Source organism: Dromaius novaehollandiae, chromosome 7, assembly GCF_036370855.1.
Source record: "Dromaius novaehollandiae isolate bDroNov1 chromosome 7, bDroNov1.hap1, whole genome shotgun sequence".
Taxonomy (NCBI): domain Eukaryota; kingdom Metazoa; phylum Chordata; class Aves; order Casuariiformes; family Dromaiidae; genus Dromaius; species Dromaius novaehollandiae.
The window spans coordinates 37,223,508-37,463,748 of record NC_088104.1 but is presented as its reverse complement, the minus strand read 5'-3'; the positions used below and the strand labels follow the sequence as shown (position 1 = coordinate 37,463,748).

The window sequence follows — 240,241 nt, the reverse complement described above, 5'->3', positions numbered from 1 at the left end:
AAGATTTGTTTAATATTTTCCTTCTGCTTAGGAAGGGATGACTTAGTGCTGGTGCTACTCAGTTCTCAGGACTGTTTTGCAGGGCGGCATTCATTTCCTTCTGTTCTCCCCATGCACAAGTTCCATGTCCCAAAGCCTGAGCTCCCTGCCCTTTGCCTTAGTGGCAATCAAACCCTGGAGCACTAACCCCCTCTCACACTTAGCAGTGGTCCCACAAGAGATGAGAAAGCTCTCTCTGGTCTTGGTCAGAAGAGACCAAATAAACAGTGTCACCTGTGTACAGGTACAGCGTAGCTATCATTTGTATGGTGGTGATTCCCAATAATGGCTCAGCTTGAAGTTCCCCCCAGATATGACTGGGAGAAGGGAAACTAGAGGAAGAGCTCTTCACTGCAAAGTAAAAATAGATAAACAAAAAGATCCCAGACAACTCCTTCAAATGAAGTTCTTGCATCAGGAATTGAAAAACACCCAGAACACCAGGCAGTGAAACAAGGCAGACTGCAGTGGAGTAAAGACCATTCTCTTTCCAGAACCTTACCTTCATGTGGCCTAGCAGACAAGAAGCTCCTGGGTTGGACTAGTCAGTGCAGGAAGTTCACAGGGTCCTTGCGCAGACTTAATCCATCTCTTCCAGTTCTGATGGGTAGGACAGCAACTTTGGTCTGGGAAAGCTGCTGCTTGTAAGGATGTCAAGACATTGTGTCCTCAAGGGGAAAGAGTGCAACACTTTGTGTGGGAAGGACAGGGGGCTGCAATCTTAGTTCTTGTCCCAAATGCAGAGGTTGTTGTTTGTTGTGCTTCTCCCACATGCTTGGTTGTCATGAATCCCACAGTCCATCCAAGTTCAGCCAAACCAAAAGTGAAGGGGAAAAGTATTTAGTTAAAATCTGCAACCGTATGAGGCCTCTCTCCCCCCCCCCCCCCGTTTTTTTTTGCTTTGCTTTGTTTTTCTTCATTAAACACTTAGTCCACAGACAAGGAGTAACAAGAGGCCCTACAAGGCCTACTGCTTTGAAACACCCACAAACTATATTTAGTTGCCAATGCAAGCATCCTAACTAGTCCACCAGTGATAATAGGCAGAAAAGCAAGCAGAGGCACTGCATTCATGCAGCAGAGGCAAGCCCTAATTGTTTCACACTGTTATCCGATAACAGTGCAATGTGTAATCTGTCACATGCCTAAGGTGTCTGAAGGTCCTATTCAGCCTTCAGTAATGAAGTAGTTCCTCATCCTTCAGCCAAAGAAACACAGCTCCAACAGCAGTTTTCCTCTGGGAGCATATCTTATTTCTCATGGCTAACAATACCATGAAAAACGCACAAAAGACCATGCTTTTTGTCATTAATATGATCTTTAATAAATGGAATAATGCACCATTTTACAGCAAGCCATTTCTTTTAGACCTAAAGAATAGCCTTTTAAATGTTCTTATCCAATGTCTCTGTATCAATACAATCTCTTTATTTAGGTTTATATATAACAAAGCAATTCTTACAAGTATTCATAGAAAACTCTGTAGTGGCTTTAACAATGTCAGCTTTCATAGTGGCATCCACAGATGATTAAAAAACAAAAATTAGCTTTTTATTTCATACTCACACTGTTCCATGAAACACAACTTATACAGCATAGCAAGGGTATTGGGCAGCTTATATAAAAGAAATAACTGAAAGCAATTATTTATAAATTCATACATGATATTTCCTCAGTTATTTGAGAGGAAAAAACAAAAATACCCGTTAACAGAAGGGTTCTGATGAGACTCCATATTCTAGGGTTTTTCCCCCTCCTCCCCAGAAACGCTCGCTCAGAAATTAATGCTCTTTTTACAGTCTTTCATAAAGAAAAAGGCAGTTTCACGTCTCCTTATTTCAGCTTCTACAGAACACCAAACCCTAGAAATCAGTCTTTGCCATGTTCATTTTCCTTTTATACTGCATTTGGGGGGAAAATAATGAACAGTGATTGTAAAATATGATTCCAGCTTATATAAATGTGAATAGAGCACACTTTCCTCTAGAGACAAAAAGCAGACAAGAAACATTACATATAAACCTTTTTTAAATACATTTCAACATTGTGAAAGAGAGAGAAGAGCCACAAATCAGAAATTGTCAGGAAAGTGACAAATGAAAGTCAGCTGTAACTTGGACTTGCCTGTTTCTTTGTTTTTGTAACTGTTTAAAAATTACTGAAACATTAACTATTTTCCTTTCTTTTGAATAAACACGATTGAAGTATGATACTTCATGATACAGTTCTGAAGCACAAAAAAGTGAATCAAGTGCTCTAGAAATAAACCTCACAATTTCCTGCTCCGTCTTAAAAACAGGTAGGTGAATAGGCTAAAAAAGTTGACTTTTGGGAGGCCTTAAAACTAGTAAGCTATAAAAAGTAACTATTTCTACTTTAAAATAATTACCATGCAAGAGGCTATGCTCCTGAAGGATGTTACATAATGTAGCTGCAGAAGACTGCAAGGATTTTGAAGATATCTTTCTTTATCGTGACAGTTACTGAATCTGTTGAAACATGACCTATGTATTGAAGTTAACGAACTGAGTGACTTGCGATTTTACATGATTACCGATCAATATGCTTTTTAAAATATCTGACAATTACATTATAAATTAACATAACTCCAACTGGTTCCTGGTTATTATGCAAATATATAGATTAAACCACAGTGAAATAAATAGAAATTGCCATAAAAAGTACTTCCATATTAGTAATTCACTACAGCTGTGACTAAATCAGACCTGTACTAAGCCCAGATCAACATAAAAGGGCTTTGGTGTAAATGAGAACTTATCTTGAAACCTTCCATTATTGCTCCCACTGGTGCAGTTCCACTTCTTGACAGAAACCGCAGCTGAACTGGTACTGACCCAGCGCGACAGCCTGACTCAAGGCATCAGCCAACACTCCGCAAACATCAATACCCAGGGTCAGCCCCCACCCTCTAACATTCCGCCTTGGCCTTCCCAGCACTAACACGCGTGAGAAAATATGAACACCAGCATCAGCTGAACCCAATCCTCCTTCAGTCAAAATCAATGGCAGACTCTTCTTTGATTTCAATAGCAAGCATCAACTGATTAGATGCTGATTTCCTGAGATACACTGGGGCCAAACAGAGCTCCCATTTTGATTCGAAGGAGGGCCTGAATCCATGTGTTTATCTGCAGAACTGGATGTTCTGCTCCCAGTTTTAGTGAGTACAGAAGAAATCTCAAAACGAGAAATCTGATTTGTTACTATTTCACATCCAAGCTAAACCTAATTTAGAAAAAAACCAAACCAAAACAAAAGAGGGACTTATTTCTACAGCTTGAGGCCTTATATGACAATATACAAGCCTAAAAAGTAATTTCTCCCCATTGGATTTAATGGCCTAAGAACCTTATGTTTAAATGGCAACCACACACATAACCATAGCTACTATATAACAAAAGCCTTGCAAAAATTATCATACTTATGAATTTTGGATTTCTTTCAGACTTAACTGATATCTTTAAAGGAGCAACCTTAAATTACTCAGCTTCAGCTGAGGTTCAGATCAAGTGCATTCCCATCTTTCTTTCAAGAATAAATTCATTCCACCTAAACAATCAATGACAGGTCTGTTCTGAGAGATCTTACACTGCTGAACTAAGTGTCACAGACTGAGCCCAATATGTATCGTAATGTACTAAAGACAACTTAAAAATGGCTTATGAAAAACAGCACTATACTTCTACACCACTGCTACCATCTGATACTGTAACCCACAGAATTTAATCCTGGAATTTATGCATGACATACATATGCATTGTAATACATATAGAGTTTACATAAAAATATGTATTTAGCTCCATTGCCATAGGTATAGCTTTTTCAAGGAACAAAGGACTATAGCTGAACACAAAATAAGTTCATGGGAAAAGGGAGGTTATATAATATATTTATCTGTTAAAATGGATATTGGGAGGTCAGATTGCAACACTCAAACTAATTGATCCTATGTCAAACTTCATAGATAAATTGTTCCAAATTTTCAAATTTAACAGACATTGAGTCAGTTATGCTTGGCAATTACTGTTTCAGTGCTTAAAAACATTCTCTGTTTCAGCAATGGGAACTTTATCATTTTTATACAAGTAAAAATTACAGCATACCACAAGACATTTTTCCTGTAATGACTACATATGTGAATTTAAAAATTCTCTTTAATTAGGCTAGAACTTTTCATAACAACATTTCAAGGGCAAAATGGCTGTGATCTTTTGAGTATTTCCCACAGAAGAAAATTACCATCTGAACATAAACCCAGTAATATTACACTAATGGACTTTTTTTTTAAAATAACACTCTCAAAAGTACTTTAGGGATATCATTAGAGCAAAAAGCATGATCCCAAAAATCAGCCTAACACTGAAACTATGCCATGTATAATGTGTACAACATGTATTTTCTAAATACCTAGTCATTAATATCAAGTTTTGCGCAATAATCTCCTCCACACATATACTGAACCCCCTTATACTCCTTCCTCAGGCAGCTAGGATTAAACATTTATTTTGGAAAAAGCTGATAGATGGAGGATATGTATTTTCTAATCATATTTATAATTTTTATTAATTCCTAAAACCTGCCAGCATCCATCTTGCATTGTTTTTTGTCCCTAACAGACTGAAAAAAATGAAATTGTGTTGCCTTTGAAAATTAGGTAACTTTATAGATGCAAAGAACACTTAAACTGCAGTAAGAAAGCAAAACACAGATAAACATGATTTTCAATTGAAATGTACCTTGTTCCGGAGAATATTATAATGATGAAAATACCAATTAGTTTTCTTTTAAATTGAGAATTCATTTACCTTTAGCTATGTAATTTAAGTGCATCTGAGAGTTCCAAGAATGGCATTTTTATTACTAACTGTTTAACACATGAAGCTATAGACCATTGTGAGCAAATTCAGGGGAAGTGTTCCAGATAATCTGACTTGTAAATATCAATTTTAGAAGAAAATAAATTTCACTATGCAGCCATGTTTGCATAAATGGTTAGAATTCACATTCTAAACGCTGTAATGTTGATGAGCATCTCTATTATAGGAAATAGAAAAACAGGCGATGTATTTAGCCTAAGCAAATCTTTTAGCTTCAATTATTGTGTGATTTTTCTGAAATCAGTAAGGTTTTGGATTTTGGCTTAGGTACACAAACATCACAAATGTTTGCTGTAACATTTTACTTGAATTACACATTATAAATTACCATAGCAAATATTCTACTGTTGCCTATTTGACAGTGGCACAGTTCAGTTATTTATGCTATTTATCTTGTCTGCAGTATACATCAGAAATTGATAGAAAACCACCAGCTTTCATAACTAATCCTTTTTTCCTTAAAAAAACAAAAACCACAAAGAAATAAAACACATTCCACCCCCCCCCCCGCCCCAGATAATAGTATATTAATCAACTATCATCCATATGTATCTGATCTGTAGAATTCTCTTAGATGTCTTTCAGTCATTTAAGGATGATTCCCCAAGGTACTTTTGTGAGACACAATTCAATGTCATTCAGTTTTAGAGAATATATGCTGTAGAGACTGGATTGTTTGCTGTGAGCAAAAAAGGGCATTAATAAATTAAGCATAAAAACCACGCTGTGCTAATCTGATCTCATCTGGCTGTGGCAGAATCAGAATATATTAGTACCTACTTAAGAGTTCATTTTGATTGACCTTTAAAAATAAACAGCTTTTCTTTATTTAATCTATAAGGTACTTTGGGATAAAGTAAACCTTGCTATCAATGTTACAAATTATACTTATCCATAGTAGATTATATAGCATGTTTTTTCTTTTACTTATTGATTCTTCCCAAAGGCTTTTCACCAAGTGATAGAAAAAGATAAAGGAAATTAAATTATTGTGTTTGTTTTGAGAATCTGTAAGAAAAACTGCAGAACTGCAGAAGGACCTTTCCATCTGGTATATCATTTTATTAAAATCTTTTGACTGCATTGAGCATAAAAAGTTGGATTTCTTATAAAGGATTGCCCTGAAAAGAAAGGCTAGAAGAATGGTGTAAAACTGTCTTAGCAGAAAGAAGCAGTACTTAGAGTAAATAACTTTTCTTTCCCTAGAGTGTTTCAAGTTAGATAAAAGTGTCCTACATATGCTTTTCAGACCACATTCTGCAATGCTGATAGAAGATACGTGTTAGGCAAAGCAAAAAGTCTTTGGAAAAGGAGTGAAGAATCTTCGACATGCATGATACAGTGATCATCAAAAAACAACGTACTGTACTCCAGACATTCAACTGTAGACCCAAAGAAGTCCAAATGAGATAAAAAACACAGCCAACATTACAAACAGCATGCCAAAAAATCTTATTCAGATCTTGAAAGCCAGCTGAGCAAATGGCAGGTTTACAACACCTGCGATGCGAGATTGCAGCAGATGGCAAGCTGGAGAGTGAATTAAGAATAAAACCAGAGAAAGGCTGTCTTTTTGAAGAGGGGAGATGTAACTGTATTTGCACATCAGGATAACAGAATTATGCCTCAGAGAAGAAAGGTATTACCTGAAGTACAACAGAGATGAGACCATAGCAAGTTCAGAGTCTCTCATGGCTTATATTTCTACAGCTATGCTGAATCAGGGACTGGGTATATAGCGTTACCTCTTGGAGATATCTAGGAGAATCTAAGAAGTATTTAAGGAACATCAAGATAGGAAATCACAGAAATCAGGTATAAACAAGGGAGTTTGGGAAACAGCAAGAATCAGATATAGGAAAGCATATATTATATATGCCGGTTATATCATCGGATGTGAAAGAACAGAGTTGGCAAAGTTTACCTCATGGGAAAAAAAATACAATAGCAAGGAAACAAATGAGCTTGAAAGCATGCAACATTTGTTTCACTCAACTCAAAGTGGACATGCTGGGGGAGGCAATGGTTGGCTAGCAATATTCTGCATAGGAGTTTGGCATGCTGACTGAATAGATTTTCTGTCTTTGCACATAACCAGTTTTCAGATGCAGTGATAAAACTTTACTCAGTACTAAAGACTGACATATGTTATATACTTTTAATGTAAATAGGTTTTAAGGAATTTTTTTCAATCAGAAAGAATATTTCTCAAGCTAAAAGTCTTAGGTGGAAGGGGGGTTTGGCCAGTGAGGAAATTAATTTTCTTTCAGTAGACAGCAAAAATGATCATTGTAATAATGTTATAATAATAATAATAGTTTACTTGAGAAGATAATGTTTACTTGAGAAGATGAAAAAACAATTTATCTCAATAGATATTACATTCATGACCACTGACACCTAAAATCAATGTGTGGAGTGTTATGTACAAAGTTCTAACCAGAGAAACAAAACAATTCTCACCCCAAAACACTCATAACCATGAATTTTAAAAGCATGCATTAAATTTTAACAAGATGAATAAGAGGCTCTAAAAAATGATGGGAAGAAGAGTTTTAACTCAGCAACAACAGCCAATTAGGATGCACCTACTTGCATAAGTAATCAGACTGATTTTACCTCAGACTTTCTGTAGGAGGTAAATCCTGAAAGATTTGTGACTCATCACGATCAAGATTCATGATTTTTTCCCCCCTCTATGTAAACAAAATATCTTAGCAACCTATCTTCACTAGAGCTTTTAAGTACGACAGTCATTAAGGTATCTGATAAAAATGTATTTTTCAATGTACATTTTTAGTGATCTAAATAAGGTTTTACATAAATACAAAGGCTGAAACTGCACACAAAATAAAATGGAAAAAATGGCTGACATTCTGTTTCCTTACATTTGTTCAATGTTTTGCTATTCAGAACTTCACAGGCTAGCATCTACTACTATAAAGGAAACACATTTAGATTTGGAAGGATTAAAGGAAAGGTACTGAGCTCTTTTTTTTTGTTGTTCCTTTTTAAAAGCCCTTTCAAGTTGGGAAAATTCATGCATTGTCACCTCAGAGCACAATGTGATACAGGCAGCTGCTTCAAGCTGGCTACGGTGTGCAAAGTTCACTGTCATGACTGGCTGACTGCTCAACTGTCAGGGAAAAATTAACAAATACTCACAGAAAGGGGAACATGTGGCAGTTTTAGAAACACACTTTTCAATAAAGCATACTGTGAACTATAGACTATTGCACATTTCAACATGACACAAGAAAAATAAGGGTTCAAAAGAGAATACACTTTTTAACATAGAAATATACAGACTAGCTTGTGCACAGAAATCAAAACATGGTTACAAGACACCACTGCAGTCAAACCTGTCTTATAGTCTGCTTATGATCTTAGTGACCTTAAGAAACTGGTCCAAACTGATTATCAGCAATATTTTTTTGTTACTTTTTTTTAAAAAAATATTTTGAGACCACATTTTTGATACACATATATATATTCCGTGGTCAAAACAGACAGACTTAACTTTAGCGATACTAAATAAAAGTGCAAAAACGTTCAAAAAATAAAACAAAATAAAAAAATATGGAAGCATAAGCTAAAAATTTTCTGCATAGCTGAAATCTATTTAAAGCGAGTCCTTGGTAGGGGTTGCTGACAGGAGGAGAAAGCAGTTTTTTAAAATGTCTTCTGCATGTTTGTTTCAAATAATGCAAAAAAAGGTCATCTGTCGACTTTTAAAGTATTTCACAGGCAGTTCACTCCTGTGTCCTTAGATACCATTGTGGTGGCAGTGCCTCCTTCTGCAAGATAAACAGCAGTGCTGGATTTGGAGTGGACTGCCCGGTCACTGCCGTTATTGTTGACCTCGCAGTGCAGCGGTTCAGTGGAGATGACCCATGTTGAAGGACGCCACCGCTTAAGTGAGTATGGAGTTTTCACACGTTTCTTGATCTTTTCTCCTGAGCCTGATTTGCCATCCTGTGAGGAGTCACCTACTGAAGAAGAAAAGAAAAAAAGAAAGAAAGAAAAAAAGCATTATGAGGAAGATTATGCTGGAGAGTTCAGGGTTGTTACTCAGGCAATAGATGAACGACATCTTATCAAGATAAGCACCTGTCTGGCAGAGGCATGACAGGTATATGAACTACAGTAGCTGCCACTAAAACAAAGGATCAGATTCTGTTCTCTGTCAGAAATTACTTCAGTGAAGTAATTTGGGTTACCTTGAACGTGCATTGGCAAACAGCAAAATCAGCATTTCCCTTTGAGTAGCTTTTGCAATCATAGTATCTTATATTACCTGTAATGGGAGGTACAGAAAAATGGAGCTACTACAGGGTGGCAAAGGCTCATTTTTAATAGCGTAATTAAATTATAGATCCTCTAACTTCCACTTCACCTGGCAAAGCAGTTCTTTTACATACAAAGCCTCAGGCAAGGCTGAGGCCTTCACCTGGAGGCAAAATGGTCCATTCTCATTTTTCCTAAGTCAGGATTTGGGCTTGTAAACGGCCAAAACCAGCTGCTTCTCAATTTTAAACATATAATTTCAGTAGTAGAAATCAGATTTTTTAATCCAACCCTTTCAGTTTACTTATTTAACTTTCAAACTCTTTTCCTCTTTTTACTCAATCTTCAATTAAGAAAAGTTACTGCAATATTTTTCTCCCCGCTCAATGAAATTTCAATTCAAATTGCCATGTTAGCAAATGACTTAAAGTTTCCTACTTAAAAGGAAAGCTTGAACATTCCACTGCTGAATATTCAACTACATTTCCTGAAAGACCTGTTCTGGTTTGTTTCTAAACCTTTCATTTCCATACATGTAATGCCTGGCAGACCAGACTATTTCACTAGTAATTATAGTCTCTTATCTAAACATGGTCAAAGGTTTGCAAGGATCTTTCAAAGAATACAGTGCATTGTGGAAATGTGTCCTCTTAAAAATGCACACAAGGAAGTGTTTGCAGCAGCTCCAGCAGGCCCAAAGACAAAAAACATGTAAGAGGATGTAGCTAATTTAGCTATAACTACATGATTACATGCTTACTGAAAAAAAAGAGAGTCCCATTACAACCTCTTAAATCTTTGGCTGTAGAACACTCTAAGGCAGTTATTCTGATGGTGTCTATTAAAATTGATTCCTTCTCTAACTACTTTGATTAATTTTTAATATGTACATGGTAAATTGATGAAAGAGTGCTATAATTATTGGAGTTCAGATAGCAAAGTGAAGAATGCCTGAATGTCTATCTATGTTGGAATAATACAGTAAAATCAGTCACTTTATAAATAATGAAATGTATAAGTACTTATTTTAATAAAGTATTTTAATCAATGCATCTTAGAGCCAACTACTCTTAAGACAATGAGGAAAAGTAAGGAAAAGAGGGTACAATACGCCCCTGCACGAAAAAATAGGAGGATATTTCAATATGCTTTGCAGCTGCCAAGGTAGGTGCCTTGCAAAGAGTAAGGAGTGCAGAAGTAACGACCTGCCTAGAGTCAGAGGAGGTAGGTTAGAAAGGGACAGATTTGTTCCAGGTATGGGGAAGGAAGATAGTGACCTAACGTGTTCTGAAGTTGATGGAGACAGAAGACAGCACTTTATCGAGAAGACTGATATTGTGCTGATGGAATTTAAACTTATTTGGGATTTAGTAGGTATGTTCTGAGGAGGGACAGGGGACACAGAAGTATTTTCTATTCAAGCAGATACACGTAGTTAGTTTTTGAGTAAAAAAGGGTCAGAGAAACTGTTCAAGTCCTGCTGGCACTTACACTGCATACTACTGCTATCCAAACTATTTGTGGCTGATAGATCCAGCGAATTAGGCCTCTGTGCTCTTCTAGTCTGGGTCTGCCCAGGATTTCTTGCTACGTTCTGGATACTGAGTGTAGCTGTGTCTTGCACTGGACACGGATTACTGTTGTTGTTGTTGGCATTCGTTCGGCCATTATCCAGCGGTCGCTCTCTCCTGTCCACTAGGCGGTCCAGAACACCTTCATCATGGCCAACCTGCTGCTCCCGTCTCAACAAGGGTTCATGCTCATCAGGGCTTGAATTAATGTTCAGCCGACTATCCTCTCCACTGAACTGGTTCTGAAGCATTTCCTGGGCCCTCTGTGCTACTGAGCTGGTTGTCTGGCCAGACGGCACTGCCCCATTCGCGTATTGGGTTGTGCCAGCATGAGAGTTTATGCTGTGGCTTCTCCCAGCCACTCCATTCATGGTAACTGTCACCACGTGAGGTTCTGCCGCATTGATAGTGTTCATCTTGGCAACTCCTGTTTCCACTTGCTTCAAGTTTGATTTGTGCTTGCCACCGAATTTTAACCGTGGCTCCTTCGTTGAATTTTTGGTGTTTAAAGGAAGGCTAGTCGGCCTCTTCGGAAGGTTCTGTTGCTTGGGTAGAGGATAGACCTGAGCAGACGGGACATCAGGAATCAAACATGCTTGGCCATTGCCAGCTTGTGTGAAGTCCTGTTGTCCTGTCACCTCTACAGCAAGTTTTATGAGCGGATAAAGCAAGCTGGAACTAGTGCTGCTGAGTGGATCTGGCCCACTAAACTGCTTAAGGGAATGCTCCATCAGATTCTCATCAGAGCTTTCCTTCAGGTTCTTATCCACTTCTTTTGGATCCAGTTTGTTCGTCTCTAGGTCCTCCTCTGTTAGCTGCAGACAAACAGGGGTGGGCCCACCTGGCTGCATGACATTTGTAGTATGTAAGTTTGTTTCATCTGAGTAAGGCATCTCAGATATGGTAGTCATGCCAGTGCTAGGAGTGAGGCCAGTTGTATTGGTGGTGGTAGTATTGGTGGACAAACTGGTGACACTTGTCTCAGGACTAGGGATGCGAGCTTGTGCTTGTTGCCGCTCATAGTTAATGGAGTTTCTGTTCTTCTCCCCTGAAGTCAATGGTGTAGTGGACATTGAATGTTCAGAAGAAATGTTCTTCACTATGCTGTCAGTGTGGTGGATTGAATCTTCAATGTAGGAGGAAGAAGAGTAATCTGGATATGGCCTTATCTTTGAAACACGCCTGTGATGCGACAGATTCCTTTAAGAAAAAATAAGTGATATTAAGACCATATATTTAAAAATCATCTTACATTATAAAGCCTCTCAATTAAGAAAGCTGAATGTCTTTCTGTTTCTTTTCATGCATAATCTAAGGACAAATATAGTTCAAACTGAGATCCTTCTGTAACTTCCTTGAAAAATCCTGGGTAGCAGAAAATTGTTTTAGTAGGACAGAAATTTTGTCATGGATGTTATTTATACAACTAAGCCAGAGATCAGTAATTTTCTTTTATTTGTCCAATACACTATTTGCCCAGTTCACTGCTAAGGCACTATTCTAGTTGCAGAGAAGTGAAGCTGCAGGAGGGTAACAAGAACTCTACAGACAGGATGGAGAAAGGGATGCTGGGAAAGGTCACAAGGTCCCAAACTGTGACAATTCTATTATTTTAACAATTTAAGTGTTCCATGTTTTGAACAGAAATTTTTAATGACAAAACACACTGCCATGTATAGCAATATTACTCTTCTCTCAAATCCAGATCTCTAGTGTATGCTAAGTATCAATGTCAGTTCAGCTAATTCTCACTCTCCTTGGATAATTTATAGACAGAGAAGGGGAACGTGCAGCACCTCTCTCACTAGGATCAGAGTAACGATAACTGAAACAGTGGCCTTGTGCTTCTTTAACTGAAAAGCTGTAGGTATGAGACTTGGTGATTTCCTGAACTCGTATCTCCTGAACACGTACAGCTTTTACTAGAAAAGTTCTAAATAGAAAATTCACACATCTTATAGCAAGAGTCCTTAAAGACAGTTCCAAATCACTTCATGTCTGTGTAAGCCTGTTTGCACAGTTTGTTCAGTCAGAAAGCCCCCTCTGTGAGAAGCCCAGTTTACATAAAAGGTGAGTTCTGGGGATGTATAGATCTCAGAACTCCTCATAACATGGATTCACATAAAATGAAGCAATCAGCATCATATCGTACAATACCCATGGGCAGACTAGCTCACGTAACACATGCCCGCTTCACAGGTGCAGCAAGTGAGCTATGCATTGGACATTCCCTGGTGACTAAAAACAAGTATTTTCTTTCTCACCGCTCGTTTTGCATGGCAGTTGACATAGGATTGACTGTTGGGCTAACTGATTTATTTCTCTCCCAAATCATCATGAGTTCTGCCATCCTCTCCTCAGCACACTGCGCTGTTAGTCGAGCTTCAGCATCTTGATCCCAACAGTCTTCAATTGTTTCTTTAAGTGATCTCACAGCCTGCAGGAAACAAACAAACAAAAAAACTTCGTCTTGCATTATTTCCCCTTTATACTGTGCTTCTTATTTACTGTCTTACGACAGCATTCTGTACACATGGAAATAGTCACAAGCTGGTGAGAAAGAGAAACGGAAGATACGCAACAATTTAATTCAAAGCTAGTTTACCCTAATAGCAGCAATATGCAGGATTAACACCATCATATCACACACACAAGCTGGAAAGATCATAATTGAGAAAAAGTTACATTTACAGTTGCCTATACAACCTCCAACCTGCCCTCTTGGATGTATGCATGGTCATTCCCCATCTGCCTTATGAAGGCCATGTACAAAGGATCGATGATACTCTGGAAATGTCATCGATACCCTCAAAGCTCAGTTCAGCGAATGGTCCCTGCCTTGCCCTGCACTGTTTGCAATTAATGCAGCCTTGCTCATTTCCTCACGCTTTTCTTCTCCTGTTCACTACAGTAACATTCAAGTGCCTCTCAAACACCACTGAATTTGTCTGCACTATGGGAGGAGACTACTGCTGCCCTCGTTTTACAGACGGAGAAATGAAAACAGACACACTTTCCTGCGATCACACTGTGGGGTGACTGGTGCAGTCAGGATTAGAGCTCTAAACCTCCAAATCATGCTGCCATATGGTCAGAGACCTAGAGAAGAGACAACTGAGATTACAAGCATTGAACACTTCTACTCCACTGCACCCCAAGTGCAGAAAAAGGGTGGACATTTATTGGCCCCTGCTGCCAATATACAGCCCATGGATGGGGTATGGCTTGCCAGGATGTCTCACGTTGTCTACAACCCAGCTTTAACCTCTCCAGCACCAACAACTGCGCACAGCCCCAGCTGGGCACAAAGACACTCAGCAGGCCCCACGGATTGCTCTTCCTTGTGCCAGATCCACCTTGTTTGCTTCTGGCAGAGACAGCCGGGAGTAGCTCTGCATGCTAGCGGAGAGCTCCGCACCCCTCAGAGGGTCCTGACACCACCTGCATCCAGCAAGTCCCTGCTGCTCAGTGATGCTGCTATGGCTGCACGGTTTGGGATGAGGTTCCCCACAAGTACCTCTTTTATCTCCCTTCCGACAACAGATCGGAACGGGGCTAAGCAACTGCACCTGCCTTAGCTGAGGCGCACGAGTCTAAAAGCACCCTCAGAGACAATGATAGGATAGTCTACTAGATCCATCTTCTCCCCCAGAATAAAAAGCCTTCATTCAGCTTTTAGTACTTGATTTAATCACCATTTAGTTTTTATCTCTAAGTTAGTGGACATTTTAATATCCTGTCTTGTCCCTTTGTAAGACTCTCCCACTATAGGTTTCCCCAGCAGTAAATGTAAACAGTATTTAACTGAATACTGTCTGTCAGATCCCAGATCTTTTCCTTTTGATATTTATTTGTATTTCTTAAAGGAAAAAGGCAGAGACATATTCTAACAGATGAAGTTACATGAAAGTGCTTTAACCCAAACCTGCAGCATGTCTACATAGCTTTAACTAAAGGACAGAAGGTTTTTATCCCATGCATTGGATACAGAAGGTTAAGAACTGGGTCCAGGCTGAGGTTATCTGGAGCGCACTTAGTTTTCTGCAGTATCTCCCTTGGAGTGGCCATTGGGATCATATCTTAGACTGACAGGGTGCAGTGGGTTGTTTGACTGATATCTATGACAGAACTACTTTTTTTTTTCTCCTCTCTCTCTCTAAGCAATGGTGTAGATCCATCCTTAGAGCAGAACATTCTTTTTGAAATTATTATTTTGGATTTTTGCCAAAACATTAGAGGCAACACATTGAATGTGTTAGGCAGCTTAAATATGGGGATCATTACTAGCTCACTGTCTAATAATACTGGAGTCTACCAACCTGTTAAGAGTATAATGAACATTTAAAATGCTAGTCTGCAAAACAAAACAAACCTTCTTGAACTGTTTTAGTTATAACTGTCTTCAAAAACAGCTGTCAATCTCCATTCTTCTAACACTGCATTTGCCAACATGGCCATAACTAGAACAGTTGCTGCTTGATTTCCTATGTAGTTCAGGTGTGGACTTTGTTAGGACTGGCTGGCCAAAACTGCGCAATAAAATAATCTCTCTATGAAGCTTTCAACTCAGTTACAACATGTTTTATAACAGCGTTAATACTGGAGACTATGCTGCTCTCTGAAAATGGTTTCATACATATTTACAAGTACCAGCACAGATGAAGCCTTAGGCTCCCCATTATCTGCACAGTAGCTACATACTTATCAACTAGCAAAGTCTCTGAAGGTTGAAGGGCATAATTTCAGAAAAGGAATAACTAAAAGCATCTTTTAAAATAAAAGTCAAATATGTGATTTTCACACTCGCAATCAAGCTATTTTAGCTTAAATAGGTTAGCATGTATCAGACAAATCCAGTCACCGTTGGCATTTCACTTTGCTTATAATGAAAGACAAACAACCCCCTGTAAGCTAAGGGGAATCGCACTACCTCATGTCTGCTGCAGACAAAAGCAAGCAGACTGCTACTGGAGTTCAGCTGACTCGCAGTGACTTGCAGCATCAAGCAAGCCGTGGCTATACTCATTCAAAACAAACATTATTTTGTTTATAGCTTTGAAAATAAAAATTGCAGATCGAATGAAACCATACAAAATGTCTAATGTAGTTATAATAAAATTATTGCTAGAAACTGTAGGCTCTGCAAATTCTGAGGAATATACATCTTCAGAAAAAGTTCATTACAATGTTTATGAAATTTCATTTTTGGAGGAGTATAATTACATTTTTGTTAACTAATTTAGGGTGTTTTTAGTTTATAAGACAACAAAAGACAGAAAATACATTTATGTTTCTCATTTGATTACAGAACATGTGGACACTTTATGCATAATACTACAGATACTATGTGAAAATTAATACAACAAGTAATCTTTAGCCTATCATACTTCAACATCCGATAATAATCATAGTATTTTTCCTTAAAACAAAAAAAAAAATCTAGCTTTAATCTCACTGGCTTTTAAAAATTGAGTTCAATACTTAAGAAGTCCATCCAGAAACAGCTCATAGTCCTTAAATACTAACAAAAATTACAAGAAAAAGATATTCAAAATTCCCTTTTAAGAAAGGAGAGCACCTTACAGCTGGCTAAATTAGTGTTTCTTTGTAAATATTCTGTCTCACCAGGCTGTTTTCTTTCCAGGCTTCTGGGAATTTTGGTCTTTGCTTCTCCCTAGACACCAAGACTTGCATATCTTCAAAAGTGGGATGGTTTCCGACTTCTGTCTGGAAAGCCATCTGGTACTCTGGCACAGATTCCCCTGTTAGCAAAAGAAAGAAAAATCACAGATTTAAAAAAGAAAAAAAAAGCAGAACAAGGGCTATCAGGTGATGGAAGGCAGTATCAAAGTTGCTGTCTATCAGGATGTTCTCCATTTTCTCCAAAGTCTGACTTCATAAAGAAAAGCTGAATTAACTGCGAATGAGTTGTGTGCTGTTTAGGAGCCTCTCTGAAGGAGAGCATCATCAAACCTTGCTGGTTGAGTGGCACATTTGGAATATCTTGGAACCTGAGGATGACACCTAATTTTCTGTAACATTGCAGACTGAAAATACTCATATGCTTCATTTGGGAGGAAGCCCAAAGACATTACAAGCCCCAGCATGTAAAGTGCAGCTGTTTGACAACAGAGAGAATACTGCATGTCTTATGACATGCAATAAAGAGTCATATTAACTTTTTAAACTATATCTCAGGAATAAAAAGGTGGTTGTGACACTTTCTCATGTGTTAATTTTTTACCAGTCTATTTCCTCTTGTTTTATGTTACAGGTATGGATTTCCCTGAATTTTCAATGTCACTGACATAAATAAAAGCAAGTACAAATAGCTAAAGGCTACATAAAATCACAGCACCTTCCTATCCATTTGTTCATGAGGAAGGTCTGAGAAGCACTTCAAGCACTGCTTTTGCAATCAGCCCAACTCACAATGTTCATGAACTCTGGACAGTAATTATAGTGCCCAAATTGCACCACCATGAGGATTGCAAGCTGGTTAAGAAAAGCAATTGAACGTCTTCCAGCATGATCCATTCTTGACACTCAAATACATTATACTGATAACAATAATACTTTTGAACACTAGATGGCACTGACCTGATGGTGAAAAACAACGATGAAAATTATTTCCCTTCTGTGAAGGGTTCACTTTAAAAAGGTTGGCTAGGGATTAACTTTGGTTGCTGATACTACTTTCTACAACTTTTTTTTCTTTCCTACTTCTTTTAGTTACCTGGGAAGAGGTCTGTGCATCTCATAAATATCTCCCAGTAGATAAGGCCTAGTGCATACATATCTACTTGTTTCAAAGCAGATTCACAGTCCCGCAGGTTCACTGCTCCTTCAAGCACTTCTGGGGCCATATAGCGGATCGTACCAACCTGGAAAAACATAAAATCAAAGTTTCAAATCAGGAAGCAAATCCTTCATCGTATTCAATTTATTATGGATTTCTTTTATATCCTACTTTGTTTTATGTTTTGTACAGTTTAGCAGAAAATGCAGTTCTCTTCTAATCAATGTCCTCAGCTTCTAGACTCTTATCAGTCACCTAGTCATAATAAAACCCATCCTGTGCTCTGTCACATATTGTTTATACTAAAACAAAATAATAATTTTGTCCTTTACGCAATGTTCTCACATGCAATATGATATAGCAGAAATGTTTCTTCTTCCTAAAATTACTCTGTTATATGCCAAAGTACATGCCATAACGGGAGAGGATGTAACTGAACAAGAAACTTGTTCTCTTTATTCCCAGACTGCTAGCAAGGCTCTCTCCTACACCTTCCAGGTTTAAAGGTTATTAACAGCCTTAGAAGACATATCCATTTCCACTAGGGAATATGTTAGATTAGAGCATTCATTCACCAGTCCGTGCAGAACAAGTCACAGGACTACTCTGTATCCCTGCATTTTAAACAATGGTTTTGTATCCTCTCGTATCTTTGTTCAGTGAGGAGACATCTAACAAGAGCACCTTTGCACTAGGTGGTATTACTATAATACTTCCTCTCTAAGGGAAGTTGATTAGAACTGGGAAACACATCATTTGAATGAAATGTGAAGATTTACTGTAAGAGCAAAAAGAAGACAAATATACTGAAGCATTCTGGGACCTTCATTCTTCATTTAAAGTAGTCTCACTGAAGTTGAGCAGCCTATATTCAGGTGTCAGTGTATTTAGGCTTATACAAAAAGAAAACAACAAAGAAGCACTCTCTGAATCACGGCATCATAAAAAACAAAGCTCCACCATTTCTCTTTCTGTCCAGGGTCTAGTCTACCTAATCCACTTCTGACAGATGTTTTTCCAATTTGTTCCTTAAATTCATAAAATATTGCAAATTCTCTAGCCTTCCTTGGCAATCCATTCCAGACCTGTGCTGCCCTTCTACAGATTAGAAAGATTTCTTCATATCTAACCTAAATTTCCCCTCCTGCAATGTAATCCCATTATCTCTTGTCCTATCCACAGTGAATACGAACAGTTTATTCCTTTCTCTTTGTAGCAGCTGTTTACATATTTGAAGACTTGTCTCTGTCTTTACTTCACTAGACTAAACAACCCTAATTCTTTCAATCTTTTCTCATAGTTGCATTTTCAAGCACCTTCTTTTATTCTATCCTGGTTCTTTCTCAGTTGGTCCATGTGTTTTTACATGCTTTCACTCCCCCAGGTATATGTGTTTCACATCCAGGAAATTACAGATGACACCCAGAGAAAGTCATAAGATGTGGAATGCAGTATGTCACCATTTTGAAAAAAAAATATCAGAAAAAAAAATTAATTTCCAAAGAATGTTTGGGCTTAAGTAATATCTGCAGTACAAGACCCAAAGGATCTGTATCATCATCATTGCAAACAACACTGCAACCAAATTCCTGACACAGAGCACTTCAGTCTCCAAAGCTGCCACTCTATCACCTTTCAATAATGCTAGATATGTTTTCAAGTTTTTTGGCATAATGCTAGATATGTTTTCGAGTGTTTTGGCATAAGAATCAGTCTCATCCTCTCAAGGTTTCAGCCATTTCTCCCCATATTGCAGCAATTCCCCCTAACAGGAATTGTGCCACCTTAATGACAACATGTAAAACCTTATGACAACAGAAACAAGCATATATCAACCTTACTTCCATACTAATTTTTCTACCTTTACACAGCAGCTTATCTGTATTTGTACTTACCTCACTAATGGCTGCATTATCTTCCTCACCTGGGCGCACTAGTCTGTTTCCAGTTAACTTCATGGAGAGTCCAAAATCGCTAATTACACAGGTTCCATCGTTCTTTACCAGGACATTGCGGCTGTTCAAGTCACGATGGGATATTGCAGGTTTGTAATGGTCTATTTGGACATATGAAGGTACTTGTTATTTGAGCAGTTGTACTGTTTGGCAAAATAAGAGAACCTTATTATGTCTGCGCAGCTACTCTAAACAGAAAATCAACTTATTTTTTAGAAAGCTGACATTTTTGCTTATGAGCTCTATGCTATGTATAGAAAACTGACTGTATCCACACAATAGATTAGTTTTAGTGTTCGCCAACTAGTGTTCGTTTAGTATTCTTTCAATTCCAGGAGATATTTCAGCATGATTTTGGCAGGGGAGGCACCATGTGCTAAGCACAGACCTGTTGCCACAGCCCGGACAGCCAGGCCAAACGTTCTCTCTCACATCCACAAACCTGTGCCAAATATGGCACCAGCTGTTTACATTATAATTAAGATCGGCACATATTCAGCAGATATGTAGTCAATATTATTCCCGAGAGTTTGAACACATTAACCTTGCAATGGATTTGACCTCCAAAGAATAATCTCAGTTGTTCCTAGTTTATATGCTTTTTTGATAAGGTAGTTTTGTTTTATTTTTTAAAGTAAAACAGCAAGGACTACAAAACTGGTTTTACTGTGGCCTGCTGTTCACAGGAATTTACTCTACTCCATGAATTCCTTCCTAGCATTTATAAACCAGCTTACAGCTCTGTCTTCCTTTATGATGGAAAGTTTACGCATTTTTTGGCTGCTAATGGACACACCTGTCTGCACATCTCAAAATGACGAAGTTAAGATGATAGCTGCAGTTTCAATGGCACATTAGGTATTATCAGCCGTGCTCTTTTAACAGTATCTTCAGTTTTCATGCTGTGCTAGAGATGATGCTTAGCATTTGAGATATATAATTTGGGATTTTAATCCAAACTTTAGGACCTTAATGTAGAATTAATGCTACTATACTAATTATTCCTTTCATTTACTGCCAAAACACTAACGCTTCAGTACCAGACCATATTCTGTAGCCTGTTACATCACAGATTACAGAATATCTGTTATATAATCACAATTCTTCAGCTCCTGAAAATACAGAATGAAGCATGCAAGCAGAGATATAGAAACCAATGTTGTCACATCTAGTGCTCTAGTAAGGCACTAAAAATTCAGCAATATCACTTGTAAAAAGAGACGATGAGGCTACATCCTTAGACAAAAATCAAGAATTGTGATAGATAAAACTACAGTGAAGTAGATTAAACAATTTCTTTTCATATATACAGTTCACACACAAACTATACTGCTTTGGCAATTTGTGTCTGAACTGCAAAGACAAACAGAGCACTTCCTCTGTTTGCTCCATGACCAGCAGACATCCAGCGCTTCGGGTCTTCAGCAATCTGTTGCCATGATACAGCAGCACTGCACAGCTCTGCTTCCTTCTCCTGCCTTTTGCTGGAGCGCTGCTGCTCTTACTCATGTTTTCACAGAAGTGTCGCAGACATATCCCACAACATGGGCTTGTTCAGAAGGAAAGGGTATGTAAGAAGTTCTGAGTAACCTCTATTTTGATTCATCATTTCCTGTTCACCATAATGCCACAAAGAAACAAAGGAAGGAAGGAATCTGCTATCTGATACCAAGAATATCTTGGACACCACGGCATCCCTTCCTGGCCTTACCTCCTCGAGGTAGCTCTGTGTGCAGGTACGCCAAGCCCCTAGTAATAGAATGTGCCAAGCGACAAGAGCTCACCCAGTCACTTGTGTGGAGACTCAAATATTTGCATAAAGAACCCTAAAAAAAATAAACACTGGATTAAAATCTTTATCAAGTTGAATAACTCAAAAATCTTTAAGAGTCAGTTCCATCCACTGCTCCTGAAAGATCTCAACCTGCAACTGCTTGTGTTTACCCAACTGTTATCAATCACAAAATCAGACTCAAGTGTCATTGGTCTTTGTTTCCTTGGTCTAGTGGCAAACCCAATTGCCATTGGGTTTTTATCTAAAGATGAAGAACAGAAAATGTATTATTTATTGAAAAATAACAGGTCTTGCCTTTAGGAGGAACAATATTAGTTATAAAACAACAGAAAAACATGCATTTTGTTTATTCTTTCAAAAAACTTGTTCCTGAACAACAGAAGAAGAAAGGTTACTGTAGATTTAACAGCCGAGGTTACTAAATAGTGGACTTTGAACCATTAGCACTTACAGAAGAAAACTGAACACCTCTCACTGGCGTCTCACCTGCTCTCATGTATTTAGTCATTAGAGCAAAACAAAACAAAACAAAACAAAAAAAACAAAGACAGTTTAAAATAGAAGTGAGTTCACATGCACTGAAGGAAAAAAAAAACCTGTCATGTTCCCCCTTTCTTGGAAGACAAGTTATATGTGAAAAGAAGTTTTTTAGTAAGTTGTGGTGGAATTTCCAAGAAAACCAGAAGGAAAGGTGTCAATTATGATGCTGAAATGTTCTAGAAACTCAAACTGCTATCTGAAACAAGAGACAGATTCTGCAAATTATGACAACCTCCGCAGTTTTTATGTACACAGCCCCCAACGACAATATACTCAGTTTAAACAAACCAAAATCCTACGCATAAGGAAGTCCAGCCTTCTCTGTATACATACTACAATACCATGTTTATTTATGAGTATAGGCTACCCACTTTTTGACTATTTAAATCTGTAATCTTAAAGATGCACCAACGCATAACATTTATAGTAGCCTTGCATAAAAGCATTTTATTGCAAAAATAGTTATATAGCACTTGATTCTCAAAAATCTGGTATTAGCCATTTGAGTCCACTTAGAGTCAACATTCAGATATGCAATATAAACAGAGTTCAGATGGATACCACAATTCAGAGCCACTGGAGCCTCTGAACTTTTTTTGATCCAGTGTTAAAACTAACACCAGGTTCTTGACACTCCTTAATATAATCACACGAATTTTACAGCTTTGCTGACTTCCACTGTACAGAACAAAGAACCCATAAACAGATAACCTCCTCCTTGGTGATAACACAGAGCAAATGTTACTCACGAGTTATACAGAAGCATTTTGTTTTTGCATTGTTTAAAATGCTGTTAAATGAACTTCAGACAGATTTTTATTAAGAAAAGAAATCTGAGAATCTGCCTAGTAATGAGTTATAAACACATTTTACATTTTTCTTGTTTAAAGCTCTAAGAAATACAAGTATTCTTATTAGGCTCCCTCCCCCTTCACTTCTCCAAACTAGCTGAGATTTCAAGGTGCACAAATGGGGTACTGAACATGTCATCAGCACGCATCTGCCGAGAACTCCCGTCTCTTTCACTCAAAAAATGAAGGTGTTTGCACAGAGGTGCTTTTGTACAGAGGTTATGTCACAACACCTGGAATCGCCGAGTCCCTGCTCTCTCCCCATCGCTTGATCCATTCAGCTAACTCCTCCTGCCACGTCAGAGGTGGTTTTTTCCCCTATACGCTACTGTAGATTCCTGACTCCTGAGGACTCATGTTGTCTGCACCGATTTTAAACGCCATTTGTTTTCCAGTTGATCTAGGATATCGTGTTGAACTCACTCACAGCTAAGAACCTGCTCAAAGGTCAAAAAGCAGTAAATACCATGCTACTACTACTGCAGCAACAAACATAAAATCCAAAATAAGGGGTGCACACAAAATGAATGTCATGATGGTAGGCCTAAATGGCAGCCTTAATCTTCTCTCAAGTCTACATATGCTGAGCCAAACTTGTAGAACATCATATACTCAGATAAAATGGGTTGTTTACATATAAATGTAAGGTAAATGAAGATGGACACAGTATGTGTAATCCTAAAACTTTAAACGAACTCCACTTTATTCTACTTCTCATTTGGCTCCTGCACAGCACTAGATCTTACGGGTTCAGGTACCAATCACAACTGTGCTGTTCAGTGCAAAAACTCTTACAAAGGAACCACAGAGGCTGCAAGCACTTTTGTTATTAGCCCATGGTTTGCTTGTTTGTTCTGACTAAATCACTTTGATATACATTTTCTACTTTCTTTTCAGGAAAAAAAAAAAAAAAACCAACAGCTGTAAGGACTCCGACTGCCAGAAACTTGGTTGCAGTGAAAGATTTTCTTGGTTTAGTGGGTTGAGATTTCGGTCTATCCTAACAAAGACAACAGGATTGTTGGCATGGTGTAAGTGGAAAGTGCTTTACAGAGAAAGATCTCAATTTCCAAGATCTTTTTGCTGCAGAGCTTGCTAACCCCCACATACTTAAAACTGGCTGAAGACTGATTTTTATGCTCTTAGTGAAGTTCAATATAAATGACATTCAGGAAAAGCTCCAGTCAAGATTTAGACTTACATATTTTTAATTGAGATTATTCTTGTCAGTCATGAATTACGTATTAAATCAAGGATACTTGTTCTTTCTGATAATGACTTTTGAAAAAATTGATGGTTTTGTTTTGACAATTGTAAGATTCTACTGTGTGTTTAACAGCGATTTTTAATTGTTCTTAAAAGATATGAATGTTTGACTGCTGGGGAACAATTCTGTGACTTTTATGTATTTTTTAACAACTCTGTCATCCCTTGTGACTTATCCCACTGCTTATTCACTTGGCATACCATTGAGTACCATCAGCCTAGCATGTTGATGATGAATACACACATCTTCGTTTTTATTACCTGCTACTTTCACTGGCCTGAAGGCATGTTTGGATAGTAACTCAATTTGGATTAACCTGATTTTTCTTACTTTCACCAAGGGAAGACCCAGAACAGTTTTCTGTCTGAAAATGCTCTGTTTTGTGAGTTCCTCTTTCCAAGAAGGGAAATATTTTCAGGGAGAACCATGTTTTGGAAGGCTACAAAAATATTTCAGCAGCACATCTTGCATTGGTTGTCCCTTATTGAAATAAGTCTTGTGACTACAGTTTGAACCATGCAATTCCCTTTTAGTAGAGCTTCCACAGCAGGGCTGCTTTTCTATTTGCTATTAGCTCAACATACACCAGAACGTCTGCTCACTGAATTAAGGCTCATACTGTGCATTAATTACACCTGCTGTATACTTTTTCCAGCAACTTCCAAACCACTAGTGGATTGATTTTGGGCTAATCTTCCTTTCTTAATACCATACTGAGAAAGAACCTGATAATATAATGTTGTAAGCCTCATCTGTGCATTTAATCAGATCTTCAGCAGATCCAGTTTATTTTTCAGCCAAGTTACATTTCAGCTGAAAATCCCTTTCACTCAAGAAAACAGCAAAACCAGTTCACCTGTTAAGAAGTTATGCTGTGCCCTCCCAGGAACAAAGTACTCACTTGATTTCCCTTAACTACTTTAAAATAAGTCTACTCTGCCAAAGCCATGGGATTTTTTGGCTTCTATAGACAGAGCTGAGGTGTTTTGCTACTGTACCTATGGTACGTATGTGACTGAGCTTTTCTGTGGTCATTTCTAGTCTCTGAAATCTCTTCTTAGATGTCCATCTCTTATAGCATGACATTGCTTTTTCAACTGCATTCTCACTTTAAAAAGTTTCAGTTAAGATACTCTATATATTCTTGTAGTGCTACGTTGTCTTCTTAAATTTTTATATATATTCTGGTATTTCTATAAGTGTATGCATTTAACTTTCAGTACACGCATATAGGTAGAACCCCAAGCATCTTAAGACAGAGTCCATCATTACTGCTATTTATTACTATTCTGTTTCTTTTTGCTACTTGAATGAGAAGTTTTCATTCAACTGTCTGCATAACAAATCAGGCTTCACACACTGGAGTCAATACAGTATGAGCTCACTTACTTGAGACCAAAAAAAAAGAAAAGGTCAAAAATTATTTAACTGAACAGTTAAGGTCCTTTTCTATAAATGAGTCAAAAAAGGCAAGATAAATTATGAAATATAAAATGAATGTATACATATTTACATATTCACACATCCCCCATATACTTTACATTTTATGATTTTTCATGATAAGCAATTCACATTGATGTTGTGCAGTTTTAAACATTTCTGCTTCTATGCATGCGTATGCACACATGCACAGAGTTATGAACCAAAGTCAACAAATTTGAGGGACGTAAGCATTCAGTTAGCTAAGGAGATTTGAAAATACATTTCTGGAAGGTAAGGCTGCCTTAAGACTGCTCCTATATCATCAGTACATGATGTAATAGAATAAATAGGCTATGTCACAGAATACTTTAAGGAAGACAACAGGATAAAAACCCAACATGATTTATAGTACCACAAACTAGTTTGAAAACAATATTGGATCTATTAAGTTTCACTGTCAAAAACTGTCATTTCCTGCCACTGAGTCATGACTACCATAATAGAGGTATAGTGTTTTAATATTAAGAAGTTTCAAATTTCTTAAATATTTTAAGCAAAAACTTCTCTTCAAATACCATCCTTGAATATGCCATAGATGATGAAAAACTGCATGGTGCAGAGGAAAATATTACAGCCAAGAATTCATCAGACTACGTTCAGTAGCACTAATTGGGAAATCTTAAGAGTATTACGGTAGACCACATTATGATTCATTAAAGTTGTAATTTATATGGATTATTTTTACATTACACCAGGCAGAAGACTACTCTGCAAGAAGAACTAATGAAAAACATTGGCAAATATTAAAGTATATCCTTTCTATGCAGCTATTCTTAGGAATCTAAACCAACCTAATTGATTTTTTTTTTTTGGCGGCACTTACATTGGGGTAATATTCCATCACCAATAAATATTCCATACGTCCATCTGCAGTGAACCTTTCATCTCCCACAATGAAGCGGGCAATATTGTCATGCTCCATCAGGGGAATTCTGTAAATGTTCCTCTCATTGACAAAGTTCTGGCGATTAGCAAAAGAAAATACTTTCACAGCAACAGGGCGTTCATCTAGGGAGCCTTTATACACCGCTCCATATCGTCCTCGGCCAATCAACTGCAAAAAAATTAAATAATTAGTTCACTAATACATGAAGACAAAAATCAAAGTTCCCGCTCCATAAGGATTATATGCCAACTTTTATGCTACATTACACTATACAAAATGGTGAATATTTTGTATTGAAAACTAGAAGTAAAATGATGTCAGAAAAGCTGTTTTGGAAGTGGAAACACTAAGATAGGCCAAATTAGATCTTACTAAACTGATCTATAGTTTGAATACCCAATTAATACATCATAAATCATCTATTCAGCAACTTTATATAAAAGATGAGTAAAATACATTATTTGTCTTGTGCTGACGATTCTTATTCATCTTTTGCCTACCAAACATTTTTAGCTTTTACATGACCAGTCCTAATCAACTCCAGAGATCACAGGTATTAAACTGTATACTAGGTATGTTCTAGGAGAGTAATAACAATACGTGCATTTGCAGTGCAAAATAAAGACCAAAGATGGAAACAGATTTTTAACAGAAAGGAGTAATTCTGTGCTACCTGGGAATCTTCATTCTAGAGCCCGCTACGTTAGACAGTTTTCACAGAAAAACCTTTCCCATCTCCATGGCAACTGAAGATGGATGAGATCTCTGCTCTGACCCAGAACGTAGGGCAGACTCCTAGCTTCGATAGTTGCAAAATTCTAACTTCATCAGAATTTAAGAGTTGATTCAATTCAAACATTTGCAGGAGAACCTTGACATGAAATTATAGGGGTTTCATGGACAAACATCTTTTTCCCTTTTAAAATACTTACAAATGGAGTAGAAAGGGAAGGAGAAAGGGATCATAAAGTAATTCTTCCAAAGATGATAAAATTGTCTAACAGGAAAGCTTGCTAAAATAAAGCATCATTTGACAGCCAGACTTTTTTTCTCTCAGTCTTTCCATGTCAGGCAGTCCTCACAACGGATTGCAAAGAGGCAGCAAGTCACCTCATGGTACAAAGACAGAATATACTTTACCCACAGAGAGATGAGAAGGCAAATACAGGTTGAGGCAATTTGTTCCATAGCACACTGCGAGGGTGAAGTGTCAGACCCTTCGCATTTGAGAAAGAGCAGAGAAGACCCTGTAGTAATCTCTCCACCAACAGAGTCACTGCCTTTTCCAACAGTGCACATTAGTAGGAATAATTCCATCTGGGGCTTTGCATGCTTCTATAATATGTATATTTATACTCTTGTAAACTCTATCTTAACTATTTTCTTTTGCCAGGAGGCACCAGAGTTTCTTTGCTGCTTAGCCTGCTTCCACCATTTGCCCAAACCCCAGTGCAGGGGGGACGACTTTTCTGCAGCCTGCATCTCTAGGGACGGCTTCTGATGGGCAAAAGGAAGAAAAGTGCCACCCTCTGAATCCCTCTCACATAGACACTACCCCATTGCTATTGATTGATCTATTTTTGGCTAAAAGCTTTTAAAAATCTCATGCAAGTTCTGCGTACCGCTTGAAGGTATAAGATTTTGCAGGTTTCTGATAATACCGGTAACACCAAGCTCAGTGGAAAGTTCTGGTCGGCCTCTGGTTGCCATGGCGATAAAGAGTACCCCGTGGTGACAAATGACAACACGGAAACGCATCACTACTGGAACATACTGCCCTTACCTGCAGGAACGTCTGTGCCCCAGCGGTGTGCCCGGAGCATTGCAAGCGACTGCTGTAGGACACTGTACTTAGCAGAGCCGTCAGTGTCAAACAAAAAAGGGTTTTTTTCACGTGACACTGAAACACAGCACATCCCAGTTCCCCCCACTACCCCAGAGTGTTTAGTATGTTCTTCTCCAGCAAGAACATGTTCTAGCTAATACCAACAATATTGCTAACACAAAAAGGCAAAACATAACTGAGGTATTCTTCTTTTTTTTAAAAAAACCCTATAGTTTAGAAGAAAACATCATGGAAGTGCACCGATACATTTATTTCTGTAACTACAGCTGGCAAGTGATACGATCACAGGTGCTACATTCAGTCGGAAGTAAGATTGAGAAACTGAGTTGAATGTTTACCTCTAGTAACTTTAGGTTATCCAGATCAAGCGAGGGCTCTGATGCTGCTGCCTCCATCATGTTCATGCTGTGCAAACCTTGCTTACGGTCTCCTGTAAGGCAGGGGTGGGAGGGAATCAGGCAGTTTCAGGTTTTTGACATACTACAAGTGAAAACAATAAAACTTACCTGCAATTTGACAGAAATACATTTTCTAGGGAAGGACAGGACAACTAAAAAGGAATCCTGTAACATCTTCTCAGAGTCAGTAAAATCGGCAATGGAGGCACTGGTGGCTAGAAACTGCAAGCTATCTGCTGCACAACTGTTTTGATAATTGAATGCCATTGGCAATAACTGTAAAGCACATTCCCAGCTTCACTTAAACTATCTACGTTGAACAGAGGATCTGTTGAAGAAAAATGGGTCCCAAAATACCAACTTGGAGAAATCATTTTAAATCTCTCTGGACTGTTACGAAAGGGATATTACCATGAAATGTCAGAGAGGAGAAGGCGAACATTGTATACATACAACAGAGACTGCTGAAGACGACCTAAGTACAACTTTGGGAAATAGTCAAAAGAATAATATAAAAAATTGTATTGTCGAACAGTACCTGCAAGCATTCGGTATCCAAAGAACAGAGCAGCAATCAAAACAGCTAGTACGGAGACAGACGCAAGGGCAATAACTATAGTCTCATCTCGATGAAAAGAATGAGAAGAATCTAAAAGAAAACAAGACGAAGACTCCTTAATTGTAAATTCAAAAGAATCAGCACCACGTAACATGTAACAATGAGGGGAAAAAAAAATAAAAAAAAATCACACTCTGGAGTGTAAGACACTGCACTAAACATTTTTTACTCTTAAAATCTAGAGGTGGCAAGAGAGCTGATGAGCTCAAACAGGGCTGAATGCGCGCTTCATGGGCAGCATTTTCCAGTCTTTCTCTACCACCAAAGAGAGAAAGGCACCAAAACAGAAATCAAATTTTCTTTATAGCTGTAAAGTTTAACCAAGCCACACAAGGCCAGATTGATCCAGTCCTACTATCAGTATTTTAATCAAGTTCCCTGTTAGGAATCAGGCTTGTAACCTTTCAATTATTTATTTTTCACAGAATGGAAATTTCAAAAAAGCTTGCTAATAATGCTGTATACTGAGTATGTTTTGTATTCAAATATCTACGCAAAGACTCAATGCAATTCTTTTTGTGCAAAACTTTGCAAAATATTTTGGGTTTTGACTTGTTTCGTATCAGACAGCATTCAGATCTTTTTTAGCACGATTCTGACCGATTAATATACAAAAATTGACAGACATCTCTACAGATTGTAGCAGACTATCAAGAAACTTGAAACAACAATAAAACACTAAACAAAATTAAATAAGATACTCACTTTCACTGAATTTTTTTAAATCAAGTTTGATTTTTTGTATCAAAATTATATCTCACAAATTTTTCATGAAGTTTTTCATGAAAAAAGTTGTCAGTGCCTTGAATGCTTAGCCTATTGCTTCTCCACATCAGGCCCCAGTCTTGCTTCTTTCAGGCATATAAAAATTCAGCAGCTTTAATATGAGAATTTATTACTGCAGATATTCCTCTGATGTCAGAATCCCTGGAATGTGGTAGTACAAGACTTCATTTACATTGGCTTTAAAAGCAAGTTTGAGAACTATGTTTAAACTTGTTTTATATATTACTAAAAGTATTCCTTTAAAGACTGTAATGAGGCCTAACTATGCTAAAACCACAAAGTATAAAATGCACACAGGGCTTACACACTGGACAAATTTTTAGGTGAGACTGTAATAAAATTTATCTCAGTCTACACTGGCTGGGTAAGTCAACAAATTCATTTTGCTGGAACTGCTTTTAAAAGAAATTAAACATGATTCATCTACTCCAATTGCCAGTGTGGATACACGTAAGTGAACCAGATAAGAAGAGAAAGCAAATTTAAAAGATGACAGCTTCCGTTTTTACATATCTGTAATGGTAAGAGGAAATAATAAGAAGCTGGTAAAACAATATACCAGAAGGAGTTTTAGCTGTATTTGTGAAAAACTACCTATCAAAAATAACATGCGGTTCATATCAGATACACCCCCTAAATCTGAGGGAGTTCATGATAATCATGACAACATCATACTTAAAGAGGTTGCTCAGTGGAAAGAAATACCATCATTACTGGGTTTGGTAAAATAATTTTAGCTAAAGAACAACAACAAACCTATTGCCACAGAGGATTGTGCTGTGGAATAATAGTTGTGACTTCCATTGCGTGGAAATTAGAAAATGCAAGTTACAATACTCATCTAAATTATAAACTCAAAACATTTTTGCATACATATATACATATATGAAAATCACAGCATCACAAAGCAAACTAGTGCATTGTACAAAGCTATGTGAAATACTAGGCAAGTGCAATAAGCCGAATAATTGAGTGCAGGGGAAGCATAACTTTGATGTTTTTGAGAATTAAGTAGCTTAATTATTTACATTTTACTGGCATATCTTTGAAACATATTAAATGTATATGTTTGTACTAGTTCAAGATAGTGCCCAGTACGCACTGGAAAAATGCAGGGCTTGAGGAGTTGGGCTTTTGTGCTATAACTATTTTGCTTGATCACGCATCTAGGGTAGAGCCATTTACAACCCTCCCATTGCTAAATACACGGCGACCATTCCCACGAGTGTTTGCCTCACGTTATCTAACGCCTAAGTCGGACTGTTCTACTTTAGTTACTGATAGAGTCGAAGGGGCAACGTGGCGCCTCGTCCGCGCAGGCGTTCCCCGGACTGTCCTGGAAGAGGCCTTGGCTGCTCCGCTGCCCCAGCATGGCCCCGGCAGCGGCACCCCGGCAGCAGCAGGTATCTCGCGCCAGGGCTGTCAGGATTGCGCAGTCACTCTTTCTTCTGCTAGCAGCTTGTGAATAGTGGCATCATGCAGGCCTGAGAGCTACTAGAAAATCTCCAAATAACAAGTATTGTGCAGCTCAGCAGTAGAAAAACATGTAGAGAAAAAGGGGATTTAAACAAACAGCCTGTATGCATCATTGCCTTATCATTCCTTGACGGACCACTCTGGGGCTTTTTAGGTTTACTGGGCATCTGTGTACCTGCCATGTATCCCCAAAGAACCTCCTTGTCTTTCAGTTGGAAAAGAACTGACCCCCCCCCCCCCTTTTTTAAGCAGCCAGAAGCTGTTTCTCAACAAGTCTTAAATGTTTGCTGCTGGATGACTTATTCTGCACCATTCTTTCATCTCATAAACATTATTCAAACAATGTTGTCAGCCATTCCAATAATCAAGTCAGTCCTACACCATGAGTTACTACTGTCAGGCTGTTGAGCATCATTTATAAATTTAGGAATGAACACCCATTTCTTAATAAGGGCAGTAATCACTGAAGTGGCAATGTGCAACTCAAAATAACATAGGTGGGTAAAACACTGCTTATGACTTCCAGTCATTTACCAGCAGGGACTGCTTTACTACTCAACATTTATTTGAAATCTCTGTAAAAAGAAAAGAAAAAACCCCAAGCCAACCAATGAAACAAGACCCCCCCCGCCCCCCAAAAAAACAACACCACCTGAAAATGTTAGAACAGAGGTGAAGAAAGTGAATGGGCCAAATAAGGGGATTTACATATATTCTGAGAAGAAATCCTTCAAGATGTAACATAAAGCTAAGTATTACTTCTATCTGCCCTGTATGTTTTGTATGACTACTTGTTTTGCTCATTAGATTATCAATCTTTCTTAAATACAACAAAAGGGCTATGCTACCCATCTACACAGTTTTAAATCCCTCCAAAGTTTAACAAGAATCCTGCTAATTAATTATCACTCAAATCAACAAAAATTTGTAATTGGGATATTTCTTCGGTCTAACTCGTTCTTTCGATATATTTCATCTTTAGCTTTTTAAACCAGCTGCTGACTTGCATTTAAACACCTAGATGGGAAACGCTAGCAAAACCAAACCTTCAGCTAAAAACAGACAAGAACTCTTAGTAGATGGCATTTGCTGAGATGTACCTTTCCTCTTTTATCTAGTTCTAAGTATAATAATACAGATATAAATATAAATATGCATACACAGATATATAAAGTAATACATACACACAATATATTGTATACTGCAAAACTGTATCTGTATACACACACACAGAGCCCTTGCACACTTTTCCAGGTATTATCTGAAAATGCATTTAAACTAACTCATGAAGAGGCACATCAATGTGGGTCATTAACGTATTTACTGACCTTCAAATAAGCTACTTTTTAAATAGGAATGCAAAATATACAAGTATACAAATTTCTTTTCATGTTTTCTTTCATGAACAGGTAGTCCTGTCTGAAATAACCATGATTCCTTCAGATGAGGGCACTCAGTAGGAAAGCCTGTTTGACATGGCACTTCTTTTCATCTGGCTCCAGATGTGCAACAAGTAAGACTGAGTTAATCTGAAACTGTTAACAACCCCATCCCAAATCAGCAGATTCTGCTTTAAAAGTTTATTTACAATGACAAGATTAATACACCCGTCCTACAGCTTCAGTATTTTTTTCTTCATGTCATAGTATGAACTGACTTTAAGCACGCCTAATTACTAATGAATACTCTAATTTGGGTCTTTCTTCAGGGACAAATGCGGACAGAACGAAGGCAGAAGCTGCCTGCTGCTGCATTCAAATCTCAGAGCCAGAACAGAGACAGCTCAGTACTCCTCCACGCCAGCGTATAGCACACACCAAAAATAGCCCAGGTCTGTACAAAGACATGCTGAGCAGAATTAGCTGCAGACTATAGAAATCTAATGATTAAAAAGTTGATTACTGAGCCAAATTCTACCCAAACTTATATACACAAGCTATCGGCAGAGCTTCTGCAAGTTTATGTTACTGTAACTGAAAGCAGAGGTTAACATATTTGCTTGTTTCACTGCTATTTATATATGAGGTTTTAATTTCTATTCAGTAGAGATTAAAGCCTTCTACTTGGGGTCCCTGATCTAAAACAAAATTTGCAGAAACAAAAAAACCCTAAAAACAATAAAATACATTGAAAGGCCTGAAACACCCTAAAAGCCAACCTATGATCCCACTCAGATAGGGAAGGGAAAGCAGTGCTCACATGGCTCCTCAAGCAGCAGCTAAAATGACATTTCCAAGGCATCTAGCAGATATATCTATCTTTGATAACTTTTCTGATAATAATTCTGATACTTCTACATTTTTATGAAGTCCACCAATTCTATCACAGAGAAAAATCACAGAAAATAGTATCAATAATCTTTTTTTCTTTCTTCCTTCCTTTTTTCTTTTTTGTTTTTTTTTAAACACACACACACACACACACACACACACACACACACACACACACACACACACACACACACACACACACACACCTCTAAAATAGGGATGACCTCCTTCTGGCTGGGGAGCAGCTGGTAGCCAGCGGACGCTGCTCCCAGAACCATGCTGACCTCATCAGCAATAAAGAGCTTGTTTTCAGGTCCCAAAACCCCAAGTACAACAGATCCAGTGTAGGGAGAGGATTTTGTCAAAGGTACACAAAAATAATTTGAGTGTATTTTAGAGCAAGCCATGAAGGCTAGTTCTTCTACTACTTAGTCAGGAGTGAATAGTCTGGCTGAATCTAGCCCTGATGCTCCCTTCAGGCACTTTTACCACATCAGGGATTTCTCTTTCTTTTCTAAGGCACCTCTGCCATAATAGTTTTCAAAAGCTTGTACAGTATCTTTGGTAAACTAATTTCTTAAAATTAAGCTTCCACACTGCCACACACAGAGGCTTTCTCCTGCTGCCTTCCTAGATTTCCTCACGAATGACACAGAACGAAAAACGCTGACAGTGCTAATGACATCACAAGGAATAATGTTTTTCCTTCAAATTAAACTTTCCACTATAAACATAAGCTTGTAATATTAATTAATGCAAAAGTATTTTGATCTATGTCTATGCTCAAAAAGCTTCTTCTATTTCTCTGTAATTTAGCTCACATACAAGAGAGTCTTTCATGTTCACTTCCTGTTGCCATATTTAAAAAATTAGCACTTATGGTATTACCAAAGAACATTTTGAGCAATCAGAGGAAACTGGGACAAAAACAGGTTACAATGGCCAATGGCAAGGGTCTGTAAACATTAGAGAATTCCTCCCTTGGAGCCAGGAGGAGGATGCAAGCTTTATCTTCCTTTTCCATCAGCAAATATTCTGAAAGCTGCAGACAATTCTCCACTTAATGCTCCCCACCCCCAATATACCTTCCCTCTCGTGGCTGCTCCAGATAAAGCATAATTTACACATTGCTAGCAATGGTGTTATGTCAGTCCAAGTACCCAAGTCTGTACGGCGAAGGTAAAATATTGCAGCCTGGCTGATGAACTGTGGGGACTCCGTACAGAATTTCTATGTTTTCCACTTCACAGTTTGTAAGATTGTTGCCTTTAATATTGTTATTTAAATTGGAAGGTACAGAGTTACTGAGGTGGGAAATCAGGAAGATTTCCTGGTTATGGCAGCTGAAAACTGTCCTGAAGGCTCTTCTGTACCGCAACTCTGAACTTCCTGTGCCAGGATGGCCAAAGAGCTCAGTGGTGGTCCCCAAACACAAGGTCTTCAGCTTCTAGGCACCAAACCTGAGAAACTCCAGAGATCCCCGTTGTGATGAGAAATCTTAAAAAAGCCTATGAGAAAATAAAGCTCTCTTTGGGGTTAAGAACATGCAAGTAAGTAAGTCCTGGAGCCACCTACTGATGAAAACCAAAATGAAATACGGAGTAGATGCAGCATTCTGCGAGTTAGCCATGTTGAAAAAGCAGGAAACCCATGCGGAAAAACTTGACGGTATAATTAGAAGCTGTATCGAAACACAGACACACAAGGAGGTTGCCCTAAAACTGTGCAAGTAACTATGTTGTTTCTTTCTGATCTTTAAATGTTTGAATATGAAACCTTAGACTTTGAAATGTGGTTTCAAAGCATCACATACATGAAAACAACCTAATATACTTGTGACCATTTGTATTCTAACAACAGTATTTAGGAAATGTGGGGGACATTTAAAGACATTTGCACATAAAACAAATTTTTACCAGTAATTTTTACCACCAGATCTCTATATCCCTATTCGAACGTTTTGTGAAATTTTTTAATATAGTCTGCCTATTTTTCATGTAAATTACTGATATCTTACACTTATCTGGCATAAACAGCAGTAAATAAGTCTGGAAGGTAAGTATTGTATAACAACATTTTAGAGAAACACTGCTATTATTCTATATAAAGAAAATCGCTTTTTAAAAAAAATTACCAATGTCCCCAGAGAATTTCTGGTATGAATATGTTGTAGAAACCAAATGGTCTGACTGCTGAATAGGTACAAAAACATTAATATTTATTTTTATTGCTGTATCACCAGGTTACTAGTAATGCCAGTCTCCAACAAAAAAGGAGAAGGCCGTCCTTCAACCTTCACAGCACACCCGTTGCATCTGATTCCTCGAAGCAACTGCAGCTGCATGGACTCTGATCAAAGTCAGTGAAATTACACAGGGACCCAAAGATCTGCCCATACACATTGCTTTAAAAAGGAGCAGTGTCTTAACGCCATCCTACAACTATTTGTTTGATGTGATAGATTCAATATGTTCACTGCCAATCTGTTACAGAAGTTACTTTTCTATTAAGGAATCTAAGCGATATTGGGGATGAGATCAGAAGCAGGAGGGAAACCTTACGTTTAAATTATAAACACAGTGCAAGATGGAGCTATGAAGTGTGTGGGCAATATGGCCTTCGGCTGCAGATGACTGCAAATATGTTCTGTAAATTATAAAAGTGACTTTTCAAGTATAATTAGTTTTATTTGCTTTTAAAATGATACATCTTTCACAGTGGCCCAGCAGGACTTTCATAACACAGCGATAAGGCCTGAGTCCTTTGAAAAAAACATTGTTCTCGACCTTTTCCAAGAACTCAGAGATTTCAATTCTAATTCTATATTGTATTTGCTGACTAGTTAAAAGTGACATGGCCTGTATGATTTAATTCCCAGTTTCTTCTTTATAAAAAGCATTTAAATAGTATTTTAAAATTCTGTATTCTAACTTTGTCGCTCCTTAGGAAATGTCACCGAATAACATACAAGAAGTAGTGAATTCATCTGTTCAGTCTACACATGGGTTATATCACGTGTCTTATGAATCTTCCACAAAGGATAAAAGAACTACTCATTCCTTACTGTATTCTAGCTGTACATTCCAGCCGAACGAAAACACTTAATCAGTTCCTTTTTCTGCTCTTTTCTGGATGGCAATCAACATTTCTTTTCAACTAACTGACCACTGCTTCATTCCTGATTCATTTCCTGATTCAGGGTCCTGCAACAAGAGATTTCAGCCTTCATCACGCAAAGGCAGATGACAAGAATGTTTCCAATATAAACAATGTACCAAAATGACTCAGATTGTTTTAAGTAAATCTTAAGTTCATCTGGTGCAGACAAGAAAATGTGAAAGAAAAAAAAATTAAACAGAAGACCTGTAACGAAGAAATGTATGTTAGAAGCCTTTTAAATATCATGGACGAGGTCACACTTTTACACATGCAAACAAGAATCAACTGCACATTCTGATTTAAATTCACTTAAACCACATTTTTAGTTAAGTTGGTACTACAAGGTTGGAATACCTTATTCTCTGGAGACCTCTAGAATGAACTCCAGCAGGAGCTATTTCCAGTTTTCTGTAAAACTATAGACAGCTGAGGATAATAAAAGGAAAACCCCCCAACATTTCTATAATATCATCCTTCCTAAACATTCGCAGTTCACCTAAGCTTTCATGGGTGCATTCTCTAAAGTGACTATTATCTCAAATCTGTTTTATGAGTCTGTAAACTGCATCCATCTGTCAGTGCTTGACAAATTATTAATAAAAGTAAAAATCATGTTGAAATTTTTGTAATAGTATGAAATAGTACAGAACATAAATATCTGCTACTCATCAAAGCGACCACCTTCAATACTTACACCAAAATTAAGGTCAGAAACATTATTTCACACACGATTTTTGCAAGCATCTAAATGCACGGTGCCTGAAAGTAGCCAGGAAACACCTACAAAGGGCTGCGGAGCAGGACTGAGCGCTCCGCGCTTGGGAAGATGAAAAGCATTTAATGGGAACAGTGTTTTTGTGGGAGATGATGAGACATTCTTTAATAAAATAACCCTGCCAACCAGTAACCCTAAGGCAATTTTCTTTTGTAACTAAAAACGGATATTTTCTCTCTAAACTTCAGAGCAAATCCTTGGTTTCTATTCCAGACTGTAAGGCTGAGATGAAGCAGAAAGTCTGCATTTATTTCCAAGCATTCCATTATTTGAAGAAAAATTCAAACCATCACCAATATTTTACCATTTCACATCATCATATTTGATTGATTTTATATTCTTATATAAAACTATACATGTGTTTTCATAAAGTGTCCTTAACCACACATTTTTTCATGCTTTTCTCCAGAAACAGGAGGACTAGAATTTTTATTCATTTTTCACATGCAAACAGAATCTCACACAATCTCTTAGACTTTTGGAATCTGGACTGTAGGAAAGCACCAAACCGTCATGAGACCTGCAGTAACATCGAGACCTGGCAGCACTGCATCACTGATCCTTTCTGCCTCTGCAGAAAATGCCTAAAAATGTAATATGGCTTGGGCTGTAAAAACTTTTTTCCATAACATTCTCCAGAGGAGTCCTTCTACAGCAAGAAGTCATTTGTGGCAGTGCAGTTCCAGTGGGCAGATCCTTCTTCTCAAATGAAAACATGCTACGGGAAATACAGCTTGGGTTTGAGCTTTCTGGGCTGCTTCTAGACGAGTGCCTCTTCTCTCCCCTCCGAGCACGCAGCCTGGAAGGGCAATCCTTTCTGCAGCTCCCGCCCCAGCTTCTCTGGGGAAACATCTGCTAACAAGCACCTAATCTGCATCCCGGTTGTGTGCATTAGATTTGCTTTTTTGTTTGTTTTGAAAACTGGAGGATGCACTGATACATGAAATTTAAAAAAATAAAGAACGCGTGATAATTTCTTTGGCAGAGAACTGGGTTATGCAATCTCTACCGGCTCTCTTTGATAACTAGATACAGAGACATGAATTAGCAGCTTGTCACTTTTGTAAAGAAATAATCCCCAAGATGTTAAAAACCCAACTCTACTGCCCTACCTGCCTCTTTTTTCTGTGAGATCAGATGCTTTCAGGATAATTTTAATACTACTGAATACTCCCTATAATAAAGATATACGCAGAATTATTAGCAATGCAAAAACAAAACCATATTTAGATTACCTTTCTGAAGTTGCCTAGAAATAGATAAGCACTTGGTTACTAAAGAGATAAAAGTAGTGTCTTGCTTCTACAAGCAGGCTGCACTTGAGGATGCCTGAATCGTGCTTTCAAGCTCGACATTCATCTGCTGAAAAATAGTTCAGACACACAACCAGATACTGGGAACATCATATATATCAAAACAAAATGTTCATAAAAATGCTTTTGAATAAAAAGGCTGAAAAAGTGTTTGCATTATCCCCTTACATTGATCTTAGACCAAAAGGTCTTTCTCCTATTCAATCAAACAGCAACCCTAGTTTTAACATGATGGCACTCTTCCAGCATCTGTAAAAACCCTAGACCAAAAAAAATGCATGTACTGCAACACAAAAAATGCAAACTTCACAAAGCCTCATTAAAAGTATTTTAAATCCGACAGGCTCAGTAGCTAAATATTTCATATGCATAATGTTCCCAGGCATATTGCTGCTCTAAAAATAGCACACCAAGTGACATCAAAACACAAAATATGTATATTTTCATGCGGGCGTGCAAACTCAAAAACAATTCCTTGAAAAAGATGGCTGGGATGGAGGGTGGCTGCGCTTTTCCCATCTCTGGCTGTGACGAGAGGCAGGAACGCTGCCCACGATCTGCTGCGCCCCCCTCGCTGCTCCGGGCCGCGCTCCCTCCCGCTCCGCGGATTTTCTGGGGCAGAGGCTGTGCCCAGGCCCGCTTCCTGCCGGAGCCGCGGCCGGCCGCGCCGGAGCCGCGGATGTTTGTGTTTACAGGCGGCAGAGCCGGCCGAGGCCGGGGCTGGAGGCGCGCTGTCTGCGGCCTCGCGACGCTCGCCCTTGGCGCGGGCCCCGCTTCCCCATCCCCGGGCAGCGCTGTGCAGAGAGGCAGAGGGAGAATCGGTGACCTTCTAGCAAAGCTGCGACCCTCTGGCAGATGCTTACAGACGGTTCTTTTTCTTCATCAACCTTATCAATAGGCAATGAAAAATGAACTGTTTTAATGGACGTGATTGTACAGCATATTTATTCCAAAATCATTACCCTAAGCACACAACAAAAACTGAATCACAGTATAATATAAGCAACTAATCTATTCAAGTGAAAAAACAAGATCAATATAAAAAAGATATAGTGAGAATGAGTGTATGACAAAACCTTTCATTACACTTCTGTGTCCTAATACTTCACATTTAATGTCCTAAATCAGCTTAATATATATTAATATATTCAGGTAGCATATCATCATCCTTCTCTTAAATTTAGCACAATATTTTAGTGCTAAAACTTAGCTCTTCCTTCTGTTTTTAATTCAACAATACCTTGTGTACTTCCAAAACAACGCAGTATAGCCTACATTCTTGTATCCAAATGTTCTTGTAATTTTAAATTTGAAGATACGTGCCACAAAGCTGCGAATTAAACCTGCCCTAGAAACACTGACAGCTACTAAGGCTCATGTTTGCCTGGCTAATGCCAGCGCAAACAGCGTACGTGGTATTCCAGAAGGCACAGATCTGCTCCCAATTTTCATACCCTGATTTAGAAGGAAAGAGTCCAAGTTGAAAGCACAGGCCCCATTTTCCCATTAATCCTTGCCCTTATTTGTCTGTTTTTCCCACATGAAAAGTGACAGGGAAGTATCCTGTCATACTCTTCTCTGCACAGCCGTATAATTTCTATCCTTTACCACATTGCTTTTATAGGGCTTTTAAAAAAGCAGCCCAGTGCCACCAAGATGCTGCTCTCCCCTGGCCGCCCCACCAGTGCCCGCGTCGGGGCCCAGGGCGGCAGCAGCCCCGCTCCTGGCTCCTGCGGAGGCGCCGGCCCTCCCCGCCGCGCCCGACCAGGCCACGGGAGCCGGAGGAGGCGGCTGCCCTCCACCCCCATCCTGGCTGAAGCGGGGATTCAGCCGGCGCCTGGGCACGAAGCGGCTCCTGCTCAGAACGGGATCTCACAGCGAGGAGATGCCCTCAGCTGGGGACGTCCTCAAGGCCTGAGTCACTCTGCCCAAAGGAGCAGGATTAAAAAAAAGTTGTGTTCAAGCAGAAGAAAATTCAGAGGAAAACAGTGAGGGAGGTGGGAACACGACCGCCGCAGCGCAGCACGTCAGGAGGAGAGAGGCCTCCCCAGCCGGCCGCGGCTGAGCCAGGCTCCGGGCGATGGGGCCAGCAGAAAGGCTGCAGCTCAGCGGGCCCCAGCCACGGCCACCGGCCCCACTGACAGGCAGCTCCTGTTTCCACGCTGTCAGCAGAAGCTAACCTTCTTCAAATAAATAACTACACTTCCATAAATACTACACTAGGCATGCGTGAATATACCTTCTTCTTTTTTTTTTTTTTTTTTTTTAAAAAAAAAAGGAAAATAGTATTTTCTAGAACTTAAAATACAAAGCTATGAGAAGTGCAGGACTTGTTTCTGGCTCTGATTTTGAATACGTTGATCTCTGGTAGGTTACTTTGTGCTTTAGTTTCACAGTTATATAAGGGGGAAAAACAGTACCTTCCCTAACTTCAAAGCCTTCTGGTTATTTTAAAATAGCATGAAGATGAAAAAGGCAATAATGATAAATAGCAATCCTTAGTTTGCATTTATGCAAAATCCTTCTACAGAGCTAAGGGCTTGATCTGAGATGAAATAAAGCCACCGTTTGATGTGGCTCTCTGGCAGCCCAAGCGCCGCCCCAAGCGCCCCTTGCCGCCTCCCGCCGGGTGCTGGGTGTGCGGGGGTGGCGGGTGCCCCAGCCGGCGGGGCGCCCCTGCGCGTCCGCTCAGCAGCCCACGGCGCGGCACCGCCAGCCGGGGGGAGCGAGGACGGACGGACGGACGGACGGAAGGAAGGAAGATGTGAGGCAACTCCCCTGCCAAAGCAAACACACATCGAGCACACACCGAGGCTGGTATCAAAGCTCCCCATCCGTGCTGCACCGTGGGCATACGAGAAACCCAGCTGAGGCCGCTTGTACAGCATGTTCTGGCTGCCCTCGAGTAACAACCTTGCCTCAGACCAGGAATACACGGTTCAGCACAAACCCGAATAGCTAATGGGGAGACACTGCCTGATCCCATGGAGCTGAGCTGCTAACAGTGCGGCGGTCTGACTTCAGGTCATTTCTGCACTGACTTCATAGACTGAATCGAACACTTTTGCATTCTGAAATATGCAGCTTCTCTAACTGATCTACTTTAAACATTTTTTTCAATGTAATTAAAAGATTTCTTGAATCAACCCCTGAAGTTGTCACAGCCCTGAGTATTGATTTTAGCTGTTTTAGTGACACTGTACAATTAAACTATACAGCAGAGCAATACATTTGTAAGACAGGTATTTAGGCCAATACTTGCTTTTAAAAATCCCATAAAAATTAGAATGGGAAAGGCAGTCTCTTAAAAATTGTACACAAAGAAGGCTTCTGTCAGTCTAGCTTACTCAAATCCTGAATGCACCATGAAATCCTGCTAAATGAATGGCAAAACCCCCACATCCCATTAAAGGAATAGAAACCTTTTTTGTCAAACAACAGAATATTATTAAACTTGAGACTGACTGCTTCCTGACAGGTGCTCCTGCTTTAACATATCACAAAATATGAGCGGTCATAGCCACGGCTTTTAGTAATTAGTCTGTGTTCCCAACCAGACACCATCAAAGCATTTTTAGATTTTAGTGAAGCTGCTGTGAAACTTGCCCACTCTTAAGACGTATTTGTTTGGTCACTCAAAATTAAGACAACCCCAATCACTAGTCTTCTGAAATTTCTGGCCCATCACTCTCATGCTAGTCTTAAAAGAAAACAGAGTAATGGGATATGCAACTCTGTAACCTTTAACAGAAAGCTTTCTGCTTTAAACAGAAAATATGTAACCAGAACAAAAATGAGGATTTATGCCTGCCAATTGAAAGGGGAAATTTCAAACAACTTTATATCCGCACTAAGTCGGGGCGGGGGGGGGTGTGTGTGTGTTCTTGCCTGTCCCTTCTAGTAACCTGCAGGTGATCACATCCGTTGTGCCTTTGAGCAGGTACAGACCTAACAATTTATTTTAGAGAAGAGAGCTCTGTCTCCCAGGCTATCCTTTGAAACAAGATATGCAAGTATTCTATGATTTCTGTGATGCTTCAATGACTTGTGTACAGTTCTGCAGAACAGTAAAAATATAGCCAAATGACAGCTGCAAAAGATAGTCAAACGTCAAGAGCCATTTGCAAGTATATACTTACTTCTCCAGAACAAAGACAAAAAAGAGCAGCTAACAGCTCTTACCCAGTAACTATTTTATGTAATAATAATCTAGAACGAATGGAAAAGACTCTCTTCCAATCTTATTTCAATGGCTCCATCACAACACATAAGATCAGAGTGCCGACAGCACTTTTGGGACTAAGACGCTGCTACTGACAACGTAGCAACAGAGCTCCAATGGTTACAAACACATTACCAGGGCGAACAAACTCAGGACAGGCTTCTGGCATCACTGTGGCGCTGCATGTGCGAGGCTATTCTTCACATCCTGCTCAAGTAGAAACTATAAATGACTAAATAAAGTGATAATTTGAGTTATGATACAGATGGCTAGAAAAATCTCAAAACTTACCAGCTTATGCTCACCTACCAACTCATTCATAAGTTAGCATACAACAGTGTGCAAGCATAATATAAGCATTTCCTGGGAAAACCATTTAGATGCAGTATGATCTCAGCATGCTAATTAAATATTTAGCTCTGCACTCCCCCATGCTCTCGGACACTTCTGTTACACAGCAAACATAACACGGTGACCACGCATCTGGACTCTTACTAAACGCAGGACTGTGCTCGCCTCTGCTCCCTGCTCTATGTGCATGTCTGTGTCTAGCACATGTAAAACACTGCACATTCATGCAGGATAAAGTTCGGCAAAGCTGGGAAAAGCTATGCAGACTGAATCTGTGGTATCATATTTTGCTTGATGTATTCTGAAATATTAAGTAAAATTAAGGCTTCAAAACTTATGAGTTTTCCCTATTTGCAAAATTTAAAGATTGTCTTCACAACAGGTATTTGACACTGGAGTTATTACCAAAACTCTCTGCCTGCTAGAGAGCTTGATGCTGTCTGTTTTAATTAAAAAATAAAATCCATTTTAAATGTTATGTATAAAAATAGGAAAAACACTACTAGCATATTTAAGTCACACAGCTGAAATCTCAAATTAGTTTTAAAACATTTCCTCCATGCACACTGCCCCACCGCCATTACAACACTTATCTATACTCTAGTGGTGGATACAAGACGTCTCCTTTTCACCCTCCCCAGCTTAGCAAGGTTAGCCCGCACCTCCCAAGGACTGCTGTCAGGGCGAGCCTGCCTGCGCGAGCACTCTGCAAGGGCTGCGGGGCCCGGGGCTGCCTCCTCCCAGCACGCCTGGCATGGCTCGCAGGAGAGGCGTAACGCTTCTGGTTTACAGCGTGTATTTATTTCACCCACACACATTTTTCGTTTGCTCCAAAGATGCTATGAAGGGCTCTGCAGCTGGCAGCGCCTAAGGTAGGTGTGCACAGTGCCCCGCTCACCCAAACCCGAGCGCGGAGCTGCCACCTCTCAGCTCCATCCGCACTGCTGGCAAGTGCGCATCCACCCGCTGGGGCCGAGCAGCTGGAGTTACTCCTCGGGGTCATTAAAAGTCTTTTTTTTTTCTTTTTTTAAAAAAAGTTTAAATGTTTTCTGTATGTCCACCTAGTATTGGTTGACTTCTGGTGTTTTCCTGTGCTTTATTTTGCAATAAGCTTTCGCCAACAAGTTTTCTCTGGTTTCCCATTCCATCGCAGAGCCAGCAATGCCTGGACCTGCATTCAAGGGAGCAACACTGCTCCATGTAATTCACACCAGCACTCGGGTAGCATCATCCATTTTGCCTTACTCACTGCAATTATACCCTCAGAGAATGGAAATGGAGGAAAAAGGAAAAACAGTTAAGAATATAACCAATTTGTATTTGCTGAAGTTTGGTTGTCTACTTTCAGGACTTTTAACTTTTTTTTTTTAATACTTCTTTTTCTTTTTCTTATTTACTCTTTCTTTTCTTAAGGTGAAACCACCAAAGTTAAAAAGGCATATACTTAAAAGCTGCATTTGTTTTAGGAAATTTGTATTAAATTCTTGGGTTTTAAAATTGTATTCCTGGGTCCCGCATCACTAGTGTTAGGGGAGTTAATGATTTAACGGGAGACACAGACCCATGACCAAGCAACAATGACCTTAGCTGCTCCATACAACAGATACAGCTGTCTTGAGCACACATTGACCATGTGTTCCTTCAGCTGTACGCATCCAGTTTGTGAACAGATTGATAGAGCGGGCTCTGAACCATCACCCAAAGATAAATGGAAATATTTGGGTTCTGCCCGGGGAAAATCACTGTCGCTTCTACAGCTCCAAGATTTGTGTTTCCTGTCGCAGCATTATAAACATGAAGAGTGTTTCTATACAGGATACAAGGATGCCTTACCTTTGCTCACTAGATATAGTTTCAAGTTAATATGAATGTCTGCACAAGGAATTTTGTGCAAGTGTATGAAAATATTTATAGGCCTTCAGGCAGTTTCTAAATGAGCATCACGCCGCCAGTCTGGAGGGAAGCTAGATCCGGGCCAAAGCTGAAAGCTGCCTAATGTCATCTGTAGCTACCCCATATGTTTGTAGGAAATGGGTGGCCTAGCACCCTAAAGAACACACATAATGTCCTCTGGGATCAAGCTTTAAAATAATCACATGAAACAGCAGTGCTAGAACACTGAATCCATCTCCCTGGAACTGCCAATGGCATTAAAAAAATTAGATCACAAACTCCCATTCAGTCTCAATGCACATTTATATTAGATGCCTTAGCAAAAGAAATCTTTCCTCAAACCTCTTACAAGAACTTAAATCTCTTATTCTACCCTAAAACAAGAAAAAGCTAAGGCAATAGCTAAGGAGATAGAAAATCCCTTACTCCTTTACTATTCCCTCTTTCAATTTCTTTACTTGCCCTCAGGGACTGAATTTATAACTTCTCTCCTTCAGACCTATCTGTATATCAAACGTTCTTCCATGAATTAAATTTTTATGGAAGGGTACTCCGCAAATTAACTGAAATAAAACTTGCCTAAACTAGATTTTAAGATGAATATTTTGATTTTTTTCAAATAATCAAATGTGTTACAGAATACCTTAGTGTCCCAAAAGAAAATGTAAATAACCAAAATAGTCTTCTCACAAAGAAATATATACACTTGCTACATAAATCTGATTATGTTCAGTAGTTAGAAAGATCCATACTTATTCTGATAATGAAAGCATAGATCCTAAAAAATATGTTCTGCAGATTTATAACAGCTGGCATTAAAAGTCAGATTTCCTATCACAAATTCAGTATACCAAGAACTGCAACAAGGGAAAGTCAGTCTGTCTCTCTCTCACACACCCCCACAAATAGACACACTTAGTCTCCCAGCTAAAATGCTTGTGCATTAGTGTCCATAGCAACAGGGCAGTAGGTCATTTTATTTATTAAATACAAAACAATGAAAATCATCATAATAATAATGAATGATATATATCAATAACAGCTATTTCCATAAATAAGGAGGCAACATTCCCAAACCTTTCAGAAGAAGAGAACAAAAATGGAAGATGACCAGAAAGAGTAACACCCAGGTAAGCTTCAAGCTAAAACGAAAAGACGCAAAGGAAGACTCACTACAAGTACACAGAAGTAGTTATGGATTGAGGAACTCTCTTTATTTTTCTTATGTCTACCCAGAACATTTTCAGGAATTTCAGGAATTTTCAGGAAGAGTGAGGAATCCCTCACTCTAGATTAACCTACTGACAACAGCTAGCATACTTGGGTAATATGACCAACACAAATATAAATGGATTTCTGGCATCAACTTGAACCTCTGCGTGAAGGCCTTTCAATAGTACAAGTACATGGATGGGGTCTACAGGATGATTTTAGTGAGTACCACTTTCATCCTCTCCTGTTTGGAGAGTAACAACAGAAGTTATTTGGTCTTGAAAGGAACAGCTTTGAAAATATCTACAATTGGTGTAAAACAGCATAGTATATCTAATCAGGAGCACACTGCCACAATGCTTTCCTTGCTGTGCAGTCCCCTGCGTGCTGTGATTCACCTGAGCTCTGCTCTCTCTGAGTCTTTTTGAGCACATGGCTGTGCTAGCCCAAATGCCAAAGGGTACCTCAGCTCCCTGAGACTTCAAAACAGCCCTGACAGCACAGCTCTGCAGAAATAATGGAGATAACTAGAGGATTACACATCTTCCTGGGAGCTAGGTGCCCAAATATGAGACTCCAGATTCAGAATTGCAGAGCTAGTCATTAGTTCACAATCTGAACACCTGAGGCACTTAGCTGAATTTGCTATTCATGTTAATATGAAATAGGACATAAGCCTTTCTTTGTAAGAAAAAAAAAAATTACCCCCCCCCCCCCCGATCCCCAGTACCCATCCACACACAGACATTTGGTCTGATAAGGCGGAGGAAGAAAGGCAAGCTACACCTTACACACCCTAACCTTTTGTTTACTCCCAGTTCTAGAAGATGCTCCAACAACACAGTTGGGAGTACAATAAAAATCAATCAATCAAATGACATAAAGAACAGTCTTTTAATGTGTACGTCCATAGATAAGCTCAGAGAGGCCTGAGTTGAGCCTTGGACTGCAGCAGAAGCAAGCGAGAGGGAGCGCAGAGGCGGGACGCGGGGCTGGCCCGATGCGACCCGCAGCCCCGGCTCCGGCCTTTCAGAGGAAGCCCGCGGCGGCTGCACTAGCTGCCTGCTCCTGGGCTAGAAGTTAACAGACATGATTCAAGCTGCTTGAACTACCTCATCTAAAAGTAATTCAACTGTTCTTAGAAACAACCTATCGCATTACTGTAAACTAAAAGCTTTATTTATCTACATCTCCTAAGATTGTGCCATATTGAAATATGGCTACTGTTTTATCTCCAGATAGTCTGCAGTGTGAATGAAGATGCACTGCATGTTATTTCATAAAAAAGAATCCAGAAGTTAATACTGGGTAATGTACTTGGTTCTCAGGATCACAACGCTTTCCAGATAAGGAAAAATTTGGACCAAAAAAGGCTCAAAAAGGAACAGTGATTAATGACCTCCTCTGAAAAGCCAACATCTTTCTAAACATCTGTCTGGATTTTCGATCTCTGCTTATCAGTCTGCATTCCACAACGCTGGTCCGTACACGCAGTTCAGGCGGGCACGGCTGCAAAGTGGCTGGGCAACAGGAGACTGCTCTCTATATATTCCAAAGGCCAGAAAACCAAACCTTTCTTTCAAAAGTGCATTAGTTCCATAATCAAAGGGGGAAAACATTTGCTTCAAAGTAACATATTAGACAAAACTGTGATATAATATCAGATTTCTGTCAGCAAACAGCACAAGGACAAGAGCAAGTGAGCTTAGAGAAAATGTCTAATTAAAGAGCAAGAAAAAGACATGAAAGGTTTTCAGTGAACTAAACATTATTTTGCACAGATAAGCTTAATCATACCAAAGAGCTCAGAACAGATCCATTATTTACAAGCGATGTTCAGTTTCATGCTTAACACTTCCATTCCCAGTCTGCCTCTCACTATTTCAGTAGTCTGCGGACAAAGACCTTTCTTACCATTACTGTACTCCGGGCACACAAAACCAGCAATGGGGCAGAGCTGAGGATTTATTAGTAGCAGCTGATGCACTTAGCATTGCTTCATACCTGAACTTTGCAAAGTCCTTTTTCCTTTTCATCTTAACTCCATTCCTTGAACAATTTAAAGGAAAACAGTAAAAACATGATAAAAAATTTAAATATGAGGAATGCTACCAGCATTACACAGTAGGAGAAAGTGGATTACAAAGAATAGTATTCCCAGCAAGCCTGTGAGCTCTAATACTCCCTATGAGATAGCGCTGTAGCGTTTTGAAGCCCATACCCGCTGCCGGGAGCCGCAGCAGCTGAGAAACCTGAGCAGAGCCATTTCTGCCACTCCTGGCACCAGGAAGAAACCCCCGGCACAGTGACGAGACAGAGACTGCAACAAATCCCATGTGAAAACAAATGTTCCACTTGAAACACACAGCACCTGAGGGGTAGAATTTTTATATAGAATAAATAATTTTTTAATTTTACTAGGTGAGGACTACAATGTACAATATCTTGGCTAATTAAGACACTGTAATTTTTAGGGTAATTATATATTTCACTGCACATGCAGTATCATCAGCTTAAAAACACAGAAGAGCAGAACGAAAAAGTGCTGAACTTGTCTCTGAAGCGCTCTCGTTTTGCATTCAGACTCCAAGGATATAAGCAACCATTTCAGCTCCCAGCATTACATGCCCCCAGAACTGACTACTGACCACTGCACAATCACAGAAAGCAAACCAGGTGTCTGAAATTCCTGTATAAAACATGTGATAACCACCTCTAACTGAAATTTAAACTGAAGTTCTGGTTTTATGAATTTCAAAAAAAGAAGAATTTCACAGAAAGAAGAAAATTAAAAATTGCATTTAACCTTCAAATATAGAGCTGTAGTCGATGTCTTGTTACAGATCTAAGCTCTTTAGTTCTTAGCCAAAATTGTGGATAAACTAATAAGCCAGACATCTATTTCCATATTTCTCCTATTAAATCATATCTTAACTTCTTGCAATTATTTTCAAAGAACTACTTACTAGATTCAAGATTAACTGAAAAATGCTTTATAAGAAGTCAAGACATCAAGATAACTGGAGCTATATTTTACCTCTAAGCATTTTTTTTCTTTCCTCTCAAAACTTTATTTTCTAGAAACAGACTGTGTTATCACCTCCATGGGAACTTGCTCGTGGGCATTTTTGAAAGATACTGATGTTTCGTTATTTACGTTTATTTACGTTTGTTTTGCAGTTTGTAGACTTCCTCTTGTACATTTTAATTTCTGATCTCTTTAAAAATACCTTTAATTGCTGGATTACCTTTGTCTTTAGGCAGCTGTAGCAGTTCAGTCAGGATTGATATACAGTTTTGTACCCATGAGCTCCACTGATTTACAATCCAATATAGTAAGACTGGTTAATGCCCTTCAGCACCGCTGTCCTTCTACCAAAGTTAGAGTCTGTATACACAAAATCCCCAGAATAAGCTGTAGCATCTAAAGCCTGCTATTCTGGTACAAGCGGCATCACACTGAAGAGCGATACAGATGCACACAAGCTCGCGCAGGCAAGCCTCACGGTGACACCTTCCCCTCCGCTTTCCAGGAACGCAGCTCGCTGCCCGGAGTCCCCGTGCACCGGAGATCCCGGACGTTTGGAGATCAGGTTTTACCTGACAACATACCGAAAGGTGGCTGAACAGACAACCTCAGTTCCTCTTCTCAGTAGTGATTACACTCACCAGAGCCCTCACTGCACCAGCAAGTGGCGATCACGTGTCACCGAGAGTTACCACCTACCTCCTCAAGTCTTCAGAGGAGAAACACTCCTATGGTGGTGCAGACTTAACTCATTCCCATACTCCAAGATTTACAGCACCCAGTTCTGGAGTGTTTCTGCTACAGCAGAAACAACTTTCTAAGCTCTAAGCAGAGCAGAATTTGTTTAGGTTAATGTTTATCACCACATGTTTTGCAGCAGCTGAGTTAAAAAAGTGCATCCATCATCCTTGCCTGTTCTCCATTTCGCCTTAAAAATGGATGAGGTAAACCAATTCCTTATCTTCTGCCTTTCTTTATTTACATTCCAATTTTTCACTAAAGCATGTTGAAAGAGTCTCGGTCTCATAAGCCTTACCTACTTTTACCTCACATCTGTAAGGCATTCACAAGAAATGAATGTGCGTTGTCGCAATTGACATCTGCTAGTTATGGCATTAAGTTTATTATAGGAAAAGTCAGACAATATTCAGTATTTGCAGTAAATGGAAAATACATTTACAATATTTGTATTACCCAAGGATATTTGTAGATAATTAAGGTCTTAGCAGGAGCACATAAGACATACCAACTGCAAGAAGCTGATTTCCAGCAGAGATGCAAATTACTGCCTCAAGAGCTGTACATGATGCAAAGAACTGAATTGCCCGTTTACAGATGCTAGTTGACTTAATATGTAAATTGTTTGCTCTTATTGAAGAAGGCAAAAATCATTGATTATATTTCATAAAATGGATATTTCCTTTCTTCGTTCTAGACTTGAAACTGTTAAATAAAATATTATTTGTGTAATACTGGAAATACACAGGACACTTAAAGATGACAATGATGTAGTTTAGAGAATTAAAGCAAATGAATAAGCTAAAAGTTATGTGCACATCTATTTGAAGATTTGAGATCTCTAATGCACTAAAGTAAAATATTTTTAGTCATCTGAAGCAAAGTGCGGTTACGGCTCTAGCACTTCACAAACAAATCACTGCAATTTCACGATACAGACAAAATCCTACCTCCCATCTTTTTCAGATTCCAACAGGTTTTTAAAAGAACATTGGAAAGGTCCTTGCTCTCTGGCCTCCAGGTCGTAACACAGTACTAATTCCTGCTGACACAGCTTTAATTAAAGTCACCTTGCACTGCTCTCACATCAAGTGCACTCCAAACAGTAGTTTGACAAAGCAATAAGGAATGTATTTATACATAGTTATTTTTTAGTTTTTTTGTTTTTTTCCTAAAAATGGTATTTGCAATGTTCCTGCTTTCTCAAATAAACACCTTCATATTACTATGTTGCATTTGCTCTTACTTTATTTCACAACAATTCCAGCATTTTGTGGTTCTGGTGCATAGAAAAATTTCCAAACATTTCTAAAACATTACAATGTCAGCGGAAGTGAAATGCACTGATTTCAGCTTCCTGATTAAATGTTTCTTCAAGAGAAATGATTTGCATTTCACTCCAGTTGCAGACTCCAATTGCACATCAAAGCTTTAATTTTTAATTCAGTAAAGATGCTAGTTTAATCTCAGGAGACTATAATGTCTTAGAAGTTAAAACATTAAATGCTGCTAACAACAATCTTTAAGAGATTCTGCTTTTGATATATCCATTTCTAATGAGAATCACTGAAGTTACTCAAAAAGCACTGCCAGTTATATCAGTCTTGGGTGACTTGCAAAACCTTTCACTGATTCTACAGAAACTAGGCTTTCACTCCTATTTCTGCATAAGCTTCTATACAAATTACTAATTGCCTTAGTATATCCTATGTTGGCTCTCTGCAAGAACTTTCTTTTCTATACTCTTCCCTGCACTAGTCTTTAATGCTATCACTTTTCCCTCTGCCACAACAACGCAAGAGATGGCCTTAATTTGCAGACGTTTCCACAACGCCATTACTCAGTATTTGTAGTAATCTGCACCCTGCATCCCCCCCCAAAAAGCCTCACAGTCAATTCATGTCTTGTAACCAAAGTGCCATTAGCAAAAATTAATAAAACAAAGATTTCTTTTAAGCATTCATTACATTTCAGACAAAAACAAGAACGACAATTGAAGGTTCAAGTAAAGTATAAATCTGTCAAACACTGACAAAAAATCCAAAATATTTTGCCATTGTATCAGTGATCTTATTGAAATACTCTCTAAAAATACACTTCTCATTTTTCACCTGTATTAGTTGTTCTGCACATAATCCCCTTTACCAGAGATACTTATGTGGAAATCGCCCTGCCCATCCACCTGTACGTCCTTCTGCGGGTCGGCAGGATCTGCATGCTCCACAGCGCCCCAACGAGAAATGGTCTGGGAGACACAGGATCACAGGTGCTCCTCCTACACCAACGCTTAGCCACTTCAAAGCAAACTCCTCTGTTTTTTTGTTTTGTTTTTAAAGAGGCATTCAACTCCTTATTTACTGTCTTAAGACTTCCTTTCCTGGCACTCTCCCAGGTATACTTCCCTGCCTTGTACTTCAGTGAAGGTATGTTGCCAACGTATGGTGCCCTATCTCTTTGCTGAAGGAATGATGTGCTGGAATTCCTCTACCATTTCAAAGGTACAAGTTTTAGTCCTTGTGTGGCTCATTCCCCACACCATCTTCCAAGACAGGAGGTCAGCCAAATTGCAAAGGTTTGCAAATTTTGCCTTGCTATAATATCCAAATCACCTGGAAAAAAATACCATGCAAGTACACCTAAGGGAATATGCTTAGTTACAGTGTTTCCTTCGATCAGGCAGACTGGAAATGAAAGAGGCACTCGAACACTGGCTGAAAACTTAGCTGAGCAGGTGCTGCACTTGCCACGCAGAACCCAGGGGAAATAAAAGGCATTTCAGCTACAAATTAACATTGGTGCTACTCTGGTAAAAAGCAGTCCAGATAACAACTGGGAGTGAGCAAGGTTACAACTTCACAAAACCAGCCTAATGTGATCTAATTCACCTTCCCTGGGAGTTAGACTGGGCCATTTGCCCACAGCAACAGGAGTCTAACTGCTGCTTCTCAAAAGCAATAGTTAAATGAAAACAATTTCTTACTACTTTAATTAACCTGACCCAGCCACATACCTTAATAATGACATTTAAATAAACTGTAGCTTCCCTCAAAGTTTCCACAGAATACTAGGAGCGCTCCAAGCCAGATGCATCATGGCTTTTATAGAAGTAGCGAGAAGCCTTGCAAAGAGAGGCCAGGCTGATACTCGGAAAGACAAACCATGCTAGCAGGGCTTTGTAAAAAAGAAACACCAATTTCCTTCTCTGTCTGAGGCAGCCAGGTTCTCTATAACCAAATCTCTGTGCTCTTACTGAAAATAAGTTTTTAAGTCCTCTAAAAATTTCAGCCACTATTTGTTGTTACGAGGAAACCAGCCCCACCTCTTTTTATTTCAGCAATAGTATGTAGCAGTAATGCTCGCCTGTTGCTGCCAGGAATTTTTTGCATGTATCATGTAAATACATCACCCATCATGCAGAAATATATTCTTAATACTAAGTTGTTGTAAGGGTAATTTATTTGCAGTGCTAGAATGCAGCCTTGAGGAAATTAATAATTAAAAATTTGCTTTGTTACTTCGCTCTTGAAGCTATTTTAACTTGAACATTTCATTACACCAATATGTCTATGACCAAAGAGCAAGAGCATTTTCCTCCTTAATTACTTGCTTTCTATTTCAACGGCCATTATAGACGACTGTAGAAATAATCAATTTATCCTCAAAATATTCTCAGAATTTGGGAAGCATTTTGTAGAGACGAGAGTTACGCAGATGTGTTACAAGAGTCTCAAAATAAATATTTGACAAAGCCAGTAGAGTAAACACAGCTCTCCCAAAGCTTTCATCTGCAAACCACAGTTGGCCCTTTTAAGTTGAGGGTTGAGAGTACGTACATATACTAGCTGAAGGCAAGATGGAGTTTTTTTGGTCATGGGGTTATTTTGGTGAACACAGAGGATGGAGAAATAATGAATCTATCCACGGGTTATTTAGCAAAGCATGGAAAAGTATTCCCCCTTCTTTCCCCCCCAAGACATGCAAGTTTAGCCTGTGGATGAGAGGTTGTTTTGAACTTCTGCATTTCAAGGGCTCCAAACTACATAGACAAATCTTCAAATTTCATACAATTCTCATTTGCCAATCTCTACTTCTCTTGACATCAGGAAACAGCTATCTGAAACGTATGTGTTTTTGTTTTTTGTTAATACCTCAGGACCGGGGGCTCTGGACTGCCGGCCAACCTACAGCATTTGCAAAATTCTGACCGGGGGGACTAGCAACCAGTAAACAACTACTCACCTCTTTCTGGATTATCTTTAAGATAGAAGAATATTATGACTCAGATGTATGACTGTTTTAATCATCAGCTGTACATTAAGCAGTAAAGAATAAGTTAAGGGTTTCAAGAACCACTTTGTCCTTAATCTTATATTTTTCAAAGGTTTCTTTACAAGATAGAATGGATTTCTTACATTTATGCCCTGAACAAATATGAATTAATCTGAATAAAAATGTGGTATTCCATTACACACAGATGCGGTTGTGATATAAACACATTTTGACATCCTAAAAGAGAAAAGTTACATAAAAATTTAAGTAGCAGAAGAAGACTTTATAAAAGGAAGATTTGCTATGTTTTGAGAGCAATAACTTTTTATATCTAACATGTATATAGATTTTAATTAATTTACTTTGAGTATTCTTAAAATATTTGTATTCTAGCTACATCTTTTAATGTACCACTGTTATTTGCCCTACAAAATAAAATAATAACTAAAAGATCACATAAAATAAGTTTTTGTTCTTCCATTATCTTTCTTGGCGGATTTGGCTCTAGAGCATCATAGTATTCTCCTGCTGTTTATGCAGGTCTTTCATACAGCTACAAAGAAAGTAAAACATTTTTAAAAGAATACCTACATATTTTCTTAACAGCAATGTTTTAAGTTGACTATGTTCATCAGCAGTCTTTTCAGATTCTGTTACTTATTAACTATTGTCGAATTTACACTTGTTATTCTGAAATTTTTATTTTTGGTGATTTTACTGGAAATCAGCAGAAAAATTTTACAAATACTTCGTTAACTGTTGGCCAAATTCGTTAGGTTTCACATAATTAGCCATACACTATTCACCCCTGCTTTGAAATTGACAGGATCATAAAGAAAAATAAAGTTCTATGAAGCTAACCACCATATGTTTTGCTCTTCAAGAACTGTTCCACTTTCAACATTTTTTATGCCTTATCAAAAATACAGGTGAAATAATGCTCTTACAGTTCATAGGCTATACTGAAAACGTTCTGCAAAAGATCTCCCCCATACGACCCTGATCTGCTCAATTTAATAATCTAAAAGGCATTATGATACATATTGCCACAGCATGTGCAGCTAAACTTACTAGCGTCCTTAAAGCATTCTGATGACTTTATTAGAAAGGCTCAGAAAGTACCCAGACAAGGTGTTCTTGTAGGTCATCTCAAAGCTTCCCAACAGTTCGAGAAAAATTGAACTTTGCCAGTCCAAGAAGTTTGTCTTCAATGTTAAGGTAGCAAGACTAAATTTTACAAAATGGGTTCTGGAAAAAGTAAAGAGGGCTGGGAAAAGAACAGCAGAGAGGCAACTGCCTGGATCTGGGGTCAGTAATGCTGCAGCGGCCTGTTTGTAGCCATCTCCTCTTTCTCTTTGAACCCTTGCACCTTTCTAGGACACCCACCATCTCCGCAGTCCTGAGGGTGTATGGGATTAGCACCGTCACAACCAGCGGGGTCTCTGAGGGCTGTACAAAGAACACACCACAGAAGCACGTGGGGCTGTATGTGAGCACGCGAGGCGGTACGGACTCCTCGAATGGCCAGTCCCCATCTCCTCTAACACAGCCAAAGCAGGCAGACAGCTGTGTGAGGAGCCTACCTTGCTTATGCTCAAAGGCAGATCCGCATATTATGCAAATGGAAGGTGACACAATAACACAAAACAGTCCGAGTCATTAGAAATGTATGCCACAATACCCAATTACAATCAGGTGAATTAAGGACTGCATTACAAGTTTAATTCTGAGATCTTTTTCCCCCTCTCACTTTGCAAGTCAGGCTAGATCTTTCAGTATCAAAATAGTTACTTACTTCTAAATCAAAAGTTCATTTGGAGGTGTTAGCATGCAATATCTGAATTAATTCAGATTGCTCTTTGCAATTTGTACAGATAGAGAAGCACAAGCACAAGTCGTTTCAGAGAAACCTTGCCTCCCTGTTTTTGGGGGGACAGAGAGGGACAAGGAAGTATCTTTAGGTCTTTTTTACCTCCTGTCTAAGTCTCCTGCACTGCACTAACTCCAGTCACATCTGTGGAAACCAAACACATGACTACTGCCAGAGCCAGGCAGTGTCTGTTCTGCTTTGCGTAGTGCTGAGCTCAGACACCGATTCCAAATGGCGACTCTTTACTAGTTCTACAAACAAAACCATCAGCCAAAAGGCACCATGTGTCTTACCAGCTCTCTTTATCCAATTCTACCGCATGTACTTTCCTAACAAAAGGGTTTAACACGCCAAGCCTTCCTTCTGAGCAAAACCACAAAAACTCTATCCTACAGTTATCAGCACCACCTTTGAAAGCAGCAGCAGCACTATCATAGAGTTTAAGTGAATTCAAAAATTATCATCCTAAAAAGAAACTATTCCTTTTGTATTCTATAGTATTCTATAAATACTAAAAAATTACTAAAAATCTATCTAAAAATTACTAAAAAAATAAAAACAAAATAATCAAGCAAACAAAAAAACCCCCTTTTTCACTTCACAAAAAAGTTTCACTGATAAGAAATATTGGATATACAGCAATCGTACTCCGTTTAAACACCTATTTCCCCAATTCAATTTCTCTTTCACAATTTTATTTAGAAAAGGCTATCCAAAAGTTTAGATTGGGCTACTAATTCATCTTTACATATTCTTAATTTTTGGAACACATCATATCACTCTGTGGGGGGGAGTAATGATCTTGCTTCTGTCACAGGACGTTATGGGGTACCTGATACCTTGATTTCTATCCATATGCTATGTTGATTTTCTAATAAATATTTTAATAGATAATCTAATCTGGAAGAAAATTACATTGCTCAAACTAGTATGCTTTGAACATTAAGCCAACGTTAATCTCTGCCAAAGATATGCAAAAGTAAGAAAGAAGTCAGATTTCAAAACACTCCAAGAGTGCTGGAGAGAATCTCAGCAAGCTTATCACATTCTCTCACTGAGATAGGTTCTACTGCTCAAAGCTATCTGTGAACCATGCCTGAATAGATACACCAGACTTTTCAAATATGTCATGATTTTAATGAACTTAGTGGCATGTTTTTACAGAAGCCTGAATCCTTCTGAAAATCCCCAGAGGCTTCTGAAGTTGAGCATCCAAATACTGACGCACCCAAAATTAGAGATCATTTTGGGAAAAAAAACCTATGCACTTAACAGCAGCCTACACAAATACTTCTCTTGTAAGAGCTTAACTCATTCTTTGAAGAGGACTGTGGAATATGTAAATGTGATGAACTTCATATGAAAAAGTTCCATTCCATTTGTTATTTCTGTTGTGTATAAACAGGAAGGTCACAGGTTTCCCATTTTACAATACCACGACATAAAGATCTTTCTCTAAACTACGTGAACCATGAAATGACAATGACAGAAAAGTCTGACTTACTGAAAGGTGTTGTATCAGTAGGGTCAGGAGGTGGGAAGTTTTCAGTGAAGTTGACATTACACAAGTCAGTACTACAACAGCAGAAGCGATATGTTCCATTCTGAATCAAGGAAGGGGTGGTCGTTACTATACACTCTTCAAAGTGACACTCTTGTGGGTCTCCTATATGAGACCAGCATCCTGTAAAAAGAGGTGAATTAAAAAAAACTTTTTTTTTTGAAGGAGGCATTAAATTAATTCTTTGCATGAACATTTAAACACACCTATAAATATCAATATCATATATTACCCAATTAAATGTCACAGAGTGGGGTAAAAACGGTTAACATAATTTCCTTGTCTTCCTTCACTACCAGTTTTTAAACTAACTGAAGAATTTCTTTCGAAACCTACCACAGCCAAGGAAAAACAATACAGGCAGAGATGCAGGCCAACATCAGAGGCATCCAGCTGTCAACCTCAATATGACAAATCCTGAATTCTTGATTCTTCTAAACAGATGTATGCCATTCCCCATTTCTCTGGTAACAGGGACAATACTACCACCCTCTGGCCCGCAGTCTGGACTTACTTGTGACTTAGTCCTCTCCTCAGAGCCAGAAAACAAGACTGCATCTATAATTTGGTGCTTCTTGTGCAATTTCTAACAACTCTGTCCTTCCTCATTGTCAATATCACTTGAATCTTCTACAGGATCACAGCTTATTCTTGGTTTAGTGCAAGCCCCTTCTCCCTACACCAACTCTCTTCTCAAATATGGACAACGTTGGTTACATGTTGTCTGTGCAAAAACGCTTGGAAGAGAAAGCGGCAGTGTGAGGGCAGAGGTAAACAGACAGAACTGCTTCTTTCAGCAGCATGACCAGATCAAACATGAAACAACAGCTTTGAGTGGGAGAACTACACGTGGCCTTGGTAAGCACCACAGTTCTCATACAGCCTTATAATACATTAACGTTTATCAGAGTAATCAAGAGCAGAGTTTGTGAGAGTGAAAAATCAAAGCTCACCTCTAGTAACTATAAGACCCTTCACCCTCCCCTACCATCATACTCTCACCAGAATACTAGATCGACAGCTCGTGATATGTGACAGCCTTGTGATATATTTGCAATCTCCTTTTGTAAACAAACACGTCCAATGAATAAGAAAATACATTTTTAAAACAAAATGCTTATTTTTAAGTTTAACACCACATCACTAAGTATACTGAAACATACTCAAAATCATTTTCCTCTGGACATTTTAAGTAATGAGAAATTTGAGTTTTATTTCCTTTAACTGTGCACTGAAAATGAGCTCATCAGTCTCTTTCAGAAGTCATTCTGAACAAACTTTCTGTTCATATTTAAAAGTGCTAAACAGGAAGATAAAAAAAGTTATGTGTTTGTACAATGTGTGAACAAAACGTCTAGCTTTGCAACCAAGCATCTTCATATCAGCTGGCTGTATCAGAAAAAAGTGAAAAGATTAGCAGAATTACTGCACTTAAATGAAAAGTCATGTACCTTGTTTTACAAGATGTATGTCTCCTTCTCGTGTTTTTTCCCAAAGTCCATAGCAGGTACTACCTTTCATGCACAGAATCGTGCCATTCTCTTGAGAGATTCGGCTCTCACTGATGCCATGGTCCTGCTGATACGGGTCCTTAAATGCACACAGCCGCTCCTCACTCTGTGTAGCTTAAGATAAAAGAAGAAAGTATTTTTTGTCACTAATTTTATTTATAAAATATTAACTTTAATAAAAAGCATGGTTAAGATTTTTCTGAAAAACAACATTCCAGACCATCCTGAACTATAAGCAGCCATTCTTTAAACTGCACTCCAACAGCCAGAAACAGAAGTGGGGTCAACCGCGCAGTTCATTTCACAAAGACGACAAAAAAGCTCAGCAGATGTTTCAGAAGGAATGTCCAAATGTTGGAAATTCACAGGTGCAGAATTTTAAAAAGCAACTGTTAGCTGGTTTCTTCAGGAACTACATCCATTATTTAAGTGTTTTGAGATCCTAACTCAAGCTGATCTTCTCCAGGCTATCAAACAACCCAATGCTTACCCAGTTCAGGTTTTTGTCGTGCTCTTTCTATTGACCTATGTCTTTTTTATACTTTTTTATCCATCTGTTGCACCGACATTTACTTCTTTTCCTTCAACAACCAGCAGTTATTGCTTTTTCACACGGTATTATCAATGAACACCAGCAAGAACACTAACAGCTGAGTACAAGCCATGCGATTCTGCCTAACAGCTCTGGGGAGTACTGACTGTAAATAGGAGCACTGCTGCATCCCCTTCTCCTTGTGCAGCACCCAGCAGGAACACTGCAAAACTTATGAAGAGAGAGCAAAGATAAATACTCACAATCACCTAATTTTATTCAAAATGAAACAAATGCAACAAAAATATCATACTGACTTTAACAAGAATATTTGGCCAACAAACTTCAAAAGTTGAATATCTAAGAACTCAGATGTTTTACCTGTGATTACTGCTTTTTTGGTTATATCATCTCCATTAAAGAACTAAACCATGCTGATATGCCTGTACCATCTCTACTTTAGTAAGAGAAGAATAAATACATTCAAACAGTAAATGCTTTTGAACGGTATCAAGTCCAAGATAAACTTGAGGTTTGTGGTGACTATGCTATTTAGAATATTTTCATTCTTCCCTTGAGTATGATTTGATCAAATGCATGGAAAGGTAGGTGCATAATTACAACGCAGTTAATAAATATTATTCAGCAGTACAGCTTAACAGAGTTACATTCCTAACAAGAATTTGAACAGTGTATCTTAACAAGCAGATTTCATCCCAGTTCTTTAACTCTCATGAAAGCATTGGTAGCAAAAAGATGTAAGGTCAAGTAGATGACAAGCGGCCTCTTGGGACAATTAATTTTAAACTTAAAATAAAATTGTAGAATATGCAATTGTTAATTATTAAGCAGCCCATATGTGTGTAAGACATCTCACTAAGAATTTACTTATTTGGCCATTCTATGGCATTGGCCCCAAAGAAGCTGTGTTTGATAAAGGCAGCTCTACTGCAAAAATGCTGTTTCATTATATCACTAGTGTAGATGATTTGCTACCAGTAAGACAAAATGCGATACAGATGCAGATAAAAATGTCTCACTTCTCAGACTGTTACTATTCATTAAGGAGTCAAAAGATCCTCTCATCCTGGGAGAACTACCAGCAGCTGCGCTGCCCAGAAAGGCAGCCGATCAACGAGACTCCCGGCTACTCTGTGGCAGCAGTCATTAAAATAGCACAATTTGCTCCGTTTATTTTCTAGCGGTCTGGTAGCGCATGTCTGGCCCGTTGACCTGCCTGTCAGCTCAGTGGTGGCGGCCCTCCACCGAGGGCACAGGAACTTCTTCAGCCCCTGAAACTTGGCCACTTGCAACTCCACGTACTCCAACAGCCTGGAGAGCAGCCCACGCTCCTCACCCACCCACCCACGTGCTGCTCAGCGTACTGCTTTATTGCACATCTGTAACTAGAGTTTTATAGCAATGTATGCATTTAAGTTTATTATAACATCAATATAAAGCACTGGCATAGAAACTCAGCTGCCTAGTATTTCACGTAGCTTTTTCTTTTTAAATGAGCACAGTTAATCAAGTTCCTAAGGACAGAAAGGTCACGCATTAAGAGGGGGCATATGCTGCCTCGAGCAGCGCCTGCCAGTCGCACGGAGCAGTTTTCTTCTCCGGAACAGCTGAGTATTCCCGGCGTGAAGCATCTGTCCCCATTCCCCGCTGCATGGCATGCGACCGGCCGCGAAGCTACGCCGCCAAAGAGAGCGCCCGGCTCCCCTGAGAGGACTGGAGCAGCCCCACTTCTTCCAAACCAAAAGGGAAGAAAGTACCACTGAAATAGGATTTTCAGGAGAGAATGGGAGAGAATTATACGTCCTTGTGAAATACGACGTGTCTGCTTCCAGGGACATGACGAAGGCTTCCAAATCCATTGAGGGCGATAGCTGAATGGGACGAAGGTCGTCGGAGAAGTGATTTGTTTTCAGAACGCTCAGACTGCCGCAACATAAGCCCTGTCATCACTTGCCTCTATTGTGAAAAATAAATTAAAAACAAACAAACCCAGAACCAATAGAGTAGCCATACAGATCTGGTCTCTTCATCAAAAAAAAACCCTGTGATTCATTTAAGAAACAAAAATGAAGTAATTCCAGGAAAAGTGCACTTTCATAATTCAGTAGATTAAAAAATTCTTTGAACTAATGGAGAAAACGACTTTGTTTTTGCTTTCTACTCAGAAATGTAGTTACTTGTATCGTGACTGTGCTTCAGAGACACAGGCAGCTTCAACCGGCTACTTTTCTGGCCTGTTCCTCTTTCTACATATCTCTTAGGATAAAGGTTGAGAGGCACGAATGTGCAGAAGCTACTTGAGAAAACAAAAGGTTGTTAACCGTTGTGGTAGGTGCTGTCCAACCACATAGCATAGAAAATAACGGGTCCTACCAAAGGCTTTTCTGATTAAAAAAATAATAACGTATTGCCCCACAAGACGACTTGGGGAGGGGGAAGTGGGCAAGCATGAGAAAGTACAGCATGCAGGGTCAGAGAACTGAGGGCCTATCTGTCATTTTTCTAGCAAACTAATAAAAATGCAAGTTAACTCGCCACAATTTAATGTCAGATGATCTCAGCGGGAAACTTTTCCAACAAAAATAAAGGTTACTCACCCAACAACTAGAGTTTTCATGCTGATCTCTGCACATTCCTCCAATTATAACTTAGACTTCGACTACAACTTAGACCAATAAAACTCCTCTGGGAGCAGTACCCAGCGCAACGCGTCGTTGCCCGCTGCCCCCTCCCCGATGGCTCGGAACATCTGGAGGGCAGGGGACACTTAACAAAAGCTACTTTATGTTTTTCTGAGGCCTCTGTAGGTTCATCGTTGAAGCTGGAACGCCAGAAAACCTGGGTAGGATGTTCAGATACGCAGAAGTCATGTTGCAGAACTACAGAAGGGATGCGCCACTTCAGTTCAAGAGGTCTCTGCACATTCTTGCGTAGGGAATTTAGCAGTGAGGTTTCCTTCTTGCAGGCAGCAGAACTGGTTGGTTCTAAAAACTTTTAGCACTGGAATACCTCTAAGGCAGGCATACCTCTAAGGCAGGCCTTGAGAGCAACTTTGATGAGTATGCTTTAAACCTTCCAAAGGAAAGGGGGGTTCTGTTACCGAAACACTCAGAGGTGCCAGGGTACCTGTTCTAACCTTTACCTATTTCGATAGGTAAAATTTGACTCAAGGTCAAATATTGTTGCTCATTTGGATCTACGCAAGTTCCTCCCGGACACTCTTACGTCGGTTTTCGGCCATCATGGGAGCCAAGAGCTACACAAGGTGCAGCCAGGGCTGAAACCTATGCACCCGTCCTTTGGAAGCCCTCATCCGAAACACAAACAGGGAGCACTGCTAATGCTCTCCGTGGCAGCTGAGCTGCAACCAGGTCCAAAGCTTCCTGCAGGACACAGGTCTCAGGCTTTGAGTGTGCTGCAACCAGACAGAGGAATGACATTCCTCAGCTAGGCATGATATTTTTGTCTCCAAGGCAGGTTAAACGGTGGGGTAACACAGCAACCACTGGATTCTGTTGTTTAGTTTCAGTTCAACTCGATCCAAAACCAAGGATATACTTCAGTGCTAAGATCCTTAGTGAAGAACAAGAGCCATCATAATTATTTAACCTATGAAGGCTGTGGCTCTTGAATTCATCCCTATGACATATCCAGATTCCTAAAAATCCAAAGTTTAGACTCATTTGCTGCCTATGTTAGAAAAAGGGAAAACAATGCCCCTCTGGGCAGATTTGCTCTCTGTATATTCAGAGCCACAAACAGTCTGGTGGGCAATGCTCCTTACCGATTTCTCAGGCCCACGACGCACCATCAGTATAACCCCAAACTGGTAACGCGCAAAATCCACTTACAAATCAAGCTACAGAAGTTATGTTTGCCCAGACAAGAAATACCCCAGCATCCATTACACAAAACCAACATTAGTCCCAAGCGCAGTGACAGCAGAGGTCTCGCAGGACATCCACTGCACTGATGAAGTCATCTTTTAGACTCCCATTCTTATTAAGAGAAATCATGTTGCATTAACTCTTTCACAAGGTCTTTCAAGCTATCCATCTTATTATGCCTACACAAAATAAGCATCGCAAAAGTAACTACATAAGATAACTGAAGTTAATTTGGACTGCAGTTTCTGCATGAATGTATAACTCTATAATAGCTCTTTCATCATCAGGTCTAAAAACAGCAAATAGAAAAAACTGCCAAAGATGCATATATCCTCCCAAAAATTATAAACTTCCTGAATCAATTATCTTATTAAATCAATACCTGATAAAAGAATAATTTTGGAAATATGGAACTTATGACTAAGAAATGGAGAAAGTCATATTAAAGGCTCCCTCCAAAAGCGGAAAAATTCTATGTAATTTTTCTTTCACAACAGATAAGAAGTAAGAAAATGAGGCAATTTGTTTTTAATGATGGCTTCGGGAACTTTAAAAGTACTTTTATTTTCATTAGAAAAAGGTAAATTCCTCACAAAATAAACTTGTCACATAGAATTCAGGTCTCGTCTAATCTGCCCTGAATGAAAGACTACGGGAGAGATTTTCAAGGGAACAAATGGCAAACAAATGCTTAAGTGCCATATGGCACTGAAAAATTTGCCACTACAGACAACTGGAAATAGATGGGCTGACATTGTAAAGGACAAAAAAGTAAAACTTGAACAACAAATGGTAATGGATTTATAATCAAATGCCTGTTTTCCATTCCTCTTGAACCTGTATACCTGACAGACTATGATAAAATAATTTAATAAAAATAAAGTGAACTCCAACCTCAATTCTCTGATCCAGCAGAGATTTCCAACAAAAACAAGAATGCAAGGCACTATTCCCAAAATTTCTATCAAAAAGTATGAGAGAGCATGACAAACTCTTCAGATTCTTATCACAAAACAAAAACAAAAAAACAAAAACAAAAAAGCCAAACAAGTTCTGTCCTTCTCCAGCCTATTTACACCAATATTTATATATAAATAAACCTTACAGGCCATTTTCAAAGATATGCTTAAAACAGGAATAGCATTACAACTGAAGATGAGGTGCTTCAAAAGGCAACCTATGAAACATTTTCTAACTTTCTTGCTTGGCTGCCATCATCATTGCATCTGATCACCACATGCCATTAACAGACTTAACTTCTAGCAGAAAATGAAATATTCTTGCCATATTGTAAAAGGAGAACGGAGAAACAGGTTATGTTAAATTACATTCATGAAATCATAAAGCAACAGGGAATTAGCCATAGTTTCCCAAGTCCACCCTACATATCATTGTTTTGCTCCCACAGTATTTTGCAGAGCAAGGATTTCCTATGCATCACACTGGACAGACTAAACTAAAGTGCTCCAGGGCTTTAGGAATTTTGTTTTGACATACAGTACAGATTTTGATATAAATATGCTTTTTAGTGTTTATCAGTTCTATGATCAACACAAAGAAAGCAAAAAAGCCAGGTTACTATAGTAGAAATACTATACTGATGTTTTTAATACTTCATCCTTGTAAATGTACTATTATTTCCAACTGTTCAACTAGAGAGAATACACTGAGTACATGGATCCTAGATGCTTGTAGTGTTTCACTATAAAAATAATCCAGAATACATTTACTATTTGAATTTTTGTCTTTGTTCCCAGAAAGCTATTGTGATATGAATATATGATTCGTCCATACTTGAATGAGTTTAAACAAATGAATATGTTGTGACTACTTTTTAATATACTCCTTTGTGATTATTTTATGTTATAGGAAATCATAATTACTTAAAACAATTACACACAAATACCAAAAGTTACAAGAATCCAACTGCAAATCCTTAAAACATGAGTCATGTTTTCACTAATAGCATAGGAAGTCAATTCCATTAGTATTTAATCAACATTTCCTGTTCTTACATCTATTCAATGTAGTATATGTGATTTGCATCAACTGCAAAGGGAGGGGGAAAGGAAGGAAAAACAGACTCAAGTGTTGATACTGTTACAAAGAATTATTCTATTCCTTGTTCTAATTATCAGGATAAAAATCAACATTTGCAACTCAAAGATTAATGCCAGGCCATGTATTTTGTGATGCAATAACCATGAGCAACAATCCGAGACGACAGAAGACAGACTTGCACACAACCCTGAAGAACAGATTTGCTGGCATCACAGACAGCGTACAGGGGTATCATTTTGGCAATTACGGCCACCTACCTCCATGACCACCTGGGGAAGGCATGAAAGATCTCTATGGGGTTATTTTATTTATAGCAGCCATGAAATTGCTCTGGGGAAACATCATCACCCCAGAGGAAGGGCTATGAGATAGCACGTGTCTTTACAACGCAAACCATTAAAAGGAAGGTGATTAAAGAAGTGTGTATCAGGAGGTTCCTGTGAGTATATCCTTCCAGCTCCTGATAGTATTCTGACCTGTGATACACAGAGAAAAAGAATCTCAGAAAGAACCATCACTGAGCATAAGCACTTGACTGCTTCTTTTTTCATCTTTTTCTCCTTGTAAGCTTTAACTGCAAATATATCTAAATGTATACACTCACATAAGAACATGTCACAAGCTGACTTCTTTTGAAGGAAGTCTTACTACTACAGACAATCCTCAACACTAACTAGAGGGGGGAAGGCGAAAGCTAAATTGCTGGTAATCTTTCTTGTATCTGCACTTCCAGTACCCTGTTTTGCAGCATATTTGACCAACTACCCAAGAGACAGCTGGCCTGCTTGGTGGGGCCTGCTCAAGGGCTGGGCGCGAGAGCACGAAGGATGAACGCGAGCAGAGGCGTCCAGGGGCTTGTTGAGCAAGAGGTCCCAACCAGCGCAGAGCGACGGGCAGCCAGGGAGAGCTCTGCCAGGCAGACTGCCGCCAGTCTGCGGGCCGGGCTAAGTGCTCCCCTAGGAGCGCTCCAGGGGCTCTCCACAAACACAATCACAGATTAATGTTTTAAAGACAAAGAGTGAGAAAGAATGGAGATTTGCAAGGACAGAATACAGTGGGAAAGTGGGAAGCTGCAGGAGGGAACCACAAGAATAAAGAAAAATGGTTCAGAAAGTCACATTTACTGTTATAAGCTGCCCTTTCAATAAAAAAAGGAAGTAGATATCACATTATCATTATCGCTCCTCTATATTTTATAGGACGTAATATGTATCTCAATACATACTGAAAAACATATTTTGACAATGAAACCCTGACAGTTCATACTCTGTGTTAAAATCTGGAATAATTTGCTTGCAGTACTGCACGTCTTTAGCTTTCATCAATGAAAATTTAGTTTTCATTGATAAAAGTTTTGGGGGGTTTTATCTGATTTTGCTATGTAACACAGCAGTTTCACATGCTGGCAATTACAAAAAGCCAGGCTTCGACTGAGAATCAGTGCCAAAACTAAAATGATGGCTAGTACTAATATCCATTTCAAAAAGATTAAGTGACTGAGCATGCACATGACTAAATCATTCATGTTAATTACAAAATTCTTCTCCATTAAAATAGCATGACACTAGAAAATTCAAGTGTCTTATTTTTTGTACTGGGATATACTTTAGTCTTTCATATTCTTAGGCCCAGCCTTTAAGAAAGCAAGTAACTTTCAAATCTCTTTTCTCCTTATTCCCTTTCTAATATATTGCTGTCTGTTGATAAGCACTACCAGCAGTGATGGAGACAGCAGCTTTTTTACACTGTATTCCTAAACAGTATTTGTGCATATTGATGTTTCAACTGCACTTTGAAGGTTCAGCGATCTGTTAGTGCTACCTTTGAAGAATCCAGCTTAAGTGAGAAGAGTCATGCCGCAGGATTATGGCACAGATTTATTGCTAGCAGCTGACAAATTATGTTAATTCAAATTGTAGTCCATACACCTTGACAGATTTTATGTAGACAAGACCTAAGCTTAGTGCCCATAAGCTGCGTCAATGTCTTATTTCCACAAGCTTATGCGGACAAGCAGATCACCTAGCTGTGCAAAGCTCAGGTGAATCGGACATGAGCACAGAAGCAAAACTGTATCTAATTAGCAAGAGCACAAGGTATAGTAACTACACCAGCTTCATGCCAGATGCAAGACAGCTAATGATACCTGCGTTCTGGCACTAAATCTGCTTGGGACACAATTCAAGAATTTCAAGCAAATTTGAACCAGCAGAGTTAATGCCAGTTCACACCTTACATCAAGGCTGAGGCACAAGGCTGAGGTATGAGAAGAAATCAAGCTGAATCTGGAATGAAGACATATCTTATTGACTTGGCCAGGGTCAGAGAAGGATATAACAGGGAATTAAAACCAGCTATCCTACAGTCTAAACTAGAGCCCTAACAACTTGACTTTCTTTCACCTCTATTTTGGCCACTAATCTGAGCTTCCTCCACCTTGCAAATTTCCTTGAAAATGTCTATGTTTAAATTTAAAGAATCTACATCCTTAAATGATTCAGTATAGTCCTAAAGATCCTGCTTTAGAGCTGGGTTCAGCTGGCATGCAGGACATTTGCTTGTACCGTATAAGGCAGTCTAGTTCAGCAGGTTCCTTCTTTCCAACTTTTTCCTCTAAATTGATTTTTAACAAGACAGATTTAAAAAGGAGATGTGTAAACCAACAGGTAGTGGGTGAATGTTATCAACCTGTCCAATATGAAATTTCTAAATATATCAACTGCCAGCAGTGAAAAACCCCTCTGGCATGTTAAAAAAGATAACGTTACCTCTGTTAAACAGTTACGCAGGACTGACATTTTCTCACACAACTTTTGCTCCAAAGCCTTTAACTGCTTTTTAAGTGAAAAGATTATGGCAGGTTTTTGGCTTTAACATTGTAAAAATAGAAAAATGCCATTAATCAATCTTAACAGCCTTAAAATATTCAGCTTTGTTATCAGACTTCAGTTCATAACCAGCTTACAGCCATTTCAAAAAACTGCACATTCCACATTGAAGCAAGATCCAGTCAACATGTCCTAGGCAGAAATGCAAGGGTCCAAGCCTACGGAAAAAGCCTTCTGAAAAAGCTGTCAATCTCAGCTACTGGAAAGCAGAACATAAAACCTACCGTAGAAGTCAAATCATGGAACATTTAACATCCGCTTATAAGAGAGGAATCTAATCTAAACATACTAGTGAGGACAAAGCCTAAAAACATTTATTCTGTACTCCTAATGCTTGGGTTTTTTGCAGCAATCTTAGCTCTTCAACAATTTTACTAAATTTGAAGATGATTTTCTGTGGGGGCTCACGTGGCATAAAATACCTGTGTAGCTTCGAATAATATTGTCTGATTTGCACGGTCTTCGGTTCTCTTGTCTTTTCCTGCAGAAACATTATCTGTTTTTTAACAGTCTTATATGACTCAAGATAAAGTAACTCATACTTTACCCCATGAGCAAATAGGACATGCATAAAAGCCCTGACAACTGTACTTGATAACTGCAATGGACATGAAAACAGGATGAGGGACAAGAATGGAGTAAGGAGAAAAAAAACCACTATGGAAGTCAATATTCTATCTGATGATCTGTGCAATCTAAACACATGATTGTGAGTGACAAAGAACTACAGTCCTTAGACGAAGCTGACCCTGGAGCCCTGTGAAGTAAATCACCTTGAACGGCTTTCCTCATCTCCATTCAAACCAACCTGAAGTACAGACATCATAACCTTAAAGCAAGAGATGAAGGCAGATTGCAAGAAAGCAATGAGAACATAGTACTTCTAATGCACTCTGCACTGTTCAACAACATCAAAAAGCTAATTCTTGTTTATGTAGACTTGGAGTTCAGGTACCACACTTTGAATAACGCTACTCAAAAAAACCCCCCAAAAAATCATAGTAACAAATTGTTTTTAAGAGAGAATTGTATTTTTAGTTACTTTAACAAACTTTCAGAATTCCTATAGCATAAAAGTTGAAAGTACTGTTGATAATAAAACAAACAGCCTGACTATTTAGCCAATACTACTGGCTTTCAATGTCCTATCTGACCTACAGGAATTCCCATGTTTACATATACTTGGATCAGCTCAGAAAAAAATCTACTTACAGGCTTGTGATGTTCAGCAAAAGAAAATGATACATTTTCAACAAGAAGTATTTTATAAGTCAGCTCTCATATATCTCACACTTCAAGTATCAGTGCAACTCCAGCCAAAGGCCGTTTCAGCTCAGATTTCTGGAAAAACATGGGGAAAGAAGTTGCTGGCTTTTACTGACTCAATGGGACTTTGGACACCCAACTCCTTCAGGTCTCTGGTGGAAAAATCACAGCCCATATTTAATCTTCTGAAATCATGAAGCAGTATATTTCAGGATTTAAACAAACCTAGTATTTTTTCAATGTATTATTAAAAAATATTATTCGACTTCCTAAATGGCTATGCCTGCATTCAGAGAAAAATAAGTATATTGACGTTACTGTTTAGCAATCATGTCAGAACAGAAATCACCACAGTCTCAGCCACACGCAATCTTTCCCAGTGGCCAGCATGTATTCGCAGAGCTGAAAAAGCCTGAATTCTTTATCTTTGCCCTAGACTGGAGTTCAGGGATTTTTTCTGGGTATGAGTGTCTGGATTCTGTTTATCTGGGCTGTCAAAGTGAAGTATCTGCATGGAATAACACAGGAAACTCTGCAGCAAAAAGCAACAGTAAAGCAAACTAATGATGTGGTATTTCTACCCAAACTCAAATGTAACAAACTTCCCATGGCAAAATCAATTATTTCAGAGTCTATTTCAGATTCCACTGAAAAAAGTCTGTTACTGGATATTGCCCTCACACATCTAATTATACTTACTGTTCTAGCAAGCACATATGTCATTTCCACTAGGTATATTATTAAAACATTTTCTTGGAAACTTTTCAGTGTCTTTAATTTGGAGAAAGACAGTACCCATACAGCCTATCTTTTATAGTATATTACAAAAATTCTTTCTAGAAATATTTTTAGGAAGCTTGGGTTATTGATGATATGCTGAAACATTTGACAACTGGCAAACATTCTGTGATCTGAACCTACAAGGAAATTAAGTTCCAATTTTGTAATCATATTTTGGCCTCAGTAATATACATTATGCTATCTTTTGATTAACTACAGCAACATAATCTATTTGGCTCTGAAATCTTAACCTCCCCAAAAAACTACAGCAAAACCCAGAAAGTAGCTTCCTCTCTAACATGCTTACAACTGTGTCATGCTTCTCACCTTTTCCCGACTCCTCAAAAAACAGGTGTTCAAGTTCAAAAACATCTCAAGTCTTTATCCTCACAGCACTTGATGGTTTATGGGATATTCTGTGGCAAACATCAGCATCTTGAGTCCAGAGTATAGTCAACACTACAACTCCCTAGGCACCTTACATTTAGCCAACACAAGGCGAAAGCCAGTTTATGCAAAAGACAGAGCATTATCAAGGCCTAGTAAGAGCTTGAGGGCTGCTGCGGGAGCTCAGACCTGCTTCAAACACTGCTACTCTGTGTTCCAGTGTCAAGACGTTCAGCATAAAAAGCATGCCTCCTTCCAAAAGGAGCAATAAGGAGAAAAAAAGAAAACCCACACCCTACAAATCTCCCTGCACAACAAGAGAAGTTCTTTCACGTGTGATACTTTTCTGTCTTCCAAGGATCACAAGACCCTGCTCAAGCACATTTTCAGGACAAGAACTAGACCTTAACTAAGAGACAGTATGGAAAGAACTGTGAGCTAAAAATACTAACGAGTGTTTGTTAAAACACTGAAATCTGCTTTTGTTAGGCTCCAGAGTTATCCGCCCATTGAACAGAGGCGTTGTTCATTTATTTCTTGGTGTTATGGTTTTTAACTTGTCAGAAATTTATGGGCACAACACTGAACTATGTAAAAAGCAATCCACAGATCTTCTTTATGCATTCATTCTTTCACATTTACATTTCTGTTGTACTAATTACAACTACATCAACTAAGAAGATGATATAAGCCAACTTCTGCAATCTTCATATAGTTAGAAAAATCAGTGTCTGCTCAAGACAAGCTCTGCATTAACTTCTGGTTTCTAAACTTCATGTAGTTAGAAAGGATATCGTTGGTACATACAGACAAGCCCAAATTACTGAATGCACTTTTGTTTCTAGGACCGGATTTCCTGTCTGTGAAACTGAAGTACTGGGGCTCACTGCAAAGAAACCAGTGTCTGCGGAGGAGGAAACAAAAGGTCATTTTACACAGCAGAGAATTACCCAAATTGTCCTTAATGATCTTTATTGATTGCACTGCGGTAGTTTTGCTACAAAACAGGTCAAAAGTTTTCTTCCATTGGTAGCTCCGCGTCTTTGTGGAGTCTACCATCCCCACAGCTAGTGCATGGGGCTGACGCCGGTCACGGGTGTAGCGCACGGGGTGACCAGGCTCCCGCTGTGCCCCTCCCAAACACAGACACCCAAAGACCAGACCGACATCGACTGACTTAGCATTTTGTATTGCACGCCTGAGGATGCCAACTACAGTCATGCTCAAACGACCATCTCAACTGCTCACCGGCATGTATGTATATTTACCACAGGGACACTGAACAAGTACTAGCTATTCGATTTAGGTGCCTCTAAAAAATCCTAGGATGGAGCACTATGTCAGTGACCAGGGAGAATGTTGATAGTTCATGAATTGATAAGGTAAGTTTTTCTCTTTAACTTGAACTAGAAACATTAGGAAACAATGTAACTTGCAGTAAACATTTAAATAATAGTTGTAAAGAAATTTAGAACAGGTTTATTAATGCACATACTTATTTTCTAGTAAGCTGGCCCTAACTTATGAAAATTAAAGTATAAAATAGTATAAAATATAGTATTAAAAAGTATTAAAAAGTATAAAATAAAATAAATGTTTTGGCACGCCTTTTTTTTTTTTAAGTTGTGTTTCTTTGTCAAAGAAATTCATGCCATACTGAATATTGTAACACAAAATATCCACCATGATGGTTATTTCAGATAAGCCATACATACATGCAAAGTAGTCTTCCCATTCTTTTTTATAGATCTGTATAATGGAAATCCTGTTTGCAATAAATCTCTAAATAAGAGATTGTGATCCAAGCCTGCATTACTTGGTGATAAGCCAGATAAGAACAATTTCTGGTGATTAAATTACAAATTCTTTCAATGTTAAATGAATTTAAGACCAATTTTTTCATCAACAGTTTTAGAACATGTAATTTTCTTTTTTAATAAACACAGCTATCAAAGAAGGGAAAAATCCACACACGAAGTGAAAACATACAATTCAAAACCTGAATACATTGTTTAGAATCTTAAGGCAAGAGATAATTTATTCTGCAACATTCACTAAACACATTTACAGGATCAGACAAGTTTTCAGGATCTCTGAGACAAACTAATACTGCAATCAAAGGATTAGTAAACCAGCTGCCTATGTGCTTTAACAACTGATTATCATAGCCTGTAGATAGCTAGGTTGGTTGGAAAGCATTTTCAGGAATACTTCATTGTTAACAGAGGGAAGGCTATATCAGAACAATGTTTTATTTACTCATTTATTATATATAAGAAATAGAATTTATGGAACATAAATTACTATGTGGTTTTAGAAAATGTTAAGTTATAAACTACATTTACAGTAAAAACAGACAAAAATGAAAAAATGAAGAGGACATGCCACTTGTAAGTAAGGATGCCAGACTGCACAGTTGAGGTTTAACTTTTCAATCTTCTCCCAGATTCTCACTAAAAATAAAACCAAGGCCAAAATTCTTATATCCTATCAGATGCCAGGATAAAATTCTGGAAGGAGAGAGAAACTGAAACTTTTTGGAAGTTACAGGTTTGTCTTTTTTCCTCAAAAAACTTTCAAATGGCTTTTCAGTCCATGCGTACAAAAATACAGATTTGCAAAATTTAAACTTCAATTCCCCTCAAAGAATAAAGTACTTTTATCATCAAAAAGTGTTCAAATAGTATGTTAGCACTTTAAATGCCCATGTTCCTCCTGAAGGTTATGAGGAAGAGCTATTGTTCTGACTGGAGACGGAGATGCTACTCAACAGGAAAAGAGCAGAAACCAGCATTTAACAAGATACTAGGTGTTTTTAGTTTTTCTACAAACTTCTTACTGACAATGCAGCATTTTGTTCTTTCACCATTATCTTCTTGAGTTGCACTATTGTTAATGGGAGAACGCTTGCATCACTCCAACTCGACACAGCTATAAAGGAAATTACAGATTCATTAACTACATAGAAAATCCAGATGTCATAGGAAATTATATTAGTGATTCATTCACTTGGTAAAACCACTCCTTTCAGATGACACTGATGTAAATCCAAGACTAGTAACCAACTGAATTCATCCCTCTGGTAGTTGGCAAGAGTGGTAATTCTAGTGCACAGAATAGAGCTGTAACTTGTTATGAGAAGCACAGATGTGGCATTTTTCACTGTGTGTGTTTTATTTTGACTATCACTGGCTTGGTCAATGTCATTTGGAATGATATACTGGATCCTAGGATTCCTGTATTTTGAGAAAAACGGGATCTCTCTGATTGCGGCAGTTTCTAGCCATTGATATGGTTTCCACATCTCAGCAGGGGAAGCACAAGTCAGAATTTCACAGCCAGGCACGAGAGGACTGACTGCCTAGGGGTAACTACAGCAGTGTAATTATGCACCGGTTATTCAAAGCACTGCTTTCCAGAAAGCTTTTAGATTAGATAGATTATTCCTCCCCTACTTGCTTCTTTTCTAGTTTGTCTTCTTTCTCTCACCTTCTGGGGATTTCAAGGTCTTTCAACGTCCTTTGTAGGAGATGAAACAAGTGCCATTCAGAGTTTTCAAACGCTCTGTCTCAGTGAACAGGGCTTTTTTTGCTTTTGTTAAAAAAAAAAAAAAAAAAGAAAAAAGAAAAAAGCACAAACACACATACACACAGGGCGATTACTCTCCAAGTCTTCTTGTTGCCTCCATCCCTGTGCTCGGGAAAGGTACACCTCCGGGTTTGCAAGCTTTTTCTTGTCCTTACGTAAGAGCTCTTGGACTTCTCCCAGTCCATCGATTCAAATAAAGGCTGCTACAAGGGTCTACACGCAAGTTCATTCACATTCGTCTTTGGCTTTTTTATTTTAAAACAAAATTAAAACAAAGAAGCTCCCAACAACAAAACCAGTCTGATCTCACCAAGGAGAAAAAGCTCAAATTCAGCTTCAAGAATCATTTTTTCCTACTCGGCATGACTTAATTTTTCTAAGAACACTGTCCGATAGTGTGTGCTACATAGGTATCAACGCAAAACTGGAAATAAAACAACATAAATTGTCTGATGTGTAAATCTCGTCTCTGTAAAGAGGAAAATGTAACACTAAACAGGAAAAAAATCCAGGCCAGGTTCTCTTTTTAGGTGGATAATAGCCAAACAAAATGGAGAAGTCTCAACAGAGGAAACGCACAACTGCTCACATCAATCACAGCCAGACAGTAAAAAACGGTTCTGGAGGAGGAAGAGCATTCCAGGGATGAGAAAAGAGAAATTTAATTCAATCATGATTACGATTTCTCTATGCAATGAACAAACACATTAACTAGAGAAAAGCAAGTCCTTCAGCAGAAAGCCACTAGTTCCTTAAGCTGAACCCTTTCCAACCCAACACACAGAGCCAAATAAGAAACACGAACACTGTAAATAGAGCCCTAAACAAAAAGAATCAACTTTTCTATATGAAAATCAAGCTTGAGAGTATTTTCAACATTACGAAAGAATGGTAACAAAACAAGACACTTCACAGGCTTTGAAAAATTACTAACTTGTAACTGAAAAACACAGACAATATAAATAAAGTACAATCAAGTGCAGTAACTTCTGAATACACGAAATAAAATTTACTCAGAAAACAGTACTATTATAATAGCAGTATTTGAACTTAAATAGCTATGGAAACAGTGCGTGTAGAATCTGTCCCATAACATTTAAAGTTATGGGCAGATTTTCCCCAGGATAGAGTTCATTATTACGCTACCTTCAATTTTCCCTTCACACCCCTGAAGCAGTAAGGTTATCTCTCTGCCTTGTTATTTCCTCCTCCATAGCATTAACACGATCTGCATCTCTATCCCAACGGTCACACCAACAGTTCATATCCTTATAACTACAAGCCCTTTCATTGCCCCAATATCCATCTAACATCTTTCTGACCACCCAAAATATGCCACCTATTTTTGTTTTCCTGGACAGATAAAGTTTTTGAACGTTTAATTTCATTAACTTCCCATCTTTCCCTTCAAAGTCCTATGTAATTCAGCCTCTCACTGATTTTTTTTCATTTTATTTATCGTTTTCTTGCCCGCTCCACCCACGATGTGTTTGACAGTAGCTGCCAGTTTTTCCCGTAAGTGCCAGTACACCTTTTCTATGGCCTCTCTGTACACGTAGCATCGCTATTATGAACTGCCAAATCACAAAGTACCTCTATCCTCTTCATCCAAGCTTGTGCTGAAATTCATTTCTACCACAATATATGTCCGCAATCAATTAAACCAGTTCTCCCCTTTTTAACTATTAAAAAGCCCCAAAGCATCCCCCACACTAACACATGCCCTGAAACGGAGTAAATGCATGGCTCCATTGCTACCATCTTTGTCACTCTTCAGGCTGTGACTGCCCTTGGTGCTTCAGTATTTACATTTACACTTCACTTAAATTGAACTGAAGTTGTGAAATTCCAATCAAGCATCAAATACTAGTATTATAGTCAGGTACGATCTCAGGCCCGGAGCCAAGGAACGCTCTGGATCTCGCCTTGTTCCTTTTCAGAACCACCATATTAGATTCACAATCCAGATACTTTGAAAAGAAAAAGAGGAAATGGAAGAAGTAGGACACTAAATGTCTTGCTGTGTTATAATCTAAAATCAGACATAAGCTCCTCACAGCAGTGTCCGTTTATAAAGCATTACAAACATTTGAATCCTATGGGATCTACACCCCTCCCCCCCCCACACCTTCTGCTGAAGTATGCACTAATCCTATCCTGGCACATGCCGTATTTTAAAAGAATATGGACTTCTGTCTATTAAAAAAAATACAAATTTCTGGGAGTAGGATGAACAGATATTCGTTAGAATGGATAGAACAGAATTTTAGAATCAGAAATCTGCTCTATCCTGTAGAATAGGCTAGACTAATACATTCTTTTCATTTTAAACAGTTTTCCTGATAGGCATAAATTGATCGATCAAAAAGATTCCACGCGAGCCACAGTTTAAGGCTAAATGACTCTGAGGCTGTCAATTTTTATTTTCTTAAGCTTTACTTTGTACATGTGTTCAAAGAAAATAAGTACTGAAAAACATCCCTGCAAGTATCACTATAGCAACTGCGGCTCTTGAAGCTTTGTCGATTCAACACTCAGATTCCAGATGGAACAAAATGCCATGTCTATCTTGCTTTTACTTGCCTCTCTCCCCGACAAAGCCTCCAAAGACTAGCAGGGACATCTGGTGCAGAATTTGCTCTTGCAAAGATCACACAGACTAAGATATATTCACCTATCCTTGCAGTTCTGAAAATAAATAAAACAATCAGTACCATGACATTTTTCACCCAAATGCCTGTGTGAAATGTCACTAGAACAAGAAAAGAATTATGCAAGGTGTTTATTCAAATCCCTCTGCAACCAAAGAGTTGACCTCATTAAAGGCAGCCGTAGTTTTGCCACATATTTCAGTAGAGCCAAAATTCTAACCTTCACGGGAAATTTCTGTTACAGCCCAACCCTGACTCGCTACACTGCATCCAGAATATCTTGAAACATGTCATTATATCTGCTACCTGTGAATTCTATTCAACTGCTTAGGTGAAATACATAGAAATGGCTCTGCATCCTCAAATCAAGACCTAACAATCAAAAACACCACCACCACCACCAAAAAGAAAACAACAGAGAAAAGAAGGCTGTAAAGTGATCCAGGAAAAGACAGAAGACTGGGGTAAAGACATCAGCTGGCTTATGAATTTTATACAGCCATCTAGGGATGAATGACAAGAAAGTGTTGCTCACTGGTTCCACTATTCTGCATGAATTTCAGCATCATGAAAGCAAGAACAACCAACACACCTTCAAATGATGCCCCTGCTAACTGTTCTACCATTATAATGTTCAGGTTGAAACGAACCCTCCAGCAAAACACATTAGTTGTCCGTTTTACTCTTGTTGTCAAAAACAAGCCAGTCATCAGGCTCTTCTCTAACCTCTTGCTGAGTTTGCAGAAGCCACCTTTCAGTTCCAGGGTGAACTCTGCATATTCACTGCACCTTTTCTTTTGTTGTGGGGCCCAAATGAAGTGGTAGCAGTCTGTAGCAAGGAAAGAGGAGCAAACTACCATTACTTATGGCAGACCCAGATGCCAGCATGTACAGGATTCTTACAAGCCTTGATTTCCAAATAACTCTGTACTATGAATATGGTTCTGCCTGGAGATTTATCCCTTTTGCCTCTATTTCATGTAAATGAAAACAAGTTTATCTGTTAAAACATCAAAAAAAATACTTTCTCTAGTTCTTATTACAAGTTTCTGTTACAGCTGACTCCCTGCTCACAGACGGTTCAGTTCTTATAAGTGGAAAAAAACCTATTTATTAGCTGACCCCTAAATACTTGGACTTTCTTGGCCAGCCTATGGAAAGGATTCAGGAATAGAAAAAATGGTAACTGTGTATTCTCTTTCCAAAAAAGAAAATAAACAGTGCAAACACAGGTCTAGTAATTAATTAGTATTTTCCATACTATGTTTGAAAGATAACAGATAGAAATAACTTTTCTAAGTGATCCTGCTATAGCCAAGCTTGCCTGTCCCATGACGAAACCTCTGCACACACATGTATTTCCTTCTGATGCCCTGGGCTTTAATACTCAAAGTCACCTCAGTTGGCTGCATTAGCTGGAGTCCTTAAAAAGCCCATCTTTTGGAATGAGGAATCTGACCATCCCTACTGGAAAACTGCAGTGAAAAGGTTTAAGATGTCATTGGCATTTGACAAACAAATGCCTAAGTAGTAACCTGAATTATTTTTCTTGGATAATAATTTCTCATTTTTAAACGACGTATATGAGACAGTGTCTGCAAATTCCAGTGGATGTCCTATGATACCAAGTTCAGGTTAGATATGAAGTTGAAGCAGTATCAAAATCTAATACAGTAAGCAATTAAAAGAGACTAGTATTAACAGAGATAGTAACCATAAACATTTATTAAATTGTTGTCTAAATTCTTAAATTGAATATCTAAATAAAAATTATTTTTTAGATGATATACATGGAAGCTTAGTTACCAAATGCAAATCCAGACATGTAAATTTGATTACACATTTCTGGCATGCAATCAAGGCACAGAAAAATGCTACATATACTTGTCTGGCTAACTAGAAATGATTCAAACCATAATTATTCAGAATCTTTAAGACTCATTTTTCTTAGGTGATCTAAACAAGTTCAAGGAAATCACTTCCTAGTTGTGGATATTTTGCGAAAAGAGCAAAATATTAATGAAATTACTTATTTCTATTTCAGCTACTTTCAGGTGTAACGACAGCATGCAAAGCCTAAGGCTGTAGAGTTCCCAGGTCACAAAAAATGGCTCTAAAGACTTGCAGCATGATTTAGATCACGTCAAGGAAAACCACAACCTTCTAATATATCAAAACAGGTATTCTGAGATAAATGTGAAAGATGCATGACATTTTCAAGCCTAAAAAAAAAAACAAATCCAAAAGTCAACAACAAAAACATTTCTGTAATGTCTTCAATGCCTTCAAGGTATTTTGTCCCTTGATGCTTTTTCAATCAATGTAATTCTAAATTCTGCCAGGTACCGAGCTTCACCTCCATTTCACATCAGTCATTACTAAGCAAATAAGCTGCAGTGGTCAGTGACACTTTTCCTACACACCGTTATCAGTAACTGTCGAAACACCTTTTCTATGCGGTACAAACATACTAAATATTCATGGCAACTTGCCTTTTAAGATTGGAGCTGAAAATCTGAGGTTTTCAGCTTGCTCGATAATATTTCCGATTGCTATCCGATTGCCTATAATGTTTTAAGTATTGGAGAACTAATTAAGTATGCAGAACTATCATTTCTTGTAAGAGAAATCTACAGACAATAACAGCCATCAGCACGTGCTTCCTCCTCCAAAGCCAGTGCCCCCTCCCAATTCAGTAAATTGATATTCTGTAAGAAATTTTAATCAATTCCTTCTAGCTCAAGTATTAGCTATATGTTGATACGCCAGCTGACTACTCTGTATTCATCCCTCTCTATTCTTATTTCTTCCAATATTTCTAAAACTTAATAGCAAAAGACAGCAACATTACATTGTCTCAACATCACTTTGTGCAATCCTTACAGTAACTCTGAATCACTTTGAAAAAACAAACAAGAAGCATGTTTTCTTTCGGACAACACAAACTAATTTATCTGCCTCTTCCAGAAAATGATTAACAATACAGTATGGGATAGGCTGCTTCTTCATATTCCACCCAGCTAACTAAGGATGCGCGCAGTTTTCAGACTCCCAGTCTGGCCTGGCTCTTTGCAGAAAACAGCATAAATCTATTAAGCGATTGGCAACCGTACAAACAGCAGTCGTTTACCAGTGTAAAGTGTCCCTCAATACAATTTATCTCATTCTATAGTACTTCTCTAAGTTTAAATAAACTCGCTATCTGAAAAACAGTAACAAAATTTAAAAGCATGATCTGTACTACACAAAAAGACACCTACAGGTCTAAAACAGCCGATTGCACCAGCCATTTGAACAGTCGTGACAGCCTTTCTGCTGCATCTCCACAAGAGCTTTTCACCGAGATTCCAGCTGCTAGTGAAGTTGGAGGGGCAATATGTTAGTTTTAGGAATATATTGACTCATTATCAGGTTCTGTTCTTAAAACTGAAAACAGCCCTATATACATTTTGCCATATACACAGTCAACCAACAACAAAGTCACCATTTCGCCAGGAAGAAGAGGTCTCCTCAAATATGCTAAGGATGCCATCATTTTCCTAGATAAACTACTGAATTGACAAGGAGAGGGTAATTTCTCACAAAAAGTCGGCAAAAGATCTGTATTTGCAATTTTGCAAAATAAATCAGCTAACATGAACAAATAGTACCTCTCACTGCTGACAGTCCTGGCTGGCAGCACACTGTAACTAATTTTCGTGTCTTTTTTTCCTCCCTTCCCCCAATCTTTTGGGGCACTTCTGGGTGAAAAAGACAAGAGAAAAAACAGACTGAGCCAGACATAGCCAAGTAATATGCTCACCCAATCCCTTCAATAAAATCAATTCACATTACAATCATACAGCTACTAGAACACGAAATTATCCTGGGATGTCTTTGCACAATTTTACAGGGCAGAATTTTGCATCTTAGCTGTCCAAAACATTCAGCATGATAGCTCTTAAATGTAAAGGTTTTTTTTTTAATATTAGTAGCACTCAGAGCTACTGTGTTCTTTGAAAATCTTAAGTCTTGTTCAGATCATGACCACAGCTTAAATGCAGAAGGAAAAGAGTGGCATATTAATTGAAAATGTTTCTGTTCTGTCTAGCAGAACTTCATTTCAGAAAGCTTTCCTTTCTGATTGCTAAGACACAGTTGCTTCAGCTATGGAGTATTTCAGAAAAGTTATAAATCAGCTGAATCAAATGTTTTTCCCCATTACTGTGACTGATGGATGGAATCTATTTTTATTAGAGAAAAAAATTTGGCTTTATGCTTTATATAAGTTATGATTTCATCAATGACGTTTACAGTTCAAGAACAAGAACAAACGGAAATACTTCTTTTTAAGAAGGAATTTACAGCTTGCTAGAGAACGAAAACCACAAAGAGCAGAGGACTCTCACAACTTAAATCCTCTTGTTTTGCTACGATAGTGATGCTTGAATCTTTAACATATCTCAGTTTAGAATACAGCATGAGAGAAGTCAGTTTTACTAAGCACTCTGACAGGACTCTGGGGGACAGGAGGGAACATATTCAGCTTTACAACAGCTTGAAGAAGTTAGGGTCTAAGTTTATTTCCAAGAACTTAGCTAGCCCATTTAGCAGAATAAAGCACAGCAGCTGATGGGTGAAGCAGTCTTTTCTTTCTTCCGCTCCCTTTTCGAACTGCTTCTCTTTGCTCAGAGAGCAAATGCTGAGGCTCCGTGGCCTGAATGCCTGGCCCGGATCCAGGCTGCTCTGACTGAGGTCCTGGCAGCGCCGCCGCCTCGCCAGCGCCGCAAGCCGCCTCCAGCGAGCAGACGAGAACCGCTGGCAAAGCTGCGCCTGGCAGCAGCGCTTCTCCTTCCCAAAAAAAGAGACAAACAGGCATTTGAGAATAGCATTTATCCAGACTTATCTAAATTAATCCAGGGTAATTGCAACTCTTTTCCTCCATGAAAAGCTACTGCTAATACATAGCAATTAACAGTTAACCCACAACACTATACCTATCGATGGAATACATAAAATATTAACACTTGATGTACAAGAAGCCCCTTTATCTTAACTCTTTAGAACTCCAGACATCTATTAATAACTGAAAAAAATATTAAATCAGTAAGTTTAATAGTTCTAATTTATTTTCTAACTGCCACTGATTGGGCAAACTGCTAAGACAGAGAGTTCAACACACAAGGAAGCTCTGCCTTCAAACGAGTGTTGACGTTCTCAGCTAATAAAACACTGCAATTACATTAGTGCTGTACTCAATATACCTTGCTTGAGATTGTAATGCCAACATATACTTCCACAACTTTTAATTAGTTAGTATTCGTGTTTCATATTCATGTTCATATTTAGAGAGCTTACGAATGACTATAAGCTTGTTTAAAAAAAAAAACAAAACACACAGCACAACCTAACTATATAATAGATGGTAGTTTATTAGATTCCAGTTATACCAGCATTTACCATGTTTCAAGTGCAAAAAAAGGTAACCAGAATATAGTGAACCGTGCACAGAAAGTGCTTTTTCTTATCTTGTAGTTGAAGACTTTTTCCTGTTGGGTCCTGTTACTCATTTAGAAATAAATATGACTTTTCTCTACAGTAATTTGCAAAATTCTGTTAAAATTATATTTTAATTGTTTTTGACCTGCTATCATATCAGAGGATATAACCCAAATCCCTGCTAACAAGGCCTAAAACATTTCCTTTCCAAAAGATCACTCAAACACAGGAGATGTTGCATGGACACAACAGACTGCTCTACTATGATTCAAGGTTTCCCAATTGCTCCCTTTTTTGAAGCACAAAGGGAACATATTTGGACCTCTATAGCTCCCCATACATTCAGATCCCTCTGGCTGCCAAGTTCCATGTGAAAAGAGTAACTTTAGTAAATTATCAGCAATAAACCAAAGAACAATCCAGTCTCCCCAGGCTAAATGCCAGTGCTGTCTGAGCACACAACTATTTAAGTAAGGCTTAACCTGAAGCAAGTTAACTCCCTTTACCATTGATACCTGACCAGCATCTTGTTTTGAGAGCAGTCCTCAGCCCAAGTCTTTTGCTTTACACACACAAATTATACACAGTTAGTATGCAGTATTTAGCAAAGTCATTTACTGTTCAAAGCTTACACTAAAAGACATGGCTACATTTTGTTAGTAATACCTAACGAACATCCTAAGCAAATCCTAGGTTAGGACCTGGCACTGCTGTCAAGGTACATTTGCTCTCTCCACTCAGACAAGCTTTGTCCAAACACAGCAAGCTTTTCCCAAAAGTAAGGGAGAAGGCTCCCGTTTGACCATGTAAGACTTAATGCTGAATCAGAGTCAAATTGTTATTGTAGAAATACAAGAACAGACTGCACCTAAAAAAACCCCAGGAGGGTAAGCTTGAACAAGCACAAAGTGGAGGTATAATAAATGCTCTAGATAATACCTAATGCTTCCATACTGGTGAGAGAGAGGGAGAGAGGTGCAAGAATCTCCGACTGATGGTTAGCAAGATTTTGCTTCCTAGGAGGGGTATTTCATAGCATGATGTCCAGTGAAGCATTGCATTTGGATAATTTTGCAAAGATAAAACAATTAAATACAGTAGTGACAGCAAAAATAAGGTGTGGAAAATTAGAAGAGCAAATGGAAAGAAGTGTGGACAAGGGACAAGGAGGCAGGGGCAGAGGGCTCACGAGAGAACATGCCAGGGAGAGAGGCAGATCTAAAGTCCATCTCTCCCAAAGGTGGTAAAGTGCTGTCTAGGTTACCGTTGCTGTGACAATCCTCTTTCTACATTAATCACAAATTATACTTCAATTTCTCCATAACACTGCTAGCAGCTGAAATGTACCACATTTATACCTGAATAATGATTTTATGTCTTAGATACAGCTCATTTTTAATTGAGTTAACATCCTGCAGTTTGGTACTGAAGAAAACCTTTGCGGTCACAGCATCACCTCACTTTGCTAGTTTCAGACTATGAAATACACAAAAATTAATACTGGTGAGATGCAAAAACAAGAATTTATATGTAAAGAACTTGGAGAAAAGACATCAGTTCTGCATAATTAAGAGCAAGGAGGAGACAAATGTTTGCTCTTCTTAACAACATCCAGCAACCTGTAATTTAGCAGGCTATCATGAAAAACCTGCTATTCCATTTACCATTTTCTCACCAAACTGGACTAAATTTTAGTCTGGGTTTCATTTAAATCTGTCTTTGTAATGGTGCAGCTGAATATAATTCCATAATCGCACTGCTGAATATTTACTATGCGGGCTATATTTTGAGAGAGAAGGGGGCGAAAGACCTTTTCCTTTAGATACACTGAAGTAGCCTTTCAGTCAGACTTGAAGGACTGAGAGCGAAAAGGCATCAACAAAGCACACATCAGGGTAATGAAGCAGAAAAGCAGCAGGCTCAGCAGCAGCAGAGGGAAGGAAGGAGCTGCGGGGAAAGCGGACCTCCCCCACCGCAGCCAGGATGGCACCCGGCGCCTACGCGACAACACAGGGAAAACCACACTGCAGGTTGAGGCTTCGGGTTAAGTCATTCACCTGCCAAGTCTTCCTTCTTCACAGAGTAACTGTGTCTTATTTATGCATGCCATCACTCTTCCGTGGCACAAAACCGCACAGGTTGTGTAATGCTTAACGCAAAGTGGATACGGTGAACTCCCAAGGCGCACCGCTGAGCAGTCTTAGCACCAGGAAAACTATCAGAAGACCCTGATTTTCAGTATGCAGCAAAAGGTTTTCCCAGCATCTGAAAGCGTTATCCCACGGGGTACAACTCAGCCCTTGGACTGCTCAGGGTTTTAAAAGGCTTCAGTGTTACACTAGTTTCACTCTAGTGACCCACTCAGTGCCAGTTACAGAGTAGAACATCCTAAAAACCCTAAACTTGCATGTTTCATATCTATTTCGGAGGATTTCCATAATAGTTCAATAGTGGCCAGTTTCAGATGTTACAGAAACAAACATGTAAGAATTTTCCAGTATAATTTTATGGCTTCTAATCATCTGTAGCTCAGGACTCTGGGCCAGAAATTATGTCTTTTTGTTAAAAAAAATTGCTAAAAAAATTGCTATGGATTTTTCTTTCACAGATATGTATGGAAATGTATATTTCTGCTTTTCATCATCCTGTCTTATCCTTCACATGTATATCAACCCTCTAAAAAAGAAAAATAGAATAAAACAAAACTCCCGACCTCTAGCTGTATTAAATCACAACTTTCATAGAAAAGCATCAATAGGGCTTTACCCAACAAAAATGTAAAAATGGATGTCAATTTTAAATTTTAAATGCAATTCAATACCTTTTAATGTCATTAATCAATTTTCTCTTCAGGAAGGAAATGGCATAAAATTGCTTTCATTAAAAACAATAAAAAGCCCATTTTGCTAGCAATGACCTCCTTCAGTCTTGAAAGGATTTACCTTTTTTTCTAGGGTTGGAAGAGGCAATTAGAGCTTTAGGGTGTGTAAGCTCCTGTCTAAAATGTCAGCAGTTCACCACCGAAAACACTCGCATACTAGGTCACACACACAAAAAAAATCCAACTGTATGTAAGTCCATTATAAAGCACTGCTGTATACAAAAGCAATTAAGTGCCAAGAAAAATCTGACTTTATGCAAATGCAAGCCATTTATTATTAGCATAAATTTCTTGTTTTGTCTTAAGATTCAAGGTTAATATTCAGCAGAAAATAAGCATATCCTTAACTTTGTGCTTAATATTAAGGATCCTTTAATTTACTGTTGTGTGAGCCGCAAGGAATTAAGATTTTGAACTGTATTTAGTAAGATTGAAGTAGAAGGTAAATACACAGTGATAAAGTCAATACTCTGTCTTACTCTTCACTTTTTTTCCTCTCTCACACTAGCATCTCTAAAATCATAGACTTTTCTAGCATCAAATAAGTTTATATCAGTCTCTTATTTTCTTCATAAATGCAAGTGAATTCGACAAAACGTCAAGTTCTTAAGATGCTACTTGCAGGTTCTTTTCTCATCATGCCTACAGCTTATCTATACATGGTGTAAAACTATAGAGCAACAGCTTAGGTCCATAAGACAGCTGTCACTTTATCAAATAATCCAAAAAGGAGCAACAAACGAGAAGAAAGAATAAGAAAAGTGTTCACAATCAACTCTTCAGTAGGAAATTATTAAAATTATAAATCCGTTATGTATAAACTCAAATAAAATTGTACCGGACCCTTTGATTTAAGCAAGTAGCTTATGGAAACTGGGCAACAGTATTAGCTTATTTCATCAACTGTTATTTTAAAAGACATCAAATTTGATGCAGTAACTGGACTAGGAACATTTCCTCAGTTTTGCAAGGTTGCTGTTTAAAAATATCTTGCCATCTCTTACTACCTCTGCCACTTTATTCTACAGGTTTATTAAAAGCAATCTATAATGTCTGTAGTTTACTACTTAGTAAATAATTACACACATCATTTACATATCTTTATTGTTTGCATATTTATTATTATCAACCAAAGGCTCACAAAAACAAAAAGTTTAAAAAGCCCTTACCCCCTGCTGCCAGGGATTGGCATGTTTAAGCATTCTAGGGAGGCCTGCATGAAACAAAAGAGAAGGGCTGCGAAGCCCCACAGAGCAATGCTGCTCCAGTAGAAATGGGCCCTTTAAAACAAAAGAAAACCAAAAAACCTCTTATGCATTCCCACCACTAGCTATTTACCCTGTGACAAAAACAGAGTAAAAAAATCACTGCAGAAGTTCAAAAAGATGATAACTAAAGTCAGCGTATCATACACGACCAGTTCAAATCTAATTGATTCATTTTTCCCTATAGAAAGGGTCTACCCTAGAGCTCACTGAAGAGCACACAATAGTCAAGTCCTAAATGAGCCCCCTCCCATAAATCAAGAAAACTACCAATGGAACAGAGAATGAAGGAAATTCCTCTCTCTTTAGACAAGAAGTTCCCCAAAATCAACCCTTAAATCAAGCTTTTAGCTGAGCGAATGCAGCTTTTAATCCTTCTACATAATATGGTCCTACATATCAGTTGTGGACTACTGACTCTCTTGCGCTCCATGGAAAACTTGTGGTTAAGCAAAAAAAAAAAAAAAAAAAAAAAAAAAAAATTAATCAACTGCTTAATAACTCTAGACAATCCTGTTACTCAGTAATCCAGAAATAAGCCTCTCGGGGCCATTACACCGCCTCTTAAACCCATCTGAGGTAGGACTAGCACAATTTTGCCTTTCCCGTCCCCTACTTAGTACCATTTCTCTCAAGCCAGAACTGCCACGCTCCCGCAGCTGCGTGATGTACCAACGCGGAGCGATGAGCTGGTGAATACCTAACCGGGTAGGCGGTACTTCAGTTGTCAGAAGTCAGCTCTCTGGACTGCCTCACTGCAGAGTCGCATAAGCACGGAGGGCACCGCGCGAGAGCAGGCACGACCAGATGACGAGCAGCGCATAGGGGAGGCAGGTGGAAGTGAGAAAAGGTAGCAACTGGCTGCTCAGATTTAGATCAGCTTAAACTCACAGAACTGCACCCCAGTTTGCATTTCCTCCTTCAAAAGCAAATCAGTTAAGTAACAACCCCAAAAATGTAAAGTAACCAATATTTTGCAGTCACTGGTCAGATACCTGAAATAAAAAATTGGGCTCACCAAATACTGACCAGAGGAGCGTAAGAGGGGCGTGGTGGAAATCAGGAAAACACAGTAGCGGTCAGCTGAGTGTTTCAGTATCTCACTGTGTGATACCATCCCCACTTCCAAGAATTAAAAACATTTTAATGGGGAAATTATTCATAAAATCAGCAACCTGAATGTCACAGTATTCCCACCCCCCCCTTTTTTTTTTAAATGGAACAGCTATGTGATGCCTGTAATTTCCCTTCTTCCTTGGGTCAGAAGGGAAACAGTTTATCTACGTGGGAGCATATAGTTATCCATATAATATGCATACTCAGCACAACTTAAAATAGGCTTTTCCCTTCAAAAACAAATCAGAAAAAACACTTATCTAGAAGAAATGACATTCTGTAGAAGAAAAATTAACCTCTGTTGTAAAACCTAAAAAAATGCCAAGCTATATCCACTCACCGTTAATTTCCTTAGGCACTATCAATAACAAGGGATTTTTTATACAAGTTTAACATGTAACTTTGTCCTATATTGAGTAGTTTTGGTATAGAATTGCATGAAGAAGCAGAGGAGTAAACTACTAAACCTTTGCAGAGTAAATTTCAAAGCACTTTGTTCTTCAGTCTCTGTAGACTTAAAAGGCAGTACCACCTATCTTATAGCAGCCCATTACTAGTTATGCCTACCAACAGATGAAGAAATCCTAAACCTCCTCTTTAGAGATACAGATAGGAAAAAAGTGGAAAGAATCTGTTGTGTCAGTGATATAGCTTCAGGACACTAAATCTTCACTTGGCTCAATTCTTCTGAAGTGCTTTAACACATTTTGGATAGCTCAGTGAATGGACTTGTTGGAAGTCAATTTGCATATATTTTGATAGAATATGCAAAGAGGTTCTCCGAAGATCCCTTTAAATAAACTACAGTGAAAAAAATCATTATTTCAGTATCTACGAATGACAGAAGCTGTCCCAGAGAAATTAGATATCAAACATACTCTTTGCATTAAAATTTAATTGGATTATTTAATGGCAATTTGATTTCCTCCCTTTACAGTCATCTTTGACAAGCCACTAGAAACCCCTGAAAGCCAACCAAAAAACAGAAAAATCTACCATTTGTGAACTACTTATTTGTGAACAAAAATTACTTTGCGAGGAAAAAAAAAAAACCCCACATTCTGGATTGTTGGGCATTCATCACTCAAGTCCAGGAGAAAAATCAACTATGGGCCTACTAGTCGCAGGCATCTGGAGTCTCCCCAAATCCTGTAACTCTCCGGTTTTGACCCTTTCAGACTTCCTAGTCTTAGCCATTTCTTAACAGTAAATCTTCCTTCTTTCTTTGTACTGACCCTGAGTCACTTTGTTCCTAATGACCTGGGCAAATACCAGCGGACTTTGGAATTTCCAGTGCCGTCGGTTACCAGCCTTGCCTTTCCTTACATACCCGCATCCATGAAATTCAAGACAACTCTGTGCTGTAGTCCAACACAAACATCTCAGGTCTTCCTCTAAGATAAGGTTAAAGGACTGTAAAGAGGGAGAGTTTCAAGACAGAGCTCATGTACAAAGACAGATTACTAAACAAGACATTACACTTGCACCACAACAAAAACCCTAAATTAGCTTTATGGAAATTAACCTTTACAAGGATAAAAAGGTTGTTTGATCACTCAGAACACGTCTTTTCAATCTAATTAATGTAAATAGCTATAAAGATATAAAAAAAAATGCAGGCAAATATTTCAGCTTGGAAGATAACTGAATACATCTCTTCATGAAGGAAATTCAGATCTGAAGATTAGCTGTTACAGGAAAAACATACAGCAACTGATGTACTTTTTCTGCAAGTCTTAAAAATTTCTATCTTATGGACTTACTCAGAGTTAAACACCCAGATTTGCATTACTAAACATTTCTTATATCTGCTTGTATCTCATAATCCACCTTGCACATCATATAAATTCTACATTATTCTACAAAATTCTACATCAAATTTTACACTAAAAGTGTTTAGTTATAAAATTGTGTTGTTACAATCATTCATCTCATATCCAGAAGGATCGCTTTAAAAATGGATATAAATTATACCCATCACTCTGATGCATTCATATTTTACAGGGTGAGTTTAGGAAACCAGCTATGAAATTTTGGTCCAAAAAATTAAGAAAGAAATACAGCCTATTCTGGAGTGAAGGGAAGTGTCTTGGGCTCTTAAATATTTAAAATAGGACACAGATACGTGTTATTAAGAAACCTAGCCACTTGTATAATCTAAGTGCATATACATATACTGTTTTAACATCTGACAGTCCTGAAGGTCCCAAATAAATACAGCAAGCAGGCAGGGCTAAATTTCCCTTTCAGAACAGCAACTAGTAAAGCTCGAAAATTTCAAAGCACCTTACAAAAAATTAACATTAGGGAAACAGGCTGCTTTTACTGTATCAATCCTTTAGCTATTGGAGTTCAAGTTCACATCTAGTGAACCTCTGGTTTTACTAGAAACAGCAGCTGGCTTACTTTGCCTTAGTACACTGTTACAGTCAGCGTTCCTTAAGTTCTAAAACCGGGGTGTCCCTATCATCCTTTCCTCCATTCCCAATAAAGCAATAAACCCAACTCTTCTTTCAGTTTTATTTTCCAGAACAATACTGTTATGAATGACGCCTTACAATCTCCGTAACACTCATGCTATCAGTTCATATCTGAATTGATGCCGCTCTCATCTTTTTAGTCTTCAGACAGCACCCAATGCCTGGGGCTAAATGATGGAAAGATCTCCTGAACAGGCTGGTAGCCCACCTTCTTCCTCATTTGTCAAATGAGTAAAAGGAAGACTAAATCAATTAAATCTTCGTAGGATAACACTGACCAATGGAACCGTTGATTAAGCCTGTTCACAGTATAAAATTCAGCAAAAGAAACCAATCCTCAGCAAATATAAACTCAAAATGAAAAGACTTCCATTTTACATTGTCCTAAGATTGCACTGAATTTCATATTTAAGAGTCATGGATTTGTCTTCAGTTGAATCTTTGCTTGTCAAAACAAAATACTATATCCAGTCAGGTTTTTTTTTTCTTTGTAGCTCAGATATTAAGAAAAAAAAAGTAAGGAGTAAGATCTACTAATGGATTGCTGCTGTGGAAGGAAGAGGAAGTCATCTGTCCCAGGAACTGCGGTCTGTCTGGATCCTGAGGACTCTTGCCAGAAAGAGACAAATAACTGGGAACAAGAAGAAAGCTCTAAGTACTCTTCTGCCTCTCCCTGCCCTTCAACAACACCTGAATGACTGAATCTGAGCTCCCATTACTTGCAGATATTTCCTATAAAACCACCCTTTGCAAAATCAAATTCTGTATACAGAGCTGCATACTTATATGACAACTTTTAAACCATCTTAAATACCATCTCCACGTAGAAATGACTTTAACTGGCCCTGAATTGCAAAAAAAGATACCAAAATGCATTTATGGTTAAATGCAGGTAGAATTATATAATATATTCAACCTTCTGGAATAGAACAACATAGACTATATCATGGGCTAAATAGTAGCTATTTCAGGATTGATATTCACAAGTCTGCACAGCACGTTCAGCCTTAGGACAATCACTGAGTACTTCTACTCAACTGAGATACTAGCACTGCGGAAGCAGCCACATGGTAACATTGCACCAACTCACAGATACGCACTCCAAAACAAGGAGGCAAGCTCTCAACTTTCCCCGTCAGCAGAGATGCTATTTTTTAAGTCTCAGAAGCAACAGCAATAGCCACTGGTCTTACCGTTACTTATCTCAGAGCAAGTTTTCATGGAAGAGAGTGAAATGCAGAGCAGTACACAAAAAATAGTAGTCCAGAGCATGCTTTTAACAAATTCTTGAGACATATTTTTTTTTCCAAGAAACAAGAAAATACAAAAATGAGGTGGAGGCTACAGAAGCAACAGCAAATACTAGTATTACGCACAATTATTGATATGGAACATTTGACTGTGACAGTAAATTGAACAACATTATTTTCCAAAATTCACCTATACTTGAAATAATACCCAAAGGTTTGTGCAGTGATTACAGTACATTATTATTTTAAACTAAGAAAACTGAGGAGAATACAGTTTTCTCCCCAGCTGTAAAGCCATTATACCATGGCAACAACAGCATCTCTGGCAGTTGTTCATTCATACATAACTGAAAGGGGTTTAATCCATTGCTTACTTGATTTTCAAGGTAACAGTGAACCTGCTCTACCAATACATAAAGCATCCACTAAAACAAAAATTATATGAATGCTGACAGTGTACCCCATTTGCAAATCATGATGCTAGCACTGACCCTGCAAGCACCATCCTGCATCAAATTAATGAAAAGGGAGAATTAACCTTTGCTTCCTGTTAGCTGCCTAACTTACATATTGATCTTCAAGTCTTCTGTCATTCTTCCCCACCTGCTACAACAGCATCAGAAATACAGAGGAGATTACATTTTTCAGCTGTGGAAAGGCAAAGAATTTTGTCCCACCAGATGAGTATCTGCAGCAGAAAGGATATTAGAATATTTTCCAGCTGTGAGTGGCTACCTCTGTAAATTCAGTGAAGACTGCTCAGCTACAGCTGTTACAAACGACAAAGACAGGGATGATGATGAGAAATGTCCATGCATGTAAAATAATTAGGTATTTAATGCACTAGAACTTTAACTTTCATGACAGTGTCTTAAACTTAGAATAATATGATTTGTATCTACTTACATTTGTAATGTAGTTCATTCATAGAAGGGTAAATTACACAGAATTATTCAGAAGCTTTTTGATTATTAATGTCTCATCTAAAATATGAGTCAAGACAAGGCAAAAAAAAGAAAATTATTTCTTTCAGTGGTATATATCATCTCTGAAATCTTCTTCAACTGTTTCGGGGGGGGGGAACAGCTGACTTTTCAGGAAATCATGAAGAAATAGTAAAGGGCTACCATTTAAAAAAAGGAAAGAAAAAAATCAAGGTATCAGTTCCATGAAGAATATTGAGAGAGGTCCAGAAGAATGTATATGCATGCTTCAGTAGCTTTTTTAGAAAAAAATATAATTCTTGCAGCTTCACAAAACTTGTAAAAATGTACCATACCCATAATCCCCAAAACAGATTAGAGGAAAAAATATTTTCCATGTGAAAGCAGACATGTAAATTATAGAAGTAAATACTGCTAAATATTTAAGGCTGATCTTGAAGTTGATTTCAATTGTATACCTAAAAACTTCTATAAAGTGTTTTCAAAAAAGATGTACTGATATGTCCTAAAGCCAGTAAGGAAAATTCTTTATAATAAATTGAAGCTTAGGGTAACTGAATGTTTGAGAACAGGAGGAATACACATATGAGAAAAAAGTGCATGCCATGCCAATGGAAACTGAGTTCTTCTGAAGTTTCCCTTAAAATACAGCTGTTTCTTTCTGTTGGGGTTTTCCCTTATTTCTGTCCCAGACAGATGGCCACCACTGCCCCATATTCTGTTCAGCCCAGGTGATGGACTGAATAGGGATCTCGGAGACTTACCTAATCCATCTATCCATGTACCAGTTTCCTGACAGAACTTCTGATCTGCTAAAGAAGCTATTCTCGGTCTAATTTGGGGGGTGGGGGGGAAGCAGTTTGAGGGTACGATGGGGCTTGGGGGTAGAGGGGCGTGAGCAGTGGTTTGAGGGGTTTGCTTGTTCATTTTTTAATAACTGTTTCAACCATACCAAGATTGGTCAACATGCCTAGTTTCTGAACGTGCTCTACTTGAACTGAAGTGACCTTGGCTCCACAGGCTTGCTAATAATACTTGAGAGAATCTGTGAGTCTCTTCCAAGTTCTTGACAAACACAGACGTAGTACCAATTATTAGTAAAAGTAGATGCTAGGACAATCACACATTTTAGTAACCTTATAAACAAAACCAGAAAGCTCTACAAGCTTCCAGAGCCACAGTATCAGATTATGAAAACAAACCCAGCCAGTACTCCAGAAAACGTGATCTGGCCTTCTGGCTGGCTGCCACAAAATCTTTACTTCATTTAAATTCCACTCTAATTCTGCCCTCAACTGTTTCAGTGCTTTAGGGCGCTTTCACTTCACAATAAGGGCACCTCCGCCAATCTCGTCCGGCCGCGGTAAATAATTTACTAGACTAGTTCTATGATTTCATCCTAACAAGTGACTCGAACTGCAGCGTCCTGGAATTCAAAACCTAAGGGCCGAAACGTCCCCTTCCCAGAATCCCCTCCCAATGGTACTCACAGCAAGGTATCGGGGAAGCGGAGCAAGTCTCGGCTGGCAGGAGAAGCCCACCGACCATACGTGTCATCAAGAAGGGGATCAAGCGCACGAGTTATGGAATAGCAACAGAGGTAAAGTGGCAAATGCACTCAAGCGCCCAGGTCTGCAAGCCCTGCAGCTGAACACCGCTCCAAGAAGGGCAACTGCTCCAGTAGAGCTACTGTAAGCTTCAAATACGGAACGCTGTAAAAGCAAAGGGAAGGGGCACGATATGCCCACCCCAACCTCACTGCTTCTTTCAAGTCCTCTACACATTTCTTCCCTGGCTCTCAGGACCAGTCTCTCACTCCTTTTAAAATTCATCATGTCTCATATCCACAGAAAACTGTCTCAAGTCAATTGAGATACATAAAATTTCTTGCTGGCTCCCTAGGAAAATTAAACTGCCATGTGCAAGCTCTTCTTAAAGATACTGGGAAAATTTTGGGCAGGGGACAAGTAAGCAGCTCAGGCAGGCTGGCCAACTGTACCACTTCACCTGGTTAAGCCAGTCAAAACCAGCGCCATTGTCTTCTCCAGAAGAATGCTGTCAAGAAAGTTTTACATGTCCTACAAAGGCCTTCAGAACTATCTTTCATATGTAAAACTATTTGTCAAACACACAATTTGTGTCACTGGGGCAGTTCGGGAGAGCTAATGCAGAAATCTCTCCATAAGGATGTAAGGTTTTGTTCTTTGAAAGCATGATTGTAACAGTTAGAGCACATGCAGCTCTGAAGCAAAGTTCATGCTCTACATGAAAACGTGTGACTTGTGAATGGACCCATGAAAAACGCTCATCTGAATACAAGTCCTGCTTCTTACAGAGCAGAAAGCGGCACAGAGCACATTCAGCCAACTGGAATACAGGCCACCACAGCCAGCAGCTTCTCTGAGGAAATGGAAGGCAGCTGGAAAACAGCAGTGCTGTGAATTCACCGTCTTTAAATAATGTCAGTGCTTATCTTTTTTAGAAAGTCCTTGCCAGGAGTTACAGATTTCCCCCTAACATCTCCATGAAACTATTTTACTGAGTATTGTATTCATAATTTTTATCATTTTGCAACATTACAAAACAAATTCAAGCATGAGGAAGGTTTTCATCAAAATTGCAAAACACAGTGGAAAGCACAATGGCTTTCGGTTCAAATGGGTTATAAATATTTACATTAACACACCAGGTTTGATTTGTTGCTGGCTTTTTATCATGATTTGTTTTTTTTTTTTTTAAATGACCACCACCACAAATATTCCTCCTCTAGTTTACCTTCATGTTATTTCAGCTCAGTATGTTTGTATACATAACCTGAAATTCAAGTTGTAGGACATCTTCTGAACTAATTGCATTGTTAAACATCTTTTCAATGTTAGCCAATTAAGGAGAGCACTGAGGGACAGTTGGGTTGACATGATTTATATTTACTAACTTTTAATTTAAATTGAGAAGGAAGGGAATAATTATATATTTATTACAACCAACCCTGGAACTCTGCCTATAATTAGGGTTTCTGACACATCTTAGAGGAACTCTATTTTCAGTTGCTTAAGATATTTGCCAAACTATCAGTTTGGACAGAAATTTCATATAGCAGGTGTCTTTCTACCATTTTACTTAAAAATGAAAAGCAGATTCTGTTTAAACTACTATCATGCCCAAGACTGAAACTAGAAAAATGGCCTACAGAGTCCAGTGTTAAAATACTTCTTGCAAGCATTTTGTTGACAAATTCTAAACCTGGAAGAGCTAGAGCAGAAGTTCAGATGTAGCAGATGGGCTGCCTCATACCAAGGGTGTGGCTCTTGGTTGGTTTGTGGCTAGCTCTTTTTTTTCTTTTAGGGAACTGGAAGGGGAATGGAGGGAGGATTGCTCATTTTCTTGACAAAGTACCAAAATTATAGGTCTCTGAGAAGCTTCAGAAGAGGTGGTTAGTTTGGAAGCTCAATTTTTCACAGACCAGCAACACTGGACATGCTCTACAGCCTCCCTAGGACATGTGATTGTGCACATGCCACTTCCCCAGGTATGTAAGAGTGTGCTCAGCTGCTTAATGGACGAGCTGAGGTGCACTTATCTGCGGTTCCTCCTCCAGCAGCCAAGTGCCTCGTCTGGTAAAACTGGAACTAAAAGCAAGAAGGCTGCCTCTCCTATGCGCCTTGCTCTTGCCAGGGAAGCACACAAAATAGGAGGAGACAGAAATACTAAGCATGCTAACACATAAAAAGCACAGAGAGGCCAGAAGCCAGGCCAGGGGAGAAAGCAGCCATCGCGCAGCTGCTCAGAACTCGGAGAAGCAGAGAAAAGCAAAGGAGGCAGAAACGAATGAAAAGATCAAGCGCCAAGGAGAAGCAGCAGCTCAGGGGACACACTGAAAATGCTTGTAATCTCCAATGAAGAACAACTCCGTTCTGTAAGAAAACACTTTTTTTTGGCCACCCTCTAGGACCTAACCAAAAAACTGGCAGTTATTCTGTGATTCCGGTCACAACGTTGTGCTTCAGAAACCAAAATATTGTTGTAGTAAGAAACAGTAGTAAAATAACAGCTAGGATCAAAACATATAGCAACACATTTTTCTCTCTTCTCTTTTCAGTGACATCTTTTTTCAATATAAGGCTTTGGGTTTTTTGTTTTGTTTTAATTAATAGCTATCCTTATTAAAGGCAGCTTTTGTCAGGCTATACGGATGCAAGACAGCCTGAATGACTGATTTTACAGTATTCTCTCTTCTTCCTTAGGACTCTCTGTAGACTCTTTTTCTGGTGTTCTGTGGAACTGAATCCCTGAATTTTAAGAGCTTTGTTAAATGCTCCTCTAATTCACCCAAAGATAGTGATCAGATATTAAATGTTATTAAATAAGTCGGCATTAGAGAAGAAGGTGCAACCCTGCAAGGGAGAATGTCCGTACAAACTGAAACGGACTCCAGAGTTCCCAAAACTGCATACTGATGGGACCTGCAGTCTCCCAACAAGACCAGCAACAATTTCAAAAGTGAAACTAAAGTAACTTCTTGTCCCAGAGGACAAATTCATGTGGACTGAGCAGGAGACACAAGAATTAGTGGTTACTGTATTAGCCTGCAAGTGTGGAACTCAAGTCATTATTCCACCAAAGGCAAGCCAAGGTAACTTGAGGCAAGCCACTTTCTTCTGTGACTCAGTTCCTCATCAGAGAAAGTAGCAGCTTAGACTGCCCTATCTCATGGGGATATATTCCCTGAAGGCTATGTGGCAATCAAAATAATAAGGACTAAGAATTCTACTATTCCTTAGAATCTGCGGGGACAGCAGTAGTGAGCAATATTTTGTTTTAAAAGAAGACACAAAGAAAACAAAACAGACAAACAAACAAACAAAAAACCTTACAGGCATTTTGTCAAAGAAAGTGTCCATGCCTGGCAAGGCTCAATCTTTTACATGAGAAAGGACTACATGGAGTCCTAGTATTTAACTGAAGAGAGTTTCCACGGCTTCAAATATCTGTTTTTAGAGAACGCCATTAAGCTACTTAAACAACTAGCTTATATTTGTATTCAGCGGTATTTTACAGAATTGTACCAACAAACAAAAATAGTAAGATACAGAATATTTGTAGTTAATATATTATTTCTCTGCAGATTCTTCTGTGTTTAGTACCAAACAAAACTACAGACAAGGGAAAAAGCTATGAGAAAAACATGCAGGTGGTAAGGCAGAGACGGGTAATTATGCGCAGACTATGTGCTTGTATCAGGCTAACATCAAAAGTCAACTACTTAGATTTACTCAGAAATCTAAAGACTAAGTAGTCCTCTCTCTCCAACCTTTCCCAGGAATTAACTCAAATTGATTTTTCCTTTCTTTTTCATATTCTTAAAGAGGTCTTCATTAGCCGGTTCGTGTGAGGAAGATTCATTCCTCACACCAGTCTGGTGCCTACAGCTTCAGCCATTCAGCCACAAAAGGAAATTAAGAAGGACAAAGAAGTTTACCTTCCGTTACGTTATCATCACTCTTCCACCTCACTAGTGTTTTTCTTGTTTCCAAGTAGAAAATGATTAAAATAACCTTTTCTATTACTGCTCTCAGTTACCTTTTCACCTATGACCAACACCTTAGCAAACAATCTTTTACTTTCACTCACTGTTCATCTGTATGGCAAAACTGGTTGATACCTTTAATCCTACTGTATTTTTTTTCAGTAATACATTTTAATACCTGCGTCTAGGTAGTATGCTTCTCCTGCATTAAAGAAACTATAGTCTAGCATCCGAGATCCATTCCTAATGACTTTTAAATGTCAATAGTATAAAGATTTTGCAACTAGCTTATTTTAATACAAGAATAACAAAGCCCTGGTACATCCTATTTTCTGTAATTTGGATTCTAAAAGTTCTGTCTGCCCAAGGATGACTTAAAACACACCCTCTTCTAATTCCAAAGTCACCAATATTAAGAACATAATCATCCTACTCTCTCTCACCCTGAGCCTTAAGAGGACTTACAAAACCCCTTATTAGCAAAAATAATAGCTGTTCCAAACAGGAGGAAAAGGGAAATCAGTTGATTACAGGGAAAAAAAAACCCAACAACAAAAACAGCCACAACTACCTTAGTATTTTATCCTATTATATACAGCTTAAAATCCAAACCACACTGGCGAAGTTTACAGTGTGTAAGCCCGTATAATAGAATTTTACTGATTCTCAGATAATCTCAGGTTAACAGTCACCAGAAGAAAGTGACTAATTATCAGATCAGATCAATATTTAATATTTTCTCTATTACAGAGACACAGTATTATGTACTATCCTTTATCCCAGTGTGGCAAATCCAAGAATATGAAGTAAAGAAATACCTAGTACATGCCAATACTGTGTCAAAAGCAAAAACATGACGAGCTCACCATTCATTGTCGGTTAACTGCTACCCTTAATTAAGATACTGCCTCCTGGCTTTGCCTTGGGCAATGAACAACCACAAAGCAGAACAGCAATGACAGTATGCAGGGAAAAGCAGAGAGAAAACAAAGTAGAACAAAAAAACAGAAGCAGCAAAAACTCTGGAAGATCCTCCAATTTGCACTTTTTTCTTCACTAAATAATATTTGCAACACCAGTATTTAGGAGTGAGTTCTGAAACATATATTTGGTAGTCTGCTGTCCCACACATTAAATAATTCATTACTTGGGATGTGAAAAATGAATAGCTTCAGAGAAGGTTAACAGAAAATTCTCCTAGAATTTGCTTAAATATCCTTTGTGCCTAGGAGTTCCTTAAAGTCTAGAGTAAAGGCAGGGCTCAGTAATTTTATATATACTAGTATTAGACATCAAAACATTCTAGCAACGTAACTGGATAAAGCTATGATTCAGATTACCTCTTCACTCTCCTACACAAGCAGAACAGGCATTTGTAGAACATTTGACAGAAGAGAAAAAAGTGAAAAGAGAGAAAGGAAATACAGAAGATAAAAAAAGGATGTGAGGGTAATGAAATTTTATGAATGTATTTATGTCTGTACACTTTATTGTTTTTATTTGCAATAAAAAGCAATGATAGTATTGAAGACAAAGTAGAAGGTTACAAGGAGAATTTTGCAGCTAATCGCTGCTTTTAAGAAATGCAATGAAAGCATGTCAGAGTATGCTGACACTTGGATTTGCTAAGTTAGAAATAGATACAGCTTGATATTAGAAATTCACTTGCATCTACAGTGAGGAACATCTACCATGTGCCTACCAAATAAGCACCACATTTTTGTTGAATAATTAAGTATACTCACACAGCTGGGTAATTGTGCACACTACCAAAAAAAAAAAAAAAAAAAAAAAAAAAAGGGCACTTGTTCAGCTACTTATTAAACTTCACAAGAACAGCTCATTCAAACAGACAAGGAGGACAAGTGGATTATATAAAACAACAGCTATCTGAGATCTGTGGACTGCTTGGGGTAGCAAGTAGAAGAAATTGAGAGGTCAGGAATGATTATGAAAACTTCAATTTGACCAAGCAGAAATCAAAGACCAGTACAACAGTGTGTAATTCTTGCAAGGTAAAACACTCCAAAAGCTATTTCAAATGAAAGTGTCTTCTGTTTTTGAATTATTTGTATAAAATTGAAATTGAGTATTCAACAGCTCTAAGAAATTAAGAAAAGCATTTACAGAACTTCTGAAAACAGAATCTCAGTTAAAAATGGCATCTCTAATAGTTTTTTTTTTTACAATAAATCACCAATTTTCACAAGTTTTCTCATAAATGTAGCTTTAACAAGTGTAGTGCTTTCACAACCAGCTTTCAATTATGGGATATCTCAAAAAAACATCAGTTTGGGATCATAATGAGAGAAACCCAAAATGGTGACATGGATGACACAATGGGCAAGAAGCCAGAGATGTGTTCCTGTTTGCTGCTGGCATGCTAAGAAACAAATAGCGAGGTACTTCATCTCCCTGTGATCCTCCTTCCATCCTTTGTCTATGTAGATGCTTTCCCTCATTACAATCTGTTAGGCCTCAATGTTTTTTTGTTGTTGTTTTAAACATCAATATTGCAGCAATCAGTTATGTATAGAGCACAAATTCTCAAAACACGACTGATATATCAGAACAGATAATCTAGGGGAGTAGGCTTCTCTCCAACTCCCAAAAAAACAACAACACTGTAGCAACTTAGACAATTGCTTAGAGGGGAAAAGTAGTTATTTTTAACTATTTTGCTTAGTGGATGCACTTCAGGGAGGCTCCCATTTCCTTTCTTCATCTTATGCAGCAGCAGTAACTACTGTTTCCTTTTCCCTCAGCCACTCTTACAAAATTTCTGGGTTTGAAGTTTGCAATAATGTGCTGTCTTCATTACTGTGACAGGTTCAGAGCAAAATCTGAGTATTGGCTCAAAACGGATGTCTGCCCTGATGAAGGGCAGCATTCAACTTTAGGTTTGAATATATCCATTCCTATTGCACATGGGAACTGCAATCCTGAATTAGGTTCCCCTGTGCAATAGGAATGGATACATTCAAACCTAAAGTTGAATGCTGTATCCCGACTTGCCCACTGGTTCACATTTAAGCTGCTGGTGCTGCATCAGTAAATGCAAATGGCATGTAGCTCTCACGTAAACATAATTTTATTACGGTACTTAAGCACTGCTACTCGGTGTTATCATTTGCACTTGAGACAATTTAACACAAGTATAGGAATCTGTAGGGACAGATGGCACTGTATGATTTGTCAGCTTTGGATGACCAAAAGAAATATTTGATGGCTCATGAAAGAGGAGGTTAAGAGCTCTCTTGAAGTATCATTACGAAATATGTAGTTAACTCTAATTCTAGTTTAATTCTGTTTATTTTAAAGCTATGAGAGGTCTATCATCATAAGCTAAAACACATCATCTGCACTTCTTAACAGAACAGGATAAATGCCAGGGATGGGACAGAACAGAGGATCTCTTAGGAACTCTCTCTTTGCCCTCAAATGGAGGCATTAGAAATGAGGAGGGTCTTTGTATTCATATTTGTATACATCTGGTGAATAAAAACCGGAAGGATAGGAAGGGCAGAGCAGGCAAAGGCTCCCACAGTTCTAAGCTAACATCCAAAACCTGATCTCATCAGTCTTGCATAATACAAACATGAACACAAAGATGGGAATCCAAAATAATTCTAGCAGAACTACAAAGGCAAGGTATCCACTGTCATTTGAATCTCCTATTGCACTAACGACAAGATACGGATCTCCAAAACAGCGTGTTGTTCTTTTTGAACTGTTACCTCCAGTACATTCACTAGTTGACAATATTAAAAAGAAATTCAGTTTTCTTACATTTATAGTGGAAAAAATACTGTCATCTTGCCTTTCAAAAGTCCTCAAGACCCTTTGATAAAATGCACTATATGGAAAAATTGTTAAGGAATCAATGCCATGGAATCTGTAGGTTCTCCAAGGATTGGAGTTGCCCTTTCATGTAATTTTATCCTAACTGGCAATACAAACCTAGCCCTCAAAAACCTAACCAGAGGGTTCATAAGATTCTACTGAAATCATTATTTAAATATATATCTGTGATAGTTTTCTTAAGGACTTACTCAAGCTCACGCATGTTTAAAAAGTTTAGTTATACAAGCCATCTCACACAGGATATACAGAGCCAAGTTTAGGTAGGTAATGACCGTCCTATACCGCCCCTAATCTACCTTCTTCTCAGCAAATTACCCCACTGCATTTCCCCTTGGAACAAATGATAAATTCATGTGGGATCTGTCATCAGCCAGTTAAGATTCTCACAATCTGTGTTCTGTAAAACAAAAAAAGAAAAAAAAAAAGTCCCTCTTTTAGAAAACATACCAAATGAGTCAAGAAAGCTAAACATTCTTTTAGGGAAGAATAAACTTCAGTCTTTTGCACTTCCTTTACGCATTTCAGTTGATCTGAGCACTTATCAAAAATTGCTTTTTAGTAACATGATACTATTAGTTTCTTTTCATTAAACCAAAGAAATGCATAAAATAGTAATGTTCAAGATTAAATAAAAATGTATTTTCATGATAAATGAAATAAGGGGAACAAGTGAAAATGGAGAAGAGAGAATAACAAGAAAGAAGCACACATGAAGAACCTAAGAAGTGTAGGCGATAACAGCTAAGAAGAAGAGATAAGCAGGAAGATGTGCAACTACAAGAGCATATTTCTACGCAAGAACCTGAAATGAATCCATTTTCCAGCGAATGAGGTAGAGATCCTGCAGGAAAAAGGAATATATAAGCATGCAGTTAAAAGCTTCATCACAATACTTATGCACAAAGAGGCTGAATTGCAGTTAGACATAATTGTAATAATGACATTTTTTATTTTTACCTGATTGACTTTTTCTTTTTAATGCATTGTTCTTAGCTAATTCTGGTTTTGTTAGTGAAAGCAAACTGTAGAATTATGCTTGTCCTCTGCAAAATACAGAATTTACCACTTCCCTTTAAAGCGCTGCACTACATAGATCTTAGGCTGCAGAGGGATTATCATCTCCATCTCTGCTCAAGCACAATTGACCAGCAGAGAAAGGATGATGTCCATGAAACCAGATAAGATAAAATATGAAATTATGGTGACAATTCACAGTGCATCAAATATTCTGCAGCAACTTCACATGTGCACGCTCACAACTTCTTTCCATGAACTACTCTACACTTACTGCAGGTTAGGAGCACGCATATAGGCAGTTAATGCAAAGCAGTTGGCAAACTCTTCGGTTTCCATCTTAGCCGATCCCATTCTTTACATCTCTTTGTTCACGAATTCTTCACATTTATCCTCAAGCTCTCAAGGTGAATCTCACCATTTGTGCTTCCTCATCCTACGCTATCAGGGGCATCTCCTACTTACTGTTTGTCCTCCTATAACCAATAAACTTGAAAGTACCTTCCCACACTTCCCTGAAGAGCTCCCCCATTTTTCCCCATCATTCCCCTACTTTTTCTCCTCATCAGTCCCCCAAATAATTCTTGTAGTGTTTAAAGAGAAGTCAGTCTAACAAACCCAGCAGAACTAATTGAACTGGGCGCAGCTCTGTGCTACATTATACTTTGCCTTGTAACGTTTATGTGCCTTACAGGTTGACATATCCCCTCACTAATCATCTTCAATTAAAGGAAGGAAATGAGTCCCTAATACTTTTCCATAATACTTTTTGCTATAACAGCATATTGCAAATTTCCTCCCACCTCAGCTTGGTATCAGCCTTTTCTTCCTGTCAGGTATATTTAATTCTACAGCACCTCATTAAACCATTTCTTTCAAAACCCACCACCCCTAAGAAATGACAAGAAACCAATATTCTCCAATCCAAACAGCATTCTTTCAAGTCAAGACCTTTACCTATAGGAATAGTCTTGCTTGTGATCCCACTGAAATCTTAACTTGCCCCTCTGCGAGCCCACCCCAGCACATTCTTCAACTGCGACGTCGCTTTTAAAAAGGTTAGTATTTTTCCTTGTTTGGTACAGGATGAATGATGCTCTCATGCCTGCCTAGGCTGAAACTCGATGGTGCAGTTACCTTTCCACCTCATTCCCATACCTCAACAGAACTGAAGCAAGTCCCTGTGTTATTAATTAAGCGCTGAAACAACCTGCTTTAAGTAATTACCGCAACAGCATTTAATATCAGATTCCATTCCATAAGTCATCCTCCTTTGTTATTTATATAACATATTTCAGCTCAAAGTGATAACTTTATGTATGTGGCATGCCCTGATCATTTTAAAATATATTAGTGGGAATTACATGTGAAAGCACATCAGTAACATAAAGGTAAATTCATTACACGCTTATTTGAACTACCCTAGAAGGAACAGTAAAACTTGGGGAAGGATTAAAGAGTGTGGGGAAGGATTAAAGTAAGTGTGTGTGTGTGTGTGTGTGTGTGTGTGTGTGTGTGTGTGTGTGTGTGTGTGTGTGTGTGTGTGTAGAGACAGACAGAGAGACAGACAGACATTTAGGAAAAGAATTAAGACACAAATAGCCTCAACTCTGTCCTGTAACAATACTGTTAAACAATCAATCAGGACTTGTGTCTAGTTTTATCTAGGGAAGCAAGAATACTGCCAACAGGTTTACTTCTCAGTATTTTCTAATAAATTCAGTAAAAAATCTGTGACCTCCAATATGTGTATCAATTTCACAGCACTAACTGTAACTTTGTATAAGTTAATATATATTAGGGGCATATATTTATATATATAAAGTATATAGAGTATAAATATGTAAATATATATTTATATATATTAAATATATATAATATATAAAGTATACAGAACATAGGAACAGTAAAAAAGCTGGTAGAATTATACCAGCATCTTGTAAAATAATCCTCTGAAAACAAAGTAATCATATTGAATTGTACTGTCCTAAAGGATTCTGGTTTTAAGCTTAAGAGCATGAACACAAAAAAAATGTCAAAAAAGTAATGCTGAGAGGATTTTACCTAGCATCATTAGAGCACAGTGATTTAAATTTTCATGTAAATATAAAACTTTCACATAAATTTGCATTTTCCCCTCAGTAATCAGACCCAGCAGATAAACCAGATGACAGAGCAAAAAGTTCAATTATTTCTTATCCTACACCATGATTTAGTGTTATCTTGATTAACTTCAACAACCTTTAGCGGTGCTTCCAGTTGAAGTGTTTTGTTTGGCTTTTACTGTGCAGTATATGCATGACTATATCAGGAAGACTAGAATTGATATATAATGATATGTTTGAGTATTTGGCAAACCTAAAAATTAGATATATTTGGCCTCTGAAAATGAAAACTACAAATTTAACTACATTTTAAGGATTTAAGTTGCCAGAGAAGAAAAAACAAACGAGTATCAACACTACAAAGGCATGAAAACTGCCAAAGATGAGCCCTCTCTCTTCTTAATAGTACAAAAGCAACATTAAAACATAGGTGCTCTTTTATTCCTAACCAAATGCAAGCATAAAAAGAATTGCAATTCTATGCAAATTCTTATTCTAATTAGTACAACTGTGGATTGTTCAAGTTCTTTGTACTATAAATTCCTCAGTATAGTTTATTATTATTTGCTATATGAAAATGTTTAAAATAGTTACGTAAAAAATTATATTTTCATCAATTTCTTTAAACTGCAGACAGTTCAGCCAGAACCTGTTCCTCCTATTTTATGGATACCAGCTACACACAGTCCATTTCAGACACAATTTTGGGGGGCATATTCTGGATTTAGTGGCTGTTCCAGATGCTCTCTCACTCTGCTAAAGCAAGCTTCTTTCTATAAGAAGACATACAGAAGGAGAAAGAGTGTAACAGACATTACACTGTGTGCAACACAGTCCACATTCTTCAGGGGTCTCCCAATTTTTCATGGGAATCTTTGTTAATTGTGGGGCTTTTTGACTTTTCCCATCTTCCCCTCTCCAGGACTGGATCACCAACTCTGTTCACTGTTCTGTTTACATCACGTTAAAAGTCCATTCTTTGTTCCTCTGGATGCCTTATGTTCTCAGCACAGCTCTTTTGTTACCAACCCTCCTCCCATACTTCCAAAAACAGTTAGGAAAATCAAGGTTTTGTCCATCACATCGCTTTGATCAGCCTCCTTTTGCAGATTTTCACCTGCTTCATGATGAAGGACCTTGTTTTGATGACTGCTTCAAAGTACATCGTCTCTGAATAGTTGCTCTCCACTTTAAACTCTTCCATTCCTCAGCAGGACCAAATTCAACATCCCTTTTACTCTATTCCCTCTTAAACGCCTCTAAGCTTTCCTCAGTAAAGTGACTCCTGCTCAGAATATGCTCATCAGTCCCATACATGGTGGCACCTTTTTCATTCAAATATCTTGGGACCTCACTACTTTCCTTTCTGCACGCAGAAGGGGAAGGAGAAGAAAATATTCTTGCATTCTTAAAGCGAAACCATGAAGATGTTCCTGAGTTACTACATTGTATTATTATTGTATCCTTATTCTTCCTTATTTTCCCCCCACCCTTTTTTGAAATTCATTTACTATATTGTGTCATCTCTGGACTGCATATTCTTGTGCCCAAAGGCCACATGTTCAATTTTAGGTAGTACTATATAGTCTGCAAACAGACCAGTAAAATAGTAATTAGAAGCGTATTTGTATTGCACACAAGCATTCTCCTCCACTGCTTCTTAAAATAAGGGGAGCTAAATTTGCTGACAGCTTCATTAGTGATAAAACTTTTCTGACTGGAAACAATAAAAGCAGAAAAAGTCTTCCTATCTACCACATCAAATATTTCTAACTTTGTATTGAAAAATGCATGAAAAAATATTTACTATGAGATTTTAAATGATTAGCTAAAACAATGTTAAACAAGTATGGCCAAATAATTGTGTTCAGCTGCAATAGCATTAATTACTATAATCTAAATTTAACTAAAACTTAATTAGGCTGCTTTTGACTTAGCATAACTAAGAGAGAAATCATTTAACATGTCCTGGTAAAATTGGGTTTTAATCAGCAAATGCAAAATTAACTGGTCACAAAGCAAGCTATTTATAAGGATTTTTTGGAAATTAGGAACACGAGGCAAACATCTAATTTGCTAATATTAAAATTTTTTTTTTCAGCAGTGAAGCAGACTGGTATGCTTGAATGTTGGTAACATACCAAGTACATAAGGATATCCATACATGTATTATAAGCTGTCTTCATTGCATATATGCAATATATAGTAGAAATCTGGGATTTGGATATCTTTGTAAACGTTCAATATAGATGCAAATACTGCTGCAGTGGGTGTCAGAAATAATTTACCCTAATTTAGGGAGACTTAAACTGCTCTCACATCTCTTTCACTCATTTAGATTCATGGATTCTTTCACACCAGCCCATTAAGCACAGTAAGAATAGCGCAGAACGCTGGAACGAGTTTTTCCTCATCTTAGTAAAGTCCTACTAAAATACCACAACCGAGTCCTGTGAGACAGGAGCATGTGTAGTGTGACACAAGGTTTGTCTCCTGTTGCAGCTGGCAGGCTCAAGGCGTGTATGTCTATTTGCATCATGGCAGCTGCTCCAGCTACAGTTCCCCGGCCTGAGTGATTACAGCTAGAAATAAAAGCTTTAAACATGCAAACATAACAGACAGACATTGTGACAGTATCTAGACAGGCTTCATTGAAGGGTTCCTTTTTCTCTGATTGCAACTAAAATATTTTAATACCAAAAGACTGTTCTTGACCTAAGTGTCTACTCTGCATACATGTGGAGATTCCACAGTTTAACTAAAGAAGTGCTACAAGAAAGTATGCCTAAATACAATTTTTTGTAGGTATCTAAAAAACTTCATCATCCAGAATTGGCATTTTCAATTAGCAGAGCCCTTCCAAGGACAAAAAAAATGTACACGTCCTATCAAAAAACAAACAGTTAGATCATTTTTACTTTTTCTGTAGAAGGTCTAAATCAGTTTCAGATATTTCTCTCTGAAGGCTATCACCAGAAGGATTAGTTTTCAAGTCAACTTAGCAACAAACTATCTACAACCGAACCAACCCATCTCTAACAAAAGCAAAATTCATTAGAACAAGTGAAATTGTAGCAGTAGACAATTAAACTTTCCACTGTCCGATCACAGTTATTTAATACAATCATTAATGTAGGAAATAGGATGAACAATAAAATGACTAATTATTTTTTCCTGACATATACGTTTGTCACGTCTAACAAATTCCAGAATAGCAAAGGACTGTGGATTAGCTTAAATTCTTGGAAAACCTAATGAAGTTTCTCTGACATAGATGAGCTGGGGGGGTTTTCCAAGTATCTGGGTCTATGCTGCTTTGGTTGCAGAAATAGAACATTTTATTTTTAACAGGAGCCAAGTCAAACTCAATATATCTGATAAGGCAAAGGCAAGAGCAACAGAGAACATTTAGTCAGTCATTATTGTCGCTGAGTTACGTTAAGGCTTCTCACACCATGTGAACCTGACCTTTGTTACTTATGCAGAGGCAAATTCAGTTCATGCCAACAGTGATGAGCTTGGGAGATGACACTGCCAGTGGCCAATACGTCAATATTAAGTGCTGCATTCCCTAATGTTTAAGTTAAGGAGTTCAGTTAGTGTCTATGACTTATGACTATACTTTCAGTCATCTCACTCCAAAAAAACTCTTACCCCTATTTTCTTACACTCATCCTGTTTACAATTCAAAATAGAAAAAGTACACATAGCACAACAAGAGGAGTAAATGTAGAATCAGCTTTTGGCTAACTGTAATAGCTGCTGTGCAGTGTTGCTAGCATTACTTAACCACCTTACCTGTAACAGTACTGCAGCTCAAAGATTCACTATATCACTAGATTTGTCATTGTCTGCCATTTACTCCAATCCAGAATGTCACCTTAAGTGCCTTTCTACCACCTCTCTTTAACACAAATAATAAATCTATTTTCACTTCACAGCTTCAAGCAAGTGTAATACCTAACAAAGACATTCAAAGGAACCATAAGAAAAATATCAGTTACAGTAACATTTAAAAAAGATCTTAATAAGGCTTAATGCATGGGATATCTGAACTAAAGCCAAGTGTATAAGCAGGACAGTCTATTAAAACCAGTTCTGAAAGTGCAAAAGTTAATGCTTACCATAAAAAACAACTGCAAGTCGCTCATACACACCTTGGAGTGGCAAATGGACGAGAGTCATTCCATACAGTGATTTGGACATTGTTTTGGAAGTTTAGTACAAACACTTGCTTAATGCATAGTGTCACTCACACAAATTGTTCCATAAGCAGACTAATAAAGTCTAAATCTCCTACAAATGTGCCCCTTCTCCCACATTATTTACCCAACTCCCACCCCTCCCACAAAAGGGATCCCAGGTTCCCTCTGCCCCATCTCCTATGACATTTCAAGTGAACAGGAGACAAAATGTACTGTGCTTAGTCCAGAACCATGTATGCACCAAGCAGCTGCCAGCGTCCCTGCACTGACCGGGCACACAGCTAAAAGCAAATACAATTATGTGGGCCGAGTGCTGCCTGACTCTCCCGTTAAGAAAGCTCTACCTCGGATTTCTCTCCCCTATTCAGTTACTAGTTTTCATGGAAGCAGTAGCAAATTAATCTCTTTGAGACATCTTCCACATATGGTTGAAACTGGCAAGCAGGTTCAGAAGTTACTGATGGAAACGGGCAGGTTCACAGATGGCAACGACATAAAAAGGAGTTTTCTGTATCTGTATTTCCTATCTTTCCCTCCCTCTCTCACACAGAAATAAGAGACAAAAGAGAAAATATGAAGTACTGATACACAGAATGCTAGACATCTTTATAGTTCAAAACACAAAATGTGTTTTGATAGAAAAACAAGGCAATCAACAAAACTAACACTCTCCCACCCCAACTACTTGGGATAAATTACCATTACCACCCACAAACCTTGCAGTTTCCAAAGTTGTAAGACTGCTGAGGAGGGGAAAGCCATTATCTAAATGACCAGATCTCTCCTTAATTCTCACAACAGAGAGCAGAGGTCTTCAACACTGTTACGTACAACTACACTTTCTTCCTCTCCCCCAGCACAAATCTTTGCTGCAGCACACAACTGCAGACATTCATTTGCCAAACAAGTTTGACAGATGTAAGTCATCTTCTCTGTCTAGATGTCTAATAAACCTTGGTTCTCATCCTATTGCAAAACAGATTTAATTCTTCATCCTTTCAAATCTCTCCTGCCCTGCCAGCCTTTCCTCCTCCTGTTCCCACATAGAGCCTGATCTCTCCTATCAGATTCCACTGCTGCTGCTCATCCTGGCTCCCATCTTTGCACTTAACAGACTCCTTGAGTCACGCTGGAAGCCTCAGAAACCAGCATTTTAGGAATTTTAGGATCAGCACAAGTTTTCAAAAACAGCTTTTAAAAATACTTCCTCCAAAAAGATTGCAAAATTTACATTTTTAAAATTTTTATAGACAACTCAAGCTTCCAGTGAAGCATTGCTGTAACAAATTTTGAGACACTGTGCTTTGACGTACTAACAGCTTATCAAGACTCTGCTGATCCACAGCAATTGTCTATGTGTATACACCATGCTGTACATTCAGATGGATTACCACATCTTCATTAAGGATTATCTTAAACAACCTTGCATTACAATAAAGGAAAAAAAGTTACTACTGCTGCGTTATGACAAACACGGTAACACTGTAAGAGGACAGGCTACCTAGAAAGGCTGCGAAATTCTTCCTTGCTAAAGATTGTAAAGAGGAGGTTAGAGAAACGTTGTTGACTATACTTAAGTATCTAAAGCAGGAGAGAAATAGAAGAGAAGTCACTTCCAGCCTTACACTTCTGTGAATTCGTACTTCAAAGGAAAAACAAACAAACAAACCAGATTTCAGTACTCAAACACATTTTTTGTTTTGGAGAACACTTTTTTCCTATTATTCACTTATATTTAAATTCAAACTGAAGCAGTGAGTAGCTCCCCTAAATTGACCAATGTAATAAAATTATTACTTAAAATCGCATGCAGGCTACACAGAGATTCCTGCCCTACCCAGCATACAGCATCCTCACACTCGTTTTATTCAGGGCATAACATTTCAACCTGGATGGAGCTTTACACCACCACTCTCACACGGCACTGACTAGTGAAGTTAGATTCTGCTCGAAAGATGACAGCATGTGTTCACGGCCATACTTTGAATCCAAACACAAAATAGCTCCAGCAACAGTAAACCGTATATTCTACTGCTAGGAATAAAACATTTCAGAAGGCCCTGACCTATTAATCTCCTCTTCCCTCTTGTGAGCGAGGCAGAGGAAGGTAGCACCTGCCAAGGAAACAATGACACTAGCTATATAGGTTGCTGAGACATACTTAATGAAATGTAAAAAGGTGGGTGGGACAGCAACGCTTCATCTTCAAGTAAAAGTCAACACTGCCTACAGAAACATTAGAGAAATAAATGATTTTTTAGAAGGGCTGGTAATATATGCTAGAGAGGTGTGATTAAAGCCACCACTTGTACAAAGTTCACCATAAGAATAACTCTGGGGGAAGAAACAGCATTATGCTTCCCTTCTCTCTTTGTCCAGGGTGAAGTAAGGTTTGCCCTCCTTCCTCAGAGGAGGATATGCAGACGATTTGGCCAACCCTTTACTCATGGCTCTTTTGAGGGTAAAACAATCCATCCTAGAAGTGATGCATCTATGTAATGGCTCAGGGCTTGAAATTCAGGCTCCTCAGCAATCTGACTACTGCAGCTTCCATTTCCTCACAGGATATGCCCACACCACACAGAGAAACACAGAAATACTGAAGTTTGCTTGGAAGCTGTTAGCAGCTATACTGATATACCACAGAGTCCACACAGGCTCATTTCCCTTACAGAGGGAAGGCTCTGCTCCGCAGGATGACTGGCTCTGTGCAGAACGCTGTGCTTTCCCAGCTATGCCGCTTCCTTCACGCGGCTAGAGAGTTAATGAAGCCCGGGGCTGGAGCACAGGCAGGGCTTGTCTGGGTAGTCACCCGTCAGGCGCTCCAGGTGTGCCTCCCAAGCAAACTGCCCGTTTCCATCGGCCAGGCTGATGTTTCTGAAAAAGCTCCCATGTCAAACAGAAAAATAAAATTTTCAGACTACAGCTGAATAAGCCATTAGCAATGAGTATATCTCCAGCAGAGAAGCAGAAATTGGCATGGAGCTAGTTTTAAGAACACTGTTTAATATGCAAGATATACAGAGATACCTGCAATATTTAGGTATCTCAGTTATTAATTCGAAACACCAGTAGAAAAAGTGAGTTGAATAGCCATAGAAGGCCTTTCTTATGGCACACAATTCATACTTCAAATGAACTACACTGAGACGCTACAGAAACTTTAACTGGCAAAACAAAACAGCATAAAGATGCTTCAATTCACTCATTGTAATTAACAATTACAATGATCATTTCTAATAAATCCTTCAATCTTTATATAATTGCATTCATTCTGAAAATTTTGCAGCCCTGTTGAACCACACAGGTACAGACTTATTGAAAGACACGCAAAGATAAAAGGATATTCTGTCTTAATTTTCACTTTATGTTTTCCCCAAATAATTTACAGACTAGACAAAGGAATGCTGCCTACCCTGGATGTCTATAAAGAAAGAAAAGTGGTTTAGCACTGTGTATCACAGAAGCCAAGCAAATGAAACATGATTACATCAGAAGAAAGATTACTTTCATTCATATTAAGCCTGTACAAACACCCAAACAAAATTCTTTAATGATATTGGGGAACAGTTCAAACATTCACCAACCATCTTTCCAGTAATGGTCCTCATGATTAATGCATCCAAGCCCTCCAACACATAGGGGAGTATAAATATGCCTCATATTTCTAAACAAAAGGTTTAGAAAAGAGGAATTTGAAGTCTTCTGAGAAATAAAGAGCAGAGCGGCACAAACCAGTTTTTCCAACGTAACTTTTAAAAAGCTCTTAATCTTTTATCTGAGACTAATCTAGGTAAAATGCCCTCACTGTAGCACTTCCCTTTACAAGGAACAACATATGACTTAACTATGGAGCTATCGGATACCTATTAAGATCTAGATTTCATGGAGGAAGCCAGTATTACTTTTCCCCTAATAATTAGGGAAAAAGATTTCTGAATCTAAAGTTAGTTCTTTATAATATCTTTCACTGCCAAGGTGAAGGCAGAACCACCTCCTTCATTCATGTTCCAGACTATGAGTGAAACAGTCATCAACAGCCTCACCATAGGATTTTCTTTTTTCTTCATGCACCTTAGCATCCTTTCTTTCCTGACCGTATTTTCAGTGCAGGACTTTGGTGAGGTACCCCAAGGATGTCTCGATATTCTTCCCGAGACAGTAATTTACCAACCTGGTATGAAAGTACTTTCCCTCTGCTGTCATGATTTTGCATTTATCAACACTCACTTTTATATACTGCTCAGACACAGTATCTATTCACTAATCAGAAGCAGCAGTTAACCAAGGTTTTCAAAGCTACAAAGCCAGCTTTTCCAGCCTGATGTGAGTATACAGTTCGTGCTTTGGGGGGAGGGGTGGGGAAGAGAAGAAATAGTGTTGGCTCCTTCATGAACATAAAAGGGCAGAATTACACATTAGTGTAGCTTTCCCACATAGAGCCATTTTTTTCTGAAATGCAGTGTAAACTTACAGTCAACCGTTAGTAACTTTAACTAAAGCTCAAATCATTCATGTAATTACTCTTACAGAGGATTATGACCGAGGCTTTATAGCATGGATTGTTACAATTTCACAATTAAGAAATAAATCACGATGGGAAAATCGGTTCCTATTCACAAGACAACAGAACAAGCGAGCATCATTAATACTCTTTTTACAGAACAAAACCAGAAGCGAAATAATAGGAATGCTGCTGACAGGTCAGGATTGAGGTGAATTGGCAAAACTGTCTAAATGGGCTCGTACTGCACCTGCCCAGCCCTTGGCCTGGTTCAAATCAGCACTCCCTCCTTCAGCAACCCTTCTCCCTCATCAGAGCAAAGAAATTACCAGGTCACTGCAGTATTTGCAAATGGAAAAAAACCCTACACTTTTTAAAAAACTATATTTAAGAGAAAAGGTTAGATACTTGGCATTCTTGACTCATCCATGCTTTAATACAAAGACTTTTGACCTTCAAAAGTCCCTTTTTCAAAAAAAAAAACAAAAACAAAAAAACAAAAAAAAAACAAAAAAACCCCCACCTTCTTAAATTATCACAGGCAGAGCAGACATCAGTCTAAAATATCAACAGTCAAAGGTCAGGCTGATATAGGCAAAGTCAGTTATTTCATTTTAATATCTTCCCCAAAGATACTTCTTAAAAGAGCACAAGTGAGGAAATGGGGGACTATCAGAGCAATAAAGAAATTGCCTAAACACATCTAATTCACAGGATTTTCGAAATAATGACCCCGAATATTTTCAACACTGACAATAATTCAATTAAGGTAACTCATTAGAATGTAGTATGGAAACTACCATCATCTTACTAGGTCATCTTAGCAAGATATTGCAATTTTCTCACCAGGATTTACCTATGAACTAGACACATCAGATTACAAAAATAATGCTGGAAAGAGCCAGCATTCAAAATTGGCTCCTCATTAGTAAAAAGACACCAAAGTCCTAAGATACTTCCAAAGCCGCTGAAAACGCATACACTGAGAAGAATCAATCTTGGCACCTAACAAAGCTGGGTAACACTCAGAAAGCTCCTACATGCTCATCGGTCACCATGACAGAAAACCAAAGGATGCCAGAGCAATACTGAGCTCTCTTCCAATATCATGGTCAAATATCCTACACATCTAACACTGAGCTTCCAAGCAACATTAAAAATAGACCTAAGTGCCCCCAAAATAAGAATAAGGATGCTCTTAGAATATATACTTCTAAGTTACTGTTAAAAACGGAATACTGACTTGAAGATCTTTCAGGGTTCCTCAACACCATTTTTCGTCACTATTCTATAAATCACAAATGGCAGGAGAAATAGCTACACTTTTTGTTTCAGACCTCTCCCCCAAGAAAAGAAATATGCATTTTAATAAGTCTGTCATAAAACTGCAGCACATGTTTAAGGCCCCTAAAAGCATTGATACTGATAAAATTAAAAATGGCTGTGCCCAAAAGATCCCACAGCAAAACAGGCACAGCTCCGTCGCCGATTAAAATACATATTAAAAATTCCTGCTTTACCTTACAGAGGGCGAGGTATGCAAAACAAAAAGATTATGTTTTCTCCAAAATTGAAGCAAGTTATTGGGCAAGGGAAGCGGGTCTAGACAAAACACACATCTCGACTGCCGGCCGAGCTCATTTACACAATGAAGCAGATTTTATTTTCGAGGGCGGCCAACGCATCGGGGCGGAGGAACCTCCCCGGGCTCGGCGGTGGGAACACGGGCACGCCGCTTGCCGGGGGAGCCGGCCGGGGGCAAATGCCGGCGGACCCCACCCCCTTCCCTGTGCCAAAACGGCCACTTCGGTGCCCCCCCGGCTACTTACCAGCCGCAGTGCTGAGCAGCAGGGTGGCACTGGAGAGCAGGAGCACCAGCAAAAGGTGCTGCAGTGAGGCAGTCATACCTGGCGAAGCCAAGGGACGAGGCAGGAGGAGGAAAAATAAAAAAAAATAAAAACGACGAGAGGAATTTCCTCTTTTTTTTCTCTCTCTCAGACAGCCTTGCTGAACTCTCCTGGTTTACAATCCAGTCTGGAAGGGCAAACGGCGGAGGAGAGGGGCCGCCTCGGCTCTTACTCCATTACACCAGGCTGCCTTCATGTCTCGGGAAGCGGCAACGCTTCTTCTTGGAAACCGCAGAACAGCCCGTTTCTGCCTCCGGGCCCAGACGCATCTCCCCGCTCCCGGGGAAGGGGCGAGCCTCGCGATCCGCTCCGGGGACCGAGCTTACTTCCCACGCAGCTTCACGACATCGAAGAAGCCCCCGGGTTTAGGGGGAAACATATCCAGACGCGAGGAAGCGCCGCCGACTGTCAGTTCGAGCGGCCGCCTCAGGCTGGGCGCAGGGCGCCGCCAGCACGCCCCGCAGCCCGGCGGCGCAGCAGCATCCCGCCCCGTTAAAGGTCTCGCTCTTCCTGCCTCGCTCCGCCGCGCGCCTGCGGAGGGAGAGACGCGCTGAGCCCCCGCGCGGCCAGGCGCGACGCGGCCGCGCTCACGGCGAGGCCCGCGGCGGCACCGCGGCCCATCCGCGGGCTCGGCCGCGCGCCCCTGCCCCTGCCCCTGCCCCCGCCCCCGCCCCCGCGGCCGGGCCGCCCCGACGGCGGCGGCGCCAGCGGCGAGCGGCTCCCGGGCGCCCCGCGAGCGGAGGCCGGGCGAGGCGCGCCCCCTCCCTCCGCGAGCCGCCACAGCGCGGCTCCGTCCTCCTCCCGCAGGTCGCCGCTCGCCGGCGGGCGGGGAGCGGCTCAGCCCCGCCGCGCTGCTACCGCCTTCCCCCACCGCCGGCGAGGGGCAGCCCCGCGCCGCGCCGCCTCCTTCCCGGCCCCGCCGCCGGCTGCGGGCAGAGAGCCGCCGCCGCCGCCCCGCTGCGCCGCGCTGCCCCCGCCGCGGCTCGCGCCCCCGCCGCGCCCCAACGGCTCCCGCACCAGACACAAAGGGGAGTCGCTCCAACTGCCAGTCTCGGCGCCCGGCCCGGGGGCGCCGCGCCGCGCCGCGCCCCCTCCGCGCGCCGGCCACGCCCCCCTCCCCAACGGCCGCGCCGCGCGCCGCCCGGGCCCCGCCCCGCCCCGCCAGCCCTCCCCGACCATAGAGGTGGGCCTCCGGGCAGGTAGAGAAGGGCCCCGCGGACGGAAGGCGGGGCGGCGCCCCGCGCGCGCGGGGAGGCCGTTGGCGCCTCTCCCGCGCCTCCATGTTGTTGAGCGCCGTCGTCCGCTGCTTGAGTCGGGAGGTTTTGCCCTGTGGAAGCCCCAGGAGAGCCGCGCGCTGCGCTGCTCGTGCGCTCTGACCTGCGCCGCCCTACACGCGGCGGCAGGGAGAATGAAGACCAGCGGCTGGGGGGGGCGCGGGGCGCGCCGGCCTCGCTGGGCGCCCTCGGGCGGGTGTCGCCGGGTGCAGGGTGCGGAAAGGTCCCTAAGCGGCGGCCTGCGCCCCGCGGGGCCCCTCCGTGTGCCCCCCCTCCGTGTGCCCCCTGCGCCGGCGGGCAGCGCCCGGCCTCCTTCCCGGGGCGCCTCTGCGCCTGCTCCGGGCTCGGGGTGGAGGAACAGGGGATGCCGGTTACGAAACCCTGTTCCACGCTTTAACATGCTGAATATTGCTGCAGAAAAGGGTGTTGTTGCCAGTCAGATGCGATTATTATGACAATAAAAAATGCCTGTGTAACTCCTCGTTCCGCTTCTTGAGCCCTTACCCGTGAAATAGACCTGGTCTGGTTCCTGCTTTGTCATCAGAATAATTAAATAAAGCCTTACAGGACTGTTACTGTTGTGATGCATAGGCCAGCGACAACAAAGTGACATTCCCCAGGTCAGGCTGAGTTTGTGTGGCTGACAGCTACAAGCAATTTTCAAAAGTTTGTTACCCTATTTTTACTTGTAATCTGTGCAGATGTAATGTAGATATTGGTGAGAGACAATAAAATACAGAATCCCAGATTGTAATTTGTATTGCCCTTTTCCAGAGTTATAACCACACGTCAACCACAACATCCTTCCTCTTATTTGGGAAATGCAAACTGTCAAGAAGTAACCTTTAGAAAACAAACAAACCATAGATTCACCTCCAAGAGAGGAAAGAAAACCGACACCGAATATTTTTTGTGGGGCCAAAATCCAGCGGTTTTTTTCTAGTTTAGTGAAGACACCTAACTCTGCAATATGCTTTCTGCCAGCTGCACCTACCAATGAAGAGGCTAGATCTATTCTGTTCGCAGAAAACAAAAACTTAACTATGCCGGTTACACAGCACTTTTACTGTTTAGATGGTTAAAAGAAAATTACAGTAATTGTTTATGACATATATCAAAACCAGCTCATCCTGAAGTAAAGACAAAATTCCCTCTGGTTTTAATAGCTCTAATTTTGGGGCATTAATTAATATTGGGAATTATTCTTCACAAGGAATCACATAAAATAGTTTTATGCCTCAAAATACTCACTTATCTTTCTTTGGCTTTCCAGAGAACGAATTGGGGTTTTGTTGTGTTTTGTTTCTCTATAAAGAAGAAACAAGACTTGCACCATTTTTAATAGAATCATTTCCTCACAGTTTCAGACAAATGCAGGCCCTGATCCAGAAAACACCCCTGTGAAGGCCACGTGGGCCTCCAAAAGTCCTCACCGCGGCTGTAGGTCTCCTTAGCTTGAGCTCACACCTGGATAAGGGTCTTGATCTAATCCTCTGGACATTCCCAGCAGTTTGCAAGGCTTTTTCCCCCTTCAGTACCCAACCCTGAATTTTCAGAAGACATTGCCCCCAGGGCCAGGTGCCTCCCCACGCAGTGCGGGCACGGAGGTCCCTGCACCGTGCTTGGCGCCGGAGCCACGGAGCTGTGGAAGCCCCGGTTCTCCCGGCCCAGGATGTGCCGACCCCCCTGTCGCCGCACAGATGTAGGAAGTAATCGCTGCGGTCTAAGGACAGAGGCAGCTTCCCTTTCCCACGGTGGTGGGAGGAAACCAGAGATCTAAACCATCGTTCTCAGACTCGCTTATTGTTATTTGCTTGGACAAGGGCATATTTATAATTCTTTCTTTGGTATTGTTTTATCTGTTTTAACTGTATGCTAGCATTTCACTAGCCTAATTAATACACAGCAATGCCAAATGAGACCCACAGAAAAATACGTAGGGTAATGAAAGCTTACGGAGCTGTGGCATTGTACATCTTCAGTGTTGGTCAAAACAAGGATAGGAGAGAGAAAGCAGAGAAAACCTAAAACTTACTGAGATTTTAAGATGCTGAAGATGCACTGCTGAAGCACTATATTTCTGCCAGGAAGAGCTTGGGTTTTAAACTTAATCAAGAAAAGACTGTAAAAAACAGGGAGAGGGGAAAAGACCTTACTCTTTTGCAGCTGTCATCCGCGGTGCTTGCAAGCAGGCAGGGACGAGGAGGGCAGAGACACAGGCACCAGGCTACAGCAGTTGCAAGCTCCCTGAGCTATCAGGCTGATGTGCAGTATGTCCACACCAGGGCACATCTGTCTTGCCCCGGGGCGAGGGAGCTTCAAATGACATGGCCGCATCCAGTTTGCTAGGGCTGCCCTTTACGCTGCTTCCATGCTTATGTGAGATGCTGAAGCAGGAAATCAGGCCGATGTACATCTCTGATATTTCCTGCTGTCATGCCGATGCACGTGCAAACATATTGGTATCACTTGCAAATTCAAGATCGTACATGAACGTAATTAGACATGTCCTTGTTAGCAGTGTCTCCTTTAAGCAACACATTTAATTTTTTTTAATTACCCGGCATATGGAAAATCTTACTTTCATGCTTCCAAGCGAATATTCTAATAAGTGGAAAATTAAATCAACAATGCATTAAGAAAACCAAAACAACCTACCAGACAATAACTTTAGCCCTATTCCTTTTCAAAAATCACAATTTTCAGGCATTTTTAAAAAAGATTTCTCGGGATAGGTTCACTGTCATCCAAGAGCGTTTCAGCGCTGATGCCATACAGCCGTTATTGTTGTTAGGACTCTGAGAACTGCTCTTTTTGACAGGGCTTTTCATGATGTCAACAAATCAGTTGAAAATAAGTCATAAATTTTACTTGGCTGCCCATCAGCCTGCCCAGGGTGTTCTCTCAATGCTGTCAAATGCTGGGAAGAGAGGATAACAACATCACCCAGTGCTTTGTTTTTAGGGGATTTTTTGTTTGTTTAAAAAGAAAGCATCCCCGTAGCGTTGACTCTGATGCATAAACATATGTTAAAACAATAATAATCAAGATGTTCACAGACTTTCCTACAAACAAATGCTCCCATCCTGGACCCCAAGCAGTATCTTCATAAATAATCTATTTAGTGCGGGTCTCCATTGCAAATGCTTGCCGCTTATTGCTAAATTAGGGACCTGACAGCAAGATCACCTTCCCCAATCTCACCTCCTGTAGCGGCGCATCGAGAGAGAGGTGATCTCCGATAGCCAGGATCCAAGCCTTATATAGCTCTCTAAATTATTATTAACATCCTGAACCGCAGCCAGAACTAACTGAAAAGACAATACTGTCTGCTCCTTGCAGTCTGCTGAGTTAGCAGCGAAAAGCTACAGCCAATGTAGCTAAACAAGTAATCACACGCACACGCTGTTACCACCGTAGGTATTTCGTTACTTGTTTTACACAGATTTTCCCATCAGCCTCAAATCCGGGGTGTCACGCCAAGGCACCGGTACACCCCCGTAAGTCCCCTGGGAGTGAAAGGTCAGAACAGCAAGGGTGGCTGTGGGAGGGCGTAATTAAAGAAAAAACAGTGAATGCCCCGGGGACTTTAGGAGCAATCTGGATCCAGAAACACCTTTCTCTAGGGGGGATGGATTTTCTTAGCCACAGGGCAAGGCATCCTACCCTTCAGAGCCTTCTTTAGCCCACCAGCGTCGCCGTCACCTTGTCTGAACTGAGGGTTGGTTTCCATCCCCTTTGCAGGACTCTGCTTCACCTTGGGAAACTGGCTCCTCTAGAGAGAGACACCATGGTGGGACATAGCCAGGACGGCGGCATTGCAGCCCGAGGGAGAAATGACCACGCAAAACCTTGGAAAAATCCTTTGTGGGAGAAACTTTCCGGTCTTCTTCACGGGAAGGAAAAGCACCACCAGCGACAGCCCATCTGTCCTGCCAAGATTGGAGATAAACCCGCCAAACCTCCGGTGGCAGCACGTGGCAAAGCAGGCTCTCGCTCTCCCCAGTCGACCCACAGCTTTAAGGAAATAGTAGATTGAATTCCCTGCCTTGGAGGGAAATCATTTCCCCTTTACTCCAGTCAGATAATCTGTGCCAGACATTACTTTTGGCCTTTGGACTCATAAAAGTCCATCTGAAGACTATTATGTCTTCATTTTTTTCTCTTTGTCTCTGAAGCATAGAAAAGACCAGCAACTATCCAGCCTTCAAAAAAAGAAAACATTTATGAGTATGAATTCGCAAGTGTTTTCAGACCTGGATTTTTCTAACTCTGCCCTGATGCTGCGTGATCTACTGCAAAATGAACCATACTCTGCAGCAAAGCTACTGTGGTCTTTGATGTCATCCTTGATCAAGCTAGAAATTTTGTGGCAGCTCTATTTAGCTTTCAGAAGGAGACTTTTAATTAATTTATTATAAAAATGAATTATACAGCTTTTGTGGCAGTTCCTTGTGAAGATCTATTTTCATATTAAATTCCTTTCCTTTTATGCTGTCCGCACATTTCCTGGTTTTGATGTGGCAGATGTTTTCCTATGGGTAGCACAGAATTGCGTTATCGCAGATACAAGGTTCAAGCCTGGAAGTGTCCCCAGGCAGGCATGGGACAGGTTGAGCCTTGGGAGGAGGAGGAAGGAGCTGAGCTTTGCAGGATAAACAAATAGTAAAGGTGTGCGTTTATTCCGTTAACAAAGTCACTGGCATACTCTGTATCTAAAAGGATTAGCAGTGAAACAGTTAATAGTTAATAGCCATTTTTAGTTTTCATAATATGTGATATCTCACTGTGATAATGAACTACAAGCGATGTTGGGAGCAGTAGCTGTCTTGTTTTGGAGATTACACTGCTTAGTCTGTGGAAACTTTATCTCCATGCTGGGGGTGGAGGCAGGAGAAACTTTCGTGCAAGCCTGGAGAAGCACCTCCCACCTGGAGTTAAGCCCTAAATCCTGTGCAAAAGGCCCTTTGCAGCTCACCCGAATCTCCCGGCTTGCTCATCACCACCTCAGAAGGGAAATTTGCTGCAGAGTGTTTATCGGTTCAAAACATCCCTTACTCACTCATCAGGTCCAGCAGTGGACTTGGTCAGAAACGGGGGTACGGCGAGTTGTGCCAGGCTGCATCCCCCAATCCCCGGCACGGCCGGCGGAGCTGCCGGGTTTCGCTCCCGCGAGGCGCCGTGGCCTCCTCGCCCCCTTTGCTCACTGCCCTTGGCTCATCTCGTATTCTCTAATCCCTCCCTGCAAGACCCACGTCGCAGGGCAAGGCCAGGTGGGCTTTCAAAGCCGCCTTTTCCTTTCCGTTCCTAAGCAGCCGTTCCCGTCCTGCACGCGGCTAGCACCTTTACAGGGACGGAGGTTAAACTACTACCTGTCACCGCACCAAGCAGAAGACGTCTGTCCCTTCTGCTTCTGCCTGCAATGTGGCATCTGTTGCCTGATGATTTTGAAACTTATTTTTATCTGCGGAGAACACTCCTCCAGATCAAAAAATGAGTCAGTATCTCTGTATGGCCTCTCTGCCTTTCACAGATCTCTCACGAAGACGAAGAGCAAATAAATCCTTCCCCAAACCACAGACACTGCTCCTCGGGGCTGGGGCACGTAGCCAGCCTCGGTGGCACAATCCCTCCCTTCAGCCCGTGCTATCTTAGGTCACTTGAAATTTCGGAGGTCTGAAAAGCTCTGATTCATGAATGAGCAACAGGCCCGCACAGGTCATTTCCAGACCAAGATGGGTTGGCCAAGCCTTGTGTGTGGGGCTTAGGGAGCACAGGCAGCCCTCAGACTCGAGGAAACCCCTACCTTTGCGTGCGACTTAAAATTAAAGCCTATAATATAAATAAGCAGGGAGGGACAAATAGGTAGGGACTTCTAAAGGAAAAATTGCCCTTGATTTCCATCACAAAGAGTCTGTAATGTCTCTACAGATGAAAGCGCATCAGAAGCAGGAAGGACAAGCTCACAGGAAGAAAGGCCCCACGAGGCGCCATGTGTTTCCGAGGTTTGAAGGGATTTTTGCCTTTTTTCAAATTTGTCACAAAATACTCTTAATTAGTTTTGGCTTTTCACATATTGCTTTTCCCCGTCCCTGCTTCTCCCCTCATTGAGTTCAGTAAAATCCATGCCTGAGCAGGGTTTCCCCGCTCTAGTGTTTTTTGCGGTTTCACTTTTGTGTTTTTTTAAGCATTTCCCCAGCTTGGGAACGGTTACAATTCGCAAAAGGAAAATGAGACCCCAGCTGGTCTGACACACACCAAAATGCTTATTTCTATCCTCATCTCCAGGACAGCAAAGTTTGTTTTTCGCTCCTGACAAGATAGCTGTTCAGGCGCCCATGGAGGCAGCGGGACAGGCGGCCCCGCGTTTCGCCGGCAGCACCAGGCTCCCGTCTCTGGCCCCGATGACAACCCCATGCTCAGAGGCAGCAGGAAAAGTTCAACAGTTTCTCGGCATCCAGCTCGGATCAGCTCCTTGGGGGGGACCCAAAAGATAACTCCAGTTTGGGAAGGAAGCGGACAATTCCCATGCTTCTCCCAGCGGAGCCAACAGCTGTAAAGCAGATTTCCCCTGCCCTCTCGCAGCGCTTGGACCTCCTCCTCCGCGTGACTTGTTGATGAAATCTCTCGCCCTAACTCGGGAGATAGCAGCGTTTGCTAAACACGCTCTCCCTCGCTACCAGAAAAGCCTCTGACCTTGTCCTGTCTTCCTTTTGGCATTTGGCGAGTCCTTATCGGCTGCCGCGGTGACCTCCCGCCAGCTGTGCAGGGATGCTTGGAGCCAAACGTGCACAAATAATTTCAGGGGCAGCTGTTGCTACTGTATAATCTCCTCCGGCAGCTTCTGCCGATGCAAACAGTTAAACATGCTGCCGCTCACACGACCCCTCTCCCCTTAACACACTACGAAGCATCCCGCCCTTCAGTTTTAACTCGTTGCCATTAAAGGCATCTTCAACCCTTATTAGTCTGCGTTGTCAAACGTGTTGCCCTCACATGCAATAGAGCTGAAAAAAACCAAAGCTGCAGGTCGCAGACCAGCCGTCTTTGGCTGAGGCAGTCGTGACTTAATCACTATCCCAAAGTTAAATGAAGCAGGGTCCAATCCCACAAATACATGTTTGCATTTGAGCATATGATGGCCCAGCTTCCCCGGCCCCCGCCGCTGAGCTGGGGGCGTTTCTCCCTCTCGCGAGCAGCCATCCATCCAAGGCTGCCCAGAGCATGCCCCATCCACACAGCAGCAGCAGCCAGCTTCCAAAAAACGGGACTATTATGGCTGCGCAGCGTTATGAAAGCCTGAGCAAAGCTGAGACCAGATGGATGCTCGGCTCCCTCCAGCCGTTGCTTAGAGCAGAGCCCTGTTCTGTTTTGGGCTGAAACAAAGCAAAGCAAAGGGCTGACAGGAGCTGGGCCTTGTCTGCAGCAGGAGGGCTTTCTCAGGGCTTTGCTGCACTGTGTTTAGGCACCCACGGTAGAGCCGTGCTGACGGCTCCCTTGGGGTGCCAGCACCCAGACACCCTCCCGCCGCGGCAGCGAGGTGCTTTGGCGCTCAGCTTGGGTGCAAATACAGAAGGAGACATGAAACGAAACCGTGGGAGCGAATGGGGCCGGTGTCCCATTTCACTTCTGCACTGCGGCTTTGCTGTCGGCGGGCGCTCTTTGCTGTTGCTTCAGGTGGACTCTGCATGCTCTCTAGACTGGCTCCTTGGAAATCCAGGTGGTCTCAGGACTACGCTGAGTCTTTGCATTTACAGTGAACCTGGGGGAGTGTGAGAAAAGCGGGATAACATCAGGCCTTTCCCCCCGCGGCGAACGCGCTGCCGCTGGTCACCAGGAGACACGTGCAGAGCGGAGGCTTTAAAGCGGTGCCAGGAAAAACAGGCCGTGGCCTGGGTCGAGGGACGTGGGAGCCGGCTCCTCGCTGTCAGCAGTCGCGGTGCACGCGCTGCCGACCGCGGACCCGCTGCCAGGAAAATCCAGCCCCCAGCATGAAAAACACAACTCCACACCGATAACGAGAGAAGCCAAAGCGACTGAGACTGCGAATTAGCGATTACACAAAAGCTTTTATCTTGAAGCTACGCGAGGCCAAATCCCGAAGTCGCTTTTGCAGCCAGAAGGCTCCCTCAGGACAGCGCGATTTGGCCGCAAATGGCTACATCTGAAAAACAAGGTTTTCTTCTAAGCTGACTGACTCCAACCCAACATCTGCAGGAGGTGGCTGAACTTCCCAGCTTTATAACTCTGTCCATCCTGGTAACGTAGCCATCACGCACCGAGCGGTGATGGGGATTTCTTCCTATTCAGGAAAGCAGGAACATGGGGCTGTTCAATATAATGGGAAAAACGCATTATTCAACGCTCCCCAAATCGAGTAAGATGCAGCACCTATCACGCTTCCTTCTGCTTAGACGTATCAGAGCTACTCCTGCATACCACAGCAGACCTTATTTTGGGTATTGCCATAAAGAAACTCAATAACCATCACTCCCCACCACGTTCACATGTTCAAAGCACTTCAGAAATAACATGCTCCCTCAAAGCTCCTTTTTTGTTCTTCCATATGTCTGGGCTGCACACCAGCAGCAGTGTCTTTACAAAATAACTGACTTGGATCATAAACAGTCAGTATCTCAAATGCAGTCTTAAAAGACAGTCTTAAAAAAACCCAGTCTTAAAAAACAGCTTTCCTGCTCCATGAGTTTCATCCTACTGTCTGCATGTCGTTAACGCCCCAGCTGCAAGGTTCCCAGCCGGTGCTCCTGGACTTGGCTTATGCTAAGTAACACGCTGCCAACCTGCAATTTCTGAAGGGGTATCGAAAATACCATGACAAAAAAATGAATATTTTGAGCAGGAAACATGCTCTTCCTCAAAAAGATGAACGGCTCCAAGAGCCCTTTGAAAATCAAGGGAATGTGCTCAAATACCTGTCATAAAACACGAGCTAGAACGTGCTCCAGCCCAAACTGCTGGAAATAGCTCCTCCAAGTCCTGCAAACACTTAGGAGTTTCTCAAAGAAGAAATAGCTGGAAATAGTTTCGGATAAAAGAGCCTTTTCTGCCAGCTGGCAAAAGCAAATCAGATGGATGAGATAGATGGATGGCCAGGGCTAAAAGCCACTTCTGTCTCGATCGTGGGCCAGGCTCGCCTATGCACTGTCTGGAGGCAGCACATCACGTTGTCTGACCCATAAGCTCATAACCCGCACGACGAGCTCTTGCTCTTGCCCTGTTTTGTCCCATAGAGGATCATTTCTGGTGGCCTTACATCCCGCTACCAAGAAAACGACTGTTCAGGTCATCCTCCATCACCTCCCCGGCTGCAGAGCCGGCTGCGTTGGCCAATCGCCACCCCAAACTCAGCCTTTCAACCACCGCAGCCACTGAAAGCAAAACATCTGCTTTCCACCACCTGTTTATTTTTTGCATAAGATGATGACGGCAGGGGCTGGGATTTTTCCTGCTCTGGTGGCTCGTTTTAATGCCAGCTGCTGGGGAGCTGAAATAAGTGATGTTTGCGGCAAAGGGCAGGGGCTTCCCCTGCAAACAGGCTGCCCTGACCTGCCGAGGGCCGGAGCTGGATGTGGACGAGTCGCTTTTAAGGCTTCTGTTGCTTTTACCGAACACGGCGGGTATTTTTGCTCAGCCTTTTCCGACACCAGCAGGCTCCCTCTGTTGGCTTGCTCGGCAGGGACTTGGGCAAGGCGTCATCAGCCCTGACCCAGCGTACAGCCAGAGCCACTCTCGGGAGCCTGCATTCCCAGGAGAGCTGTGGCAGCTCCCTTTTACCATCAGTCACTCTGGTCCATGCAAGGGACAAGCAAGGACAAGCGTATGCACACATGTGCAGCACAAAACTGCATGTTTCTTGCTGGGATTTTTCTCAAAAACACCCTAAACCCGCTCTCTAAACCACCCACTGCTAGACCGCGACCCTGCTCCGGTGCCTGCATCCAGGCCACTCGGTCGCAAAGCAGACCTGGGGTTCGCCAGAGCATCCAAAGCAGTGCAAAGAGATCATGGAAATCAGGAAAGATCAAAATATATATGCTGAACATGACAAGAAACAGTTTAGCTTTCTTCCAGAAATGTTTTCTGCTGTGCTAGGACTGTGTGTCCTTTTGAGATTTTGTGTCAAAATCCACCTTTCTGGATATCAAAGAGCTATCGAGAAATGCACAGTTTAAAGTGATCTGCAAAGACAGAGCAAGAAAGAAAACAGCTTCTACACCATTTTTATTTTTCTTCCTTTACAACATGGAAACTCGACCCCAAGGACTTTAACATTACCCTTATAGATTTTTTTCCTTTTGATATCAGACATTAAACTACTCTTTCCCATCGTGTCCTGGAAGGTTCTAAGTTACCAAAGAAACAGCACGATTGCGCCATCAAACTTGCAACACTATAGCCTCCATGTGACTAATGCCCACGTAAATGGGAAAGGCCGAGTTTTTTAGCCCGAGCCGCTTCAAGGGTTTTGCGCTTGTGGGCAGGCACCGCCAGACGATGCCTGCCCGATTGCTGCGGTGTTGCAAACCCTTCCCCTGGCCGGCTCGGCGCTGCGCCAGGTCCCGGCCCCTGCGGGGTCCCGCCGCCACACGTCCTCCCCTCCCGGCATGACCTGACCCACCACAGCAGAGCTACTCCCAGCTCGAGCATGGGGCACTTTTTTCCATTTGTATTCATGAATGTATTCATAGGAAACAATATTTCTCGATATAAGTCCTCATAACACTTTGTCTTTCACTGAAGAGGCTTTTGTTACTCAGAGCCTTTGAAAGAGAAGCAAAACTACCTACGCTAGATAAACCGCATAGCCAAAAATACACCAGCAAAAAGCCAGACTTTCCTGCCCATCTTAGAGAAGCAGTTGTAGGAAAAAGAAATCGCCAAATTTACTCGTTTTTCCTGTGGGCATCATGCTTGGATGATCCATGAAATTTGCTGGCAGGGCATTTCTGAAGCATTTCCCTCGCATGCAAGCCTGGACGGCCGCCTGCGGCAGCCTCCCTCCGTCCTCCCTCCTGGGTCCCTGAGCATCACTCACAACACGCAGCCAGGAAAACCGCACTGCTATTGCGGTACTTGGCATTTCAGAGGGGGGCGGCAGGGTTTCGTCCCCGCTCTCCGCAGCGGTAGGCGCCCAGCCCCACACCGATGGGGTTTCGCAGAGCCAGAGCAGTGCCTTTTGCGGGCATGAAACATGGCTGGGGTAGGCAAAACAGTGGGCCGCAGCGGTTTCTCAAGGTCAGGGTGTCATGGAGGGCAACAGCCAACAGCAAAAGAAACCCCATGTTTTTAAGCTGTACATTGAGCAAACTTGATTGGGAAATCCCCAAAACGTAATAAACACAGATTCTGTTATGCCAGTCAGGCACTTTTAAAGGTTAAAAAAGCACTTCAAGCTCTTTTGTGTAGTTTTGGCCCCAGCAAATGGTAGTTGTTCAAATGTTGGTATCCGAGTTGCCAGCTCCAACACTGTTTGGAGAATTTCATGCCATTTGGTCTTTTTGACAGCCCACAGACTCATGCGATTAAATCAGTCCTTCAGCTTTTATCAGAATAAATTTCTCATCTTTATGCTAAAAGAAGGGAAAACAAACCCTAAAAATGGACATACCTAGAGCAAACCCCCAAAGCTGTTACCTGGAAGATGACTGTGATTTTCTTCAGTTGACCACACAGCGCAGGGCCATAACACTTGCTTTCTCTTTAACGCCTGGCATTACTTCTCACACGTGTGTGCAGGCTGTACGGATACCTTTGCCCCGGGTGGTTATGCTGTCACGGCTTCAGTGCGGATGGCGTCGGCACTTGCTCATGGCGAGGCCCCGGAGGCGCGAGGACCGGGCTGCCACACGCGACGGAGCCGGCACGAACCCTGCAGGGAACGTGGCCGTCCCCGCCGACGAGACGTAAGCCACTTCTCACCCTCGCTGCCTGGAAGCAGAAAAGGAGGTTCCTTTGAGGAAAGTTTCATTTGAAAGGGCTGGAGGCAACAGCAAAATAAAAATAAATCAAAATCTCAGTACATCAGAATGTATTTAATAAAAAGGAGTATTTATGGACCTAGCGCATGCTTCAGGTGTAGTGTTTGCCAAAAAGCAGTCTCTCACAATAGTTCTTTGGCCCCTTTGGTGAATAAAGCAATGCACATTAGTTGGACTAAGGAACCAAAAGGTAAACAATCTGATAACACAGATTACTGGTTACTGAATAAAAACCTAATCATACACTTCACCTCGCTGCAAAACAAGTCATCTTGAGCACTTGCACATCAACACAGTATCCACAAGGCTATTTATGAGCTCCTTCAAAGTCAATAAAAAGATCGCTGCTAATTGTAATAATAGTTGGATCCAGTCTTAAATGCCACAGCCAGTCACTTTTAATTTCCTCCAGGAGAGTTTAAGAGCCGCAAAGCTTTTCCAAGCCTCCTGAGAACAGGGACTCATCCTACTGCCACAACAAAATAAGCTAATACCAGGAGCCTTTCAGCCCGCTCCATTCAGGAAGTTGCCACTCGCTCTCTCAAATTTTTGCGTAAGATTAAGTATTTCCTGGTGTGCAGGGTGTGGTCGTGCAAAAGGAATGGTTCCCTTTCTTTTTAATTAGTTTTGGTCTGTTTGTATCCATACTTTCTTTACGTTTCAGGAGCGTTAGTTATCAGGAATATCTGCTTCAAGCCATATGGAAGAAAGCTTCTCAATCTCTCTTCCCCTGGGGCTTTTAAAACCTCTTCTCTAGAAAGACGCACAAGGCCCTTTCCCACAGATGCTGCAGAGCAGAACTATTTTGATGGCCAAAACACTTAGACCACAAGCTAAGGAAAAAGGACAAAAAGGCCTCTCAAATCAAGTGAATGAGTCAAAGGAAAAGAAAAAAAAAGAGAGAGAAAAAAAAGACTCAGTCATCTCCCATAACCATTCAATTAATAGCGTTCCTCTCCCGAAGCAGCGAGGGCCTGCCACTGCTGTTTACTCTATCCGGCTTGTTTTGGGGCTAAACAACCTGTCAAAATCCAAGTCCTCACTGAAAACATCCAAACACTCTGGCTGCAGCTGACGGAGAGCGCGTGCCCGGCAGAGATAAGCGGGAATCCATAGTTATTGCAAGATGAGTCACCCAGAGAAGCCAGGGCAGTGGCCAACAAACAAAACCCCCTTTACATAACTTAAGGAGAGCAGCAGTGCCTGGGAACACGCGGGCACCAGCGCTGCAGCAGCCCTGGGGAGGCAAGGGGCAACGGGCCCGGGATTTGCACCTGGGACCCGGTCCCCCGGCACCTGGGCAGCCCAACGTCCCCATGGCTCAGGGGCTGGCACAGGCCACATTCCTGCAGACAAGCAAAAAGAGATAAAAATTGCCCTATTTCAGGAACTTCAGTGGGATTTAGAGAGCGCAATAGGCTTGCTGTGGGCCGTGGGCTCCGGGGTGGCTTCGCCACGGTGCAATGCCAGGGTAAGCGGCCCATGGCAGGGAGCTGCCTGCCGAGCGGCCGAGGGACTGGGGCTGGCACCGCGCAGGGATGCCACCGGATCCAGGTGTGTGCGTACAAGACACCCAGTGCTGGCACTCCCCCAGCTTGGCTCTCCCTTTCTGCAGCTGCCTGGTGCCAGCCTAACACAAATGCAGGGAACAGTACTAAAGGCCAACACTGTTCTTGCATTCACTGTCCCATCCTGCCCCAGCAGGGCCAGAGCACACGCGGAGCAAGCGCGCTCCCTCGCCGCGGCCTCGCTCCAACGTGTTGCAATACCCCGATTGGGCAAGTAACAATTATATCTCATTTACCTTTATCTCCAGTGTTACAGCACTACATGCACAGCTATATAGATGCCTGTCTCCCATCCATGGGAGCTTTGCTTTTGTACAGGCTTTCCGATCCGCTAACGGAGAGCACTGATAACGTGAGAGCTTGTATTGCAGTGCTTTCCCCCACTGGCTGCACACCAAGCCCATTTAAAAAAAATGATTTTTAAAAGCGATTCTAGGTCATTACTAAGACAACCCCCCCCCCCTTTTTTTTTTAATACAATGTAAAATGAAGTGTTATGAATTCTGGAACAGCTGGTTTTAATTCCCTCTTCTGTGAGAGATTTCACATGGTTGCCCCGCGAGACTTTGGCTGCAGTTCTGTTATGGGAGATTTCATTTTGGATTTAGATAACCTCATCTGCAGCCGTTGCTTTCTCGAGGAAGCTTCCTTCTTCTCCACAACATGTCCATCTCACATCCTATTTGGATCTCTCACAGTGTTTCATAAATAATGAGAGCCCTGCACACTTATGGGATTTGGGAAGCATTATCCCACTTTTTAGAGGTGGAAGAAGAAGATCAGAGATGAAGTGTGGCAAGCACAAAGAGCTCTGCTCCAAACGAGGAGGGCTTTGGTGCTGCGTTTCCTTGGGGCCCGGAGCCCTCCTTCGCCGGCCTCCCCACCCCGGCCAGCACTGCAGCACGGTACATCAATCCTACGCCCACCCGGAGGCACCCCACAGGTTTCACACTAGCCCAGTGCAACCGGTTCATTGTATTTTGATCCAAGTCTGCAAAGAAACATTGCTGTTTCCATTAGCCAGTAGCTGGGATGAGGAATCACACCTCAGAAAATTACTCTACATATGTTACTGCTATTGAAAACATGGAGCCGTTGAACACACAAAGATACTCATCGCTATGACAGGAATGAACTGCTGCCCAAGAAATAAGGCAGAGGGCACAGGATGGGCAAGACAGAGCAGCTTGGTTTGAAAGTCACACACAGGCCAGGGACACAACATGCACATGCACTTGCCTGGAGCAGCCCGCACTGCAATGCGTACGTGGGGTGGCAGAGACACCGGCAAACTGCTTCTGACATAATGATGGGGAAGGACTGATAGCACCTTACACGTGGGGAGGAAGGGCATAAAAGCCTCGTGACGACGTGCACCCTGCTAGCCCCACTCCCTGCAGTAGGGGAAAAAGGTAGCATGGGGCCCACCGAGGAAGATGTACACAGGGCGCACGCCTCCGCACATGAGAGAAACAGCTCGTGAACGGCTGGAGCACGAAGCATGCTCCACCAGCAGCAGCAGCGAAAGCCTGGGAGGAAGCACAGGCGTACAGGACCAGCGAGCACCAGGATGAGGGACCGTCGCTGCCGGTCACGGCAGGGCCAGGGCCACATCCCCACACCACTGTCCCGCAGACGTTCACCAAGGCTGCGTTTCAAACTGGTGAGAAACAGGCTTGTCAGTGAGCAAAGTCCCTGCTGCTGCCACCACCACCTCCTCTACAGTCAAATTCCCAAGTAGCCAGCAAAGACAACATCTAATTTTCCTAAGAGACTACAGTTCTTAGGCTAGACAATACATTAATTCTCCTAGTAACAGTTTTTGCAGTGCAAAGTAGCTACTAAGAAAGCAGGATCATGCCCACATGGTGAAAGCAGTGCTGGGGAGGAGCAGAGCGAGCAGCAGACACGCTCTGGCACCCTCACTGCAGCGCTGGGCAGCACAAAAACTCCAACTCCAGAAAGGAAAATGAGCAGAAAACTCCACAAAAGTCTCCAGCCTTCAGGTGAGTTTGCACTTGGACTCTGCAGCAGAAAGCGTGCAGCCCGTTTGGCCATCCTTTGCCTCCAGCTGGAGCGGGGACAAGGAGGGGAGCAGCAGGCAGCAGGCCCTGAGCCCAAAGCCAGTCAAGCCTATGTACTTCTTAAAACTGGTCCTTTGAGGAAAAAATGAAATATCATCAGCCCCAGTGGAATACTGCTGTGACATACGGTCAGTTAATAAGCATCTGGCAGTGTCCCAAAACCAGGACTATCAGCTGCATTTCCCATGGCTTGGTACAGGTATTTCCCAGTGGAGGTGCGTGCAAACCCTCTCCAGGGGGAAGGTCCCTCATTCAGGTCCCATTTGTCACCACACAGCTTGAGGCTCAGTCTATGTAACTGTCCTCCACTCCGATACCCTGCCACAACGTCCTCCTTCCCTTACAACCACGCGAGAGGATTTGTCCCTGTGAAAAGGGAGAGGCCTCTGCAATAAAGGCCTGCCCCACACAGGGCTTTGCCCACAGAGAGATGAGGAATCCCAGCTGCTTTTACTACAGGGGATTAGCATAGGAGGTTACACATACCAAAGCTGCCATCACAGTGGTTTATATGTTAAGATTCCACAGTATTGAATGAGTTGGAGATACATTTCCTTCTGCTTGGCAGGCAAAACTGTACAAGGTCATAACTGCATGGACCCTTGAAGCCGTACCTGTTGTTTCAAGACAGCACGATACCTCCTAAGTAGCTGAAATGGGGATGCATCTGATGGCTTCAGGTAGTGTGTAGTATCTGTTGTCAAAGAAAAAAAAAAAAACCCCCGAAGTTTGTAAATTCCAGCTAGCAGATGGAAGACTTTGTTGAACCTCCACACCTTGGCTAGATACATGATTTTTTTGTTCAACTGTTGGCTACTGATTAAGAATTAAATTGGGCTGTAAAGCTCTCAAGATCCACCATGGGACTAGATTTTTAAAAGCAGAGCCAGTGTGCTGCACATGGTATCCCAGGATGGCAGCAGCTGGGGACAAAGTGGTTAAGTCCCCAAATAGCCTGTGCAAGATGCTTTCTGACAACTCCCCTCCACAGATTAGTTAGTCACTTATAGTGCAGGCAGTACATAAGCCCCGTTGCAAAATTATTTCTTAAAAGAGATGCTGGATAAGGCTAAGAATTCAAAATTCTATTTTAAAAAGATTAAAAGGCTTAAGTCCCAATTAGGAGCCTGTCCTACTTCTTGGGTAGTCACTGTTACCTGTGCAATAGCACTATACTATTTCCCAACTACAATTATTTTTCTTTTTTCTTTTTCTTTTCTTTTTTTTTTTTTTAAACACTTTAAGATGCAGAATTTTAAACAAATCCACAAACCTTTGTGGAAAACCATATGCAAGTAAAACAGTCTTATCTGCTGGAACTGATAAGCAACATCAAGTACGGTGACCCTGGATTACAGTGACCACAGTCTGCATCACCACTGTTTACTCACACTGATCATGTTTAGCTCTCAAGTTGAAGACACTTACCAGTGTTTCAGCAGCTGTCCTTTGGGATCTGCAGCTCATTGTTTCTAGGATGAGGAGTTTAGCAGCTCAAGTCAAAACCCAGCATACTTATTTCCATACCTGCTCAGAAGAAGTGGTAGCAGATAATGCATGATCTATCCAGGACTGAAAAGCTTAAAACTTCCTTCCTTTCCTTGACACAATATTTCTGGGTCATGCACATTGAGGTCTCAGCCCTATTTTCTCCAAAGCAGTTTCACTCAGGAAGAAAAAAAAAAACAAAACAAAATCTTACAGCACTTCAGAAATTTAAAAACAGAATAAAGTAATAAAGTTCTGGTAAATCTGATATTGAAATTAATAAACACAACATTGGACCAGGAAGAGGGACAAAGACATGTTTCTTCATGATTCAACTCCAGTGTGCTGCCCTGGAGTTTAAAACCTGGCTTAGAATGGACATTGGCTTGTAATAATAAGCCACTACAAAGTGCTAAATAAGAAGACAAAAGAATCACATTCCCTTGTTACCAAAGCAATAAGCATAAGGAGGAAAGGTAGCCATGCAAAAATAACCTCTTTGCATCTTGTTTCTACTGATTACTTATTAAGCAACTGATGTTCGCACAAATCTTCTGATTGGGGTAAATTATACAGGACAGTTCCTGAGCAGCATATACATAATTTATCTAAGACTTTTGAGGAAGTGACTGCATTAATAGTTCAGAGGAAATTGAACTCATGTCTGTAATAATCTGTGTTTGAGAATACATTCACATTAAAGTGCTAAAGGCAGTAACAGCCAAGTCTATCTCATTACGGATAACTTAACACCTTTGCTGCCTGCTGAAAGATTTAAGCTTACTTTTCTTGCAAAATACAGATGAACTAGAGAAGTCTCACTACTCCCAGGTGACCCAAAGCTCTGCCTAGTAGAATATCACTAACTGCAACCAGTGCAACCACAGGAGGATCCACAACACCTAGGATAAGAGGTGGCTGCAGCACGGTAGCATGCTGCTGATACACTGTTTCAGAACACCATACCTTGAGCAGCCTGGTCAAGTATAGCAGTTAAACCCAGTGTAATCTCCCCCAGAAAATGAAAAGGAAGCTCATGTTCTTGCCGTTGGTAGCTGTGCATTAAGTGAACATCCTATTAATTTCATTATGTATTCAATGTGTCAGTTTACACCTAAAGATAAGCAAGTCACATGCTAAGAGCTGGTCAGTAAGCTATATTCAACAGAAAAGCACCAGCTGCACTGGCTGAAAAATTACCCAATGTTATCCAGCTAAAGACACTCTGCCATTTTGTTTAGTGTCTACCATGATACCCAGAAAAAAAATTTTCATCTCAACTAATGAACTCAGTATATAAGCTCCAAATTCTTTATAGAACAAACTACAACAGAACATTTACATATTTAGAAAACAGTTTCTTTTACTGATCATTCATTTCAAACAATAAACAGTTTTAGAAATATTCCTGGTATCAGTTAGAAAGCCAACAAATAAGTTAAGACAGAGGCACAAGATCTCCATAAAACTGTTTTTATTGTTTATCAATGGAGACTGCATACGAAAACAGGATCTACAGTGAGCTTAACAAAAGGAACTGCCAAAAATTCTAGCAATCCTCTTAAGTAGCAGAGACACCGCAATATCCTGTTCCAAGGCAGAAGATACCTGTCAAATTCATCTCCTTGCCGTCTTCCAATACAGGGAAGTTACAGTTTTCAGCAAAAGGCTAAAGAAATTATTTCAAGAAATACTACTCTGAAGCAGCTGTCCAAGGGGGGCTGTTTCCCTCAGCTCCTCATCAGTCTTCATCCTCATCTTTCATTTTCTTCTTTTTCTTCTTCTTTTTCTCTGCATTCTGGAAACAAATGTTGCTATGATCAAACCATAATGGCAAAAAAGCAACATGTAGCTAGGCAACACAGCACATACTCAGAGCAGCACAACAGCTGCCATTCTCAGCAAAGCACAACTCGAGAGATTTTTCCCTTCTCCTACTGCTAATACCACTTGATGGTTTACAGCATGGTGGGGCCAGTGGGGCAGGGGAAGCTGTGCTGTCCATCACGCTGCTGACAGCTCAGCACAGTAGGCAGTCTGCAACAGGCAGCATAGCTGCCCCAAGCAGTGAAAATGAAGTCCCATTTAAGGAACAGCATTTCAAAACTGAGCAACCAGCTCTGTTTGGCTGCATCCACTCTGCTGATGCTAGAAGACACCAAACGATGCTTCAGCAGTTCAACAGGTACAGCTTCTGCTCCACAGCAGTCCTGAACACTAGAGATTTCGGCGGTTCAGCACCAAAGGACACCCTACCCAGTTTTCTAGAAAAGAGGTAGAAGGAGGGAAGACTAAAGTTGGGAGTGGGTGGAAAGTAGAGGAAATACTCCTGGTGCTTGGAGGCATTACAGTCACAAATTTCTCAGACCTTATTTTGTAATGCCAGTCGTCCTGGACATTACAGTGTCGGATATGATGAAATAAGTTGCTAAAGAGTCAAACAGTCGTCGCATACCATGAGTTCTATAGATAAGAATATGCTTTTCCCACTCGCTCCCAATGTTTTGGGGAGAATATGTTCCCATGAAGGATCACGGAGGTGTGTAATTCTGTCTCTCACCTCAACTGTAGGGCTGGTGGGTGGTTCCTCAGTCAGTGCTCCCTCATCTTCAGCTTGCTTTTTCTTCTCCTTTTTCTTTTTCTTCTTTTTGACAGGTTCACCCTCTTCTACATTTGTCTCTTCTGTACCACAAAAGGAAGGAAAACAAAAGGCAGGCTATCAGCTATTAAAGTATACAAGGCAAAAAAAAAAAAAAAGAAAGAAAAGAAAAAAGCTGTATCTGTACTTTCTACAACATATGAGAGGATGCAATGAGGAGAATAAGAAACAACGCAAAATACAGAATACCACACTGCTTTCTTTACATCTCTCCACACTACCCTCTTTATATTGGCTCCACTTCATCTCCCTTAATTGCTTGACTACTTCTTGCTCTCATCAAAACATACAACTACCTAAGAGAAGTGGCAGCGTTCAGACAGCACTATTCACATCTCCTGGCACAAACAGCACTCCTACATGCCGCTCCCGAAGTTTAAAACAAGCTTGCATGTTTTGATTTGTCTGCCAAATTATCTCCAAGTACTCTTCCCGAGAACAGACTGTCCATAGCTTGGCAAATATTTTCACCAGCATCTCAAGAGCAATGGAAGGACTCTAAAACCCACATTAGAAATGCGCTCAGCTAGCAGTTTGATATTCATAACCAATTCCCATATCTTGATGTTGGAAATCTCCTAAGAGCAGCAAATCAGCAATCTTCCTTTAACAGTTTAGACTAGCAAATGCAAAGAACCAATGCTGTGCTAGCATACAACATTTAATGCAAATGCAAAAGCAGAAACTCTGTCCTGTCTTGAAGACAGGGATTGAATTATCTGCATAAAGTGAGAGGATTGTTAATCCATGGAAAGATTTATTAATGTTTAAATTCATTTTTCAGAACAATTTTTCAACAGGAGGCATATCTAATCATAGTGGTAGAGGCACTGTGATTTACCACTCATTTTCTAGAATACATACCAGTTTTAGGAATCTCTAGGTAAAGAAATGAAGCAGAAATCATTACCCAACTGACAGCTTATGTAGTAGCCAGGCTGTTACTGGCGTCTACCCAAGTTAAATTTATTTGCACAACTGAGCCAGCTTTGGACACCAAGCTTCTCAGCATGCAGTACTCATGAGTAAGTTAATGACGTAGCAACCGCCGTCTTTCAGTAGTCACAAAACCGAGATGCTGAAGCCAGTGGTGTTTGTGGTGAGTACAGTTGCTACCACAGGTATGACTCAAGAAGAAATAATCTCACAGGACTCCCAAAAAACAGAATGAACTTAATTTGGAAAGTACACTCGCTTATTGTTGACTGAAAGAACAGAAACAAAATCAGTGCAATTATAGAAACCCCAAAACACGCAGCTTCCTAACATCTTGATTGCGCTGTCACAAGTTTAGTTCCTCAGGGCAGCAAAAGGATTCTGTGATTCAAACATATGCTTCGATCTTTGCCTCTAACATAACCTCCAGACAAAAGTTTGTCTTCAGGGTAGAAAATTTCTGGACATGTCTACAGCAAAATAAAGCCAAGTAGCACATGCAGTTTTCTGACACTAAAAAATGCCAGAAGCCAAATAGCAAAGGATTCCAGATTAAGGAACTGGTATGTATAATTTTAAGTGGATTCTGCCATGCACATCATTTGTACTGAACAGCGTGCAAGCAAAAGGTTCCAAAATGTGTAAATATAAATATCAGCCTCCCCACTTCTATGTATATGACATAGATAAATAAAAGGTGACTGAAAAATAAGCATATACTACATTAAAGCCATCCAATACAACAGGCACATACATATCACATTTGCTATGCTACATGTTTTCACTTAGCTAGTTTACTAAGTAAAAAGAAGCTACGCATTTTCAAGCAAAATGCTGGGTGGTATCTTGGGAAAATAACTTCTCGTTATTATTCTGTGTGTCATCAGGTCTGACACACCAGGCAGTGGAACCTGTCACAATTTACAACCACAGATAATGTATTGCACATTCATAGGCACTGACACTTCTCACAGCTGGCAGCAGATGCCTTCATGAAGATTTAAGCTGCTGCTTTCTAGCAAAGCTCATCACAAAACTTCATGCATTTGTACCTCGGCAGAATGAGCATACAGGCTCCAGGGGTGCTGTTCTTTTCCCTCCAGAACCACTGCTTCCAAGTCACTCAAGCCCAGTAGGGCTTCTCTGTGCTACACAGCAGTTAACAAGAAAGCCAACAGCTCTTGCTATCGCAAGTAGGCACAGCACCCAGAAGAGCAGTTCGACTGATGCCTCTGCACCGCACTGGCTTGCGAGCTGCAGTTCCATTCATCCATTTTCCACCAGTCTTCTCTAAGCTTTTTAGACACCAGACTCTGATGTGCCCTCTCCTCCCCACACTCTGTTTCTCCAAGTGCACAGAATCAAGTCAAACAGTCTATCGCTAAACATGCATCACGTCTCTGTCATTTAAAGCCTTAGGTCTTGCAGGGATCACTTCATTAATTTAAGATGACACTTCTCTTTGCAAGACAGACCTTTGCAAGTGACTAGCTAATATTATACCCCAACGCTTAGATGCAAACTGAGTGCGTCGCTGGGGGCACTGGCTAGTCCTGCAGGATTAATGCTAGGAAGCATTCTGTCCAGCTACATATAACTCCAGCGACTTTAGCCCCCCCGCCCACAATCAGTTGTGTCCAACCCCCATCCCCAATTAAAACAGGTTTTGTATTAAAAGGCAATTCCTTAAGTGGACTAAAATTTATTTCAGGCACTATCCTTCCTTTCAGGTTTTTTTTTTTTTTAAGGTGTGAAAGATCAAAGTGTTCTTAATTCATGTACCCATCCCCCTTTGCTTCCCCATCAGTTCCTATCTAAAGTACTGCCAGAGGTACAGCCTAAGCAGGGAGGCACAAAACATGACATCTCCTCTTGCAGCAACATTTAGGTCTCAGGCAAGCATGATCTAAAAAATTGTTTCCCTTTACTACAAATACTATAGGAATAGTTTGACATATCACTTTTCAGTGTGGTGCCAGCTTCCCAGTTCATTCCTGCCCCTAACCTTCCTTCCCCTTGTGCTGTAAACTAGTTTGAAATTGATCTAGCTGATTTTTTTTTTGCTGGACTGCTTTTCTGCTAACCCTATTCACCATGCAGCTGCACAAACAGCATAGGGGAAGAGGGGGCAGAGACTTCTTATGCAATACTACAGCTGGATGCCTAATCTCCAACAAGGGAAAAGCCTAATAGAAAGAATAAAGCCAAGAACAGCAGAACTGAAACACTTGTGCATATTCAAGTGGGACATGCAGCATAAATCTTAACACTGAGACCTCCTCTATGGTATGGCCCTCACTTCCTATGTACTGTGGAACTTGTGCAACCACTCAACAAAACTTCTCAGACCACCACCACCGCAGCATGTTGTGTAGACAGATCAACTCTACTTGGAAAAAAGCAAGGTCACTGTCCCTCTAGCCTGTGTCAGGGATATCCATGTATTTTGCTGGGTGATCAAACAAGAATTTGCAATCATAACTGCAGTAATATTTTAAAGGGCACAGAAGTACAGGCTGAAGGAATGAGACCTGCATACAGGCGATATGAGGTAAATATGCTCTCTGGAACTGCTTCTTCCTTATCCTTAGTCTGAAACATCCAGCACACATGGGGGCCTTGGTTCTAATATCCAAGTATCCCAATAGAACAACCCACCCTACTTTCAGAGCTGGGGAAAAACAGGAGCTACAAACCATATATCTGAAGGATGGCCTTCCTCTTTAGGAAGAGGGACAACACATCTGAAATCCCATGCTTCAGATTCTGGGAAATGTTCAAAAAAAAAAAAAAAAACAAAACAAAAAAAAAACCACAACCCAAACAGCACAGAGGATTTTAGCAGCTTAATAGTATTCTGCACACTGCCTAATGCTCAGATAATTCTCTGTAGCTCAAGGATAACTGCTGAGCTCCACCCATCCCCTAAGCTAAGAGATGTCAATGCTCAGTTAAGCAAAGGGAGCAGACACAGAAGCAGGTTTTCTATATAAAATCATGAACAATTAAATAATGTATTTATGAACAGAAATATCCATCCTCATATTGAACAGACCAGGCTGGAAATGATTCAAAATTTCACATGCAAGGAGATGTCTTCATGCTTGTGAGATGTCAGTATTTAGTTTGATAATGGCAGGGAAGGTCATGGGAACAATTCTGAGACTGTAAGGGAAGTTATTTCAAAAACTTATTGAAAACAGTAGCAGTGAGAACACCCACATTCTCCAAAAAGCAATTGGGTAAAGTTCAAGCCTACAGAGCATTCATGTATCCTTGTTCCATTATGATAAGTATGAAAGAATAAGCTGGGGCCCAGATTTTTACAGTAGCGTAGCTTTAATTCTCAGCAAAGTTCCTTGAAAGTTGCTTGGTCCATGTGCAAGACACCATGAACCAACCAACCAGCATCTGGAAAGATCACCTCAGAATAAGGTGAGCGGGAAGAGGTACAGAGCCAGCAGAACTGCTCTGATATCATGTCTACAGCACAACAGCACATAGAAGGGCAGTAGTGAAAAGTTCTGACAGCTCTTGCCTGCAGGCACAGGCAGCTGACAGAACTGGGAGTAGTTCACACCCAGACATGGCTCAGGTCCCACAAAAAATGGCTTAAACCCCTCTTTTCTTTCTTTTCTTTTCTCCTCCCAAGTTACATACAGGATAGTCCATGACTGTAGCAAGTATTAAGCCAGCCATTTAGAGGTGCTGGAAGTGCACACAGGAGGGAAGAAGAGGGAGTACGTTTCTTAAAATGAACTTTAACGTAAATGCAGATTGTTCTAAAGTCACAGTCCAAAACTTTTGTTCACACAGTAACTCATCAGAAAAGGAACAAATGAACTGTGAGCACAGTTGAGTTTTCTCTCTCCAAAGCACAGCAGTTAAACACAAATAAGTATCATGTAAATCAACTGAAATTTCTAAGTGTTGTTTATTTCATCTCCAATTCTGATTTTCAATGTTTATGTGCTAAAACATTTGAGAAACTATTTTTACACAAAGTAAAATGGTATTTTGGGGGAAATTTTGTTTTTTCAAAGAGGAGCTATTTTGCTTCAAGATACTGAGGCCCACTAAAGATCAAACTACTGTGCGAGAAGCTCTGTAAAACAAATATGAGTTTTGTGGGTTTTTTTTAAACTTATTTTCTTCTATGCTTACAGCCATTTAAAAGCAGATATTTAAAATAATTGACTGAGGTCCAGTGTCAGTCCATAAAGGACTACTTTTTTTTTTTTTAAATATATTATGTGATACTCAAGGAGAATAACCAGGTATTGTGGCTGGCCATCAGTGTTAAATCCCACTGCACAGTGCACACAGCAACATGCCAGCAGCACAGATGCAGCAACCAACCTTTAACCTCTGGTTTGGCCTTCTTTGCTTTCACAGCAACCCCTGCCTCCTGTTCTTCCACCTCTTGAATTTTGCGTTTCTTCGAAGCAGCAGGAAGCGTAGAGTCACCAGATGGGTCGTATATTTTTACTTCGCTGTAATGAAGGAAATAAGTCAGTTTAAATTACAGAAAGGAGAGCTAGCCCTACAGGTAAGACGCTGCAGTTGAACATTCACTTTCCAACACAATCTCCCAAGAATATTCTCAAATCAATCTGGCACCTTTAAAGTGTTCACTGGTTGCCAGGTCCTTTCTTTAACACATGAAGGTCCATCAGTAGTCTTGACTAGAGGAGATACCCCATGAAGCATGACTGTCTGATCCAGACAGAAGGCCTGGATCAGTTCAGATGAGAATTCGGTTGTGGTTTATATCTGTTCAAGGCTGTACAGAGCACTCACATTACCCATTACATTGATCTCTTCACAGCTGAAAGCCTTCCCATCACAGCTATATGGTCACATGCACATGGCTCCCCACAATTTGGGAAGTCTACGTAAGTGTTCCCTACGGGTAATATACATAGGGTGAGAAGTAGCTTTAACTCCTGCTTTTTCTGCATTGCCTCTCCACTATTATGTTCACAGGGTACCAGTCACAAGCCAGGATAATGCTACAGCCCATCTCAGTGCTCCCCTGTACTACATGCACCACTGACTTTATGGCACAGCTGAATACCTAACCTAATCTGTGTCTGAAACTGCCTCTTCCTGGATATTGTGCACTCCTTTACTCAGTTCCAGACTTTTCTACAGCCTGCAGAGTACCAGCCACCCCAAAAACTCAGGACAGTTGAAGGTTTGCTTCATCTAATAGCAATAAAGCAATTTTTTCCAGACTTGTTCAGAACAGAGTTCCCACTGAAGGAAAAAGGAGTTTCAAAACAGTAACCCAGCAACCCCAAACTACTACTCCCCCACCCTCCAACACATTCTGAGCATCCAAACTCCTCTAAAATAAGACTCTAAAGAAGCTACCTGTGACAGAAGATTACAAGTATCTCAGACTAGCGATTAGGCTGGGAAGCATGTGATAATGCTAACAGCACCATCAATTTCTCCTCTAAGCATCACAAATTATTCTTATGGATATGAATACTACATAACACTTGAACACTTGAAGAAACTTCACTATTTACAGAAGGCTCTGTAATCACTCTTTCTAGCGCTTCTAACTGAAGCAGAGTGCACTGGCTTACTTGATGCTGTCAAAATACTACTAAGAAACAAAAATAACAAATCATCAAATAGGCATACCAAAGATGGGTAAAGCTCTCTCTCTTCCCCTCTCTTTTTTTTTTGAGAACATACAGAAACACTTGGCTTGGACCTCATCTCTACAAGCTACCTTACAACTAACTTTAGAAATATTTCCTTGATGCAGCTAATCCATACAGGATCCATAGTTTCATACAAGACTAAGACATTCTTGCCAAATTGCTTAAAACACCAGTTTAACCCTTCAAAAAATCTCCACAAAACAGTAGTACTGCAACTTTGCATTAGAAGGACTATTTGACAGGGACTGAATCAGTTTACAGGCACTAGACTCTCGCAACAGAGTACTGTTACATTTCAGGAACACAATCCACTCCTGAAAGAACGGTTCAGAAATACTGATTTTTACCATTTATGTACAAGATGGGCATTTTACGTTCTTCCCTTTCAGACAGCCAGGCTAAGCCAAACAGCCAGAAGTTATCTTCAGCGTCTCTCCCCCAAGCCTGGACATGTTTGCAGAGCGTGTCTAACAGTAGAAACACGTCCTGGCGGGATGTCATGACTCCCTATTTCAGGAGATCAAAAACCTACAAGTATGTTGTCTCCTCCTCACCACTCTCCTCCTCAAGCTACTGCCTCCTTAAACTCACTGCTGCTTCAGTTACTGACACACTAGTGTTGTCTCTTTAAAAGCTTTCCAGTTCTAGACACTGCTCCAGAAATCACAGCCTTCACGACACTGAGATGTTTAGCACATGAAAACTTAAATTTCAGCCAGACTTGAGAAAGATGTCAGGAAACTGCAGATGGGTGCAGCAATGTTAACTTTCTTCACAAAACTAGCACCCTGCCTTACTTCTGCTGAGTACTTGCCCCCTCTGCACCGAAAGTTCACCAAAATAAGCAGGCCAAGTTAAAGAATAAGCTTGTAACCAAGTTCAGTAAAAAGCCCAGGCCACACAGCTCAGATTAACAAAAAACTGTTCCAATCCCCCTCCTCCCTCTCTCTCCAGTCTGTGATTTTCCCTGTATTTAGATGTTCAGACTCCTCAACTGCAATTTAGAGTATCACTTCCAGTACCAGAAACTGCTCTAACCGTGTCCTGTCAGAGTGCAGGGCATATTTATTGCTTAAGATACTGTGCTATTGTGTACAGGACCTAACAAAGGGGATGAAGCTTTACTCAGAACAACAATGGAGTGTATTTTTTTCTCTAAGAATAAGACCAAGTAGGTTTCTTGGGCAGCCTCCAATCATGTCAAAGAAATTCACTCAAATTCTGATTTTCTGAAATTTAATTTATTCAGGCTTGCATTAAATAAAGCTGCTACATATTAACTCCCCAAACTATTCAACTTTTTGGACTGATGCTGATAACATCTAAATATACTCATTATCTCATGATATCGGTAATTTACTATTAGAAAACCAGGACTGTTTCTCCAGTTCACTGGCTTTGCCACAACTGTAAATTGCAGGAAAATGGAAATTCCCATTAACAATGGGACTTGTCATCAGTGTTTAAAAGCACAGAAAATGCTTTCTGGATCTTAAGTCAACTCAGCCCACAACCAAAAAGCCTCTTAGTAATAAAAATAAGGAGAATTATACTCAGCCAAGCTGAAAGGAAAAACTATTCACCTCTTGTTTTGATATTTGTCTGCCCTGGCCAAGGCTTTTCCAGTGCCACTTATTCTTCTTATCTAAAACAAAAATTTAGAAGTGAAAAACAAGTTACTCATAATGAAAACAATTCACAACCCAAATTCCACAGTCCTTGAAAGGAAATAAAAATGGAAAGATAGGCATATTTTATTGGTCAGGCTCTGCATAACTGTACAAGTCTTACGCTTGGGAGTAAAATGGTGACAGAGAGGTAACTGGAGTGAGAGGCATGTGTTTTTTTTAAGGCTGCTCTTTGAGAAGAGTCAATGCAATTAAAGGGCATCTAGCACTGGATCAAACATACCACAGCCACATGACAGGGAACATCACACCTCTAAATTAACAACGCCAGCTCAAATTTGTGCACACTTTCTTCCCTGCAAAGGTAGCTGCATGTCTGGGCAGGTATCACCCTACAGTTGGCATACAGTCAACCTAAAAAACCCACAATACAGGCTCAAAACTTGATCTGGATTAAATGTGTACTTGTCAGGCAATCTGTTTGTGTTTTGATAATAACAAACACGGTTCCCTGCCTTTTGTTTCCACGGGAAGGGTCACCTCCTAAGAAATGCTTGAGGAGGAGTAGGCAGGTTTTTCTGGATTTTTCTTTTTTGTAGCAGTGATGCCAGTACTACAGCATTAGCACCAGACCTAGCTTGGAAGGCTGCAGCCAATGATAGCTTACAAGACTACGCTCTTCAGGCACGCCACTTAAGAGAGGAAAATGAGCCCTACGTTTTCCAGCATGCTGCGCCAATGGCAACAGATGGAACAGTGGAACAGCAGGTATGAAGAGGCAACATATACAGTACTTGGTGATGGGAGTGCAATGCAGCACTCTTCATCTTCTGTGCTGACAACTTCTTGCTTTGGCTCCCGAGAAAGCTCCTGAAGACTGAGCATGGCCAACGTTCAGACTTTGGGGAACTATGGTGGAAAATGAGAGGAGGGAAAACAACCCCCCAACCCCACCCCAAAGGAGCTCTCTTTTAAGGAGGAAAGGAAGATACAAAGTAACAAGCATACCTCTACAGTCAACACAACAGAGTGGAAAGTAAGGGTATGACCTGTTCAGAATCAAGATTTTTCAATACAATGTAAATGAAAACATGCATGTAGACGTGAAAAACTGACACAAACAAAACGATGCAACCGCCTTAAGAATCCCACTTTCCAGCTGAGGTTGGGAGAAAGTACAGAATCACAGTGACAGCAGATCGCACAGTCAAGTGTGGGGAAAAGATGTGGAGAGCAGTGCATCAGAAAATCATATCATAAACACAGGAAGTACAGAAGTCAAACTTCTTTTCAAAAATACCTGCTTCATGCAGCCATCTACTAGACTTACCCCTCTCTCTTCCAAATGCCTCAGTCTTGTCTCTACTTTTAATCTGTTCTCAGCTCCCATTTCAGCACTGGTATCCTCTCCAAGGGCATCATAACGAATGGTCAAGGCAGTTTTAGCTGCCAGCATTCGAGAGATCTGGGAAAGACAAAAAGAATATTAAGTGCTAAGATTGAACATAGGGTGATGATTCACTCTAATCTGGAAACCATGCCCACAAACAGAAGAACAAAGTAACTACTTACTTGTAGTGTTGAGTCCAAAAATACAATTAGTACATAATTTCTTTAGCACTGAGATACTGTTAACATAACATCACGTTTTCTTGATAAACAGCTAGAGGTAAACTTCTGAACCTAGCAAGTTATACACACTTCCCCCGCTCCACCCCAACCTTTACACCAGGTCAACTGGAGATGCAATTCCTACCTGAATAGCTCTTTCCACAATTCAAATATACAGTTGCATTATAAAAGCCTAAGCCCTGCAGAAGTGAGCCACCAAAGTTAAGGCATTTAGCACACGATTAGACTGATTTCCAAGGAAGAACAAAGCCTGCAACAGCTCAGTTCACTAACACATAGAAGAAAGTAGTAACATACCCCTTGAGAAAGCCAGCATTACACCATAATTCAGCAGGAACGCATCTGTTATTCTAAGATGCATGTTGAAGGGACAATCTCATTTCCTTCTCCCCCACCCCCAGGAATGAAGGACACCCAAAGATTTGTGGGACAGTGGCAGTTTCCACATTATAACAAACGGAAACAGTAAAGCAAGCAATGGAAAGAGCCTCATAGTGAGGCTCAAGGCATCTCATCACCAGATATTCGTGCTCTGGAAAAAGCCAAGCTGGTAAGAAACAATTCTGCAACTCACCTTTCCTTTATTTTTTGCAGTAGTTTGTCCCACTAGGGAAGCATGATAGATAAGGCCAAATTTAGGTGTATCCCGCTTAGTCTTCAGTGCTCTGAAGAGTGCCTTCTCAGCACCCAGTATCTGAACTGTCGAAGCTGGATGTTTAGCCAGATTCAGGAGGGAACCTAGAAGGAGGTGACACAGCAACATTAATTTATTAGTGAAGCAGCTAGAGAAGCAGGAGCCTGGATTCCTAAAGCACCCAAAAGCAGGAAACACAGAGCCTTCTATTTGTATATGCACTGCCTCATGTTCATTTCATGAGGGATAGTAAGCCATTTCAGTCTTTTACGCTAAAACCAACTCTGTATCTTGATTTGATTTCAGCATCAGGAAAGAAGGCTAACTCAATCAAACATGCTCCACTAGGGTAATGCCTACTCCTGACAAAGTCAGGCAGCAAGAATGTGACACAGAACTGAGTATAGACACTGAAACAGGACTATTACCTTGAGTCAGTCTGACCATAAAAGCCTAATGCCAGCTTTCCAGCGCTGTACCTCAGAGGTGACTGAACTATCAGCAGTGGGCTCAGTAAGTGTCTCAGAAGAGGTAGTGACTAAAGTTGCCCTCATGTTCTGAAAAGAATTCAGGCCAACCAAGAACTACATCATCACAGACTACTACTGTGCTCATGCTGGTATTCTCAGATTCCTCAAAATCCACCCTCCTCCCTTTCACCATGAGGTGTCCATCAGGGCATCAGGAAAACCTCTGATGAAGGCACCTAAGCTTCCTGCGTGACCCACCTGCATGAGCAATGAGCCTTGCTCCAACCAGTTCACCCACCATGACAGTGAGATTAGGAGCAATGGCCATCATTCTGTTCTTCAGGTAGTCATACAGCTGTGTCCGATACTCCGAGATTTCAATCACCTGGCACAGACACAAAGTTTGGTTACAGGAATGAATATTAGCTGACAGACAAATATAAGAGCTAAATGTGTTGAAATGAGAAAGTGCTGAGGATTCCAATCAAGGAGACTAACAAAGTGCAAAATGCACAGGTGGCCAAGAGCCAGTTCTTTAAAGCTTTATATAGGGCACCTTCTCAGAGGAGAGCTCCATCCATGAAGTATACGGGACCTGTATTGCTCATTCCCTTATGCAACTTATTTTCTCAGCAAAGCTCCTGATAAGAGAGCTGACAACATGCCAAAGACAGCGAAGCAGAACAAAAATACGCAGTAAGGACATTTTCTTTAGGACAAAACCCTGGAACATTCAGTTTTCACATAAATCTTTGTCACCGTTCTCTTGAAATGGGATAAATGCTCTTTACTTGTTCCATACAAAAACACAAAATTAGAACGCACATAAAAAAGCAGCCCGGTCTAGACTGAGAACAGGAACTCTCTACTCCTAATCCTGCCACTCCCTGGCAAAGTCACAAAGGGATCCAACTGGCACCACTGAAGTAAGGGGGAGTTCACATACAATCTAGATGAAAGCAGGACAGAGCTCCTAATTCTCTTTAGGCCTCAGTGCTCCACTTTTAACCCAGAGGTTATCAGCTAGCTTCAAACCTACCAAGTAAGAGGTATTATATTAAAAAGAGAGTATACAATACCTTTCTCCCAAATTTTTAAAAGCACACTGAAGCTGAGATTCTACCCAGAAATAAGACTGCCACTTTCTGAAGACTTTGTGTAGACACTAACAGTCTAAGATGGCTCAGATGAGGTAGTGACTGAGCACCCTCATGTTTGTACATCAGGTGAGCAACATTATAGGAATCATCACTGCCATCAAAAGTGTTAGAAAGGCCCTGGGAAAACCACTCCTTGGCAGAACAGGCTATGATATGATTAATCAACAGAGCTCCTAATGCTGTCCATGGACATGCCTGGTCACAGAGATGAATTATGTTGTTTATGTCTTCTTCTGATACTTCTGTCCCCATGGAAATCTCTGCAGCAGCCTTCACATCCTCTTCTATCTCCTCCGATAGGATGTCAGAAACATCAGAAGAGGCAAAATTTCTTCTGTCTCCTGTGGGGGACAAATAAAAGCATGTGTGTTGAGGCAAGATGACCAAGTTAAAAAAAAAAATAACAGAAATAGCCAAAGAAAAAGGTCCAAAATAACAGCAGTGGATGAAGTCTATCATCTTCCTTTTCTAAACTCCTAAAACATGTCAATGTTTTTTCTTACTTTTGTATTTATACTATCTAGAAACAGTTAGAAATATAACATTTGAAACAAACAAAAACCCTTCATTCTGTAACAGCATATACTTCAATTTTTTACAAGACTACAAAGGAAGAATTCCAGGAAGCAAGCAGCCATTTACCATTAGCTAAGTCAATGTAATTCTTTTTTTTTTTCCTCCAATTTCAGTTGGAAAAAAGCTCCCTTAGAACTATAAGGTTCTCTGAACCGCAAATTTCATCATAAAAAAACAGTACATGCTTAAGAGTCAAGAACTGAGCGTCCAAAACATTAAAGCCACCATTCTTTCTGTTCTGATGAAGAAATATAGCAGCTGTGGTCTCAGAACACCCACAAGCAGCCTGCAAGTCTCTTTACATCATTTTTTGGCAGCTAATTTCCAAACCGGTCTGCTGACTAACTGCAATTCTAAGAAGATATGCTGGTGGTCCATGAAGAACTGGTTGAGTCATATGGTGTTAGCTTTCCATAACATTTCCAAATGGTAAATCACATCAACACACAGATTCAAGCATATACTGCTTTTCTGCTGGCCCTACTTACATCACCGCTGATGGCAGGATTGTATACATGATCATGCCTAGCTGAATGATGAACGTCTACAAATCACTGCCATAATGTACTGCATACTAGCAAGCAACATTATCCAGGCTTATGCCTCTTTATTACTCACCAACTTTCCGCACGCATTTACAATACGTTAGGTTATCTGTGATGATTTTGCCCAGTTCAGGGAAGTGCCAACCATACCATTCCCTACAGCGCATGATATAGTTATTCAGTTCTTTATCCAGGTCATCAAGAAGGGCTAAAAAGAAAGAAGAATGGACCTTTTTTTTTTTCTCCCCATGTAGTTTAAAAAAGGAAAACTCTCAAATCAACAAATTTAAAGATTGTAAAGGGATAAAACCCAAGTGTTTTTCCTCATAAAGATTCCTTGGAATAAAACAAACTGCAGGACATTAGAAAGGCTTTAGTTTTCAGAGAACTGCACAATTCCAGGCAAAGTAAGTATAGAAACATTAGAATTTCTGTGAGTGAGGCCCGAGGGTTTTACCACTGGGACCGTCTGGGACAAGAAGCTCCTTTACCAGCTGTAAAACACATTCACCCAGAAAGAGAACAGCAACTAGTGTGCTTCTTCCTCTCAGCCAGCCATTCCAGGCGCTACACACAAGTGACTGATATAAAATTACCCATCTAATATACTTCAAGAAAAAAAAGTTGTAATGGTGAAAAACCGATTTTCTATTAAATTATTTTAGAAGACTATTTAGTCCTTTAATTTCCTTTATGTTATAAATACATCTAACACAAATGCAAGACTCTCCATTTACCAGATATGACTGATAACTGCATTTAAAACGTAAGAGAAGAACACCCACACCATACCTTGCTGCAGAACCCTGAGGCTAAAATATTTCTCTAATGCAATACTAACATTCCCATCTGCTGTCTCAGTGGTAGTGACGAAGAAACTGAATTAAATCATTATTTTCAGCTTAACCATGTTTCATCATTGACAACAGAGTCTGGGAATTAATATTCCAAACAGGATTCCTCACCACTGCTTCACAGCAAGCATGCTGATTGTGATGTAGATGTCTTCAAGGAAAAATGAGGAATTGGCTTTCCTGTTTGTGTTTGCAAGCTAAGTCTCTGTAAGAGACTGACATTAGGAAAGCAACAACATGGAATGCAGCATTATAAATTGCAGTGGTTCTTACACGTCTAACATAAGACTCTTGCCACAACGCAACCTATGTAGGCTATCGCTACAACCAAAGCTCAGAAAATCCTGTTCCGTGGGGCACAGACACCCTCCCAACACTACTCAGAAGTGAGGCATGCTGGGAATTGAAGTCCTCAGAGGTCTGAACTTACAATAACAGCCTGTACTTCAACTGATGTCTAGACAAAGAAAATTGACCTTAGTTTACTGTATCACCTTCGTAACGTTATTGATTGTGGAAAGCCCTATTAAGAGAAACGCTTTTTGACTAGCTGAATGCAACTGCCCAGTTTACTGAAAGATGCTAAGAGGAAATCTTGACAGCAATCCTTTTCCGTAACCAATGTAAGGAAGTCAGCTATTCTAAGCTGAAGCCATTAAAGATTTAAATTCTAAGTATACTTACAGATTGCCTGGACAATCATGGTATCTACTTTGTCTGGACTGAATTTCAACTTGTATCGGGAAAGGCTGAGGAGAGAGAAATATAATTTCATCAGCATCCTGACATCCCACTGCAGAGCATGTCCCTCCTGTTCCTATTTTGCATTAATATCCCTGTCCATACATTCATTCACACTAGCTCAGTTTTATGCTACTGACAGCTCTCAGCTGTGGCCAGCGGAGAAACCCTGCTGCCACATATTTTCACAACAGCTGTGATGCATGCACACACCCCATGACCAGGGTGAAAGGGAAAGCTAAGGCTATCTGTACCACACACTCCAGCGTCAACATGAACACTGTAGCGGGAAATATGCTGTTGGTTCCTTTCTGTATGGTTCCCCACAAAAAATATTTGTCAACAGCATTTCCAGTTCTGCAGTGGTTGCAGCTGATCCACAAAACAGTAGTACCCAGCAGCAAGTACCAGCAATGCTAATATGAAGCACTAGCAGAAACTTCCTCAAACAGATTCTCACTGGTCGAGAAAGACCGTTGTCATCTGCCTTTCAATCTATGTTTAAAATCTCTCAGTACACGTCTACAGTATGCCACAATAAAACACACTTGCTATCAACAAGGCCTTGCATCTTCAAAGCCCTTTGTCAATATTAGTCCCCATTTTCTAGACATTGTAAAAGCAACAAAAGTCTATTTTTAAGGAATTATCTAAGGCAGAGTTGTTCTCTAAGTTGCTAATTAATGGCTGCAGAAAAAGATAATGTCAGAACCTGGATGAAAAGTTACTCGTGAATGAATGCCTGACGCAGTGCTGATCCAACAACTTTGTTTTCACTACTGCTCTGCTAAACCTAATGAGGCCATGGTGTCAAGGAAGGAAAACAACTCTGCCTTTAATATTTACAAAATGTGTTATGAGGGAACCTCAGAGTTCTGACCAATCACCAGACCTTAAACCATCTTCACCACAGTTCTCAGAAGCAATAGAGTTAGTTCTAAATGACCCATTTAGCTGCAAAAGAGACATTAAACCAAATACTAAAGTACATAATATGCATAGGAAAGCTATCACTTCCACTTTGGGAAAGCTGAAGCCTTCCCTAAAGGGTGGGTGAAACTGGAAAAAAAACTTCCTTTATAAAACAACACTTCAGATACAAATGTGTTTTGACTTATATGCAGAATGAGTATGAGACCTGGTCACATCATCAGAGACAGTCCAAGCAGCACAGCATGGCCAAAGACATGGAAGTGGGGAAGTGACAGGATGAAATAGAGCCGTGCTACTGGCAACCCACCTGTGTGCCAGACCCAGACACATAGCTGCCATCTCTCGAGAAGGGAGGCCTGTAATAAGCCCTTCAATCTGCGAACGAATTCCTCTCATCAGCTCTGTAATCATTGGGCTGTGTATACAACTCAAATTCAGCTTATCCTGCAGGATGGAAAGCAATGGTCCAAGTCAAGCACAAGAATGACATTCCTTTAAAATCCTTCTTCCAGTAGCATTATCTCATTATACCTGGCTTTCCTACTGCAATCCTATGGTCACTCAACTGGTTCAGCCTTCTTTGACACTCAAGGCAGTGACATCCTCAGTCCCCCACACTAACAGCCCCACAGTTTGAAGAGATTTATAATTAAGGCTCTATCTGCTATGCAGACATTGGAACTGAAGACTCAAGACTTTGCAGTTTACTAGGAATAGTTTGGCAGCAGAGAGAAAAATTAAAAGGTAAAAAGGTTTGGGGGGCATCCCACACCAATCTCCTAAGGCACCATGAGGGGGTGGTAAGAATAAAAATCTTTGGAACAGGCAACAGGGACAGGAGACACAGACCTGGGATTTGACACCTAGGAAAAAGCAGTCCATCTCTACTGTACTTCTTCCTCCCCCAGTAGGCAAGAAGTGGAGGATGTGCACAACTGCTTGTGGACTAATTTTTTTTTTTTTTTTTTTTGGGGGGGGGGGGGGCAAGGAGGTCACACATTCCCAACACAGCAACAAGCTGTCACCCTGCTTTTGCTACAGCCATTGGTGAAGAATAAGCATGTCTGCCTAGCTTTTCTCTTTCTGTAAAGGGTCATTTGGGAAATTAACTGGCATCTGCTGGGTTTCCAGCCAAGATTTAAGATATAAGCCAGGCACATACGAACATCTCAGTTCACTTTTAGTGCATCATCCATTTGTGTACTCAACACAACATCTTCCCAGCCTACATGCAGTCCACATTTGATCACAAGGATTAGTTATCTTCAACATCACAAACACAGCATTGGCAGCATATTCTACTGCTAATAAGATCTCTAGAACCTGCTTATTAGATTTCAGTAACATAAGACAAAAGGAAGAATGGCAAAGTCAGTTATCACCTTTATGACACCTCCAAGTTTGGCATCTGCTACAGCCAACTGCTCATGGGCATCTTTTGCCACTATCTTCTTGAGAATTTTCTTCAAGTTCTTGCTGAGTTTGCCTTCCACAAGAGCTGTAGATGCTGTAGAAAACAAAAAGAATAAAGATGCACTTTCTTTTCCCTCCTGAAACCAGTAACATCAGCACTCCTAACCTGTTATTTTTTATTTCAGCTGCCCACAATAGCCCTAGTCTGAATTGCAACACTACTTCACCACGCAGTGACTTGAACTAAAATAGGGGAAAAAAGTTACATACTTGCCCCTTTGGAGTTCTAATTCAAAACCCTTCTCCCAATTCCCTCTCCTTCCTCTGTGTGGCTTCAGTTCTACTTCTGTCAATTTTGTTCAAGGAACTCTACAATGTCATATGCTTTAGATGTATGCTTAACATTTCAGCAAGCATTGGAACATTTATTGTATGATTTAATTACCCAATCATCTTCTAGGAACCTTAGTCAGTAACCGCTATATTCTAAATTAAGTAATGGCTTATTTGCATCCCCTGGTGATGACAGTGCATTATCCAAAGCCCAACAATGCATGAAGCCAAGCACACTGACTGGGGGATCAGACATGGACACTTTTAGTATATATTGCATAGACTGCAGGAATTTTAAAAAGACATCTCCATTCTCAAGTACTAATAGAGCTGTAAAAGCTTTACAATTCCACACACAATATATTTTAAGAAGACACTTCTACAACTCTCTTTATAGGTCAGCTCTCTACTCACTGAACTTCTGATTGATGCGACATCTTAAGCACAGCACATGAAGCAGAAGCCAGTGATCTGTGATTTCAAAAACTTTGATGAAATGCAAGGGTAAAATCTGAAGTGCTATGCTGAGTTTTCCTCTCATCCTTAATGAGTGTACATTATGAGGCTTTCTAGCTGGCCAGTAACTCCTAATCCACTTAAAACAGACAATTTTTTTCCCTTCAAAGAAAAGTGTGGCACAGGTAGTTCAAATAATCTTCTCCATTTCACAATTAGTAAACCTGACTGAAAGTAGTAGTGCTTAAAAAAAAAAAAAAAGAAAACAAACAAACAGAAAACTCCCAAGAAAATCCAACATTTAACAATATATGATCTGAACCCAGCCCTAGGCAAAGGCAACATCCTCCAGATAGAAAGCACAGGGAGAGAGGAATACAGAGCAGCTTCAGTCTCAGTTGTTTCAGTTGCATCTCACATATGACGGCAGCGTTTCCATTCTTGTAGAGTTTCCTTAGCTTCCTTTAAAGAGGCTAGATTCTGCTACATCAGAATATCAAGATCCATTCTTTGGTCGTAAGTGTGACATGTAAATTCACCTACCAGTGTCATACAGCAACACATTCCATTCAGCAGTCGTGCCATTCCTGAAAGATTAGCTAGCACTCTTATCATTTCTGTTCAAACTAGTCCACAGCCTCTAGCATTTAAGTGTTTAATTAGTACAAATTATTGAATAGAAGGCTTTCCATTTTGTTTAAACAACTGAACTTCTTTAAAGTGCGATACAGGCATTTCATAGGCTGCAAAAAGGCAGGCATAGTATGCATCCATAAAACAAGAACAGTTGTAATGCATGTACTCCGTAACTGTACTCCAGTTTGGTCTCAGTGGCGGTGACGAAATGTTGGCTCAAATCATTTATATTCAGCTCCATCAAGAATCCATCACTGACAACAGAGCTTGTTCATCAGTCAAAAGCGTCCATTCATTGCTCATTAGCGTGCTGTTTGGGCAATAAGCAGAGTAGGAAAACTAGACTTCATTAGGGTCTCTACCATGCTCAGACTAGGTGGATGATCTCATAAAACAAACAAAAGCAGCTGCCTTTGAAGAATTTGTAATCTAAAAAACTAAACAAAGATGATAAAGAGCAGGGACAGAGGTAAGTAACGAGCAAACTAACGTGTGACAACTACTTCTTTTGCAAAAATGGTGTTACCTTTCACTTACCAGCAAGTGCTTCTGTTGTGTCCTGAAACTTTTCAAAGTGTTTCAGCTTTACTCTACAGAAGGAAAATATGAATGTATAAATCAACACACAAACTAGATGCTAGACCTACCCTACTATTTTTCTGCCTCTGCTATTATAGTTCCCATCAGGTCCCCACTTCTTCCTAAGACTGCAAGAGAGCAGAGATCAATATCCAGATCCTCAATAGAGAGGAAGCACACTAAACCTGCTGATTAAGTTTGAGCCTGGTGTGGCTCTTCAGCTGTGTCACACAAACTTTTTTTAAAAAAGAGTCTTAAAAATTCCCAGGAATTTTGATTTAGTATTTCTAATTAGGACCAACATGATCAGAAAACCTCAGCATCCCCTTTCTTTTTGTAGTTCATATATAAAGATGGACATTGTCCATCCAACTTTCAATGCTACACCCTGATTAAATACATGTCACTGCTGACTGATTGATAGGGATTGATATTATTAGTTTCAGCTGGATTAAACTAATTTTTTTTTTATTTTAAGACTTCCTGTGAACACAAAAACCTGTCATGTAAACCAGTGCCAGCATTACAAGCTTGGACTTTCTTGTCAAAGCATCTAATCAGCCTCCCCACACATCTTCAAAATGGAACCTTCTGCCTCTGGAATGCACAGTCCTGCACAGTCCAGATTTAACATGCTTTTTAACCAAATGCATCTTCAAAGACTTTAAAACTGAACTGCTTCATTGCCCATGAATTCTCAACTCTTCCCCTGTAATTAGATATTAGAATATAAGTTCTGGTTAAGCTTAAAACAAAGAATTAATAAACAGAAAATTCTGCCATGCTCAAACTACTGATCAGAGCCAATAATCTTCCGGACAGTGTTTCACCACACTGTGTCAGCTCCCTGGACCTAGTTTCCTTCTCCCCCTCACATAATCTCTGGTGTTGATATCTAGGGTAACAGTTAAGAAGCTATCTCAATCCAGTAAATTCCTTGTCAGGGACAGGCATTTGACTAAGCCAATTCTGATTAACCACTGCTCTTTGAGAGTCAAGTATCTGCAGAGGAAGCAAGGTCACAGATAAAGCTGAATGCTTGAGTTAAGCACTTGCACAGCCCAATAGAAGCTCCAGGCTTATACTGATGCCTCTTCAGAAACACATGAAAGATAGGAATTAACTTGATCAGAGTGGAGATCCATTAGACACACATCCTATCTAGCAAGGGGCCAGGACAATATTTCTAAAACAAGATTAACACCACTGCAAACACAGTGCAATCACAGGCAGATGTGAGACATTCTGACCTCTACGCTAAGCACTTTTACAGAGCAGGACAAGTCCGAATTACCAGGCATAGCCTGTTAAAAGGTATCTGTTATAACTAAATCTGGTTATAAGTTTTCCCAAAAAGCCACCCTAGGCTCGGACTCGGAAGGAATCCACCATTATCTCCAGCCACAGGACAATTTGCTAGCAAATCAAGTTTGGTTGGTGGGCACTAAAACTCCCCTACAGCTACTCAGTGACACTAACAGTCACTGCTGGCATGGGCAACAAAACTAACTCCCAGTTCAGAGTAACTCGCATACTATTAGTTTCAGCTGGATTAAACTAAACCTTTTTTATTTTAAGACTTCCTGTGAACACAAAAACCTGTCATGTCAACCAGTGCCAGCATTACAAGCTTGGATATTCTTGCCGAAGCATCCACATCTCCTTAAAATATTGTTCAAAATTTTGTTTCAGTGGCATGTGGTAATGATTTCTGCAGTTTAATTACACTACAAGAAAAAAAAAAGTTATTTCCTTTCATCCATTTTGATATCCTATTTTAAGTTTTTTTAAATATCTCACTTCACATTATCCTTGTTCACAGCTTTTAATTTTACAATACTGGGGGGGGGGGGGGAGGGGGAAATCAGTACTTCTCCTGGACCTCAGATGTGCATAAATATACATGCAGTCATGCTCTTCCAAAAGCCAGGCTGCTATCCCATGCAAAACTGCTTACATTTTGTTTGCTTTTTCAGGAGTTTCAAATTCTTTCCATAAACTGTCAACTTCTTGGAGCTTCTTCTCATTCAGAACCTGTAGACAAGAAACCAGAAATAACCTATAATTAAAACACTTTTCAAAAGCTTTAAGCCCCACATTCACCACAGAAGATCCAAAACAGATTCATAGCACGTCCAGTCACTAGAAGTTAATACCGATAGCAAGCAAATTCAATTTTGGTGATTTCTAGTTTCAACATTTTCTCTCAGCAGCTTTATCCTACTAATACGCAACTATATTCAAAGCATTTTTCTTTCAACTGAATTACAAAAGTTGCTCAGTAAAGGCTGGGTCCTTCTGAACCTGCACATTAAAGCAAAACCCTCTCCTTGTTTATCAAAAGAGCTTGCTCCACCTCCTGCAGGACTCATTCACAACCCCAGTGACACAAAACCAAACTCACCACTACTTTGGGAAAATACCAGAAAGTCTGGGGCACCGGAAGGAGTGATCCTACAACAAATTATTAATCTGAGCTAACCCACAGAACAAAGAAAACATTTCCATAAAAATGACTATTCACCACAGCTCAGTAATCAACTGAGCCAAGAACTACCTAAGAGGCAGCAATGGCTTAATCCCTTCTCTGTACAAAGGGGATCCCCTCTCAGTTTTTGAACTGCAGAAGATTAACAGTTACACCATCGACCCTCCATGCATTTCACAAAATGCAGAGTGTACTGTGAATTCCTAGAAGAGTGCTCAGTGGAACAGCTCCACGGTCAAGATCCTTACATTTTACGTCACTCAGAAATGTTGATGCCTTTGTCCCCACAACTAAATCCAAAACAACTACAATTTGACTCAGTGCAGTACTGAAATTGTTCTAGGGAATATGAGATTTTACTTCCTTGCAGATTTTTAAACACAGGTCAACAGAGAGTGTCTTTCTCAAATTGAATTAGTAGCTGAGCAAATATACACAATAACTCATTTCCCACAGGGCTCTGAGGCACAGAAAAGGCTTGGGACACCTCTTCCTTCCCTCAGCCCATTGATTCTTTGTTCCAATTCATCCTTCTTATCTCAAGGGCAAAGAGAACTTTCAGTCTCTATAAACAGACACTGGCACAGAGAAAAATACAGAGAGACAAGTGACCAAATGGAGGTTGTTGGTATACAGAAGTTACGCTTGCATATAGATATTTTGTGTCCTACAAGATAGTAAGATTCATTGGAAAAAGTCTTCCAAGATCTGGAACACATTTATGCTGTTTGCCCTTACTATCTGAACTCTGTTTGCTCCTCTTTAGTGGGAGCAACACCTACAAGAGATTATCCGAGAGCTCCCCCTCTTGCAAGGAAGGACAGTTCTTGATCACCAGAGGATTAAGACAGAGCTCAGTTGCCTTGGCAATGGACAGCTCTGGACACTACTGAGAAAGGGAGTGGGTGTCCATGACTGCTTCCCAAAATTCAGAAGCCTAAATTCTGTCCAATCCTCAAATTATTAAAAAAAGCACAAATGACTATCTTTAAAGGCTCCCCCCCCCCAAGCTCTAAATTCTACAGAGAATACTTTGCTATGCAATAAACAAACAAGTACAGCAACCACACAGGTTTGCAGCTGAACAGCTACTGTGCCTGGGAATGGAAAGCCATGTGATTGAGAGCGCTCCCTGCCTGGCAGATATACATCTCCATATCTGGCCTGGGCAGCTGCAAGCTGAACTAGGGCAGAAAACAACAGCTTGTCTCAAAACACAAGATTTACTAAAATACTACTTATGCTCACTTCCCACAAACAGATTCACTTCTCTCACAATCCAACCCAGACACCATTTGCAGTCCACTCTTCCCCACACAGCAGGGGTTTAAGGTCCACATTTAAACACTGCTTCTTGTTGCCTGGTGCCCTCTAGCTGCTTTGCAGACACATCACAGCCAGGCCCCAAATTCCAGCCACTGACATCTGTAAGAGTGCTGCAGCACTTCTGCAAAGAAACTTCTTCATTTCTCTTTATGCCCTTCCTCTACCTTGGTTTCAGGGAATCAAAGAGGGGTTATTTTCAGCCCTTCCTGGTTCCTGGGGAAGGTTAAAAGAGGGCTTGGCTCCCAGAACAAAAGGTTCAATCCTACCTGCAGATACTGCTTTTCTTAAATTAAACTCAGAAGGTGCAGTATATTAGCTAATGTGAACATCTACTCATCAAAACCTCCAGGGAGACTGTGATATACTTTACCTCTCCAGATGCAAGTAGGAATGAAAAAGGAAGCCATCTGCTTTTAGATAGATTTCTATCTTCTCCCTGAGGCTTACATCTTGAAGTCTTATTTGCCTAAACTGCACAGCTGCATCCCAAACAGGAGGAAAGGTTTTAGGGTAGACCGAGTAAGCACAGGGCACCAAAGATGTAGTTTTGTAAGTTAGGGCAAAATAAACTAGTGCCTTGCTCTCCTTGCATCTGCACTGAGGCTCACAAAAGCCAAACCAGAAAAAGACTAGGCTACACTGAAGAAAAAAAAAAAAAAAAAGTGCTATCATCAAACTCCATGAACAAGCTCATCACGAGACTGTACAAGCATCAACATCCAAGCAAGAGAAGAGACAGATGATGGGGGCACACAGCACTCCAGCAGCTCTAGTTAAGACTTGTTTAAGCCATCGGATAGTTACAACCTCTGAATCAACACATTAGGAGACTGCCAGAGACTTGTGGTCTGCTCCTCCTAGCCCCATGTTCTCTACTGAGCAAGAGAAGTCAGACCACGTGCTGTACCTGCAGGCAGCTGATGTCAGCTCATCCTGCCTGTGTGCCGAGTCAGGCAGAGAGCTGACAGAAACATGCTCAGGCCAAGGCACCCTGCACACATCCTTGGGAGCAAGGAGAGCAAGAACACCCTACATGGCTCCCGTGCACCCCTCCTTACAACCAGAAGGCTTTGTTGCACTGTCAGCAAAACAAGTAGAGCAGAAAAAGGGGAAAGCACTTAAGATGCTTTCCCCAAAACAGCATGTCTCCAGAGATCCCAAAGAGAGCATAAAGACAGGTATGTCCTCTCCCATCAAATCTGTTCTCACAGGTGGAACAAAAAGAAACAGTCATGCACAATCTATGATGGGAACATTGAGAAAGCTCCCCCTCCTCCTCGCAAGTGCCTTTAGGCTCTGCATTTCCAGGGCACTACTCCAACCACATCCATCTTCCCCGACGCTGTACCTCTCCCTCCGTTCCAAGATCTTCTTTACAGCACTTGCTCTTCAGCTTTCTATCTCACCTCCCCCCTTCTCCTACCGTACCTCATAAGGAAACCAAACAAAGTTGACACGTAAAATAACTTTTTGAGAAACCTTTTCATTTGGACGCATTCATTCCCCGCTGCTATTTTCTCCGTAAGTTAACCTCAATATCTAAAGCTATTTTACTTTTGCCGCAACGCTCACAACAACTCCCTTAAGTTAACTTAACCTCTGGCGGAAACGCGCGGCACAGCGCTCTGCAGACAGAACGGCAACTCGCCCCTCCCCGAGCGGGGCCCGTAATTCGCTTTTCCCCCTTTGCGGTGATCAGCCCAGCGCCGCAAGCCCCCAGCCACGCTTTAAGATGAAAGTGCTGCGAAAAGAGGGGCCTTCCGGGCCCTGCGCCGGGCGAGCGCTTCCCGCCACGCCACGCCGCGGCCCGCTACCGAGGCGCCGCGGCTCCGGGGCTCGGCCGCCCCCGGGAGCAGAGCAGCCCGAGCCGCGGCGGGCGGGCCGGGCCCCCGCGCCCCCGGCGGGGCAAGGCGCGGCACCAGGCGGCCCACAGCCCCCCACGCCTCACCTTGAAGATGGCGTAGCCAGCGGCGGTCTCGAACAGCACCAACATGGCGGCGGCGGGGCCAACAGCCGCAACGGGGCCAACGGCCGCTCACGGCGCGGGGAGAGGGGGGCGCGCGCGGCCACGTGGGCGAGCGGACAGCAGCCCCCAACTAAGCACACGCGCTCGCGCGCCGGAACTGGAAGTGGCCGCAGCGGAAATGAGGTCATGGGAGGGGGGGGAAAGGGCGGGGCAGCGGGGGTCGCGTTTCTCGCGGGCGACGTGGAAGGGGCGGGAGCCTCTCCTCCCCCCTTCCTCCCCCCCCACCCCAGCGGCGCCGGGCCCTGCCGGGCGTCGGCGTTTGATCCCCGCCCTGACAAAACGGGCGCGGAAACGGCCGGAATCCGTAGCCTCGAGGGGAGGCAGGCTCGTGCCCCAGCGCCAAGCCCTGCCGCCGGCCCGGTGACCCTCTGCCTGACGGGAGGCCGAAGCAGGCCTAGCCCCAGCCAGTCACGCAGCTGCGGTGCTGTCTGTTCCCCCCAAAACGGGGGTGGGCGCTGTTCCTGCCACGCCGCTGGCAGCCCTCAGCCTGGCACCCAAGCCTGCAGGCAGTGGCTTGGCCCGGCTGCCTGCCAGCCTCTCGCTGTTAGAGCACTGCTTCTCCCAGCAGTGGGTCGAGGGGTTACTGTCTCCAAAAACAAATTATAGATCAAACATGATTTACCTTCTTTGCCTTGGCACGGTGTATTAACACTGCTAGTCCTAGCCACTCTTGAACAAATGCACTGGCATTACGAGATTATGGATTGTTCTCAGATCAAAGTCCCATTTTTACAGGAAAATTGCTTGGCAGAGTGAAGAGGCTTTACACAGACTGGGTGGGCTGGTGGCACTCAGAAAACACACCACCAGCTCCTAACACCCACACTTTACAGGCAACACTGGATAAATTGATTAGCAGCAAGTTGAATGAATAGAGGTGAATTTTATTGAATTCAGGTGATTGAGATTACTTGCAGATGGGGGCAATTAGAGAAGTTATAAAACACCTAAGAGTTAACCAAGGTTATTAGGGGAAGTAAAGTAGTTTCAGCACTGGCTGTAGTAGTAAGGATTACTGTGAGCTCTGTGAGAAGAAGCCTATGTATGTATATTTAGTCTTAATTTTTTTTTTCTTTTTTGCTGTGCTTTAAGGGTGCTGTGTGTTGGATTAGGGCTGTAACAAAAGAAATGCGTGACTTTTGTTAATGTACTTTTGTAGTTCCGATAGGCTGAATTTAGACTAGCAATGGAGATGCTGCACAAATGTAACCTGTACTCTGAATGCCTACCTATCTGTAACCACAGTGAATAAAGTGTATGGAGAGAAGTAGTGTTACTGTTTCTTAGCCTGCATATTTCAGGTGTGTACCCTGTGCATAGGGGTAGACAGGCAGCTTGTGACTTGTGTCACTTTTACTGCAGGATTGTATGGAAAATGGGTAGAGCTAGGAATTACACTCAGGTTTTACACTAGAATTTAAAACTATAGCCTTACAGCTGTAAAGCTCACCTCCCTGCTGTTAAAACCATGCTTTCACTTGCTGGCAGCAGTGGTGTTTGCAATGGGATTAAGTATTTATAACCCTCTACACTGTTCACGCTGTGCCTTGCTTTCAGTTCTCATCTGTGGTTTCTGCCACATTCCTAAATTTGCACCGAGCTCTTCCCAAGGGTGCCGGGCGTCCCTGCCTTGCAGGCCTCGCCTGGGAGAGCTCGTCCTCCCCTGAGCTACGTGGCTTGGTGTCACGTTTAACGCCTTCCCTGCCGCCGACTCCCGCTCGGCAGCTATCGCGGGGGCGACCCACGCCAGCAGAGACAGCACAGGGCTCCGTGGGCTGGCAGCGGCCTGTCTGGTGAGGCAGCGCCCGCCACGGGCGTTACTCCATCGGCGGGGCAGCTTCCTTAGCGCTCTGCCTCGTCTTTTATATGTATGTGTGTGTACGTATGGGAAGGGTTTCCCGGTCGCGGGCCGCGCGGCGGCTTCCAGAAGGTTCTGGCGGGCGGCGGCGGCCGTGGCTGGCGGCGCCCGGCCGCGCGGGGCGGGGAGGAGCCGCGGCGGCGGCGGGCCGGGAAGTGATCTCAGGCGCACAGGAAATCCCGCCCGCCCGCGCCGCGGCCTGTGTTTGTGCTGCGGCGGAGAGAAAGGGAGCGGAGCGGAGCGCCTGCCGCGGCCCAGCCGAGCCTGCCGCACGCGAGGGGGCGACGCCATGTCTGACCAGGTACCCGGGGGCTGGGGCGAGGGGGGCGGCCCCGGCGGGCGGCGGCGCTTCCCCGCGGGCCGTGCTGCGGGGCCGGGGGGGGGGGGGGTCCGGCCTGCGCTCCTGCGCCTCGGCCGGGCTCTGCCGCCGCGCTTCGCCCCCGCGCCGTGGCCGTTGTGCCGGCAGCCAGGGGCGGCGCGGCGCGGCGGCCCCTTCCTTTCGTTTTCCCTTGCGCGGCCGTGAGGCGGGATGCCGCGCCGGGACGGGTGGCCCGGCCGGCGCCGCCGTGCGCAGCCCTGGGCTGGCGGCCGTTGCTCTAGGCTCGGGGGGGTGCGCGGCGGAGTCGCAGCCGCCTCGCAGCTCCGTTTTGTGGCGTTTCGCTTCGCTTGGTGCGTTGGCTCCGGTGACAGCCGTGTCACGGCGGTTTGACTTTGGGGAAACCGGCGGCAGCACCTGCAAGTGTTTCCTGCAGTGCTGCGAAGTCGAGGGTAGTATTAATGCAAGTCACGACAGGAAAAACACCCAGGAACAGCGGTAAATCTCGGGTGTGCGGTGCCTGCGTTGAGCAGTGGCCTGGGCGCAGCGCGGCCCATGAATAGCGGTCATTGCTGTGCGAGCCGGGTGTCGTCGTCGTCCCCCCCGACTCCCGAGCACAGTGAGACTCTGCTGGTGCCGGTGGTGTTACCGCCTGGCTCTGCCCGCGGCAGCGCAGCGAGCGCCAGCCCTCATCGCGACGTGTTTCCAGGGTAGCAAAACGCGGGCAAGTGGCTGCATAAGAGGAAGAAAAACCAAATTATGAACTGGATTCTGTAGGCTGAACTTCGTGCAGCCTACTCTGTAGTTTGTATTGGAGAACTAAGGCATGTTTTAACACACAACATTGTTCATTAGGTAATTCCTTCTCCAGCCCGGTCCTGCTAAGGTGCATGCATGTTCGTTCTTCTTTGGGGCTGCTCGAAGTATGTAAAATTGAGAGACTATTGGATGTGTGTCTTAAAGGTACATGTCCAGTAAAGTACACCGGATAAAGACTCTATTTTTTTTTTCCTTGGAAATACCTATGTTAAACATTATCAGATGTTTTGTCATTCGTTGCTGGGGGGGACTGTGTGAAAAGACCTAAACAGACACATAAGTAACAGTATAACATACAGTAAGTAATGCAACACCATAGATCTCATTCCTCTGTTTACCAATCCTACTGGAGTAATCAGATTGCCTGAAATTGTAGGTGGTTTACAATATCCTCATTTCTGGTCCTGGAATCAAGATGTTAAGAGGATGTAATTTTGTCATTTCCAACTGCTTTTTTTTTTTAATAAATAAAGATACATTGTTGGTTTAGTTTCTTTCTTCCCAATTGGAAACTATCTTCTGTGATTAAAAAAAAGAAAATACTTGTAGCAACAAGGGTAAACTTCTAAAAACACGTGGCTGCTTAGTGGGATCATAGCGGAGGGGAGAAAGAGAAGTATAAGACCCTCCCCCCCCCCCCCCCCAAATCTCAGACTGTTCTTATTCTAATTCAGTCTAGATTAAGGCATTTTTAGCTCTATATACTGTGGACAGGAAATGCTGTGGCACAATTGTACATATTTTCCTATTCCTGTAACAAATGCGAGAGTTTGCTGCGCTGGGATGCGTGATGTAATCTTACTCCTCTTGTAATTTTGATTCCAAACGATGGTCTGAAGTATGCTGAGTAGGGGTTTCTTTTAGGCTTGGATATCGAAGTTGGAATGCTTCAGAATAATAGTAGATACAATTTGTTGTTGGAGAAAATTTGCAATAAGTTGCCTTACAACGTTTATTTTGTGGTTGCATTAGTGGCAATAGCAAATACCTGGCACACTGGGTTGCATTTCATCCAGGGAACTTTGAGTGCTTTACAGTCATGAATGTAGTGTTAATATAATTGAGATGGTATTAGAGACCTCATTTGTGCTATTTAAGAAAACAGTGAGATGAGGCCTTTAGAAGTTTAGGAATCTAGTGAAAAGTTAAACTTAGTAGAGTGTTGTGGTGTTTTGGGTTTGTTTGTTTGTGTTTTTGACATAAATCTTTGTGACACACCCATAAACACCATTCCTTCAGCAGTTCAAGTAAAAGCCTGGATATTTGCTTGTGTATTGTTGATCTTGGATTTTGTTAGGGAATGCTTGTAATTTAGTAACTTTGCAATCTGCTTGCTTCCTTTGTTCTTAGGTGTTTTTCTGTTGGCTTTTCCATTTGGCGTTGAATGGCAGCATAGTTAGCACTGACAAAATGCAGGAAGCTGTTTCAGACTTGCTGGGTCTTGTTGTATTCTGATTTCAAATCTTCTGCTCTTTAAACTACAATTACTGGCTTTTTCAGCATTGATTTGATCCTATTTCTTTTTTTCCTGAAATTCCAGCTCTGCTGTTTGCTCTGATTTTTTTGTGGGTGAGAGGTTGCTGGGGCTTTAAGCATGCGCCTTTATGGTAGACTGATGTTTTAAGCCTCTGTTCTTCCTGCTGATTGCCCTTTTTCCTCTTGGTTTCTAGTACTTGAGTTCTCTGTCCCTGAGGGTAGGAATCAAATGTTATGAATCATTGCTTTCCACTCGTATTGTCTGGAGGTGCTGTCATAGTAGCAATGACAATTTGTCATACCTTGTACAGAATGATTTGTTATGGGAGGCTGAAGAGGTAGATCTGCTACAATGCACAGGACTGGATCAACTACTGTGAAGTCCTTTACTGCTAGGACAATATGCTGCTATGCAATTTAGTTCTTATGCAAAGTAAAATAAGACTGCCTGAAATGAAATTTCATGGGAAGGGGTGGGATGTTCTGATAAATTCCTTGGGAAACAGCAAAACAGGAGACAGTTATGAAAGTTACAGACTCTGGATTTGTAGACATCTGAATCTCTTTTGGATTCCTGGAGGTTAGCATTTTTCTGGTCTGTATGTAGGACTGCTATTTGTGCAAGCTGTCCATATGAAAGAGAAGTGAGAAACAGGTCTGCAGGACAGGTTGCAGTTTCTTCTTTTTCTCTTTGAGTCAGGAGTGGAAGTCGACCTATTTTTATTCCCACAAATAGTCCCATGAGATCAGAGTTGAGATATGTTAGAAAGGGAAAACTTTGGTAAGGAGTGCAGTTGCTGTGTTTCTGTATCAGGGAAGACTCCTCTGATGCTTTGAAAGTGACTTGCTTTCAGACCTGGAGGTCAGTGTCCAGGTTATTGAAGGCTTGAGGTTGGTTTCTGGTTATGAGCTTGAAGGGTGAAAGTTCAGTCCCAGCATTCCAGACTGTGCCCAGGTGGGTATTTAAAATAAAAGTATTCCAACCAGTCGAGGTCTCCTGCTCATGCTTTTTTGCTGTCACAGAAACTGAATGGATCTGGCTGAAAGCAGTGAGTTAAAATAATACAAAGTGAATCTTCCCTCCAGCCTGGGACTTGCACAGGTAGTTAGGGAAAGTGCTTGCAGCCCTCTCCTCCTTCCCCAAGGTCTTAACATTCAAAGAAGTTGTGCATGTTTAATCCCTTTTTAAAGGGTTTTTTTTTTTAAAAAAAAAGCTTGTTTGTCATTTTAATCTGGAGATAGAGCCCTATCTGGATGGACTTAATCTGTAAGGGTAGCGTGTATTTGTGTTGCTTGATCCCAAAGCTCAAGTCCTACCACACAAAGCATATTTCTGTATATGCAGCAAAAAGCTTCTTTACGACTGGGAAAACATATGTGGTGGGCAACTGTACATATTTTGCTTTTGTCCACTGTGCTAAGCAATCAAATATGAAAGAAAGATTTAAAACATGATCCTTGTTTCTGACTACTTGGAGGATTTCCTCATCAAGCACCATGTGGACCTGAGGCAGCATGTAGGATCCCTTTGTGCTATAATGGAACATAACCAAAGGCCTGATCCAACATATGTAGTGACAGGTGAGGGATGGAGGTAATTATATCTGATCTCTGACTTACCTGTCAGCAGTTAATGTGAAAACTTTGAAGCCTTGAATTCATGTCTTCCTGAACCTAGCATTTGAACCTTGTTTGAAAAGCTTTTGTGCTTAAGCTACTGAATCATACTTGCCTGTAATCATTCTTATGCTGGAAAGATATCAAAACATTACAGTTCTTGGAACTGAAACTTTAAGAATGGTTGTCTTACAGTAAACATGCTGGAAGGAGGCAGTTAATTGGTGCTGTTTTGTTGTCATTGGAGGGAAGGTGGCTGGCTATTCTTTTGGAAGTAGTAAACACTGTCGATGCAATAGAAGGGTTGAAAAATGTTTGCATGATTCATTCTTTGTGCTGGTAGGTGTCATAAGTGTGTTCTGTTTACTCTTCTCGCTTTATTTATTGTGAGCACCTGAGTCTTAGTATCCTTTCAGTATTTCTCTTTTGTGGTCTGTTTGTTCATTGGGAGTTAGTGGTGTAAAATTGAATTCTAATTTTTGCATCTGTTGTCATGTATCTCCAAATGATTCTTCTTCCATCTTTTATGTTCTCCATGGTATTTCTCTTCCATCATTAAATTACTTTTTCACGTGCTGTCATAGTCTTTCATAATGCTATGTCACTTAGTTTCACACATAGGAAGAAAGAAGGTGCCTTGGGTAGTTTGTATTTAATGTAACACAAAGAGGATGGCAGCTGTCATACTGTCCAGTGAAAATAATGAAATGTACTTTATCAGAGTGTTTTTGGAATATGTTTTTCTTGCAGGAAGCAAAACCTTCAGCGGAGGACTTAGGAGATAAGAAAGAGGGAGAATACATTAAACTCAAAGTCATTGGGCAGGTGAGTTTTTTTTAATGTACATAATTACTTGTGGGTGTTTGGAGGTGTAAGTTTTTTGTATTGTAGGAATGAACAGATGAAAGTTGACACTTTGAGTTCTTCAGTCTGGATTTTTCCCAAATAAACTATTTACCTGTTGCCAGTGATGTCTGTTAGTCTACTCTGGCAGTGGTGTGAGGGTTTTTGAAAAGCTAAGTTACTCTTCTGACTGAGAATTTGGTCAGTGTGATCCCTATCTTAAAGCTAGAGAAATTGATGTATTTAGAGGTTAACTTTTCCAAAGACATGAGGAAATACTGTGGCAAAACTGAAATTCAGGGCTTTGGAGTTCATTTTGTACATAAGCATGAGGTCATCTTTCTTGGACAGGGATCAGAAGAGGATGCTGTTGGTTGGTTTGGTGGTAGATGTGAAGGGTGGATTATAGGTCTGCATTTAAGTTGCGTTGGGATGAGAATGTCCAGGTCCTCCTTGAACAGAAGTCCTCAGCAAAGAACCCGTAGATTATTTAATTGATCTCAGTATTGTTTCTTGGAAGTATTGGCATGATTGCTTTGCTAACTGGAGACAGAAGACTTAAGTAGTCCTAGCATAAATTAGCTTACCTCTTGCTGGTTTAATCAGCAATAGTGAGAACACATTCGAAAGTTAAATGTGACCCTCTTGCAGTCAGTCGTATTTGCAGCCATTTTGATGGTTCTAAATAGTTAGATATCTATCTTTAGCTGGTAGGAAGGACAATAGAACGAGACCGAAGAATTCGCTCTAGGTTAGTGCTGCGTTGCCAAGTCAGCCTGTATCCTAACTTCTAGATAATTACACTAATTGAACAAGGTTTCATATAAGTTTTGAAGTGCAAGCTTTAACTTGTCTCTTCTGGAATCTGAGAGCAAAAGTCCCCTGCATATGTTTGTTTGTATGTGTAAGTACATCAGCTGGGGAAAAGATGGAAGCACAGACTGTGAACTAACTATGTTTTTTAAAACTTTGAAATCTAAAACCTCCAAAGTGAGCCTTAGGCTGTATCAGACTGTTTTAAAACAGAGCTTCCATGAAAGCAAATGATGAGTTTAATGCATCATAATATGGTCCTCTAGGATGATTTACCAGTCACCAAAGTATTCACAGTGATAGTTAAACTGTGTTCAGTGCTAGTTTAACAGCAATAAAGTCTTAAAGCTCGTGTAGATGAAGTTAGCAATTACTACAAAGGGGATAACATTTTTTCTTTCCTGTTCTTAGGACAGCAGTGAAATTCACTTCAAGGTGAAAATGACGACACACCTCAAGAAACTCAAAGAATCATACTGTCAAAGACAGGTTTGTGAAACAATGGCATTGTCTCCTTTAAAAAAAAAAAAAAAAAAAAGGCAAACACCACTTTTGCTTTTCTCCTCTTATTGTACTTTCAAAGACATTTATTGTGGTAGGAAAGGTTCTGTTTAGTTACCAGCAAGACCAGTATCTGACAGGATAAATACAATGAATCTCCTCATATATTTTGGCAGATAAAGATATTTCTATTAAAAACTCTGTTGAAAACTTTGTAATTAGTTAAAATTACTGGCTGAAACTGTGTGGTAGCTGTTCAGAAAACATAAGTTACCTTTTAGTATGCCTAGGCATATATTTATAGCTACTGTAAAATCTTGCTGCTCCAAGTGCAAACCCATGAAAGCTGCAAGATACTGATGCTGTAGACATGAGGACAGCCTTACACATAGTTACTGTTGTTCATGTGGTAATTGGTTAACTTTAGCTATTATGCCTTAATTTTAATAAACTTCCAGTATTAATGTTTGTAGGTAAGCAGTAACTACTGTTACCAGGACAATAAATTTATCTTCACTTTAAGATTCTGTGGCAGATGCTATGGATTCACTGCTACTAAGTGTTTGCAGAGGCCTTGGCCTAGTTTTTTCCAGCATTGGGGTTAGAGGATGTCTTTTGTGTGGCCTTTTCTTGAGCAATTGTGTTTGAGTCCACTTGAGCAGATACAATCTTAGGATTTAATACTTTGCTTTTTTATGTTAATACATTGAGACAAGTTGAACTTGTCAATGGAAGTGTTCTTTTGTAGAAATGCTTGTTCATGCCTTGTTCAAACTATGGTGTATTAGGTTTTCTGTGTCTTTGTACACTGATGTCAGCATGCTGCTATACAGCTTGCTATCCTACTGGTGTAGGAAGAAAGAAAAGGTGAGATTAAACACCAGATATGTTTGTAGCAAAATCCAAGTGACTGAAGCTGTGACTCCTTCTATGAAGTTAAAATTTTAAATCAAATCTAGAAATAACTTATGCAATAGCCTTATTGACTGACTGATGTACGCGTGTGTGAATTTTTCAAAAAAGAACAATTTGAACAGACATGGTTGAAATCTGGAGAACCTCTTATCTTCATCTGCAGTCAATGCATTCTTTTATTCTGGTGTCAGAGTAATCTTCCTCTGGTGGAGGGACCATGAACATTTCTTCTGAGTTGGTCGGGGAGGGGGGATTAAAGAACAGTGTGAGGAGCTTTTCCTCTGTGCCTCTGTGTGCGTGGGGCGGGGTTGTTTTTTTTCTCCCTTCTGCCTGGTAATTTGGAAGCAATACTTCTGAGATATAATTGGTACACAAAACGGGTCATATTTTGCTTGCATTTGTTTTGCTCATAATGCTTTTGAAAGAGGACAAGTGTTAGCCTCACCTGTTTAGGTGAGGTATGGTATTCAGCTGTGACACAGGCATGGTCTATGACAGATGTACTGTGACTTAATCTTATGTGCCATTGGGGTGCTTCTTTCTGCCTGATTGGTGTCCTTTCTGCTTCTCACCTCTGCTCTCTCCCCTCTGCAATGTAAAACTTCTGCAGAATGAATAATGGTTAAGGATGCTGTTCCTTCTTATGTTGCTGTAGGGTTGGGAAGGCAAGGGAGGGGACTTCTGAAGTACATGTAGCATTATTCATGTTGTGGTAGAATCCTTAATAATGGTGTGAGCTTCAGAGGAAGACTTTGACCTCCACCTGTAAAATTATCTTGGAAGGGAGGTGTAGGAATACTTTAAAAAGGGGTGTGGTGGTGGTGGTGGTGGTGGGGGGCAGGCAACCTATGAAGGAAACTTCCCAGTTGTTGAACTCTTGTATGACTTTGGAATAAATGTGCATGTTAGTGCTAACATTCTCCTTGAATTGCTCTTTCATAGTCTACATGGGAGCAACAGAATAGCTGAACTTACTGTAAAACAGGAAATAACACTTTCCTTTTTATTTTTCGTGTGTTGTTTTTATTGAAATTGTATGTCTTACGAATATGTGCAAGTTTCAGTTAAGTTTTCTTGTGTATGTGTGTTTTTTTTAGGGTGTTCCAATGAATTCACTCAGGTTCCTCTTCGAGGGTCAGAGAATTACTGATAATCATACCCCCAAGGAGGTGAGTTTCTCTTTCTAGAAAGTGTTAAACAGTGTTCACTGGAAAAATTAAATACATAACTGATTAGTTTCTGTTCAGCCAGGCTGTTAACCTGAGGATAGTTCTTTAAATAGTCAATTCTGGCTCACACTTATTAGATGAAAGTGTAAATAAATAGGAAATAGGTTACTTTTGTTATCCAGTGATTTCCAGCAACTGTTATGACAAAGCAGGAAGAAACATTGAGTTATAATAATGACCTTTTGAAAAATCTGAAAGAAAATTGTGTATTGTGGAATCCATTAAGTTATCCTCTTTGAGGGAACAGTTGTAAGCAGGTGATGCGAGTTGCAAGCTTTAGGTCTTAGCTGTATTGTGAGGTAGGAACGTGCTGTTTATAAGCCACATGGCTCTACAGCTGGTGCATTCACAATGTCATTGGTTGCATTCTTGTGCATCTGTTGCACAAGAAAGGATTTAAAGAAAGATAAAGCTGGTGCCTTCCAAACTGATGTGTTCTGTTCCACGAGTGGATTTAGACTTCACAGATAAGGCTGTTACTTTGACTGAGATGTGTTGTAAAGATGAAACATGAGAGAGAGAGAGGGACTAAAAATCACTAGTGTTGACGAGTAAGATAGTGATTGAAAAATTTTTAACCCCTTTGTCCTTTGAAGGATTATGGTGGGAAAGAGGAACAAACCATTCTGTAGCTTGTGTAGGACCTGCTCTGAATTTAGAACACCGGATTTATAACAATTATGTGCTGTTTTTTCTCTATTCTCACAGCTGGGGATGGAGGAGGAAGATGTGATTGAAGTTTATCAGGAACAGACGGGGGGTCACTCAACAGTTTAGATCCTTCTGTTTGTTTTCTTTCCCCTTAATCCTTTTTTATTTTTAAATAATAGTTCTTTTGTAATGTGGTGTTCAACACTGAATTGAAACTGGCACCCCATCTCTGGGAGTTTATTTTCAAGCGTCTGGTATTTTGAATTCTCGTGCTCATTATACACTATTGTTTCTGTTTTCATTGTGCTGAACTTTTGTGATCCAGCTGCAGCCCTGCTCCCTTTTTTCCCTTCCGCCCTCCCCTTTAGAAATACATGTACACACATGCATTTGTATGTTCACTAGGTTCGTGCATTTCGGGCACGAAGGTTGTAAGATCTGCCAGGTGGGCAAGTGTTCTTAATGACTTCCATATCGGCCCTGAAGTTTTGATGTGTGACTGTTTCACTCCTGGACTATAACTTTCAGTGCGAGATGAAGTTTTTCAGAGAACTAAACTATGGAGAAATTGTGTATCCATAACTCAGAGCTATTTTGCTTAAATTGTGCTGATGGCCCAGCGAAGAAGATTACCAAGTTGGAAATGGAAAAGCTAGAACTGTTGTCATCTGTACTTTGCTCCAGAGATGGCTTTGCTGAAGACATAAAATTGAAAACCCTAATGATTCTTAAATCTTGCCAGAAGAGCCCAGAAGCATTCTAACTTCATATAGCAATTAGTACACACAGGTATTCATGCAAGAATGTTCACAGCAGACAACTGGTGTTACTTTGACACTCTTGTTTGTACCTTTTGGCCTGGGACGTGGGTTTTGAATGGACATTGTCTGTACCAGCTTCATTAAAATAAACAAGAAAAACGATTTTATAAACAATAATTTGTATCTTCTTTTCAAATCTTTGGAAATGAGCAAAAACATAAAAAGTGATAAAGAAAACATGCCTTTCTAGTGCATTGAAGCCAGAAAAATTGTGCTCTGTAAATATGCCTCATAAAAAAAAAGCATTTACTTATTTTCCCTTGCCCTAGTAAAACACTTGATCAGTTTGGTTTATAGGTTCTTTTTGGAGACTACCAGCTATTTCTTGTCTTATTGTTAGAGAATATTCATATATGGTTAAGCTTCATTTTACATTCTCAAAGGTTAGACTGAAAACGCAACTTTGAAGCCAATTCGAAGAGGGTTTTCTTAATGACTACATTTCATTTAATCATGGTGTCACAGAAATAATTCCTATATGATGGATGAACTGTCTTGGTGTGTCCATGTTACTGGGCACCATTATGAGGGTTCACTTCATGTAATAGCTAGTTACAGGGTTCTGAATGATCAGTTTGAACTAACCTGTTGTGCCTGATCGGGTATGAAAGCTCAGATAGGAGGTTACAGGCAGGGCAGTGTAGAGAGTGTTCTGCACTGTCCCTGCTTCATTGCTTCTGCAGATAAATAGGACTTGTTTCTGCTTTGGTATTGTTTTGTAAATCAAGATCATTTTATGAATGCCAAATTCATTTAAGACATATGCTTTAGTGCTGGCATGCTTAGATGAAATTGCAGATGGGTTTTGAATCATCAGTTTTTATGGCACTTGCTGTAAAGTTATAAATGCATTTCCTTTCATGCTTGTGGTTTCAATGTCCTATTTCTGATCTAGTAATATACTTTTGTACACATAGTTGCACTAAGCAATTTTTTAAAGATTAAAATTTTTGTTTATAAAATGTCAGAATATGGGATTTTCTTAAAAGTATTATGTAATTAAATTCTTTGGGAGAAGGAGGGACGGCTATTGTGATGTAGAACTATGTTGTCTCTGGACCTCAGTTGCTTTTTTAGAATATCAAATATATCTGCTTAAGGATACCAGAAATAAGTAGCCTTGTAATTAATATCAGATCATTTCCTAATTTAAATCTGTGCAGTGCTCTTGTTAGCAGACAAGTTCTCATTATGCTTCTCTTACAAATTAAGAACTGAGGCACAGGGGACAGTGGCTTGCTCAGGTCACTCAGGAAGCTGAAAGTGGAGCTGGGAAAAGAATCCACATTCCCCTGGATTCAATATTAGTACTCTAGTTGCTGCACCAGTTTTCTTTGATTCTTACTGCCCACCTTCCTCTTCCAAGTCTGCATTTTAGCTGCTTGTTTATATCAACTTTCTAGTTGAAGTACTGCATTTAACTCTCTTTTGAGGCTATAGAAGAGGATTTGCTTCAGAATGGTATTTTGGCTTCAGTGGGATGAAACTCCGGCTGAGGTCATGTAACCTTGTCCTAAAACATCTCTCTTTAGAGTGTATAGTACCAGTGACAAACTGATTTAACCTCTTTCTCATGTTTGTTATGAAGCCTTGAAGAGCTAGTTTCTAAAAGGAGCTGCTGGTCTATAGAAAGTCTGTACTGTTACAGCTGTTGGAACAGTAATGACAGGAAAACTGTATTCTGCTTCAAAGATTAGTATTAAGGTCTTCATGTAAAATGAGAAGACACACAAACTACATGGATGTATGATTACCTTTTTAAGGAAGATCATTTTTTTGATGTTTTACATTGAAGCAAAACCTAATTTTTGAAGTTGATGGGTGGGCAGAGACATGGATTTTTTTCCCATTTCTCTGGAATAAGTTATACTTCTCAGAGAATTTCTTTCTGAAAAAGCAGTCTCAGGTGAAACTGATAAATCACTCATGCCTTTGAAGCTCATGGCTGGAAGCCAGATTGGCCTTTGTATATTGAAGGAAAAATAGAAAAAATCCTCTTTTCTTCCACGTTCTTTCCTTTGTTGTCTTTATACACTTGCATGTATTTTAGGAGAACTGATGAGAACCCTTGGATGGTTGGTTCCATTACTAGTGTGTGTGCCTCTTAAGTGAGGGGGAATGAAACCACTTCACTGAGCTGGTTTTGCCTTAAATATTTTTACCTTTGAAAATTGTTGTTAATATCCACTGTGGTAGTGTATAAAGGCTGTATTGGTAAATGCTGTACAAAAGTATCAGTCTCTGTTCAGATTTGCTTACAGCTGGTACGTTTAAAGGATCTGTATATTCTCTTAGAAGTATGTATACTTGATTGTAAATCCAACAGAAGATTGTGCAGTTAAATGCGTTTGCAGGATTTGGACTTCAGTTAGAATTTCAGATAATGGCAAAACCTGAAGTCTGCCATGAATTCTTTTGACTACTGAATACTAAGGGTTTTTAGTTCTTACTACTTTAAATGGAAATTATTATTAAGAATACAATACAGATGTGACCTGTGCATCTTCTATATGCATTTCTGAATAATTGCTGTGCAGGTAAAATTTATTTTCTTAAATGAGAAGATCAGCTTATGAAACTCCATACAGAAAGCTGTAGGAACTGTGCATGTTAGAAGCGCTGTAAAATTTTTTTTATTTTATTTTATTTTTTTTTTTTTTTTTTGCTTTTAGAACCAGTGCTTGATGCATATTTAATTTAAATGAAGTTCAGGTTCAATTTAGGAAGACCACAAAAATTGATTACTTTTCTCTCCCGATCTACAGGAACTTTAATGTAATTTGAATCTACAAAATGTCTCGCTTTCTTTTTGATAGATAAAATACTAGCAAAGTGGAAAACAAGAGGAACCTGGCAAGTTTATCTTGTTTATTTCTGTAGTGCATAGGGCTGATACTGAAGACATCTAGCCTTTTTTGCAACGGCACATAAATCAGTTGCTTTGGGGGATCCCTCTGAAAGTCAGAACTGAGATCTTTCGTATCTCTTGTAAACTGACAGTTTCATTGTTTTCTGTCTTACCACAAAATGGCCTAAAGAATCTGGGATGAAGCAGCAAAGGATAAACAAAATGTACTCTGGCACTTTGAGAGGTTGTAAAGGTCATCGTGGTCTGTCTAGGTTAATTTCTACTGGCTGATTTTTTTAAAAAAAAAAAAAAAAAAGCTTTTACTTTCTATCTATAGGATGTATACACAGACTAGACTTGTAGTCTGGGAAAACAAATTTGGGATCGAGAGCAGCACCTATCCAGTAAAGGAGCATTCTTCCAGTTTTAATCAGGTTGGAACCTTGAATTATATTTGATCTGAAAGAGCTCACTGCAGTGATCTATCTCTGGCGCTAAGCATTTATTTATTCTTTTGTACTCTTTTCAGGGCCTAGCTTTTCAAGCAGTTGAAAATAAGAAAACACCCATGGACGGGAAATATCTTGAGTGTGTTCTAGTCCAGTAGTTTCTATTAGTAGTGCACGCTGGAACTGCAGATGTTGCTCCAGAGCTGCTTTTTGCCTGCAAACAGTGTTAATAAAATGGATTAAAAATACAGGACAGAATTCTTCCTTTGGTTAGAAAGCTGCTGCTTTGACTTGAAACCTACAAACTCAATAGGCTCATTACTTGTTCATTGCCAATTTCTTTGACGTTTTACAGTGCCTTTTGAGCAGGAGCCTGGACTTGCCCCAGGTGTTGGCTTTGAGCAAACTTTGGAATGGGCTGGGGAAGAAAACTTTAGTTTATGCTAATATCTTGTGGGCCAATATGTTCTTCCTGTCAACAGTATGAATAGAGCAAGCAAGATGTAGCTATTCCTGCTCAGCTGAAGTCACAGCATATCCTCTCATACTTTGTAGTGCTTTGTGGCTGACAGATTGCTGTAGGCTCCCCTTAAGAAGGGCTATATGCAGCATTTTGGTATGGAATATGCGAACTCCAACTCCTGTCTTCAGAGATGCTAGTAGGAATGAGTTCTGGAAGTATGCTATGCTGGAGTCTGCTCTGATGGATGGCATAAAGGTAATCCTAATTTCAGCTCTATGGGCACATCTGTTTATGCTTTTTTTTTCCCCCTGTTGTGTAAATGGATGTTATCTATATTTTTGAACCCTTTCTAGGGTGTTTAGGGTGTTCATGAATTGTTAGTGCAATTTGGGGAAACACTGGAAAACTGTTTGAATTGCAGAAGAACTGCATTCTAGCTTGAAGTTCAAATCAAAGGCAGTTTACCAACTCCTGAGGGTATTGATATTGCTCTTCAATTTGAACTACACTGATAAATGAGTCCCAGCTGGCACTAGGTATATGGATGTGTTATTATTCAAGAAAAAAATAACTTAACCTTTTGAATAATAGCTATGTACCTGATTAAAAGCTGTGCTTGTCTTTTGTCTTCTTCCAAAGCTAGTCTAGCCTCTTCCTCTGCTTTCTTTCTCTGCTCTTCAGCCTCATGTCTTGCCTTCTCTTCCTCTTGATTTCTTCTGTCATACTCCAGGCCTTGTTCTTCTACCATCTCCACTAGTTGCTGGTGTTGCTCCTCTAACCACATTTCTCTTTGTCTCTGTTTTTCTGCCTCTTAGGAACAGACCACCAAACAACTGTTAGTTGCTCGTATAACTCCTATTTAGGAAATGTTTTTAATCAATTACAAATTAAGAGAATTTACAGTTGGAATACTGACATTCCAAGTATTTAAACTGGTCTCAAAAACATGAGTTTGGCTTTAATTACGCAATTTAGAAATAATTGTAATGGGTTTTCTGTTTTTTTTTAATCTGGCATTTAGGATTTGTGTTTTCAAGCTTTTCTCTGCAAATACTTGTTAGAAATAGAATCTTCAACTCTCTAGCTACTGGGACTGGGGCTTCCAGAGAAGTTATCAAATATGCTGAAAACATCAGTAAATTAACAAATATGGCATGAATGCTATTGTTGCTAGCATCTTATGCAATTGTATCATAGCCAGGTTGAGGAATTTTCCTTCAGGCTATGGGGACTGAGAGAGGACTATTGTTACCATCTCTATTCTATAGAGGAAGAGCCGAGGTGCTGCAAGTTTGGGACTTACTGTCACAGGAATTCGATGGCAGAGCCACAAACTAAGTTTAAGTTCTATGCGTTTACTAGAAGTCATCCTTTTGATGAGTTATCTACAGATAAAGTAAGCATTAGCCTTTCTATACATGACCTTCTTGTTCTTGTTCCTCTAGCTGTCTCTTCTTCTGGAACTGCTGAAGCTTTCTGCGATATTCCTCCTGCTGCTGCCAAATACGTTCCTGTGCTGCTTTCTCTAATTGTGACTTCCTTGCTGCCTCCTCCTCCTCCTGGCGCCTCCACTCTTTTTCTAGTCTCTGTTTCTGTAAACTAAAACATAAATGATTATTAATTGCTATAGCAACCTTGGGTCTGCTGAACAGTCTTGCCAGAAGAAGAGCAGGTTCTGGCCCAAAAAGCTAAGCAGATTGCCAAAGTGAAGGGGGGAGAAATCAGAATAAAGAGAGGACAGGTGTTGGTTAGTGATACTTAGCATATGTCTGGTTGGTTATGCAAATTATTCTGGGGGTGGGGGGAGAGAGTTTACTGCCTAACTTTCACCATGACATCTCCAGGGAGTGAAAATCTGAATTATAAACCTCTTAGATGTGTATTTTAGAGGAGGATATGAGAGACTTGTATTGCCATCTTCCCACAGTATGTGATTTATCTGAAACAAAGGTGTGGAGACAAGGGATGGCATAGAGCACAGAGGCAGCTAGGAAAGCTCAGAGAGCAAGAGCTGGAGAGAGAATTCTCCATGTTTGTGTGTTCTTGTTCCGCAAATGTGATGGAACCTGGGAACAAGAACCCAGGTGATCCAGCAAGAGAGGAGGCAACGAAAAAGCCTTGGATGAGATTTAGATGTGATCAGAGTAGTGGTTAAAGTAGGCTATTTTTGCAGGGGCGATTCACATTGAGAATGAAGAGCATGAAAGAAAGTCAAGGAAGCTAATGAAAAGGAATATTCTCCTTATTTTGGAAATAGGTTTGATTGACCTTAGTTTCTTCAGGTCTTCGTTTCACTGAGTGACACTTAAGATTATCTCCCTAACTCAGGGTTCTCAGTCCAGAAGTTTGATTTGAATGCCTGCTTGGCTTTTCTCAAATTGAATGAAACAGGACATAGCACTCATCTAGAAGAGTGTTTTATAAATCTGATTTGTCCTTCTCAAACACCTGATTTAATGAAAGATATTATTTCTACAAACCTGCCTCTCCTATAATGCCAGGATAAGAGCATACATCCCAATTATTCAGTAAGTAGGATAGGTAGGCTGCAGCTCTTCAGAATCACCCAAGGGGGTCGCTGTTCTCCTCAATAAAGATCATTCTTAATGAAAAAGGAAGTATAACATAAAAGCAGAGCTATGGGATGGTGTCAGAAAATGCATTTTGTATAAGCAGAACAGTTCTAAAGGTGAATAGCAATGCGATGATTGTATACCAGCATTCATTTCTGATATTGATGCATCTCTCAGAGCCTTGCCTTTACTTAAGGTTCTTCCCTAAAGCTATGGCAGCAGAGGTAAAGAAGCAAAAATGCTCATATTGCTTTCTTTTAACTAGTATAAAAATTCTTGTATGGTTATCAAAAAATCTGTACTGCTGAGAGGCATCTTTATAACCATGTAGTTGTAACTATGCTAAAGTTTTTACCGATGTGGCTCTGTCAAGGAAAAAGTTTTGTAGGGATTTTGTTGCTGTCCCACATAACACTGCTGTATGTAAAACGTAGAATATTGTCTCTGTGAAATTGCTATGTTCAACTAGTTGAAAAACTGAATTTGTGGAATGACTAATAGTGGTCCACTGTCAAAGTAGGTCTTGAAGTCTGTCTGGGGTCTAGTATTATTCGATATTTTCATTAGTATCTTGGAAAATCACAATTTTAGTCTTACTTGGGAGTCTGTGTAAGCATTCGAAGGATGGACTCAGAACTTGGAATAAAGATAAAGGGGTGAAGGTCTTAAAAATAAAGGGGTGAAATTAGTAAAGGCATACACAAAATACTATGCTTAGGAAAAATCTAATATGCCACAAAAATGAGACTACATGTGCATGCATTTCAGATGAAGACTTCTATGATATTATTCTTTGGTTTGGAAACTGTTCAGGGAGTACTAGACTGGTTTGCTGGCTCCTTTGTGCTGGTATGTCTTATTAGTCCCCTATTATATTGGGAGAATGCTTTGTTGGATATGTTTCATCATGCTGGATCATTGGTTTGGGTACATATACTTGGCTGACCAAAAAAAAAAAAAGCAAGTAGTTTTAGGTTATCATTCCACCTAAATATTCCCTTCTCAAATATCCTCACTAACCGCATGTCCTCTGTTCTCCTGTGTTGTTCCTTTTCCAGTTCTGCTTTCATTTTTTCCATTTGTTCCTGCTGCTCTTGCTTTTTCCACTTCTGTTCTTCTCGTTCCTTTCTTTTCCTCTCCACTTCTAGCCGCCTTTTTTCTGCCTTTTCTGCTCTCTTTTCCTGTGCTAATTTGTCCTCTTGCCATTTCCTAGGAGGAACCTGAACAGGAGTATAATTAATAATGCACTTAAAGTGGGCATTCCATGAATGGGGGATGGCTTATCTGTTCTGTTGTTAATGGAGATTTGGAATTCCTGGGGGAGGGAGAGTGCTTTTTGGACCAGATGCATCCTTAAAGTAGATGTGACATATGTAGAACTCTTCCTGTCAGTGTGGCCGACAGTACCTGGTTTCTGTATATGGTAAATAAACTTTTTTTTCCTCTTACAGGCACTCACTTCCATGATATCTGACTTTTACATTAATTTCTTTGCATTTAATATCTCAATATGTCACTACTTAAACTATCCTCTTTGAACATCTACCAAGTTCACATTTTTCCTCATAGTTTAAGGGAGTAGTGGAAAGAGTGTGAAAGGAGGCTGCCTGGGATAGAGGCAGCTTGGTGTAGGCCTGGGGTATTTGCAGCCTTGGCCTGCTGGTTAGTGTGTGTAGCCTGCCAGAAGAAACCTTCCTGAGCGATGGCTTCTCCCCATGCCTTCATGTGTGGATGACGGTCAACCCGAAGCAGAGCTGAGGAGGCTGTGGGGCTGGGAAGGTGCCTGTGTGGGGCGGAGGCCAGCCCTCATGTGGGTGCAGGGGCTCTGGTGGTTGGAGCGCTGACATGCTGAGGAGGTGGTGGCCATTTTGTGGCGGAGGTGGTGGCCATTTTGTGGCTGAGGCGGCTGGTGATTGAGCTGCCTGGCCGAGGTGGCAGGTAATGCTGTGCTGTGTAGGTCTTTGTTCTCAGTGGTTTTTTGTTGTTGTTGTTGTTCTTTTTGTTGGGGGGGGATTTTTTTCAATCCAGTAACCTGGGAGTTACCTCAGTGCGTGTCCCCTCCCACAAGCGCGGCTTCTCACCTCTGAGGCCCCGCTGCTCCTGCCTGCTGCTGTGTGGGTGCTACCGGCCAGGGTTGGAGGCGAGTGGCTCAATGCAGGGGGAATGCCACCATCACCTCTGTGGGCCTGGTGGTCATCAGGGAGGGCTTCATCTTCCTCCTCAGGAGGAGAGGGGGAGGCAGGGCAGCTGCTGGCTGCCTCACCGCTGCCAGCAGCAGGGCTGGCTGGGTCTGTGCATGGGCCCTGCGCTCCTCTCTCTGCTGTGGGCTCTGGGAGGGCCTCCTGCCTCCTCGCTGCAGCTCGCTCGCTCTCTGCCTGGGCCCTTTTCTTCCCTGTGGTTCTCTTCTCTTTTGGTTTTCCTGAAAAAACACAAGTCTTTCCAAACCTCATACAGTCAAATCACTATCACAGCTACCTCGTTGATCTAGCTAATATCTTTTTGGATGCAATGGTAGTTGCTCAAAGTGCAAACGTTTCAGTCTTGAGGTAGATCTTTCTACTAATGAGGTAATTCTTATGTAATATTTTTGTGCCGAGGGAACAAACTTGAGAGCAAATTGTAAATTGGATAAAAGCATTATGTTTTCCTCTGCAAGTCTCATTCCAAATGAGAGAAATTGCTCTATCATGTAACTTGGTGACTCTTAAAAGAACAACTTGTACTCTTGATCTTTCTGCCCCATCTTGTTTTCTGCTCTGCTTGAGTTAATCAAATACACCAAAACTCTTATTTTTAAGCTTCAGTGTTATGGTCAAACAGGTGTAACAAAAATGCATCATCAAAACCGAAGTGAACTTCCAAACAAACTGGGTAAATATTAAAACTTTGATACAGACAGCTATTAATTGCTAATAAATTATCTTGTCTTAACTTGTACTGCTGCTCCTGCTGCTCTCAGAAGGGCTGAGGCTCTCTGTCTAGATTAAATGCTCGCACACGTAACAGACTTCTCTTCTGTGGACAAAAGGTAGAATCCATGATATCTGTCAAAGGAAATCTGGGATATGAGACAGCTTAGTACTGCCTCTAGTCTGCTGGATAACTTCACACAAGTTATTTTGTCTTCCTCCAAAAGTCTGCTGCCTACAGCGTAAGGCTCAGCATAATCCAACTTTCTGTGTCTTGGTATGGCTGCAATGCAAACAGGCATGTCTAAACAACATCAAACTATGTTTACGATACAAGTGCATGCTCCAGTACACATGCTTGGGGATTTTCTGTTTCAACACTGTGGTCTAGATAGAGAAAACCTAGCTATGGTGTCTGCTTGTTAACACAACTTGTAATTCCTGACTTCTGGTACTTGAACAACAACAAAAACCCTTCCACATACACCTACATGAAATGTAGTTGAAATTTCTTCCTGTTAGTGACACTTGCTGTATCTTGTTTGAAGATTAGTAATAGTGGAATTGATTTTAGTAAGTTAATCATTACCATTCACAAAAACTAAAAAATCCCTAAACACCAGAATTTTCCTTGGCCCTTGATCTTGCAAACAACCAGCAAGCAAAAGTGCATACACACAAAAAGTTGGCTGGATCCTCTGTTGTTCTCTTTTACAGAAATTAAATATAATATACTAATCCTTTGTATACTCTTGCTGTATCTCCCATTGAAACAATTAGAAAGCTGCACATGAAGAAAGCAAGATGTTGAAAATAAGATCTGCTTTTTGTTTATTACCCTTACCGATGACAAATTCTGTTTTGCGATATTGCTTGTTCTTATTACTGATCTTCTGTTTTTTGGATGTTTGGTCCATCTTTGTCAACTTGTGACTGATGCTCTTTGTGGCTTTGATCTCTGCAACTCCTGTGTCCTGGGGGGGGGGGGGGAGAAGTCAGTGTGTGTGCTTATGATGTGTTGATGAAGGGGGTATTGATTCAACTCTTGACAAACAGCAACTGTTCAAATCCTTGTACCAATTTGTCAGTTACCTCATAAATGTTACTCAAAAGAATATCCATATTTCTTCAGGATGTGCATGCTAGAACTTCACCACAACTGCTGCAGTTAACTCTTCTAAAAGCATCCCTAATCAAAGGTACTCCTATGTTACTGAGTGTGGAAAAATCTGCATGAGAACCTATCTATGGGACATGAAGGCAACTCTGTGTACTGACTGATGGTGAATACCTCAGGAAAACCAAGGAAACTATTTTTCTCTAAAAGTTAGTTTAGCATTTATGCTAAAAGCACAACCAATTCCTGTTGATTGTGTAACAAATTGTCTGGTTTGCTGTGTGTGGGTTATCAAGTTTTACTGTTTTTTGTCTTGCTCTTGATACAACTGCTTCTACAGTTCCTTTTTAATATTTAATACTAGATTGGCCGTTTATTCTACACGGGGACCCTACTATTTCACTTTACCCTACAGTCTGTCCTTGGACCAGTTACAGACTGCAGAAAGAAGAGATGTGACCTCAGAAAATACTTTGAGCCAGGACTTCCTCATCCCCTGCTGCTGTTGCTGTACTTTTCAGTGCTGCTGGCCCTATGAAGGGATAAAGAGGAATGGTGTTTTACCATTAATCAGCAGTGTCTGTATGCAGATGAGTCCTTCAATATGCATGTATATCTTGGCAGTTGGTTACACATGATTTGATCTGCAAATGAGTGGATATTGTGCTATGTTAGCCCTATCCTGATGTAATGAAGCAGACAATCTGTAGCATGAGCCAGACAGCACTTACTGCATTGCATTCAGCGTCTGAGCTATGTTTGAAACCTGTCTCTAACGTAAATATCTAGTCTGTTAGTTTCTTCTCAAAGCTATTCTAGGTGAATGGACAGGAAGTTTTGCTGCCATAGGACTTACAATACCAAAGCTCTTGCCAGCTGCTGCTTTCCCACTCTCTGTTGGCTGGAAAGTCTCTTCTTTCTCTCTCATGAATTGTTTTTCAGAATTACTTGTTTTCACTCCAGACTTCTCTTTCTCCATTTCCTGATGGCTGGAAGATCTCAAAAGACTTGAGCCAGATTCAGACTCTATATCCTGTCTTTAAAAAATTGGGAGGTGGGGAGAGCAACAATAAAATTAACTACATCAAGAGCCGAAGTATTGATTCTAGTAATAAAAAAAAAACCCTGTCCTTAGGAAGGTTTAGGAAAACCTTGCAGTTTGGTTTCACTCCTGCCTTCCCACCTCACCCTGCTTTGCACATCCATAAGCCCTGACACCCTTTTGAATAATTCGTCAGTACTATATAATGAATAACTCATGTAACTGTAATGGCTCTAGTAGGTAGCTGCTTCTCTCCTTGGGGATCACTTGTCTCCTCGTTACTGAGGGAAGTGAGTCCCATTCTCTCCCATGCTGCAGTGAAGATCCCAAGACTCATTTGCAGGTGCCTTGCATGAATATTTTAATATTATGTTTTCATTTCTGTGACACTTATTGTCCAAAGATCTCAAAGTATTTTACAAACTAATGGTCTGATTTTTTTATTTTTATTTTAGGAGTGAGGTGAAAACCCATAGCTTCCAGTGACTTTAGTGGCAGCAGTAAGTGCTCAGTTTCTCTGAAGATTAAGCTACAAATAATGGCATTTCAGATTGCAATGGAATAAGTTCTGTATAAATGTTCTATGAAATCCTGTTTGGAATGTATTTCCTGAGTATGGCTCTAAGGTGCATTTGTAAATCACTAGTATAATTCAAAGGAAGAGAGGCTTTATTTTCCTTCCTGTTTTAAGATGAATTGGTCTGAGCAAGCAATTAAATCTAAGACATGTGACTTAAATGAAAAAAATGTGTTTAAAAGAGTTAGCGCTATCATGACATGTTCTTCTTCTTGCCAGAATATCACAGAAGTCACAAAAATGACAAATGTTCATTTTTAGCATGGAATGTAGTAATTACAACTTAATACCAGTTTCATATAAAACATCTAATTTTGCTTATTAGGGTGAGGGAGAAGGCCAAGAATTCTTTCCTAACAAAACTAAATGTCCAACTTTGATTTTCATTTTGGTCTAGAGATTGATTCTGCCCCCTCCTTGGGTAAATATTGTAAATAAATGCTGTGTGACTTGTCCAGGACTACATAGAGAGCTGTAGAGAACAATGTGTTAAGTATCTGTCTTCTCCCTGTGTTTTTAGAGTCCTTGGTATTTAACATCACTTCACTGATGCAAAACAGTCATAAACTGGGCTGAGCTACCATATAAGACTCATTTATAGTTGTCTTGTATCACCCCATTAGTGTGAAGACAGCAGAACTTAGCTCTCATTAAGTTTTCTGCAGCATCATCCATGACTCTTGTTTCTGGCAGTGTATTCGCTGTACAGCTAACTTATTTCCTCTAAAATCTGTCTAGACTGGACTGTATGGTTATGTGTTTGACTTGAATGAATTGATTTACACCTAAAGAGCAAACTTCATGAAGCCCCCCCCCCTTTTTTTTTCCAGTGCTATTTTTAAGAGGGCTCATGAAGGTGCCTTAAGAGTGCTTAGATGCTGTGGCAGTCAAATGTCTTACTCTGAGGAGAGGAATCTGACAGATCTGTCTCTGACTGTATAAATAGGAGGCAATGACCATCCTTTCTCACTATGAATATGGGCTGTAGAGGCCACTATTGTTGGGGTGCAATTGCTGAGAAATTCCTCTCTGATGTTTCACTGTTGGACAATGTGATAGACAATAATGTAATTAAGATGCCTGACTACAAATAGAAACATAGGAAGTGAAAACCTAGTCTCAGTCTTGTTTTCAGAACTTTTCACTAAAGTTAAAATGAAGGAAAAAAAGAAAAATCTGTGGTTTCTGTGTAAACTTACATGTCTTTAATAGGGCATGCTGAAAGGTCAAAGCAGGCTTCCAGTTGTGAAATACTGCATTCAGGGTTTCTATCTGTTTGCTTCTCTGGATCTGTAAAAGTGAAAATCATCTCTTTTAGTCAGGTTAGGCCAGGCTTACATTTTGCATGTGATAGCTTTTCCTCTCTGGATATCTGTGCTGCAGCAAACAAGTAGCAAAACCAAAGGATAATAGAAGAGCTTTGGTTCTAAATCTGACATTAAAAAAATAAATTGATTTTTTTTTAACTCCTTCATCTCTAGAGAAACTTGGAACTTGCTATCATACACTTTTGTCAAAAGTTAAGGATTTGAAAGTCCTGTCAAATGTGTTCTTTCCCCTTTTCTAGGGCCACAAAAGGAATGACTTAGCTCAAATAAGAACAGCTACTGGTTATGTGCTAAATTAGTTGGAAAATGAGGGGCAAAATATAAATCAAAATAACTCTTCAAACTTAGGTTTGGGTTGAAAGAGTTGTTAGAGGCAAACCTCACAATACTGGTGTTTCTTCCTTTTCCAAATTTTGGGTGATTTTAGATGATATTTCAGAATTGAAGGTTCTGATCTATTTCTAGATCTTTGAGCCTTCAAATGATAAGATAGGTGTAAGTTCTCTCCTGAAACCTGGTATCTGCCAGCAGCAGTAAAAGGACTGTTTTTCTTTAATAAATAATGTTTGCAGGTGACCTATGAGCCAGAATGTGAAGCTACCAGAGCAACACGGTGATGTGCTGTCAATCATCAGACCTCAACTGCTGGGAGATGGAAAATTTCATAAAAACAAAACAAGAGGATGCCCAAACAATGGGCTCTTCTGATCAAGCCTACTTCCCCAGGAGATGATTTGTTCTGTAGCCTCAGTTGAAAGTGCAAGAGATTAAACTGTAGAGGTAAGCAATTCTTGGGCAGTGGTAGATTGTCTTTCCAATGTAAGTTTAAGGATACTAATGGGGAAACCTACTAAAAGACTGAATCTAATGCCTGGAGAGGAGGGAGAGGGATTTTCCCTGAGGAAAGCAAGCTGTTGTGCTGTGAGTATTCAAGGCTTTTCTCTGTAGAGCCTATGGGCCGGGATCTTAAGACACCAGTAGAGAGCGCCATTGTTCCAAAGATGCGTGAAAAGCTATGTAGAATGGTAGCGTTTTCTATCAGGCCAAAGTGTTGTGTTACTGTAAGAGCTCCCTTCAGTTTTTAATAGGAAATAAAAACTCTTCTAAAGAAGGATCTCTCCTCTCAGACCTTTTTACCTCACAAAAATATCTGGACAAAGTTGCACAAGGACCACTTTACAGTTAGGAAGGCATAATAATCCCGTGGTTTTGCTCTTTCATGCTTCTTGCAACGCATAGCCTTTGTGGCTTGCTTAGGATATGTACAGAACTTGTCTTAAAAAAGCCTATCGAGTGGGGGCACTTTCATATGCCATGGGCTGTTGGTTAGAAAAGGGCTGAGAAAGATGCAAATTCCAGCTAAATATGTGGTTATCTATCTCATAGCTTGTATCTAATGGGGGGGGGGGGGGGCCAAATTCAACATAGAAGTAGTGTGAGCAATTCTTCCTGAAGTTGTCAGTCTCTGTTCAGGTTTACAGTGTTATCAGCACTGTTGGAAATGGTGCATTCTTAGCGTGGGAGGGTTTTTTATCTTCCTGTTCTGAGCATCCTTCTGAGAGTGTGTACCAGTCTCATTTTGGCTATAAGGCTGATTTTACAAGCCCAAGAAGGGACACAGTATTCCCAACTGTTATGTTCTCCATGACTGACTGTAAGGCTGCAATGGGCCTATTTCTTTTGTTGAGGCATGTGTAGTTGCTTGGCAGCTTCTCACCATATGAGCAAAACCTTGTAGAACTTCAGAGCTTGTACAAATTTCAACAGAAGACTTTACTGAAGCTGCAGCTTCTCACCCTACTGCACACCGGAAGCTTCCTGAACCTGGATGTTGCGTTACCTTAATTGGCAGATGATCTCTTACCTTGCCAAACCTTTCTAGTGTGGGGGTAATGAAATCTGAAACCAGGCAAGTTTTGCACAGTTCTGAATTTCATCACAAATCACATCTCACACTTCTCATTTTTTGCCTGGGGGGGAAAAACTGCAGTATCTTTCTGTCTCCAAAAAGAAGGCAACGCCTGCATAGTTCCCTCATGTTGGCTGATTATATTGACTTAATCATAGATGAGGAAGGAGCCAGATATCAGCTTGTATGCGATACTGACATGTAGGGCCCTGTACAACCTAAAGCCAGCCCTGATGAGACAGCAAGAAGCAAGCAGTGATGGCAGCATGGAAAATAGACCTTTGTTGAACTCTGTTGCATTTTCCACTAACAAAGTCCTGAAATGCAGGTGAATATAGGGCAAGAAAACTACCTTTTGTCAAGCACAGCACTTCAAGTAGACAGGAAATTCTGATTTCAGATCTAGTTCAGGCATTGAGAAACAACAATATATGCTAAGCAAAGTAGAACCTGTATGATATAGGCTGAGGGGAAAAAAATGTCAAAGGGAGAAACTTCTTCCATTAGATAGGAGTCTTTTCTTCCAGTGACAACCATAACACAGAAAGGAAATTTCCCAGGACTATAAGTATCTTGGTTGCATTCCTACTTGATGGTCCTTCAACCTTGTGTGAATTTTCACTGATTTCTTTGCAGGCTTTTTTCTTATTATTTCATGTTGTAGTAAATTAAAGTGACTTGATGTCACAGTGCTGATCAGCTGCAGAAAGAATCAGGAATACAATCAAGGAATGCATTCTTGCTGCTGTGCACATTTAGCTGTTACAGTTCTTAGTGGCTACTCTTTACTGCCTTGCTGTCCCCTTTATCAGGGAAGTAATACATCTAAAAGTAAGTATTTCTGAATACAAAGCAGTTACTAGTCTGTGCTCTTAATTCCACCAGCCCACACTGATGTTTCTATGGTCTCAAGCTGTCATTCACTGTGTCTTCATGTAGTTCAGGGCACAACCCAGCAGAGTAGACTCTGGTAGTGGAGGAGTTAGGCATGCTTCTAACACCAGTGCTAAACTTGCTTTAGGGCGATGTGATGTATGTTGTGGATTTACCTAAACTCTTCCTCTTCCCTCCCTGGTAGCTGCACTAAGGGCAGGAGTGCAAGACCGCTAGTACAGAGAAAGTTACCAGCATTCTCTAGACACTGTCTGCAGCTGCCAAGAGCATGCCTGACAAGGAAAGAGATGCTGGTGCAGCTGTTTTACGATGTTTCTGCAGTGGTGAATAATAGTGGGAAGCACATTCAGAATTAGAATAATGGGAGACTTCTCTGAAGTTATCTCCAATCAGTGGGTTTACAAAACATCCTGTAAAAACAGTATGATCTATAATGGAAAAAGCCTTTATTTACATCAGTAGAATCTTGCAACATTTTTGGCATGTTGGGATGCATCTTATCTTTCTCACCTCTTTTTCAGTATCCTTTAAACACTTTTCACCTTTGTATGACCCTACTGATCTGAGATTTCAAACCTTCAGCAACTCCAGCTCCTTGCCACAGTATCTGCACTGCAGGAAATAGTACTTTGCCTTAATAGGTCTAGGGACTTTTTGGTAGGTTGTTGTAAGAAGAAAAGAAAAAGAAACTAACATAAAAATGAATTCTGTGGAAACAGCTCTGGAGGGAGTTTTTAGAGCTGAGATGTACAGTCGTTACGGGCTTACTAACAAGAAATTCTGTGTGTGTGGAGTTCAGAAAAGAGAAATCAACTAAGAGAGAAAACCCATGCTGTGTGAAAAGGTGTGCTTTAGGAACTTCCCTGGTGTGAGCAATGAGTAGCTGGGAGAGTTAAGAGGTTTAGCTAACAAATGCTGGAGAATAACAGATAAGAGAGTGAAACTCCCTCACTAATGCACTGCACTGTTTTCTTTAGTGTTGAAAACAGCAGGAGAGAACTGGTATTGCTCAGTGTTAGTACTTCTAGTCTGATACACACAGGAAGGGTTTTGTACATGTAAAGTACAATAGGGAACACATGGCTCTTCTTTTCCATCAGTTTTCTTTGTTGAACTGTGCTCTAATCTCTTCCTTTTCTCTTCTCCAGAACTTCCATACCCCTGAAGCTAGGCCTAAATTGCAGAATGCAATAGCAGTGCCAGCATAGCTTTTTGTGCATGTTCAGGGGTGATGGCATGACATGTAAAGACTTAGCTCAAAGTGACCAAGCACTGGTAACTGGCCAGCAAGGATGTTATGTTTTACCCCATATCTCCACTTAAATGAATTGTGTGACTAGGCTGATGACAACCTTGGAGTGATATGAAGGTCACTGTAGGAGAAGTTTAAGCAATCGAGCTGTCTTTTCTTGTGTTCTGTCTGTGTGATGGTGAACTTCTACAAAGTCAGTTGCTTGGAATAGAAAGCACAGTGGTAAAAGCTGCTTGAGAGAGAGTGCCGGAGTCTGGCAACAAAAGCTCTGAAATGCAGGTAACTGATCCTCTCTTAAAGGATGTAAGAAGAAAGGCAGGTGAGTTTGGTTAAGATTCTAGGCAGAAGCACCAAAATTTAGTGGGAGAGAGGAGAGTTGCTAGAAAGTTAATAAGCTTTCCTTCTAATGCAGTTCTTAGCAGAAAGTGACTTCTGGTGTCATTGTTTCTGTTGTGTGACAGATCCATGATACTTAGGGCTCGGTTAAAGGTGGTGTCAGTCCCTTTCTCCTAATTAAGCCTATGTAACACTTGAAAACAAACAAACCCTGCAACAAGCAAAGACTGTAAGACTGTAGTCCAGAAAAAAGCATGGAAATTATGAAAGCATGGAAATTATGAGAACATGGTGACTGACTTTATAGAGAAGTCTTAACTGTTTCATAGGAACAGATAGCCAAAATTTGATTTTGGGTGACTGCTCTTCTGTTCAGGAGACTTGAGGTATATCTGCTTTTCTTTTTGTTTCTGGGTTGCATCTGTGAAAAAAAATAAAATCTGGTGTTTTTCCTCAGAAGTTGCTGAACTGGAAAAGCCATGCAAAAAAAAAAAAAAAAATTGGACAGAGAAACCCGCTCTAACTCAAGACTTGGGGAACTAAATTGAGCATTAAATAGATTTGTACCATCAGTCTCCTCAGACATGAACATTGCTAGGCTTAATGAGAAAGTACTGAAGCAGAATGACAGTTTCTTATTAACTCAACAAGACTTGTCTAGCTATTTCCATGCTGCCTTCACTTGCTCATTAATGACCTTCTGCACTATAAAAAGAACAACCCAAACACTCTAAGCCCCTGGGAAGACCTTTTTATATGGTCTATCAGATGTTAAATGGCCTGCTAGCAGTGAAGAAACAACTCTGTGAAATGATGATCAACGTTTTTGTCTTGTTCTTGTGCCTAGATAAAAAATCATAAGTGATTAAATTGTCTACTGCAAGATAACAAATGCAGGTGACACTAAGCCCCAGTCATTGATGTCTGTGCTTCATTCCAACCAAATCCAGGTTGACTTCAAAGAAATGGAGTCACAGCTGTAAGTAGCTCAAAAAGAAGATAAAGCTGTCAAACTTTCCATGAACACCACTATGAGCGAGTGAACTGTCTGGAAGGAAAATGTTTGTCATTGACCTATCATTCTAAAAAAGCTGAAAGCGTAGCAGGAAGCAAGTTAAAATAACATTGATGTAAATAATTGTTTCCTTCATGTGCAGGCTGGATATCCCACGGTGGGGAAATGGGTTTCTTTGTCAGAATCCGAACAGCTTCTTGCAAGTAGAGCTAACGAGCAAATGAAATCCAGGGCTGCTTTGTTAGCCCAGGGCTTTCCTCTACAATCCTTTCCTTGTAGCTGCACAGAAATGCAAAAGTAATTCCTAGTAGTGCCTGGTTGTGAGTAGCCAGGCTACCTGTAACAGTGCTGCTCGCTGTGGTTGGGGAGTTGCTAAACTGGGTTATGAACCCTTGTCAGTGGGTTAACTTCATTTCTAGTGGAGTTTCCCTTAGTTCAGTGGATTCTGCTCAAGCCTGGTTTGTCAGTATGAATGAGCATGGTGGGGGGAGCAGCTCAGAGTAACTTGAAGATTACAGCTGTTTGAATGGAGTGTGGTGGAGCCTGGAACCAATTTTCTGTCCAGAGACTCCATGATGCTTTTAAAGGTTGGGAAATGTGAACTGAAAGCTGTGTTAATGATTCGAACTTCATAGTGGTCCTCAACTTTGTCCCAAACAAATCTGAATCTGGAACTGCTTTTAAAACAAGACAAACCTTGAATTTTTATTATGGGGGGGTGTGGGGGGGTGTGGGGTTTGTTTGTTTGTTTTTTTAAGTTGGAAATTGGTGGATGTGAGGGGGGTTACTTCACTGGGTAGCAATGCCAGTCTATTGAATCAAGCATAGATAGTTATATAAAATCAAAATAAATGCCTGCATGATTCCCTTTGGACCGAGATTAGTTTTTGGCTTGATATGAAATCCCTATCCTCTAACCTGGAAAGCTCACAGCCATAAAAGAAATGGTAGTTAATAATAGACCAAGACTTGATTTCAATGGAAGCATTGTCTGAATAGGGACATCAGAGTTTAGTTCCAGAGCACCAATAAAAAAAAAAATAAAGTAGCCTTTTTATTTATTGGGCACTCAGACTTGAAGACTCCCAGGGGCCTATTAGTCTAAGGGCTTGTCTGTACAGGACAGTGTGCAATAAGTTGGAATACGAATTTACAGTGCACCAACTCCTCTGCACTCTCCCTGTGTTTGGATATTCTTAGTGCACAGTAATGATGCCTTTCTCTGTGGCAACTCGCTCTGCTTTGAAAGTAAATGGCATTGTTTAATGCCTGTATGGTGAGTGAATGCAGAATAGCTGATGGGCTCTAAATTTGTACCCTAACTTCCTCCTCTAAACTAGTGCTAAGGGAATGGGTGATGTTTTGTAGGATTCTGCCTTTGTCCACTAAGATGACAAGTGTGATTCTGCTTGCTTCTCAGAAGGGGGGGGGAATAGTATGTTTTCAAAAGTTCCTATATTTCAATTTTCAATAGAGCTTTGGATATGTAGGAATTCAGATCAGGGAGTTTCAGGGTAACTCCACTTTGAGAGTTATTTTCTTTAGTATTTTAAAGCTTACAATTACTAAATGAACTTGCCCAGCTCTTCATCCATTCTGGATACTCTTTCTTGAGCCTGGGACAAGTGTTTGTATGGCCTTTTAGTGAACTGGATTGAGAACAGACTTTAGATTTAAATCTAATCAAAGATTTAACCTAACCTTTCCTTTTTCACAAGGCTAGTTTTAAGCCTGAATCCATCCAGACAAATGCATTTGCTGGCGTATATAGAAGAGGCAATGTAGCATGGGCTTGAGAACCTGGAGAAAAGGGTAAGGGCAGGAAGGAAAAGTCGTTTTTTTGCCCCCCCCCCCCTTTTTTTTTTTTGTTGTGGCAATGCTGATGTTTGCCATATTTGGAAACTGTGACCCAGAGGTCTAAGGTACCTGGACATCTCTGCCCAGAACTCTTGTCATGAAATTTTGCCACTGAGGAACTTGCCTGTTGGAAGAACTTTGAATGGGTGGGTTTGTTTTGCTCTTAACCTGGAATGAAAAGAGTGCAGCAATGACTCTCAAGCTAACATCTATTTGGGAAAAAAAATGAACAGAAACAAAAGTCTAATTCAGGCTAATCTATACTTAATCTATTAGCCTTGATTAAAAAAATAAAACAAAAACAAAAAAACACTTCAAGCTTATTGCTCTGAAAATGTACCAGCTTGCATATAAAAGATAGAAATTAATAGTGAATGTTGCACCTTTGACAGAATCAGCACCACCTCGCTGTTCTGCTTCCGGTATCCATGGTGTGGCATAAGAATGCAGTAGAGAACCAGAGTCCATCTTGGTCTGTATGTCCTGCATTAATCTGAAGCTTCCAGAAGGATCATCCTGACTTTGTTGCTCACTGAATTCAGAAACAGGGCTACTGTTTCCTAGAGGGAAAAATGAAGGAAAGATTAACTATAGGCCCATGCACCCAGCACGCAGTGCCACAGGAATTAGACTAACTCTTCAGTAACTTACTTTTAACTAGCTTATTTTCTGAGCACGATCTACTTTCTTGTCTCATTCTGCTTTCCTGTTTGGTAAAAAGAAAGAAACACATACTAATGCAAAAGTAAATTATTCTATTTTTTCCTAACTCTACTGCTCAGCAAATGAGTATTATACTATCCAGTGCAAAACTAAAGCAGGATGTGAAAGACACATTGCTGCTCTGTCTGTCATTATGGTGTGCACAGTGAAGGTTTAGAAACATGATGAAAAGGCTGGGATGCTTCCTGGGGATTGCACCTGGAGTTTAAACAGGCTGTCCACTGCGGAGGTCTGTTCTGTGGGAATTCCTCTTAATCCCAATGCTATGAGACTGAAGAGGCACTGAGCCAAGGGAGACATGAGGTGACTGGACATCACCCACAGTGAGTTGTCTTCACTGGATGCATGTGGTGAACCGGTCAGCACTAGTTATTTCTGAAGGCTTGTTTGTGTGGTATTTGCAAACACAAGTTTGCAGCCAGATTAGATCAGAAAAATCAAGTTCTTTGTTGCAGTCATATTGGAAGAAGGCTGTCATCCAAGTCAAGTTGCACCTTGATCAACTGATGTGGTCAGTCAGTATGTGGACAGCTTGTCCCTGCCTGTGTTTGTAAAGCTGTGCTATGCATTGACCTGGTCATGAAATACTTGAGCTCACGATCACCTGTGTTGTAACTATGTGGTGAGGATGAGCCTAAAGGGACTGTCTGCCTTTTGCACAAGGATAGTGTAGCTATAAGTTGGAGAATCAGTATTAATAGGGTAACGCTTCCTTCTATTTGAAGGAATTGAACCCCTGCTGAACTTGGATCCTTTTGGTTGTGAAAGGGAAAAAGTATTTGACCTTAAGTGACTTCCACGAAGACCAAGAGGGAGTCTGTCAAGCTAGGTCTTACAAGCAGCCTGGCTCCTGATCCTCTGCTAAAGTCACTAGACCATATGTCTCTCCCCATTCATGTTGAATGAATTCTCAGACTGTGCTACATTTCCTCCCTTGAATAATAATCCTTAATGAAAAGGAAAATGAGAAAACAAGGTAATGACAGATAGGGCAGAGAAAACATTGGAAAGTGAAGAAAGAAATGTCTGGGAGTAGTACCAGTGCTGATATTCCCATGTTAAAGATCCAAGAGGTTTCTGACTGCTGTAAATGCAAAAATGGTAGTTGCTGCAGTCTACAGAGATTTGGGCAGTGCGGGGGGAAATTTCAAAACTGAACAGTAACAGTCTCCATGTTTGTTCTCAAAAGATACCTACAGCTCCCTTCTGCAAGGTGCGAGGTGGTCTCTGAGGTGCAAAATGTCCGTTTGCAGGTTTGAGCCTGTAGTTAATTAATCTGAAATCCTTCCTATCTGAGCTGGCTGGTTAAGAGAACTTTATTACCAAGGCACTGATCTGAAAAAGAATACAAGCAAAACTCCTAATTATTTCATCAGGTTTATCTGTGCTAGGATTGCATGAATGTGCCCTAAGTATCTACGTTAGCTCCACTTTCTGCTGTTCTTTTCACCCAAGCACAAATCCTGGTGATTCTAGTAGCTCTTAAATCACTTTTTCCTGCAGACTGTGTTTTGTTGTAACTACATTCACCTCGCCTGCTCCCTCCTCTGTTTTGAGGTCAGTCGTCTGTGACAGACACTATGTTCTATCTGGTATGTGCAACTAATGACCCCAGATTTTAGGGAATATGGTTTTAATTAACTCTCTTCCTCTCCTCTGGTTGCTGAACAGAGCTGGCCTCAGGTGGAATTTTTTAATTGTGCTATTGCTGTCTCTGTTATACAAGCTAGGATTCTGTTTTGTATAGTAAATTTGAGACAAAAATCAGACTTATTCTGGAAAAATCAAAAGACTGGTCAAAACTTTTTAAAGTCACGTAAATAGTTGCCTTTCAAATGTTTGTAGTAATATGGACAGCAGGACATGGAAATCTTCTCTCACTGGCATCAGTTGTGATGTTCAGCTGGCCTTTGACCAAGTGATCCAGTTTGCCCATCTGTGCAAAGATGTTGCCTTTGAGCTTTTGATGGGCGGTTTCCTGCTAGGTCAGGAAGCTGGTGGACTCGTGGCAGAGTCGGGCAAATGCCAGGTCTGGCACAAGGGAAGCAGGGGGAGTGCATGGCTGGGTAGGGGAAGATGTCGGTATGAGACCACCCATATTAGCATGATCAGCTGTGAAGCCTGGCGCACTGAACTGCACTCAAAGTTTGCAAAGGGGTAAACCATCTCCCTCCTCTTTAGGGACAGGGACAAACCGTTAGAGCACAGAAGAATTGTCCTTACCTAAAAAGTAAAGCAAGGACTGGCTAAAAGCAGTGTTGGGCCCTGAAACAGCAGGAGCTGGAAAACCTGACTACTGATTTCCTTTGCTGCGGTGGGCTCCAAGTTTCTGAATGCCCAGGAACGTGCCAGCCCGCACTGGAGAGAGCGGGCGCTGGGAGGGAGGGTGACTGCCGCTGGGAGGTGGGTTGTTCTAGCCTGCCGGATGGAAGGCACAGTGCTCTCGCTGCCGGGTGTCTCAGAGAGGTGGTTACGTCATGTGCCTGTTGATGCTGCTTTTGCAACTTTGAAGGCTAGTATGGCCTACAAGGACCTACATTACTGACCCTGTGTCTTCCTGTGATTAGTTCAGGATGCTGCTCTTGCACGGTACATGGTGCCCCAATCGGATCTGGCCAGACCCTTTGTACTGCTGGGAGCAATGAAGTGCGTTACAGCAGCAACACCGTGCTGAAAGTGTTGGGAGTGCCTCTGCATCCATATTGTTTAGGCCCTGTGATATGCGGGGATAGCTGCTTATACAAGCACAGCTGGACCCAGATGCAGCCATGTAATTTGCAACCGGTTTGGAGGCACTGTCTAGCGGGTTGAAGAAAGTTTACCATTAAAAGCAGTAACTAGCTTTACACAGGCTATAGATAGCTCTTGGGAGGCAATGGCTTCTTTATATCCTTGAAGATCCTATTCTCCTGACAGACTTCTGCACAACAAGCCAGTACATCTTGGATCAGTTCTGCTGTCCTCATTTCTGAGTGCTCGATGGTTGTACTTTGGGAGAAGAAACACAAGGGTGTTTCTTTATGGAAAGGTCCTGTTCCTTGCACCATGGCTACCTGGGAAGCCAAATTCTTTTACAGCTCAAAGGGTGGATTATATAGGCTTACTGAACAGCTTGCATGTTCATAGTTAAATTCGCAGTTTGAATAACCTGTCCACGTATAGCAGCCTTGCTTCCTATTCCTTTACACAGTTGTATCTCTGGCTATAAAGCTGCTACTTGCAAGCTTTTGCAGGCTCTGAGGACTGTGTTCCACAACTTCTTGGGCACTTTCCTGAGTATAGCATGTTGGTATTTTTTACCTGAGGCCTTGCTGTAAGCTATTTAAATACACTCTGGAAAAAGCTATTTCTAGTTTGAATATACCAGCCTCTTATCTATACAATCCCCAGAATCTCCTATCTCCAAGGCAGCGGTTTCCAATACTTGGGTGGGTTGCTGTGAAGATAAATCACATCAGAGGCATGACCTTTATCCTTGGTGCTATTTAAATACTTTAAATATCTATCGACTTCATGCTTTGTGATTCCAGTTGCTGAAAAGTGAACACTAAAGAAAGGAAGAGTTGACCTATAGTTTATCAGATTAGCGATATCTTCATTTATAGAGGACCACAAGTACAGATGGTGTTTTTCCAACAAATTCTGCCCCAAAAGCTACAGTACTATGCCTGGATATTTTTGAGAAGGAATCAGTGCATCCATGCAGAACTTAGTGAAAGAAAGCATGTCTATTGTAAATGCTGAAGATGTTCAGGGAAAGATGAAGACAGAAGCAATAAAACTGGGAGTTTGCTCTGTCTGGGAATGAGCGCTCCCTGCTGGTTCTTAAGAACTCCCTTTAAATCATTTGCCTGTGAAATTTTGCATGTTTGAGGGAATTTTCTATTGGAGGCGAGGATGGAGCCATGATTGCTCAGATCAGGAAGGTATAATCCAGAGCACCATAATCAGTACATTTGATAAAGAAATATATTTGCTGTGACAGTCTTGAAGGGCAGCAGGCTTAACATATCACAGGAAAGTGCAACACTGTGTATGGGACTCCATGTCTTCTGAATTTACAAGATGGATCCACTGCCACAGAGTTGTGCTCTGGAGTAATCTAATAAAAACAGATGCAACTCTGTGCAGTGGCATGATTGTATTATGTGACATGGTGTAGGAAGAAGACATGTCGTCTTTCCCATGCCTTTAAATTTGTATCAAACTTCATGTGTCTCGGCAGGTTTTTGACTGTCATCTTTGACCATACTTTTGCAATAAGCAGTACGATTGTAGAGTTTTTTGTGAAGATAACCAGAAGAATTTCAGAGCAAGGACCTACAATGAATGCTATTTAATATCTCAGATATTCTCAGAAATAGTTCTCATAACTGCAAATGTTAAAAGTTAACTCCTGAGTGTAGTTCTAGCACAGCCGGATAGCCAGTCCTCCTCCTGGCTTTGGATGGCGATACGGTGTAGCTGCAAACTACCAGGCAGCTGCTATTTTGCAGGACAGAGGCAGCTGCAACTCGATAGTAAGTCAAGTGATACCATCTATATTCTGCTTTTATATGTCAGAGTTTGTTTTTGTTAAACAAGGTTTGTAAAGTGCTTTGAATTAAATGTATAGAAATTTGAATTATTATATCTGTTCCTTCCAAAGATGTTGCTGAGTTTGTCTAAACCTCAGGAGCTGTGCGGCAGTAAACCAATGACACAGCATATGTCCCTATGAAACAGGATAGAGCTAGAAGTTGGTTGGGTTTTTGTGGTCCCACGCTACCCTAGCTTTGCACTAAGGCTCCGCTTTAACATCAGCTGGGAAGCGCTTCACGAATTCTGGCACACTCTCTGGAAGCAGTAGAGTTTGGACAACGTTGAAAGGCTTAGTGGGTGACCTTGGAGGTACTGCTGCAGGTGAAGGAAAGTGTTCAGCTGCCATGCTAAGCCTTTCTCATATTGACAAGGACATGAAAGACGTTTCAGGCCTTCTGTCATGCCTTACCCTACACATGGGCTATGCTTTTCTTATTTATCCATCATACTACTTCTCTGTTCCACTTCTCCAGAAATTTTTGAGCTGTTTTTTCCTCAGAGTTATTTCTGTGAACTCTTTCCTAAGTTGTTATCCTGGTTTAAAGTACTCTCTCCCAACTTTAAAAATAGTGTCTCTATTCTGTATTTTAAAAAGTACTGTGTACATTTATGATACTATAAAATAATTAGCATTAATAACATGGGAGCTCGTTTGGGTTACAGATTTTAAGTGTTATGATCAGATTGCAGTGGGATGGGTAGCAACTTGCAGAGAAGTACCTATTCTGTTAGCTGCTGCTTACACATAGCAATCCTTAGTACTTATCATGGTGGTTTGAAAGAAGCTTAATTGTAAATCACCACACAGTTCAGATGTACAGTTTGTTCAGGTTAACTGGCAGCCTTTGCTTAAAACAGGCCCAGGGCTGGAACAGCAAAATTGTTGCAGATCAGGACTGGGCTGAATTGGCACAGAGGTGTGGGAAGCTCATTTCATACAAGTTCTAGCTGGTGGTATCAGTGCTTCGCTTTCATGAGCACAGAGCTTAACTTTGCTGCCAGCCTGGCAACTTCCCACTGGGATAACGTAATACAGCTGCAAGATTGTTTTGGCTCTGTACTAACTCTTTCCCATACCTTTTTTTAATAGTCTATCTCCTGCCTTTCCCTGTCCAGTCATAAAAAACTCTTCTAACATTTGTTCTGCTTTTAAGAGCTAGTAAGGGCATGGCAGTTGATAACAGAGAGCCAACACCCTTCCATAAAAATGCACTTTTCAACAGCGAAGTATGCTGCCTGTTGGGGAGTTGCAAGAGTTGATTCTGGTTTTTGGGGGGTTTTTTGTTTGTTTTTTTAATCTAGCTACCTCTAGTATCATCCATCTGGCTAAGTTGCAGTTTGTGTGTTCCTGTGACTTTCAGAGCACAGTAACAGGATGGCTTGCTTGAGTCTTGATCTGTTTAAAGGGGCAGGAAGATGAAAAGGTCTGGGACTGACCCTTGTAAGACAGGCTTCTTCAGATTCTTGGTCCTGACTTCTTGGTCCTGACTTGTTTATAAGATCAGGATTTGGTTTGACTCTGGATGCTAGATGCATAGTCATTGGTGTTCAGTTTGACCTGGTTAGTTGTCACAATAGGTTTGTAACAAAAGTAATTTTTGATGTTGTAATTCATGTATGTGTTAGACAGAATGAGATTCATTGTTTTAATCTAAATTAAAAGAGGCTCAATTCTCTTTCTATAGCCATGCTTTCCAGTTCTTGAATATCAATAATGCAAATAATTTTAAAATATTGTAGTAAGCTGCTGCTTTCTTTCATAGCATCAAAACTAAAAAGCCTAATACAGCTTTTAAAACCAGTACAAAGCCTTTCAAGGCAATGAGGAAACTGTCTGAAAAAAGGATAAAGTGAAGATAGTTAACTAAACCCTGCCTTTGGCTGCGATTTCCCTGCTCAGAACCTGAAAAGAAATCCGCCCCTGCCCCCCCTTCCTTCCTCACATGATGATTTTGTTCTGGAATTTGACCTTTAAATGCAAATGAAAATTGTTTTGATTTCTTGTGGGGAAACTACAAATATGCATGACTCTAAACTGGTGCAGCGACAAATGTTAGTGTCTGCAGAGGCTGAAACAATAGACCAGGGTGGTGAGATCTGCCCCTTCATCTTGCATAATGAATTCCTTACTTTTGTATGGCACCTGGGCTAAGGTACAAATTTCTAAGAACCCAAACTGACCTAAGAAGGGTAGGAGAGATTGCTTTTGTCTGCCTGTTTACCCTCTTGCTTAGTAAATCACTTGAGAATTTCAGTTTCAGCAGTTAGTAAGATCCCTTCCCGTCTCCAGCCGACACAGTGAGTTGTCCTTTACTTTTCTGCTAATGTTCTCTTTCTCTGTCTTTGCCCTGACAAATCATTGTTGCTACAGGAGATAGTTTGCTGTCACCTTTGCTGGTCCCATTGTGTTACAGATTGGTTGGGGAGCTTGTTCAAGAGCTGTGATTAAGAGCTGCAAAAGACCTGAGAGGGTTTCTTTGTACCCCCCCCCCCCCCAAGTCATCCCATGGGCGCAAAGGCAGGACCTGTTCTTGGCCTTGTGTGTTCTTGCTCCAGCCGTTGGGGGGGGGAGGGGGGCGAAGGGGGCAGGAGTCAAACATAGGGAGGTCTCAGGTAAGAGTTTAACCCTTTGGAGCTTGAAATTACACTTCTAATTAGCTGTCCTGGTTGTCAAAAAATGCTGGGTTGGCCTGCTGTTGGGAGCAAGTTCAGTCTCCTTAGCATTCACTGTATATTTGGAAATTCAGTGTTATGTTTGTTTGTTTATTTATTCAAAAATTTGCCCCTGTGCCTTGACAGTGTGAGGTAGGAAGGCAACAAGAGGTTAACAAATAATGTGTATTGGAAATAACTGGTCCATGTCTGGAGGGTGCCAGGGCGCAGTCATCAGCATGTAAAGGCAGACATCTGCAGGATGCTTTGGGTTCCTGAGATATTTTTATGAATGAAAGGTGCTTATGACAGGAATGCATGCTGAAATAGGCAGTACTGATGGAGGGTCTCTACAGCCTCCTAATCTCCTCCAGTAAATCTGCCCCTGAAGATAAATGTTTAATAACATTCCTATTTGGTTATCTTTGTTAAAGGTGATTGAACTAATGACCCGTAATCCAGTAGATCCATTTGCAGTGAAGAGCACTAAGGGTTCAATCCTGTGTTGCTGACTTAGCAAGATGACAACTTTATTGTTTCACTGTGGCAGCTCTTGCTCACAGTGCAAGCCAAATGATTTACCTGGCACTGAATTTAGCCTGCCTTTCAGTTGCAAAAGGCCGAGGATTTCTTAATATGTATAAAACTTAAATATCTCCCATCTTTGGGGAATCAGTGTGTGTGTGTGTGTGAGGGAGAGAGAGGAGACGCACAAAAATTTGAGTTGTTGTGATTTGGCCAGATAACGTGTGTGGTAGTAGCTCAGTACACAAACTTCTGGTGTGAATACCTGTGAATATGACTTTGAAATTTGCTTTGGTCAGTAATACTCAGGCACTCAAATAGTTCTTTCCTGCAAACATTGAAGAAAGGTGGAAATGTGGCCAAAGTAAATTCGTATCACACTTCAAACAAATACCTGTGGCATTCTTTTTATTTGACAAATGAAGGGCTCCTAATCACTTCAGTGGGAATCTGTCTGGCTTAAGGAATGTGGTACCCTGACCTAAGAGCCCTGCTAACACTTACGTCATGAGACCCACTGAACCATGTGGGACTACTTATGCATGTGAGTAATTTTATGGATAAATGTTTATAATAACAGGTCTAGGACAGTGATTATGACTGCAGTCACTGATTTTGACTGCAGAGTAATAGGGAATTATGCCTAAGGCTGGGGTGACAGTGAACCCCAGTCATGTTCTCCTGCAGCTGCCTTGGATTACTTCCTCTTTCTTCTAATCTAGCTCTCTTGTAAAGGACATTACTTTCATAAACCTTGAAAAATCTTCCAGTAGCTATTTACTCACCATTTTTTTGTTAGATTGAAATGACTGCCTAGCCTGCATTCCAGGAACTTCCTGTAATAAAAATAAATAAATACCTCCGTTCTACTGTCGCTCAATTATTTACTTTGTTAGAAAGTCATGCAGTTCAGACTAACAACAAATAAAGTGGATGGAGCTGTGCAGGGAGAGAAACACTAATTTTATTAGATGCTTCTCTTAGAACGTTTTTTCTTCTTTTTCAAGTATTGCTCCTGAGTTTGAAGTGTTTTATTGTCAACTCGGGGATGAGGCTTTCTTGATTTTGTCTCTTTAAACAAGGAATGTGTTGAGGGAGCTGTGGATCCGGATACCCTCCAACTGTGGTCTCAGGTTCTGCAGCCTGCCAGTTACGCTCCTATTCAGGACTTACTGAACAGTGACTGATGGGAACAATCTTCCCACTGTTACTAAACAGCCTTTGGCTTAGTAAATCAAGAGTCCAAGTGGTGTGCCAGAGAAGGACACAGCAAAACAGTGAAGGCAAAAAGATTCCCTTTCAAAGCCGGATCATTCTGTCCTATCTTAAAAGGATAATGACTGATATATCAGAAGGGGGTTGCGTCAAAACTGAACCATTTTTCATATGCTTCATTCCCAAAGCTTCATTTCTTTTTTTCTTCTATTGTAATTGTGTAAAGCAAGCACAGGACAAAGAAGGGAAGTAACTTAAATGGAGATTATTGCTGTCTCTGTCCCATGTTTATTCTCCACGGTAAATGAGATTGGTTTCCAGCTTCTAACCTTGTCTAAGATCATGCTAGCCTTCCAGTGTAAACATTTCTATTTAAACCTGGACCTTAATCTCTTTTTGTTTTTCCTACTCAATCTCCTTCATTTCTCCTGCTGTTTAATCAGGCTAGATGCTGATCCACAAATTCCATGAGAAAGAACTGCTCCATCAGCTGAGACCCCCAGTATTCTTGTCTTCAAGGAATTTTACTGGAGGTGTTGTCATCTCCTGAATGACAGGGTATAGCTTAAATTCGAATGCCTGTATGAATCGTGAAGGGGATGTGTGTGTGCGAAAATGACTGGAGCATTCTAAGAAAAGAAATAGGGCCAAGTTTCTGCAAGGGAAAATTTGTAGGAAGAAGTAGTATGTCTTATAGGCTGGCTGACACAACTGGGAGCAGGGAGAACAATTAAGCTCTTGGGCCTGCAAGCCCTTCTCCAGGTCTGCTAATTCTCTACATGCTGAATGCAATGCAGTGTGCTTATGTTTTTCCATGGATGTTTTGCGTATTACTTCATAGCAAATTTTATAAGAAGATATGGCTTGTACCTTATTACTCATTTCTTGAGTCAAAGAGGCTTCATGTGAATATCTGTGAAGACAGGCTCTGGTTTCAAAAGGTATTTCGGAGTCTCCTGCAATTAAATTGAGAGTGTCTTGATTAGGATCTGTATAGTTTCTGTATGTCTCTGATAGAGTGAATTTTAATGCTGTTAAAAATACCCACAAAAACAACAACAACAAAACTAGACAGAAAGCCCTGGAAACTTCTGAAATCTCATCTCTTCCAGAAATGGCACAGCAGAAACAATGCAGGTTCCCTGGCACACAAGTCCTGCTAATATGAAAATAATACACAAAAACAGCGTGGGGTCTGGGTAGAGATCCCCTCTTAAGCTGCTTTGGTGACGCTAACAGCAGCAGCGGCCATTGCGTGGTGGTAGGCTCAAGGCTGAGATTCTCTGGGATCTGGCTAACTTCACAGTGATGAAATAAAACGTGTATTGGGACTCTGTGGAGGGTCTGCCCCCACTCTGGTGTATGCAAGCAATGTGGGGAGGTAGGACGTGCGTCTTGTGCGTTTCTGCTTTGGGAGGCTGAAGCGGGAGATTTGGTTATCAGCTGAGGGAAAGCAGCTGTCTCCAGCTGACTCCTGTTAGTGGCTGCATGAGTGCACTTAGACAGGCAGACTCCATAGTTAAAATACTGGCTGCAAATACTGGCTTCACCAAGCACAGGGTCACAGTCACAGGCTCTTGCAGAAACAACTCAAAACTGTAGATGGCTAATTTTAATGTGACATTCCACAGTCCAGAGCTTGCCCTCACCCCTTTCATCTGAAACCTCCTCACTTCTCAAATTCTTGCATAACCTCATTTGCTGCATCTTGTGTGATAATCTTGAAGTGCTGCTGTGAAACCCAGGAATAACTTGTGAACTTTGTGTGTGGTTTTACTTTCTTACTAATGAATAGCCTCCCGTAGGCTCTCAGACTTTCAGGAAGGAGACAGCATAGCTTTTTAGTTCTAAATAGGATGATGTAGATTGTTTCTTTATAATACGAAATTAAAATAACATCAATTATAGTTTTGTGTCTTTTCAAGTGTCTATGCCTTTTCTGCAATCTCCTAACATGAATGAGATGTAAAATGATCATATAAAAAGTCTGTTCTAATTATAAGCATATTTTATCCATACAAAGGACTATTCCAGTCACCTTGAAATCTCCCTCCAGAGAATGGCTGCTAAAAATTTCATGTGTTTTTGCTCTAAAATACTAGAGGCCCTGTAGCTGGTTTTCCTAGAACAATGAATATAGACTTTGCCATATCTATGGTACAATGAGAAATCCTTGCTATTTTTATAGGCCAGTAGCATTTACATTTTTGCAACAAGAAAGCAACTTGGTTTCTGTGACCTGATGACTCTTACTTGGTGTATGGGTTTTTTGTTTTTTGTTTTTTTTTTTAACTTAAATCCCCTGTGAATCTCTTGGCTAAAATGGCGGGGAGGGGGACACTGTTCTTTAGTGAAGTCTGTTTCTGAATACTTAAGTGTAAATAAAATTCGAAAGGCCTCTCTTATTTCAACATGGAATAAAATCATTGCTCAGACTGTGACTAACCTGCAAGCCACTTGTTTTAAATAGTTGACTCTAGCTTAGTCTGTTATTCCTGGACAAATGTGTTAGGAATTTTTTTCTGCTGAAATATTAACACGAATGTTTGTTTTAGTCAACATCACTGTTTTTTTCCTAAAGCTTGATGTAAAAATCAAATTCCTTTCTGCCTTCATTTCTGTAAAATTACTGAAATAGTTGTCTCAGGGATGGATCTGGTCCTAAAAAGTTAACAGAGGTAGTATCTGAAGGCAGGAAGTGCTATCTGTCCTCTCTCCTTAAATTCTAAGATGTGGCAATGAAGACCCTTTGATGTTGGGAGCATTGCAGGAAAAGCTCATGTTATGAGCTTTTCACTAATGGAAACATTCTTGCTTTTGCAGATGAGTCTTTGGCTCCTGCAGTAACTGAGTGGCATCTTGCTGCAGAATAAGGTATGGAAAGCCCCTTGCTGAGAACTCTTGCCTTCCAAACAGCACTGAACACCTGACCATGGTCAGATGTGGCTGAGATCTGCAGACAGATGTCCAAAAAGGTAAACTGAGAGATGAAATGAATGGCTCATGTCTGAGGAATGGGGAAAGCCTGATAATATCTTTGGGAAGTGAGAGAACCCACTTTAGTTTGATTCTTTACTCTGAAGTGCGGGTGGAAGAGAAGAGAGCCTACACAAGTGGCACTTGTTTGCAGGAAAAAATGGTTAGATGAAGCAAGAACTCTGCATGACAGGTGTGTCACTGAGATGTGCAGTATATTCCTGGGGACTGGCTGCTAGGCCAGAATACAGCCACCAAACCGCCTTTCAGTGCAGTCTGAACACGATACCTGTGTGGATACTAACTGTATTCTGATAGTTGATTCTGGCAGTAAGAAGGGAGACTGATCCACACGCATAGTGGGACTGAAATAGTTTATCTGTTATAGCCATCTCTGGGGAGAGTCACTTCTCTTAACAAAGAAGTGAGTATTGGCTGGAGTGAAAATTGCTCAAAAAAAGTGTGCTTCAAAGAAGGTGGAGAGGTAGCAGGCCTCAAAACATCTTCCACGAGGTCCTCAGAGGCAACTTCCCACCCTCCTGCACTAGTAGCAGTTTTGCTATCAAGTTTGTGGAGGCTAGGATTTTGTCCTGAGAGTTAAGATTAGAGAAATCTACATTCAGGTGAATTATCTCAAAGTAGAGCTCAGAGGTTTTTGGTTGCAGTGCTTATGGTAACTTGGAAAGAAAGACTTGTATTGGATTAGTGATAAATGCTGGAAGGAAAACCATTTTTGTCCTTTTCCTTCCCTCTAAAAATAATCACCATCACTTAGATTTAAAGAATAAATTACCTGATGAGTAAACAAGCATTTAAATGTTGTCTTACGTATTTTAGCTGCTCCTGAACTTGTAATGTTTAACTTTTGTATTTTTAGCAAAAATACTTTTGTGGGTTTTGGATAATTGTGTTTAAATGGATTGAAAGAGTGAGACGATTTGAATAAGCATGTTAACTTGGGAAACTGGGAACAAACATTGTGGAAAGAAAAATTTAATTAGAGTTAATTGTTGATTGTAGAGTTCAAGGGTAGATGCACTGGAGATTGTACATTCTCATTTTTCATTAATTATTATGTTTGAAGATATGTTTTAATTAAGAGACAAATAGTATACTGTTAATTTTTTCTCACAGGACAAAGCTTTCCAGAAAAATCTGATAATGAAGAGGAAAATGTGTGAACTATAGACAACTCTTAGTTTTGCAGTTACTTATTTGTATTTTATCACATTTTACCTCATTAAATATTCCTCCTAAAGTTCCTGATTTCAAATGATTATAGGAATGCTGACTTCCTTTAGATAGATTTTATTAATATAACTCTTGTAGTTTGGGGAAAAAATCTTAAGTGTATCTTGTAACAATTTTGAACATGAGGTAGCAAACAGAAAGGACTCAAAAATTATTTACAGTATTTCCTTATTTAAGATCTGGATTCTTGAAAGTCTAGTATATATCTAGAGGGTGCATGCTTCCCCCCTCCCCTCCTGCCATTTTAGGTCTTAAAGTAATAATGCTTATAGCTAAAATATAGCGGGACCTTGTTTTCAGTTGCTTGTATTTTTTTCAACACTTTTAAAAAACATTCTGTTCTCTCTGTAGTGCTGTCTGCAAAAAAAACTCAGTAAATTTAGAGAAAAATTTAGAAGCATTTCTTGCAAAGCTGAAATGTGTTTGTGCTTTGGAGTAGAGACTTGAAATCTTCAGATGAAAAAGGTATAAATTTTGTTATTAATGTGCCTCCTGCTGTTCCTGTGAAAAGTCCCTCAGATTTAGCCAAGTTATAAGCCTTTGAGAAATATCAGTTTACATAGTTCAGTGAAGTTTGTAAAGGAGAGTTGGAAAAAATCCATTAATACCACTTTCCTGTTTCTTCTGTCTTAGTATTTTCCTCCGGATTGCTTCTCCTGGAAGGATACTTCATCCAGCCCCACTGTCGCTATTCATATGCACATGGGACTTTAAAATAATAACTTACGGTAAGCTATAACTTATGCAAGGATGTGTCTTAAAGTGATCAGAGAAAGTATTTTGCTTTTTGCTCTTACCTTTCAGAGCATCGAGGGTCTAACCCAATTCCTACTGCAATCTATAGTAGTTTTTCTGCTTGGGATTATGTCCGAGTAGCTTAATAGGGTACACCCTATTACAGTTTATTGCTATAATTTAAAAATATTTCAGTGGTTGTAGGAAATCTTAACTTCTGTGACTGGAAATTTGGCAGAGATCTGCCTCTTTTTGATAGTCCCAGTCAACATCCTGCAGCACTAGTGTTGTCTGCAAAATAACATTTATGCTTAATTTTGAGAAAGGTCAGCCAATTTCCAGCTTTAATAATGGATTAAAATCGTTCAAAAGCTAGTGGAAGTATGACTTTTGCAAATATCCCTCCTCAAAACTTTACTGTTAGAAGAAATTTTTAATGCAGTTTGCATTCACATGTTTTAAAATAGTCATGCATGTGACATTTCTTACTGAAGACGATTCCTTCAACACTGAGCTAGAAAAGTTTTCCCTGTTCACTTAGAATTGTTTGAAACATTAGACGGTCCCTTTTTAAATGAAATGTGTTTCACAGGCATTTGCCTAAATTAGTATTGCTGGGAGATTGGATGTGTTTTTGTTTTTAGGCTACCTTAATAAAACTGTATTACAAAAAAGGCCAAGCTTTAACTTGGAACATGATGTTTCATAACCAAATGTATAAGTCTTGATCTAAAATAGAGTTCTTCCCCCCCCCCCCCCCCCAATGCAGTTACACCATGTGTTCTCACTCTGTGCAGCCTAGAGCAAGGCTGACTGGATTTTAATAGGTTTGGGCAAGGCTACCAGTTTGTTTCCCAGCTGTGGGCTTGACTTCATCTGTATTAGAGTGAGCTGAGGCACTTTCTTCTGCTTAGGCTATGAACAGCGTCTGTGCTTTGACTCTGATTTCCCTTGCTTTCATGGGTTTATAGGAAACCCCATTATATCCAGACGACTTCTCTATGATTGACTATGTTGCTGATTTGTAGCTAGTAGAAGGTCCTCATATCAGATACTGGAGATGTACAGTTGCTCTTTGCCTCTGAACCCCCCTAGAAGAGGCTCTAGGAGAGGAATTTTTTGTGAGGATCCCCTGTTTGAAGATGAGGGTTGTGTTGCTTTCAGCAGGCCCTGAGGAAGGCAATATACATTCATTTACCCACTTCAGTCCCGCTTCCTCCCTGTATGTGAGTTCAGGCTCTTATAGGGAGATTGAGGCAGAGGCAGAAAACTCACGTTGGTGCCACAGAGGCAGAAGTATTGCCCTTCTGCATGGAACAGGAGAAAGCTAAGCAAAACTTGATCTTTTATGTGCGTCTATACCTAGGAAGCACAGAAGAACGTATAGACATCGTGTGAATATTAGAAACATTGACTGTCACTGACTGTAGAATTTTGCTCAAATCATAGGAAAACTAGTAAACGAAATCTAGTAAATGAAAACTAGATGCTCTGTCTACTGGCCATCACTAACATTCTTCTAAGAGAAAGAAACATATTTAAAATAGACTTTCTGACTGCCAGCTCTGCACATTGCCTACAAATGCAACAAAGAGCAGCTTGTTACACCTTTGCCAGTTCCCCTACCCCTACTGAGTTTTTCCATGTATTACTGAGGGGAGGCATATGAACTCCGGGGAGCTGTACACGTGTAACCAGAGGCATAATCTGGCCTTTGAGACCTTTGTTATTGCTGCTGATACAAAAAAATGAAAGTCTCAGTTGATTTTCAGGTACCAGAGCAAGTCTGAAAAATGCACAGTTAGAGAAAGTATCATTTTACTGGCAGCTGGCTTTGCTGTGACCTGCCCTGGCTTGGGCTTTTAAAACCCAAACCAAACCCTTTCTAATAGTGAAAAAGGTGAAGCATAAAGCGTCTGTCAGTGCAATAACAGGATAGTGCAAAATATCAGGAAAGGGAAGAAGCGGGGAGAAAGTTTTGTGCCAGTTTTGTTTTCCTTTTATAGAAAGACTAGGAGTTAATAGCTTTACGCTATTAAGCAGGGCTCCCTTACCTCTGCCTGCTTGCGGCAGCTTCCCAAGGAGAGAGCTGTAGCGCAGCAGTGGCTTGAACACGCCCTGGCTTCTGTGAGGGGTGTTAGAGACTGAGGAGGCACCCAAGGGCTGGGGAGTTTCTAACTTGTGCCCTTTCTGCTCCCTGGGGAGGGCCCAGGAGGCTCATGAGTTAGCGCAAACTGGAGAGTTGCTGTTACACCACTGTCTTACCCTAAATGCAAGCGGTGAGAGCACATCTCACCTGGGAAAGCAGCAGAGTCTCTCCCCTTAACGCTCTGCGTGCTGAGCCAGAAATTTATGTAGCAGACTACAGGCTGCCATGCTGCCGGCTTGGTCAGGTGATCTAGCCAGCGTGTTTAGTGGTACAGGGCACTTGCTTCTGTAGTAATCTTCCTTCTAATCCTTCCCCCAGTTGCTAATTGCATTGACCTAATCATCAGTAATCTCTAGCTGTGTTGCACTTAATTGAATCCCAGCACACTTCCTGTTAATCCCTTAGAGCAAAAGCGCTGCCAGAGACACAAGTTCTGTTTTCTTGCTTTGTTTGGCATTTGCCACTCCTGGACATGGCTTGGTCTATGCTATGGCCCTTACCAAAACAAGCCCTTCTCCTTTTCCGCAAGCTAGCCTGCCGCTTAGTTTTATTGGAGATTGCATAACTTGTCTGTCAGAAGATGATTCACATTGGCTAGCTGAGGCGCATAGCAGAAATACCTGAGCAGATTATAAACTAGCTGCCTCTTCCTTCTTTGAGACTCGCTGCAAAGGCGAGGAATCCGTGGTTTACACTCAGCAAATTCCAAGGCAGCTTTGACGCTCGTTCGCATACAATATCCCCAACCCCTCCGTGGCTGTGCTGTGAGCTTTCCTGTTTGGGACAGGCGAGCTTGCTGTGCAGACATGAGCTTTAGTATCTGAAAGAGCAGAAATGATTCTGTCTCGGTGAGAAAAATGTTGATTGGGCCAGATTCTTTAATTTTTCAAAGCTGTCTGAAATTTGCAAGCTTCTATGTAAAAATGAAAGTTGTCTTTGGATTGTTTGTCCTTACCTTGGCCTGGATTGAAGCTGAGCTGAATGGGAGCATCTGTGTTTTGAACAGAGCCCAATAAGGGCTGACAAAGGATTCCTCCATCAGGGACCATGATGATGCTGCCTAGTGAAGCGCTGTTAAAACACTCTTGAAAACAAAAACAAGCAGTGTTAGTAATCCATGTCATCAAACAAAAGCATTGATTAGAGAGGCTTCTCACATGCTTAGAGCCACTTAAAATAATTGTCTACATTGTCATGTGGTAATTCAGAGAAGGATGAGGATCAAGAGGGCTGGATGGTCTGTAACACAAAACTAAGCACAGTTTGATATGTGTTCTGAAAGTTACTGGCTGATTTGTTTTATGGTTGGGTTTGGTCTTTTTCAATGTGGACCACAGGGGCTACCAAAATGCAGCTCTGCATCGTAATTTGAGTACTCAGTTCCAAAGCTCATGTGCCAGGATATTTTCATGATGTTCATATATATTTTGAGTGCAAGTCCTCTGAATATATATGCAAATAAAAGTAGTTTACAAAATAGGATCTCTTATTTGAAATTTTCATGCATTTCTCCCACTTTTCTAAACTTCATGAATGGAGTATATTTCTTTACTCTTCTTTCTGCCATAGCAGTAGCTTTTGGCATGGATACTAACTGGCCGTTGCTTTTGGGTGCGAGACTAGCCTAGCATCCAGAACCATCACTTGGCAAGAACAGGTACTTCATAGGCATGTAACCAAACACCTGCCTGCTGCAGTGAACATGGCTTCACTGGCTATAATAAGTTGCACTTTCTTATGGAAAAACTTTGGAGTTTAGTTCTACTGCAGATTTGTTTTTATTTTTCCTTAGTGAATTATTAATTGTCTTGCCAAGATTTGTCAGGCCTTGTGTGTTGAGCGTCAGATATGCAGTCAGCTCCTGTGCCAGAGTTCTGTACAGCTTGCAGTGAGCCTGGCACAGTTTTCATCAGCCGTGGTCTCATCTATCGTGCTGGGCCAGGCCCCTGCCAGCTTCTAGGCTTCTTGGTTGGCCTGTGACGCTCATACTTCCAGACCAGAAGTGCTGGGTATGTTACCTGGCACCTGACGGGCTGTAGCAATAGACCAGTGTATGGGCTCACTGCGAGCAAGATGCTGTGTGTTTGTGATCAGATGTGTTCGACATGCTTTGGTTCTGTCAGGGAGGGATCTGGCATTGAGCCAAAACTAGGGGCTGGGATGCCCTTGTCTTGAGCTCTGAAAAGAGGAAGAAAACTCAAATTCAGGGCTGGATTGTCATACTATCGCAGTGCTTATAGATAAGTTGTCTAAAGGAGTTGAAATCCTTTAGGGTTTTTTTCCTGCTTTTTCAATCACATCTGGCACATGTGAACTTAAAAGTAGCTACCCTCCCCTTCCCCCTTTCCCTCTACACACAAATCAAAAATTAAAGCAGTTCCTAAAATTCCCAGGACTCCTACTGAAAATGTCATACTAGTCTCCAAGGCTTAAACAAAAGCAGTAATTGCAGATTCCTTTCATAGAACAAATGTGTGCAGTGGTGACTGTTACCTTTTCCCTCTTCAGGGAGGGCACCATGTGCAAGCCCTGCAGGGAGAGCTTTGGAAGTGCTGTCTGGGAGGACATGGCTGCTGCTGGGAGCTTTGGCACCAGCCCTGTTGTCCTCGTGTCCTGGATTCTTCTTTCCATCTATAGGAGGCAGGACACCTAATGCTGGGACCACGTTTTGTGTGCATAGCTCACCGTCTTCAGCAGAAAAGGCAAGGAAAATAATGAAATGCTGCATAAAATAGGTACACTTCTACACAGGAAAAACAAACAAAAACCAATAGTCTAAAAGTCTGTGGAAATGAGTATATAAAGATAACCTGTGATTTCCACACTGACAATCTTTATCCACAACCATCTAAATAATCTTCATTTTTGCAGGTGTTGTTTATTCTACAATTATTGATCCAAATAGATGAGGAATTGTATTAACTTCAGGGAAGTGTAGTTAGCTTTCATTAAACAAAAGTAAAAATTGTGGGATTTTGCTACAAAATGTAAGTAATGGATCCAGATACTGGATCTATAGGGGCATCTGGAAAGGTGTTCCTGTGGCATCCTTATGAAAAATGATAGTAGACACTATGTTTTTGTCTTTGCTCTTAAAAATAACTGTTCTGCCCTGTATTCCACTGGGTAACCATGTGCAGTGTTGAATACTCAATTTTTAATGTTGATCACTAGCTTAAAGAAAACAATTTCTGCCTTACTGGCCTTAATACTCCTAAAGTATTAGATACATAGCCATATTTTCTGTTCTTACATGACTATTCTGATTCAGGATTTCGATTCCCCCAAAAAACCTTATTTACTACAGAAAAAAATTTTAATTAGGAAACATTAATAGCCTTTTCTGTTCACTATAAAGCCTTCTTTTTCTAGGGGATCTGTGCGCATTTAAGTCACATAAATGGCTACATGACAGCATATAAAACACATTGGAGCTAGCCTTAAATGAGCTAACTTGAATGCCATAAAAGGTTTTTCTCATCATTTATCTTTCCTAGAAGCTATAAACTCCATGTAATTGTGATGCCAGGGGATGCTGTGCTGTTCGATAGGGCACGTACAGAGCATTAGGAAAGTGCTTTTTCTGCCCTGTTCTGGCCAAGTTCCTGCTCAGTGTGTGCATTCTGTCTACTGAAACTTTCCGTGAAGTTTTGCTTGGCTCAGACATTTCATGGTCTGTCCTCAGTGGAGCTGTGATAATGCACAGTGTTACAGGCATGTGCGATGTTTTCTACATCTCATCAGGAGCAGCCACACTTCAACAAAGATTTAAGAGAATCATAACCATATATACATAAAATCTTATTTTTTTAAATGTGTTAAGCGCCTTGAGCCTTCTTAAAATGTTCATATGAAATAAAGCTGCAGTAGAGCTGGTGATGGAGCCTTGTTACCTGAAGAGTGCGAAATGTAGCTGCAGAGCACACTCCAGGTATATTTATATAGGAAGGAAATTATTTTGAACGGTCTGTGTTTGTAATCAGCTGCTCTTTGAGGGATGAGGTTTAGAGGTGAGTATCTAGGAACTAGTCAGTTTTATAACTGAAATGGAGTTAGTACAGCTAGCATATTGGTCAAAGGAAGTCTTTGTTTTTGACTTGGGCTGACTGACCTTTCTTGTAGTGGCCCTCCTTCCCAGCATTTATCCCTCTAACTTCTGCCTTCCTCCTCTCCAGAGTGAACTCTTGATTGCCTGTTGGAGCTCGGATGAAGCTACCTTGATGTATGTCTGGATGTCCTCCAGTGACCATCTGGTGCTGCTTAGCTGTACCTTCTCGCCCTGAAATGAGATCATCCAGGGAAGGAGCCAACAAGTTCTCGTGGCCGTTGGTCTCTGGCTTGGATGTGTAACAAAGAGTTCCTGGAGTAAGAGAGGTAAATGAAATCGAGATACTAGTCAGTGCTTTTGTGACTTGTTCCCTTAACCAGTTTCATAGGAAAAAAATAGTTTCTGAATGGCTGTATTCCTGTTCTTCTGTTTTTTTTTGTGACTGGATTTGGCAAATTTGGAATACACAATAGCTCTGAGCAGCATCTTTAAATTTTTATTTGTGTCAGGAACCTGACAAATATATCTTATCGCCCTGAAAGCTTGTGCAACACTCTCCTGGCAATTGCCAACTAGGATAGCCCCCCAGGCTGGAGTATGAATGCAGCCCTTAAGTTATTCAAGAATTGTATGTTTGTGGAATCTAGCCCTAAAGTAATAGTAGTGTGTTTTTTATTCCTGGAAGCATATCTGACACTCTTGCTGTTGTCGTGGCATGATGAAAACCTTTGTTTTGAGTTTTATCTGCTAGATTTCTGAAGTGGCATTGCAAATCAGTTGATTATGCTAGTGATTATGATAATACTGAAATAATAATAATGGCAAATACGACAATATTTTCATATTTTCTGGATTTTCCTTTTTTCTGATATGGTAAGGTATATAAAATAGCAGCTGTCAGTTTTCGCTTTTGTGGATCTGGTGCAGACCTTTTTTTCTGGGAGTGGATGTCATTAGCTGAATCAAAATTACTTCATTAAATGATGAATCAGCTGGAGCAGACAGGCAACCAAGGGTGACAGCCATGGTACAAAGAAGAGAAAGAGCAAGAGGAGACTGAAATACTATGTCCTGTGTTATAGAGCCAGTTGGATCAGTGGGCTCCTAATGGTCCCTTGTAGTTCTAAAACTCTGTGAAAGCATAGGCAAGGGAAGGGGCGGGGGGGGGGGGGGAACTAAGGAGGCCTGGAGATGAACTGATATGAAAGGCGGGATGGTAGTGTACATGGAAAAGCTCTCTCTGTTTTCAATTTACAAAGTCTTGATTTTTGAGTGTGACACCTGTTGTTCAAGAGTCACCTTAGTGATAGATATAGTGGGGAAAGTCACTGCCTTTTCAAGTAAGTGACAAGAGGAGCAGTTTTTGAACTTTGCATTTAAAAAATGCATTTAAGTATAAAACAGTGATTACTGAGAAACAGCTTCAAACCAACCTTTCCCTACATGTTTCTATTTTCTTATTTACAAAACAAATGAAAAAGCCCCTTGCTGTCTCAAGTAATGTATCCCAAAAGCTGTCATGCTACGCATGTAAAATGCAGTTTAACTCTTGAGAGATTTGCTTGAAAAACTTTATTTCTGCTACTTGTTCTGCTGAAGTGATGGGCCTGGTATGTTGGAGAGGCAGAGTTTTCAGAGGCAAATATGACCAGAGGAGGACTGGTTGATATCCATGCCCCATGTTCTGGACTGGTTGTTTTAAACTCTGTTGTTGTGAGGGGAGATGACCATCTGGTGATTAACAGCTTGTTTTGTTTTTTTGAATGGAGAAAAACAAAGGTGTTTTTCCCCATCCCTCTTTCTCGTTTTGCATTGTTGCTGATTTCAAAAAAGGCATGGCTATTGTTTGTTACCATGTGGACAAAAAGACAAGTGCACAATGTACCTGCTGGTGTGGGACTGCTTATCTGCTGTTTTCTTTCTCTGTTTCACCCAACCTGAGAAATCTGTCCTGGTAATATTTTTAGTCTTTGTTGCCTCGACAGCCCAGATCCCAAATCTGATCTTTTTCTGGCAGTGTGTCATGTTGCAAACTAACCGTGGGAGGGCCACATGTGATCTACAAAGTTCTGTGATGTGCCCTGTGGCCACCTCTCTCTTTTCATAAAGAGATATGGCCCTCCGAGACTACGGGTCCCAGCAAGCAGTGCTTCATTTTGATCTGATAAGAGTATGCTCAAATCTCGATGTGCGTTGCATGTTAGGGCGTGCTAGCTACGTGAGCCACACCTCGGCATTTGAGATAAAGGTGGCTGCAGACTGCTCCCACCAACGCAAAGTAGGTGCAGCTCTCGGGCCATGGGCTGGAATTATTTTTTATTTTTCTCTGCCTCTCAATTTAATTGTCTTTCTGTTTCCTATCCAGTATTTCAAAGGGATTCTGGTATACAGCATGGTAGTTCTTCATTTTGAAGAATGTGCTCTACTTTTGGTTTCAGGGTTCTCCTAGATGCATCTTTTACCTTCTTGAAGGTGGCCACCCTAATATGTTGTGCAGGAATAGGCAAAACTTCGTGAAGTGGCAGATTGCTTCAAGAGAGGGTGTTATTGCAAGACATCCAGCCCAGTTTTTACTTGCCAAAGAGACCTGGCTCATTCAGACAAGCTTTGTCTAAGCAGTCTGAAATTTGGAGTGGTTTATCTTACATGATTATTGCTATTATTATTTTTTTAAGTTTCCAGTGCAGGGAGGGACTTTACCCTACTTTGACATGAGCAGCTGAGAAAGGAACTTTGACACACCTTTGGACATGAGCAACCTAAAAGACACCTGCTGTGAAAATACCTTCAGACTAAGAGCGCAAGCAGCTGGTGTTGCTTGGATGCAGTTCAGGATGGGAGCAGTTGCTTTCTCAGTCCCAATCTAGATGCCTTGCAAAACGCTTTGCATGTAGGCAGGTCAGAGTATAACCTATCTATCTCAATACCTTTTTGAGTCCGGGTCTTCAGCCCAGTCTGCATCTGAACAAGCAAAGGGATGACCAGAAGTTCCTTTGGGGTTTTGCTAGATTTCAGATGTTTCTTAGGGAGCGTGTAAGCCCTAGGTGACTCTTCTGAGATTGTAGGTAACTTCAGTGTTTCTGGTATCTGTTGTAAAATACAAATACAATATAAGAAGTTAAGTGCTCCCAATAGTTTCATCACTTGCGACTTTACATCTTTATTTCTTGCTCTGTAGTCTTGCAAAAGCTAAGTTCAGAAGCATGAATGGCTTTCTTCATATTCTTTTCAAATCCAGATAAATATTACTCACCATAAAAATGGCTGTATCAGGTGGATCGAGAAGCCTATGAGCCTGGTATTCAATCTCAGGCCATGGCCAATAATGGGCATGCAGGGAAGGAGTAGAAATGACGTTTTGAGAGGAATGAGCCTCCTATCGGGGTGCTCTCCCTGGTTTTGGCAGTCTTGGGCTTTCCAAGCCAGCAGCTGCTCCTAGATCGTGGTTATGCTTCAATTCCTGCTGACACATGCTCCTTCACCCTGCATCCTATATGTGCGCTTATACAGACTTAACATCAAAAAATAACATTACTAGTCTGATTTATTTCTCTGTGTTACTCCATGATATGGATCCTATATTAAATGCTGCATGAAGGCAATCAGACCCTGTTACTGTTTCCTGCTTGAGGCTTTGTGTATTTTGAAACTTGGAGATAATTCTCAAGGCTGCAGTTTGGTCATGTATTAGCTCTATTTATTATTCTTATTGAACCCTGAGATCTGGCTTTTATCTCAACCTGATAAATAATGGAACCTTTGGCTATTAGAGTGAGGATAAATACATAAATAAAGAAGAGCAGTTAATGAATAAGTACCTGGTCAACAGAGATGGCAGTGAATAATGATACTTGTCAAACCTTCCGCACCATAAAAGTAAGCACGTTTGGCCTCATCCAACATCTGAAGAATTTTCCCTGATTCCAAAGGGGTGCCTTGTTAGCCTGCATTATATGGATTCTTGTTTCTGTATCTTTTTGTGGTGGTGGTGGTGGTGGGGAAACACAGCTATGTTATTTAACTTGATTCCCTCCTGCAACGATGTTTTCTGGAAAAACAGCTTCATGGAGAGGAGTGGTACAATGCTGTACTAGAACTGCCCACTGAATGAAGGCAATATAAAGTAGATGATCCAGTACAATTACGGGAATAGCCAGCTATCAAAGCATGGGTTTCTCCAGAGGAATACTGTAGTAAGGAAAGTCAAAAAGCCTATGATACAGGCTTTGAGAAGTCTCACTGCTGTCATTATAGGGCATATTTCTTCTGCTTCTACTGCAAGGCCTATCGTTTGTTGATTTTTTTAACCAGAGCAAGTCTTAATGAATTTATACTTGCAATTAATCATATCAAACTGCTGGGCTGACAAATCTATCATGGGGTTTCTATCCAAGCCCCATTTTATTCTGACTTTCTGGCAGACACCAGCCTTTTCCCCTAAGGCACTTCAACTAGACTGTCTTTTCTACTTCTGGATAGTTTCTTGCCATCTCTGACTCCGCCTCAAACATGTCTGTATCTTAGGACCTGGTTATCCTACTGTTGTCCCCTGGTGCAATTACAGCATGATCAAAATATGTAGTATGGCTGGGACCTTGATCATGTTGTAACAGGAATATAACCTTAGACATATAGCCCGGTTGCAGTGTTGTAACCATGTCAGAGAACAATTCAGTTCATCTTAGTAGCATGGGGTGGGGCTTTGAATACTTTTCCTTGGCATATTCACTATTTCTAGTCACACCACTTGCTATTGTTGTATTTCAAGTGTCATTTTCCCAGGTGCCTAGGTCAGCCCCAGGGATGATCTTGCAAATACCCCTACACCGCCTTTCCAACATTTTGCTGCTGTCTGCAACTTGAAAGGAGTTGTGGTATGCACTTTTAGTTTCCTCTTATTTTCAAAACTTTAAGTAGTTGCAGAGTTACAAATTGTTATCATTCTTACTCCAAAAGAGTTTGTATACTTATTTATTATATATTTTAATTTTAGCACCCTGAGCTCAGAGGCTGATCTCTAATGTTGGTGTTCAGGAAGGACTTTTCCTTCAGGGCAGGCAGTCTACTAACAAAGCACTCATTTCTTCATTTGTTCGCTTTTGGCACCTTCCTGGGAAGCATCCAGCGCTAGCGAATATCAGAGACAAGATCCCGGACCAGATGGACCACTGGTTTGTCTATTCAGCACATTTTCTGTATCACACCTAAGTTATGAGCCCCAAGGCCATTTTATAAGCTATTCCATTGAAAAGAAAAAGAAAAAAAGACCTTTATTTGCTCCTCCCTTGCTGCATCTTGCTCTGAGCCCATGGCAGATGGAATAGGAGGAAAAAAGCTGTTTTCATTAAGTCTTTTTACTTCAACATCCTGGCTCTTCATATGTCCTTGTTTAGCTATGAGAGAATGAGAGACAGCATAAGGAAGAATGGCAGTTAAACACAGGTTGGTGCCCCCAGCTAGGGGACTCATTGTCCTGCCACTGAACCTATCATTAGAAAAAGGCGTTGCACTCCAAATGCCCCTGTGGAGGAGGAATGTTTCCTCATGTAACTTTTAAATGTGTTGCATTGCAACAGTGCTTCCTTCCTACTGAACATTGCCACACACAGCCAAAACCATTACTTCATATATACTTATATATTTATATTCCCTGTGCCCTGTAGTCAGAGCTAACAGACAGCAGTGGCCATCAAATCAACACTTCCTTATATGCTGCATGTTTCTAAGCCTTGTCATTCTTCAGTAATCTAATAAGTTCAGGACAAACATGCCTGCTGCACTGCAGGAAAAAAAGGTATTTCTTACCATTGTAGTACTTTTTTCTTTCAGGGAAATAGCCTCCATAGAAAGTGGAATGGGATTTCTCACTCAGAAGATGAGAGATGTTGATGGTGGTATTCCTCACGAAGCCCTCTGTAGCTTTTTTTAGCTTTTCATTGTCCCCTGGATTTTCTGTATGGTTCTGCTTATTCCTTTGACTGTGGTTTGCTGTAGCAGACGTTGCAACCTGGAGACCTTTCGGCTGTATGCTCTAGGAGACAACAGAAGGAAAACTTTGACGGGAGCACTGGACAGAACACAGTTTGCTAATCCATCTCCCTGGGGTTGATTTCCACATTGCCCTGGAATTTTTTGCCCAATACTTGGAAACAGTCTTCATTTCTGACAAACTGTTTTGCAGAAAGCAGACACTTTCTCTCAAGAAGCTGTGGTTAGTCCAAAACCTGGTTTCCAATCAGAATGATCTTTTGATAGAAGAATTTTCTTGGTTTTTGGTCTGGTTTCTGTTCACTTGTTTGTTTCTTGGCTGGGATATTTTTCTTCTGGCTTAGTGAGCTGCATCAGCTCTTTGGGGAATCAAATGAGTACCAGAGCAGGCACAAGGGAGCAAAGCTGTATGGCTAGAGCCGGAAAAGGAGGCCAGCCACCTTAATGGCAGGAAGTGGCTTAGCCCTTCTTTTTGAACTGCATCCTAATTGTAAGATCTTTTACAACATGGGCCTCAGCTATTTCAGTGTCTAATTTTTATTTAGAAACCGTTGTGGGACTGCAGTCTCAATGTCTGGGAATAAGTTTTAAGATTTTCTATTTTTTTTCTAGGTAAAGTGCTTAAATAACCTTTTTGCCTTTATGTTTTTCTTTATGCTTTGTGTACTGACTGGCCCAGAAACTGTGCTTGGTCCCCAGAGAGGCTTGACAGAAATTTCATTGACTTCAGTGCTACAAATTAGGATCCCCTAAAATGTGACACTTTAATGGATACAGTGATGCAGGTGTTTTTTCTTCTATGATCTTGTCATAATAAATAGTTTTCAGTATACTAATTATATGTAAGCAGGCATATTATTCAAGTTTTACTCAACAGTCCTTGAATCACAATACTTAGACAAATAATCCTACAGTTTTGAGGAAGAAACTTTAGGACAAGAGTATCATAAACTTACACTCTGTGCATCAGCTCAGTGCTGTCAGACAGCCCCAAACACTTTGCTTTCTTTCTAAGATTTTTGGATGCTTAAAGTCTAAACACCTTCCAGCGTATGCTCAGCAATGTGACTGCCATCTGTTGTGTGCTGAAGCCAGAGCGTATGCTGGCACAGTTTTTGCTGGGAGATAGACTCTGTCCTGCCTGTTCAGTACCAGTCCCGAGGGAATCCCGAGCCGCAGGCAGGGAGCTGCCTGAGAGGCATCAGAGTGGAGCTGTGAGCAGGAGGTACCTGTGGGACGCCTGGGCAGCAGGTGCTGTGGCTCCAGGTAGTGTCCTGCGCAGCCCCAGGTCTCTGCTCTCTTACTGAAGCACGAACGAGTAGTCGGGCTCTCTTCCTGCCTGGTGTTTCTTGGCTTCCATAGCTTTCTGCAAGCTTTTCTCTGTTCTCAGGCTCCTTTAGAAACAAATAGCTCTGTCCTGTAAGAAAAAGAAATGCATGGGGGCTGAAGCAGAAGAGTAGCATCTGTAGCACATCAGAGCAAGTCTAGTTTATTTAGGGTCATATTCAGTGGGTTTATGTCCCTCCCCAATACTGGGAGCTGTAAGATAGGTGATGGGTTCAGCTGCAAGAACTTCTATCAATCCTGACTTATCCAGTGACAATTAACTGTTGCTGACTTACGAATTTATGAATAGGTTGATATGGCTGGGCTTTGGCAATCTGCTCTCAGTGACAGCAATTAAGATTGCCTCTCGTGCAGAGCATGGAAAGCTCCTTTTTTTACCTCTTAGTGTGCATGGGCACAGGTTAAGTTATAATCTAATTGAGAATTCATGGTATACTCCAGGAAGTGGGGTTTTGCTTCAGCAATTTTGTTTTTCTTTAAGGTGTTGACCAGTACTTTGGAATTTAAAACTATGTATCCTGAAGACGGCATAGAAACATAATTTGAATGCAAACTGTATAAAGCGTTCACATCCTGTATCCTAGCAGGAATTTCACCAAACAGGGGAGGTATTCATTGAACTAGGAGCAAAGTAATGTCAAGTTGAGAAGGAAATTACTATGGAAATGAGTTTTAAAAGCCTGAGGCAGATGTAGGGAGAGGCACATTGTACCAGGAATTTTCCTCACACTGTGTCTAGTTTATATGGGCTTTCCATTACAGCAGCATATAAGAAATCCTTGGATTGGAACAAAGCTTCTAAACTTCAGCAGCTTTGTGCTATTGCCACAGGCCGACTTCCCTTTGAAGGGAAATTGAACCCAGCCTCAGCTAGGGTGGGACAACTGCTTGTGTAAGAATGGCTTCGCTTGGGTCAGACCAAGGGTCTGTTGAACCCAATACTTTGTCTCAGTAGCCAGTTCAGGAAAGGGATGTGTGAATGGGAAAAGTATAACATCTCAGCAGTGCTTGGCAATGCGCAGCTGAGAGGCTCTATAGGTTTAATAGTTCTTGATTAGCTTTTATCTTCTATGGACTTGTCAATATTTTTTGAATCGTGCACTTCAAGCATCCATATCTTGTGGCAATGAGTTCCACAGTTAAACTGCCTGCAACGTGGGAAACATTTTCCCTTTCCCATCTGCTCAGTGGTAATGTGTAATGTCACCAGCATTGTCATATTTTAGAGAAATGGTGAATAACTTGCATGTTCATTTTCTCTATGCTTTCTGTGACTATATAGGCTTATATCATATTTTCTGTCTAAAGACATTTTGAGCCATACCTATGTGGATCTTTTGGCTTAGTTCATCCCAGAAAGATGGTAGCACAGGCAGAAAGTGGTATTTTTCAGGGACAGCAGACAGGTCCTGCTGTATCTTTCCATGAATTTGGGTATATTCCTGAAACAATAGTGGATCCTTGATACAGCCTGGAATGAATAGATTGCAAATAAAAGATACATAGGGCAGGACAGCAAAATCATATTGGCAATAACTAGTCAAAAAATGACTGTGTGGGAGTGGAAGACAGGTTGCGAGTATATGAAGGTGTGTATATGTTTACAAATCTTTGGGAGACTAAAGGAACTTTGAAAAGTTCGATCCATTCCTGTCCCCCAGACATTGAAAATGAATAAACTGTAATTTTCCTCCTTTTCTTTTCTTTTTTTCATTTTGCTATTGAAATATATGGAGGGAAGAGAAAGGAAAAAAAATCTCAGTAAACCAGAAACAGTTTTTTATTAAAAAAGTCTGAAAAGTGAAAATATTTAATACAACCCTTTTTCAGTGTGCTTATTTGCATTTAAAGCACTTTGTTAAACTGTTCTGATCAGTCCTAGTAATAGCAGAAGTGTGAGTATCTGTTGCAGAATAGTTCATACTCAGCTGATGTTCTGTGTCACTGGAGATTAGATTATCTGAACGTGTACCAGTTGAAAAGCTTAAAAACTGGTTTGGACACTGAACTAGGGAAGACGATGTAAAGTGAGGTTCCAGTTGGAGGTGGGCTCTGAACAAAATACTAGATCTGAACAGCCTGAAAGTTTACCACTTGGTTAGGTATCTGAGCTTTGTAGCTATCTTCTATATAACTTCAATAAACAAAACCTACATCCCAAATCTGGGGGAACATGGATTAAATTCAGAATACAGACTCTTCTGTTCTGATGCATCTTCATTTGTTAAGTCTGGAGAGCATGGAAGTGGGTTTGAGCTGGAAAGTCCCAAATTAGTGTCCCTTTTCTATATCACATGCAGTAAAATTATTAATTTACCGCCTCAAGCACTCAGTACTATCACTTTGAATATCTATATTATAGAATAATCTGAGGTCTGATTCAACTCCTGTTGGCTGGCATCTCTCCATTGACTTGCATGGAATCTGCTTCAGACTCTAAATCCTGTGGATCCTGCTATTTTAGAAACATGTTTGCTCTATTTTCCTTCTTCTCAGTTAGGAAGAAGTGTGTGCCTGAGTGTTCATTTTCCTCTTCTAACTCCCTCCATAAAATACAATAGTTTCTTTTACTCCCCCCAGTAACCATAGAAGCATATGCATCATCCTTTCTTAATTGTAAAAAAATATATTAAATTCAAAGATAATTAAAATGATCTTTCTTAACCTTAAATACCACTGACCTGCACACTGGAGCCTGGCTGTTATGCTAGGATCCCAAGTTTGGGAGAGTCTGGAGAGGTACCTCTTGGCTGAATAGCCTGGGCGAATCTGTCGGTCGATCTGGTTATCGGGCTGGTTCAGGAAATGGAGGTAGGGGTGCCAAGGTGATCCTTTGTGCTCTTTCTGCAGCAATAATACATATGGCAAGACTTCAGTGTCTGTATCTGTCACATCTCCCCGCTGCTGGGGAGCTAACAGATTGCAATGAATAACTCAGAAGGCTCCTGGGAAGATGCATAAAGGCACAGGTGAACAGGCATCCTAAGTCGCTAAGAGTCCGATAGAGAACCATGATGAAGTTCAGTTACCTTTTTCAGTCTATTCTTATTTTAGCCCACTCCTCTATTTTTGGCCCTAGTCCGAGGCTCTGCCTCTATGCTGTGTGCTGCCAATGACCTGGACTAGCTGCAGTGCCATACTGAATAAGAACTGAGAATGAGTTAGAGTAGTCTTGGTGCCTTATCTCAAGTATGCTATGTACTATGGTTGTTCCAAGATGGGGACAAGTGTGCCTCATGTCACCCCTGTGGCTTGCGAAGGACTAACCTGGGAAGACCTGTTGTTCTTCACTGGCTGAAAAGATCTTGGTTCCCTACACCCTAGTGACCAGGCATGCAAAGAACTGAAAGGATATAAACAGAAAGTCAGTGCTATCTTAGAAGAGAAAAATAAGTGAACTGGAGGAATAACTGCTCTAATGAGTAGTCATCTCTGTAAACCACACAATAAAAATGTAACAGTGTCTGTTAGCTGGTCACCTTCCAGTTTCTGTAGGTTCATTGAATGGGTGTAGTGGCAGTTCTCAAAACAGGCCACCCTGTACTTGTCCAAGTCTTTCACAGTGTATCAGACATGTTGAAACCATTCATTTTCCTTGGCACTACTGCCAATTACTACATTTAGTTATTCTGTTGCTACATCCCTGTATATACTTCTCAAGATTCAAGCATTTATTCTAGAAGCAGCCATTATAAACAGGATGTATAAGATTTAAACAGCAAGTTGGTACTGCACAGTAAAATAGTTGCATGGACATCAGTGGTGTTCATTGCTATTGAATCTTTCCAACTTTGAGAGCCCTCTTAAAATGTGCTTGGCTTCAGGTCCAGCTGGAGTCAGGTAGCCTGTCTGGCCTTTGCCAACCAAGGTGCCTGCATGTGAGAATACTGCAAAGCCTAAACTTGCATTAAAAGAAAGATGAAGCTTCCAATGACAAATCAAAACTTCCTGTGCAAGCTCCCGTCTTGCACAGCTACTGAGGCGCTGCCGGCGAGCTTACACGAATGAGAAGTGTGAAGAAGGTAGAGCTGGTTGGACAGGGGCACCAGGGCTTGTGGTAGTTCAGGTAAAGGCAAGAGCTGGCACAGGTGCCCTTGGGAGGCAGTTAGCGCTATGCTAGCTGTCAGGGCTCAACCCTTCCAGGGGACTCTTCCCTTCCTAGCACACCCCCTAAAACAGCTGACACCACAAATAACATATTAACACTGCACACCGCATGTTTAACCGCATGAAAGAGCAGTAGAGTTGCATGGAGATTTGCAAGGACAGAATTTAGAAAATGCTCAAAATAGGCATTTCACTGGCACTGTTGGTGCAGAGGGAATGCAAAGTGAGCTAAGAAGGGCTCTGCTTTCTGCAGAAATGCTGCCGCTGCAGGCAGAGAGGGGGAAGGGGGGGCAGCTGCTCAGAAGCACTTTTCTTCCGTCCACTGCTGCTCAGAATAAGGGTGAGTAAAAAGCTGATCTCCATATGAAAGGACGGGGCCTGAATCAGAGGCATAAAATAGTTACCCAGTTTGGGTTGTGGGTATGAGAACTAAGGGTAATTTTCCAAATCTTGTGGAAACATGTCATCAGCTCTTTAGTGGTAACGAGTGGCCAGAGCAGCTACTGCAGGGGCCAGAGGCAGCAGAGTTTCCTGTGCGCTGTGCTGGGGCGCTGGGTCAGTCCCAGCAGAGAGGGAGGCCACCACGCGTGGGATCCCAGTGCCCGTCTCTGGCGTGGAGCACTTGCCAGAGCAGCTCTGGGGGCAGTGCTGGGAATCCCGGTGTGCTTAGTCAGTTGGGGCCTTATAACCACAAAAAGTGGGCCCTGGGATAAAATAACAGCTGGTGTTATAAAATATGAAAACTTTCACAATGACATGGGATGACTCAAAATTGAGCAATCGTGAAAAGGAACTTTTTGCTTTTCAACTAAATTCAGTACCTGAGGGGAGCTGAAAAAAGTGTTTTGGTGAAAATTCAGTTCTACATCATTTTCAAATGACAGCTGGGAAAACTCCCCATTCAGTTCTAAGGCTATGTCAGAGCATCTTGCAGCACATTTGAGAATATAAGAGCAAGTTCAGCTGACTCATTTTAAATAAAAAGGAGTGAAAAAGAGGCACTGTTCCATAATTTTTGTGCATCCCTGGACATAATGCAAGATCAGTCCTGTTTGTTTTTCTCCTGCAAGCCTCAAATAATAGTATTTAAACCTAGAATTTTATTCTGGAGTTTGTGCAGCAATTTTTCATGTGCTCTGATGCTCAAAAGAACACTCTGTTTTTCTTTACCTGCTACCCAGAATCAGCAAACGTCATGGCCAGCCTCTCTTCCCGTGGTGGTCTGCTTGCTGTGTACGAGGACAAGCTGCGTTAGGTACTCTGGAGCCTGTCAGTGCTCTGCAAAGATGCACTGAGAGTGCACTAGAGACTGGGGCGGAGGGGCAGGAGATCTCCCTTCCTCAGAGCCCCTGAGCATGCAGCCTTTGAGCTGTTCCCACTGCTGCCAAATGAGAACCTTAACCCACATCTTCCCTGCTCAGAAAATAGAGAATTAAGCACAGATTTCCCACTCTCTGTAACTTTAAGTTGTCACGTATAACAGAATAGTCTTCAAATGCTGATGAGAAGGAGAGATTTTATGAAAATGAGTCTTTTTCATGGCAGAAAAGTCACAGCTTCTTTCCCGTAACAGAACGTTGTTATGGCTGGGGACAGCAGGATGGGTTAATCGTGGCCCCATTTCCTGAGGTCTCCTGCAGTCAAGATTTGTGAATGCCTGAGAATACCCCTGCTGAATTCTAATTGTTTGTGGCAGTCGGCACATGATTTCAAGTGTTTGGTCACAGCAGTGTTCGTTTTCTGCTCTTTTAATCTTTGATGGATGTTGCGCCTGGTTTCACTGATGTGGTTCATGACACAGTGGGCAGTGATTTCCTATAAGATGTTTTGTCTCAACTGTAGAGGTGTGGAGGCCCTGTACGATGGCCAGTATTTATTAATGACATCCCAAGGTTTCTAAAGAGAAAGCTCTGCCGTAGACCATTAGAACCTAATCTATTCCAAAATGTCAAATGCAGTTAAGCAAGAGCTATCTAGATTGCACGGAGACTTTCCTCATTAGTTCAAGACTCTGATTAGGAGTCTGATTAAAGGCTTTCTCTTTGTAAAGGTTCACTCTTTATCTCTGAAGATAGTTACTATGTAAGATGTGATAGAGCTAGCTTAAGGCTGACACACATACTACAACTGAAATGTATTTGTGTGCGTGTAGCTGCGCAGTCATTCCTGCCCTTGCAGGGCACATGCATGTCCTTAAAAATGTCCTTAATTACTAACATGAAAATTGTTCATTTCTGAACATGAATAGGGTTAAATTTTATGGCAACTTTCAAATTATTTAACTGGAGTTATTAGTGTGCACACATATAAAAGGTTAAATTTTCATATCATATATAAAGCTGTAGGATTAAGATTTTAACAGCAATTTGGCGGGTTGCTGGGATACTAAATATTCTGTTCAGAATACTTGGTATCTGGGATCATTACAACTTACCAAATTGCTTCCTGTGATTTAAACATTACTCTTGCTGTTCACTCTCAGCGATGCGGCTGTGATAGTGCTGAAATATTTGAGGGTCCTCCTAATGTTTTACCTACAAATGGTATTAAGCATCAATATTTGCCTTTAAATTTCTCATGATATTCAGTGAAGACGGTAATGTCACGTATAAGCTTTTAGAAGAAAAGTTGTTTCACTATGTGTTTGTATAGTTTTTAGCACAATGCAGATGAGCTCTTTGGATGTTTCTGAAGCCTAGGTAATAAGTCAACACTATCAAAAAAATAGAAAAATCTATGAGGCAATTGCTGAAGCTTCCAAATGATTTTGCAAGATGTAGTTCGTAAAGATTTCAGGTTTTCAGCTTTTACTCTTGAGTATTTTGTAATTAACTCTCTTGTATGTGAATGGTTTTACAAACATCTTGTAGGCTAGTGATAAATAAACCAAAAAGTAAAGATAGCTTTAAGAAATTATATGGAAGTCAGAATTCTTGTGAGAGGAATTGAATTGTTGTTTCCAGTCTGGGTCACATTAATAACTAAACATTCCTGCCAGTTGATGGATTGTCTGTGAAAGAGAGCATAATATAAATTGGTGATACTGGTCCAGCTTACTACCAAAGAGAGAATTTGTTTAATTGGTGAAAAACTTAAGTAGGGAGGCCATGCTCTGGATGGCAGTAAGCATTAACATACTGATCTCTGAGGTAAGCTTGTAGACCTCTGTGTTTTAATTCTTTTTTGACCCTTTACGTGCCAAAGTTAATCTAATTAATTTTATCCAAGGATAAAAAGATTTCTAGCTGTTTCATTGCAAATCCCATGTAAGATGTAGCTTGTCTTATAGGTGACAGGCTGGTGATCTTCATTTTGCCTCTCAGTGAGTGTCCCTTGTACAAGTGACCAAAGTTGACCTTGGACTTGTGGATTTGGTGAATCCTGAAGAAGTTCTTGGACTGATCCTTTCTGGGGCTAGAGTTACTGGGGCTGCCAAAGGTGGTAGCACGGCATCTGTGGGCTTCTTTTAATGAGCTGTCAAAGTAACAGCCAGCCACAGGATTTAGAGGAACACACACATTTTGACTACCGAATTGTCTGCTGACTAATTTGTAATTGGCTTTGCCAGTTTTATCATGGGCTTATTCTTTGCTGTCGAATCTCCAGTGCAAGTGATGCAGTTGTTTGAGGCAGCTGGTTTTTTATATTTCAATGGTGGTGACCCAATTTGATTAAACCTAGGTCTTCTCACTCCTAGGCCAGCATTTTAACCCCCTGCTCTGTGTGACTTTCAGCAAATCACTTAACTTCAGCCAACATATAAAGGAGGAAGAAAAATTCTCAGTCCTACATACACAGTTTGTGAACACGGTGTACCATTCTCCTCTTCCAGAATCTCAAAACTTGTGCTTACTTTTCTTGAGTGAAACAGAATGATGTTGTGGATAGACAGTTGACCGAGGAAAGAAAAGCCCTAAGGGCTGTGACCACAGGTTGTTAAGATGCCATGCCACAGAGTTGAGGGGAAATAGTTTTGTTGTAAGTAATTTATTTCCCAATTAAAAGTTGAATTCCTCCTTCCAATGGTGTTTTTCAGGAAACGTCCATCCTGTGCAGCCTGGATTTTTTCAGGACACCTGCAGTTGTTGCTGACTGTAGCTCCGCTTCAGAGTGTTTCCGAACATCAGGGCTGGCTGCTGTCAGCCTGGCAGTAGGTGTGTTGGCAGGAGCCTGCAGTGCTTTTACTAGTGGCAGACTCTGTGAGGCAGTATCTCTGCTTCTTCCTCCCTGCCCTCCCAGACCCTCAGGGTTTTTGGCAAGCTTCAACCCATGCCTCCTTTAAATCTTCTTAAGAGCACCCTACTGCAGTATTATCTACAGAAAACGAGCACACAGGCTCTCTGACAAACAAGGAAACGTTGGCTCTATCAAATCACTCTGAAGCAGATCCTTGGCTCCATTCTGCTGCTTTTACCTTCTTGTAGGAATAAGAAGTTGCAGATCTGGATTAATTGGTCCCTTTGTTAACTGGTCTCCAAGGCTGGTTGGTCCCTAAGGGATGCCTTCAGTGTTTAGAAATCCCTGAGTGCTATAAAGTCCAGATAGGAGCTCCCTATTCTCCTCCCCAGAATATAAGACTTTAGAGATGAGAAGACATTGTCAAAATCCTCAACAGCCATAGCCCTCTTGAGACCACTAGGCTACTGCAAAGTAAGTTGTGCTGGGGATAATTAAGTCACTTAATTCCAGGATTAAGGAGCTATGAAGGTGGCACCGAGTCATATTTGTGCACAGTGCTTTCTGCCACATGAGAACCTGCTTGGGCGCAGCTAACCATCAGGCCTGCTACAGCACATGTGAGCCAGGTAGTCTCTATCAACCCATGCCAGAGTGCCATCACTGTGGACTGTATCTAGTCAATGATATAAAGCTCAGGTGAGGAGAAAAGACTTTTTCGTCTTTGCTACCTACTGTGGCCACCCCGGCACAATATAGCCTGAAGTCAAATCTTGTCTCTGACACTTAGTGTGGAGACAGATTTACAAGAAAGCAAAGTGGACAACCACTTTCTATGTGTGTTTTTTTTTTTTCCTAGCTGTTTGGTCAGCTCTAACTTGTCTTCCCATGTAAAAGCAGGCAGTATTTAAGGATTTGTCAGAATATGAAAATATATGGTGCTGGATGAGGAGCCTAACCACCTGATATTCATCTCAATTTACTAATCTCCTATGTCACAGTGACACAGCATGGGCATGCTTAGTTGGAGAAATTACTGCCACAGACATCTGCATATGTATCACTAGACATAGACATAGAGAGAATGGCTGAAGATGTAGGGTGCTATAAAAAACTCTTGCTGCAAGTTTGAGATGAACTCATTACATCACTGATGGTGGAGCCAAGAATGAGTTAAGCAAAGTTTTCCCAGACAAATGTCAGTAACAGCTCTACAGTATCTGACACCATCAGAGATTGCTGGATAAGTCCTTGTCCTCTTAAAAAGCCTCACTGCTTTTTACCTCTTTTTTTTTTTTTTTTGAAGTAGAGTTGCTGTACTGCAGAAAAAAATCATGTTATTGGCATGGGTGTAGCTTATTAGTATTAACAGCAATGAGTTGTGTAGAATACAAAATGCTATTATGTAATTGCTTTGAATATTATACCACAACTTGAGAAATATGAGAGCTAGTGTGGTGAGTACCATGTGGGATGGCTGACGTTTTCCTTTCCAGTCTAAGGAAGAGAAAGCTTCAGCTAGTTAGCATAAAAACTTTTTCCATTTGAATGGATGTAGAGAAGGTTTGTTCCTTCTCAGGGTTCACAGACATGAACTCCACACGTGAACTGGCTCCACTGATGTTGATGGCAAAACTCCAGTGGACCATAAGAGCCAAAATTCAGCTGCATGTGGGCTTCAAAGAAAGCAACCCCTTCACAGAGCAACGTGTTTAAGAAATAACTCACCCTATGTGGATGGCACAGGGACCATGTTGACCCCATTTAAAACTTCAGAACAGGTACAAATTTAATTGTGACAAATGAAATATGGCTGATAGCTTAAAAGGAACGAGGGGGAGATCATGGGGAAGATGTTGCTGAAGAGTATGTTTGAATTAATGAGTTAATTTTATTAGTAGCTTGGTAACATCAGTAAACAGCAGTTGTCTTTCTGAGCATTCCTGGAGTCCCTGTGCAGTGAATGTCTAGAGGAACAGAGCCAGGGACTTGCGTAACCTGGCAGCTCTTACCTGCTTTCCTCCATACGCCAAGATGGCTCTTGTCAAGTCTCGAAGGGTGTGCAACTCCATCTGTAGTTTTCTTTTGTGCCTGTGGCTTTGCTGGCCTGTTCTCCTATGTCTCTTTTTCCGTAAAGGCTCAGCTAGGTCCTCGGAGTACAGAACCAGTGCACCCCTTCTTGTACTGTAGGTTTTTGGAAGACAGAGACCCAGGCAGTCCTTCATGGTGTGCTTTGCATTTGAAGTCTTGCTAACACGAGAATAACTTTCATGAGACTTCCAGTTCAAATAGTCCTAGAACAGAGGAAAGAAATAATGTAGGGTAGACTTGGAGAGGAAAAAGAAAACAAAACCTTTAATCAATTTGGAGTTTGTCAATTTGTGGCTTACTAACTACATAGGAAATTATTCTTTGCTTACATGCTTTCACCATTGTGGCTTTATCTGTTGTCATCAGCAAATGCCTCAAATGAAACTCTGTCTGTACCAAAGAGTTATTGTGCTGCACAGCTAGGACCTGAGCTGTGGCACTCTCCAACAGATTACCTACATCAGGAAGCATTGAGAAGCCAGAGTTCAGGCTGTGGATTAATCATCAGGATTTTGCCTACTTTGAACCTGGCAACACACTACATGACTTCAGTGGGGACTTGAATTGGCTTCTCCTTGATGGCAAGAGGATTTGTGGGTGAGGTCCAGACAAGTCCAGCCCTAGACAAAGACACAGGAGGCATTTGCAGATGTGTGGGGCAGTGAACCATGGTCATGCAGCATACTTTGCCTATAACCAGAGCCCTGTAAAGCCACGCTGCTGCTGCTGCTGGGGTGGAGTCCCATCTGACAGTGGCAGTTGTTGCTTTTGTCCCCCCCCCTTTTACCCTAGTGACAGCAAAAGCAGCAAGCCCACGTCTCTAGAGCTTTCTTTTCATTCTTTTCCAGTGCATCTCCCCTTCTTATGGGCCACAACAGCCCCTCAGCCTTGGGGGGCTTGGGGATTGCCCCTCAGCGACCCATTTTGCCTGCAGTGCTGAGAAGCATGTGGGCTGGTTCTGGGCCCAATCTTTTGCAGAGTAGATTTGCAGAGAATGTCCTTTTAAAGTGCTTCAGGGATACTTTATAGTTTTTACCTGAGGTCCAGCACATCTGGTGGGCTGTGGAATACACAAAATGAAGGAAATTCCATCTTAGGGTACTTCCAACTGGATTTGAGAAGTGAGATAACTATAGGAAGTACTGCAGGGGCAGTAATGAACACACAAAGCGTTTCTGTTAGAATTTCTGCGTATAAGCAGTGTCACTTATAGTACAGTGCTGTACTAAAAAAGGTGGCAAAGATGTCTGTTGATTAGCCTGCATGCTAAAGCCATGTACACATCAGTACTCAATATGATATGTATCATACCTATTTCTCAGGACTGCCTGGGTCACAGAGATTAGATTGCTTGTTTCTCATCCATGAGCACTGTTTGTTACTCTGGAGCATTTTCCTTTTTAATTAGAAAATTAACAGATCTGAAATGTAAAAGTGCAGGGATCAAATGTCCTAGCAATGAAAACCAGTTGTCGCTCATTGTGTGTTTCATCTTTAAAATGTTTTCCCCTTTGCCTTTTCTCTTAGTATAGTTGATCTCTTTGGAAAGGGCCTGCTTTATCTTTCTGGTGATGTGCAGCATTCGGAAATGTGGCCCTGGTCTCGGGTGGGACAAGTTACTACGTTATAGAGACAGTAACTATATGTTATTGTAGCATCTAAATCAGGTCATGGCTCTACTATGCTGGATCCTCTGAATAGGTAGGTTTGGCCCATACCAACTTAGAAATTTTTCTGTTCCTCGTACAAGCCCTTAATGATTAGCAATCAGCAGTAAAGAGGAAGTTAATTATATTGTGAACAGGGAATTGCTGTAAAATAGTCTTAATATGGGGATTCTTTCCAAAACTGGGGTCTCCCTCAAAAATTCTAGTATGCTTTACTGCAGGACATACCTCTCAACAGAGGTTATGCTGTCTCTATCTGGGGCGTCCATCTCATTGTGAGGTGCCTCCCCGAGCATTCAGAGGCTTCAAGGGATGGGCGCTCTAGAAATAGCGGAGATAAGGTAGATGCTTCGAGTCCGTTGTTCGTTGGCATGCCTTGAGTGATGCATGTAAAAAGGACTCTGATATATTAGTTGTTATGGGCCATTCAGAGTAAAACTGGAATAGAACCAAACAATAATTTCTCTAAGAAAAGCTGAAGTATTTTGAATGCTATTAATAAGGCAAGGGTTTCCAAATTGTTCTTGTAATTGAGGTACTTGTATACTTTCTTTGATGTAAAGTTACTGTGTCATATTTTGGCTCCCAGTAACCAAAATTTTCATTTACAATAATTGCTCTGATAGTAATGCTTAACAGGGTAAACATTCTTGGTTCTTATGGGATGTACAGTAAAGATTCAAAATTCTTCTCAGGGTAGTGTGACTATTGCATAAAGTTGATACTTTTCTCCAGCGCCGGTCTAGCCCCCCTGACCCTGGTAGAACTTCACTGATACAGGTAGGAGGAAAGTTTGGGGCAAATTTTGATCTGCATCCTGCAGGCTTTAATTTTTCCATTTTTCTGGGTAACTGGGATCAAAATGTGATCCGTGCTCTTTCAGAAATAATTCTTCAGTTCCACTGAGTCAAGACAAATTAGCGCTGTAGTTTTAGGGCTGTTGTACAGAATAGGGTAGGTATAAACTCAGAGGAGAAAGTTCAGTCTTTGGCTATGGCTCTAATGTATTCATTTTTTATTGCAAAGCTGCTGTATGTGTTATAAATGAGTTAATGTTCCTAGCTGCTGTGAAACTGTGATGAAACGCACTGTTCAAACAAAAAAATATTTTAAATCAATCTAACAGATATAGGCTCCAAAAAACCATGCATAAATCCTAGAACTAATGTGTTTGCCTATTCATGTGACATTTAACAACACAGAGACAATGATTTTTCTTTCAGAAATCTGTTTTTGTGGCCTTGCTCTCCATTCTGTTAAGATTCTCCAGTTTTCACTACAGCAGGCGTACATACCTTTTAGGTTATTAAGACATCTTTAATTTTCACTACAAATAAGATATTGTAAAATAACTTGACATTAAAATAATTATTTTAACATTAGTTAACATTCCAGAATGGAAAATATCAATCTGTAAGAGATACTACAGTGAATTTTCTAATAGTGACTCACCTCTGGTTCATAATGCACTTCCAGTTTCCCGTGGTCTTTTTTCACTGCCTGCCCAATGCCCCGGCTGAGCAGGGAGAGATTAGGCATTTTCCCCTGAAGCCCGGGAGCCTCAGTGAGCTATCATCTTGGCCCTAAAACTGCACGCTTACTATCAGAGCACTCATCCAGATTCTTTGTTAGCAAATACACTAATTCATAGCTGTGCCTTGTTAACGTGAAACTCCAAATGGCAAAAAAGCCAGACTAAAGTCTTAGGTTCCAAAAAGTGTGAAGAAGATGCAGTGGAGTTGGTTACTTTTTTCTCCTGTCTGCTCTGTGCACTTGTTCCCTCTGTTCTGGTTGCTTTGCGACACCTCGGGATCTGCGAACCACCACCACCCTCCTTGTTGTGATCAGGGGTTGTTTCCTCTGTTGCTATGGTGGCAAAGGGAAATTAAGTTCCTTAAACCAGTCAGGGAGAGAACCAGTGAGAGTGCAAGCGGGCACAGAAATAGTGCGAGGGCCAGGTTCAGATTTTAAGGATGGGCTGCACTGCAATAAATACCCCTAGCTGACAGCATCGCCTTATTCTTCCCAAGCTGCTTTGTTGTATTTTCTTTATGGAACCTCCCAAATTTTCTTATTTATTAGCTGAGAATGGAGAGAGGAATAAAAGAGCTGGAAGAGGCCACTTCTGTGGATCTTTTTGTGGAACACTCCTCCTCTATGAGTTTGCCTGGGTCTTCATGTAGCTCCGATATCTGTTGTCTGTGGTTCTCCACCTTTCTGTTGCAGAGACTTCACGTAACTGTAGGAGCGGGGCACCCTTCCTGGGTAACCGCAAAGGAAGGTGAGAGGCCCTGTGCCCCTCAGGTCTGTTCCTGGCTCCTGTGACGAATCTGTTCTTTGGGCGCCACACCAGCACTGGGACGGCATGACTTATTCAGATATTCGCCTCCCCTCCGCGTTCAGGTGTGCAATTCTTCACCCTTTTTATGCTTCGTTCAAAGGCACAGGTTTCTCTTTAATCTGCTCGCTAAGCTACTCAGCTTGCCTTGAGAATCGTTAGTAGGAACAAGAAGGGTGGGGAGTAGTCATTCGGTACAAGCACGTGCACACGTTGTGAGCACGCCTGCCTGGCCTTGAAACCACGAGATTCTGTCAACTGCGTTTTGACATCATCTTGTGGAAGTGCCCCCTGCTGCCACGTACAAAGATTTACAGCATACTACAGCACTGTAACTTTTAACTTTATTTTATACAGTGTCTTTCACTCTACATGTGCTCAAAGTGCTTGGCAATATACAAACAGCAATAGAAAATGTACAAAACAAGTATGTCTTCAAACAGAGGAGCTGCTTTCTTCAGCTGGCAAAAGTGACACTTTCCACAACAGAACAGCAACAGAAATGAGTCAGTACTGGCAGAGCAATTTTAAATTCTCCCTAGCTTAGGATAATTTTCTTCCAAGATCTAGAAATGTTTGTACTTCATGGCTTTATAATGGGTTGAACCAACATAAATTAAGAAAATAGAGATTTGGGTGAGAATATCAATCTAAATTCACTTCCAAAGCTTGTGATTGATTCTCTGCTTTACATTTGTTTAGCAACTTTTCTCCAAGGCTGTGCCATGTAGTTTTTAAGCAGTGCTCAATTACATTTCATTAGCGTTGTGGGAAGTGACTGTAGCAACTGCCATTTGTCCATCACTTTTTGTGACAGTTTTATTGAGAAGTGCCGACTGCTGGTTTAGCTCTAAGAAGGATATATATTTTACAACTAAAAATCTAGTTCTCTGAGTGCTACTCCAGACCTGTTTTAAATGTCATTAAAATATACCTGTATAAATTCAGAATAATGGGACGGTAAAGTAGGTTCTCCAAATCCATAGCTCTGTAGCTTTGGGACAGCTGTGGAAAAGGTGTGTTTTCAATGAGTAACAAAGTGTATCTCATAGAGACAATGGCTGTAATGAGAGGTTTGCTTGGGAAAAATAAAAAGAGTTAACTCAAAGTAGGACAAGATGATGGTCTGAATGTAGGTGAGTTTAAGAACAAAGGAGGGAACAATTTGAGCAAGGAAAACAGGAGTAGGGTCTGAGGAAGGAAATGGAGTGTCTGTTGCCAGTGCCAAGGAGATGAAGAGGACCCAAGGAGCCCTAGCAGGTCTGGGAGTGCCTGGAGGGAAAAGGAAGTACTGAGGGATGAGTGGGGTCAAGGTTGTTGAGGACTGAGGGGGAAGAGTGGGGATGGACTCATTGCAGATGTCAGGACAGAGGGCTTGAGCAGGAGATTCGGGACTGGCTACAGAGCCTGAGGAAAGAGAAGGCACCTGTGGACTCTGAGCCAAGTTTGGGGACAGAGTCCAGTTGCTCGGGGCACCTTTCAGCTCCCTCCAGTCCAGGAAACTCTCATTTCTCTTCCCATTGTCTTCTGCCTCATCCGCTGTGCATCTTCTACTTGCTGCACCCAGGGATCTGTCAGTGTCTTACAGACAGCCACCACTTCTGCCCCAGAACAGGTATAATCCTTGCACTGAGGCTCAGATCCTGGGGTGGGGGAGAAGCATGTAATTGTGTCATCTGAGAATTACATCTTGATGCATATAGAGAGGAGGGAAATACATTTTGGAAATGCAGTATTACTTCTTGCATTTCCTATTTCTTGAAGGCTTCCATTTGCAGATAGTGAAGTTCCTCTAACATGGCAGGGTGATTGTAAGGGTAAAGAATGCATGTGTTTTGGGGTGGTTATCTTTGGCGAGGGGATGAGCGGCATGTTGTGAGAGGTGGACAGCATTAACCAGTGTTAAATATTGCTCTCCAGCATTGTAACTTCAGTACATCTGCGCCTCTTTGTAGTGCAGAGGCTGGATTATTGGCCCCTGTAACAACAGCATCTTGCACTGCGGTTGTGTTTACTCTTGCAAACTGAGCAGGATCGCATCTGCCCAGGGTCTTCGGCAGGAGCTCTGCAGAGGTCACTGCCACGCCGTGGAAGTCTGTTTGTTCAGTAAGCGACACTTTCATCCCGACGTCCCGCTAAGCCAGCACACCAGAATGCCGTCCTTTGCCACCGTGCAATATCCAGTTGCACGTAGGTATTTTTTAGGCTCAAGATACAAAGTGCAGACACTGACTGGTTTTGATCATTAGACGTTTTGTATGGAAGTGGTTAGAAAACTGAGCTGTTAGCCCTTGTACGTTGCCAAAGTTGTATTTAGATAACTCTGCTCTGCCTGTAGAAATCCCTTCCAGTTCTTCCACTTATTCCCTGCTAACGTAAGCTGAGCTGCAGTGTTGTTTCTCCCTGTTTTACGAGGGTTATGCAAGAACGTTTGTGGAAAGGCTGTTGTGCCCTGCCCAAGCGGGGGTTCTGCAGTGGGAAAAACTGCAGTTAGCTTAGCACAGGTACGCGCAGGTTCAACCCAGAAGTTAAACAGTAAGCAGGCAGCCCCTATTCATGGCAACAGAGTAACTACTGCAGGGCCTTAGGGCCGAGTCCGTGGCAGGCCAGCAGCCTCTGAAGGAAATCACTTCAGAGTCCGGAGAGATGGGTCTCTCTGCAAGCCTATGGCACATTTTTCGGCATTGCAGTTTGCCACGTGTGTGAATATGCATGACAGGAACCACGAGTTACTGTCGGCTGGGGCTCCAAGGGGCTCTGGGGTGATGAATAGCGAGTGTCACCTCGCGAGCGAGAAGCCGTGCCCGTTTCGATGGTCAGCGAACACGCTGGAGCCGGCTCCTCTGTCAGCACCAAGCTG

General features: G+C 40.9%; 4 protein-coding genes, 1 long non-coding RNA gene and 4 other non-coding genes across 9 annotated transcripts; 1 reads left to right on the top strand and 8 right to left on the bottom strand.

Annotated features, from left to right (window-relative positions):
- Positions 1-1,338: 1,338 nt before the first annotated feature.
- Positions 1,339-117,401, bottom strand: BMPR2 (bone morphogenetic protein receptor type 2). The gene is made up of 14 exons (XM_064515208.1): positions 117,286-117,401; positions 116,191-116,799; positions 59,608-59,781; positions 58,100-58,279; positions 29,153-29,263; positions 28,555-28,646; positions 26,308-26,538; positions 21,261-21,375; positions 19,490-19,650; positions 17,532-17,679; positions 16,421-16,557; positions 13,060-13,232; positions 10,716-11,995; positions 1,339-8,929 (listed from the first exon to the last, which is right to left on the bottom strand). Exons 2-14 carry the CDS (start codon positions 116,264-116,266, stop codon positions 8,679-8,681), a joined length of 3,129 nt encoding a protein of 1,042 aa, XP_064371278.1. The 5' UTR covers positions 116,267-116,799; positions 117,286-117,401; the 3' UTR covers positions 1,339-8,678.
- Positions 117,402-136,140: 18,739 nt separating this feature from the next.
- On the bottom strand, positions 136,141-162,514 carry NOP58 (NOP58 ribonucleoprotein). Its single transcript, XM_026110298.2, has 15 exons — positions 162,307-162,514; positions 158,502-158,578; positions 156,503-156,555; positions 154,510-154,634; positions 153,435-153,571; positions 152,138-152,202; positions 150,673-150,807; positions 149,674-149,819; positions 148,577-148,703; positions 147,789-147,952; positions 146,913-147,047; positions 145,538-145,599; positions 142,636-142,769; positions 137,242-137,363; positions 136,141-136,479 (listed from the first exon to the last, which is right to left on the bottom strand). The coding sequence occupies exons 1-15, from the start codon at positions 162,349-162,351 to the stop codon at positions 136,423-136,425; spliced, it is 1,584 nt and encodes a 527-aa protein (XP_025966083.1). The 5' UTR covers positions 162,352-162,514; the 3' UTR covers positions 136,141-136,422.
- On the bottom strand, positions 148,366-148,451 carry LOC112996495 (small nucleolar RNA SNORD11). The gene has a single exon (XR_003262469.1). It is a non-coding gene; the product is annotated as a small nucleolar RNA SNORD11 (small nucleolar RNA).
- LOC112996287 (small nucleolar RNA SNORD11B) lies at positions 149,495-149,578 on the bottom strand. Its single transcript, XR_003262398.1, has one exon. It is a non-coding gene; the product is annotated as a small nucleolar RNA SNORD11B (small nucleolar RNA).
- Positions 151,445-151,532, bottom strand: LOC112996464 (small nucleolar RNA SNORD70). Its single transcript, XR_003262450.1, has one exon. It is a non-coding gene; the product is annotated as a small nucleolar RNA SNORD70 (small nucleolar RNA).
- Positions 156,145-156,230, bottom strand: LOC112996402 (small nucleolar RNA SNORD70). The gene has a single exon (XR_003262442.1). It is a non-coding gene; the product is annotated as a small nucleolar RNA SNORD70 (small nucleolar RNA).
- A 1,872-nt stretch (positions 162,515-164,386) lies between the features above and the next one.
- On the top strand, positions 164,387-174,360 carry SUMO1 (small ubiquitin like modifier 1). Its single transcript, XM_064515207.1, has 5 exons — positions 164,387-164,543; positions 169,221-169,295; positions 170,538-170,615; positions 172,640-172,711; positions 173,480-174,360. The coding sequence occupies exons 1-5, from the start codon at positions 164,532-164,534 to the stop codon at positions 173,546-173,548; spliced, it is 306 nt and encodes a 101-aa protein (XP_064371277.1). The 5' UTR covers positions 164,387-164,531; the 3' UTR covers positions 173,549-174,360.
- A 2,505-nt stretch (positions 174,361-176,865) lies between these two features.
- On the bottom strand, positions 176,866-181,749 carry LOC112989098 (uncharacterized). The gene is made up of 3 exons (XR_010390036.1): positions 181,597-181,749; positions 178,603-179,602; positions 176,866-177,754 (listed from the first exon to the last, which is right to left on the bottom strand). It is a non-coding gene; the product is annotated as an uncharacterized LOC112989098 (long non-coding RNA).
- A 2,483-nt stretch (positions 181,750-184,232) lies between these two features.
- KIAA2012 (KIAA2012 ortholog) lies at positions 184,233-233,357 on the bottom strand. The gene is made up of 15 exons (XM_064515508.1): positions 233,298-233,357; positions 225,684-225,846; positions 222,885-223,072; positions 221,473-221,698; positions 220,936-221,060; positions 218,595-218,754; positions 215,731-215,979; positions 214,113-214,307; positions 212,575-212,703; positions 205,379-205,464; positions 195,464-195,518; positions 195,196-195,372; positions 187,421-187,511; positions 185,459-185,639; positions 184,233-184,459 (listed from the first exon to the last, which is right to left on the bottom strand). Exons 1-15 carry the CDS (start codon positions 233,355-233,357, stop codon positions 184,262-184,264), a joined length of 2,283 nt encoding a protein of 760 aa, XP_064371578.1. The 3' UTR covers positions 184,233-184,261.
- Between the last annotated feature and the right edge of the window lie 6,884 nt (positions 233,358-240,241).

What these genes read in the sequence shown, in the direction of transcription:
- NOP58 (XM_026110298.2), bottom strand. Translation starts at nt 162,351, where the DNA reads ATGTTGGTGCTGTTCGAGACCGCCGCTGGCTACGCCATCTTCAAG. An exon ending in TAAATGCGTGCGGAAAGTTG is followed by an intron (nt 149,820 to 150,672) that starts GTGAGTAATAAA and finishes TGTCCCCCACAG; the next exon opens with GAGACAGAAGAAATTTTGCC. An exon ending in TAATTCATCTCTGTGACCAG is followed by an intron (nt 148,704 to 149,673) that starts GCATGTCCATGG and finishes TGTCTGTGCCAG; the next exon opens with GTGATTGAAATCTCGGAGTA.
- SUMO1 (XM_064515207.1), top strand. An exon ending in AATCATACTGTCAAAGACAG is followed by an intron (nt 170,616 to 172,639) that starts GTTTGTGAAACA and finishes TGTTTTTTTTAG; the next exon opens with GGTGTTCCAATGAATTCACT. An exon ending in ATAATCATACCCCCAAGGAG is followed by an intron (nt 172,712 to 173,479) that starts GTGAGTTTCTCT and finishes CTATTCTCACAG; the next exon opens with CTGGGGATGGAGGAGGAAGA.
- KIAA2012 (XM_064515508.1), bottom strand. Translation starts at nt 233,357, where the DNA reads ATGGAGTTGCACACCCTTCGAGACTTGACAAGAGCCATCTTGGCGTAT. An exon ending in GAAGACCCGGACTCAAAAAG is followed by an intron (nt 215,980 to 218,594) that starts GTATTGAGATAG and finishes CTCTTACTCCAG; the next exon opens with GAACTCTTTGTTACACATCC. An exon ending in AGAAAATAAGCTAGTTAAAA is followed by an intron (nt 195,373 to 195,463) that starts GTAAGTTACTGA and finishes TTTTCCCTCTAG; the next exon opens with GAAACAGTAGCCCTGTTTCT.
- BMPR2 (XM_064515208.1), bottom strand. Translation starts at nt 116,266, where the DNA reads ATGACTGCCTCACTGCAGCACCTTTTGCTGGTGCTCCTGCTCTCCAGT. An exon ending in ACTGCCATGCAAAACGAGCG is followed by an intron (nt 11,996 to 13,059) that starts GTGAGAAAGAAA and finishes TTTTTCTTAAAG; the next exon opens with GAATCTGTCGCATCACAGGC. An exon ending in GGATAGCAGTAGTATGCAGT is followed by an intron (nt 8,930 to 10,715) that starts GTAAGTGCCAGC and finishes TTTCTTCTTCAG; the next exon opens with TAGGTGACTCCTCACAGGAT.